At 42.1% G+C, this 277996-nt stretch overlaps 3 protein-coding genes across 5 annotated transcripts; all 3 read right to left on the bottom strand.

Annotated features, from left to right (window-relative positions):
- Positions 1 to 8717: 8717 nt before the first annotated feature.
- Positions 8718 to 28426, bottom strand: ZC2HC1B (zinc finger C2HC-type containing 1B). Its single transcript, XM_074947600.1, has 8 exons — positions 28405 to 28426; positions 21104 to 21168; positions 20647 to 20766; positions 19290 to 19431; positions 15213 to 15343; positions 14087 to 14180; positions 10830 to 10920; positions 8718 to 8742 (listed from the first exon to the last, which is right to left on the bottom strand). Exons 1-8 carry the CDS (start codon positions 28424 to 28426, stop codon positions 8718 to 8720), a joined length of 690 nt encoding a protein of 229 aa, XP_074803701.1.
- LTV1 (LTV1 ribosome biogenesis factor) lies at positions 27013 to 47849 on the bottom strand. The gene is made up of 11 exons (XM_074948545.1): positions 47821 to 47849; positions 45538 to 45669; positions 44517 to 44708; positions 41116 to 41203; positions 39816 to 39960; positions 38874 to 39120; positions 37092 to 37219; positions 33757 to 33893; positions 33399 to 33451; positions 32310 to 32510; positions 27013 to 30688 (listed from the first exon to the last, which is right to left on the bottom strand). Exons 1-11 carry the CDS (start codon positions 47821 to 47823, stop codon positions 30575 to 30577), a joined length of 1440 nt encoding a protein of 479 aa, XP_074804646.1. The 5' UTR covers positions 47824 to 47849; the 3' UTR covers positions 27013 to 30574.
- Positions 47850 to 63897: 16048 nt separating this feature from the next.
- On the bottom strand, positions 63898 to 246212 carry PHACTR2 (phosphatase and actin regulator 2). Of its 3 annotated transcripts, none has more exons than XM_074948543.1 (13): positions 246077 to 246212; positions 136271 to 136438; positions 112891 to 112971; positions 108973 to 109131; positions 100335 to 100568; positions 93331 to 93880; positions 90750 to 90946; positions 89504 to 89660; positions 87420 to 87475; positions 78362 to 78423; positions 75683 to 75820; positions 71107 to 71183; positions 63898 to 64210 (listed from the first exon to the last, which is right to left on the bottom strand). In XM_074948543.1, exons 1-13 carry the CDS (start codon positions 246087 to 246089, stop codon positions 64195 to 64197), a joined length of 1908 nt encoding a protein of 635 aa, XP_074804644.1. In that variant the 5' UTR covers positions 246090 to 246212; the 3' UTR covers positions 63898 to 64194. The 3 variants fall into 3 exon arrangements, with proteins under 3 accessions (XP_074804644.1, XP_074804643.1, XP_074804645.1); XM_074948542.1 differs by lacking the exon at positions 246077 to 246212 and adding an exon at positions 199977 to 200220; XM_074948544.1 differs by lacking the exons at positions 100335 to 100568; positions 246077 to 246212 and adding an exon at positions 199977 to 200220.
- Positions 246213 to 277996: the final 31784 nt, after the last annotated feature.

Here is a 277996-nt window from a genome sequence, read left to right as displayed (position 1 = left end):
CTAAAGAGGTGTGTCATACTTATTCTAAAGTAGGAGTTTGGGGCAGGATCAGGGGGAGATTTTCTTTTCTGTAAATTTAGTGTTCTTAAGAAGGCCTCCACTGAAAGCCCTGGAGACTGACATGTGTTCATCCGTAGGACAAGAACAACTCACACAATAGCTTCCCCCACACTGCCCATTTGCCTCAACAGACCATCTCTTTTATGCAAAGACTTTAGCGACTGAGCTGCTTTAGGATCGAGACATCATGTCAGTGGAAGGAAAACGTTAAGAGATGTAAAGTGACATTATGTTGAGGAGGGTGTTTGGAACGTCTGAGCTTGGGAGACCAGTCTGGGAACCAAGAACTCCCAAATTCTCATCCCAGCTGCATCACTTCACCTGTCTGGCTCCATTTCCCAATCCGTAAAATGAGGATCGTGATACTTACCTACTTCACAGGTTTGTGTGAACATTAATCTCTACATAGCTTTGAATATGTAAAGTACTATATAAGTGTGAAGCAGTATTCTGTACAGTATATAGCCCCATACCCATGTATTTTTTCTGTAAACAGGATTATTCTTTTTCTAGATTATCTGACAACTCCATTGCGAGGGTTTCATTTATGCCTGAATGCAAAACAAAAGTATGGATTAGTCTAGATTATCCAATACCAGCACAGCAAAATTGCTTACCTTAACACAAAGTTGCAGAAGTCATGTATACATTTATGGGTTTGGTTATGCACAGTTGTAAATTTGGGGGCCTATTGTGGGTATTAATACTATTTCACTTCAAGTCAGGGACACTTTGTAAACTCAACAAGATAATCAAGTTCTAATAGCATCCTGGGCAAAATTTTCAAAAGTGCCTAAATGATTGATGAGAAAATCAAGAGAACATGAGCTCCTAAATCACCAATGCACTTTTGAAAAGCTACTCTACCCAAGTTAGCCCCCTAACAAAGGGGTTTGATTTAATCACATTAAGCTACCTCAGCATACAAATCAAGCTACCTCTACAAGAGTTTCCCAACACAATTTTGTCATTTCACTTCACACCACCACTCCTTATATCCTTTATTGTGGGGGAGTCTCATCTCACTAGCCTACTAGCATAACCTGTAATAAAGTCTCAAACAAAATTAGAACAGAAAAGGGAAGTTACACTTATCACTACAGTAATGCATCTCACAGAACTCCTCTGGTTCAATAACTGAGCATGAGTTACACATTGTCACTATTCTGGTTAATACATAGCCAGTGTTAGCATGCCATAAACCGTGCTTCCAATGGCAGGGGTGTGTGGGAAGGAAAGAGAGGGGGACAGATGGGGATGACACACATTAGAACAAGGATGATCTTAAAATCAGAGCTCAGCATCATGTAACTGTTCTTCGCCCCAACTTGAGTAGTGAAGCTGCTGATTTTTCTCGTATCTGCTCTATTTTTGCAGTATTTATGTGTATTGCTTATTGTCAGCTTCCCAACATGGCAGTGCTGCTGCTGTTTATCCTTCGTGTAAACCAAAACCACAAAGGGTACATCAGTACTGCAATCATGGGGTGTGGTTACAGCTCAAATAGACACACCTGAGCTATCTTAACTCTAGTTAGTTTGGGTAACAGAGCAGTGAAGCCGTGGCAGAGTGTGCTTTAGTGTGGGCTGTACGAGCTCGCCCAAAACCCTAATTGCTCATGGAGCTGGCACGCACTGCTGCAGCTTCACTGCTTGTGGACCCAAGCTAGCTAGATTAAAGTTAGCTCAGATATGTCTACTCAAGCTGCAGTCACAGCTCATGTGATTTTTACATATCCTGCACTTTTTTTCAGGAACAGGCAGGATAAGTTACCTAATTAGGCCTGAGAAACAAGGTGGGTGAGGCAATACCTTTCATTGGACCAACTTCTGGTGGTGAATGAGACAAGTTTTTGAGCTACACAGTGCTCAGGTTGAATTAAGCTTGGGCATTTTCTTGCTGGTTTTGGTGATTCCGTCTTGTTTTCTGGAGATAGCCATGATAGAGGTTAATACTTGGGATTGAACTAGTGATCTCAAGTGCTGATTACATTCATCCCTACAACTAGAGTTAAGGCTCTATAGCAAATCCTTGTCCTCTGTGGAATGGGCATTGAGGGAGACACACCACACAGTGATCAGTGGGTTACACCATTATATCACTTTAATATCTAATATGTCCTCTACTGCAAGACTAGTTTTTGTGCACGGAGTAGACAATGATCTAATCACTCTTTTCTATCTCTAATACGAACCTATGTGCCACTTTGAAGCAATACAGTACAACACGGCAAAATACCTCATAACATCTGTCAATTCTCACAATCCCATTTGAGACCTAAAGTCTAAAATATTTTCTGTGTAATATTTACATGTAGTTTATAAACAACTTTTATATTGTAATAAAATAAGCTATGTAGAGTAGAATTATTTTAATGTGTAATGCTTACTATGTTAATCAGGGGATACTAACTGAAAGCCTGTGGTGACAGCATGAGAGAGACCAGGCAAGTGTTAGAACCTCAGATCTTACAGGACGTGATGGCTTTGACTCTTTCTAACAAAGATTTGAGTGCAAATCAGGAATATAGCTATCAGGCATGGAAAGTGGGTCTCTTGGAGCCTGCTCCCTGGAAGTCAGTGAGAGTTTTGCATTTGAAATCAATGTGTTCAAGTCAGACAGGATGAAATACCGTATGTTATCTTATATTTATATTAAATTGGCAAAACACTGTTCACTCATTGAGTGGGGGAACATTTTCAGAGGCAGCGTGGCCCACTGGATAGTGCCTTGGGCTAGACAACAGAAGGACTTGAGTTCTAGGCTCAGCTCTGCCACTGACCTACTCTGTGATCTTGAACAAGTTATTTTACATTTCAGCACTTCACTATCTATAGTACAGGAATGACAATACTTCCCTCCTATGCACAATACAGATAAAACCTGCTATATAACAGCTAATGAATAGAATGACCATCAACAGGCAGAGATTATAAAATATAACAGAAAAAAATGGGTGAATTAATTGCCATATATTAAAGGTGTACTCTTGGAAAGGTATGATGGAAACCATGCAACCCCAGTAAAACACTAAGACGCTCATATTACATCACTCACAGCAAGAGATTTGCTATAGGAAGCAAAGGTTACACCTACATTTAAACATGTAACTAGAATGCACCATCCATCCCATAGATAGAAAGCTAAAATTCAGAAGAACCTTAGCACTCCAAGGGGTTTTTTCTCTATCATTTTGTCTGGTTTCATTTCATGGACTGTTCTTGTTTAGATTCTCTCTCTTCTTAACCAACTTACTGCTGCTAATTTTCGAGAGAGTTTTTTGAAGTCAGTCTGAAATATTTTGACAAGTTTCATATGTTACTGCTTTATTCATTTTTTGTTAACATGGAATTTTGTTTTAAATGTACTGTTTTCTAATGTAACTGAGCTACATTTATCCTAGCTGTTTACCCCTGAAAGTCAATGGAGTTATGCTAGTTTGAATTTGGCCATGTGTGTCTTATTTTAACCTGTCATAACTGCAAACAACTCTGATTAGTTTACTTAAACTGTAAAGAGTAATACAGACTATAATCATTGTTGTATCCTACTAGGCATTATTTGAGAATTATTTCTGGTCTTTCATTTACTGTATAAGCATTTTATATGGAAGCAGCAGCACCTTCAGGATTTTTTTTTTTTTTTTTTTAAATTAAGGACAACTATTGGGAATCACTGTGCTGAAATTAGTGTATTACAAACAGAATGATGGAAGGTACCCTCCTTTTCCTATCAAACAATTTGTAATAATGATTACACTTTTTTTTTTTTTTTTTTTTTTTAAATGAAGGAGTTACGTTTGTGTATCCAGAAAAAGAAATCAACTTGAGAATTAATCAGGGAACATGAAGAGCATTGAAGCTGAGAGACAAGATTGAGTTTACACCTCTCTCTCTTTTTATTGGAAGGAGGATCTGAGACTATTAAGAATATGAATTGGATTCACAGTTCATACCCAAGTCATTAAACAAATGAACCTCTCCTATCTTGTCTAAACAAAATGAACCACTAGTAACTGAACTGGTGGGACACCACCGATGTAAGTTATCAACAGGGTAGTATGCTCACACCGGCCAGGCTGTTTTTTCGGTTTCAGTTTTTGTCCCATGTCTGTGCAGTTGCAGTGTCATTTCCTGGCCCAGCTCCCTAAAACAGTGGATTTTGGGAGATTTCCAAGACCTGGGAAACCACAGAAAGGTTCTGAGAATATAGCAAACTCCCATAATACCCCAGTGAAAATCCCAGAAGTCCTGGTACCACCATTTCCTAGACTTTGAAGGGTGAACATTCAGCTCTCAACCTCAATTCTTGCTCAGTTAAAAAAGGTTTCTGCTGGAGTTTTTAAAACAGTCAAGAAGTGACTACGTATGTCCTAGCTCTACCTTCAGAGAAAACAGGGAGACCAGCAGTACACGGAGTTCACGATGCAATGGCTGTGTGCCCAAGTACATTCTTGGGAATGGTCTTTAGTGGGTTGAATTCTGCTTTTGAATCAAGGCCACAGTTTGGAGGGACTGAACTATTATTACGCACCTGAAATTGCTGAGAGCAGCACATTCAGATACTGTAGTCCAGCCTATGGGCCGATATAATGTAATCTAAATGCTTTGGCCATAATGCCTAATATGTAATTCTCACAGTAAAATTCTATTTTTAGACTTTTACATTGTGGTTTTTGTGTTACTTTTGAAATTTCTCCCCCTGCTTGAGTCCAGCCACATGGCATGGCTCAGCTAGCTGCTGTATCTGCCAAACTGCAACTTTTGCCCTGACCAGGAGCAGGCTCATGGATCCCGAACGGGTGAAAATATACAGAGATCTGGGAGTCAGGCTTAAAAGCTGCCCCTCTTGCTACAGAAGCATGTGGAAAGGGGGAGGCATTGGAAAGCAGGGTATGGCAGAGCAGTGGGACAAATGGACACTTGCACCTACATGAGGCTCTGTCTGCACCTTTGCAGATACTAAAATCAGTACTCTTAAGAACTTGGAAAACTCTTCCTATCGACCCTGCAAAATCAGCTCTCACAAGTACAACTTACAGAGAAAAGCAACATACCTGCAGTAGCGGGCCCCCGGTTCCAGATTCCTCCTCCTCCCAAGCTGGCTCAGGTATCATTCATCTGTGCTTCTGGGTCGGAATCCCAGATCCACTAAATTGATTCTGAGATCCCAGCAATGCATCAGGCATCTCCTGGTCCATGGAACAACTGTTTTTCCTCCTCTGTGTCCCTCACAATTAAGCCTCAAGATGCTTCTGCGCAGTATCTACCAGCAGATTGGTCTCCGTTCTGAGGATTCAGTCCAGCTCATTGTAAAACACAGGCAAGTTTTCTGCTCTGAGCAAAAGCAGTTGGAGTCATCCTGGGCCTTGTGTTTCTGGATCCTTTATCCTCTCATGGCCTGTTTGCCGGTCTCAGTGGTGCCCATGCTGGCCATGCTTGGCTGCCTTGTCACATGCCAGGATGTTACATATGATCAATTTCAGATGGACTTGGTCTCCTTCTCTCCCCAGAGGGATACCAGAGATTGCATATTGCTCTCACATCAGCTGGCAGCAAGTTCACAGGATGGTGTCCCCTGAAAATATGCCAGCAATGGATAAACTGGATTACAGAAGTGGGGACGAAAGGGCGGGAAAAGGGGCAAAGTTAAAGCCCAGTGGCTCTGTAACCTGAGCCCTGATACCCAGGGCTAAAGCCCTCGGCTTCAGCTTCAGGCGGTGGGGCTCAGGTTTTGGCCCTGAGCTCCAGCAAGTCTAAGCCAGCCAATGCAACCTCCTACCATATTATTTCACTGAGGGCATTTCAAGTAGATCCTGGGGACTGACATTCCTTTCAAGAGGAAGGGTTTGCTTAAAGAAGAGGACACTGCAGTGTCTACTTCAGGGACTGAGGACCTTAATTTTACCTTAGCAACTTGGAATTTAAAGCTTAACTGAGTGAGCAGAAAAGGAAGAATGTGTATGAATTCCCTAGGTGTTTTATCAATAAGGGAATTTACTGATCATAGAATATCAGGGTTGGAAGGGACCTCAGGAGGTCATCTAGTCCAACCCCCTGCTCAAAGCAGGGCCAATCCCTAATTTTGGCCCTAGATCCCTAAATGGCCCCCTCAAGGATTGAACTCACAACCCTGGGTTTAGCAGGCCAATGCTCAAATCACTGAGCTATCCCTCCCCAGACTTTTCTCCTTCAATAAAGGGAGAGTTCTGCGAGAAATTGCAGACTGAATTCTAATAATATTCTTTGGTAACATTCGGACATGTAAGCAACTCTTCTAGCAGAACTCATCAGCAGGAACTGGTCTTTCTTGCAGCACTTTTCTTGATCAGAATACCATATCCCTCACAACTACCCGATTGGAAGAGACTATTACTACTGCTTCAGTGGTTGAGAAGAAAGAGGCTCTAAGCCAATATTTACATCTTGATTGTCCACAGTTCTCCACTTTTCTCCAAAGACTGGTCATTATCCCTCTGGTTGAGGAAGTAGGCCTGAACTTAGGTGGCAGAGTAGGGCTAGGCTGCATAAAGAATTCATCTTGTACTCTAACGTCTACAAAAGATTTAACTACCAGGGAAGCTAAGTTAGGCAGGAAAAAATTGAAATCAGCATTAGATGTACCAAAATTAAACAGACTGAGCTGAGTTGCTTATATTTTTGGTGGACTTCAGCATGGCCAAGAAAGGTTCACCATAACTACTGGAAGTTGAGTGTCCTAGAACACACAATTCTGAAACGCTCTCACAGCAGGAGTTTGGAATCCTGATGGCAGTGGAGGTGAACAGGGCCAGCAGACATAGCTCTCAGCCTATCAAACATTTTCTGCCACTTTCTCAGTTTATCTGCCTTTTGACTCACAAGGAGTTCCTCTTCTCCTGCAGTATACCTCTTTCTACGAAGAAGGAGCAGGAACACATTCTTATGTCCCAGGTGAGTCTGCATAGTAGGGTACATAACTATAAGACTTATTAATGTTTTCATGGCATAGCTACACACCTGGCCCAGACTAATCTTTGTAGATCACTCCTAAGCATGCCACTGGGCTTAGTGTAAAGCACATAATGATTACTTCGGGACACTCTACTTTTTTGGAGATTCGTAATTTCCGGTAATATTCCAGGGACACCCCTGTGCTCTAGAGGCATGTGTATAGTAAATATTAGGGAATTTTTGGAGGGGTCAGAAAGAAGGGCCCGTGGCAAGAATTCTTGGTGCCAAAATTTTAATGCAATATGATTGGTGCTCTGGTTATCACCCGATGAGAGCAATTCACCCAAGATTTCCAGATAGGTGTATGGAGTGGCATAAATGTTTTTATGGTATACACAAAGACATGCAAGATGGTATTTGCATCTTGGGCTTATTAACTGTGGTGAAGCTGAGAAACCTCACACCAGTACAAAAAGGGTTAAAGAGAGCCTATGGGCCCTCCCTATTCCTGCAGCCAATGCCAGGCCTGGAGGAAGAAGAAAAGAAGAGAGAGAACCTGGCACAGTTCAGAACTGACTGGTGAAGAGGCAGGAGCCAGCTGCCTCCTTACATGAGGGGAGCATCACTAGGAGCCTGACAGCTAGGAGAGCCTCAAGGGAAGAAACGTGTCCCTGATTGAGGGAGATTGCTGAGGAGACCGAGGAGCTCTCAGCAGTGAATGAGCTATGTGATTGACGTTGTCAGGTTAGACCCCTCCAATCTTACATCCGCCCTGCTCAGAGGAACCTGGGACTGTGGCAGGATGCTACAAAAGGTCCACAAGGGGGTGCTATTTGAGTTGAACCACTACAGACTATAGTGGCCATTCCCCAAACTGAACAGACATAGACAGGAAGTAGCCCGGGGCAGTGGAATTAGGGTATATCTACACTTAAAATACTACAGTGGCACAGCTAAGCCACTGTTGTGCGTCAGTGTAGATACTCCCTATGGTGATGGGAGGGGTTCTCCCTTCAGTGTAGGGAATTCACCGCCCCGAGAAGCGGTAACTAGGCTGGCAGAGGAATTGTTCTGTCAATCTAGCGCTGTCTACACCAGGGGTTAGGTCATCTTAACGACATTGCTCCAGGGTGTGGATTTTTCACACCACTGAGCATCGTAGTTAAGCTGACTAATTTTCTAGGGTAGGACAGATTTTGGACTCTCTGATGGGAGGACCCTGCTGGCATTGCTTCACACAGGGCCCTGGGCTGGAACCTGGTGGAGAGGGAGGGCCCAAGTCCCCTTCTTAATGACTGAGGTACCGCTGCCAGGGAAGCAAGGGGCCAGAAGTCAGGCATGCCAACCACTTGGCTGCCTGGTCCTCCGGGCACCCTACTACATTCACCATGATGTTTAAAAATAATTTTAAATGTCTTGATGGTATCCTCTTATAACAAGTCATAAATGGGGAATAACAATTTACAAAAAAAATTAAAAAAAAAATCAATTATGCTTTAAAAAGGGCACTAGAAAATAATTTGTATCCCACAAAAGAAACTAAGCACGTTTGTAAACTTCTGCTTGCACATTGTATTGTAATCAGTAACACACAGTTGTCTTCCATATAAAACTGTGAGACAAGTTGGAATGCAGATGGTTTTATGGAACTGTTTTCCTAGGACCTTCAGTAGCAATGCCGTACAAGTAAAGGCAGCCATTTCAAGTCATGGGTGATCTGCCACCTTATCTTCCGCTTTGTGCTGGGAGTCTGAAATCAGTGAAGTGACATTTACTTACTATTAGTACTGGGACAAACCCTTCATACCGTGTTACTTATATTTTTTCCCCTCACAAAATAAGGTTAAACCAAAGCAACAGAAACAACAAAATTATCACAGCCAGTTAGATGAATTCAGCCAACCATGGAACAGCAACTATTTAGGCATTCATGAAAGGCTCTATAAATTCATGAGCTGATGCAGAGTAGAAAAAAGGAACAACAAAAGGTGCTTAATCCATAATCAGACACCTTCTTCTGCTTTTAAATTAAAAAAATATTAAACATGCTGCCCGTGAACCTGCCATTCCTTTATATGTAATACAAGAATAAACCGAATGGGCCATGGCCAGGTGGGTGAAAGCTCGGGCACTTCTTATCAGACTGCCCCACCCTTTACTTATGCTGGAGATGACTGGACGCTTTCAAACTTGACAAATTCTTTGCATACATTTTTTGGAAGTTTTCACAGAAACTGCTTGCTCTGTTACCAGTTTATCAAGTGGTTAAAATTTTTCAAAAATTTAAATTTCTGTGAAAAAATTTGATTTTTCAGAATTTTTCTACTTTCTAACTGATTCTGTTGTTGCTTATGGATTATGGAATACTTCTCGGAGTGGTATTTTCCCTGGTATTAAATCCTGTCATGCCTAGGGCCAGTGGAAATTGGCAGCAAATTTTCCCTATTTACTGGAATTTTTGCCCTGGATTTTGCGGATATTTTTGGAAAAATCCACTGGATTTTTAAAAGAAAATTTATACCAAATTATGTTTGTATTGAATAATTTGAAGTAAAACTGTCACTCAGTCTTGTTTTAAATTTCTTGCCCCCCAAGTTCAGAGCTTTCAGTGCCTACTTGAGATTTTCACATGAACCCTGCCCTGCCTTAGAGACCTTCCACTCTCCCATCAGACATTTTCCTGCCCTCGACCCCGCAGGTCCCATGCTAAGGACAAAAATTATGTTTAGACATAATATTCAATTTTTGGTAAAATTTGGTAAAACATAAAACTTGAAATCTTAGCAAGTCTGGGTAGGCTATATGAAAGTACATTCCATACAGATAAGTATTGTAGCTGGATGTTTCTATTAGTATACTTCAGAGTGATTATTCCACTGAGAGCAACAGGGAAGTTCATAGTTCTTAAAGCTAATGTTTCTTGGTGTATGTCTACACAGCAAAGAAAAACCTATGGCTGGCCTGTGCCAGCCAACTTAGGCTCATGGGGCTCGGGCTTCTTTGCAGTGTAGACTTCCAGGCACGAGCTGGAGCCTGGGCTCTGGGACCCAGCAAGGTGGGAGGGTCCTAGAGCCCAGGCTCCAGCTCGTGCCTGAAAGTCTACACAGCAATGAAACAGCGACGCAGCCCAAGTCCACGTCCCGCGGCTGGCCCATGCCAGCCGACTCGATGTCTAGGTGCTGTGTAGACATACCCACTGTGTCTGCAGTCTCAGGCAGAAAGCACTATCAGTTTACATTGAAACTGTTCCCTTACCAGCCAAGAGTTCCACCTAACACTTGAGAAAATTCAAGTTCTGTAGAAAAGAATACCAGAAAAGCCCACAAGGAGACCCTCCCTTCACAGAATGGGTGGAAATTCTGCTACATCAACTTCCAGTGGCACTAGTTGCGACATATTTCCTACATACTGTATATGTTGTTTACATTTAACAAGCCTAGCAAATCTGATCATTTGATTAACCTTACTGTAAAATATACATCAGCTTGGCAAAATGAGTTTTTTAAAAAATAATTTTGATGGATAATATCAACTTTTTTCAATTTTTAATCAATTGAAATTTTCACGATTGTGAGAATCTAGGCTCAGAATTATTTAATGACAATAGATGTTAAGATTAAGAAGTTAAAGCAAATTGTCAACATCACATGTCAAAACATACCAAGTAAATATCCTTGAAGCAAACTCTAATAACTTCAAGCATTGTTTTTGTCTATCTGTAAATTTTGTAATTTGATCATATGTCACTTTGTACGTGTGTACAGTGAAATTGATGTTTAACAACATTTACTCATAAAAATCTAATCCTTATGAGCCTCAATATAAAGTATTTCTTACTGAGAATCTCCTGAAGTATTTTTTCCAGAGGGTACACCGGATGTTTTTTTGGTTCTCTCTGGCATTCCAGCGGAGGACTGCACAGCAGGTCCTTTAAAAGCACAGTACTATATCTGAATAATTTTTTACATTAAATTACTTATTGCAAAATACACATATACATAAAACTGCCTGGGTTATACCTCCAATAATCATTAATGTAACTTTTTTTTTTAAAGGGACTTTTTAAAAACAAGTATTGCTCCAGATAACTGAGCAACTGATTACCCAATGGATGTTGACAGACATGCTAAGCGGAATGGTATTTAAAGAGAATGAACAGCTTTAGGAATGTGGTGTAGGTTGCTAACAGAGTCTGATGGGGGCAGGTGGGGGAAACCCTGAAAGAAACTTACCAAGCCCAACAATGGGATAGATAACAAATAGCACCTGGTTTCTAACTTCCCACCCTGCTCCAAAAAATACTGAATGCCAAATTCAGCATGTTTGGTGTGTTTAAGGGTTTTCTTGTTTTGCATGGGAAGACTGCCATAGCCTCCATGTTATCATTACTAATTTGTTGTCTCATGCACCTATATGCTTTAGGTAAAGGGATGTCAAAAATAAAATAAAAATAAATCAGAGTAAGAGAAGAATGAACAAGTCATAAGGTCTACTGACTGCAGTAAGACTAAAAACTGGGGTGCCCCTTGTGGGTCAAAAGAAACTTTGTCACACAAATTACATGCCAGCTGACAGCAGTGTCATATCAATAATACTTGGCATTCATAGCACCTTTCATTCAAGGATCTCAAAAGGCACAAGGATAATGGGCCCCCCTCTTATAATTTGGGTAAATACTCATCTTTAAACACTCATTATAAAAGATCTCAGACAGAATTACAAGGAAAAGATTCCAGCAATACTTTTCCAATACCGTGCAATCGCAATATATGTAAGAAATGAAAATAAGGACAGCAGATATATTGGAATTATAGTGACACCAAGTGGCAAGGGAAATTAATCTCATTTCTGCCCCATTCCTTCCACAAGGTCCACTATAACGGATAGAAAGATTCAGTTTACTAAGCTGTATTTTTATTTCACATTAATATTAAACCTACATCAAGCTTGATTCAACAGATTTCAAATTGCTGCCATCTACAAAATAACTATTATAGCATACAGAGGAATAATAATGGTGCAATACCCTTCTCATTACTCTTCTCCTTCTATTGCTTCTAGTCACAACCTGGTTCTTTGAGCGCATAAAGAAGATGTTGCAGCATTACTGAATTCTTCATTTAGCAAAATCCTTCACTGCCATTAACCTTACTTCTCAATAGTAGAGCTCAAATGCTAAAAACTAATTCTCTTCCTCAGGGATTACTACTGAAAAACTTTCTCCTCAGTTTCACTTTCTGGTGGTCATGCATTTATTTGTATCATGCTGCAAGTACTGGGGCTTCAAGGCATGCAGGGGAATGTTTACATTTAAAATATGCCTAGCTAACTTTTAATGCATTTCTAGTAATTTTTGAAAACCCAAAGACTTAGAAAAAACCTAAAGTACAAAAGGATACAGACAAGTAATTTTTAAAAACGCCCCAATGCTTCCTACATGGAAGCTTTAAAACCTCTCCCTCCTTCCCCCATTTCTTTTCTAAAAAGTATTCTAGAGAAGTGAGTTGAGAACTAGGGCTGGTTGAAGATTTTCAATGGAAATTTTGCAACTGGAAAATGGGGTTTTGTCAAAATTGAAGATTTTCTTTGGGAAAAGATTTTGTGGGAATTTTCCATTGAAAAAAATGAAATGTTTTTACTTTGGGTTGACATTAATCTCTGCGTCTGCCTTAACTACTGCAGTGGCTTATGAAAGTTGTACTTCTGGGTCCCATAAAGAACCACACTGGTTCAGCCACAGAAGTCCCATGAAGCACTGCAGCATCTCAACCATAAGGAAACACTGTGATACATCAAGGAAGATGTAATCTGCCCAGGATGCAGAGGGAACCCAGAACAACAACTACCATGAGACACTGCAGTGGCTCAGCCAAATGCAGAGATTAATGACAACTCAAAACAAAGCATTTGGACATTTCCAAGTTGAAGTTTTTCATTCTGTGAAATATTTTGACATTTTAACTTTGTCCTGATTTGGGATGAAAATGAATGTAGAAAGACTAGTTTCCAACAGCATGGAAATCCCATTTTGTGATCAGCTCTAGTCAGGACCTTCTGAGTTCTAATTCTGCTTCTGCCACTGATTCAATCACTGGCCTTGGCTCAAGACACTTAACTGCTCTGCCTCTGTTTTCTCACCCTGCGCCTCCCAGGATTATTGTAAGGATTATTGTAAGTTTTTGTGCAGCACTCTGAAGATGTGAAGTGCTAAGTATTATTAGTTCTGTGTGTTTGTCCTTTTCAATGCGGGGGGTGGGGGAGAAGAGGAGGGAAATAGCTTAATTCTGTCATGAGCAGGAGGAGCTAAGATCTAAATTTATTGTTCATTTACCAAGTTCTACACGTATAACACCTCCCCATCCTAGTCGACAAACACAGCCATATTTTCTTCGCCAGTCTGTGACACACTCACGTGATCCAATTACAAACATGGTTACATTCTGTCCACACAGTAGAAGTGTTGCTTTAAAAAAAAAGCCACAAAAACAACAAAACTACATTTGTGCAGCCACCCCGACAGTGCTGCCTAACTGGCTGTTGTGGTGCATTCTAGGAAAAGTCTCAGCAGCTGCTCCATAGTGCCTCAATGATTTCTACACAGAATGGCACCAGACAGCACAGGGGCCAATGCGTTCTGGCATGTGTTTTCATAGAGAGGGTCTGATCCTACAAGTTGCTGAACACCCTCAAGGCCCATTGAATTCAATGAGAGCTGAAAGTGCTTGATGCCCCATGAGCTGCTCAGCACCTTGCAGGATTGGGCCCAGACTGCACAGACAGTGAGTGATGACTGGTTATATAGGAAGACAGCCATCTACTGTAACTAGTCTATGCTGCTGGCAGGAGGTAACACCGTTAGCTGCCCGGGTTACTAAAATAATGTTACCCATGTTGCTGGAGGACACAAACCGCTGTTAGAGCCAACCAGCTCACTAACAGGATACAAAACTGGCTAAAAGTGGTAGTGCGGACAGGGTGATACTACTCCACCACATTTGAGCGGTAGCAGTAACTAGCGCCCAGTTGCAGAGTAGTAATGACCTTGTGCAAGTATTTCTGAATGTTCACTCGCCCAACCGATTGCAACTCCTTACCTGCAATGGCAGCTTCTTGGACTCTGTTCTGAAGCAGTGATTCCACAGCACTTGTTAAGGTTGGTTCTCTCCTTTGAGTCATTTGTTGCTTGCCCTGGTGAGGATAACACAAGCAGTCAGCATAGTTTCATGACAGAACTGACCAGGACTCAACTCCAGCAGAGATTTCATGGAGGTATTGAGAGGAGTCCATTTTCTTAATCCCCTCAGTGACAGCAGCAGCAGGCCAGAGCAGAGGGAAAGGCCACCAGTAGCTTGCTCCTTCCCCAAAGCATTATTCTCCCATCCAGTCTAAAACAGCCAAGACACTCAGAGAAGCAGCCCTTCAGTGACACACGTAGGCCTCTCCCCCTCAACAGCACCATCCCTTTGAGACACCCGGTTCTCCAGGAACTCCCGTTATTAGACACCCACCATCTTAACTATGGAGTTTTTTAAGCCTTTTGGTGGTAGATAAAGAATTTTATCCTTGATTTTTCCCCCTCCATTGTAGGATTTACCTTTCCCTCCATCAGAAAGCTGACCCTCCTCCAAAATTGAAATACTTAAAAGAAAATGAACTGGTGGGCATAACAAGATTTTTACTTTGCTGATTACTAGTTACTAACTCCGTCTGTCACTTATTTATTCCTTTTTTAATTAATGAACAATTTATGTTTTAATAAAATCTTTTAACAAAATCTTTCAGTAGAAGTTGTATAAACATTTAATAAACACAGCAGCACAGCTCAAGACACAGAGGATTAACCCCACTTCAAAGGCTACCAAAGGAATTCGGCCTTTGATATATCCCTTAGCATAGTACAGTAGTACTCTGTATCCAGCATGGAAGCTGTATTCGTTTTCATTACTCTACAGTTGCTTTCCTGGAATCGGATTAGAGAAGAGTCTGAAGAAGCTATTTTCTCCTCAGCGTTTGCTACCATACTTTTCTATAACTTCCTGCAGAGAAAGGAGCTCTGTTTTGAAGCAACTCACATTGCATTTAATTAAAAAACCAAAAATATCATTAGCTTCTCTGTGGTTTAAAGCTACATATGAATGTGGAGCTTCCCTCCCTACATCACAACCCATTCTGTCTGGTGAGCCTGTCTGCAAGAAAACACAAGGCGAGTGTGTTACTTACCAGGGCCTGTTTGCCTGCTTTCTGGCCTGGTGCAAAGACGCGTCGTGTAGCTTGTTCTTTGCAAAAACTGATGTGCCGCTCTGCTGCAGCTTCGTTAAACCTTCTCAAGCAGTAAGGACACTGAATATAGTCTGATTACAACAAAGGAATGGGTATGATTGAATCAACATCTCATAAGATATTGAGAGAGAACTGACTACTCTCTGGGAGACTAGGACTCAGGAGACCTGGGTTCAATTCCCAGCTTTGCCTGTCCTGTTGGGTGACCTTGGTCAAGTCACTTCCCCTCACTGTAACTCAATTTCCCCATCAATGCTAAGAACTGCCCTTGGAAAAATTCCGCACACCGTGGCAACTATGTTCATTTGATCTGTTTGTTGTAGAGATGAAGGCTGGGTGCCATGATCAATTGCAAAGTGTTGAGATTCTTGTTGTTGACATACAGGGCTTGGTCCAAAGCCCACTGAAATCAATGAGAGTTTCTCTCCCCTCTGATGTTGCACTACAAATCTCTATTCTGCATTCACTGAGCACAACTGGAGTTCCACATGTGGAATGAATGCAGAGTGGGCAAGAGAGTGCCACATTGAAGATATGTGGCATGGATCAGAGAGTTGCATTACTTCGTATAAATGTGGAGGACTACATTATGCTTGGCTTTTAAAAAAATAAAATGGAATAAAACTCTAGAAAAAACAAACAGACATGTGATTAACCAAAAGGATTACTGTACTATATACACAATAGTTTCAACCAATTTGCTTGGTACTGAAGTTAGGTTTGCCAGCCTGTAAGTGCCAGGATTGCCTCTGGAGCCTTTTGTAAAAATCAGCATTACATTTGCTATCCTCCAGTCATCTGGTACAGAGGTACATGAGTTAAGTCAGTTTAAACTAAATGGAAGGCTAAACAGAAGTAGGTCTGCAACTAGGGTCATTGATTTCAAAAAGGAAAACTTTACAGAATGAAGGGAATTAGTTAGGGAAGTTGCCTGGACTGAAGAACTCCGGGATCTGAATGTAGACGAGCCTTGGAATCATTTTAAGTCAAAGTTGCAGAAATAATCTGAAGCCTGCATTCCAAGTGGGGGGCGGGGGGGGCGGGGCAAGGGGGAAATCTCATACAGAAAGGTTACAAGACCAAACTGGCTCAACAAGCATCTCAAACTGGCTATTAAAAGAAAGCAGAGAGCCTACAAGGAGTGGAAAAAGGGAGGGAAACAGCAAGGAAAGCTACCTCTTGGAGGTCAGAAAATGTGAGGATAAAGTCAGAAATATGAAAAACCTTACAAAGGAAATTAAAACCAATAGTAAAAGCTTCTTTTTAGTTATATGGCTAAAGAAAACAAGGAAAGAAGAAGTCGGACTGCTAAGCACCGAGGATGGGGTGGAGATTAAAGATAATTCTAGGTAGGGCCCAACACCTAAACAAATACTTTACCTCAGTATTAAACAACAGTAATGAGGAGCTTGGGGACAATGACGAGGTGACTAATGGGAACAAGGATACAGAAGTAGAAATCACATCCAAGGTGAAAGCAAAACTGAAACAGCTTAATGAGACCAAATTGGGGGCCCAGATAATCTCCATACAAGAACATTAAATGAACAGGCACATGAAATTGAAAGCCCAATAGAAAGGATTTTTAATAATCCATAAACTCAGGGGTCATAACCTAAGACTGGAGAACTGCAAATATAGAACATATATTTAAGAAATGGGAAAAAATGATTTGGGAAGTTAAAAGGACTATTAGTTTGATCTCAGTTGTATGCCAGGTCTTAGAACAAATTTTGAAAGACAGCGTAATAAAAGACATAGTTTTACAAGATGTAGACCAACCAGATCTCTTTCTTTGAAAATATCTTCAATTTTCTAGACAAAGGAAATGCAGTAGATCTAATCTATCTGGATTTCAGTAAAGCATTTTATATAGTTCCACATGGGAAATTATTCAGTTGGAGAAGATGGGAACTAACATAAGAATTGAAAGGTGGGTAAGGAACTAGTTAAAGGGGAGACGACAGTAAGTCATACTGAAAGGTGAACTGTCAGGATGGAGGGAAGTTACTAATGGAGTTCCTCAAGGACCAGTCTTTTGACCATTAATGACCTTGATACAAAATGTGGGAACGTGCTAATTAAATTTATGGATGACACATGTTGGGAGATATTGCCAATACAGAGGAGGACTGGAATGTTACAAGAAGATCTGGATGACCTTGAAAACTGGAGTAATAAAAATGGGATGAAATTTAATAGTGCAAAGTGTAAGGTCATGTAGTTAGGAACTAACAACAAGAGTTTTTGCTACAAGCTGGGGATTTACCAGTTGGAAGTGACAGAGGAAGAGAAAGACCTGAGTGTTTGGTCCATCACAGATGACTAAGAGCTGCCAATGTGATGTGGCCATGAAAAAAAACTAATGCAATCCTAGGATGCATTAGGCGAGGTATTTCCGGTAGAGACAGGGAAGTGTTACCATTGTACAAGGCACTGGTAAGACCTCATGTGGAATAGTGTGTGCAATTCTGGTCTCTCATGTTTACAAAAGATGAATTCAAACTGGAACAGGTGTAGAGAAAGGCTATTAGGATGATCAGAGGAAAGGAGAACCTACTTTACAAGAGGAGACTAAAGGAGTTGACTTGTTTAGCTAACAAAATGAAGGTTTAGGGGAAATATAATTGCTCTCTATAAGTACATCAGAGGGGTAAACACCAGGGAGGGAGAGGAGTTATTTAAGTTAAGGCCCAATGTTGGCACAAGAACAAATGGATATAAACTGGCCATCAACAAGTTTAGGCTTTAAATTAGATGAAAGTTTCTAACAATCAGAGGAGTGAAGTTCTGAAACAGCCTTCCAAGGGGAATAGTAGGGGAAAATTACCTAACTTGTTTCATGATTGAGCTGATAAGTTTATGGAGGGGATGGCATGATGAGATTGCCTAAAATGACATATGGCCCATCTGCATCTGGTATTAGCAGATATCTCCAACAACCAGATATAGGACAATAGATGGGGAGGGCTCAAAGCTACTAAAATAATTCTTTTACAGGTCTGGCTGGTGGGTCTCACCCACATGCTCAGGGTCTAACTGATCACCACATTTGGGGTCAGGAAGGAATCCCCCCCACCCCAGGACAGATTGGAAAAGATCATGGTGGGTTTTTGCCTTCCTCTGCAGCATGGGTCATGGATCACTTACTGGTTTGAACTAGAGTAAATGGTAGATTCTCTGTAACTTGAAGTCTTTAATGATTTGAGGACTTCAATGACTCAGCCAGGGGTTATGGGACTGTTGCAGGAGTGGGTGAAGTTCTGTGGCCTGTGATGTGCAGGAGGTCAGACTAGATGATCATGATGGTCCTTTCTGGCCTTAAAGTCTATGAGAATCAAGAGGCTCAACTTTCAAAGGTGCTGAGCACCCACACCTCTCTCACTGACCTCTGAAAATCCAAAAGGTGAAATTCATCCCAATGCAGAGGGCCAGCATGGGGCCTATGCCTGACTTACAGTTTATTCCAAGTAGTAAGCGCTGAAATTCACCCTTTGTTAGTCAATGGCAGAGTCAGGACTAGAAACCAACCATCCCAACTCCCACCCCAGAGCTCTGCTACTAGACTAGGGTGACCAGACAGCAAATGTGAAAAATCGGGATGGGGTGGGGGGGTAATAGGAGCCTATATAAGAAAAAGACCCAAAAATCAGGATTGTCCCTATAAAATTGTGACATCTGGTCACCCTATACTAGACTGATGAGTTGCTACCATTAAGGTTGAAAGGTCCAATTATTTTGCTTCCTCTGCAATTCATCTATGTTGCTCCACTTCTCCCTGATGCTACTAGTCACTGAACGCAGAAACCCTCTTTAGCTGCTCCCAGGGCTGCCCCTAATTCATGCTCTACTCCACCACTACATTTTAAAAACAATCAGGAATGAGGGAGTTAATGTTCACCTTGGATTGCAGAGAATGGAGTAAAGCTGAAGCCCATCTGTGAATAACAGGAACTTATTCTTTTACCAAGGAGAAGCAAGCACAAGAGCAGCAGTAAGTGAAACTAAATCACAAACCTGGATTGATGCTTGGAGGTGGAGGAGGAGGAGGAAGGGGTCGGCCCTCTTTCATGGCTTTCGTGACTTGCTTGGCTGATTGAATAGCATTAATAAAGTCCTCATGCAGCTGTCTCCAGTTAGATTTCTTTTCTGGTTGTTTCTGTAAAGGAAACGTATGGCAACAAACTCTATATATCCATCTGTGAAGCTATATAAAGACTTTGACTGAGGGTTCTTTTCTAAATAGATTTCAAAAGGAAAAAGAAATATTAAAAACAAATCTTAGGTCAAATCCACTTTCCTGAGTCTTACTATTTCCCCACCCAACCCTCACAAATTAACCAGTGCTCCAAGGGACCAATAAAGAATAGCCTCTCATATCAAGACATTTAGGTCACAGAGGACTATAGTTTATACTGGATGAAATATGAAAGTTAGCATGACAATCCCTTCTCTCTCTCCCCCCCACTTTTGATCTCCTCTTATATTTTTTGCCTCTTTCCCCCAATCAAAGTCTGAAACTGATTTCTCCATAGCCTGCTGCTGTTCCTAGATCAGCAGCAGCAAACACACAATACAGCTACCACAGCAATACAGATAATGATCTTCCTTGAATAAAGGAATAAAAATTGCTTACTGTTTGAATTTAATAGCAATGAAACTCTGCAGCTTTGTCCTTGGGACTTTACAGGCCACAGATGGCTCGAGCTGAACCTTGAGCATTTCTGCACCAGATCAGTGTCCTGCCATCACTTCCTCTCGCTGACCTAACTAGAGAGGAAGCTGTAAGGAGCTTGTATGTTATTCATATAAAGAAAAGGAGGACTTGTGGCACCTTAGAGACTAACCAATTTATTTGAGCATAAGCTTTCGTGAGCTACAGCTCACTTCATCGGACGAAGTGAGCTGTAGCTCATGAAAGCTTATGCTCAAATAAATTGGTTAGTCTCTAAGGTGCCACAAGTCCTCCTTTTCTTTTTGCGAATACAGACTAACACGGCTGCTACTCTGAAATATGTTATTCATGTTTCATTTTTAAGGAAAACTCCTATAAGAACTGAGGCCTCCATGTGTTCCTACTGGTTTCACTGTGCACCAGCATGGCTCTTGCACTGAGAAGACGCCTTAAGTTACTGGAGGCAACAAGCCACTTATTAGCACTTGATAAAGCACAAAGGCTAGGGCTGGGGACAGGGAAGGCAAGAACAGAGCCAGACCCACAGTCGAGGAGACATTTCCCAAGAGAGAATGCCACGCACAGCGAAGAACCCTAGGCTCATTCAGGATACCCACTCATCGCTGGAGTGAAAGACAACATTCGTTGACCAACGATATTAGAATGAAGTCAACATGCCTGCTACACTGTAAACAATACCTTTGGTGGTGGCTGTTTCTTCACTGAGGGAATTTCAGTTCCCTGCAGTCTCTGTTTCAAAGAATTGAAAGGCTTCCGCTTTTTGGTGAAGACTTTCTTGCATATTGGCTTGTGCCTTAACTGGGATGCAAAGAAAAAACAAAATCTTATGGCAAAACCCTTGTGTTCTGCTAATGCTGCTTCTTTCTAAGGCATTATAATTATTTCTGCCACACTCTGGAATATTGCTAGATGAGAGAGCACAAATAACCTATTTACACCACAGGACAGGTCAGTACGCTGAACACTGATCAGATCAGTTTGTCTCCTTTTTCACAGAGTGAAAGTTTCTTTCAACATCTGTGTTTAACCTATTGGCATTTACTGCCCCTTCTCCCCCACCCAAACCCTCACAATTCCTCTACTTTCAGTTTTATGCATCTGGGGGTGGGGTGGGGTGGGGGAGCCTTTGTTTTACCAGAACATCTTGTGCAAAATGTCTTCCACAGGTTTCACAAGCTAGCAATTCTTGACTTCCGGCAGCTGTATAAAATTCAACGTATCAAACTATTAGTTACACAGGATTTCTTAAGGTCCCCCCCACCCCCCAAAAACAAAACAAAACAAAAAAACACAAAACAATGGTAAGAGCAGGCCCTATGATTTCTGGAACTGATTGTTTTGTTGTGAGAAAGCACCCTTTATACAGTCACCCATGGGTTTTATTTTTCTTCCCCCTTTGTGATTTCTTCACCTCAGTGGTGGGGTAAATTTCATACTTCACAGGTCTCCCTTGCCTCTGTTTGTCGTACTAACTGGGTGAAGCTGGCTCCTCATTTCCATATGACAGTTACTTTCAGAAACTTTAATATAAGAAATGTTAGGGGTTACCATTCAACTGAAGACTTACCAAGTGGCACATTTAGATCCTAGGATGATAAATGCCTAGATGGATAAAATTGTAACTTTAAGCCAACTGATCTTCTGCTATATACTTGTTCTAACGTCCTACTCTCTGCTATTGAAGACCACTATTTTTGGCAGGTCTGACATCTCACCCTCCGAGCTGTTGACTTCCTTCCCAGTCCTGCTCCTTCCCCACTGCCCAATGGAAGGAGAGTCTCATAAGCCCCCCTCTCTGCTGCCCACTTGTCAGCTCTGTTTTAACTCTCCACTGTTCCCTGCCTGAGAAAGGAGTGATGGACAGGTCATGTTGTGATTCTTGGGAGATGGTGTAGTGTGAGGACAAACACAAGAGCCATGTTTAAGCACCAAGTGGAGAACTCCTCAACCAGAAAATTCCTACCTTTAATAAACTCCCAGCTGCAACATATCCTGGTCCTCTCTGGAGAACCAGGTATGCTATAAACCCTCCACATCTTCCTTTCTTTATAAAGAAAGATTAAGACTAAGAATGTACGTACACACACACACACACACACACACACACACACACACACACACACACACACACACACACACACACACACACACACACACACACACACACACACACACACACCAATTCAAAATGAATTTCTAATGCCTTAAAACTATTTTCACGACTATGACCCTTTATCAATTGCATTTAAATAGTCCTGAGCAGTATTCTAAAGTTCAAGTCTTTGAAGTCTGGATCAGTCTTCCAGGCCACGTTCTCATTTCCATATTGAGTTTGTGCAGGGAGTTCCCTGTGGAGGAGGATCACCTACTGACAAAAGTACTTGCAGGTTCCAGATCCTCTCTGTATTGTCAGGAAACACTGCAGATGTACCTGATCCCTCCAGAGAAGTACTTGCAGAGTTCCCACCGGGAAGAATGGGGGAATTTCTGCCAAATTCCAAATGTCTCAGAGCTTTTAAGCCAAAAACTTTGTTTCCTGGTCTCAGTTCAGGTAGTGCTTTTGTTCTGTGCTGAATATTCAAGTGTTGTTGTTGCCGCCGAATTTTTATTTTGGCATACTGTTTTTTAAATTCCTTCAGGTTGCAGCACTTAGGTTTAAGCTGAATCAGGTAAAGGCATCCTGAATCACCTTCCCATCAGAAGTTCTGCTGGAGATAGTTCAGACACAAACAGTGTTGACCGATATGCCAAGGAATGCTTTTTATGGGTCCAGTGATTTTTGCAGAAGTCTTTTTGGAGTCCACACTATTCTCTGCACTTCCCCATTACTCTGGGGTAATGTGGACTATGAGTACAATCTTCAAAATCAAGGTCTTTTGAAAATGCTAGAAAGGTTTCAGAGGTAAACCAAGGCTCATTATTAGATATGAGGACTTCTGGAGCTCCATATCTTTCAACTACTGACTTTGGTTTCTGGATGACCTGTGCTGATGAAGTCTGCCAATATATCTGGAAAAGTAATCAACTACAATACATGTATGTGTGCCCTTTCCAGAAAAACAAATCTGTGGCTAACCACTGCCAAAGTCTGTCAGGTAGCTCTGCAGAGAGTAATGGTTCTGGTGATTTTTTTTCCTTTTACATATCTTGCAGCGCTCTACTAAAGTCTGAATTGGCCTACTCAGACCAGGCCACCATATGGATTGTTGTGCTTGTGCTCTGTGCTTGTTTATACTTTGGAGTCCTTCATGAATTTTGGCGAGCATCTCTTTCTGAAGTACCACAGGGAAGGACAGTGCATTCTTATCCACTGTGTGAAGGTCATTTTGGTCCTCTCAATATGGGGTCTGCTGAAAGGTGACTCCTTTGACCTCACCTTCTTTGACAGAGTTGAGTCAGTTTCTGGCAAGTCTCATCCTTTAATTGTTCATCTCTAATTTTCTAACGTTAGCTGGCAGATGCTAGAATTGCTGCCAGAACAAGGTCATTAAAGCCTTTGACATGTTTCTCTAAAGCCCTTTCATCTTTTGGTGCCGGCTGCTCAATTTGGGCTCCAGACAGAGTGTTTGTTTCTGGGTGTTTTCCCTGGTATGTGTTCAATGTTGGGGGGAAAAAATTTTCCATCACCCACAGTCAAAATCTCTGAATCATAGGTGGAAGATATGACACCCTGCTCATGTCACCCAGGACTGTGTTACCGCCCTGACTCAGCGAGCCTTGCTGCTGCTAAGCTATGAGTCAGCCCACTGATACACCAGCTTGGCCACCTTGCCAGAAAACTGCTCAGGACTCTGCCAGCCCAAACCTTTCCTTGCAAGTAACACACAGTCAATCCCAATTGCCAAGTTCCCCAGAGTCATCTTTTCACTGGACCCTCACAGAAGTTCACTGCCACACCAGCCTGTTACTTTGGCTAAGGATTTTATTCTTCAGTTTAATATGCAGCACTGAGATGTTTTTGTAACAAAACGAGTATGTTTATTAACAAAGAACAGATATTTACGTGATAAGTAAGAAAGACTAGGAAACAGTTATAGTTGCAAGTAAAAACAAAACAAAAACATGCTTTCTCGTAACCAAACTGTAACTTCAGCAAGTTGTAATCTTGGTCTAAGCAAGGTTTCAAACCCCAGAGATGTCAACCCCCTTGGTTCAAAGATCCAGCTTTCTCAGATTACAAGAGCTCTGGCCCCTTGTATCCACCACAGCAATGGATAACTATATATATATATATATATATATATATATATATATATATATATATATAGCTTCTGCTTGTACCTTCCTAAATATCATTGAACCTGTTTCAAAAGGCAGGAAGGCTTCCTGGGGTGCAGCCTCCATCCACCCCTTGCAATTGTTAAACTGTCAGCTTTCCTTACTTGCTTGCCTGATGGGTTTATTTGACTTACATGTAAATGTCATTTTCATTGTTTTTAGTCTCACCTTGCTTAGTTTATATTGGAGACTCACTCAAGCCAGGAAAACAACATTCCTTTGTCTAGGACAAAGCCTGGGCTTAGGCACTGTTTGCCAAACACATTAAGAACAGAATTATGGCTGTGTGCTAGAAATATTTTTACACTGCACCTATATCACACAATACTATTAATGACCAGCAGGTTACCAGTTTGCATATGACACTTTAAAGATACAGATTATGGCACTGGCAAATTGGGGGACGGAGTGTATCAGGCCTGATGAGAATTATGGTATGGTGTGCCCTCTGCCACTTGGCATTGAGGGGCTCCCTCGCTTACAGGTCATCCATTGGTTTTGAACCCAATAATCCTCTTAGGGCTTGTGATTGGTTTCTGAGTTAAAATTCAAGCCAGATATGCAGGACCAAGGGATTGCCAGAGCTTCCTTTTCCACCTGAATATGCCACTGATCAGTTTCTCTAAAGCTTCTTGATATGAATGCAACAGGTCTCCTGGCTGCTTTTTTGTGAGCACTACCCCAACCCATATGAAGAGGCATCTGCTGCTACTGTTGATGGATAGTTTACTGAATAGTGTGTCAGAACAGGCAGAGATGTCAGTAGTTCTTTTATACAATTAAATGCATTTTGTGGTGCAGTCCACCAGATCACATATTGTGATCATTAAGAAAATTCCTTAAGGATTTTGTTAGAGGAGCTAAAATTGGTAAGAATTTTCCAAAATGATCTGTTGTGACCAGGAATCTTCTTACAGTAGAAACAGCTTTGGGGTCAGGTAAGGTGAGTAATGCCTTTAGTTTGTTGGAATCCAGCTGAATTCCGTTTGCTAAGTATGAGTCCTATAAATTTTATCTTCTTCTTTCCAAATTCACATTTCTCATTCAGAGTGAGCTTGTTGAAAACATCTCAAAACTGCATGTAGTCACTCAAAGTGTTCATTTTTATCTCTACCATATACCAACACATCATCTGCATCGCAAAGGACTCCAGACAAACCTGATGCAATCTGAGACAGTCTTTTTTGGAAATGTTTTGGTGCTGAAGATATGCCAAATGGAAAATGATTCAAACAGTACCTTCTAAAGGGAGCGATGAGAATAGTTAACATATAGATTCTTTAGCAAGGGGGATTTGCTGGAAGGTTGGGATAGCATCTAACTTTTAAGACTTGTGTTTGGTTAAGTGCAGGAAGCACATGTCTTTCTCTACCCATGCTTTTATTAAGATGTCTAAGATCCACACGAATTGAGATTTTGCCAGTGGGCTTTGGTATACAGCCACCCCCACACCAGTCACGGGGGGGGGGGGGGGGGAAATCTTGCCATTCTTCTTTGACTTTCCCTACCACAGCTATAGAAATGCAGCATGGGGCTGTGAAGCAAAGGGAGTCGTTGATGACAGTCAATTTTTTTTTATACTCCCCTGACAGCTTTCCTAGCATAATGCAGACATGTGGATACACCTCCTCTATAGTTTGCTTTGTGCATTAGCACCAAATCTCTGTACAACTTCTCATGAGTTATGTATCTTGATACTTGGATGCTAATATCTAAACTGTATTCTTAAATTTATCCACCTAAATTTGGGTTATTGCTGATTATGTACTCTATGTAGCATGTGACTTTTAAAAACAAACTTTGTATCTGTGGATAATCTAAGCACTGTACCCAGATGTACACTCTTTTCTCAGCCTATGTCTTACATAATTATTTTAACATTAGCTTTAATAAAAATTTTTAAATTTACCCATTGTGAAAGGTAGCTGATTGGCAACCCTAGAGACTGAAATGTAGGGGCAAATACAGCACAAGTACCTTGATGTGGAGTGGCCACCTTGAGGCAGTTAATCTTCCATGGCAATTTGCATCCTTAGTCTCTCTACTGACTTTGCACACAAGCATGCCAATTTCGCTCATGGTGACACAGATAGTTTCCCCTCAAGAACTGACTACAACAGTTTATTTTCCATAGGCCAAAACAGCCATGAGGTAGTAGCACATTTTAGTTATTATTACCCATTAGAACTGGTTAACAAATTTTTGCTGAGCATTTTCCATTGAAAATTAAATTTTTAAGGGGAAAAAGGGCATTGGAATATGCTCTTAGTTTTCAAAACAAATTTCAAGAAGTTTAACATTTCAAGCTTTCTTTTTCAAAACAGCGAGAAAATTCCCACTCACTTCCTTCCCACATCAGAAAGCAGTGACATTTTTTTTTAAATTAAGTGAGAAAGTACCGTTTTACTTCCCTCCCCCTGACTTTTCTAGTGGGTAAATGAGTTCACCGGTGAGAGAAAAAGGGGGAAAATCCTGTAAAACCTAAACTGTTTTCTGAAACAACACATTTTTTTAAGAAAAACTTTTCATTGAGAAATTCCATTTTGAGTTCTCATAAAACAGAAATGTGTAAAAAACAAAAATCAAATGATTGTTTTTAAGTTAACCACCTCCAGTGACCATGAAGGAATCAAGTCTTCTACACAGAGTTGAAAGGCTCTCTAGGCAATTATCTAGTCACCCAGGAACCATCTTTAACAAGTGCTATTGAGGCTTTAGATAAACCTGGAACAAGGAGTGGTGTAACTAACATTTGTGAAGGTGTTAATTTTTGATTTCCCTAGTATTTTAATATCTGGAATGTAGTGTATGAGACTGGAACAGTAAACTTTTACAAACAAAAGCTGAAATTGCCATATACACCATGAAACAAATTTAGGGGTACCTTTGATTCAGACTACAAAGGAAATGAGTACTGCAAAACCACATACCGAGATTAAAGTCGACCTGATCTTCCTCATGCTGCCTGCAGCATGGCAAAGAACTAGGTCATTCTATGACATCATAATGGGAGAGTGTATTGTATCACATCTCCAGACAGTATGTCACTACAGAGATTACAGCTCAACAGAAAAAGGAGAAGCTGGATGCCCACACTGAGGTTTTGCTTTATTCCAATCCTTTTGATTTATAAGCCACAAAAAAAAAATTAGGATCCTTAATGATGCACTGACTGAGTCAACTTGAAAATGATTGCCTGTATTTTTAAAAGCAGGAAGACCCATTTTGTGGTTATTACAAATGTGACACAGCCTTTTTTCTTTAGCAGACAATATTTAACAGATGAATTAAATAATGTTCAAGAAAGATTATATTTTGTAGCAGATAAGTAATGTTCATTTGCAAGTTAATTTTGTATTAAGGGGCTAGCAGAAGTTTAGTATTTGTTCAAATAGCTGGGAGTGATCCAGACTAAGCCAAGTAGTAGGTGCATTAATAAATAAGCATATATGAAAATGCATATCAGCTAACAGCCTGTATCACAACCCCAATAAATTACAAGTTTGCATATATTTAGACACAAGCCACCTCTATTTTAAGGTTATGCTGTACCAAACCCAATATGGAAGATAACTGCAGGCATTTTGGGAAGCCACAAACGTTTGATCAGTTCCATGAATACAAGTATAAACTAAACATAAAACCTCACATGCCATATTCCTAATAGTGTCCTTATGATCTTTCGTGTCATAAGAAGATCTGGAGGTACAAGGAAAGAAGAGAGCAGCGTGTATTAGTACTTACCCCTAATTCCCAGACTGGCTTATAGGGTATTACCAACATTCTCATGGCATAATGCAAGGCATATCATGACACTGACTGTAGCAAATCGAATAGCTAAAGAAATTGTGATTATTCTTTAGGTATGTAGGACAAAATCAATTCAGGTTTTCTTGCTTGATCTGGTTCAGAGTTTTGGCAGCAAAGCCTAGCTACAAGCACATATACCCTTTTTCATTACTTCCCATCTCTGCTTCAGCAACTGAACAGAATATCCAACTGCAGAGGATTATGGCTTGTGTACTTCAGAACTGTACACAACAGCAGACAGATCATAGTTCTCTTTTAAAACATGTGGCAATATTTCTAATAAACTCATGTTCACTAACCCACAAAATTATACTTAACTCAAAATATTAAGCTTTGCACGTTACTCACCTGTTCCATGCATCTGATTCATCTCTATATGCAAATTTCTCAAATTCCCTCTTTAAACACTTTCAGGAAACATGGGTGCTATGTAGTCAACTTTTACTTATGCAGTTCAAGTGCTTGCAATAATCCAAGTTGCCAGTTATTAGCAACCAAATAATTAACAATTATGACACATACATCCCTGCCCTATCCTATGATATACATGAAAACTAGTATAGCTAAAAGTCAAGTGAAAGCATGAACAAAGGCGTTGTTGTCATACAGGACTTCTACAAATTTTTTTCCCCAGATATCATACTTCGGTGGGCTAATTTCTACAGATCTGGTTAATATAGACCGTGGGAAGAGATTTGAGAGAAAAGGAAACTGGTTTTAGGTTTGAATTTCAATAGTTCAATCTCACAAGCACTTCAGATGTTATAACCAAAGCACTTCTAATAGTTTCTATACACAGAGGATTCACACTGCTTTCTGCTCTTTGCTCACCCTCATTTAGTGTTCGTAAGGACAAGGGAAATACATGTACTGCTGTGTCAGTTCATACTAGGGATAGATAGAAATTAAAACAATTGCATCAGACCCATCAAGGAGAGAAAGTTTGTGTTGAAGAACTTAAAGAAACTTCCAAAAGCAATAAAACAACCTGACAAAAAAATTACAAACTATGGGAAAAAACCTTATTTCTTTTCTTTTTTAAGCCTCACAGGCACCAGTCCTAAAGTGCTCAGGATTTAGCAGCTAACTGGGAGGAGATTAAATTAACCGTAATTTAAATTCTCTCCCCTTATATCCTGGGCACCAGTCCAGAACTCTTCCAAAAATAGCACCCGAAATCCTAGCAAAAGGTTATGATTCTACCAGAATCTCCCACCCATAAGCAGCATACACAGAGACTTTTACATTGAGCTTGCCATGGCAAGACGGCATAAACGGATGTTCATGTTGTGGTCCTATGGAACTACAAAGATGAGGTACTTCCCTTTTCTGCTCATAAAGGGGCAACGCTTGTTCACCTTTCTGAGGTGTATAGGTCCATTGCCATCAACAGAATGACGGACATCAAAGCCAATGCAGATTCAATGCTAGAGAGTCAGAACAAAGGTGTTTACGGTGTCTGATTAGGATGAGCCACCGCCCATCTCCAAGAGGTTCCTGCCTAGGACATGGATGATTTAGACCCCATACAGCACCACAGCTTGCATTTGTAGTTTAGCTCCCTCACAGTGCACTTCTAAGGCTTCAGAGTTAAGGTCCCAGAAAGGTCAGGAAATGCAACAAAAATTCTGTTGCATCACATACATGTAGCATACTCTACTCCTTTTTTTCTGGTTGTGTATAGTTTTGACTTATTACTGTTTGAATATTTTATAGCAAACACTGTATGCGAGACTGTTCAATACAGCCAAGTTAATTTCATGAGGAAATTATGTTAATGTTGCTAACTTTGATTTTAAATGCACAACCTAAATCTTCCATTAAATATCTTTAATTATTTCACCCGCCAAATGAAATGGAAAATTTATTTAAATTTAAGGGTTGTCTAAATTCACAACTGTTTTCTAAACATCTCTCTTAAAATACGATTTTCCAATACGCTTCACAGTAGTATTCAAACAGCAACAGAAACTTCAGACAGGGCTTGGGAGAAAATAATGCATATTCTTGACATACAGAACCGTACTAATGCCAAAGCGTGGTTTCCAACCGAGCCTGCATGTAAATACCATTGTAAAGGGAGGGAAAGAATTATTTTATGCACATTCAGATAGGTAAATCTAATTCAGAAACAGCACCGAGATCTCTTGAATCACAGTAGTAAAATTCTCAATATGTACAAAACCGGCTGCATAGAAAATATGTATTTTGCTGTAACTTAAGTACCATAAAACACTCCCAGTGCAACTCTGTTTATAAATAGCTGCCATGTTATGTCCATGACAGAAAAATACAGTAATACTACTGTACATTTTAATTTGTAACCAAAAATTGTTTCAGCTGTTTACATTTAAAAAGAGATGGTAAACTACTTGATCTGGTTATAGAAAAATTCAAATACCATGTTATGAACTTATATCCATGATGGGACAAGGTTAAAAGAGTCAGCATCTTCCCAAGATCATAGCACAAAGAACAACGCAAAGAACTTCCCACAATATGAAAGTCATCAGTTCCACTATGACAGCTTGAGCCCTTGAACATTCTGTCTCAGATTCAGCAGTTCTTTTTCTTGCCGTGTTTTTTCCAACTTGAAGGCTAATTTGTTGGCTTTCTTCTCCATTCTGCGTTCCTGCAAACATGAATGACTTACACATTAAAAACCTATTTTCGAGATTTGCAGAGAAGTATATAATTCACTCCCAACACCTTTACAATCCGAAAGAGATATCTGAATAACTTTCAGAAACATGCTAAATAAGGCCTGCTCTACACACAAAACTTAGGTCAACTTAGCAACATCGCTCACAGGTATGAAAAATTCAATAGTTCAGACAACCTATGCCCCAGTGCAGTCACCACTGTGTTGATGGAAGTAGGGGTCTACACTACAGCAGAATAGTTGCAGTGCTGCAACAGTACTGTTGTAACTCCTGTAGTGTAGGGTGCCACACTTATCTTACTTCTGGTGGCATTCTGCACCAAAAACTTAAAAATTCTCCAAATTTTATTTGTCAAAAGAACACTATATAATCATGCCAGGTTTCAATTATTTTGGTAATTTATTTCAAAATACCTGTCAGCAAGTATGTTTGTAACAATTCAGACACACAAAATTTCCCCCAGGAGTAGAGTTAAAGAAACCCCTATGACAACCCAGTTCCTGTTTCTCTGCCCGCCCTCCTCCCCCCTGCATTCACCCAAGCCCCATCCTCCCAAGTCCAGTTGCAGGGCCCCCCAGCCCAGATACTCGCACCCCGTCCCTGGCCTAGATACCCACACTCCCTTCCCCACTAGAGCCCAGGTGCAGGGCCCCCCCCTTCTCCAGACACCCTTTTCCCACCCTGCAGGGATCCACAGGGAGAAACAGCCTGATGTTTGGTCTCAGGCTTGCAGAGTTTCCTGCGTGCTGCCCTCTCCTTCCCACAGGGCATGCTGGGAACTGTAGCTGCCAGGAACCATTTAGCTCCCTCTCCCTCCCCCCAGCAGTGTCTTCTGTGTGCGAGCTGTGCCCAGCTGTGGGGGCCCCAGTGGCAGCTATCAGCACTGCAGCCCATTTCTGTGGGGAAAAGGAAATTCTGTGTGCACATTAATTTCTGCAAAATTCTGCATCGCGCAGTGATGCAGAATTCCCCCAGGAGTAATATCTAAGTTTTAGAAGACACGCTGCTTCACATCCTCTTTTCCTAGGTTGAAGCAAGTTAGACTTTTATATAACAAAAGACTCCAGTTTCAGATATCTCTTCTGTTTTTCCTTTGCCAGTAGCTGGCATGATCCGACTTTTAAAGGTCAGAATAAATGAAACAGGGGTGGTGGTAGCGGCAGTACCAGAAAAGATTAAAAGTAGGAAGTGAATTTACTTTCTGCAGTAACAGCCCCAAGAGAGGGAGGGGGAAAAAAAAAAAAAAAGGAGACTAAAGACAGAGAGGGAGAAACTAAGAGCAGATAGAAGAGCGAAAACTAAGTAGAGAAAAAAGGATATTGACAGAAATCGAGAATCTTTGCGGAATGATTGACAAGAAAACATTTTCCTACTTTTGGGGGACAAAAAATAATCAAACTTTCCAGTGGATGGTATTTTCCAGAAAGATACAGAAATCAACCCTTGAAGACCAGTGGATTTTTCCCAATAATTCCCAGAAACAAAATAAATTGATTTAAAAGAAAAAATGTTTTTTAAAAAACAGAATAATGAGGAACAGAACACATTTTCCTGAGGGGTTGTCTTAAAATATTCAAGACTAGATTTTACCTTTCGTTCTTCCTTTATAGCTTGTTTTCTAGCTTTTCGATCCTCTCTGCTCTCATTTTTGGAACGTGGTTGTGTGGATACTCTTGGCAGATCACTTTGATCAATCATTTGCATGCGTTCAGTCTGCTTAGCCGTAAGACCTCTCTGAGGCAAGATATCCAGTGGGATTCCACTCTTCTGAGAAATTTTGATTGGTTTGGACTAAAATAGAGACAGACAATGTGCCAATGAATTAGTTGTCTTTAACCCTCCACCTTCCCTCTGCTTTTCTTATAAGGTGTATGGATCACCCTTGCTTATCAGCAACAACATAGAACCACCAATAATGCTGCAAATTTTCCAATAGTGAACACACAAGCCAAATTCTGCCCTCAGACAGATGTACATGATTTCCCATCAAACTCAGCAAGAACTACAAGTACCTATCTGTGGCAGAAGTTGGCCTTAAAGGTAAAAGTTATTTTTAACATTACTTTCCATCCCTTCTTTTATTTAAGTTTTACTTAAAGGTAACTAGAGTAAGGAAAAAATTAGGGTTGTATCCTCTTTGCTTCTTTATGAGGAGGTCTCAAAAAGAACAAGGTTTGCTTTTTTTTTTTTTTTTTAAACTTTAGAAATATCAAGATGTATTTTAAATTTTGCTGGGGAACTCCTTGGAGGACAAAAGAACTGTGGTGGGTGTTCTCAGTCCTCAAAGGGACAGTAGAGATCTACCTCCAAAAGAACTGATGTCTCCCAAGTGTGTGCAGGTCATACTCTTGATATTTGTGATATAATCTTACTAATTCTCCAGGAAAAACAGGTTATTCAAATTCTGAATTTTCAATGTAAAAATTATTCTTCCTCTCTTACCCCCTTCCCCATCTAAAAGAAAAAAAAAAAAAAAGCCACCTGCTAACTGTTTTATAAATCATGAAGCAGCAAAACGGAACACAACATTCCTACCTCCACACCCCATTTGCAGGTCAACTCAAAGACAAATATAGCCAACAGAAAAGTAACCGTCTTTGTCTTGACTCTACAAGCCATGCTGCTGCTTAGACTTCTGTAAGCTTCATATAATATAGAAAATAAACCTAATGATTTTACCTTTGCTGGCTCCTCAATAAGTTTTGGATGATTATACAAGTTTGAGTATGTACCTAAGGCAAGAAAGAAAATGAAGATAAGGGAGGGTTGTACACTGAAAAATACCACCTCCATTTTACATAGCAATTTTTAAAAAAGTTATACATTAAATTTGAAAGACTCATGGCAAGTAGTTATCTTTTAGTGCACTTAATACACACTTGGCCAAATTTCTTTAATGAGAACGTATGCTGTTATGCACTCTCAAAAGCACAGAGAAATGCAGAAGCTATTTAACTAGAAACCTTGCTATAAGTAACAAGACAATATACCATCTGCTTTACTTTTTCCAGGGATGGTAAGAGCCTCACATACTTACTCAAAATGGATTCACAATCCCACTTCTCTTTGGGTTCCTCAATAACTAAAGTTATGATTTCTTCTTCTTCCTCACCCTTCTCATTAAGGGGAGAATCTAAATCCTTTCTTGGTTCAAGAGCATCGGGTTTCACACAGCTTTTAAAGAAGGTAAGAAGAGAGGGTGGGAGTCAGGGAAAAGAAAAATAAGAATTTCACTATAACTTCTTAACACTGAAAAAAAGAATGAAGGGCTAACCCTTTCCCTCCACCCCTTTTATTTAAATCTGTGACTATATTAAAAAAAAACAAAAGACAGGAAAAACATTCCTACATGTGTTAAACAAAACAAACCACTCAGTAATATGACATGGGAATTTCTTTTCCTTTCCCCTATCCCACAAATCTCCAAAATAACCAGACTATTTAAATATTTGCACTGTCAGAGGTAGATTGCTAAGAAAGCTGCCTCTACTGTCAAGAATATTTGGCACACCTTAATGCAGGAAGGAGGAAACATCAGTGAACCAACTGGCTGGCTGACTGTCGTCCCCCCCAAATCTGAATGCAAAGGATTGGGTCATAAGTGTTCAACTAGGTAAGATACACAAATCATTCCACTATGTACCTAACAGGTTCTGCTGTACCATATCAGCAGATGAAGATACTCTGCTGCAGGGTCAATTACAACAGCAACAACAGAAAGACACATGGTAGGGGAAAACCTCAGTCCAAATCAGTAACTTCCTTGCAAATCAGAAGGGCTAAGGCGGCCTCTGAACATTAGCTGTAGTTAAGTGGGATACAATTATGTCCCCTTTTCAACAAGACTTCAAGCACCAAAAAACCCACTCCGCATCACCACGCAATTCAACTGAAATCCACTGCTAAATAAAAATATGAATACTTTACAAACACTAAACTAATTACATTCTACAAACAAAAATATTGTCTCCAAAGTAAATTAAAACTTAGATAGATTTTATCTTAATAAGTGAGATTACATGTAACTGGAAAAGGAGTACTTGTGGCACCTTAGAGACTAACCAATTTATTTGAGCATAAGCTTTCGTGAGCTACAGCTCACTTCATCGGATGCATTCATAATCAAAAAGGCTGATAAAGGAGGTGCTGTCGTCATCATGAATAGGTCGGAATATGAACAAGAGGCTGCTCGGCAGCTCTCCAACACCACTTTCTACAAGCCATTACCCTCTGATCCCACTGAGGGTTACCAAAAGACACTACAGCATTTGCTCAAGAAACTCCCTGAAAAAAGCACAAGAACAAATCTGCACAGACACACCCCTGGAACCCCGACCAGGGGTATTCTATCTGCTAACCAAGATCCATAAACCTGGAAATCCTGGATGCCCCATCATCTCAGGCATTGGCACCCTGAGAACAGGATTGTCTGGCTATGTAGACTCCCTCCTCAGGCCCTATGCTACCAGCACTCCCAGCTGTCTTCGAGACACCACTGACTTCCTGAGGAAACTACAATCCATCGGTGATCTTCCTGAAAACACCATCCTGGCCACTATGGATGTATAAGCTCTCTACACCAACATTCCACACAAAGATGGACTACAAGCCGTCAGGAACAGTATCCCCGATAATGTCACGGCAAACTTGGTGGCTGAATTTAGTTACGGGTGAGTCACAATTGAAAGTCACAATTTCACATTTGGGGACAATATATACCTTCAAATCAGCGGCACTGCTATGGATACCTGCATGGCCCCACAGTAAGCCAACATTTTTATGGCTGACTTAGAACGCTTCCTCAGCTCTCATCCCCTAATGCCCCTACTCTACTTGCGCTACATTGATGACATCTTCATCATCTGGACCCATGGAAAAGAAGCCCTTGAGGAATTCCACCATGATTTCAACAATTTCCATCCTACCATCAACCTCAGCATGGACCAGTCCACACAAGAGATCCACTTCCTGGACACTACAGTGCTAATAAGCGATGGTCACATAACCACCACTCTATACCGGAAACCTACTGACCGCTATTCCTACCTACATGCCTCCAGCTTTCACCCAGATCACACCACACGATCCATTGTCTATAGCCAAGCTCTACGATACAACCGCATTTGCTCCAACCCCTCAGACAAACACCTACAAGATCTCTATCAAGCATTCTTACAACTACAATACCTACCTGCTGAAGTGAAGAAACAGATTGACAGAGCCAGAAGAGTTCCCAGAAGTCACCTACTACAGGACAGGCCCAACAAAGAAAATAACAGAATGCCACTAGCCGTAACCTTCAGCCCCCAACTAAAACCTCTCCAACGCATCATCAAGGATCTACAACGTATCCTGAAGGACGACCCATCACTCTCACAAATCTTGGGAGACAGGCCAGTCCTTGCCTACAGACAGCCCCCCAACCTGAAGCAAATACTCACCAGCAACCACACACACACACACACACACACACACACACACGACCACTAACCCAGGAACCTATCCTTGCAACAAAGCCCGTTGCCAACTGTGTCCACATATCTATTCAGGGGACATCATAGGGCCTAATCACATCAGCCACACTATCAGAGGCTCGTTCACCTGCACATCTACCAATGTGATATATGCCATCATGTGCCAGCAATGCCCCTCTGCCATGTACATTGGTCAAACTGGACAGTCTCTACGTAAAAGAATAAATGGACACAAATCAGATGTCAAGAATTATAACATTCATAAACCAGTCGGAAAACACTTCAATCTCTCTGGTCACTCTATCTCTGACCTAAAAGTCGTAATGTTACAACAAAAAAGACTTCAAAAACAGACTCCAACGAGAGACTGCTGAATTGGAATTAATTTGCAAACTGGATACAATTAACTCAGGCTTGAATAGAGACTGGGAGTGGATGAGTCATTACACAAAGTAAAACTATTTCCCTATGTTTATTTCTCCCCCCCCCCCCCCCCCGGTTCCTCAGACCTTCTTGTTAACTGCTGGAAATGGCCCACCTTGATTATCACTACAAAAGGTTTTCTTCCTCCTCCCCCCCGCTCTCCTGCTGGTAATAGCTCATCTTAAGTGATCACTCTCCTTACAATGTGTATAACACCCATTTTTTCACGTTCTGTGTGTATATAAATCTCCTCACTGTATTTTCCACTGAATGCATCCGATGAAGTGAGCTGTAGCTCACGAAAGCTTATGCTCAAATAAATTGGTCAGTCTCTAAGATGCCACAAGTCCTCCTTTTCTTTTTGCGAATACAGACTAACACGGCTGCTACTCTGAAACATGCAACTAGAGTTAGTAACATGTAATTATAGTTAGTTCTGATTCACATAAGTAGCTCTAAAAGTGATCCTACACACTCCTTAGCTTTCTCTTTGTAGTAGTCATTCAGGACTTCTTGCAACCGAGTGCTGTCGGTGTGAATAAAGCCTTCTAATTCCACATTATCCAATGCTCCGATCTCATCGTCATCAAACTGTTCAAAGAACTAAAAAGGAAAAAACACAAAGCTAAACGAACGATGAATGTGTGTGTCTAGATTGCATTTATCTCACAAATGCAATGTTGTTCAAAAGCTTCTCTTGACGTTAAAAATTCATTTTCACACTATATGCAACAAAAAGTTCTGCAGGGCAGAGACTGTCTGTTCTGTGTTGTCATTGTGCTCGGCACTGTAAGGTCCTGCTCCAGGAATAGGTCTCCTCAGCATTACGATAACAGTAATGGTAATTTCCTTCTCCCCTCATAGAATTCTTTGAAACAAGTCTACAAAACAAATACAGTAATAGTAGTAGTTGCAGCAGCAGCTAAGGGTAGACCTGCAGCAGATTTTCGCCTTTACCTCCGATTGACATGAGACTACCAACAGTAAACGAATCATCTTGTAATGTTATACAGTCAAATTATTCATCATTTCTCTTTTGGGACGTTGTTTGGGATAATTAAGTAAATTAATAGACTGCCACTGCCTAGTAGAAAAGTTAGACTTCATGCATCCACCACACCTTTCATACAATTAGATCCAAGCACTTTAAAAACATATCTTACAAATCCATCTCATAGGACTAAAATACCATCCCCACTTTACAGATGGAAGTATGTGATTTGACAAATGATATACCCTTTACTGCTTGAGATTCCACATCTCCCCATAGCAATAGAAATTATTATAATTGTTGGAGGCAGGAAAAGAGGAAATCCATAGTTAGGATTACATCCCTGCAGCCTTTTAATGTGAATGAGACAATACAACCACGCATTGGATGAGAACCATTTAAAACTCATACTCAAACTCATTTCTTGTAATGCAAAATATCTTCAGAGAAGAACAGACATCTGCCACCACTATGAAATTAAAGGAGCAAGAGGTTGCACAGGCATAATGGTCTATGCACGTGATCAGCTTAGCAGTGGTTTTCAAACTGGGGTATGCGAGAAAAATCCTGTAATGGCAGATAACACATCTAATCAGCGTTTAATCTCCTTTAAATTAAAACCGCAGCTGCATTGGTGTACATGTCCTTTCTATACATGACAGAGAATCAGACATTTTCAAACTGTAGTGGGTGTTCCCTGGAGGGGGCGGGGGGGTGGGGTGGGGGCAGAGGAACGCTGAATTAGGGGGCTGTTTTCAAACTTTTTGTAACCCCTGTCTTGAGTTACAATTTTTGGTTGTAACCGTCAGGCTGGGTGGCCCACTGAGGTGAGTCAGGGAGCAGAGGTGGTGCTCTCTCCCCGAGCCCTGCCATGCAGGCCTGGACCAAGACACATGACGTAGCCACTTGCCGCCCCCGCCCCCCCCGAACATTCCTCCGTGTCTCCCTGGACGTCCCCCATAGTTTGAAAATCTCTAGAAGCTGTTGCTAAGTGGCAAACAGAATTTGGGGGGGGGGGGTGTCCATGTGACCCTGCATGGCTCCCCCCCCCCAAACATCACCTCCGTCTATCTCAGATGGGGATGTACAGTAGACTACCTTATTTAGAAAGGGGTATGCAGCCTAAAAGGTTTGAAAACCACTGGCTTACAGGATTTGGGGTGAGGGAGAGCAGGATGGGGCAAAAAGCACATAGAAATAGCTTTAAAAATGTCATGTCTCTCATGTTTAGGGCTTCTTAGCATTTTTATCAGTAAGTTGCCTTACCTTCTCAAATCTCTCATCTAGCAGGGTCAACTGTTCATTCCGTCTCATTACGGATGAAGTCATGGAGTATTCAGTGAAACGGCTCTTTGTCTCCTCTTGCATGAAAAGAAACTCTTTCATCTCTCCACTAACTCCCTCATCATCTGACAAAGGACCCTCTGAATCATAATCTTCATCACTACCATTGTTGTCCTTTCCATCATCATCCATATCCTCCCACTCATCTTCATCCTCAGTATCAGAGCCCCTGAGTATAATATATATGTAGATCAGCCACTTAAGAAATCAGTATAGCCTCTCAGTCTACCCAGTGTTATTTTATCACTTCATAAACTTATGCCAATTAAGTTAAAAAAAAAATTCTTCTCACGTAGATACAAGAAGTCTAAATGTTTAGTAGTAAAAGTGCTCCCGAAGTTAAAATCTATGTACCAATAAATATTTGATTAGGGTGGACAGAAAAAAATGCTTTCACACTTGGTCGTTCCCTTGGTGTTCCAAATGCAGCATTTCTGGTTAGTTATATATCAGGAAACGGGACCAGAAAAGAGAGAGAAAGCAAAGGAATACTGGAATATGGAATATTAATACAAGTAAAACTATGCATGTCCTTATGAAAGAAGTGGTACCAATAGCTAATACCTCACTTCATATTATTTCTAGCATCATGGGTAGCAAGATGTTTTCCAAGGTCTTATAAACACACTACAACGACCACCTGTAATACTACTGCCTATAATACTGGAAGTGTTTTGAGATTGCGTTAGGTTTGGAAACACAGTTTAGATCTCACAATCCTGTTCACAAATATATGGAATTTACTTAGTAAATTTAGTGCTGTTGTTTCAAACAGATTAAAAAAAACAAAAAAAACCAAACAAACTAGGGACAACGCTGCATTATTTGTTATGACATTAAAGAGTTCTGCAAAGCTCCATATACCGACTATCCTCTCCTTTCCAGTCCTCTTTCCCTGGCTCATTGGCCTTTAGGACAAAGTCATCTTCGAGAAGATTATCTGGATTATTGAAGTCAAAGTCGTCATCAAGAGCTGCGACAATATCAGGGTCAAAATCCAAACGGGGTCCTACAATGGAAAAGAATGCTTTAAAATAGGCATCACATCCACAAGCCACTACCCTGAAACAAGGGTTCCCAACTATAAATGCTAATTTGTACTAAATGGAGCTATTTGCTGAGCTCAGATAATAACCCCTTTTTGGGGAGGAGGGGAAGAATTTTTAAGAATTCATTAGAGGCACAGCACAAAGTTGCTGAGTTGAATCTGACAGCGTACAATGTTTCAATTAAAAACAACTCTGCTCATTAGAAGTCAGACAAATGTGTGGTCCAATAGTCTGAACACATGATAACATGTGACTTTTCTTACCAATTATACATGATTTATTCTGATTTGGATGACTGCTTCTCCTATGTTTGGAGTACATACATCCTCCTTTGCAGACAATATAAAAAAAAACAACAACTAACTTTCTAAATTACACACACACACACACACGACACAAAACTAATCCTCTACTTCAGTTTGTGGCACAGTTGTCATTAAAACTCCCATTCTTAACCGCCAAGCAGAGAACGTGTGATAGATGCTATAGCAGAATGGCACACACAGGTATATTACGCAAGCACAAGCACACTGTGCATCTTTGTAACAATGAAGACTTAAATCATGCTACAGTTTAAACACTGGATGCTGAATGGAATTTACTTTCCTTTAAAGGAAGACAAACTTGGAGAGCGAAGCCCCAGTTCTATATTGGGATGCATGTAGATGAACTTCTGTGGGACTCTACAGGTGCACAAAGATATACTTGCACATATCCCAATAAAGGAATGGGGCATTAAAAAACTGACAAAATCCCTAAAAAAAAAAAAAAAGCCCTCAGAAGGAAGGATTTTCCCTCTCTTCTTCCTTTCCCAACTAGGGTTTCCTGCACAGTATAACAAGGCCAAGGATTAGAACCAGTTATTATATAATGCCAAAGAAAGGCACCAACTCAATTACTGAGGAAAATAAATCTCGATTCACTTTTTAGTTCTCCTCAATTTGGAGACATTCTTCTCTCTGCTATTGAGCAGTACCTGAAGCAAGACAAGAATATCAAATATGCAAGGTTCATATTAATCAACAGATGAACAACCTTAATGTTTAACAAAAATAATTTCGCCAAGAGGACCATTAGCTTCACAAAAGAAGAACAGGTAAAGAGTTGTATGGTACCTGAAACAGGAGCAGCTTTATTTAACAGTCCCACATCCTCTTCAAACTCTGAGGCAAACACTGAGGAAGGCAACTTAATAGCGGGAGCCTTTAAACAAAAAAGGAAACAAAAGAGTTATTTAAAATAGTCTTAAAGATGCAAGAGTGATCATATGTTTTGAGTACTCTGACAAAGAGACAAACCTTTGAAAATTACTGCTTACTTACCTGGAGAAAACAGGATTTTAACTATGTCTGAAGTTTCTTAGTGGACTTGAGAAGAACTCTGTATAGCTCAAAAGCTTGTATTTTTCACCTACAGAAGTTGGTCCTATAAAATATATTACCTCATTCACCTTGTTTCTTTACTGGACTAAGTAATGGAAGTTAGCCAATGAGAATTTTTGCCCTTAGTATGTATATTCCCTGAGTACAAAGATTGTTTGAAAATCTTTCAAGATGTGACTGAGGAAATGGTTGTGCAGGAAATAACCAGAAGCAACTTTCTACTTCCTTAATAGCATGAGCATTACTAAAGACCATTTTTAAGATTTCTCTTCTAAAGCCCTTTCTATGTGGAAGACTTTAAACTGAAAAACAGTGCTTCCAAAGTAATTCATTTTATGGAACTTTTTATAATGTGGTCAAAATATACTTAGTTTTGAAAACTGGCATATATGCCAGTTTTCATCAATACTGAAAAACTCTGTAGAGCCACACTTCCCCAGGCCCTTAAAATAAGCTATTGTTGATTCAGTTTGTACACTGTTCTTGCATACTCCACTATGTGTCAGAGGTTACCTAATAGCTTTCCAAACCAGTAACATACATTGTTCTGGCACACTACTGAATGTCAAGACTTCACTGTACTCAACATTGGAAGTATTCACCTGTATTTTCCCCAGATTCTGTTTCATTACTTTTTTACCAATATTTGACATAGTTTCTAGTTTATTACTACTTATTTAAGATTTCTTCACAATCCATTACTGCAGCATCTGAGTGTTTTATAATAATTGTAAACAAATGCAAAAGTAGCGTGAGCAACTCACACTTTTTTTTCATACAACTATTATGGGATCCCATCCCTTTTGGGTCACACAAGAACCCTCACTGTCATGATGAAAATCATATAAGTATATGGCTGTATTTCAAGGAATCCCTGTTGAGGTTACAGGGACAAACCATCCCGATGTGTCGAAAGAATAGTAAATATGGCAGGCGACCAGCTTGGCTTAAAGGTGAAATCCTAGCGGATCTTAAACATAAAAAAGAAGCTTACAAGAAGTGGAAGGTTGGACATGTGACCAGGGAAGAGTATAAAAATATTGCTCGGGCATGTAGGAATGAAATCAGGAGGGCCAAATCGCACCTGGAGCTGCAGCTAGCAAGAGATGTCAAGAGTAACAAGAAGGGTTTCTTCAGGTATGTTGGCAACAAGAAGAAAGCCAAAGAAAGTGTGGGCCCCTTCCTGAATGAGGGAGGCAACCTAGTGACAGAGGATGTGGAAAAAGCTAATGTACTCAATGCTTTTTTTGCCTCTGTCTTCACTAACAAGGTCAGCTCCCAGACTGCTGCGCTGGGCATCACAGCATGGGGAGTAGATGGCCAGCCCTCTGTGGAGAAAGAGGTGGTTAGGGACTACTTAGAAAAGCTGGACATGCACAAGTCCATGGGGCTGGACGAGTTGCATCCGAGAGTGCTAAAGGAATTGGTGGCTGCGATTGCAGAGCCATTGGCCATTATCTTTGAAAACTCGTGGTGAATGGGGGAAGTCCCGGATGACTGGAAAAAGGCTAATGTAGTGTCAATCTTTAAAAAAGGGAAGGAGGAGGATCCTGGGAACTACAGGCCAGTCAGCCTCACCTCAGTCCCCGGAAAAATCATGGAGCAGGTCCTCAAAGAATCAATCCTGAAGCACTTACATGAGAGGAAAGTGATCAGGAACAGTCAGCATGGATTCACCAAGGGAAGGTCATGCCTGACTAATTTAATCGCCTTCTATGATGAGAAAACTGGTTCTGTGGATGTATTGTTTCTTGACTTTAGCAAAGCTTTTGACACGGTCTCCCACAGTATTCTCGTCAGCAAGTTAAAGAAGTATGGGCTGGATGAATGCACTATAAGATGGGTAGAAAGCTGGCTAGATTGTCGGGCTCAACGGTTAATGATCAATGGCTCCATGTCTAGTTGGCAGCCGGTGTCAAGTGGAGTGCCCCAGGGGTCGGTTTTGTTCAATATCTTCATAAATGATCTGGAGGATGGTGTGGATTGCACTCTCAGCAAATCTGCGGATGATACTAAACTAGAAGGAATGGTAGATACGCTGGAGGGCAGGGATAGGATACAGAGGGACCTAGACAAATTGGAGGATTGGTCCAAAAGAAATCTGATGAGGTTCAATAAGGATATGTGCAGGGTCCTGCACTTAGGACGGAAGAATCCCATGCACCACTACAGACTAGGGACCGAATGGCTAGGCAGCAGTTCTGCGGAAAAGGACCTAGGGGTGACAATGGACGAGAAGCTGGATATGAGTCAGCAATGTGCCCTTGTTGCCAAGAAGGCCAATGGCATTTTGGGATGTATAAGTAGGGGCACAGCGAGCAGATCGAGGGACGTGATCATCCCCCTCTATTCAGCATTCGTGAGGCCTCATCTGGAGTACTGTGTCCAGTTTTGGGCCCCACACTACAAGAAGGATGTGGATAAATTGGAGAGAGTCCAGCGAAGGGCAACAAAAATGATTAGGGGTCTGGAACACATGACTTATGAGAAGAGGCTGAGGGAACTGGGATTGTTTAGTCTGCAGAAGAGAAGAATGAGGGGGGATTTGATAGCTGCTTTCAACTACCTGAGAGGTGGTTCCAGAGAGGATGGTTCTAGACTATTCTCAGTGGTAGAAGAGGACAGGACAAGGAGTAATGGTCTCAAGTTGCAGTGGGGGAGGTTTAGGTTGGATATTAGGAAAAACTTTTTCACTAGGAGGGTGGTGAAACACTGGAATGCGTTACCTAGGGAGGTGGTAGAATCTCCTTCCTTAGAAGTTTTTAAGGTCAGGCTTGACAAAGCCCTGGCTGGGATGATTTAATTGGGGATTGGTCCTGCTTTGAGCAGGGGGTTGGACTAGATGACCTCCTGAGGTCCCTTCCAACCCTGATATTCTATGAAGTGCTTTGCAGCTTCTAAATAACGAATGGATCATTAATTGCCATTATAATACTTTGGCATACCAAACTTCCTATTTGATCATAGGCAAACGTGCCTGGGAAAAACAGAATCCTTCATAAGTAACTTATAACCACATGAACACTTGTTGAACAAGGTTATTAAATTTAAACATGTAGCTGGATTTGCAGGATGTTAAACTCAGCAAGATACAACACAAGAATGGTCAACAGTGCACCAAATATCATACTTACTGGAATTTGTTGATTTTCTTCCTCTCTCTCTCCTTCCCCTCTCACTATAATCGTGTTCTGTTGACCAGACACATCAGACAGGACTAGCTCTGAGGGACCAGAGGCTTCTTTTAGATGCTGCAAGTAGTCATAGTCATCATCAAAAAACACCCCATATTTCCTCTGCTCTTCTCTCTTCTGTTCCTCATCTCCCTTGAGATTGTAAACAAGATTAGGATTAATAAATTAGGTCAGATTCAAATTCATTAGCAATAATATGGATCTCAAATACATAACCTGGGAATCTTCACCTTGAAAAACAAGGATATCTTACAGGAAAAAAAACCACCCAAACAGATAAAAAACAGAAATGAAACAACCTTAGTCTAAAGGGTTGAGGAGGAAACCTTTTTATAAAAACACATAAGAAAAGATCAGTTTTGTAGTACAACTAAACTTTTGTTTTAAAAACAATCCAACACACACTTAACAAGGTGTTCAGCCCATGAGTGCCCATAAGCAAAATATTTACTTACAAAACTTTTACAAATCTCTGTGTGTACAGAAGCTATTCAAACACACATTCAGTGCATAGAGATTTGTTATGACTGTTCGCTACACAGAGGCAGCATGGTTTAATTTTGAGGCTGGGAGCCTCGAGCTCCTAAATTCGAGGATTTATCAATGGTACATTGTCCCTGGACCTCCCTGATGGGTTCTGCACACCCCCCTCTCTTGCGTCCACCATAACTACCTCTGGCTAGGTAAAATTCTCTCACTAGAAGTGTTTAGTAAAATGCTGAGGACTTTCCTGTATAGGAGTGTAAAAAATTATAAAGATTTGAGTGTGTTCTCAACAACACAAACATCCAGCCTCTTAGACTGTGGTAAATTTCAGTCCAATCTTCTAACTAAAACCTATTTCCAAAACATCCCCCTTTTTCTCAAGTTATGACTCTGAATAGTAAAATCTTATAATCATTTTACTCTCCTGCAATATTAATTTCTAATCCAAGCTTCCGTGATAGAAGTGAGCATTTACCTTCTGCGAAGGCAACAGAACTCTCTGAGGTGCAGTATCATCAGCTGCCAAAGGGTCCCTCTGACTTCTGTGTACCAGGTGAAATGTTACAGCTTTCTTTTTCTCTATAAAGGGTTTCTTCCTTCTGTGAGGCTGCAAAATGAAAGTTATGTTCTGGTTATAAAAAAATATATTAAATACTTTTCTAAGGAACCCCCTTCCTCCCCAGAACATACACACATATTCTTTGCTATAAAATTTCAGAAAATGTTACATACTCTTGAACAGCTGGGCTTAAAAAGCAAACCAAAATTAAATGTGTTCTTGCCACATGTACTGCATCATCAAAAAGAAGCACACTTCACAGGTTCTAAGTGTCAACTGCAGATAGGTATTTGTGTACTGTAGAATTATACATTAAACATGAATTACAGACTGATTACAGCATATGATTTTCAGCTGTGCTCTCATAGGTGTTCTTAAGTAACTGCACTCTGAACATCGGGGCATGTCTGACAGAAAGTTCAAGCTGGGAAACAGGGAAATGGGCAGCTGGAAATTCCTCAGGACAGGCAAATGTAGCTTCCCATATATCGTTAGACAACAGTCCATTAAAAAAAAAAAAAATATATATATATAGATATTTATTTCTAGCCCAGTTATTCATAATGAAATTGTCAACTGAATCACTACCACATACAATAAACCATCCCAGCCTCTCAGCATCCTGAATTCCTCAGCAAGCTGAAGCACTATCTTGTTGGAAATATATTCTACAGCTCTCTATACAACTGTGAAAAAAATATATAACATTTTTCCAATCCGCTCTACTATTGAGAACTCAGATGTTAAAAAAAAAAAAAAAGAACATTTTCATTGTGTAAATTATAGTATAAGCTTAACCTTCCCCTCCTTGCTTTTTAATTTTAAAATGTAAATCAAATAATGTAACATGTTATGCAGCATTTGGGATACATTGGTGTAAGAAGGTATCAGCTGCCAGGATATGCTTTTAATATTGTTTGCATTTTGGAATCTTAGGTCTGGAATTATCAGAAAATGAGATGCAAGACTGAGTATGCAGACATATATGTCACTACTGCTAATTGTGACCAGGAGAATAGTGGTACAAATGCAACGTTTAAAATCCAGGTCCCCATTCCTGCAGCCCAGTAGCTTGTGAGTTAAACTATTAAGTGTGCCTCTAAAGCCCATTCTGTGGAAAAGGCAGAATTCCACTTATAATTATGGTCTGTATAGGGCCAGGAAATAGATTCAGACCTATATGTCATCCTTGTATACATTCCTCTAATGTCAGTGGGAGGTTTCCACAGAGATAGAGGGTAGAGTATTGTGTGTATGTAATAAACATACCTTTTAGTTAATATCTATTCAGTATTTTATCACACTGGAAAGTTATGCTTCCTTTTAGGGCTACCACTACTTCTACCCTTGGTTTCTCTTCATTACCAGTCTTTCCTCTTCTTTGGGTCTCTCCACCTTCTCCCTGTGACTTATCACTGTTGCCAACTCTCCTGACTTTAGCACAAGGCTTGAGATACTGGTGTTTTTCTTAAAGACAGGCACTCTCCAGCAGCCAAAGGATTATCTGAGAATCTCAGTGGTCATTAGAAAATCCTCTGAATGTCTAGTTCTCGTGGATGTAGAGAAACAACTGAACTTCTGAAGCAAATATAAGCCAGGTGCTCAGAAACAAGAATGTAATTAAAAGATCCCCAAACGATTTTTTTTTTTTTAAAAAAGTCTGATGATTTTTAGGCCTGCTTGACGATTTTTGAACACTTGGGGATAGCTATACTTGATTGTACATATACCCCTTCCTCCACCTTGTGTCTGTCTTGGCTACTTGGACTGTGAGCACTTAGGGGCAAGGCGTGACTGCTACTCTGTGTTTGTACAGCATCTAGCACAATGCAGGCTCGGTGGTGATGGGTCTTAGGCATGACCTGACAAACAACAACTAATCAAAGACATTGGTCTTCCTCAGCAGTTCCTTCTAATCCCCAGCAGAGGCCAACCCCCACCCCAGCATTAGGCCGTTAAGTGGCCACAGCCACCATTAGGCTCCAGAGTTAACGCCGGCTGACGCCAGGTGCGGGACGCTCCGCCCTCCCTGCGGACTCGGCGGCCATGACGCGTGGTCCCCTGGGGAAGGTTTTTTCCTCACAGCGCCCTGGGCCAAAGTGCGGACGGGGGAGGGGAGCGAGTGATACAGCGCGCGCCCCTTCCCCGCGAGGCAGGTTTCATACTCTTTCCCCTCACCCCTCCGCGGCCGTTACTCACCATGGCTCGGGAGCGGGTGCAACGGCGCGCGCGCTCTGCACAGTGGTGGGGGGGGCCACGCTACAGGAGACCCCGAGTCCCGCTCACTCCCACGTGGGCCGGCCTAGCCCGGAACTGTGCTTTACGGCAGCTCCGGAACCGCCATCTTGGGATAAACCAGCTACTGTCCATTGGCGAGGGATGCGGTGGGGGAAGCGGATAGACAACTCCAAACCGACATAGTGGCAGTAAATGAGCCTTCTGCCGCAGAGTCAAAAACTCTCATGGGCGACGGAAGCCCTCTCGCGGAAGGCAGGGTTATGGAGCCGCAGGCGCGAACACAGCCCCCAACGTTGCATGAATGGTTTTGCCCGCCGGGGTGTCGCAGTGGCGGGCAAAACCATTCACGGCCGCCACTGGAGGTGGAAGGAGTGGAGGAGCCCACAGAGGACAGCGGGCATGCGTACTGAGGGAGGGACACAAGCGGCCAGGGGAAGGGAGGGAGATGTACGTGGGACAGGGGGGCGGGGCACATTCCTCAGGGAGGCGCGATCACCTGCCCCCGCCCCACCCGCCGGTGTTTCTCAGACACATGCAGACGCCGAGGAACGGTTCTTTCCCCCCTGCAGCGCATGTGCAGAGTGGGCGCCCCAGCGGTGCGACGTACCCGCCAGCCCAGCGCGCCGACGGCGGCTCCTCCAACTGCCTCGAACCGGCGGGGCCAGGCCCCGCGCGCAGCGCCGGCCGGGGTGGGCTGAAGCTGCGGTGTTGGGGGTCAGCGTGACGCGTCCCGTTTTCTCACCTCCCCCAGCAACACACGCCGGGGGGGGGGGGGGAGGATCAGCGTGTGTAACCCCGCCCCGCCGACTATGTCACCACACAACACGGGCAGCCCCCTCACGTGCCGATCCTGTTTTCCTCCCGCTCTCAGGACGGTGCCCCGCAGGGGCCGTCCCCGCCCTGACTCCCTAGCTCGTGGGGCGCCTCCAGCCACGACGTGGGCAAGGGGGGGGGGGGAATAGGAGCTGGCCGGAGTTTGGCTCTCGGGATGGGGGGAGCGGGGCCAATACTCACCACCAGCAGCAGCAGGCGGGAGCAGGCTCGGATAGCGCTGACGCAGGCTGCTCCCCAGATTAAACGGGAGCTCCAAAAAAGTCGTGCTTCTGAAGCACAGTCAGTAGGGTGACCATATTTTCGCGAAGGGAAAATGAGATACCCCCAGGCCAGCTCGAGCTGCTTGACATGGGACCGACCCAAGCCCTCCCTGTTTTCTGCCTTTGCAGGGCTAGCCTGGACAATTGAGATACAAGAGGAGCACTTAAAGACGATAGAGTCATCACAGAGAAACTAAATGAATTCTTTGCTTCAGTCTTGACAGCCGAGGATGTTAGGGAGATTCCCGAACTTGATCCATCTTTTGAAGGTGGCAAATCTGAGGAATTGTCACAGATTGAAGTGTCACTCGAGGAGGTTTTTGGAGTTAATTGAGAAATTTAAGAGTAACAAGTGGCCGGGACCAGAAGGCATTCACCCAAGAGTTCTGAAAGAACTCAAATGTGAAATTGTGGAACTATTAACTATGGTTTGTAACCTGTCCTTTAAATCAGCTACTGTACTCAATGACTGGAAGATAGCTAATGTAACATCAATATTTAACATGGGCTTTAGAGGTGATCCTGGCAATTACAGACCGGTAAGTCTAACGTCAGTAGGGGCAAATTAGTTGAAACAATAGTAAAGAATAAAATTGTCAGACACATGGAAGAACAAATTTTTGGACAAAAGTCAACATGGTTTCTGTAAAGGGAGCTCATGTCTTACGGATCCAGTGGACATAGTGTACTTAGATTTCCAAAAAGCCTTTGACAAGGTCCCTCACCAAAGGCTCTTACGTAAGTTAAGTTGTCATGGAATAAGAGGGAAGATCCTTTCAGGGATTGAGAACTGGTTCAAAGGTAGGGAACGAAGGGTAGGAATAGATGGTAAATTTTCAGAATGGAGAGGGGTAACTAGTGGTGTTCCCCAAGGGTCAGTCCTAGGACCAATCCTATTCAACTTATTCATAAATGATCTGGAGAAAGGGGTAAACAGTGAGGTGGCAAAGTTTGCAGACGATACTAAACTGCTCAAGATAGTTAAGACCAAAACAAACTGTGAAGAACTTCAAAAAGATCTCACAAAACTAAGTGATTGGGCAACAAAATGGCAAATGAAATTTAATGGGGATAAATGTAAAGTAACACACATTGGAAAAAATAACCCCAACTGTACATACAATATGATGGGGGCTAATGTAGCTACAACTAATCGGGAGAAAGATCTTGGAGTCATCGTGGATAGTTCTCTGAAGACATCCACGCAGTGTGCAGCGGCAGTAAAAAAAGCAAACAGGATGTTAAGAATCATTAAAAAAGGGATAGAGAATAAGACGGAGAATATCTCATTGCCCTTATATAAATCCATAGTACGCCCACATCTTGAATACTGTGTACACATGTGGTCCTCTCATCTCAAAAAAGATATACTTGCATTAGAAAAGGTTCAGAGAAGGGCAACTAAAATGATTAGGGGTTTGGAACGGGTCCCATATGAGAGAGATTAAAGAGGCTAGAACTTTTCAGCTTGGAAAAGAGGAGACTAAGCGGCGATATGATAGAGGTATATAAAATCATGAGTGGTGTGGAGAAAGTGAATAAGGAAAAGTTATTTACTTGTTCCCATCATATAAGAACTAGGGGCCACCAAATTAAATTAATGGGCAGCAGGTTTAAAACAAATAAAAGGAAGTTCTTCATTCAGCTCACAGTCAACCTGTGGAACTCCTTGCCTGAGGAGGTTGTGAAGGCTAGGACTATAACAGGGTTTAAGAGAGAACTGGATAAATTCATGAAGGTTAAGTCCATTAATGGCTATTAGCAAGGATGGGTAAGGAATGGTGTCCCTAGCCTCTGTTTGTCAGAAGGTGGAGATGGATGGCAGGAGAGAGATCACTTGTTCATGACCGGTTAGGTTCACTCCCTCTGGGGCACCTGGCATTGGCCACTGTCGGTAGACAGGATACTGGGCTGGATGGACCTTTGGTCTGACCCATTATGTTTGTTCTTATGATATCTCCTCCCGCTTGGCCCTGCCCCCTGGTTGCCTGCACACTACCCCCATTGCTACACACCCCTGAGGCCACCCCCCCATTGCTACACCGGTTGCTACACATGGTCCTGAAACAGCCTAAGTAAATGGGGAAGTTAGCAGTCTCCAGCCCCAACCCATTGATAGGGTAGGGATGCAAATAGTTCAGGGGCCAAGGACCTCAGCCAGGGTAGGGCACCCCACAGTCAAAGGCTTTAACCCTTAGGCTGGGTAGCTGCAAGTGGTTCAGGGGGGCCAAGCCCTCAGCCAAGGCAGGGACCCCAGCAAGCAATGTAGGGCGCTGGCAGGGGGTTGAGCACCCATGGAGCGCAGGCCTCCTGACCTAAGGACGGGGACTACTGCCACCCCAGGGGTGGGATGGCAGGGGGAACATGGGCCTGCCCAAGTCTACTGTGTCCTGGCCCAGAGCCCAAACAGCAGCAGAGTGGTCTGCCACTGGGTCAGTGGGGAATCTCTGGCAGCACCACAGCCAGATGGTAGTGTGGTTCCCCTAGGCTGCCTCCTATACTCCCCCTTGGGTATACCTGTGTCCAAGGGTCGTCCTCCAAGTCTCCTGGGTGCACTGCGAGCAGCAGTCCTTGTAACTCCTCAGTGTCAGGTAGTCCTGGGCGGTCTCATCAGGACAGCTGATATCTTCCATGGGTTCCAGCTCCAGCAGCGGCTAGAAGCGTCTGCCTCCCTCGGCAGCTTCTGCTCAACTGAGCTGCAGGCCCTGCCTCTTGTACTTCCCATTCCTGTCCCGCGCTTCCAGCGTGGCGGCCTAGGCCTTCTTGGTTCCGCCCACCAGGGGGCATCTGGCTCTCCCTCACAATCAGTCTCTGAGGGACACCACGCCCCTTTGACATGTCTCCAGGGCTGGTCAGTTTCCCTTCCCCCAGCCGCAACAAGGCATCCGTGTTGGCATGCTTCTTACTGGCTCGACGTTATACAGTAAAGGTGAATGGCTGCAAGGCCAGATACCATCGCTGTAATCGGGCATTGGTGTCCTTCATTTGTTGGAGCCATCTCGGGGCAGGGGGGAGGGCGTGGTCAGTTACCACTACAAAGGGGGTCCCAAGGAGGTAATATCAGAGGGCCCCTGCTCCCCATTTGACAGCTAGGGCCTCTTTTTGATCACCGAATAGTTTCGTTCTCATGGGTATAGCTTCCAGCTAATAAAGAGGACTGAGTGTTCCTCCCCAACTATGTCCTGGGAGAGGATAGCTCCCAGTCCCACTACCGAGGCATCGGTTTGGACAATGAAACTGCATCTAAAGTTTGGGTATATAACATGGTTCTTGGCACAGGTGGTCCTTCAATGCCCGGAATGCTTTCTCACAGTCAGGACCACCTGGATGCGCTGCGGTTGGTCTTTGGCAAGCAGATTAGTTAAGGGGGCAGCAATTGTGGCAAAGTCAGGTACAAAGCGCCAGTAATATCCCACCAACCCCAGGAACTGTTTTTTAGTGGTTGGGGTTAGGTGGTCTTGGAGAGCCTGCACCTTCCCAATTAGGGGGCATAACATACCTTGCCCCAAAGTGCAACCGAGGTAGGTTGTCTCTTTCCACTTGATCCAGCACATCTTGGGGGTTGCGGTGAGACCTGCCCCCTTTAGGGGCCTCAGGATAGCTGCCACCTGGTTCAAGTGGTCCTTCCAGCTGCAGCAGGGGGTTGAACACCCGGCAAATAGTCTAGGGCGCTGGCAGAGGGTTGAGCACCCATGGAGCGCAGGTCTCCTGACCTAAGAAAGTGGAGTACTGCCTCCCCCAGCCAGACGGTAGTCTGGTTCCCCTGGGCTGCTTCCTATACTCCCCCTCGGGTGTACCTGTGCCCAAGGATTGTCCTCCATTTCCCCTGGGTACACTGCAAGTTCCTGGTACCTTGGCAGTCTCTTCAGGACAGCCAAAGTCTTCCATGGGTTCCAGCTCCAGCAGCAAGCTGGAAGTATCTGCCTCCCTCCTCAGCTCCTACTCAAGTGAGCTGCTGGGCCCACCCCTTATACTTCCTGTTCCAGTCCTGCCCTTCTGCTTCTAGCATGGCGGCCTAGGCCTTCCGGGTTCCGCCCATCAGGGAGCATCTGGCTCTCCCTTGCTGTCAGTCTCTGAGGGAGGCCACACCCCTTTGCTGCATTCACCCTAAGCACAGTTCTTTCCCAGCACAGTTACCATACCATCTCATGTTCAGGACTGAATTTAAAGGCTCAATCCAACTCCTAAACTATGTTACCTTTATTACCGGTATTCCTGACCCATTTTGGATGATGAGTTATCTCCTTCTCTACTGATAATAATGTCTCTGTATATGATTTATATGTGTGCACACACAGCATGCCCCTAAGGAAAGTGGAAGAATTTTTTACCTTTCATGTGTCTAGAGAGAATAAAAGAATGTTAGTTGTTGCAAACAAAGAGATGACCATTCTTAATTTTGAATAAATGTTCACATATCTGCTACTTTATATATGCACCTGGGAATTATTAATACCGGTTGAATTATCTTTCGGGTGTATTTCAGTATTTTTCAGTAGGTGTCACCAGAACTTCATAAGCTTACACATATTCTCTCTTTTTACTCTGTTGATACTTTCTGAAGTCTGGAAGCATTACCATGATTTAGTATGCTATGTGCTCTCTTCATTGGGAGATATTCAGCTTTATGGAAATGGATTAACTAATTTGATTTGATACTGTGTTTTGTCTGGTAATGATTTTATAATAGCTCCTGTATTACTGTTATTTATTGGGAGGTGACTATAGTTGATGCTATACAGATCACAGAGGAGCCACAGGACCTGCTCTGAAGGAGCTCACAAACTAGGGACCTGATTTTGCAAGTCCTTGGGCAAGAATTCAATAGGACTACTTGTGTGAATAATGACTATTGCTAAAATAAGGATTTTCAGGCTCACACACAACAGGAGCAAGTGCAACCCACCACACTGTTTCTGCTTCTCAGCCTTATTACTGCAATATGGCCAACCCTAAATGTTCAAAATAATGATTTAACCCCCAAAATCACGGTTTAGGGGGTAGGGTTTTGCCTTGGAAGTTAGGAGAACTGGGTTCTAATCCCTGCTTAGCTTGTAACTTTCAGTCACATTTGCATCTTGGGCACTTCACATCTCTGTGTTGCCTCCATTTCCTCTTCCACGCTTTGTTTGGTCTTATAGTGTAAAATCTTTGGGGCAGGAACTATCTCTTACTATGTGTTTGTGTAGCGCCTAGCACAATGGGAGCCAAATCTTGGATGGAGCCTCTGGGTGAAACTGTAATCCAAATAATAAATTAGGAGATTTGTTTTGAAATAATGAAATAGAAATAATACTTAAATTACACTGGTGTTTGGGCTGCCTTCTAATTGTTAAACTTTAGGGAGAATTCAGCTGCCTCCACCAGTGTGTGGTCATATGAGATTCAAAATTCAATTTTACATGTACACAAAATGCACATACAAAAATGCAGGCCACCCTCCTGCCTGCTGGGCCACGTGCTCTACTTACACTCACTTAATCCCTGGGATGTGGAAGGCATCATTCTTTTCTTCTCCAGTCCCTTCTCCCAGTCCCAGCAGTCACCCTTCCCTCATCTGCTCGCTATATCCACCCCTTTATATTTTCCTTTCCCTTCTTTTCAGTTTCCTAATGCTCACATTCGACATCTCTGCCTCTCCATCCCAAGCCTGCCCATCGGTCACTCTCCCACACCACACATTCCCCTGTCCAATCTGTGACCCAAAGGGCATGCTGGCCTTATTCAGCATGGTGGCCATGGTGAATAAGGGCAAAACTTTGCAAGAGAAGCCTCACAGTTTTTGAAATGGTAAAAGGCTTTAAAAAACCCAAACCCCTCCTCCCTGCCAAAGTCTGTTCAATCACAAGACTCCCAATAATGTTGTCAGAGTTGGCAACTCTGATTTAGGTGCCAACATCTAAAGCAAATTTCCTGGTATAACAAACAGAAAGGAACCTAGAGCTGGAATTGCTGGAATGGAGTGTGCTGTTCACACCTGGGGAGTTTTTTGCAACTTCCATATGAACCTTTCAATTCTCAATGTCCCAAAGAGTTGGGCTTCAGCAAAGCAGCCTGAAATCATGGAGACCTTGTCCTTCCCTAACAGGCTCCTTCTCCTCCTTACCAGTAGTTGTCTTTTGGGGAGGAGGAGGGAAAGGGTGGCTAGTGACGTGCCCTCTCCCTAGCCCCAACATTTTCAGGGAGGAACAGTAGGCCATTCTCCCACAAGGTGTCGCCGGATAGCATATCCTGCATGCTCTGTAGCAGCTGGGCCTCTCCTGTTTCTCTCTTGCAAATTGGGGAGGTTTAGGATACCCCACTGCCACCTTTGTGTGATCCCTGCCCATATTCCACTGTCTCCCTGAGTGTTCCCCATTCCCATTAAATCAACTCTCCCCACATTTACTGTCTTCCCGCTGTGTTTCTTCTACACCCAGATTAACTGTCTTCCCTTAAACCCTACCATTCATAACTGCCCTGCAACTCAATCTCTAGCTAGCCAGTCAGGACCATCCCTCCGAATAGTGTCTTTCTACTGTATGTACAATAACCCTACCCAGTCACAACCTTTTGAAGCTTGAGTATTGATACTTATATTCAAATCACCTTAAGTTTCCCCAGGATTTGCACACAACCCCCTTCATTTCCTTTGCTGCTCCTAGAGCTTTGGCTCTTCAGAATTGTCCCAAGAAAATATTACAAGTGTTAGCATATATGGCCTTGCTGCCTGTATTCTCTCTGCATACCGTAGAAGTGCTACTCCTTTTGAAGCGTGCTACCAGCGTCTTCCCTGACTGCTGGCTCTCTTTGGAGCCTCCCTTCATGATGGGTATTAGGGTGTGTGTGTGGAGGGGTGTTTCACAAAGTAGAAGAGGAAGCAGTGTACTGCAAGTTACTATAGTTGTTACATTTGGCCTCACTGGTGAATATCTAGACTTGCCAGGATCACTGTGCCTCCTGTCCCCCCATCCTTTTTCCTTCACCAGTTGTAGTCTGAATGCAGCACAGAGGTTTCAAGAAAGGAGGAGCATGGCATTACGCTCTTCCTGGCCTTCTTCCAAACACCATTTGTGGGTGCAAGTTCCCTTCTGCTTAACAGTGCAGAAGGTTCAATATTAAAAGCAGTCTAGTTCCGGAGGGTTTCCTGACTGTAGCAGTGGCTTGTAAAATAACGTTTTGGGGTAGTTCATATGCATAATTTTCTATTTTTACTTTAAAAACCTAAACTTCAAATACATACATAATTACTAGGAGGGGGAAGTAGACATTTCCTCCATTGTATGTATTACTCCTTATGGGTAAAAAAAATATGTACTATTAGTATAATAAAAAGACACCTCAAGTATACTGGGCCATTTTCTGATTTCAGTTAAATTCAGAGAAACTCTTAACTTTATTATAGTTTACTTCAGTGCAAAAAAGATGAGAATAAGGTTGCTAAGCATACATTTCTCATATACATCATCAAGAAACAGCCTGTTCTGAGACAAATCCATTTAAGGAAATTGTTTTGCTAACTCTTGCAATAATACTAATGCCATGCTCATAAGCATAGAGTTGTTCTTTCTCTTGCAGTCACCTAATGAATGCTGATGCTTGTGAAATGTCAAAAGAGTGGCAGGCATGCAGTGGTCTTCTGTGAGCTCTTATGCAGTTCAGATAAACATTGCCAAGTTAAATACCTGGGGCTTAATTCTGCTCTGACATTGATGTAAATCAAGAGTTACTTGACTAAAGTCAGTGGAGGGAGTCAAACGGATATAAAACTAGTGAAACTGAGAGTAGAATATTGCCCCTCAATTCAGTTGAATATAATCATACTATCTAAATATTAACTCATCAGAGTGACTGAGCACAGCTTTTAATGGGCAGAACTATCTACAGAAGAGCTGTCAAATCAAAGATGTGTGAGGAGCTTCCAAAAATTAAAATGGAGACCAGAAAGCTAATTTCACTTAGTATGTGTGGGAAAATGAACCCCCTCATCTGCAGTAGAGTCACTTTTAAGACAACCATCAGAGGTAAACTTCCTATAAAGTAAGGCCTATCAGAAACCAGATCCATTACACTTGCATATGTACTTACTACAAATTCAAGAAGAAAATGTTTGTGTTTCCTAACAGTTTTATTGAGGTAATTTTTTCATTTTATATATATTTATATATATAATTAAGAGCTGAACAGTTTTCTAAGGCACTTGAAACTGTGCACAGCAAAGTATCCTACAATATCGTACAACTAGGCAGAACACTGTTAAATAACAGCATAAACACAAAGGAAAGATGGGTACTGTATAAAAAAAGGTAATACATACTCTTTTCTGATGACAGTAGTGGAAAATATATACTGCAGAACAGATCAAGAACCAAGAAGAAACTGTGCTATTAATTAATGTGTAGTTCCAGTTATTTACATTTGCAGATATCAATACACCTGTGTAATATGGAGTATTGGATTAGTCACTGGAAATGATAAAGTCATTCATTTGGTCTGAGATTTTCATCAAAGTTGCCATAGTCAGTCACTAACCAAAGCTGTTATGATACAAAGGGAGGCATACATGTCTTTACTTTACAATCACAATGATATAAAGTACTCTGTATAAGTTTAAGACTTGATTGTTTGATTCTCCATTGCTTTGCACTTTGTATGGTCTCTTATAGCTGTGCAAAATGAGTGTAAAATGCCACAGTTCTGAACTGGTGACATTTTACACCTACTTGGCATAGATACCAATGACTACACAACTCGCAAGGCAGGGGAAAATCAACCCTGGAATGTTGTTTGCTTCTTTCTTTAGAGTTTTAAGTATTGAATTTTGGTGAAATTCAGGCAGGATACTTTGAGCACAACTGAGCATGTTTTGTTTGTGTTTTTAATCCAACTAATAATAATAAAGTGAAGTGTCAGCACTGTCCTAGTGCCTGTTGATATAGATAACAACCTTGATTGCTGCCATATGATGACAACCTAGATTATAGTCTGCAAGTGAAATCTTGATCGCAATGAAATCAATGACAAAACCTTCAGTGGAGCCAAGATTTGACTATGGGCCCTAATCTGTTTCAAGAAGCAGATGGCAAAACTCCCATTGACTTCAATGAAAGCCCGATCAGCCCCTGTAGGAACTCTAGTTGGATGTTGCACATAGTAGGTTTTATTCCTGTCTATTGTTTTAATGCTTGGCTAACCCGGCAAACCCCTTGCAAGGGAGGCATCCCTTTGAAGTGTCCCAGTGGACTTCAATGGAAAGAGTCACATGAGCAAAAATTTGCAGTATCAAGCCCTAACTGTGGTGCACTTCAGTTCTGCATCAGAGAATACTTTTTCTTGAAAGTCCAGTGTACTAGGTCTGCAACACAATGACATATTGATAATAGCCAGAGCAATTGGTCAGTAAAGAAAAAAATTGGCAAGTGGCACAAAACTATTGGTTCTTCAATGTACAGCAATGTCCATGCCTATCCATCAACTTGCCTAGATTTAACATTTTGCTGCAAATAGAATTCTTTTTCTCTTTAAGAAAAATAAAAATTCATAACCTCTATTTTAATGGAGATATTAAATTAGCTTTTGCTATATCAAAAAAACGGGTACACCTAGCTGTCCATCAAAACAATGCATTTAAGTCACAGATGATGTTGTGTGGCTCAAAATCATACCAATTAAAATAACTGTCCAAAACACAATGTTTCTTTAATTCAAAAATTTACACAAATTTACAAATCAAAATACCACTGCACAGAATAGCAAAAGGAAGAGAAGATATGTTCAGCATCATTTTACTCTATTATAACAATACTTAACCATGGTTAAATTTGACATAGTATTGCAAGATGGTGAACCAAGAAATAATGATAGAGTAAAGACAGGCATAGAATATCATTAATCCCTTTGTTCCTACCCAATACAGTATTTAGCTTCTAGATGGAAAAACAAAAAAACAAACACACAAACCTACTGGTATAAAAACAACTTTCTTGCGTTGCTACAAGTAGCTCACATGAGCTATATTTTCGTTAAAGTTCTGGAACAAGATATAGAGATTGACATAATAAAACATGACCTCATTCATTAAAATTAATAAATAGAAACCTGCCATAATGTTATATTGAAGTTTGTTTTTTCCACTGCATCTCTCCCTCTTGATCTATATACTTTCATAAGATTTTTCAGATGCCTATTTCTAAGCAGACAATTTAAGCTATTCAAGGGGATTTATTTTCCTTCCTTTTTATTTTATTCTTCAAAATATTTTCACTAGCAACCTAAAAACATCTTTCAAAACTGGTTTCCTAAATACCATTCTTGTCCTCCAAAAGCTAGTTTTTAAGTCCCAGCAATGAGTATTGCACTGTGCATTGTACAATAAAAATACCAATATCAACAACAGTAGAGCTAAATCTGGTGGCTCCTAAAGGCAGGAGGCAAATTTGTTTTTCACCCTGAGAACATCTTAATTTTGATTTACAGCAGCTGCACAGGTTTAACTCCTTGAGATACAAATAAAAAGGGTGTTAAAGCATTAAATGATGCAGTTGTGTTGCGCCAGGACAATCACTGTGCTGATGGATACAGCATAAACCTTTAACTCATGATACCATCTGATAAAAGTACTAAAGTGGAAATTAAGGACAAAAGGCCAAATTGTGATACAGCAGCATAAAGCTCTATATCTATACTACACAGAGACAATCATGTCAGGGCATCTGATTACAACGCATTTGGTCACCAACGTGATTACAAACATGGGACCGGCTCCAGTGTCTACCAAAGTGAAGGGAATTCTTTCCACTGACTTCAGTGGATGCTGGATTGGTGCTCTGGTTCCCCCATACACTGTAATATAGACTTAGCTGTAAATATGTTTTTATTCATGCTAAATCCTTGATCAGACCAGGTTTGTAATTAGGTTGAGGGACAACTATGTTGTAAGCAGGTTCCTTAACAAGGATGTAGCATAAATGTTGACAAGACTTGTCTATGAAGCAATTCTATTGAAGATGGAATACTGATGAAAGTGAGTTCAGAAAGGGCATCTACCTTAGGATTTTTTTAAGTTTGGGTCACAGCTTTCATTTGATTTTAAAGAAAAAAAACATTCTTTAGAGTTGATCTGAAAAGATTTGTAGCTGCCAATGAGCGAGTTCAGTATTTCTTTTGTAATAATTGACGTAAGCTTCACTAAAGCAGGGCAGGGCATGGACTTAAGTTTTTGCACTGCTTTAGGAGTTCATAGTGTCAACTATAGGAGAGCACACATGGAACTTTGAACTTTGGTGTTTCTAGATAAGTGCCTGATCCTTCAAACACTTACGTCCCCTGTAAACCCACTGTATGTCTTATTACGGCAAGTAAGCTCATTGATTTCATGGCAGTAATCTCTGTCCCTGGTAGTGCTGCAGGATCAGCCCTAACAGACTTAGACCTGCAATCCCTGTCCAAAATGATTTTTAGCTTCTAGGTATCTTGTCTTAAAACAAGTTTAATTTTTAAGTCTACATGTATTTCCTATTAATTATTTAGGATTTTATACAATTTTTATAAGCTTCTCAGTTCACCCATAAGGAGATACAAATGTCATCTAAGAGGCCGGAGTGACTCCTTCAGACATTTCACTCTGCTTTGTACATAAGCGTTTAGGATTTTATTAAGGACCCAATCCTGTGTACCCTCAAGTACAATACAGTGGGATGTCTGGGTGCAAGACATATGCAAGATTGAGACCTGAGTCTATTATATATCCAATAATTTTGAAATGGTTACTCCAGTCTACTGAGTGTGTCTGTATATATATTTATGTCCACTTGGATTGCTGAACACAATACAGGTACCTAAGCCATGGTCAAGTGTCCTAAAATAGAGTTGTATTAATTGTCTATCTGGACAGAAGTTCAAACTAACATTGATCACATTACCCATTTCAGCTAATTGGATTGTGTTTGGCACCGGGGTGGGAACTTTTTCACCTTTTTTCCCTCTCATTTTCTGCTGTAGGGACTGCCATGTTGACCCTCCCCAACCAGTTTCCCCCCCCCCAGGCCTCATGTTACAGTACTTGTGATTATTTCCTGCTGAGTTGCATGCTGCCAGCCCCTCTGGGGCTTAGATATGCACCATATTCCTTTCCATGACAGCGATTTGAAAAAGACTCTGAGGCAACCTGTACAAAGGACCAAGAGACATATCTGAAATCTGAAGCTGTGCAGCTCAGCAAGAAAAAACAAACTTGCCTCATCAAACACTACAATGTATCACAATCTCATTAACTTGTCTATCGCTTGGTCAATACTTTACAGCTTTTGTCCTCCAAACCCGTTGCTATTTACAATATATAAAATATATGTACAGGGTTAAACGTGTATGTATATCATACATAAACATGTTGTAAGTTCTAATTAAGCAAAGCACTTAAGTGTGTACATAAGTCCTACTGAGGTCAACTTCCTTTATCCCATTTTAAGCATGTGGATAAGTACTTTGTTGAATTAGGGCCATAGTTTGTACCTTATTTTAACAGTGAAGGCCACGGTAGCTCCTAGTAGTCAAATATATAAAATGGCATATGTTCTCAATGGCAAAGCCCACCACTGATTTCACTGAGAGTACAAGGGGGCCCTAAATTCCCAGTCCTGCTGGCTTTAACTTAACATGGGTAGTCATTACTCACACAGTGATATCAATGGGACTACTATCCCGCATAGCATTTGCAGGGTCAGGCCACACATTTGTGAAAATTCTTACAGGACATATGTCATAGCCACTTTTCTAAATTTAATCCCTCGGTAATTTTTTTTTAAACTATCAAAGTGATTAGGTCGTATTAAGGACCTGTCAGTTGTCCCATTTAATTTTTTTGAAACAAAACCCTCAAATTATATTGTTCAATGTCAAAATAGTAAACTTCTACGCTATTTTGCACTCCACACTTTCTTCAAAATTTGGCAACAAACAAAAAAAACAGTCTCTGGAGAAGTATTGTTTTGCCAAGCTTTAATCCAGGGTACAGTTTTATGGCTGGGTTTTAAACCCTGAAAATAAGGGATTTTAATAGGAATGCGGTCACAAGTACAACTAATGGCTTGCACATATCTGTATGATTTAGTGTGGTATGCATTTTCATTGCTTCCTTGATGTAAAAATGCTGCTTCCATAGTTACAAAATGATGGCATTGCAGAAGCTGAATTGTTTCCTACTAATTCTATTTTTAATACACCTAATTGATTCCAGTAAGAGGCAGAATGATGCTGATTATTTTTATTTGCTACAAGCTTGTAGTTGGATGTTTTACTAATTATTGATATTTTTGAGTTTCATACCCTGCATTTTGTAGGATTTTTACCAAAATTAAAGTGTTCTTAAAAGGTTCTATCAACCTATTTCCTTAAAATGTTTAAATCAATCTATTTAAAAATAAACAGAAAGCCAGCTCATGGCAAGCACTCTGCTATTACTTGATTGCCCTTTACAAAAATAATACATCCCATTTAGGCAAACCTGTTCTTGTTGTAAATATCAGTAAAGAGTGAGATCTAATTTTAGCCACTAAATTGCATTCCGCCTTTAGGCTGACATCTAAAATGACAATCTTCAATTTTATAAATTAAAAACACTCCTCAAGAACCTATTGCAGAATCTGAGGTGAAAATCACTCTGCTCAGACCTTTTATTGCCTGAAAAAATACTTAGCTTTCATAATTAAAAACTAAACAGGGCACATAATTACAATTTATTTTTGTCTTTTATGTACACATATAAAAAAGGATAAATAGTATATATACTGTAATACTGCATTACATGTATGTTTATGTGTACTCTAGGCCCAGAAAAATCATTGTGTACATAAACCAAAGGATAAATAAGTGCCAATATAAGACAGAGAATTTTTTAGTGTAAACAATGCCAAAGGCTTGTAATAGGCCTTAGGGCTGACATAACAAAAACATATATTGCCTTTCACGCTCCATACCATTTAATTTTAATAGTATTGTATTCACAAATGCAATTTCAGAAGTTATGAGTTAATAAGCATTCTTCACATACAACAAAAACAGGCTGTGGACACTAAGGATTTTCTGTAGCTTTTACAAGGCCCTTGATGAAGATGTATTGATCCACATGTTAATTCTTTCTAGAAGCAATCCAAGGGATCCATCTAATGTTACTCTTAAAGTTAAAGTCACATTGTTAACCACTTTCCAAACCTACTTATATGCAAATTCATGGCCAATTTCAGTTCTAATTTTGGAGTCAAATTAGAATGTCATGATTGTCAATACTGTCTGCCATAGTTCACAGAGATATTGGTGCCACTACTTTGACAACAACGTGAGTGACAGACAAAAGAAGAGTGATTCAAAACATGAATCCTTTCATTGCACTCACAGTTTCTCGTTATTTGTCCTTTGAAACCTACTTGTGTAATTCTGATGAATCATCATGGAGAATCCAAGGTGTAATTGTATTAAAAAATCACCAACCATATTTAGCTGTGCTATATGAATACTCAATGTATTTTCTTTAAGCATGCTTTTCAGAATTTTAAAAAATATATCTGAATTATAACAAGAATAGTTTCTGGCAAGTAGGTTCACTGGTACCACAAAAATTACTGTACTTCACTAAAGTACTGATGAAACGAGGACTTGGTGGCTTACTGTCTTGCTAGGACAGCCTGAGGTCTCTAGAAAACACACACACACAGTTGCTCAAACTCCCAGATTTACAAATTTTTTCCTCCCGCCATCCAAATATATAATTAAACCAGTTTCACAAAGAACTTACTATCAGTTTGTTCTAACTTTTTTCTGTTAACTTACAGGTGAAGTCTCTTTCCCCGCCCGCCTCTCTCTGTGTTCCCACTGTACCCACAATTACACTCAGTCACCAGGATGTGAAGTCTGATGAGTTCCTGGCCACAGGCTGTCAAATGATTGTCTTCAGCTCTTCCTGTCTTCTCAAGCTTTGATGAAAAAATATCAACATCTCTGTGTGAGCTAGCCACAGAACCATAATCTCTCTTACCATCAAGACATTGCTTAGTTAAAATGGAATGCTACTCCCACTTTCCCTAGGTTCTGGTCCCAGTCAAATCTCTTGTTCTCTAATAAAGATGAGGGCCATGTTCGTCATTATCCTCAGAGTAAGCTGCAACACGCACTCACGCTTGTTCAAGTTCCAGTGCAATCTCAGGTCTTCATGATGCAATGATTTTCCCGAAGGAAACTGGGGTGTGAAGTATGGGATACTGTCAAACAATTATGGACGATGAAACCTGAAACATTAAAATCAAATAAAAAATTATAAGTGTTATTGTTTCATCAGATGATGGCATTGAGCCTGGTTCTGATTTCACACCTATTTATTTCCATTGACTTAACAGAGCTGTTCCTGATTTTCACTGATGTAAATGAGATCCAAACCAGATCAATTGTGTCTCATGTTTGAAACAACTGATTGGGAATCAGAAAAGCTTAGCATCTCTGAAAAACAGGTCATTACTTTTAAGTCTGCTTCCTTATCTGTAAAAGGGGGATAACAATACTTAAACATCTTTGCATGTTGCTTTGAGATCTTAGGATGAAAGATACTTTGCACTTGCGCAATATTATCTTCTTATTAGTTCAGTCAGTTATGCCAGATAAAGCATTAGAAGAGCACCAGGACCTGGTAATATAACCTATCATCAAGGATATGAATTTCTGTTTAAATAGTTTCAAAATGTATACAAACACACGGAAAATATAAAAATACTATATTGAGAATAATTCATCCAGTGCAGGCAAGATATTAAATTTTGGGTAGATATGATTATATGTTTTCTTCTGATATAGAGGGATATTTCAAGGCAAGAGAAAACAAGCTACACTCTACTGCAATATAATATAATTCATAGTTATATATAGGGTCACTTTTTAAAGTATGGGCACAATGGGTTTATCTGCAAAACCCAGTATTTGCATGTTAAGCAGGTGGATAACTAGCTGATGTTATACTGATTTGCAAAGGCAAATGTGTGATTTTAGTATTTATATTAATTAGAATGGTGTCTAATGACTGCAGAGGTTGAATGATGAAACTCATGTGAGGGTGAGACTTTTTAAAAATAACACATAGCACTGTATAAATATACACTATGTTGTCTTCCCAAATCTGAATGTTTACAAATTGGTAAATTATTCTGTTAATAAAATACTGTACATTTAGGAATTCACTTTCTTAGGTGTACATCTAAAATGACCTAATTAGTGTAATTGTGTAATTACACAAGGAATCAGGCTACATTATCATGACTAAAAGGAAGGCTTTGGCCATTATACTTTGTAGACAAATAAATGTCAAAGCTTTTCTCTTTATTGTGTATCCAAAGCTCAGTGTTAAATCTGGGTAAGGCAAAAGAACTGTAAAAACAGATTAATAATAACCTATAGGAAGTAGCTCCTTTGTCTTCTCATCCTACCACTGAATTTTATGAGCAAATCTGTTCTGACTAGCTGCAGGCTGCAACTCACTTTTAATTTGTATTTCTTAAATAGCTCTTTTTTCTTTTAAATGAATAATTCATTCTATGCCGCAGAATCACTTGCCCACAATACTATTAGACCTAAGCCTACTTTTGCTTTTTCAGTCCAATGTTATTAGTGAACTACATGAGTTACATTCCTTTTAACAACAGGGCCTTGAGGAGATTGAAGCTCTTTCCTTTCTCCCAGAATTGCAATCCTACAACATCTGTGCTTGATTCTGCTCTTAACAGCAATGGTTTTTCTCTAGTGTTACTCCACTGACTTCAGTGTAATTACTCCTTCCTCTCACAGGCCAATCAGAGAGAACAGAGGGAACTGATTGGCAGGATCCCCTGGGAGGCTAATATGAGGGGTAAGGAGTCTAGGAGAGCTGGCTGTATTTCAAAGAAGCCTTATCGAGGGTGCAGGAACAAACCATCCCGATGTGCAGAAAGAATAGCAAATATGGCAGGTGACCAGCTTGACTTAACGATGAAATCTTCTGTGAGGTTAAACTCAAAAAGGAAGCTTACAAGAAGTGGAAACTTGGACAGATGACTTGGGAGGAGTATAAAAATATTGTTCAAGCATACAGGGATGTAATCAGGAAGGCCAAAGCAAAACTGGAGTTGCAGCTAGCAAGGGATGTGAAGGGTAACAAGAAGGGTTTCTACAGGTACGTTAGCAACAAGAAGGTGGTCAGGGAAAGTGTGGGACCCTTACCGAATGGGGGAGGCAATCTAGTGACAGATGATGAGGAAAAAGCTGAAGTACTCAATGGTTTTTTTGCCTCGTTCTGCACAGACAAGGTCAGCCCCCAAGGTGCTGCACTGGGCAGCACAGTATGGGGAGGAGGTGAGCTGCCCTCAGTGATGAAAGAACAGGTTAAGGACTATTTAGAAAAGCTGGACATGCACAAGTCCATGGGGCCGGATGCGCTGCATCCGAGGGTGCTGAGGGAGTTGGCTGATGTGATTGCAGAGCCATTGGCCATTATCTTTGAAAACTCGTGGAGCTTGGGGGAGGTCCCAGACATTTGAAAAAAAGGCAAATATAGTGCCCATCTTTAAAAAAGGGAAGGAGGAGAATTTAGGGAACTACAGACTCACCTCAGTCCCCAGAAAAATCATGAAGCAGGTCTTCTAGGAATCCATTTTGAAGCACTTGGAGGAGAGGAAGGTGATCAGGAACAATCAGCATGGATTGACCAAGGGTAAGTCATGCCTGACCAACCTGATTGCCTTCTATGATGAGATAACTGGCTCTGTGAATATGGGGAATGCAGTGGACGTGATATACCTTGACTTTAGCAAAGCTTTTGACATGGTCTCCCACAGTATTCTTGCCAGCAAGTTAAAGAGGTATGTGCTGGATGAATGGACGATAAGTTGGATAGAAACTAAATTGGCTAGATTGTCGAGCTAGATTGTCGGGCTCAATGGGTAGTGATCAACGGCTCGATGTCTAGTTGGCAGCCGGTATCAAGCGGAGTGCCCCAGGAATCGGTGCTGGGGCCGATTTTGTTCAACATCTTCATTAATGATCTGGACAATGGGATAGATTGCACCCTCAGCAAGTTCGTGAATGACACTGAGCTGTGGGGAGAGATAGATACGCTGGAGGGTAGGGATAGGGTCCAGAGTGACCTAGATAAATTGGAGGATTGGGCCAAAAGAAATCTGATTAGGTTCAACAAGGACAAGTGCAGAGTCCTGCACTTGGCATGGAAGAATCCCATGCACTGCTACAGGCTGGGAACTGACTGGCTAAGTGGCAGTTCTGCAGAAAAGGACCTGGGGATTACAGGGGACGAGAAGCTGGATATGAGTCAACAGTATGCCCTTGTTGTGAAGAAGGTTAACGGCATACTGGGCTGCATTAGTAGGAGCATTGCCAGCAGATCGAGGGCAGTGATTATTCCTCTCTATTTGGCATTGGTGAGGCCACATCTGGAATATTGCATCCAGTTTTGGCCCCCCCACTAGAGAAAGGATGTGGACAAATTGGAAAGAGTCCAGTGGAGAGCAACGAAAATGATTAGGGGCTGGGGCACATGACTTATGCAGAGAGGCTGAGGGAACTTGGCTTATTTAGTCTGAGAAGAGTGAGTGGGGATTTGATGGCTGCTTTCAACTACCTGACAGGGGGTTCCAAAGAGGATGGAGCTCAGCTGTTCTCAGTGGCGGCAGATGACAGAACAAGGAGCAGTGGTCTTGAGTTGCAGTGGGGGATGTCTAGGTTGGATATTAGGAAACACTTATTTCACTAGGAGGGTGGTGAAGCACTGGAATGGGTTATCTAGGGAGGTGGTGGAATCTCCATCCTTAGAGGTTTTTAAGGCCCGGCTTGACAAAGCCCTGGCTGGGATGATTTAGTTGGGGTTGGTCCTGCTTTGAGCAAGGTGTTGGACTAGATGACCTCCTGAGGTCTCTTCCAACCCTAATATTCTATGATTCTAACGGGGAGGGGACACTTTGGGGCCGAGTCTTCCTCAGGTAGTAGCTCCTTGAGGACCACCTGGACTCACTGGTTACGTGCACGATGGATAGGATTGGCATCCCTGTTTCAAGCCCCTCCCCTAAATACCTTTCTCACTGAGTTGCTGCAGTATTGGATCGCTTCAGACCTCTGGGCCCAGCTTCTGAGAATCCTACTGTAATCTGTGTCCATCAACTGCTGTTTTCAGTGTTGGTGAGAAACGCTTCCAAGTTCCTCTTTGGTGTGTCTTGTACAAATATGTGCTAATTTTGCCATATAATTTGTAATGATGTAATCAAGGAGTTACATTTCAATTGTATCAGTTCATAGCACAGAATAGTCTCTTGCAATTTACTTTATATTGCACTTTTCTAAACCTGTATTTTTACATATCCTAAAGACTAACAAATACAAGGAATACAAGACACAGGGAGCCAAATGGAGATACATGACTTATGCACTTGGCCTAGTGATCTGTATCCATATTCGTTATGGGCATTTTCTAATAGTCTAAGCAAAACACTGGGTTCTAATCCCTAACTGTATGTATGGTTATAATCCTTGGCTCAGTTTTTCCATTTGTAAAAATGACAATGTTTCCTTACCTGCTTTATGAGGTGTTATGAGAATCAATTAGTTCATGTTTATAAACTGCATTGAAGTGCTAGGTGTTATTATAATTGTATTAAAAACCTTATTTTAAAAGATGATTAAAGTTGTAAAGTCAAGCACTCAAAAATTAGGAAATGCCAGAATTAAAGTTGATCATTTAGACCAGTTCAGCCTCACTGTGAGTATGCATTCTGATACAGTCTAGCTCAGGGGTCTCAAACTCGAATCACCAGGAGGGCCACATGAGGACTCGTAATTGGCCCGAGGGCCGCATCACCCCCCCCCCGCCAGCTGCCCCCGCACTCCACCCCCACCCCTTGGGTGCAGCAGGGGGCTCAGAGCAGGGAGTTGGGGTGCAGGAGGGGTGTGGGGTGTGGCAGAGGGCTCAGGGCAGGGAGTTGGGGGGAGGGGTGCAGGAGGGGTTCGGGTTCTCGCCTGGTGCCGCTTACCTTGAGCGGCTTCGGGGTGGCAGGGGCGCCTGCCTGCCTGTCCTGGCCTTGGCCCTGTGCTGCTTTGCGCCGGGAAGCGGTGGGCACCCTGTCCCTGCGGCCCCGGGCGGAGGGGGAGCAGATAACTCCGTGAGTTGTTCTTGTCTGCGGGTACCTCCCCTGAAGCTCCCATTGGCAGCGCTTTCCCGGCCAATGGGAGCTTCAGGGGAGGTAACCACAGGCAAAAACATCTCACGGAGTTCTCCTTTCCCCCTTCCGCCCTGGTCGCAGGGAAGTGGTGTGGGGCCCTCAGCACCACGGGGTTGGCAAATCCACAGGCCGGATCCAAAGCCCAGAGGGGCTGGATCCAGCCCGGGGCCATAGTTTTCCCACCCCTGGCCTGGAGGTAGGCTGGGGACACGGCACGCTGGGGAGGGGCCGCGGGGAGCTTGGCGGGTCTCAGGGAAGAACCCCGTGTGTTTGAGACCCCTGGTCTAGCTACAGGATCACACACAATCACAGAGTGGTGGCAGCAATAGTAGTGGGAGGAAGGGACCCAGTTATGGATCAATTTTTGTGTGTGTTTTATCTGAAGGTTCAGTTTTTATAGAATCATAGGAATGTATGGCTGGAAGGGACCTCGAGAGGTCATCTAGTCTACAACCTCTCTTGATAACCTATTCCAGTACTAAGCTATCCTTCTAGTTAGAACATTTTCCTAATATCTAACCAAAATCTCCCTTGCTGCAGATTAGGGGAGCATGGTGTATGCAATGGTGAATGCAGGGTTTAATTTGTGGTAGGGCTTGCCAGGGCTGAGCCCCAGCACCTCTGGGCCTGGCAGTTCATAGCCCTAGCACCTGTAGGCTCACTGCATCTGTTATGAATGTAAAAAAATTGCTTGAGCCCCTGCATCTTTTTCATTACAAATCAAGCACTGGTTGAATGATTTTAGCAGCAAGCTCTACTGAGCATAATGCAGACTGCTAAATGCAATCTTCAGAAGCTTAGAATTTGGATAAATCAGAACAGATTTTCATGGGGACAGCAAAAAAGCACACACCTGACCTCCGGAATAACCCTCTGTCAAATTTCAAAATTTCCTGCTGCAAATCATAGAGACATTAGAGCTCCTCAAAAAACTGTCAGAAAAAATAATTATAATGGGAATTGTTAGGGGACCTAAATAAAGGATACCACTTTCTCTATAATGATCTATTTGATAATTATATAGTGGTTTTAAAAATATCAGGGCCTTGTTTATTATTAATACAATAACACTATATTGAGTAATCCTTATGGAGTTGTAGTAGCTTGAGTGCAAAATTGGTTTACACTATTAGTATCTTCTGATCCCTAATTTAAAATCCACACTAAAACTCCTATTAGCTTCACATTTGTTTTGTTTGATCTGTAGCCAGCAAACTATTTTTAGACCAAATTTAAGGTTATTTAGACATGCCCGTTTAAAGATATGGGATTTAAGAAAGACAGGTATTGATCATAGTTCGAAAATTCTTTTAGTTTTTTTTTGCCACATCCTAGCTGCAAGATAACGTATCCTGAATACTTCAAACGAGGCTTATTTGAAATATCTTGGTGAGATCTACGGCACAGGTCCAAACAGAGATGCATATTAAAATGTTATTTGTGTCAAATTAGGAATGTTAGAATGGAATGTCTGAATCTGGCAAATTTCCTAAAGATTGCTAGGAGCTCTGGCAATTGTTAGGAAGTTCTCCAGAATGGGAATGGACTTTGTGAAGTTTGCTAGACTGCTAGCTTGGTTCCAGTGTCCCAAAGCACCCACTAACACATACTTCCATATGCAGTGGTTCTATGGAAGCAGGCCTCTCCTCCCACACATGCAGACTGTGAATTTCATCTGGGACATGCTGAATCCAATAAAATGTATGAAAGGATTATTTTTCAGATTTCATAAGCAATCTGTTCCATTTAAAATCTATTCAATTCTGGTTACCCTCATTGCCATATCAATTATGTGGTTTCAGTGATCACATCAGCAACACTGGGAAATCCCACCAGTCAAGGAATTAATTACAGTATAACTCTAGAGGACTTGGGAAAGGCAGAGACTAATACATTCACCTCTCATTGGCTTTACGCCAAAAGGTACTTTTACTCACCTTGTAAACTGTCGACTTTCCTCATGTACTTCCATTTCTGTGCTTTTAAATTCATTCAGTTCTTTCCGTATTGCTGCCTAATTAAAAACATGCACAAACATCAGAAAGGTGAACATCCAGTAAAAATACATTAACAGAACAAATTCCTATGAGGTGCAAAATACCCTCATCTCTATTGTTTTCCATTTACTTTTCACTTAAATCCTTTCATTTAATCCATCACTCTTGCACACTTCTGATCCCAAGAACACAGTGGCTCTTTCAATTATGGTTATTTGAAGCAGTAAAACCATTTTTAGGAAAACCATAAGAAAATATCTGGGGCCAGAAAATCCCTCCCCCAAAATATGGCATTTGCTACAAAAGAAGCAGGGAAAGGGAATTTGTCACCCTCAACAGCCACCTGCTTAGTATGCATCTGCAAAGAGATTATCACAGCATACAGCCCTGGAGGGGAGGATGAGTCATACTTCATGCATAGCAATTGCATAAACTGCAAGATTCCTATAGCTCCCGACTGGAGACAAGATTTTAGGAATGCTAGATGAATGCCACTTTTCAAATGGAAATTAGTCACTCTGTTTGATCAGTTTTATGTAACATTACATGAGGTGTTTGGACATTCCAGGGCCGTGTTTTCAGCTGCTAGATACTAAAGAACAGCAGAAATTCAGCACACTTTAAAATGTCAGTCCTTAATGCCTATGTAAAAAAAATGGTAATCAATTTAATTCACTATGTAATTCATATAATTTCTTAAATGGCCACTCTACACACACAGGTATTGCTATAAATGCTTTTGGTCCAAATCTATAAACATTTTAAAACCACTGCTTTCAGACCCCGCTGTTCAGTGAAAGGTTTGTTCTGTCTTTCTCCTTTCTGTATTTCAAATACAAGTAATACCATTTGAGTAATCCTTTAAAAAAAGCAGCTCATTAAAGAGCAATGTCTTTCAAAGCAGGACAGAATTCCAGTGTGGTAAGTTTACACTGTGTCGTCAGAATGCCATCTCCTAAATGATAAATTTCACGTTTCAGCAGGGGACTGTCCTGCTTAACACCAATGATACACTAGCACACGGCTGCTGAAATAGTAAGGAAAGAGACAGCTCAGATATTGCACCCTTCCTTGTTTTTAAGCATATGCCATACTGATTGACAAGATATCAGAGTCCTGAATCCACAGAACTGGTATAGCGCAGGCTTCATAGAATCATAGAATATTAGGGTTGGAAGAGACCTCAGGAGTTCATCTAGTCCAACCCCCTGCTCAAAGCAGGACCAACACCAACTAAATCATCCCAGCCAAGGCTTTGTCAAGCCGGGCCTTAAAAACCTCTAAGGATGGAGATTCCATCACCTCCCTAATGAAATAGTTCCAGTGCTTCAACACCCTCCTAGTGAAATAGTTTTTCCTAATATCCAACCTAGACCTCCCCCACTGCAACTTGAGACCATTACTCCTCGTTCTGTCATCTGCCACCACTGAGAATAGCTGAGCTTCATCTTCTTTGGAACCCCCCTTCAGGTAGCCGAAGGCTGCTATCAGATCCCCCCTCACTCTTCTCTTCTGCAGACTAAATAACCCAAGTTCCCTCAGCCTCTCATAGATTAGGGCTGGAAGAGACCTCAGGAGACCTCTTTTCCACTGATGTGCTTCAACTGGACCTAGAGGAACTACTTCTACGGAAAAGAGGTAATGGAGTCTTCAGATTCACTAGACCCTTTGCCCCTCTGCTGAGACTGAAAACATGGAGACCAATTTGTGCCAACTGTGCTGTGGAAACCTGTTCATTACCAAATGTATTGAGCCTAAAAATGTACTTCAGGTGGGTAATAATGTATGCAGTGTTGCTGGTTCCAGGGTATCTGAGAGACAAGGCGGGTGAGGTAATCTCTTTTATTGGTCCTTGTCTCTCAGGTGGTGAATAATGACTTTCAGCCACTATTAGCCAGACCTGAGCACGTGACCTACAAGTGAAAAAATTCCACTGCTATCATGAACAATCAAGCCCTTCTTGTATCATTTCTAAATGTGGCACTCTAATCTGCTGTGACTTGAGGCCTCATCTACACTGATTTGACCTATCAGCGCTAGCTACCAGTGTAGTTTGCTTGGTGCAACTCCCAACGCAGATGGATAAAGCTGCTATTTGCACCAGGACTGCTCACCTCAGTTTCCTGCAAGGTGCTGAGTGCTCTAAGCTCCTTAAGACTTCATGGGGAATAGAGAATGTTCAGCACCTGAAGCCCAGGGCCCTGAGCCCCGCCACCCGGGGAAGAAGCTGAAGCCTGAGCAATGCAGCTTGGCATGGGCCCCTGTGGCATGGGGCCCCAGGCAATTGCCCTGCTTGCTACCTACTATCGCAGGTCCTGGCTTTTATATGCAGAAAACCAGTTGTTGTGGCACAGGTGGGCCGTGGAGTTTTTAATTGCACGCTGGGGGGGGGAGGCTCAGAAAGAAAAAGGTTGAGAACCTCTGCCTTACTTGGTATTGCAGCATCTTGAATTTTCTCCACAATTTAGTCCAGAAACGGTGGTTGGTAAACCACCCATTTCTAGTAGAGAAATCCTGCAGGTATCTTTGCAGGGGGAGTGGTGGTCAAAGAGGGGAATGGGACAGCTGACTAGATTTTTCTGAAATGCCCTATTGATTTGTCTTAAAAAAAAGAAAAGTAATTCCTTCCAGAAAGGCAGAGGAACAAGCAGCTTAACAGAATTGCACCCAAACAGTGTGCTGTACTGTGTAAGGTACAAACTTCCTGAAGAAAACAGCGCTCTTCACAGCATGATCAACAGTAACAGGAATGGCCAGCTCTTTCCTCATGGGCTAATGTCATAACTGGATCCTGAACTTTACAGCCATTTCACAACAAAAATCTGAGAATTCAAGCCAGCTTCTCTTGCCTCTCTTCCCACCCCTACATTCACCTCTCTCAACTTGCCCCCTTCTTTTGTACAGGTTAGAGATATCCAATAATGTGAAGCATCCGGGATTCCTTCAGACCTGAGCATGGCATGGAAACACCATGGCTGAGGATCTCCTAAGGAGACTTAAGGCCAAATATCTTTGGTGACTCTACTTGATCTTTCAGAGGCCTTTAAGACAGTTGATTATGAGGGGCTGCTGAAGTAACTGCAGGCTGGAAGAGTAGATGGGATCACGTGATAATTCATCCACTCATTCCTTTCAGAGGAATAGTGACAGGGGATGGTGTTGGGTGACTGGTCCTCTCTTTCAGGGCTTTCAACTGTGAAGTCTTGCAGGGCTCAGTTCTGACAGCCCTACTGTTCAACCATTATAAAACCACGAGGGGAGATCATGAGGAAATACGGGCTACAGTGAATTCAATGTACTGGTGACTTTCTGCTCTAGAGCCCCTTTTCATCAGTCTACATGCTCTCCCAAAATCTGGCATAGATGGGGCCTGAACAAAAGCCAGTTGATCTAAACTCAATTCTGAAAATAGTGATAATGCTGGTTGAAAATATTGTGAGGATCTGGCAAGGTATATGACTGCTTCCTCCTTTGAGAGTGTCCATCGGCCTGTTGTGAAAGCAGAAGGTAATATCAGGATTTAGTTAGTGACACCATTGCACATAGATGCTCAGATGGCACCAATGGGCACAGCCATCTTTTTTTCCCCATTTGGGGCTGGCATGGACAGCCCTTTCCTCTCTGATGCAGACGCTGCTACATCCACTCAGGTCTTTGTTCCCGCCTGGCTAGAACAGTGTAACTCACTGTACTTGGAGCGAACTGCTAAAGTCACTTGGAAGCTAAGACTAGTAGCTGCCACTGCCTTCTGAGTGGGAGCTGGTTCCTTATGCTCTGCCCTCTGAAGTTATCTGCAGCCACAAAGAATGAAAACACGTTCTCAGACTTGAATCCATTTTTTAGCAAAGTAAGCCTGAAATATTTTATGACTTTTCACCAAAAAGCATGACTTTTCTTCTGAATTATTTTACCTAATTTTTAAAACTCTACTTATAAGTAAATAAGAAACCTGGTAGCTTCTCTCACTGTTTAGAGTTCTCTCTACTACCGAGTTAATCTCACCGCTCTGTTAAATTGCAGGGTAAAGACATAGGATTTTGATGCTGAAGGCTGAGTTTATTCCCCAATGGTGCATGAATGCAGTTGGTCACCTGACAAATGTAGTGATGGTGTATTCATGTGGCCAAACATTTTTACAGTAATGGGAGAGCCTGTTATATTTCACTGTAACTGGTTTTAAAAGCAGCACTTAAGGGCCAGCATGTAGGCCTCTAACTGCAGAAACATTGGTTGAATTCCAAGGACTGCAACTAAAAGCTCACAGCAGTGATGTAACTGGCCTAGGAGGGATTTTAAAAATGTGAGAGATTCATCTCTGAACTGCCACAACTGAGCTGGTAAGTACAATTTTAATAGGCATCTGAGTGGGTTCTGCTATGTGTGGGGAATGCATGGTACCATGACAATGTCACTGCCTCAAGAACATGTCATTAATGATACTAGTGTGGAGGGACTGAAAATAAGACCGGAGAAATATTTTGAAAGTTATAGAATTCAGTCTCTATTTGTCTCTTGCCTTGTCTGCAGGCGTTAACCTTGCCCAGGGCTTGTCTGCTCGGCGATCGTAATCTGGGGAATCTGTTACCTCCACATACTCATTGAAACGTAGGATTCTTCTTGCCTGCAGTTCAGCCACTGTAGGTCTCAGACTGAGCTGTGAACAGGAGGTGGAAAAGAGTAAATTGAATAAGCCAAAATAAAACCTAGGGTATGACGTAACCTCAAGAGAACATTAATGGTATTTCTAATCAGGGTCACTTTCAGGTGTCTAAAAAAAGGCACCATCTAGGGAACATCAAACAGGAACTAGAAAGCAGTGCAACCTAGTTTCTTAGAGTATAAAATTAATCTTTGTCAGACAGGCCACAAAGAATCTTGACAGATCATCTCTAGAACATTAATTTTTACTTTGCTACACTGGTGCTATTTACCCTCTTAGACAATGCTAGTATTTACATTAATACCTACAATCATCTGTTTTTCACTACAAAAAGAGAACAGGTTTTTGATGGGTTTCTCTAACTAAAAAGAATTTGTGAATCAGAGAATCTATCTTTATTATGATATTGAACCAAATGATCTGAATCACCCCAATCAAGGTACACATTAACTAATGTGAACTAATGATTGTCACAGTAAACAAAATTCTGCCATTGCACATACATTTTTGAAAGTGTAGGGAAATTGTATGTCATACTATGGGGCTTCCTCATCTCAAAAAGGATAGAGCAGAACTGGAAAGGATACAGAGAAGAACAATGAGAATGATCAAGGGTCTGGAAAAAAATGCTCATATGGAGAGAGACTAAAAAAGCTAGGACTGTTTACCTTAGAAAAGAGACCCATAAGAGGGGACATGATAAAAAATATATAAAATAACAAATAGAATAGAGAAGGTAAATTGGGAATTTCTGTTCTCCCTCTCTTGTAACCCAAGCACACGGGGATATTCCATGAAATTAAAAGGTTAAAATTCAAAACCAATAAAAAGAAATACTTTCACACAGGTTTCAGAGTAACAGCCGTGTTAGTCTGTATTTGCAAAAAGAAAAGGAGTACTTGTGGCACCTTAGAGACTAACCAATTTATTTGAGCATAAGCTTTCGTGAGCTACAGAAGTGAGCTGTAGCTCATGAAAGCTTATGATCAAATAAATTGGTTAGTCTCTAAGGTGCCACAAGTACTCCCTTTCTACTTTCACACAGAATGTTTGATTAAACTGTGGAACTAATTGCCACAGGAAGTCACTGAGGCCAAGAACTAAACAAGATTTGAAAAGGGATTGGATAGTTGTATGGATAGCAAGAATATCCAACATTATTTCAATTAACACAATTTTGGAAGGAATATTAAACCTTCTGCTTCAGGGGGTTTAATCTGTAACTGTTAGGGTCCAGGATGAGCTCAGGGTAGGGGGCAGATAATCTCACATCTGTCTACTATGGGATTCTTACACCTTCCTCTGAAACATCTGGTGCTGGCCACTGTCAGAGACAGGATATGAAACTAAGTGGACCTTGGGTCTGATCTAGTATGACAGTCCTGTATTCCCAAAATCCAGTTGAAATCTCTGGGTTTGCATTGGTTTAATGGAGAGCAGAATATAGCCCTAATCTGCAATAACATGCATGTTTACAAGCAATTTAGACACAATTAGAAAAACATTAATTTTTTATGTGCTTGTTGCTTCAGGATCACATATATATAATTAATAATATATATGTACACACACATCAAATATGTGCATTATATATATATGTAAAATTATTTTTTAAGGTTTTAAACTTCTCATTATTCAGAAAAAAGAGACATCCATGAGATTAACAGGAAGATCACAATCCAAAAAAGTAACACAATTTAACAATTGACTTGGGCACAATGATAAATATTTTGTATACTGTGGTTTTCTCTTGTACTAGACTATGAAAGACAAGCAAAAAGTTATACATTACCTGTTGAGAGAGTCTTGCATTGCAATGTTTTACATGGTACTACCCACTTTGGTCTTGATGATCAATTTTAGTGATTTAGATACACTCGATGGATCAGGACTGTGCCGTTGTCCCACTAAGAGCTCTGAGAGACACTGTGCATCACTGAGGCACTGTGGGTGGGATTTTCAGAAACCTTCAGTGTTGGTTTACGTCTGCTACCACTGAAGTGAGTGGGAGATTTACCATTGACTTCAATGGGAACAGAGTTAGGCCAACCCTGAACAGGAGAATGTAGTATGTGCTCCCATCTGTGATGGGCAAGCTCTACCGGCTTGTGTATGGGATAGTGGTGGAGGGCTCTTCAGGGCCTCAGACCTCTTCCAGCACCCTCCTTTTCCAAAAGAGGCAAGTACCTACACCTGGGGTTGCATGGGTGTGTGTGCGCACACTCGGGAAAGCTCCTGGTACTCACACCCCCTCCTTACACACACATGCAAAGGCTAATCACAATCGGGCCCTACATTTCCTTCAAAGATGGCAGTTCTGCCCTGTAAAAATGCTAGGGAAAATTGGACAGACTGGATTTATACCAAGGATGACTTTGGCCCATTCTGTCTTTTAAACAGGGTTTATCTTTTGGGGAAATGGAGATGGGAAAGGGAATTTTGTCAGTATGCCTGAATATACTTTAGAATAGTATAAAGAAAAATTCTCATCCTTTATTATACATACAAGTATACTACACATAAACATTTTATCACCTTTCTGCTGAGTCTGCGTTTTAATTCCCTCCTGGCTTCCTGTTCTTCTTCTTCATTCTTCTCTGTTTTTGGAAGAGAGAAATAAAGGGGATGACTAAGGGGCTATAACTGTATATGGTATATTTCTCCTGGTAGTAAGTTTCAGGCCTTAGAATATTGGTTCATGCATACTCATATTTCTGAGCTATCCTATTTTTGTGTGTGTGTTCTCATTGCCTTTCTCTGTCCTCTCCAATTCCCAACTCTGTAGCCTTCTGTAGCTATTACCCTGTGCCTGGAATATAGCAGAGAGGCTACCGTCATTTCCACTCTGTGAAATAACAAACAAGGAGTTGCACAGCTGCTTCACCTACCTGCCAAGAGACTAAGATCATCATTGCCTTTATTCCCAAGGTCCCCTTTACCTTAGTCTAGAATCAGAGTTTAATTGTGTTTACTAGGGCAGAGAAAATAATTTGCAGTGAACAACCTACCTGATGAACCTAACCTCTTTTTTTTGCTCCCAGAATATCCATGAGCAGAGAGCAAATTCCTCAAATTTGTTTGTTAGTGGAAATTAGACAGTGAACTGCTTTGTTGTTGTTTTTTATTAGATTCCATGGATTGATCATTAATAGTTCTCAGTGAGTATCTGATTTTCATAATTTGAACTGTCTTGGTTAACTGTGATTAGTCAGACCAATCACAATTTATTATTTTGGCTCCTTGGTCAGATGAGGCAAATAATTGCATACACAACTTTAAAATTTCTGCAGATATTTGTGCATGTAACTGAAATTTGCTTTCCAGAAACTTTTGTGTCAGTGAAAACTGATTGCCTGAATGTCTGTGGAAAGCAAATTAAAAAGGGGTACAAACATGGGTGAAACAAATTATTTTAAACTGATGAATGTTTGCAGAAAATTATTTGTATCATTTGCCCAGCTCTGTTGCTTATGTCTGAGTGTATCTTTACTGTGGATGAAATATTCTAATCAGAGATGTTGGCTGAACTGCAAAGTTCAGATCTGGATCCACATTTCCCCAAGGTCATGAGTTTGGATCGAGGGTTTTGGTTCAGGACCAACTCTAGTTCTAAAGGAGTTTATCTGTCCACTGCGGATGTGACCAAACTGCGTTAGAAGAAGGTGAGAGCACAGTTTTGAACACTTGTTCAGTATGATTTGCCCTCATCCATAATAAATGGCCAAACTGTGTGAACATACAGTGTTTCCAAAACGGAGTTTGAATCTCGCGTAGGCATTAGGCTTACGGTTGTTCAACAGGTACACCTGTTGTACATGTTTTCACAGAGGGTGACCCGGGTATCACTGAAGACAGAACATCATTCAGTACTCGTAAATTTCCTTTGATAAAGCATGAGATGCAGAGAAAGAAACAAACAACAAAAAACAGCATCAGACGAAAATCACAGCACCAGAAAGAAGTCATCAACACAGGCATTGCTCCACAAGAAGATTTTGCCACCAAACTTCAAGCTTCAAGCGAGATAAAATTTTGCAAAGACTGCCAAGGCTAGGTTAACTCTATGATTGAAATTACATGTATTGAGATATGGAAGTGAATATTCTTCATATGACTTCTTTAAGTAGTCTAACTAAAGCTCTCTTTCCTTTACTGTATTTCACAGAGTTTAGCAAGATCACTTACCTTTACTCATTTATTAGCTGTTTTAGTATATTTATGATAACTCACGTGGAAATGACTTACTTTTAAACAAATTTCCCTTTGTAATCAATAACCACAATATCTAAGGTAACTACACAGGATCTATTAAATTAGGGATTAATTCACTTGGTTTTAGCTCATTTAGAGAAGACTGTCCCTACAGGAACTGGATCTCCCGGGTGTAATCTCTGTTGCAAGCTCTTCATGAGGGAAGAGAGAGCCCAGAGGAGATTGTAAGTGAACACACACATTGTACTGTTGCCTGTTTTTGTTATTTTCTTTCTAGAATTAGTTATTATTCATAACTTTGAATTCTCTTGCTTGTCTAAATCACTGTATGTCTTAAAGCATGGTAAGAACCTCCATATGAGAAATACTGGGATTATGTCTCTGAATTTATATCACAAGGAACCATTACTAATCATTTAGTCTACCGGATCTATGTTTCTCTAGACCATAATTCTTTTAAATTTGGGGATACAATTACTTGGCAGTAGGCACAGGATGTGCTGGCCTTTTAAGGGGGTCAGAGCTCAGCTGCCCTCTGTGCCACCAAGGTGAAGGGAATAAATTCTGGGGTCACATGGTTGAAGATTGTAACTCAGAGCTAGGCCTGTTGGGAAGCTTGAGTTCAGGGAGAAGGCTACAGATGAGAAAAGAGCAGAGAGTTTCTCCTTAGCAACCAGGCCTGGGAGTGTGCACCTTGAAGGGAGCAGGCTAGGAAGGCTGGAAGTAGGACTGGCCAAAAAGAATTCCATTTTGTGAATAATTTTGAGATTGGGATATTTGTTTTTGTTTTGCATCTGAGTGAAAATGAGACCTTTTGAATTCTTTTGTGAAAAATTATTAACAAGAGAGACTGCCCCCACTAGTAACAGCCCAGTGGTTAGCGATGTGGGAGACCCAGATTTGAGCCCCTACTCTGCCTGATTTGGAGCAGGGACATGAATGTGGGTCTCCCACATCCCAGAGGAGTGCTGTAACCACTTGGCTATTGGGTATGTGTGTTTGTCTGTTTCTCTCTTTCCTCCTACCCTTGTTCCTTCACCTGAAAGTTCATCCCGGACCGAAGAAATCTTCCCACTGAAATTTTAGTGGAAACTGAGACATTTCCACAAGAACATTTTGGTTTTGATGAATCCAAAGAAATGTTTAGTTGAAAAATTCCTGAACAGCTCTAGCTGGAAGCCACTCTGTTGAAGGAAAGCTCCAGCAGAAGGGAATAGAGAGCCTTCTTTATACCCACACAGAGGGTGTGAGGAACGAGGCCTGCACTGAGTAGATGAGCTCCATCAGGAGACCCTGCAGTCAGGGGAAAGGACATGGCTTATATGTTGAACTTATGTTGAACTGTTTTATTTGGAGAAATAAAACTCAAGCCCTAAAGAAAAAGGACTGAAATCCTGTGGCTACGTAGAGTTCTTTGATACACTGGCTGAGGAGCTGGCTCACTGACTTAAGGCACTCAGCACTGTAACTCACGCATAAAACACCCTTTTCACACTGTAACAGGGTGGATTGCCCCTTCAGGGTTGGAGGGCTATGGCTAGTCAACCCTGATACAGCATGATCCCCATCTTGGAGAGATTAGGGATTCTGGGTGGTTTGCCCTAGAAAGAGCAGCAATGGGCTGCTCTGCAATGAAGGGGAGAAGCTCAGGAAGCTGTGGAGTCTGCAAAAGCTTCTGTGAGGAAGACCCTCAGACTATGGGAGTTGATCATGGTAGGGACCCCTGGGAAAGATCCAGTCCATGCAGGAGAGACAATGCAAAGGCCCCAAGCAGGAAAGGCTGGGAGGTGGAAGAGAAACCTTGTGTTGTGTGGGATTATGAATGGACTTTGTTTGGGATTTTAAATTTTATTTAGAGTTTATTTTATATTAATAAACCCAGACTCCAAGAAGGGATATTTTTGACCAAGAAAATGCCTGGGTGAAATTTTATTTGAACAGTCCAAGAGGGAAAAACTGAGACAGGCTGCCTGTAGCAAGACCCTAGACCACAAGAGGATGCACAGGAGATAGTTGGCCAAGAAGACCAAACATTGTTTTAGTGTAATTCCTACATAAATACTGTCCTTAAAACAGTTCTCAGCAATAGAATAATGTTTTTGTTTTCTGTAATTGGCCATACAGGGTGAGATTTTGAAAGACGCCTAAGTGATTTAGGAGCATGAGTATCACCAAAATTCAGATGTGCTCCTAACTCACTTAGGCACATTAGAAAATCCCTCCTCAGTGCCAAATTCTGGCTGCAGGTATGAAAGTGGCTGACTTGCCCAAACAGGCATACACATTCATGCTGCAAAAGAAGTGTTCATGGGACCAGTTTGGCCGCTCTCCACCCTAGGAGCAGAAATCATCTGTATGGGGCTGAGAGTTAAATGCACACACCATGCTCGCAATCTGCAAGCCCTATCCTGGAATGTCCCTTTGCAGCTCCACCTACGGACGACCTGCAGAGTGATCTCCTCTGGTTTGAAGGGCAGCTGGAATTTGACTGGAAAAACTATTCTATGGTTTCCTTCCTCTCCTGGCTGCTGCTTCTGGAACATACATGAAGGCACTGCCCAAGCCAGAATTTGATCCTAGATGAGAGGAATTTTAAATTGATGTCAATTATGGGATATTTTGGTGTCTCTTTAAATCAGTGACCTTGGAGAAATAAACATCTATGCCACGACTGCGACAGAAAATACTGGCATTTTAGACCCTGGCCTCATTATGGGACTTTTAATTCACCACAGAAAGTCAGGAAGAAAAGAGAGAAATCTTTCCGCATAAGGACTGTTCTGTTTTCAACTATAAAGTAATCCAGGAGCGTAAAACTGAACTTTCCACTGAGTCCCTGTGGGGATTAGCTATGTTTAGATTACTTTGTAGGATTGCTAGGGAAATGAAAAAGACGACAAACAAAGCACTAGGATCCTGGAATGCTGTCAAAAACAAAAAGCAGTTTCTGTTTTCACATTCAAAGATAATCATTAATATTCCCTAACTAGCACCAAAAGCTACATCATGTTTCTAAAAAGCCAGGCTTGGCAAGAGGACAGGCACACGGTCCAAAAAGCCTTGCTATTCTTTACAGCTACAGAAAAACACAATGGCTGTAAACTTGATTCCTTGTGAGAGTTGAAAAAGCTTCCTTGCTATAATGCAACACCATAATTGATTCAAGGATGCACATCTAAAATGTTTCAAAGTCAGCATACAAGAAACCAGCCTGTGTTAGAACTCATTCAAGTTACTACTTAACTTTTCATTTTTAATGTGGAAGGGTACAAAAGTCTGGATGCTTATACACACTTATCCAAGGGTCTATGATCTAGAAATCAGGCTAGAATCTCTGTCACAGGATTTCCAGTACTTCCTGGTTTAGCTGAAACTATAAAAATAAAAAATATCTTTTGACATCATAAATCTTTGCTTTAGCTAGAGGTGCAAAAAACCAAAGTATTAAAAACTTTTCTGATCCTTATGAAAGGTTTGGATTCAACTTAATTTTGGGGCAAATATTTGGATCAATTTGATCTGTGCATCAGCTAATCTATCCCAAACGTATGCTAAAAAATAAATCAAATCACAATTTTTCTCCAGCTGCAGTACTGCTCTGTTTATGGGCAGTTCTAACACTAACACAACCCACCACAGCAGAAAGGAAGCTTTATGAAAGAAATTCTGACTCACTCACAAATCCTGCACACAACAACAATACAGGAATGTAAGGAATGTAAACATTTCAGAACGGTCCATAGGAAGTGGGCACAAGAAACCCATAAACAATACATTTGGTTTAAGAGCTAAGAGAATTTCAGAAAGCCCACACTGGTAATGGGCTAAGGGCACTGTCAAAGTAAGCAACACACCTGTTTGGCATTTAAAAGATCACCATCGACTTGAAATGTGTTAAATTTAAAAAATGAATAAAAAGTAGTTTCAGGTACATGTGCTCTTGAGTGCCCACGCCACCTTTTACAATAAAAATTTCCTAATTTTTGAAATGTTTTTCTTTCTCCTGCTTCTCGGAGCAAGACCCACACAAATACCACAGGAAAATGAGAGAGACCAGGTAGGTGAGGATATGTTTACACTTAAAACATGAAACTAGTAGGAGAGCACTTCAGTCTCCCTGGACACTCAATAACAGACTTAAAAGTGGCCATTCTTCAACAAAAAAAACTTCACAAACAGACTTCAACAAGAAACTGCAGAACTGGAATTAATTTGCAAACTTGACACCATCAAATTAGGCCTGAATAAAGACTGGGAGTGGCTGGGTCACTACAAAAAATAATTTTCCCTTTGTTGATATTCACCCCTTCTTGTTAACTGTTGGGAATGGCCACATCCACCCTAATTGAATTGGCCTCCTTAGCACTGACCCCCCACTTGGTAAGGCAATGGCCCATCTTTTCATGTGATGTGTATTTATACCTGCTACTGTATTTTCCACTCCATGCATCTGATTAAGTGGGTTATAGCCCACGAAAGCTTATGCCCAAATAAATTTGCTAGTCTCTAAGGTGCCACAAGGACTCCTCCTTGTTTTTACAGTGGTGTAGACACTCACTACAGCAATGGGAGGGATTCTCCCATTGTTATAGTTAATCCACCCTCCCTGAGGCCATGTCTACACTTACAGCTGTGCCACTGTAAAAGCGCTCATGTAGCCGCATTATACCAACGAGAGAGAGCTCTCCCATTGACATAATAAACGCAGCTCAACGAGTGGGAGTAGCAATGTTGGTGGGAGAGTGTGCTCCGCCGACATAGCACAGTGCACATGAACGCTTATGTCGGCAAAATTTATGTCGCTTGGGGTGTGTTTTTTTCACACCCCTGAGTGACAAACGTTTTGCCGACATAAGCGCTAGTACAGACCTGATCTGAGATGTGGTTCCTAGGTCGACGGACGAATTCTTCCATCAACCTACCGCTGTGCACATAGCAGGGGGTTAGGTCTGCATAGCTACGTCACCAGGGGTGCGGATTTTTCACACCCCTGGGAGACGAAGTTAGACCTATGTAAGTTTTCATTGTAGACCAGCTCTCTTCAAGTATGGGGAAAGTAACCTGAGTGTTCAAGCTAAATTCAAGGTGTTAAAGATTGTTAAACATAACAATTCTACATACACACACTGTAGGAGACCACTTAAAACAAAGTGGGCAATTAACACCTCTGCAGTTGTAGAACAATGGAGGGTTAGCAGGCAGTAGGGTGTATTACAAACTGTAATGAGCCACAAAACCAGTGTCTCTGTTAAAACCATGGTTTTTAGTGTCCAGCAGAGTTATAAATTTTGACGGAAAATGACTGTTTATTCTATGAAAACAGTGAAAGTTACTATACACAAAGTGCTGTCAAACCCACAAGATAAACAAGCTGAAATGACAGAGAAAATATTTATCTTCTGTTAATCTCTATCATCTATATTCGTGTTATGTGTAACAGTAGTAGGTCAAAAAATTAGTTCTAGGTGTAATTTTTAGTTTGATTGTGTCCTTTGACATGTTGATAGATCACGTTTAGTAGACCTGGACAGGGAAAGTGTAACTCGTGTCCTCAAAGTCAGCAGAAGTAGCTTGTGATATACTGGTATGAGTTTTTGGAATTATCTTTCTCGTGTAGTCAGGGCTTAAATTCAGCTGGAGTTGTCCAGAGCGGAGCTTCGGTAAATTTTTTCAAAGGCTTTAGGCGGAAGCCCCGAACCCCGGTGCGCCCCGTGGGGCAGGAGCCCCGAGCCCTAGTGTCCCCTGTGGGGCAGAAACCATCAGCCCCGGCACCTCCTGTGGGGCAGAAACCCCCAGCCCTGGGGCTCCAGGAAATACTATATGAGATTTTAAACCCTGCATGTGGTCCAGTGTTTGCTGACTGGTTATCAGATTAATATGGTTATACTTCACAGTTTATCTTTATTACATTTGATAGTGTAATGCAGAGATTCAAAATTTTCCTCATTACAAAATATATTGCAGATCACCTCTTGGCTAGGAGTTTGTTGAACCCTCTTTTATGTACCACAGTGCATAGCAGATAACCAGAAGCTACAATTTTAGTAATTATCCTAAAGGCTGGATGACATCACTGGTATTTTATCAGCTTTATGGTTTCTCTGAAAGCTGATAACCTTTTTTTTTGATTTGTTGGCCTGATCAAGTGATGTTGCCAAAGTCACTTGGATTTCACAAGGCATGCCATCCATGCCTTCTTCTCTTCCTCTCTTCCACTCACACATTGTGTGTAGGTATTTTGAGATGGATTCCAGGCATGCAATGGTTGACTATGTGCTTGAAAAATGTAGCATTACACACATTGTATCATTTATGTCATGGTTAGAAAATTTCTACACATCTAGTCTACATGGTGGGTTTTTTTGGTTGTAAACGGACTAGTTTTCCTATTATTATTGCTGTCGTTTATTACTCATATGCGGGTAGAACCCATAATATGGTAGGTATTGGGCACTCACAAAGGAAGACACAAGTCTCTACCCCAAAGAGCTTAGCCGTTTGAGTAGGCAAGCAACATAAATAAGGGTGAAGATGGGCAAACAATCAAAGTATGTACAATATACTTCATACCCATTGCTTTTTTCAACAATTAAACAACACATCAGCTATACTCAACCTATTCAGGATAACGGGCCAATTGCTTGTAGATGTCAGGGAAGGTCTGAGTCCTGAGAGGTGAGTGGCAGCCTTACGGATCAGTTGAGCGAGGGTGTTCCATGCATGGGGGCAATATGGAAAAATGCATAACTATAGTTATGGGAGAAGCAGATCTGAGGGTGGGCAGGGCTGACATCAGTGGCGGCATGCTGCCTCTCCTCCTCCCTCCCCATTACAAAGGATCCCAGCAATACTAATACAGCTTTAGGGAGGCATGGTTTCTTTTACATCTTCAAGGAACTGGAATGTATTGTCTCCTCTCCTCCAGGACCCTTCACCTCTCTTTCGCTCTTTGTACTTTACTCACTCATGTTTACCTCTGTTTGGGGGGCACAGAATATTTCCCTTCCTCCTTATAAAAGTTAGTGGGGAGTGATGAAAAGAATTAAAAATACCTTTAAGAAGTACCTGTCTGACTGATTTTTATAACAGTAGGAGCAGATTCTGCGCTCAGACACACTCATGCAGCTCTACTGAAGGCAAGGGAAAGAGTATGGGTGTGACCAATGACTCAGTTTGTCTCCCTGACTACAGCCTGTATTTAGTGCTGCCATTACAGATTTATGGTGGGTCTAATGTCAAGATGCTACTTCACCAAGCACCAATCTCTCTCCAGGCATGAATCTAGCATTTTATACTAGCAGTCGAGGTTCCTAATGAATCCCACAGTTGTTGTGCTTTTTTGCTGAATAAATAATTACACTAATCTGCACAGAATACTTACGCTTCAGGATGTTTCTCTGCTCTAGCTCTTCAGTTGTGGGCCTCTGACTAAGTCTCCTGTGAGTACAAATTAAATGACCATTTATAAACCAAGATTTCTCAATCAAAGGTTAACAATAAAAACAGCAGGTTGCTTTGTTAACGTCTGCAATGCAACTCCTTTAATCAGTCTTTTAATGCTCTTCATTTTCCACTGAGGGGTAGGTGTGCAACTGCACGGTTAATCTGAATGCAGTTTCTACAACTGAGCACATACACTGGGTACTGAGCAGGCATATGTCTAGTATGAGGCATGGTTGGCCACTTAGATATGCCAGTGACCAATGTGAGGATGCAATCATGGTAACTGTGTGCGCAAACCTTTAAAAAAAGGCTCTAAAATACTCCACTTTGGGATCTAGTTTGATGAAATAATCTGTACAAAAAACCCCCTGTACTGTATTGTAATATACTGTGCAACTGTTGGAATATTTTCATGCATTTATAAATTCTTTCAATTTCATTTGTTTTAAACACAGCAAAATGCACACTACTGACTGAGTACTACATATATGCAAACTCTGGAGATTTAAATCAAAACTATTTTAGTTACCTACATGCCAAAAAGTATCTGAACATTTTAAAAATGTCTGAAAACCACTTATTTTCAGGCTTGTATCCTATAAAACATGGTTAATATTGCCATAAATTTACTAAAGAAATTCACTTCTGGGCTGCAAAGAAGCAGGAGAAGTTTCAACAGGAAAGTTAACGTTGGGTATCTGTGCAAGTTAGGAGACCCAGAGGCAGCTTCTCTGTCTAGTAAACTCCTGTGATTCACCAAGGAGCATCACTGGCATAATTAATCTAATCACGTCCACCAGACTGCACTAGAAAACCTTAGCTGGTCTGTGGGAAAATGGAAGGAAGGGGCAAAGACAGGGGTGGGTGAGCGCATGAAACTTCAGCAGGGGCTGGAGCCACAGAGGTAGACTGGAAAGTGGGATTGAGCGGCTGAGCTCTGCAGGATGGACTTTCTGGTAAGAGAAGCAGGTGAGATGTAGCTACAGGGGACTGGCACTGAATAACGGAAGTTCCCCACAAATACATAGTATTCCATTGATTTGCATTGTAGAGAAGAAACCTGTTAAGGCAATCGGCTGCAGTAACTGTGTATATATATTAAAGTAGCCCATGTCAATGGAGGACTGAGTTATGTACAAATTTTCAAGTGTGCACATGACTATCTCCAGCTTACAGAGTTTGAACAAAGTCAGACAGGGTTAAAAATGAGTGATTTTAATCTGTTTAGCAGTCACTCATTGTGAAAAGTACATAGAAAATTTGGACCTGATCCAAAGCCCATTGAATAACAACAATATTAATAATATAAAATAATATAGTACCTAGCGCTTATATAGTGCTTTTCATCAGTAGTTCTCAAGACTTTCATTGACTTCAGTGGGTTTTGAATCAGACCCTTAAAGTGCCAGGTGCTGACTGAAATGTTAAAAAGTTTGATAAGAGTGTTAAACTTCATAGTGCTTACACAGGTTTACACTCCCCTTTAAGTGTAAAGCTCTACATGAACATAACCATGTAGCCACTAGGGTGGCGTAATAATCTATTATCCATGGCCAAAATTCAGCCACCTCTGGATTGGAGCATGTCAGTACCACCACTACTATGCAAGGCAGCTTAAGACAAGAAGTTAAGTACAGTGTATTCATTTTAACCTATGGAGGAAATGTAGGTAAGCACAATATGATTACTGGAGTTGGAATTTGGCCAGGACACTAGTGATAAGAACCACATACCTATATTAATTATTATTATTATTATTACTATTATTAAAGGGAAAATGCCCCATGAATTCCACACATATGATGCATCACACCCACCGTTAAGGAATAAAATATGTTTTTTAATCTGGCTCTTAAGTACACAAAATAATTTAGTTCATGCCATAAGAATGTATCAGATGCTCACAGACCTGGCAACCCAGAATATCCTGCACCAAATACCGTGGCTGCATTTAAGATGTGATGCCAGTGTTCTTGTTTTTTTCCCTACCTCCCAAACCCACCCTCAGATTGCAATGGATACCTCACTAGCTTCGTTCCAATCTGATGTCTGATTTCCTGCCTCTCCTCCTCGGAGGTACGCTGCAAGATATTTTTGTCTTCCAATTCTTTTTTAGATGGTCTGTTGCCAAGTTTGATAGCAAGAGTATCCCTACGACGGATTTTATTTGCCAAAGAGCCTGAGGAAAAAAGGAGGGGGACAGTCGGTTCATTCACACTCAGGTTACAGATGCAAACTATCAGCAAGAACTTTTAATACATCCCCACAGCAGCCGCTTTTTCCACATGCAAGAGAGGAATTTTAATTAACATCAGAAGAAAAAGAGTTCCAACTTGGTTCATGACAATAAAAGGCTGAACTCAGGACTCAGAAAAGAACAAGCTGACCGCCAAGATGTTCAAAGGTAGTGAGTGAATTTCCAAGCTTCACCCACCGTCTGTGAAGTGATATGATAAAAATGAGAAATCTGGGCTTGAATCTACCTGAAATCTGATACATTACAGGTTACTTTATTTTCTTTTTAAAAACAGCATGTTTAGCAAACTGCTTCTCTTTTCTTAAGCCTTACACTGTTCAGTCTAATTCTCCTCTTCTCCCTCACTCCCCCTCCTCATTTTTTAATGCTACTTAGCACTTTTATAGTGCTTTTCCTCTTCAAAGCACGCTGCAGACATGACCTAATCTGTGAAATTATCACACAACAGCAAATCCATTTTTTAAAAGTGCATTTAGTGCATGTAAAGTATTTAGATGGAAAGCTGTGGGGGCTGTAGTCATCTATTCATTAAAAACCTGATACAGCATGGACAATGACAATGCAAGCCTCCCAACACTGTCCCACCAATATACTTAAACTAAGGGTGGGACCCAATCTCAAAAGAAATCAACTGAGCTACCCTGTACCCCTATGAATAACATTTTTCATACTGCTTGCCTTGTATTGGACCAATGGCCAAATGAATGAAATACTCAAGCAATCGCATAACCGAGACTGCCATTCCCCTGCATCCCAACTCAGCACAGTGACAAACATCTTCCTCCTGATCATTCCAAGATAGGTCACTCCGATGAAATTTCAAAACGTTCACACACACAGTGTATCATCTGTGCTAAGAGAGTCAAGTGCCTGAAAAATCCATAACCAAAGATGAAGGAGGCTCTTTCAGAAAATAGCTGAGTTAAACTACCTGCTCACTGATGGGTTACTTTTGCCATTCATATAAAGTGACCATCTCTCCCCCACACATCCCTCTTTAAATTGTCTTACTTTCTGCACTTGTGTTATCGTCATCATCATCGTCATCATCAGTGTAGAGTATTGGCCCATCTGAATCGGAGTCACTGGTGTGGCTCTCTTTGCTGCTCTCACTTTCCAGACTGGCCATAGGCTCAGGAGGTTCTTCTGTTGGTTGAGGACTTGCTAGGTTAGGAGTCTCCTCTTCCTGGTCTTCTTTGGTAACTGAACTGTTGATACATAATCCCCTTCCTTAGAGGTTTTTAAGGTCAGGCTTGACAAAGCCCTGGCTGGGATGATTTAACTGGGAATTGGTCCTGCTTCGAGCAGGGGGTTGGACTAGATGACCTTCTGGGGTCCCTTCCAACCCTGATATTCTATGATTCTATGATTCTAATAAAGATGCTGTAACATTAAGGTAAGCAAGACAGAACACCAAAAGGAGACCGCCTGGATAAGCAAGCATGAAAATACAAGCTGTTTTATTCAGACTGACTTAATCTTATATATAAAGAGATGCAAATGGTCTTAATGATGAGCTGCATCAGTAATACATAAAATGCATTAAACAGCCAACAATCAGAGGTGTATACAGTGCAGGAGATTCTCTCCTGAGCCAGAAGTCTGCTTGTGGTAGGGGGATGGGATGGTACAAAAGGGCCAGTTCCAGCTTCCTGATCTGAAGGCCAGCCTGGCTCCATCACTGACTGCTGCTACCAGGTAGTTCTAAGTTACACCACTCGTGTATGCCTCTCCTTAGTGGAGCCTATATCAGTGGAGGACTGGGGCAACTGAGTACAGCTGCACCATGCCCACTGCCCTTCCACCCTCTGTGTGGGATGAGAGGGAAGGACAGAGGCACGGGGGCTTGATCGTGGCAGAGATGTGCTAGCCGGGAGTTCCTCTATGCCAGGGGAATTCTTTGCTGGTGATTAGCATCTGGATTACAGCCCCTTTATGCCATCTAAGTGCAGAAACTAGAACTGCTTAGTGTGGTTGTGAATGATGTTGATTTCTCTTGTGAGGAAAACAGAGCACGGTTGTGATAATGGGGCTGACAAGTTTACCCTAATTGTGAGCTCAGTCAGTAAGACGTTACAATAACCTAAAATAACAAATGTTGATGAAAAGTTGGTCAAGTTGATTTCAGTAATTAATGTTATAAACAGGTGCAAGAGAACCAGACATAGACACTAAATTAGTCCAAACAAAAAAAAAAAAAGACCACATTGATATGATTCAAGAACTATGTTGAAATCATGCTTGGTAAAAATAGAAGCTGCACAACCAGAAATTAATGAGCCAAAATTGGTGGGTCGGATACTAGGCCTAATTAGTGGACAAAATAATGAAGGGATGGGCTATTCCACCATCATTCCCTTTTTTGGGTCCTTAAAAGAAAGAGACTGGGGTGGGGGTGTCAATGGAAGAACAGATGGAGACTACTGGACTGAGCTTTACCCTCATCGCTGCCAACTCCACCATACGCTGGGACCCCCCCAGATCTTCTTCGTCCTAATCCCGAGGGATATTCTGACCAGACTGGGCCAGAGAGAGGGACCCAGTTACATCACCACTCCAGATGAATCCCAAACACTGCTTTAGATGAAATGGGATCAGACTTTAACAACAGACACAACAACAGCAGCTCCAGCACATCTCAGCTAACTTCTCTTCTCCCCAAATGGACAATTATTGCCATCTTTGATACCATCTAATAGACTGTCAAGCAAAGGGGGGGTGGAGGTTTCCTTCTAAATTTTCTCCAGCTAAAGGGAAAGGGAGAAGGGATGTTGTTAAAATGAAAGCCTTTCTTAATACTTTACATTTCCAGTGCTTTAACTGTTCTTCCTTCTTCTCTGTATCTTTGATAAAAGGTTGAATGATTTTTAACCGTGCTTGCCATGGTACTAAGAAGGCTACGGTCTCTGGATACCAAACCCCACACCTTGTTTAACACTGTTTAATGCTGACCGTGACTGGGTTCAGGGGCACCAGAGCAGGGGGGCCAGGGGGCTATGGCCCCATCACTTTTAAAAGTCAGGGAGCTATGCCTTAAGGGTGAGCGATGGGGGGGAGGGGGGCAGACAGGAGCGAGTGCGAGGTGGGGCCTTGGTGGAAGAGGTGGTGCAAGGGCAGGGCCTCAAGGGAAGGTTATTTAGGGTTTGGTATTGATGCCCATCACTGCAATATTTGGGCCCCTTCCTGTTACGCAGAATGGCAATAGTGAAGTCCCTTCTGGACTTTACAGAGTCTCTGATTCTTCTTCCTTTCTGGTTGATAAAAAAAAATACCCCAAGCAGATATTTCTATTATTATTCTTATAAAAGGGTGGCAGAGGGGAGCAGTTGCCATTGCAAACGTCATTCTGGTTATGTTGGGAAAGCATTTTCGAGTTTTGTTCATGTATTTTGCCACTTCTACTTTTGACTGGGACATGGAAGCGTAAAGGCAAGTGAAAATGAATAATAATGAAAAACAAGTTAACTAAAGTTTTGGATCTGATAGGCAAAGGTGCAAGACTGCAAGCATTTCTTACTTTATCTGAATTGTTTCGCCACCCCTAGCAATGAGCTGAGCACCTTATTGCTTATCAACGACAGTAGAGTCTTACCATGTTGTGTTTTCTTCACTCCTATCCAGGCTACTGTCTAGGGCTGCCCTGCTAAGGTTTTCATTGTCTGTTTCATGTTCAGTCTGGAGAAGAGGATTAGAATCTGATCCTGGGACAGACAGGCCTGCTTCGGTGCTAATGGGTACATTTGGTGTTTCTGGAGAGTCAGTGGACTGACTGGCTGAAGGAGGAGAGGAAGGCGGCGGCGGAGGAGGAGGAGCAGTGGGAGGAGGCGGGACAATCAGTTTGCTCTGCTGGTCTGTATCTTCAGCTTCAGAAATTATGAAGGGAGGTTGCTCTGGATGAGAGTTTTCCACCTTTGTTTCTAAACTGTCTGCTGCTGCATTGGAGGTGGAAGAAATGTCCCCACCTGCATGGGTTCGTGGGGTTGACTGCTTCCCGGGTTTTCTCTTGCCCCTGGAAGTTCCTGATGTGCCCGTTTTACTAGGTGCTGTCTCCTTAGAGGCTTTCGGATGAGATGATGTGGATGAAGGAGATTGTGAAGAAGATGACTTGGAGACAGATGATTTTTTTACGTGAGAGGAACTAGCTAAAATGAAAAAGGACAAACATTTTACAACCTCAGAAATGCAGTTTTTCTTTAAACCATTTGAACTGTATCGTGACTTGATATTTTAATAATAAAGCAACTATACTTAGTACTTCTATAACTCTAAGCATTTGACAAACATCAGCTAAGTACTTGATCCTCACAAGTCCCCTGTGAGGTAGGTAAGTCTTATTAGTTCCAGTTTTAGAGGTGGGTAGAGGCAGAAGGTGTAAGTAGTTGCCCAAGGTCATTAGAGCTGAGGCTAGAGATCCTGATTGTCATCACTGTGTGGTGACCACTAGGCCAATGCCGAGTAATAATCTTAAAAATCCAGTTGTTTAAAATAATAACACAGTTGTCCTGACTGAATAGCTAGCTACACATCAGGAAAAATTTTCAGAAGTGCTTGGGTGACAGAAGCCTGTCTCATTTTCAAAAGTGACTCAGAGACTTTTATGAGCTACTGACTTTCAGTGGGACTTAAGCAATCAGTGCTAAATTACTCTTGAAAATGAAACTTAGTTTCCTAAATCATATCGGGGCTTTTGAAAATGTTACTATGTCTGTGTATAAGTCTTGATTCACAGTCATTAAAGCATGATTGTACTGTACATCCTCCTGTAGATTTACATGAATGTAGAGCATTTGTGAGAATTAGTTGCATGCATTCTGTGGAGAACTAGCTCCAGTGAAAACTTCCCTAGTCCCTCTTTTCTAAACAATGCTGGCCCCAAAAAGATACAAATAATCCCAGTTAGTCTGCAGCTAAAGTTAATAATCTTCAACACTAACCTTTCCTATTACGTTTTTTTGTCAGAGTATTATAGACTGTCATCATTATTGCCATTCCATAGCACCTTTCATATGAAAATCTAAATGCACTTTATATCATCCAATTATGTCTTGCAATGTTCTTGTAAGGCTTTTCTCCCCATTTTACAGATGAGGAAACTGAGGCACAGCTAGCTGTTTTGCCCAAGGTCACACAATGAGTCAGTGGCTAAACTGGGAGAGAATACAAGAATTCTGACTCTCATTTAAACACAAAACAAAACATACAATTAAATCCTTTTAATCAAAACACTGGTGAAGTCAAACACTTTTTTTGGTAAGGGGAAATGCACTAAAATTAAGACAATGGGAGCATTTAAAAAAGAATCACGTAACAGATCAATGGATTAACATTCTGAGTATGGAATGGGATCAACAGGCCCCACTCTGAACCAGGGTGGGGAACAGAGGAATACTGCGCTCGGAGGCCCTGGTCCTCAACAGATGCAAAGCATGTTCCCAGTGGAGGAACATTTTAGGGGCACTGGCAGCCCAGAAGGAAGGGGGTGGGGGAATGAACTGTTCTGCACTGCACTACATGTGGCACCAGGAAACAAGGCTGATGCTGAGAACTGTGCAGGGAGTGGCAACAGCTTTGTGAAGGGGGATTTGGGATCCCTCGCTCTTTGAGAGTTGAAAGCCCTGAGACAGATTGACTAACTGAACTGGACACTGATGACATGTCTACATTGCTGTTAGACACCCAGGGCAGTCCCATGCCAGCTGACTTGGTTTCCTGGGACTCAGGCTGAGGGGCTGTTTAATTGCAGAGATCGGGTTAGCTCTGGGACCCTCTCACCTCACAGGGTCCTAGAGCCCGGGCTCCAGCCAAGGCATGAACATCTATACTACAATTACACAGCCGCTTAGCCAGAGTCAGCGGGCACAGGCCAGCTGCAGGCTTTTAATTGCAGTGTAGACATACCCTAAGAGACTGAGGAGCATCTGCTTAGCCCGCAACCTTGCCCCAAACTGAAGAGCATCAGACTGATAGGAAATGACCAGGGGGATACATAATTTGGGGTAACTCAGTAACTGGGCTGGCCACGTTGAGAGACTCCTGGGGGCTCTGCGCTGGTATCTGTTGGAGTGTGGGTTCCCCCCCATGTTGCCTCCCCCCCAGCTCCTTTGTAGTGATGAGCTCTGGAACATGATGGGGTGAATGAGGCTGCAGCTGGGGCTCCCTCTGGGATGACTTGACTGGCAGAACTTGTAAAGTCATGAGCTGACCACTAGGCCAGATGGTCACCAGACCTTCCTGCTACAGAGTAGAACAGAAGACTAACAATGTGTAACAGAAATTCACTTAACTGTATCTTTAAAACAGTAGATTATGATGGGAACCAAAATAAAGCTATTTGCCAAACTTATTTCAGTGAAATAAGCTCATGATACAAAAACAGCTTCCACTGCATGAAGTCTGAAACAGGAAAGTAACAGAGAAAGCCTATTATGCCATTTTCTCCTCTAACACAATTTTATGAGGTACAGACATTTAGAAGGTTCTCTGGTATAGGGTGTGACCTTAGGCAAATCACTTGCTGCTCTCTTTATGTCACAAACTAGCTGTAAAATGCACAAAAGCAGGACCTCACTGTAAAGCAGGTATTGCATATGAGCAGAGCTTTAGGGATAACTAATTTATAAATCAATCAATCAAAAAGAAAAGAAATGTAAAGGCAGAAGTGAGAACTTGCAATGGAAACAAATAGTATCTTATTCCTCCTCAATGTTTAGTAGAAACCTTTCTGTGAAGGTGAAGGGTGCTTACAAAGGGCTTAATCCTGCAAGATGCTGAGATCCAGCATATGGCTTGATCCAGTAAAGCATTAAGCACAGGGTTGAAATCAGCGAGGTTAGACACATGCTTGAAGTTAAAAACCTCAACAGAATCTACAATCAATCTATAATGGTCACTGGTTAAACTTCAAAAGGTGAGGGTATTGAAAAATCTTGTCTCTTTCTTAGAACCTCTCTGGACTTGAAATCAGGCTGGAAAACTGCAAGAATGTTTCCCTGTGACATCGCCTGCCTAATTTCAGCTGGGTCAGAAGTATTATCATTCTTGTCATTGTTGGGGCTGGCTGAAATTTTTCCATCAGAACTGGTCTTTTGATGGAAAATTGGGTTTTCAACTAAGTAAATTTTTTTTGTGTGAAAAATGTTTGCTTTCCATGGAAAATTTCAATTTTTCATCTAAATAAATAAATAAAAATAGTTCAGCTAAAACCAGATTTTTTTTCCAATTTGGAAATACTGCCATGGTGCCTCATGAGAACAGAAGCTCAGCTGACTCATGTCCCCATTCTCCTCCATGGGCTGGGCTCACTGGCTGGCCTATATATTCTAAGACGTATCGTGGCTGGGGATTCCCACGATGCATTGCCTCTCCTCTCCAGGAGGCAAGACCATGGTTCCTCATTGGAGAAGTAGTCCACCCAGAGAACCCTACAACTCCCATGAGGCACCACAGCAGCATTGCAATTTTGGGGCAAGATATTTCAGTTTTCAATAAATTGACATTTTCCATGGAAAATTTAAAAGAAAATTATTTTTTTTCTATTTTCATCATAATTTGTGATGGAAAACTCGCTATTTTCAACCAGCTCTATTTATATGTATTGCCATAAGTGTACTTGGGGCCTTACAATAGGTATAGTGTGCTAAATATTTTGAAAGCCACCAGTGTAAAACAGATAATTTTTTTTCCCATCTTTTAAAGGAACATGATATACCTAATGTTGAAATAAATTATTAGCACAGTCTGTATTACTTTAATAGCCAACAGATCAAATGCAGGTTTCAGTTATACTCATGCAATCTAAATAATTTTATGGAGTTACTCCTGACAGAATTCTGCGCCCATGAGGGGGTGCACAATTCATTTGGCCTGCATATTTCTGTGGCCGCCGTGCAGAAAAATGCAAAAGAAATCTGTGGGGGTTTCCCCGGCAACCCAGGCAGTGCGTCTGTTCCAGTGTGCCTGGAGCAGCTTCAGAGACGCAAATCACTGCAGGGGGAGGGGGACTGGGCATGCATGCCTGCGGGGCAGATGTTGATCACTGTCAGGGGGCGGGCTGGCCAACAAGCGAGAGAGACTCTGTCCTTCTCTCTCAATACTGTGGCTCGAGAGGTGTGGAGGAGGGTAGGTCTTTTTTGTCATGCAGGAGGAAGGCTCTGTCCCAAAGGCAGAAGTGTAGCAGCCTGCATGCCCAGTAAAATATAACTTCTTGAGAACTGAAAAAACAATTAAATATTAGTATCATGTTACTGAAAATTGTTTGTTTTTAAATTAAAGAAAACAGCTTTTGTAAAAATAACCACATTTTGTTAATGTTTCTGTTGATGGTTAATTGATCTCATTCTCTGAGGCAAAAATCTAGCAACCTGCCTGCATAGTAACATTGTTAATTATTCTATTATTAGTTAACTGTTCTCAGTCTCAGTCAATTCCCCCATGAGCATAAAAACCTGTAAAAGTTTTAAGGCCCCTACATTGCCAGAGTGATGTAAGCCTTATAAATGACAGTAAGGGAATCAGCTAGGAAGATCTATGTGCTTTCTCACTTTTTTCCTGTGCCAAAGTGGCATAATGGGATTATATTTTTAGTTACCCATTTAAAAAAAATAAAAATAAAAGGACTTCTGAGGGCAAATAAAACATTTACCAAGCAGTCAATAAAATGTCAGGAAAATCAGAACCAAGCATTTTCCAAAGTACCCAGCTAGGTCCAGGACAATGATTAGCAAAACTGTATGACTTTCATGTGTGAAAAGTCTGAGCAATTTAGGGCTTGTCTACACTGGATATTTACAGTGCTGTAACTTTCTCACTCAGGGGTGTGAAAAAACACTCCCCTGAGTGCAGCAACTTTCAGCGCTGTAAAGCGCCAGTGTAGACAGTGCACCAGCACTGGTAGCTGCGCCCCTCGTGGAGGTGTTTTTTTAGAGCCCTGGAAGAGCTCTCTCCCAGCGCTCTGCCGCGACTACACAAGCCACGTTAAAGCCCTGCCATGGCAACGCTGCCGCTGCAGCACTTTAGCGTTGCCAGTGAAGCCTAGCCCTTAAAATGACATTCTACTTTTATTTTTCCGTTTGGTGTTCTGTAATGTAATTTAAATGAAAATCCAGGATTATAATTGGAATGCAGCGTATTAGTTACCAAGTATTTGTCATTTAACTTTCATGTATTTAGGAAATGCTGAATAGTTATTGTGACTTTTTTCCTGTTTAAATAACTTACCAAAACAATTGAAACTAGTGTGATTATATTGCATTATTTTGATAAATACAATCTGCAGAATTTTGCAGTATTTTTTGGCGCAGTATTTTAAATTTTTTAGCGCATAATTTTTAATTTTCTGGCACAGAATTCTCCCAGGAGTGTGAGTTGTACAAAATCACTGAGGACAGAATCAGGCCCCAGGATAGCACCTATTTTAAGCAAACAAGTAAGATAATTATTTACCTAAATTCAAAATATGGATCTAATCACCTTCTTCACCTAAATCCATTGCTTTATTTCTATAAAAAAATCTATTAGCTTTACCTTGTCAGAAAGTTTCCCAACCCTGTAAGAACTTAGTTTTCCACCTGAATGTGGAATACAAGCAATGCATTCTGGGTTAAAAGTGAACATTTGGGTAACTGGTGTAGTTAATGTCAAGTTCATGAATGAGACTTTTTCTGGTAACGTGACTATCAAAACTTTAGCAGCTTTGTAGTGTCTTCAATAGGATTCTTCTTTCATGCTTCAAACGCAAAACCTGCCAACATCTGCAATCTATCAATGGTGATATATTTGGAGAGAAAAATGCAGGCACTGAATCAGCTTTCCAGTTGGCCTAGTGCATAAACAAAGTGCACTGATTATAAAATCACTAGTGTTTTAATTGCCTTCTGGTGGTTTTACTTTTTTTTTTGGGTCACCCTATAATTTATAACCACTCTCAGTCAAAGGATATTAGTGTTGTAGGCTTGACTGCTTACAATATCATTGCTAACTGATAGCTAAACAGTATCCCAATGGGTAGGTATATCTGCGATTTATCTGGCAGCATATTTTGTCATGATAAGGGTATTCTGTATCTTTGAAAAGTATCCATCAACTGAGGGAATAGTTGGACTTTTTCAATGAGCTGTAATCATTCTAGCAGCTAGAGGCAAATATATTTGAGTCTCTAGGGCTAAGTTAGTGGTTTTAGATTCTGCCCTCTTAAGAGAACTTGTAGTCTTATAAAATTTACTGAAATGTTAGTTATTTCCAGAAGAAATATGTAGTGATACATTTCCCAGAGCTTTGGGGGAGTAACGAAGATAAATTTTGTCTTGGAACTCACCCTTTCCTCTGCAGCTTCTCCCAACACCTCTACCCTCAGTTTTTGCAGTTAACTGGATATTCTACTTCACCTCTGTATAGTACTTAATCTCACATATCCAGACATTAGACAGCAAAGTGATTTCTCCATTTTCAGAGGAGCTTTTATACAGCAAAGTATGAGCCCAATGGAGAGCTAGTAAGGTGCAGATTCATTAGTAATTACAATTTACACAGAGAATAATTAGCACAAGCAACCCCATGCACATGCACCCACCATTCTGGCACTGCCTATCCAGTACTCACCAGCTTCTCGATTTGCATTGTGACCTGTTGGCTTGGGAGGTGGGACAGGGGGCTGCTTAGCAGGAGCCTTGACTTTTTTTTTAACATGAGGTGCTTCATTACTCTTATGGCTGGTGGCAGTGGCAGCAGGAGGAGCATTTTTTGGAGGTATTGATGCTTTTTTAGGCTTAGGCTTAGACTTAGGAGGCAGTGGAGCATGAGATGCCGGTTTTTCAGGACAGTTAACAGTGCTCTCTACAAAGAAGAAAGTGAACAGAAGCCGACTGACACAGACATACACAATGTAAATGCAATGACAAGCTAGATGCTGCTGCTTAACCTCTTGGGAATCGGAAGAGAGTTCCTCTTCTCTTATTTAATAACAATGCATCACCCCAATGAAATGTTACACTAGGTCTCAACTGAAAACCTTTTTATGGAGGATGGAGCACGTACCCTGTTTCTTTCAATTTTTATCTATCCCATAGGTTTCTGAGTTCCACCCTTGACTTGCAGTAGCACTGATTGGTCTGCTAACTACAGTATGAGTCAGCGTTAGAATCCAGGAGCTCCATTCTCCCCTCAAACAAATTCCCTGAGGTTCTTTTTCCTTCCCTTGAGAGCAGCAAAATGTATAGCGTTGTATTAAATTTGTGACCGTTCAATAAACGGGGGCATCTCCACAGTCACAGGTTCAATGGTTACCAAACCTGGCAGTGGCTGGAAATTTCAGCTGCAGCAGCTAATTCTCCTGTACCACAGCATGTTTGCTAAAAACGGTAACTTTATTCAGGCATCTTCCTCACGGTACCTCTATTCTTCAGGCAGAACTGAAGCCAAATTAAATGGAATGTTATCTGGCATGGGAATACTCACCCGCTCTTGCACGGACTCTGATTGTGACTGCCAGCACTGACAGTGTTGTCAAGAATCAATAATTCCTAAATCAAAGTAGATTTTGTAGTCTCCATAAAATTCTGCATCGTGTGGTTGTGTCTAGGTGCTTGCCAGATGGAAATTCTATTCTACTCCATCATTCTAGCCCAGCACTTGTTCGGTCTCAAGGTAACCTTCCTGACCTTTTTGAAAAACACTTTATATAACAGTAAGCGTGTGTCGAAAATCACAAATGTATTACTTGCCCGTTAGTGACAAGCACAATGTTTGGGAAAATAGAGGAGAAAAGTGCATAGTTAAAGTATTTCTAAAAATAGCTACCTCTGATATTGGAGGTAGCTATTTTTGGCAATCAGTGGCAATCTGTGTACCAGCTCTTACAATTAAGATCATATTAGAACCAGACTCTGCATGTCAAGTGGCCATTTCTGGATCTCTTTGTCCTGCCTTCCACCCTCTACGTTACTACGTCTCTAATCCATTCCCAAAAAATAAGCAGCATTTCTTCACTGTAAAGATTAGTAGATGAAAGACAAATAACGTGTTAGACAACAATTACACTGCTGTATCGCAGGATCAGGGATAAAAGATTAGGACCAATGCTGTGGTCTAGCAATGGTGAACTTGAGCCAGTGTGTCATTGGTCATAATTACACGCAGCATGCACACTTATCGATTTTCACATGTTGTGGGAATGAAGACAAACAGTTCATTCCTTTTCACTTAGTACAATCAGTTTACACTAACTGTTGATTTTGTCATTCTTTATTTCCAGCCTAAGCTTACAACATTATGGACTTGGCTGTTCTTGCTAATACTTTTGATACATTATGACAACCTTTTACAACTATTAAACTGAGGGCTACTTTTGCTCACTGACCCCTTGAACTATCTCTTAGCTCTCTTGCTTTTTGTTCCTGGATCAGACACACTCAGGGAGAAGGAGGAGATATATTTATTAAACATTCCTTTCCTCTTTTATAGTACATTTTCTGTGCATATCTACCTAGTCATTACAGCACCTATGCATCTGCCTCAAAATTCTCCCCAGCTTCCCTTTTTGATGATGACTTCTACTTTGATGCAGTGGAAGAAAGTATCAAGACAGCAGTAGAAGATATATGAAGGAAGCCCACCTATTTTTAAAAGGCAAGATTATGACAGAAGCTGCCAGTGGGAGAGAAAAATCAGACGAGAGATTTCAGTCTTATGGCTGGTTCAGTGAAATTCCCAACTGGACCCTTTCTGATGTCAGCCATTTAAAAAAAATCATGAATTTCAATTCCCCCAGCTCTGGACTAAGAGTGCAGAACTTAAATCAATTAATAAAATATCTTCCATTAGCTCCACACTGTCTTCAGGAAGCAGACAAACAGATTGGTCTTTAATACCACAGTCCCATCCATCCACACAACTAGAAATCTTATTGTCTCACATCTCAATTCCTGCAGCATCATTTTCTCTGGTCTTGATGAGTGCAATCTTGCCCCAGTCATATCTATTCAGAATGCTGCTGTAAGGATCATTTCTCTAGTCCATCACTTTGACCATGTCACATCTCTTTTTGCATACAGCAGAACCTCAGTTACAAACTGACCGGTCACCCACACACCTCGTTTAGAATTGGAAGTACACAATCAGGCAGCAGCAGAGCCCAAAAAAAGGCAAATACAGTACACTACTGCGTTATAACGTAAACTACTAAAAAAAAAGGGGGGGGAAAAGCTTAAAAAAAGACATTTTACAAGGTAAGGAAACTGTTTCTGAGCTTGTTTCATGATGGGCAGGGATGGTGTGCCTTGCCTCTGTTTGCCAGAAGCTGGGAATGGGCGAGAGGAGATGGATCACTTGATGATTACCTGTTCTGTTCACTCCCTGTGGGGCACCTGGCATTAGCCGCTCTTGGAAAACAGGATACTGGTCTAGACGGACCTTTGGTCTGACCCAGCATGGCCATTCTTATGTTCTTAACTGAGTCCCCCAGTGTGATTCTGCTTGTACATGACTTAATCTTAATGACTATTCATTCTTTGACACCTCAGCTGAGACTGACAACAGCAATAGCCATCAGAGCCAACTCTATCTGTCCGTTTCTCCATACCCATCTCCATGGTATGCCAGCACCAGCTATGAGGTGCTATTTTCTGATTTGGACATCCGTCCACTTGGAACTGGACCACGATGACCAACTCATTTTATAAAATGACCTGAAACAGCCATCAGATGGGAGTAACTTTTAGTCACTATCACCTTGTACCAGATTTGGACGGCGAGCAATCACTTGGACCAAGACAATCCACCCATCAATTACCCTTTTAGAAACAAACAAAAACAAAGCAAATGTTAATGCCTCATTCAGAGCTTCAATCAATATTGCATTTATATTTAGAATATATTTCCCTAAGGGCCAGATGTTCTGATGCTGAGCTCCCACAACTAGAGCCAGAGAAAGCTCTGCGGTGTAGACACCTAAATGATGTCCAGGTTTACAAAATGTTCACCATCCAGCAGCTTTCCCTGTGACACTGTGGCCTGATTTTCAAAAGGACGTGATACCCAAATATGCTGAGTTCTTTTGAAAATTTGACTATTTATTTTATAAGTGACAACTGAAGTCTTTTTAAACCAGGGTCCCAATGGTGGCTGTCAAACCCTTCTGAAAATTCTGGCCGTAATGTTTAGAAACAACACCCCGCATATTCATAAATTTACTGTTAACTTGTTGTTAATTGCTGGGGATCTTTAATAATGAAAGACCAATGTTCTTCTCAATCTGTCACAGCATTATCTCATACTATTCTAGTAGTATTATTTCTAATGCTAGAGGAGCACCACAAGGAAACAGCAACACAGCAGACTCAGGAAGAGAGAACAGCTAGAGTTGCAACTCAGGCATCTAATTCACATCAACAGCAAAGTCACCCCCTCCAGGAAGAGAAGTGTAACTCAGCGGGTGAGGCTATGGAAAAGGAGTGTTGCAAACAGCATATGGTTATCACAGCTTACTGCAAAAATGAAACTGCTGTGAGAAGAAGAGGGATTTTTCCCTATGGCTGCTTGTGTACAGAGCATTGACATGGTTAATTAAGAACATGGAGGTAGCCACTTGTGGACTTCTAACTCTATGTCACCACTTGTATCAGCAGCACAGTGCGCAAGAGGCCTTGTACAAGGGAATCTGCAGGAGTCTTTGGGTCAGGGGAGAGAGGCTAGTTTACATATGCCTCTCAGTGGAATGGTTTGCAGAGTGTAATTCTGCAGGGAGCAACTTATGAACGAGAAGGAAACAGAGACGCTTGCCTTGACTCAGGCTCCACAGGTCTGGAATCCTTTAAGGGGTAGATAGGCCCCTGCAGAAGTCACTGGGTGAGGAGAAAAGGATGTGGTTGATATGCTGAACTTGTGTTAAATAGTTTTACTTTGAAGAAACCAAAGCCCTGAAGAAAACAAAACTGAAAATCTGTGGCTGGAAAGTGTTTTTTCATGCATGGGCCAGAGAGTTAGCCCACTGGCTTACATGCTCAAATAAAAAACTACATTAAAGGGAGATAAGGGATCGGTGGACAAACAGAAGGGGTAAGAAGCTACATCACAATGAGTTAAAACGCAGAGCTTTTGTTGAAGCTTGGAATAGAACTCTCCGTTGGAAAAAGACTCACAGATGTTGCGAAATCCAGCCGGAAATCAACATGCAAATTTCCTGCAGTGGGGGACATGCAGAAATCCACCAGAACACACAGCATTATTCAGCTGATCTACTGTAAATGCTTAGGAACATTTCAGAACCTTGTGCTCAGTCTCACAGCATCCAGACACCAGCCCTGGCTTCCAACATTACTATAGTTTTTTACAGCACTAATAATCATGGCTGGCTACCAGGCTGCAAAATTAAACTTCTCCGTCCCCGTTCCCATCACTATCTTGCTCCTGGGTATTCAGCCAAATATTTCCTCAAGCCCAAGAAAACCATGAAGCGTGAAATTAACTAGCGGGGATAAAAACAGATTGAATCAGTTTTGTAAACTAAACTGAACTGAATGCTTAAGGTTCTAAACTAAGCCAGTGAGCCAGAGACGGAGAAGGAAGAGCAATCCTGCCAGGGGCACTGGAGGTATTATGCTGTGTAGTGAGGAGTAAGCACACTGCCTCAGGAGTGCTTGGGGAAGGGATGGGAGGATCGTCCTTAGCAGTTACAATTCTGACACTTTTTCTACAACAAGTGTAACCTGTGCTCTCCCTAGTGCTGCTTCCTGTCCGTGGGTGGGACAGTGCACATGAGGGGGAGGGGAAAGCACAAGTCCATGGCTATACCCCTCCTCCACACTTTTGCCCAATCTGGAGCCAGACTGGCAATCTCTCTGCCTAGCACTTCCATACCTCCAGCAACCCAATTACATCTGCCTTCTGTGTGGGTGAACTGGAGTGGGGAGATACTTAGAAGCTCCCTATTCCCTCTTCTCCACTCCCGTGTACCTACACAGGACAGCCATAATTAAGCTCTTCATTTTCCTTGAAAGGTGCTGGGTCATTTTCCTTTTAAAAAAACACTGGAGTTCACAGAGGAAATAAATGATCTATAACAATATCCAGGTTTCGCATCTGCAAAGGCTCAATAATCAATTACCCGTTGCATGTAAAAACTGTCAGCAGCTCCTCATTATCCTTATGCCAGGGAGGAATTTCCTTTTAAACATGCCACTTGGATGACTGACACCCTATCATTATTTCAAATAGCAACAGTTACATTATTAAGCTGCCAAAGGGAATTTTTTCACAAAATGTTAGAAGCATCTGTAAACTGACAAGCAGCAGATGGGTTTATAGTTTATAGAATTGTTTGGCAGCACACAGGACAACTTGGAAGGTTTTTTTTTTTTGTTTCATACACTTTTGCTTAATTCATTTTACATTGTATGTTTCAGTCTATTCTTTGCCCCTGTTTCTCTAACTCTACAGATCACCATGGGATGGTTCTTCCTTTAACTCCTAACATATTCCATTTTCCACAGTGTTGCCAACTCTTGCAATTTTACTGAGAGTCTTGTGATATTTGTTGTTTTTCTTAAAAGCCCCAGATCCTGGAGTCTTGTGAGAATCTCACTTTTTTTTTTTTTTTTTTTTAAAGTTCCTAGCCCTCCTGGTTGTAGGAAAAACTTGAAAACATGAACTCTACAGTCTTAAAATCCAGAAGACAGGTAGAAAGACCCCTCCACATTTTTTTAAATCTCATGATTTTTTAAAAACACTTTGGTCTGTCAACATTGATTACTGCAGCATGCCCTGATACTAAATGAAAGGAATTAATCCTGCCTCCAGTCCTCATATGCATGTCAAGTAGGCAAAAACTCTCCTTTAAGATTTATGCACAAGTACAGTACCTCTAAAATGGTTAAGAGTATCTGCCATGGGATTGTACTTCCTGAATATGCTACCCTGAATTTTCGAGCTAACTTTGAAGCTCTCATATTTTGATTCTTATGACGGAGTGAGAGTTGTCATCAGAGAGAGCAGCATGTTCCATGACCTGGGCACAGGACAGTGAGTCAGGAACTCCTGCATTGCAATTCCAGTTCTGACACAGACTCTTTCTGAGGCCATGAGCACATCATTTCCCTTAAACTCCTACTGAAGTCAATAGGCCCAACTGTCCTTTTACTTAATGTGGTGTAAGTCAAGAGTAACTCCAGTGAAGTGCAATGGGCTTATGCTGCTTTTGCTCAGCAAGTGGGAGGAGTGCATTTACCACTTCTTGCAGCATTGGCCCTCTAATATTTCCATTGTCCTATTCAAATTCAAAGCACTTTATATCCCCTATGTAATACTACTAAAACTTTACTGAAACTAGAAGATCAAAATCCCACTTTTCTTATTTTTATTACATTGCTTCCCCAAAGCATTTCAATTCTTCAGAGGAATTGGAGAGAAGAGGTATCATAGTTACGTATTCCTCGATTCTCAGATAGCTTTTATGGCAAGGGTTTGGAATGGCTCTCTACAAAGCAGTCACAGTAGGTATAGAAGGTAGCAAACATATGTAGACTTTGAACCTTCTATTTTAACTAGAACTCTAAATTCTGCAGGATCAGCCATGTAGGATCAAATCACAATTAAAATAAAATGTTATTTTGCTCTTAAATGTTTCAAGGAAAACCCTGGAGTAGGAAAGGATAAAATAATAATTGACATAATCTTTAGCCCCAAAATCAATGTGAACTCTTTTTTGGTGAGTTTTCCCTTCCCATTATTTTCCATTCTACTGAATCTATGCATTCCTAGTTCTGGCTGGGACCAGAAGCAGGATGTGCCAAAATACCATGAGAAGGGCTGGTCTTGTTTTTCTGGCTCAACTGAGGGCAGCAAGTACTGGAAATCTCACAAGAAAGCCAGTTCTCAGATTTCCAGCCACATTTTGCAGCTCCAAAAGGTTTGCACAGTTTGGAGAAGGATCCAAACTTTTTGTGTGATTAGCTGAATTGACACACTCAACCTTCTGAGGAGCACTTCTCACTAGACAAGCCTACCAGAATATTTTGGAAAGGCTGTTAAACATCCAGAAATAAAGAGATCCTGACCCTTTGCATTCCTGATACTTTTCAGGAAAGTCTAACAAACAGGCTGTAATTCAAGAGTAATTTTCACTGACAATGAAATAGCAGTGTGCATTACCAGATATGTTGGAAAAGAAACAACAATTACGGGACAAATCCTGTGATCTTCACTCCGTGTTTACTCTTCCTTATTCCATCAAACTTCTAATGAAGTCAATAGAAGTTTGAGTGAAGACAGTATAAGCTAAACTGACTTCATGATTTGGCCAAATAATAATATTTAGCATGTATATGTTGCCTTCTACAAAGCACCTTACAGACATGGGATCAAATTTTCAAAAGCACGTTAAGTGACTTATGAGCCGAAGTTCAATTTTCAAAAGTGACTTAGACACTTAGGTGGCTGAGACTCACTGAAAGTCAATGGGATTTAGCTTCCCAAGTTACTTTTGACACCGAGACATAAGCTCATAAATCACTCTGGGCACTTTTGAAAATTGTACACATGAACTAATTTCTTCAACAATCCTGAAAGGCTAATGAGTATGTATAAAGGGGCTTAACCACCATCCGCTCAAGGCAAGGGGAAGAACCCCAATTAGTCATGCTCTACAGCTGGGGGAGTGATTAACTAATTACCTCTTGCCTAGAGAAGGCAAAATTAGGCCTTATAAGTAGCCTGAGGGAGCTCAGTTATGAGAGAGAGGTCTCTCTAGTGGGGGGAGAAGCTCTGGGCTAAGGCTTAACAGACAGGATATAACAGGGGAACTAGTGAGAGGGGTGGAAGGGCCATTAGTTTGAAGACTTGTTTGAACCTCCATTTGGACTAACTCATGCTTCCTTAGAAAGGCTTTAGACTTTCATGTGACTTGACCAGAAGGAGAAGCCAAGTATGCCCGGAGCAGGATTTAGACAGTTGCAGGTTTGAGGAAAAGCCTTATAGAGAGTGCCGGAGACAAGAGCTCTGTGCAATGCTGTGACCAGCAATCAGGGGGTACCCATGAAGTAAGGATGCACTCTTACACTATGTATTATTATCCCCATTTTACAGAAGGAGAATCTGAAATAGAAACTTGCCTGAAGCCAGAAATGGACTCAGCACTGGAGTCAGGGATTAGAAATCAGACCTTCCTGACTCCCACTTCTGTGCTCAGACCACTTTCCCCTTTATGACCCATAAAGGTTTGTGAGAATATGAAGATTTGTTTGTTTACCTTTTTTATCTTCTTTTTTTCCTTCCACAGCAGACGCGTTGGCTGATAAGGAGCCATTGTCTTCTGTGGTCTTTATTACATTTTCTTCCTGGATGGTTTCTTCACTGATTGTTATGGTGTGCCCATTTGAGGTTTCAAAATTTACTGTTACATCACCAGCTAAAATGAAGATTAAAAAGCCATTATCCAATTTTACAGCCTGCTCAAGAGCTAGTTCTCCATTTGTTGTCAACTCAGTGATTTTTCAGGTTTTAAGTTTCCATGAAAGAAAAGCACAATTTCACATTAATTTATTTTATGTATAAAACATTTTGATAAAGTTCTAACCAACTCTGTAATAGTATGTTATAAGGCTCTCCGTTCACTGAGTTTGTGACTTCCAGATCACATGTGCCCAGTTAACAAGTAACATAGATTATTATCATCCAACTTCCCGCCCTTCAAACTGAACCTTGAGACACAAGATGAATTCTAAGTCATGCATCAGACAAGTAATAAAGATTATGCAGACCAAATTTTGCCCTACCTCTTACAACAGATTATCTTTACTTACTAATATTTAACTATGGTTTCCTCAATCTTTTTAAGAACCTGTCCTTAACACACACACCCTCCCTTCAGTGCATCTTGCTCCTCACTCTTTGCCTCCAAGCATCTGGAGGACATTATCTACTTATGCTGTCCTTGACTAACTACAATCTGATTTCCACTCCTCCACTTCGCTGTCCTTATTAAGATAATCAACTATGTTCTTTCTGGTCATTTCTAAGACATTCTCTTTTACCTTTCTTCTCAAGTGCCTCCTGCCTTTCCCCTCCTGAATTCTCTCCCTACTAAAATTTATTACTTTTTCTATCTCAATTCTCGTCTTCTGTCTCCAACTGCTGCTTTGTTGACTTTTTCAATAGCTCCTTTTCCTCCTCCTGCTCTGCTGGAGTCTTGTGGCATTCAGTTCTTGGCCTACCCTGCCTTCCCTTTATTTTCATCCTCTTACATAGTTTTTCTTACCATCTTTATGAATCTCAAATCTTGGTCTTTATCCTTGATCTCCCCCATTGTTCAGTCTTATGACTCTGATTCTATCATTCTGGCTATCGAGACACCTGCTCCCACTCAACGTGGTAAAAACAGAACTCCACTTTCTTAAATTCCTCTCCCTTCCTTGTTCATTACTGCTGATAATTCCACGATCTTCTTTTTCACTGTGCTGTAAGAGTTGACTCCTCTGTCTCTCCTTCAGTCCTTCGTATACTGAGACTGTCATAAACCCATACTTTCCTCTCCACCTCCAAAGTTAAATACCTTCCCCCACAGGCTGTTCACCTGCTGCCTTCACTGCTATAAACTTGTCCTCACTAGCCTCACCACTTCCCCCCATCCACTCTTTAAGCTACACAAAATGCTGTCACCAAAATTATCTCCCTCACTGATTGGCCTTATCATGCCACTCCCCTGACCACCTTCCACATCTGGTTCAGACTTCTCATTCTCACCTTCAAGGCAATTCCTTTACCTGTCTACATCTCTGTGCTCATCCCTTCCTCCTCTCCATCCTGCTTAACCATTCCCTTCCTTCCAACTTTTACTCTCCTATCTTTGTGTGCCTTCCTTCTCAGAGCACCAAGCGTCTACTCTGTCTTCTTTTAGATTGCTCTTTAAAACATACATGTTTATCACAGGTAAAGCAAGAAGCATTCTAGGAAGCATAGAAATTAACAGATGCCCCTTCTTAAACAGGGGAGAAATATTTCACCTTCCTATCCTTTTCTCTCTTTGTACTGACCCAATCTGAATGAGAATATAATGTGTATTACAACAGAATACCGAGTACTCTGGGTAGGGTGACCAGATGTCCCAATTTTATAGGGACAGTCCGATTTTTGGGTCTTTTTCTTATATAGGCTCCTATGATCCCTCCACCCCCTTTCCTGATTTTTCACATTTGCTGACTGGTCACCCTAACTCTAGGGTAGGGGGAAGGAAGGCAGGCTAAAGAAATAACTGCCTTTGTATGTCCATTTTTAGCTCATTTATTTTAAATCTTGTTCTAATCAAAGTTAGAGATTAAAAAACATTGCACTTATTGCCCTTTCCCACCAAAATGCAATTTACAAACATCAATCAACTAAGCCTCACAGCACCACAAAAGAAAAGTATTTTTAAAAATTTGGTTTTACAGATGAGTAAACTGATACACAGAGCAATTAAGTTCCTTGTTCTAAGCCACAGAACAAGACAGTAGCAAAGACAAGCTTAAAACCCAGATGTGCTGAGTGTCATGCTCTGATACACACCCTGCAACGGTGTCTAGAGACACGCCCCAGCACTAGCAGATATACAAATAACCCCCCGTTTCTAAATATTAATGTATATGAAGCTGCAGGGAATATAAATATTAAGCTATCCCTGACTTCACACCTAACATTCATTACACTGATTCCTCGGGTCAGTCAGAGTAAAACTTTTTTTTTTAGTGGAAATCTATTTTTAGAAATATCAGAACCTGTCCTCTAAGACTTTTATAGTCCACTAGACTCTTAGTCAGTTCCTTTTACTGTTGTCTTTTTAGTCTTCATGACAAATGGATTAATTTTAGGAGATGGAAAAGCATTGCAGTTACTAAAATTATATTAGACAAAGATTATATTAGATCTAGATTTTTTTTTATTAAATCAAGAATAGTACAAACACTACCACTATGAACAGCAGAAACAAACAACATTTTAAAGAGAGATGTGCATACTGCTTAAAACCTTCAGGTATAATCGGAGTTAGGTAACAATGCTTTACACAAGCTTTACATAATACATCTTGCTATATTTACCATTTACTAAACCTGGCTGTGTTTTTAAACAAAGGGAGTTTTCCTCAAAGCTCCTTATGCCTCTGCTATTTGAATGTAGCATGTGTGATGGTGGTGGTGTGTGTGAGATACTGCACCTGCTACCTCTCAATATTGGAAACACCAGCTGTTGAGTTGCTTGCTTTTGTTTACACTTGTGACACATAGGGTGTTTCTACTCTGCAATCAGACACCCGTGTCTGCCCCGTGTCAGCTGATTTGGGCTCACAGGGCTCAGGCTAAGAGGCTGTTTAATTGCCATGTAGACATTTGGGCTTAGGCTGCACTCTGAGCCGTGGGACTCCCCCCAAAACCTTGCAGGGTCCTAGAGCCTGGGCTCCAGCTTGAGCTCTAATGTCTACATCACAATTAAACAGCCCCTTAGTCTCAGTCAGCTGGCATGGGCCAGCCATGGGTTTTTAACTGCAGTGTACACATACCCCAAATGCAAAAAGAAAAGGAGTACTTGTGGCACCTTAGAGACTAACCAATTTATTTGAGCACAAGCTTTCGTGAGCTACAGCTCACTTCATCCGATGAACTGGTTAGTCTCTAAGGTGCCACAAGTACTCCTTTTCTTTTTGCGAATACAGACTAACACGGCTGTTACTCTGATACCCCAAATGGTAAGTGGCAGGGCCCCAAAGTTTTTAGTTTTCTCATCCATAATCGCCATATCATCCTCCAGCTGTTTTGGAAAGAACTGCTCAACTCAAAATATCCTCTGAATCACTGATTCCAAAAAGTAACATTAATTACTTAGCACTTTTCATCTACAGAACTCAATTTGCTTTACAAAAGTGCTAAGTATTACAGAGAACACAGAAAGGTTAAGTAACTTGTCCAAGAACACACAGCAAGTCAACAGCAGAACCAGGAACAAACTCCAGGTCTCCACACTCCAAGTTTGGTGCCCTATCCACTTGGTCAAACTGCCTCTCCCACTTGCTGCCAGTGTTTCGCCAAATCTGCCTTTTTATAGCTCGATAGCTGATATTCATTATAAAATGGAACAACATGATAATAATGTCCATGCTTAGAGTTTAAGATCTAAATTTTAGGTTATTTGTCATCACCTTGCTCAGGTATTTCCTTCAGAACTCCCTTTCTTATCAGCTCCTCTCTGCTTTGTCTTGTCGAAATCTTCCTTTCCAACACTTAGAAAAAGAGAAAGCACAGTTAAGAATACATCCATTCTGGTACCGAATGTAAAATTAAAAAAACAAAACAAAACAAAACACTCTGCACACTCTTTGATTTTGCTAGAAAAAAGGGTTATTTTTTCAGATCTCACAAACTGGAAATATTCTTTATTTTATTAGTCAGACAGTAACCAATATCCTCAGCAATAATATTGCTTAGCATAACCTGTGCAGTGCCCTAACTGTATGGGAAAAACAGCTTTAAAAGAAGTTAATATGGCCTGTTATAAACAGGAACAAAATCATCATTTCGGCTGATTGTCACAGCAAAAAATGCAAAGTCGTGTTTTTAGGTTGGGGAAAAAATCATGGCACACATTTTAATTAAGTTTATTTTTCATTAAGAATAAATAGCTTTGTAGTCATTTGTAGTATTTAAAAACATATAAAGATAGCAACATACCCACACAAACAAAACACACACCAAAATAGAGCGCAGGGTAAAAATTGATGGAGACATCTTGTTAACAGCAGACAGTGCGGGATGAAAGAGACCATGAGTGAAATTTTCAGAAGCACCTAACTGACTCAATTTCATTTTTAAAAGTGCCAGGCACTTACAGTCTGATTTTCAAAGGTATTTAAGCACCTAAAGAAGCAGATAGCATCTATTGGGATTTTCAAAAGCACCTGGGCACCTACTGCAATTAAAATCAAATTAGTTAGGTGCCTAGGCACTTTTGAAAATCCCACTAGACACCTACCTGCATCTTCAGATGCCTAAATACCTTTGAAAATCTGGTCCTCCGAAATCCTAGGTCTCACTGAAAGTCAATGGAACTTAGGCACATAGGAGTCTAAGGCCTGGTCTACACTACGAGTTTATGTCGGATTTAGCAGCGTTAAATCGAATTAACCTTGCACCCATCCACAAAACGAAGCCATTTTTTTCGACATAAAGGGCTCTTAAAACCCATTTCTGTACTCCTCCCCAACAAAGGGATTAGCGCTGAAATCGACATCGCCATTTCAAATTAGGGTTAGTGTGGATGCAAATCAAAGGTATTGGCCTCTGGGAGCTAATTCCACAGTGCACCATTGTGACTGCTCTGAACTCCGATGCACTGGCCAGGTGTACAGGAAAAGCCCCGGGGAACTTTTGAATCTCATTTCCTGTTTGGCCAGGCGAACTCATCAGCACAGGTGACCATGCAATCCCAGAATCGAAAAAGAGCTCCCGCATGGACCGAACGGGAGGTACTGGATCTGATCGCTGTATGGGGAGAGGAATCCGTGCTATCAGAACTCTGTTCCAAAAGACGAAATGACAAAACATTCAAAAAATCTCCAAGGAGCTCAGACAAGCGTACTAGAAAACCAAAGAATGAAACTGACGCTCTGGGACAGAGCCCCAGACATGTCGTTTCTATGCTGAGCTGCATGCAATTCTAGGGGGGGGCCGCCACCACTACCCCACCCCGTCCATGGACTCCAATGATGGGAGGATTTTGCGGACGGGGAAGATGAGGAGGAGGAGGAGAAGCTTGAGGAGAGCACACAGCACACCGTTCTCCCCGACAGCCAGGATCTTTTTATCACCCTGACTGAAATACCCTCCCAACCCAACCAAACCGGAGAAGGGACCTCTGGTGAGTGTACCTTTTAAAATATAGTACATGTTATAAAAGCAAGCGTTTTTTAATGATTAAATAGCCCTGAGGACTTGGGATGCATTCGTGGCCAGTACAGCTACTGGAAAAGTCTGATAACGTGTCTGGGGATGGAGTGGAAATCCTCCAGGGACATCTCCATGAAGCTCTCCTGGAGGTACTCTAAAAGTCTTTGCAGAAGGTTTCTGGGGAGAGCAGCCTTATTCCGTCCTCCATGGTAGGACACTTTACTATGCCATGCTAGTAGCAAGTAATCTGGTATCATTGCATGAGAAAGCCTGGCAGTGTATGGTCCCGGTGTTTGCTGGCATTCAAGCAACATCCATTCTTTATCTCTCTGTGTTATCCTCAGGAGAGTGATATCGTTCATGGTAACCTGGTTGAAATAGGGGAATTTAATTAAGGGGACACTCAGAGGTGGCTGTTCCTAATGGGCTGTTTGCCTGTGGCTGAAAAGAAATCCTCCCCGCAGTTAGCCACGTGGTGGGAGGGGGGGATTGGCACTGAGCTGTTCACATTTGGCTAGCAGGGATCTTCCCTGATACCAGCCATGCGGTGGGGTGAGGGGTAAAGCAATCATCACAGAGAATTGGATGGCGGGGGGTTAGTTTGGTTTCTGCTGCTGCACATTAACAGGAAAACTGCAGCACTGCACTAAATGGCCAACTCAACGTGCTTTGCTTGGTATGGGAGAGAAGGGCGCTGCTGTTATGAAGGTTGCAGAAGCCGAAAGACTATGGCTTACCATGGCTGCCTGCAAGCCAAATTCTGTTGCCTGGCACTGCGTGTGTGATCTCTAACACCAAAGCCGCAGGCACTCAATATAAGATGCAAAATGCAACTTTGTACCAAAATCACATGTGCTATGTAATGTGAATAGTGTTGTTCACCGTGAAAGAGTATAGCCATTGTTCTGTAAAATGTACCTTTTAAATACTTCACTCCCTTTTTAACTCCAGCAGCTAAAAATGTTTCAAGCCTCCCTCCTCCATCCCAAAGGCTATCTCAAATAAGGCAGCGAAAAAAAACGCACGCGCGATGAAATGTTCTCTGAGCTCATGCAGTCGTCCGGCGCTGACAGAGCTCAGCAGAATGTGTGGAGGGACACAATAGCAGAGTACAGGAAAGTGGCCAATGAATGAGAGGAGAGGTGGTGGCAGGAAGATCAGAGGAGGCATGATGCAACGCTGGGGCTACTGCAGGATCAAACAGACATGCTCCGGCGTCTGGTGGAGGTTCATGAACAGCAGCAGGATCACAGACTGCTGCTGCAGCCGCTGTTTAACTGCCCTCCCTCCTCCCCAAGTTCCATGGCCTCCTCACCCAGATGCGCAAGAACGCAGGGTGAGAGGCTCTGGGCACCCAACCACTCCACCCCAGTGGACAGCCCAAGCAACAGAAGGCTGTCATTCAATAAGTTTTGAAGTGACCTTTTCCTTCCCTCCTACCACACCCCACCCGGGCTACCTTGTGAGTTATCTCCCTATTTTTATAATCAATTAATAAAGAATACATGTTTTTAAAATAATAGTGACTTTATTTCCTTTGCAACCAAGCTGTGATCGAAGGGGGGAGGGTGGGTGGCTTACAGGGAATTTAGAGGCAACCAAGGGCGGGGGTTTTCATCAAGGAGAAACAAACAGAAGTGTCACACAGTATCCTGGCCAGTCATGAAACTGGTTTTCAAAGCTTCTCTATTGCGCAGCGCTTCCTGCTGTGCTCTTCTAATCACCTTGGTGTCTGGCTGCGCGTATTCAGCGGCCAGGCGATTTGCCTCAACTTCCCACCCCGCCATAAACGTCTCCCCCTTACTCTCACAGAGATCGTGGAGCACACAGCAAGCAGCAATAACAATGGGAATACTGGTTTTGCTGAGGTCTGAGTGAGTCAGTAAACTGCGCCAGCGACCCTTTAAACGTCCAAATGCACACTCTACCACCATTCTGCACTTGCTTAGCCTATAGTTGAACAGCTCCTTACTACTGTCCAGGGTACCTGGGTACGGCTTCATGAGCCATGGCATTAAGGGGTAGGCTGGGTCCCCAAGGATAACCATAGGCATTTCAATATCCCCAACAGTTATTTTCTGGTCTGGGAAGTAAATCCCTTCCTGCAGCCATTTAAACAGACCAGAGTTCCTGAAGACGCGAGTGTCATGAACCTTTCCCGGCCATCCTACATTGATGTTGGTGAAACGTCCCTTGTGATCCACCAGTGCTTGCAGAACCATTGAAAAGTACCCCTTGCGGTTTATGTACTGGCTGCCCTGGTGGCCCAGTCCCAAGATAGGGATATGCGTTCCGTCTATAGCCCCACCACAGTTAGGGAATCCCATTGCAGCAAAGCCATCTAGTATGACCTGCACATTTCCCAGAGTCACTACCTTTGATAGCAGCAGCTCAATGACTGCGTTGGCTACTTGCATCACAGCGACCCCCACAGTAGATTTGCCCACTCCAAATTGATTACTGACTGACCAGTAGCTGTCTGGTATTGCAAGTTTCCACAGGGCTATTGCCACTTGCTTGTGAACTGTGAGGGCTGCTTTCATCTTGGTATTCTTGTGCTTTAGGGCAGGGGAAAGCAAGTCACAAAGTTCCATGAAAGTGCCCTTATGCATGTGAAAGTTTTGGAGCCACTGGGAATCATCCCAAACCTGCAACACTATGCGGTCCCACCACTCTGTGCTTGTTTCCCAGGCCCAGAATTGGCGTTCCACAGCATGAGCCTGCCCCAGTAACACCATGATCTCCAAATTGCTGGGGACCGCGATTTTAGAGAAATCTGTGTTCATGTCCTCATCACCGCGCTGCCATCGCCTCCTCACCTGGTTTTTCAGGTGCTGGTTCTGCATAAACTGCACGATAATGTGCAAGGTGTTTACAATGGTCATAACTGCTGCGGTGAGCTGAACGGGCTCCATGCTTGCCGTTCTATGGCGTCTGCTAGGGCAATCCAGGGAAAAGGGCGCGAAATGATTTTCTGCTGTTGCTTTCATGGAGGGAGGGAGGGTTGACTGACGACATTTACCCATAACCACCCGTGACAAATTTTTGGCCCCATCAGGCATTGGGTGCTCAGTCCAGAATTCCAATGGGCAGCGGGGACTGCGGGATAGCTACCCACAGTGCACAGCTCGGAATGTCGACGCTTGCCACAGTACTGTGGATGCACACTGCCAAATTAATGTGCTCAGTGTGGACACGTGCACTCGACTTTATACTATTTGTTCCCAAAAATCGACTTCTGTAAAATCGGAGTACTTTCGTAGTGTAGACATGGCCTAAGTCACTTTTGAAAATAGAACTTAGGTTCTTTTGAAAGTCACAAAAATCATGGCCATGACAAGCATACAGATTAATGCCCAGTTCTTGCAAAGAGATGTGTGTTGGTGGACACTTATGCCCCCTGGAGAGTACCATTAAAGTCAATGGGACATGACAAAGAAATAAAGGCCCACCTGTGCACATACTGTTGAAGGACTGGGGTCTTAACCATCATAGTAAGCAGGTTTATTTATGATGATAGTACTGCACTGAATGCATCATTCTATCACATAGGTTCCAAGAACAATAAAGGAGGCATGTAAAAAATTGCTTACCTGTTTTTCTAATAACAATTTAGATTAAAAATCTTGCAGTTTTCAGAACCTAATTCACTTAATTCTTGCCATTTATGCTTACTGCTTCCTTTTTGCATCTCACTTGCCCTGGACAGTGAAACTAGACTGATCAGTATCATTTTCTGCTTATAGGGCCTGATCCAATCTCCACTGAAATCAATAGCATTCTTTACACTGACTTCAATAGGCAGTGGATTGGACCCATAATCTGGTTTTACTCTTCATTTCTCATGATGATGTTTTTCCAATGCTACTGGGTAACACCTGAATTTAAAGTTGTTTTAAAAGAAAAATAAAAAGAACCATGAAACACTTCCTTTCATATTAGGATGAAACTCTTTACACTTTCAAAGCACTGTACTACCATTACTACACATATTACCTAGAAGATAATACGGTGATAAGTAACAGTCAGCATGGATTTGTCAAGAACAAATCATGTCAAACCAACCTGATAGCTTTCCTTGACAGTGTAAGAAGCCTTGTAGATAGGAGGGAAGTGGTAGATGTGGTATATCTTGACTTTAGTAAGGCTTTTGATACTGTCTCACATGACCTTCTCATAAACAAACTTGGGAAATACAACTTAGATGGAGCTACTATAAGATGGGTGCATAACTGGTTGGAAAATCATTCCCAGAGAGTAGTTATTAGTGGTTCACAGTCATGCTGGAAGGGCATAACAAGTGGGGTCCCGCAGGGATCGGTTCTGGGTCTGGTTCTGTTCAATATCTTCATCAATGATTTAGATAATGGCATAGAGAGTACACTCATAACGTTTGTGGATGATACCAAGGTAGGAGGGTTTGCAAGTGCTTTGGAGGATAGGATTAAAATTCAAAATGATTTGGACAAACTGGAGAAATGGTCTTAAATAAATAGGATGAAATTCAATAAGGACAAATGCAAAGTACTCCACTTAGGAAGGAACAATCAGTTGCACACATCCAAAATGGGAAATGACTGCCTAGGTAGGAGTACTGGGGAAAGGGATCCGGGGGTCATAGTAAGAAGAAAAGGAGGACTTGTGGCACCTTAGAGACTAATAAATTTATTTGCGCATAAGCTTTCGTGAGCTACAGCTCACTTCATCGGATGCATTCAGTGGAAAAATGGGGGTCATAGTGGATCACAAGCTAAATATGAGTCAACAGTGTAACGCTGTTGCAAAAAAAAGCAAACAGCATTCTGGGATGTATTAGCAGGAGTATTATAAGCAAGACACGAGAAGTAATTCTTCCGCTCTACTCCGCGCTGATTAGGCCTCAACTGGAGTATTGTATCCATTTCTGGGCGCCACATTTCAGGAAAGATGTGGACAAATTGGAGAAAGTCCAGAGAAGAACAACAGAAATGATTAAAGGTCTAGAAAACATGACCTATGAGGGAAGATTGAAAAAATTGGGTTTGTTTAGTCTGGAAAAGAGAAGACTGAGGGGGCCATGATAACAGTTTTCAAGTACATAAAAGCTTGTTACAAGGAGGAGGGAGAAAAATTGTTCTTCTTAACCTCTAAGGATAGGACAAGAAGCAATGGGCTTAAATTGCCGCAAGGGAGGTTTATGTTGGACATTAGGAAAAACTTCCTAACTGTCAGGGTGGTTAAGCACTGGAATAAATTGCCTAGGGAGGCTGTGGAATCTCCATCATTGGGGATTTTTAAGAGCAGGGTGGACAAACACCTGTAAGGGATGGTCTAGATAATACTTAGTCCTGCCTTGAGTGCAGGGGACTGGACTAGATGACCTCTCGACGTCCCTTCCTGTTCTATGATTATGTAAGCTTCACAGCACCCCTTAAATATATTTATCCCCATTTTAAAGACTGGGAAATTCATGCAGAAGGAGGCTATGGTCTTGATCCTTCATCATTCCTAGTATTAACTGACCGTGTTTTATAAATTACTTTAAATAACTTACGTTCTGTTAGCCCAGCATGATAATATAATGTTCTCAATTTATTTGATTATTGGAAAGAACATTAGAAATTACGTTAATATTTGCTATGAATTAGTTCCTATGAACAAAAAAGGTTGCATAACAAATACATCTGACCAAGATTCTGCACTCTTGTATAAGAAGTGTATCATGTCTACTTATGTTACCTTAATATGAAGAGACGCCAGCATCTAATAAGGCTGAATCTTAATAATAATTTATGGCATATCACAGATATTAGATTATACATTACACTGCATTTCACAATCCAATATTTTCAAAAAGTAAATGCACTTATGCTGGGATTCATTCACTTAAGACAATAATTAAATCCAAAAAAACTATTTTAGAAGACTTAAGAATGTACAAGTCAAGCACTCAAAAGTCAGGAAATGCCAGAACTAAGATTGCCTGTGCCTTAATTCAGCCCCCTTGTGCCTAGGCATTATGACAAAACTTTTCATTACATGATCACATGCTATTTTTTCCATAGGATCTCTGCCTCATTCAGTGCCTCGGATGAATGGTGCTCACTGAACAAGTTGCTGTTCTTTCTTTTTCTTTTAATCCTTACTATTCAATGTGTGGCCCTAGGTCTTGTTTACTGCACACCATTCAAACACTGCTCTGAAAATTATTAATTTCCTCATGGGCATTTCTATGGTGATCTCACCACAGAATCTGAGTGCTTCACAAATATTAATGAAGTTACCTTCACAACACCCCTGTAAGGTCAGATGGTATTATTGTCCTCATCTGTAAAATGGGGAAGAGAGAACAAGGCCAGAACTGTCAAAAGAATCCACCCATTCTGAGAGATATTTCTGAATGTAATTTCCTAAGTTTAAATATGCAAACTGAAAAAAACCAGAAATTCTGTGGAACCATATTGACACCCACGTGGTTCATCAGCTGGCTCGGGACCTTGCATTGCATAGACCTCCGCCATTAGAGCTAAGGGAGTTACTGATAGAGGTATCAGGCTGTTGTCTATGTGGCCCAGCCACTAGAGGCGGCGGGATGAAATGCTGTTTCCTAGTGGGTTTTGCTATTTGCTGGTAGCAGAGAAATATCAAGACAAAAATCTCCTCGGTTCAAGTCCAGATTGTGGAAGGCGGGCATGATCTAATGGTTATAAACCATTTTGCCCCCTCTCTAGCTCCTGTCCCTGGGCCCTCCCATCCTACCCTAGTTCTTACCCCTGTATCCTCTCCCTGGGGTTGATTCAGCTGGCTCCTACTCCCCTCGTTTTCCCTCTTCCCTTTATTCCCATCCCCCTTCCATCCATCCTCCTGCATGTGTCTTTCCACTCCTAATCCCTGCCCCTGTACACACTGCTCCTATCTTCCCCTATGCTATTTCCCTCCCTCCTGCTCCTGCTCCCTACTTCTCAGCTCTTGCTCCTGCCTGCCCCCCACTTCTCTCACCCCCTGCATGCTAGTCAGGTTTCTTCCTCCTTCTCTTCCATGCTGCCTGGCCGCTAGCGTAGCTCAGTTGCTCTGTGGGGATGGCACAAATCCAGTTCAACTGACACACAGGCATTTAATAGACAGCAGGTTTAAAACAAACAAAAGGAAGTATTTCTTCACACAACGCACAGTCAACCTGTGGAACTCCTTGCCAGAGTATGTTGTGAAGGCCAAGATTATAACAGGGTTCAAAAAAGAACTAGATAAGTTCATGGAGGAGGGGGTCCATCAATGGCTATTAGCCAGGATGGACAGGGATGGTGTCCCTAGCCCCTGTTTGCCAGAAGCTGGGAATTGGCCACAGGGGATGGATCACTTGATGCTTACCTGTTCTGTTCATTCCCTCTGGGGCACCTGGCATTGGCTACTGTTGGAAGACAGGATACTGGGCTAGATGGACCTTTGACCTGACCCAGTATGGCCATTCTTATGTTCTTATTGCGAGAGGATGGAGCATGCTCAGTGCAGACAGACTCTATGGAGAATGTAGCCTCCAAATTTCAAGAAGTCTCCATTGAGCATATGCGAACTTCAATTTTCAGGGATTTATAATTTGGCCAAATTTGGCTGGTTTTTCATGGGATGATAAACATTCCTGAAACCAGCGTGATCGCTCTCCCCCCAACACACCAAATTTCAAGCTCATACTCCAAATCACAAAGCTGTTAGAACTTCTCAATGGATAGTTGTAAGATTTTTTTTTTTTAACATGGGCAAAACAATATATATTTTCCCTATTCTCATTCTCGGAAATGGCTGAATTATTTTTGGATGAAATTTAAAACAAAAACAAAAAGCCCCCACACAAACTCAGACCAAGTCAGATACCCAGCATGGAAAATTTGAGCCCAAAACAGCTTAAGTTTGGCAAAGTTATAAATAACCAAAAGTAGTGGTCTTGTAATGGAATGTGTTAGGCAGGCTAAACTATAGGCTATGCGATGGACACCACTTACAATACACCAAGGGAATCTGGACACAACTAGAAGTCTCATCCATGCCTGATCATTTCCTGTCTTGATTACAACAAGGCTTCCCTGATACCCAGTCCATTAAAAATACAGTGGCTAAAATTACAGAACCATAGATTTGTAGGGCTGGCAGGGACCTCAAGAGGTCATCAAGCCCAGCACCCTGCACTGAGACAGGACCAAGTAAACCTAGTCTATACTTGACAGGTGTTTGTTCAACTTATTCTTAAAAACCTCCAGTGAGGGGGATTCCACAACCTCCCTTAGAAGCCTATTCCAGCGCTAACTACCCTTATAGTTAGAAAGTTTTTCCTAATATTGGTCCTGAATCTTTCTTGTTGTAGATTAAGCCCATTACCTTTTGTCCTACCTTCAGCCGACATGGAGAACAATTGATCACTGTTCTCCTTATAACAGCCCTTAACATATTTAAAGACTGAGGGGAAATCTGATAAAATTAAGTCGTCTTCTTAAGATTAAACATGCCCATTTTTTTTAACCTTTCCTCATAGGTCAGGCTTTCTTAACCTTTTATCATTTTTGTTGCTCTCCTCTGGACTCTCTCCAATTTGTTCGCATCTTTCCTAAAGTGTGATACCTAGAACTGGACACAGTACTCCAGCTGAGGCTTCACTAGTGCCGAGCAGAGTAGGACAATTACCTCCAGTATCTAAATGCAGTCCTCCAGAATATTAGCCTTTTTCACAACATCATCACATTGTTGACTCTCATTCAGTTTGTGATACACTATTACCTTTATTCCTTGCCTGTTGATTTAACCATGTTGTCCCCACCCACACCTTTCAATACTTCTGCTGGCTCTCTCTCCTTCACTAAATGGGCCGCATCTACCATGATTGAATTAGCTTCGTTAGCACTACAAAAAGTAATTTTCCCTCTGTTGATTTTTACCCCTTCTTGTCAACTGTTGGAAATAGGCCACATTCACCCTAATTGAATTGGCCTCGTTAGCACTGACCCCCCCCCCCACTCGGTAAGGCAACTCCCACCTTTTCATGTGCTGTGTATTTATACCTGCCTACTGTATTTTTCACTCCATGCATCTGATGAAGTGGGTTTAGCCCACGAAAGCTTATGCCCAAATAAATTTGTTAGTCTCCAAGGTGCCACAAGGACTCCCCTTTTTCTTATTCAGACTAACACCGCTACCCCTCTGAAACCTGTCATACATTCAGCTTAAATTTCTTAAATTTGCCTTGTAGACCCAACATAACTCTATCCCCTCCAACTCCACTAACACCACCAGCCTCAGTGCACTATTCAGCTGATCCTCCCACAAGTATTTCTGTATCTTTATTCATGCTGTCTCCCATGTTTGAAATGTCTCCTTTTTCTGATTTTCCAAGCTATCACCTTCTCCTTATTCAGAGTGGTCACAATATGAAATTCTATCCTTGCAAATGCTTTTAAACTTAACCACCAGGATGTACACATGACTAGCTAAGTGACCACTGGATCTTATTGCTGTTACCTTTGTTCTCCCTTAGATCCCTTCTTTACTGTTTTTTATCCCCACTCCAAGCACCATGCCGGATACTAAAGCCCCAGTCTTGCAAAGGGATCTGCCCTTGTAGACCTTTACACTTACTTGGAGTCCTGTTGAAGTCTCAAGGACTCCATGAGGGCACAGGGGTCCACATCAATAAATCTCTTTCCAGGTTCAGGGCCTTAAATTATACAGTTTTTTGGGACAAGACACCAGGGCTTTCTACCTGTACTGTAATCCACTTAGCACATTTCTGGAAGCTGTTAACGCAAACCACAATAATTCTTCTATATTAAATTCCATCATCAAATATGGTGATTTTAAAACAATATTAATGTGAAACAGATATGGCAATATACAGTATTTTAACATAGCATGTTTTATATACTCGTGCAGTATAACTAATTCAGTGTTGTTTGCTAGTCTAACTGACCTTGTCGACACTATTCATGTAAGTCTAATAAGAACTGGCCTTAGAGGTGAGATCTTTATAGCATAGTTGCCTTTTACTTGATGATATGATCCTTGCGGTTTTATAGAAATGCAAACTCAGTTTGGAGCTCTAGTAAACTAAATAGCATTGTGCTCCATACTCATATTATGAAATGCAACCAATTCCATAAGCACAATGTGCTTGCCTGAAGAAATGCTAATGTGATACAAACTCAGTTCCCAGAGGCCCTTCTCCAGCAAGCTCAAAAATCTTAGGGTGAAGTCCTGGCCACACTGAATTCAATGGCAAAACTTCCACTGATTTCAGTGAGTCCAAGTCTTCATCCTTAGATGGGAAGGGTTGGGTTTTGTGAGACAATGCGTGAATATAGCATATTTTGTGTAAACCTAATCCTGCAACCCTCATTCACCCCAGTAAACCCTACTCGTGCAAGGGATTCCACTGACTACTACATTTTTTGCAGTAGCCCAATTCAACATAGGACTTACTTTTCATGGAAAGGTGAAGAATCAACTTTATTTATTTATTGCAAAAAGAATGCTTCGTGCCATTCAGTAACCATAAGCCTCAAGCGGTCTTAAAACCCCATTCTTCCATTTAAAAAGTAATCTGAGAGCCTAGATACCTGCCAATTTTTTTGTTTTGGTCTTTCCAAGATGAGCCCCAGCTGATTCTGATTTAGTTTTGAGTTTTTCCTCTGGGCTTAATCCTGATCTAATCAGGCTAAAAATGGTTTCTGGCCCCAATTCCATATACTCTTACCATGGGGCTTTGAAGTGGCAGCTGCTTCATGCCAAGATATAAACTGCTGCCTTCTTTTGCTCTCCAGCAAATAGACACTGAGAGGAAAAATCTTGAGTTGATGCCATTCACTGTTTGTTTTTACATTATTTTAAAAGCCCTTTATACAGAAAGTGCACAACTGGGTTCACAGTGAATGGATTTTATGAGATACAGCATGGAAAATATGTTGCTAAAGGGAAAAATTCCAACCATCATTCCCACATCAGTACAAATATTTCCATATCTGGTTCTCCATCTTTTGAAATATTTGCACCATATGTTATATAGATTTTTCAGCTCTTAGCACAATACAATTACGTGAAGATTTTGTAAAAAAACTGCATGATACAGCCTGGTCAAGCCTATACCAAGGCCCTATTTCAAAGGACTGATCCAAAGCCCAGTGAAGTCACTTGAAAGACTCTCTGACATTCTATTTTCTGACTGACAAGAAAAGTCTTCTCCCTATACACATATTTACCAGGGTAGGATATTTGTTAGGCCTTTAAGAGAACAAGCTAAAAACAGGACAATAATTCTGCTAATAATCTTAGGCCAAGTGCTACCTTCATAGTTGTAATACACACACACACACACACACACACACACCTCTGTCCAAAACACAGGTAAATCTCCCCTCCCAGCTGTTTGGGGAAGAGGCCCTTCTGCCCTGCACCTGTGACCTCCCTGCTCCTTTTCCATCATAGATCAGCAGGTAATATCTTTCCTGCTGCGTTAATTGGTGGGGCAACAAGAGCCACCTGCTAAGCAAATGCAACATTTTAACTTCTGCTTTTCCTAGGAATCTCTCTTCAGTAGGTATAAGGATGAACTTTTTATCTCCAGGAAGCAGCTTGTGATAGGATGCATTCAGCCCAAATGAGGTTTCACTTCAAACCCCACCTTTAAGGAAAAGTACTATAGAATTTAATATGAGTCTATAAAAGTTATTCTATCTATTTAGAGAATTTAAGAGCAGATCAAGTCATTCCTATAGGTCTTTTGTGTGCGTACGTCTTGACAACAGGCTCCACAGAAGATAAGAATATTTCTTCACTGCAGAGTTAACTTGGGTGATTTTGGCACCTGGGCCTGAGCACTCAGGTTGGCCTAGGCTGGGTGGGAGCAGCCACATTGCAAACCCCTAGCCGAGTTACTAGGTCCTCATTGGTGCTGTGCTCATCTACGTGTGTTGCTAAGACTTTTGGAGACATGGCCCATAGTTCTTTGTGCTGCAGTAAGCTGAGCCGCTCTGTGGTTCTTTCTCAGTGAATTGTGGGAGAACTTGTCCGTCCTTCTGGGCACACAGGGGGAAATGTGGGAAGGCACTGGAGGATTATTAGCACTGGAGCGAGTTAGCTTGTGTCCTTACTTCAGATTGGGTGGGTTACCAGCCCAAGTGATAGCAACACCTGAGTGCTGGCCGGCCGCTCTCAGACGGGCCAGCTAGCCCAGGTTGAAAGCACCACCACACTCAGCTGAAGAGGTTTTGTATGTAGACAGGAGGGAAGTTTGAGACAACTGTTGAGTAAGAGCCTGAGGTAACTGTACAGTGAAGAGAGACCCTCAGTCTTCAGTGTAAGGAGATGTGGCTGCACTTGGGAACAAAGTAATTAATATTAAACAGTTCAATAATACTTTACACTTTCAAAGTGCAGTACAAATACACCTCTACCCCGATATAATGCGACCCAATATAACACGGTAAAGCAGTGCTCGGGGGGGGGGGGGGGGGCTGCTCACTCTGGCAGATCAGCGTGTCTGGCTCCGACATGCTGCTCTGAGCGGCGTGTTAAGGGTGCTGGGCTGGGGCCGAGGGGTTGGATAAGGGGCAGAAGGTCTCGGGGGGCGGTCAGGGGACAGGGAGCAGGGGGGGTTGGATGGTTCGGAGGTTCTGGGGGCGGGGCGGTCAGGGAATGGGGGCATTGGAGTCCTGGGGGGCCTGTCAGGGGACAGGGAGCGGGGGGAGGAGGGTTGGGGGTTCTGAGGGGTCAGTCAAGGGGTAGGAAGTGACTATGAATAACGGAAATGCTCGAGGCCAAAGAAAGTTCGATATAATGCCGTTTCACCTATAACGCGGTAAGATTTTTTGGCTTCCGAGGACCGCGTTATATCGGGGTAGAGGTGTAACAACATGGGTTTAAAATGGTATAGGTTTAGACATGCTAGCTTTGCCTCTAACTCCTTTCTTTTGAGCATTTTTGTTTGACCGTTACTGCTATCTGAGCGGTGGGAGGAGGAGAGGTTTGCAATCCTATTTTCCCAACTGACATTTCTTTAAACAACAACAGTGTGCATGAGCCACAATGTTCAGCTCTAAATCTGGTTCTGAATTTTCCCATATTCCATTCCAGAGGTTTATTTGGGCTCATCTCTATTAAAAATCTTAAAGAAAAGGGAAAAAATAAGAATATCTTGTCAATGGATCAACTTATGTGAATCAGAGTGAAGTGTTTTCTTGACAGGGCTCTGATGGAGGCAGTAGAGCACACTGGCACCTCTCTTAACGTACTGTCTTGTTGTCCAGAATCTCAGCTTTCTTTCTTTTTTTTTTTTTTAAACAAAGGAAGTCTCTCTCACTGTTATGGTTGTGAAGAAAACCTCAAAAATGTAATTGATGCAGAAATGTCTTCCTGAGCCTGGAACAATAGCTCTAAGATGTGAAAGGGCCCAGTCATCATAGGGAAGTGTTAATTCAGATGCCTAGTGATCATTTAAATGTCCTGATAGTTAACTAGCTCATTCCTCATGTAAAAAACCCAAAAATATCACAAATCTGTGCAATTTACTATGAGTGAATATTCATTTTGGTATCATGTGTGGAATGCATTTGACACTATCACCCCTCATTCCCTGCCCCAAATCAAGAAACCAAGTCTAAGGAACGTAGCAGATCCAAGGGGCATAATCAAGCCATTCCAAGGGGAATCAAGCTGAAAGAGCCCAGAGATCATGCATGGTCACATTTTGACATTTCCACAATGTACTGTGAGCAGCATCTCATTTTGGTGACTTGCAAGGGTGGATCTTATTTTGTATGCAGAGGCTGGAAGCGTACCAGCACCATTTTCTCCTCAGTTCAACCCCGCTTCTTGATATGTTTTGTGCTGTGAAAATATATTTGCAGACAGTAACAAACCTAGAAGACTGTGTAGTGTATATTTAAAGATGTGCACTATTTGATTATTTAGTGCTGCTTTCTACAGCTCTTAATCAGGCAAACTCCAACAGAACCCAATGAGAGTTTTGCTTGAGTAAGAACAATAAGATAAGGTAGCAAATATAGATCACCTAATGGCCCTATGATTATAGATTTATTAAATTCTATGCATATTATAAACTATTTTATTCATGTAGAATGAGGTAGTGTATTTCCTTTACACTTTCTTTCTTAAAGTTAAATACTTCAGGCCAGATTTTCCAAAGTTCACACACCATTTTTTGTGAATTTTGTGTATCTTAACAACACACAAGCTACAGTAGTGTACATGTGCAGTATTGCAAAACCCAGGCATTCAAAATCATGAGTCAGACTGCCAAAAATCATGGAGTGTATTAAATACAACTTTTTTTAAAAATTGGGGTTCTTTTTACTTTTTTGAGCCTTTCAGGTTCACATTTTCAAGCTTTTCTCTGCAACCAAGAGGGCTAGTAATCTAAATTTTCTTTAAAGTGAAAGCTGAGAGTCTCAGGTAATAACATGACTCCAGGAGTTTGGGCTTTAAAAAAACCCAGTAAATGTTGAAAACATTGGCAACAATGCATTTTTGTGCATATGTTCACTACAAATAAATAAAATACTCATTTATGTATAAATAAATACAAAAAAATACATTTAAAAATCTGGGACTTGATCCTCCATTCTATCCTGATGGGGTAATTGCATAGAAGTAAATGGAATTTCACAGTCATATCATCAGTGAAATAGAGTGGAGAATCAGGCCCTTAGTCTTTAATTAAAATAGAATATATGTACTCATTAGGAAAAATAAAAAAATTAACCAGTCTACTAAATATTAAAGCAAATACCACAAGTTCCTGGGTCTGCTGTTTACAACGTTAACTTCATTCTCTAGAATATGCAGAGAATTTTCTCTGTTGGCACTTTGTGAATAAGAAAGGCAAGGAAATATTATAAATTCTAAAGTGTTGGGTTATACAAAAACTTTTGCTTTTAGCATTATTTTTTGTAAACATTCAGTAAAAAAAAAAAGAGGGGGGGCAGAATGCTGTATACTGGCTTGAATTGCATATTGTAAGGGCTTGTAGTAGGAAGACTTAGCCAAATGCCAAGTCAAGATGATGAAATAAAAGTTAAAGGACAACTCGACCCATTTCTGAAAAATTCTATGCACCTGAAAGTCCTTTTGGGAGTGGAGGAAACTTAGTTCAGGAGGTGCTTTACAGTCAGGTCCACTATTTGGTTGTGGCTAATAAAGCCAAGTTAATAGAGAAGTTCAGCTGCCAACCTTGTCACTGAGGGAAAGGGATTAATATCCATGCAGGTGACAGATCCTAAACTCCTTTCTATTTCTGTCATTCCCTGCTAGAGGGATCTTTACATTAGCATTACCTTTTTCGCGTCATTAATTTCCACAGCTCATTAGAAGACTTAAAAAGTCTTATAAAATGGGTTTGATGAAAACAATGATCCAGTTGACAGAGCTCTCCAACAACAGCTTTCAGATCCATGTAATTATCTACTAACACATACCCATGGTCTATACTCCTTCACTACCAAGCACATTGTGTGTCCGCCACTTTTTCAATGTAAAATCTCTTAACCTGTATGTGAGTTCTACCTGCAGAATAGAGCTCTATACTGTAATCTGAAGATGAAAAAGTTAAAAAATTGAAATCGTGAAGAGGCAAAAAATTAAACCTAATCTATAATACTGTTTTGGTCTCTCAGACCTGAAGGACTGTGTTGTGAAATCGCTGCTGAAATGAAGAAAACAGTTTGCATGATTTAAAAGTGTTCCAGGAAAGTGATTCTGCTTTTCCTCTCTGCTGTACTCTGCTATATCAAACAAAGCCACGCTGCCAAAATAGAAGTCCAAGAGGTGGTCTTTGTAAAAAGAAGTTAGCTTACATATTTCAAACCGTCTCCTCTCTGTCCTTAAAAAAAAGTCTGATAGATTACTTTTATTTGTCCTAATGTTTTCCTTCTGCAGCCAGTGTGAGCAGAGTATTCAAAATCACAAGTAATGTGTAGAACATGCAAAAGTGTTATAGAATTTAACAGAAATTGATTCACTTTCCATGTGTTTTTTGCACCATGATATACAATACGATAGAGAATTATAGTCCTTCTATAGAATTCTAAGAATGATTAAAAAACTACTTAAAAGAGATTACCCTGTACAGCGCCTAACACAACGAGCTTCTTTTCCATAACTAGGGATCCTAGCTGCTATGGGAACACAAATCATAAATGATACATAATAATAACGACCCTATTAATTTTTATAGTACTCCATACATTTAATTCCTGGGCCATTCCATAGAATTTTTCCATATGGGGCAAGACAGGCCTTTCGGTCTCACAATGGCCCCAGCCACAATATTCCCCATTTTTGAGACCTTTTAAATGTTAATCACAGTTTCCATTTTAAGACAAGATAACTTCCAAATATAAAGCATCTGCCTTACTAGGCTCATCCTTACAAGACAGCCTTTACGTCTTGGTCTTTACAGCCTTTGGTAATAGTTTACTGTCGCTGCCCTCCTGGTCTGGAGTCAAACCACTGTCATAGAAATTAAAGGTTCCATATCCAATTACCCAACATTTGCGCATCTAGATCCCTGTGCATTGTGTTTACTGAATGTGATGTATGGTTGTGTGGGGTTTTGTTTGCTGGCCTATCAATGATATGGGTTTAACATTTTAAGGGATCAGGCAACATTAGAAATAATCTTTGGATTTCTTATTTCCAGCTTGCTAAAGAAAAATGATACATACACGTAAATACCCAATTTCAACATCAGCCATCTTACAAATAGTTCTTATATAGCAGATCAAATATGAATCAAGATCTGACTCAGCAGCCTCTGCTTTCTCTCTCAAGTTGGGTCAGAGCCTGGTGTTATGGTGTTCGACCCATTTTAAAGTTTAACTCTAATCATGGGGTAAACAGCTGCTTTGTATTATTTGTTTGATTAAATCTAGACAAGGAAGGCTTTTAAAACCAGAAGTGCCACAGTTCAGGAATTGGAACTTAAAAGTTGGGCCAAGTGAAAATTGATGCCATTATCCTTTACATGAACACATCAGAATTAGTTATTCAGTATTTAAAATGGTCACATTAATACTAATAAATATAGTTGTTAATCAGGCAGTAATTATTGACATATACATGGGAACAGAACCTGAATCTGAAATGTTACCTGTAGTGTAACTTTAAAACACAATTTTAACCTAAAATTATATTGGCATGATAACTAAGTTACCCCATATCCTAGTTATACCTTTACCATAGTACAATTTATTTGAAATAACTGAGTTATTTGAAAGCTGTTTTAAATAACTTACAGGAAAACAGCCCATTACATACTAACAGTCAAAGCAATTTAGAAATAAAGGGAAGATTTGCCCTAGTTAGAGGAAAGTTGCAGAGGATGATAGGTCTCTGAAATGTCTATGATTCAAGAAATAAGGAAGGTGCTTAGAAAAAATATGACACCTAGGAGTAAAGTGCATTTCAGAATTTTGGGGCGCTTCAAGGGAATGAACTAGTAACTGTAAGAAAAAATAAATTGCGAGCAAAGGTCCATGCAATCTTAAAAACAAACACACTAACGTCAGTACCAGGCAAATTAGTTGAAACAATAGTAAAGAATAAAATTGTCAGACACATAGAAGAACATAAATTGTTGGGCAAAAGTCAACATGGTTTCTGTAAAGGGAGATCATGTCTTACTAATCTATTAGTGTTCTTTGAAGGGGTCAACAAACATGTGGACAAGGGGGATCCAGTGGACACAGTGTACTTAGATTTCCAGAAGGCCTTTGACAAGGTCCCTCACCAAAGGCTCTTATGTAAATTAAGTTGTCATGGGATAAGAAGTAAGATCCTTTCATGGCCTGAGAACTGGTTAAAAGACCGGGAACAAAGGACAGGAATAAATGGTAAATTTTCAGAATGGAGAGGGGTAACTAGTGGTGTTCCCCAAGGGTCAGTCCTAGGACCAATCCTATTCAATTTATTCATAAATGATCTGGAGAAAGGGGTAGACAGTGAGGTGGCAAAGTTTGCAGATGATACTAAACTGCCCAAGATAGTTAAGACCAAAGCAGACTGTGAAGAACTTCAAAAAGATCTCACAAAACTAAGTGATTGGGCAACAAAACGGCAAATGAAATTTAATGGGGATAAATGTAAAGTAATGCACACTGGAAAAAATAACCCCAACTATACATACAATATCATGGGGGCTAATTTAGCTACAACTAATCAGGAAAGAGATCTTGGAGTCATTGTGGATAGTTCTCTGAAGACGTCCATGCAGTGTGCAGCGGCAGTCAAAAAAGCAAACAGGATGTTAGGAATCATTAAAAAAGGGATAGAGAATAAGACGGAGAATATTTTATTGCCCTTATATAAATCCATAGTACGCCCACATCTTGAATACTGTGTACAGATGTGGTCCTCTCATCTCAAAAAAGATATACTTGCATTAGAAAAGGTTCAGAGAAGGGCAACTAAAATGATTAGGGGTTTGGAACAGGTCCCATATGAGGAGAGATTAAAGAGGCTAGAACTTTTCAGCTTGAAAAAGAGGAGACTAAGGGGGGATATGATAGAGGTATATAAAATCATGAGTGGTGTGGAGAAAGTGAATAAGGAAAAATTATTTACTTGTTCCCATCATATAAGAACTAGGGGCCACCAAATGAAATTAATGGGTAGCAGGTTTAAAACAAATAAAAGGAAGTTCTTCTTCACTCAGCGCACAGTCAACCTGTGGAACTCCTTGCCTGAGGAGATTGTGAAGGCTAGGACTATAACAGGGTTTAAAAGAGAACTGGATAAATTCATGGAGGTTAAGTCCATAAATGGCTATTAGCCAGGATGGGTAAGGAGTGGTGTCCCTAGCCTTTGTTTGTCAGAGGGTAGAGATGGATGGCAGGAGAGAGATCACTTGATCATGACCTGTTAGGTTCACTCCCGCTGGGGCACCTGGCATTGGTCACTGTCGGTAGACAGGATACTGGGCTGGATGGACCTTTGGTCTGACCCAGTATGGCCATTCTTATGTTCTAAAAAGTTCCCATTTCACTCCTTTTATAGCTGTGCAGAGCAGAACCTGCAATGTTTTGTTGGTGTGAACTCTGGCCTTGGTCCTGAAAACACCCCCAAGAGTAACTATATGCATATATTTGCTCAGTTAGGGACAGAGTTCATGCCATCAAAATATGGCAGACTTCATTCTACATGGCTATAAATGGAGTGAAATAGGAACTTATTTCTTTTATGATATATGTCTGCCAAGCATCTCATCTCATCACCTTGCAGGATCAAGCTTTTGAGGCAAATTCTCTGCCCAGCAACTGGCCAGGCAAGAAACAGCTCTGATTTGCACTCAATATTCGGTATTTCCTGTACGTAAACTGGTACATGTGAGATTATGAACATGCTTTTGAAAAATATGTGCATAGGCCAACATTTTCAAATATCCACTAATTTTGGGTAATTGAGTTAACAGACATCCCTCTTGAGATAGGCTGGGCCTGAGCCAAAGTTAATGGGAATCACAGGTCTTAAACACCTTTGAAAAACTGGGCCCCAAGTATCTCAAGTTAGGCCCTCAAAAACTAAGGAAGCTGACTAAGTAGACACTATTGAAAATGTTAGTCTTAACTTCTGTGCCTCATTTTCCCCATCTGTAAAATGTGAAGAATAATAATACTTATCTATCTTGCATGGGTGTTGTGAGAACTGATGTTCCATTCTCATAGAAATGCTTTGAAGGAAGGAAGTTGATATAGAATACAAAATGTTATTTAATTACGGATGTATTAATAGTATGATTTTGTGAAAAATATCTGCTGAGGTACATACAATTTATTATTTAAGGGAGGGAATAAAGCCTGTAACGGTCGATGTGTTAATAAACTGTGACAGTTTGAGGAATTTATCTGTGTACAACTTATGAATTCTGACTGATTTTATGAACTATATGTATAGCTCAAACCCACAGTGTGTATTAAATCAGCTGTTTGCTGATGAGGACTTGTGGTCACTGTGACGTTGCACCCAATAATGCTTTATAGAAATATGCTTTTGAGTGTAAATATGATATAACTGGAATATGTTTTATGCTAGATATGCCAAGTAACATATCTTTGCAAAGGTTATGTTCTGCTGAATGTATTCATCCTATTCGCATGCATGTATCATTTTAATATCTGAAGTTATGAGTGTTGGCTCTCTGCTTGTATTTAAAGCGTTTGCTGTAGGAAGCACATATATCAGATTTGGTCAACATAGTGTGAAGGGGTTATTCAAGTAATTGGGAGTATTTAGCTAACAATGGACCTTGAGAGACACCAATCCACATCTGAGCTTTCCTGGGAATGTCAAACTAACATGTAAACAATGGCGGCCTGTAAAGAACTGAGTCATGCATGGGCATGTGACTTGCCCAGGTGACTGCAAAACTCCATCTTGTTGAGGGGATTTTACACAGGAAAAGAGAGGGGTTTCTACCCACAAGAGAAAGACTATATAAGCCCCTGGAAACCCCGCCATTTTGTCTTCAGCTGGCTCAAGAGATAGCCTCTCCACCCCTAAGGGATGCTTGAAAGAAACTGGAACAAAGGACAGTAACTACATGGGTGTGAGTGATTGCTGGACCCAGTCTAGGAAGGAGTCTAGTCTGTCAAAGAAGCTAATTGGAACATCTTTGAGGGTGAGATTTACCTGCATTTAGTTTCCTACTGTATTAGGCTTAGACTTGCGTGTTTTTGTTTTATTTTGCTTGGCAATTTACTTTGTTCTGTCTGTTATTACTTGGAACCACTTAAATCCTACTTTTTATATTTAATAAAATCACTTTTTACTTATTTTAATGAACCTAGAGCAAGTAATTAATTCCTGGGGGACCAAACAGCTGTGCATATCTCTCTATCAGTGTTATAGAGGGCGAACAATTTATGAGTTTACCCTGTATAAGCTTTATACAGAGTAAAAAGGGTTTATTTGGGGTTTGGATGCCATTGGGAACTGGGTATCTGGGTGTTGGAGACAGGAGCACTTCTTAAGCTGTTTTCAGTTAAGCCTGCAGCTTCTGGGGGACGTGGTTCAGACCTGGGTCTGCGTTTGTATCAGGCTAATGTGTCTGACTCAAACCAGGCAAGGTACTGAAGTCCCAAGATGCCAGGGAAAATGGGCTTAGAGGTAGTCTCAGCACATCAGGTGGCAGTCCCAAGGGGGTTTCTGTGACCCAACCTGTCACAGTCACATATTACACATTCTGTCTGGAAGCAGCTACAGAACAAATCCTAGAGTACAGAGTCACTGACTGGTGGGGGAATATTTTACCTGTCCATCCCAAATTTCTCTGGGGGAAGGTAGCATATGGCCCTGTGTTCATGAATAAACATATATTTTCTACGTTAAAAGAATATGAAATGCGGAGGTAAAAAAAATTGCTGTTTATTTAGCAAAGTTCTTAGTGACAGAACTGATGACAGAATTTGAACTAGGTTATTCCTCATCGGGTAAGAATCAGTTAAGGTATGTCAAATATTGGGCCTAAAACTCTTTACAATGTCTCTTTAGCATCTAACAAACTTCAGTACCTTTTGAAGCATTACCATCTAATGGTCACTACTGGCCTTAAAAATTGAGCAATCTATGAAAACAATTTTTACAGTTAACAAATGACCATACACATACCTGCTGATGTTTCTTTAAATTTGTCACTGGTCTTCTTCTTCCTCCATTTCCAAGGTTTAAAGATTTTGCCAATGGTAGAGAGTTTTCCTTTTCTCTTGAAAGGAGGGGTTTGGGATCCTGGGGTTGGCCCATCAGAATTTGCAATTGAAGCCTTGTCTAATCCATCAACTACATAAAGAAGAAAAGTAAAATGTTACTGAAACAAGCAGGACAGGGAAGTCATTCTAAATCTAAACCTGAATGTTATTAGATTGCAGAGTGCAGTGTGGGTGGACTCTCTTCTGAGTCCAGATTGAGATTGTTTCAGTGGACTCAAAACAATCATCATTTCGGGCCCCTTCACTCCAAAACTATTCAATAGCCTAGTTAGAACTGGTTAGAAATTTGTTATAAAATATTTCTGATAAAAGCATCAACATTTTTTCAACAAAAATGTGTGATTTTTTTCCCCCCCGGAGGTTGAGAGCCTGGTCAGAACATTTTATTGGGGGAAAAAAAATTTTCCCCTGCAAACTGGAACAATTCCCATAGTTAAAATTTTAGCAAAAAAAATAAATCAGTTTTTCACCCAGCTCTAATATTAACAATTTTAGCAATGGAATGGGACACTCAGAAATAGGTCAGTTTGATATCCTTCATAGTCAGTAATTCACAGTGGAGTCTGTCATGATTAAGGCTCCTTATTAACAAACAGAATTTAACACTAAGCTTTTGGGGCTGAATCCAAAATACTGTAGGCAAATATGCAAATAAGAATTACTGGGTTTGGTCAGCAAAGATTTATTGACAATATCAATGTCAGAGCCAATATTTACCACAAGTAACCTTAATGCTGGGGTTTGTGGACCCAGTTAAGAATAACCATTCAGCAGAGGGGGGGGTGGTGTAGAGTTAAATGTATAGTGGCATGAACTTCCCTATGATATCACTTTGACGTCTATTATTATTTTTTCTTATTACAGTAGAGGCTTCTTTAAGAATCAGAAGACAACAGGTAGAACATTCTAGCCTGATCCTGCAAACATTTAAATATGTGCTTAATTATGCTATGTGAGTAGTTTCATTGAAATCAGTTGAAATTGTTTATGCATATAGAGTTAAGCACATGCATGTTTATGGGAGAATGGCTTCTGTTAGTACTTTGGTTTATTTACATATTTCAATTATAACTGGATCAACATTTGATGCCACCACTGACAATAATAAATAATAATAATAATAATCAGTCTGTACATCTCAAGGTTCTCTACAAAGGGGAGGGGGAGTAGTGCTATCCCCATTTTATTGAGAGAGAAACTGAGGCACAGTACAATTAAGTGCTTAGTTCTAAGGTTGAAAGTGAGCCAGTGGCAGATCCTGGAAAAGAACCCAGATTTCCTGAAAGCTGATCTTGTGCCCTGTCTACTGCCCCATGCAGCTTCTGGCCCATAACACCAGTATGGACTCTTGACATCATAGTTCCCAGGCAATCAGTGTTTGTTTGATAAGATCTGTACTTGCCCTAGACTTCAGTATTGACCTTGGATGTTTAAAAAATTCCTTGCTGTGGGAGAATTTTGAAACACTGATGTCAGCCAATCCGAAGGCAAGAAATATTATTCCCAATATTCTGTAAAAGACACTTGGCCAAAATGATATCTCGTCCAACTATATTGAAATCTATGGAGTTAAAAGCAGGGATGAATTTGGCCCAATATGTAGCATTTAATCAATAAACCTGAACAAATTAGGCCATAAAATGTAATAAATCCTGCAGGGGCAGGAAGATGGAGCAAATAACATAAAAGGGCTTTTCCAACTTAATTACTGTTATTTAAATGCTTCAGAATGGTAATTCTATACTCAGTTTTTATTTAAGTGTTATCCTTGCACAACCTGAATATTTGTAAAATAGAAAGGCCACTACAGTTGGCTTTAAAGAAGCTTGCCAGCCTTAGAGCCAGACTGTGACTGGCCCTTGCATAGGGCCACAGGATGGGATGACACAAGTGGTCTCCCCACTTGGCTATCCTGGGCAGGCAGTCACAGTTACAGTTTTTCACAGGTGGAATGGCCTTTAAGAAGAGTTGGGCCCAACCCGGTCAGTGACTCATCAGCTGCCTCCCAGCTGAGGCTGCAAGGCTAGGAACTGCTGGAAGATCAGATGGTCCTCACAGAAAGCAGTTCAGAATGAGAGCTGCAGGGCGTCATTAGGCTCCTACAGGAGTTTCAAGGGCAGAGCAAAGAGCCTAGTTTATGACTTTCAGGTGAATGTAACCCTGCAGGAGAACCTGGGTCAGGGAGGAAAGGGCATAGCGATACGTTAAATAGTTGGAAGAAACAGAACTGAAGTCCTGAAGAAAAGGGACTGGAATCCTGAGACTAGAGAGTGGTCTTTGGGGCATGGGTCAGTGAATAGCTCCTTGGTTTATACAGAGTTAATTGACTGCAGGGACAGCATCCTTCATACACCCAAAGTCAGCAGGGAGGAGGTATGACCATGGCCCTGCTCTTTTCTTCACTGGCCTGAAGAACAGACTGGTGCTCATTCCAGTGAGTAGGCTGCATCATCCTAAAGGACGGTGCAGCCTCCGTAGACTCTCTATGCACTGGAGAGCTCATGGAGATACTGGGGCTCCTAGAGCGCCCTGTAGAGCAACATAGTTCTGCACTGGCCCCTACATAGGGCTGTGCCTAGAGGGCAACATTTAGCTCTGTAACACAGCTTTACCATCAGCTTTAACTGGACAAATACCTCTCCTTCAAATGAGCAAACATTTTTCATACACAAATAAGAATATCAATTTAGCTACAAATACTATATAGGAAAAACCACAAATTTTGAAAACAGGATTCAAAACTAAAATATTTTTGAAGATACATGGAGAAGACTTTCATTTAATGAACAATTGCCCCTGTGTTCATTCCTTCATTTTGAAGGCAACCCAGCAAAGAACTGGCTGCAACAAACAAGGATGGCCAGACCTTGCAGGCTGTTTCTAGAATTACCCCATGATGAGGTATTTGGTAAAATTTCTGAGCTAAAGAAAATATCAGCATTCCAATTAAAAAGCAATAATAAATTAACACATTTGATTTCAAACTAACACACCACCAGGAAGAAAGCTATTTCAGAATGAAATTCCAGAGCATTTATGGAGAATTTTTTTCCCATAAACTATTTCTCTTCAACTTTGTAACGCTTTGCAGGAAATTGGTTTTTAAGATTTACACTGTATGCTTTACTTGTCATACATCAAAGGGTATATTTTTACCTCAAAGTGCCCATGGACCTTCTATAAATGTATAAATGAATAAATGCTTACAGTGATTAATGAGTAGGTGCTTAACTCTCCGTGACTGGATGTTGTTTGGTTACTTATGTTGCTCTCTCACTTTTACTCTGGAACCTTACGGGGGGACTTGATACCAGTCAGCTCAGTGTTTTGGGGGAACCACGGCGTAGTATCTAGCCTGTCTAACTCATGAAAGACATCCCCCCACCACCAGTCTCTGCTTGAACCAAAACCGATCAGAGAAAAGGCTTGCAGAGAGCAGTGAAGGGCGTTGGGAGACACACCTAGACCCCTCCTGACAAGGGTGACAAGATTAAGACATCTCCAACAGCATACAGAATGAAGAATAGTCACAACTCCCCTAGCCTCATCTGCATGAAAGATGAGACAGGGATTAGCATAAAGAATGAAGAACAGAGAACTGCACTGAACCCTGGGACCAGAAAAGCAGGGAAGCATGGCATCATGGGAATCTCTGCTCCAGATGTTAATGAACCTATGCCTGCATACACCCATCTCAGCAATTATCAGACCAATTCTAGTAATAAATCCTTGACTGATATCCAAAATACTGAAGCAGCCTAGTTGCATTGTGAGCTCCCTGGAAGAAAACACCACCCATAGCCAAGAGTGATCAGCTCCTATTGTCTAGACTAAAGAAAACCCTTAAATCATCAGTTTACCTATAAACAAATCTAGTGTTCTCTCTTGAACCATTATATTTTCTCTACAAAAATCTCTACTCACCCTCCAGTCAGTGTTCTGATGCATGGATCCAAACTCTGCATCAGTTTCACTGGGACTCCATCTCCTGACTGATCATGCTGGGGGCTCTGCCTGTCTCCAGCAATCAGGACCCTGAGCTACCACCATCACCTGGGAATCCCGACCAGTTCAAGCCTCATGGAGTGGGTGAGATCCAGTGATGAGCTGCCAAAAGCTGAAGAACTGGTTCCTTCAGTCGCTCTGGGTCTTCGGCGGCACTGAAGGACCAGCTGCCGAAGTGCCGTCGAAGACCCAGAGCGAGTAAGGGACCCACCGCCGAAGTGCCGCCGAAGACCCGGAGTGCCGCCGGGTGAGTAAAAATTAAAAAGGGATTCTCAGGAGAGCCTCCCCAGCCGAGAGCTCAGGCGGGCTGGACGGGACGGTCCTGCAGGCCGGATGTGGCCCACGGCCTGGAGTTTGCCCAACCCTTTAACAACCAGTTCTAAACTGGCTTCAAAATTTAACAACCGGTTCGCACAAACCGGTGCAAACCAGCTCCAACTCACCACTGATGAGATCCCTCTCTCTCTCTCTCCCTCTCTCGGTTTTCTTTTCTACCTCAGGTGTTAACCCTTAATAATGTAACTGTTATGTTGGTTTAGGCTCTGCTTGTGTAGTTATCACTATTATTCAATAAATAATCTTTTTTGGTTAAGCTGGTTGCTTCTCTGAACTTTACTCTTTTCTGTTTTTAGCTTTCCCCATTTACTCTGCAGCAACGCTTCTTTTACCTAAGCTAAAGATCCCTGTAGCGCCCAAAAATACTGTGGGGTTTGCTCATCAAGTGAGTTACTACCAGTACAATTGTGACATGAAAGTGGGATAGGGATGTGCTAAACCTGTGGCATATAAGGGGGGGCAGCTGAAAGTGCTGCTCAGCCCAGCCTATTGAGACCAGGGGCACATAAGGGTGACAGCCTGGAAGTGCTGCTTGACGCAGCCCATTGAGTACAGGGGCATATAAGGGGATCAGCTTGAGAGTGCTGATTGACCTGGCCTGCTCAGACTTGCTCTGCTAGTGTGCATCTGCGTGTTCATCTGGTTCTAGGGCTGGAGGAACCCAGTCCTGGGGAACCTAGGTCCTGCAGGATAGCTCCATTGGGAGGGGACTTGCAGAAGGAAGAAGTAGAGCTCCATATGAACACACAAGTGACATAAGCAGTACATTAATAGAATTACAGAACCCCCTTTGTCCCCCCTGAAGAGTAACCCTAATAAATGAGCATACCCAAAGTAACGGGCACATCTGGTAACACCTTTGCCTTCTCCCCCATCGTCAAAAAGCCAGTGAGCCACTCACTTGCCCTCAATAACGGTCATCTATTAAGTCTGACATTAGGATTTTTGACAATACAATATGCATGGATTTAGTTTACATCATTTCAATTGTTTACCCCATCTACAGATTTTTCATCTGAAGGCTTAGGTGGCAAATTCCACTGAATGCAGGAGAAAATGATAGGCAATTCATTTTAAATTAAGGAGCTGACAAAATAGTTTTACTATTGGAGAACTAGATGCACTTAAACATTTTTATGCTATTTCACTGAAATTAATTTCTGGAAAACAGTAATGCAAAGAAATTCCCTCTGTCTGGCTCTAGTGCAGGAAAACACCTAACAATATGCTTAAATCTATTCAGGAAAGCCCTTAAGCATATGCTTAAGTGCTTTCCTGAATAGAACTTCTACTGGGAAATTCTAGAACATATTCGTTATTAAAGAGCACTTGACAAACATTATGGACACAAAGTGGTTGCCATTAAAAGTCAACCGTTAACCAATGTTACCACACAGCAGTATTTTAGGCCCCGAACCTGCAATGAGCTCCACAAGGGTAGATCTCTGAGCACTCATGGAGCTCCACCAAATTCAGCGGGGTGCTGCATGGGCCCATGGGTTGCCTGTGCAGAGCCACTTGCAAGGTTGGGGTATCCGTTACCGTGGGCAAATATTGACTTTTAATGGTGCACACAGTGTGACAGCCATCTGTATTTGTGCATTTCTCTCAGTGATAAGAAATACGTCATTTAAGCCGACATTATCAGGGACCTGTCAACTCAGTGAAGCAAAAGATGTAGGACTATTTACAAGGGAAATCAACGTTATAAATAATATTAATCTCTAAACATATTGGCTATTTCAAAGTGTGCCAAGCTGAAGTTTGCCATCCTAAGCATTTTCTATTTGGTTAAGATTTGTAGAAGATCAAATTGTTAAAGATCAACTAAAAGCCTGATTCACCCCCGCACTGGTGATGAGCTAACCGTAGGAACCAAGAAGGGAAGCAACGCACCTCCCTGAGCCTGGTGCTGCCAGCGCACATTAGAGCAGCCTCAGGGCTGCCCAAACTTGTACCTCAGGTCTAATGGCCCCTATAGACCGCTCCAGCAGCCAGGGAGAGCCAAGGTGTAGGAATGCTCTGGCCAGGGCCGGTGTAACCACTAGGTGAACTAGGTGACCGCCTAGGGCGCCAAGATTTGGGGGTGCCAAAAAGCGGTGCCCCCCAAATTTTTTCCCCCACTATTGCTGGAAAATGAATGAATAAAGAAAAGAGAAACGTCATTGAACTTGTATTTTAACTTGTCGTTCTCTGGTATTTTACAGCTATAGCCTACGCCAGCTCTGCGTTGCGGGCACAAGTGTACTGCTTCGCTACAGTACAAAGTGGCAAATGATGTCATTTTTCTCATCGCACGCAGCCGGTACCCGTTCTGACAGGCTGTTTATCATGCTACGTTTACTAGTTTTCGGAGGTTATCGACTGAGGCTATTTTTGTTGAGTTGTTTCAGATCTAACACTCTGGCAATTGCTGCTGCATCATTTCGCTAATACTTTGTGTCCATTGTGCATGTTCAGTATTTGAGTGTATATGTTTATCAGGTGCAAATATCCGTGTGTAGGTTGTTGAAATTTGTCATCTTGATATTGTCAGTTGTTGTATGACGGAGTATCCGCCATTCTCATTTTATAAATTTTATTAACAACAATAACTGGATATTCTAAAGGTAGAATAAAATGTAGTAGATTTTGATATGAAAAAAATGAAGGAAGGAAGTATACATGACTAAAAAGGATGTATTTCCGATTACTATCAACATTGTTTAATTTTAAGGAAAAGTCATCTTGATCTCTTAATCAATGCTTACATCAAACAGATGATGAAATTCAAATAGTGACTCATAGTTAGTAAGTGACACGTATTCTCTATCCTTTACTTTTAATAGTGAACAAGAAAAAGAACTGATAGGAAAAAAAATTCATTTTTTTCGTTTTCAGTTGATGCAGCCTCATGGCAGATAGAAAAAAATAGTTGATAAAAACATACATGCGAACATCAATGTTGCAACAAAGACTTGTTGGGCTATCTACCTTGTCAACAGGACATAACATTGCTCGCAACATGGACTTGGAGGAACTTGTTTCTAAATTTGCTAAACTGAAAGCGCGGAAAAATAAATTCTAAATTATAACGTGTTACTCTGTGACAGTGTATTGTGTATAATATATGTGATTTATTTTTAAGATCCATGCTATGGTGTGCAAAGTGAAAACAACAACAATGTTAACACTTTCAGGTTATTCATTTATTTTCATTAAACATGTAGACTAAATAATGAAATTAATAAATTTTCAAACCAAACATGTATTAATTCTAATGAACAATGCCACATTATGCAGTATTCATTTTTGAAAGTTTATAATAAGCGATGCTCCAAGGGGAGGGAGGGTGCAAGGTGGAAGTTTCGCTTAGGGCACAAAATATCCTTGCACCGGCCCTGGCTCTGGCCACGCTCCATCCTAAGCACACCCCCTATGCCGGGTAACAGAGAGCCAGCTATGCTGTTTGTGCAACTCATCATTAATATCTGCTGCCGGGATGAGTTTGTTTTGTTTTTTTCCCCGAACTGCTAACACTACAAAACCAAAATATCTTTTTACTTGTAAATTGAACTAATTTTATTTGGAATAATTTAGGGAAATATGGGACAACCCCATGCCATATTTACAACCACTGTTTAGAATAAAGCCACCTTTTAGTAGTTAACTGAAAATTCCTTGGTTATAGTCTGCTTTTAGTAACTTGAGTTATTTCTCACTAAAAAGGAATATAAAAGAAGAGCAATGAAGTAGCTAACAACAATAAACAGTGTACTCAAAGAATTTTTTCTACAAAAAAAGGCGGCTATTGAACTTGCATAGTCATTGCTTTTAATAATCCTTTTCTTCTCCACCTAAAATAGCAATTCCACATTAATACGAACGGAACTTTGAGTTACATGGCTAACATCAGTGCATGTTTGGATGTCATTTTAATTAAATCCTACAGAGACACTGCATTACCAAGATAATATTAAGCAAAACTTATAGTACGCAAATATATAGAGATTTCATTATGTAGGTATATGTTGAGCTTTAGGAGCAAAACGTATCTACAAAGGCTGTATTATTACATCAAATTACAATTACATCAGTAATAGTCTAATAGAGCATAAGATTGGGAATTAGACCTTCTGAATTTTGTTTCTGGTTATGTCACTGACTCTAAGTAACCATGGACAAGACAGTTAAGCCATTTCTGCCACAGTCCGTCCATCTGCAAAATGGGGATAAGATTTACATAGATCACAAAATCATTGTGAGCCTTATTTAATTACTGATTGTGAAGAAGAATTTTGAGATTCTGAAGCGAAGGCACTTAATGCTAATAATACTTAGCATTTATATGGTGCTTTACAAAGCATTTACTAAACTAATGAATCTGTGTGGTAGGGAAGTATTAATTATTATTAATTATTATTCTTATTAATAGCAATACAAACACTAATGCTAAGACTTCAGCCCACAAAAAACAAAGTAATTCTGACTAAAGGCTGCTACAGCACCTTGAAGTTTGCCCCGTTTGTTTAAGCATTATTGCAGAAACACAGCTTGCTGGAACACCTCATAAATGGATTGGATTCATGTGGTCTTTCCTGGTCTCACCTCTATTAGACTCATACGGCTCTGTTAGGTCAACCGCTGTCAAATAATTCATTTAAAAAATATGGGTTAAGAATGGAAATGCACATAAATAGTTGTTGCATTCCCCCTGGACACCACATATGAAAAATCACCCATGCACGGTGCGATGGGGTGTGCACACCATACTGCCCTTGCAAGAGCTGAATTAAGCCAGGTGGGCCCAATCAGCTAATTAGGTTGCAAATGGGAACTTTAGGCTGGAAGCAGCTAATTAGAGAGAGGCTCACCTATAAAGCCAGGTAGTGGGCTACAGACAGGACTGCTAGGAAAGGCTGCAGGAAGGCAGGCTGCAGGAAGCTACTCCCTGGGAAGAGGGTTCTTAGAGCTGGTGCACCCAGAGAGAAGGGGAACCAGAGTTATAGGAAGCAGTCCAGGGAAGGAGCAGTGAAGGCTGAGAGAGAAAAGCCAAGAACTGCTGAGCTGAGGGTCCCTGAGAGAACGGGTGGGCCCAGGTTCCCCTACCAGCCACTGAGGGTGTGGCATGGAGCTGAGGCAGTGAATGGGAAGACTGCCTTTGACTGCTGATAGATTGTATCCCAGAAGTGGGAACACTGAGTGACCTAGTACCTAGCTGAATGACTTATCAACTCAGTGTGGTGAACTTTTTTTTAAACCAATCATCGTAGGAACTACTATGTCTAACCATAAAAGAGTTGATTTCAGGCTGGGAGGATGTGCAGGTCTGAAATCAGACTTACTTTATTTTTGTGGATTTATGTCTTAGTATTTTGTATATTTATTGGTTTCAGAGTAGCAGCCGTGTTAATCTGTATTCGCAAAAAGAAAAGGAGGACTTGTGGCACCTTAGAGACTAACACATTTATTTGAGCATAAGCTTTCGTGAGCTACAGCTCACTTCATCGGATGCATCACGAAAGCTTATGCTCAAATAAATGTGTTAGTCTCTAAGGTGCCACAAGTACTCCTTTTCTTTTTTTGTATATTTATTATTTATCAACCAGTCTGCTAGAGATCCAGTTTTGAATGTAGTTCTCTCTCGCTCTGGCTTCCTCTGATCTCACCCTCTCTCCCCAAAAGGATATGCTACAAAAGACATACTGGTATATTGAGACCTCAAATCCTCTTTTGAAGATGTTGTGACTTCACATACAGCCTTGCTAGAGGGTGCCAGAGTTTGACGTCATGGTCTCTAATCCAGCAGAATCAACATGTTTATGCAGCTGCATGTTATCACAGTTCATCGACAAGAATAATAACTCCTGGACTTGATACAAAGTAAATGAAGCTGCTTGTTTCTAGAGCTGATTGGAAAATTCTTTTGAATGGTAAAATGTTTGAGCCTCTGGTTTAAAAAGTCACTTTTGAGATTATCAACGTGATTTTAAATTAAACTCTCAAATTCTATAACATATCAATTCTTCCTGAAGCAAAAACAGGATTCTTTTTTCCTTGTTGTTTTCTTACTGGAGAAGAAAAAGAATGCAACTAATCCCCAATAGATAAACTGACAAATGGGGGAGCTGTAATGGACCTCTGAGCAACCCAATCAATTGACATTGTATGCATTTGCCTAGCCATACATCTGGTGTTTTAACTTCGGGAAACTATCATGATGTAATTGATTTGAGTGTATTTTAATTAAATAGAAGGGAACTACTAAAGTTTTTACGTGGGTGCCTGAATGGTAGTTTCCATATGGGGCTGCCAGTACTGCAAAATGTTAATTAGATCTCCTGCTAGCAATGTGCTCAGAGTGGATAGTGGCACCTCAGATGAATTCTGATTGCTGTCTTAAAATAACAGAAGTGGGTAGTGGATATATTCCCTTGGGATAGCCAAAGCTGGAGCTGAGCACAGCCCACCTGAAAGTCACCATCTTGCCATACGGACAAAACTGCACACTGGTCAGGCTGTCAGTGAGATGGTCCTGCAACACACAAGTTCAGAAAGGGTTTCACATGGCTGATTCATGCCTCTCCACCTCATGAGAAGCAAAGTGAAATCTTGCTGCAGTAAGTCCAATCCATAACAGAAGAGGCAAATCTGTCTACATTTTTTAAACCGTCAAACAAAAGGCCAAATTCTGCTCCTTGATGAGCAACTGCATAGGGCTGCAAACTACCCTTAGTAATGCACATGTGCTTCACAAGCACTTAGCAAGGATCTATTGGAATTCTGTGCTTCCTTGACAGTGCTACTACAAATACATATAGTCTCTATGCTGTTATCCAGATATCTCAGAAAAAGTCATAGTATCCAAAGAGGTGGGCAGGGTATATTACAGACATGATTTATACTAGCCTCATATCCCCTTGGTCTCAGGAGTACATTACACAAACACACTTCCTGGCTCTTTTGACAACAAAATGTTATGTACGGCCACAACAGATGCCTTTCACAGCTGTACATGGCATGAGCATCTGCAGAGCCACATGACTTAGGCATGAATATAACCTGAACAATGGTTCCATCTTCCACATGCACTTGCTACTATTTTTTTTCTCTCTCTCTCTTACTCTCTCCCACCCCTAAAACATAATTTTTCTCACTATCCTCAAGCATGTATTTAGAGGTTTCAAAGTAGCAGCCGTGTTAGTCTGTATCTGCAAAAAGAACAGGAGTACTTGTGGCACCTTAGAGGCAGTATTAAAAAAACCAGGTACCCTTCTGTGACATGGTAGGGAGGCCTCTTCCTGGCTCCCAGGAAGCAAGGAGTTAACTTCAGCTCAGTATCCCACTACTCTGCACATGTGCCTAGGGGAAGATAGAATGATGGATGTTCCAGTGGTTTGGGTGCCAGCCTGGGACACGGGACCCCCAGTTCCAATTCCCTGCTCTGCCAGAATTCCTCTGCAACCTGCAGGAAGTCACTGAGGGTTTGTCTTCACTGACAAGTTAACTTAGTTTTGTCCCTAACTCTAGTCCTACCCCCACACAAACTCTTAACTCACATGTGGTGATGATGCTTTTAACTTGAGCTGACTGGCCCATTAGGGGTGTAGGCTACAGCTAGAGTTAGCACTACCTGTCAGCTGCTAATATGATGTAATGTCACTAAAAGAATCACTCTGTTCAGCTCATCCGTAACTTCACAATGTAGTTGGACTCATGTGAGCTCAGCTCATTTGAGTGTAGATAATTCAAATTACCTTTGAAGAACTACGCTGAGTCTCTCTGTGCCTCTGTTTCTCATCTGTAAGATGGGGATAACAGCACTTCCCTACCTCACAGGTGTTGTGAGGATGGATATATTAAAGATTATGAGGCACTCTGATACAATAGTAATGGGGTCTATATAAGTACCATAGATAATGAAGCTAGCTAGGCTGGAGAATGCAGGGCAATCAAACAACAGAGGACACTGAATAAGAGCTACTGCATTGGCTTGGAATTCAAGCAAGCAAGGAGGGCTGTGTGGTGAGCTAGGCTGGGATTTTTCCTATTATGTTTCCAGGCAATATAAGACCAGTTTGTCTTGTCCTTTCGTAAATACTTCATCCTGAAACCCTCAGGAAGGAAAAAACCATAAGGAAGGATGCAGGAGGCCAGAAACACTGTTTTGTTTCATCTGTCCCCACAGCTGATTTCCACATTCAGTGCACCGTGCAGTATGTTGCTGGTGGTGCTCACAAGGACATCCTGACTGATGACATTGTTTAAACTGAAAAATAATGAGCATACAAAGAAACAGCTGTGATGAGGAAAACCCTTAGCACCTTATTCAGATTTGTACTTAGTTCTTGAATAGGCAAACCCCATACTGAGATCAGTAGGAGTTTGCCTAGGACTGAATACACTGCACCTCTGGATTTGGCTTCATAGTTGTAATACTCACAAATACCAACCTATCACAGACTAGTTATTGCATTCCGGCACCATACTGTCTTCATTAGAGCCTAAGATTGTCCTACATACTCATCACTTACTCCCTCTTCAACCAACTGTTCAACTTCTGTCCTTTTTGGCTTCTTTCATAAGGAAAGATTAAGAGCTTATTGTTCCCAGAATACAGATATTAGAACCCAATTTGGATGAAAATTAATAATTCCCACCTGTTACTTGCTCTCTGATTGGAACCCAGTTGGCTCAGATCGGAAAAGAGCAAAGTTAGGCTTACAGTAAACTGTATACTGTCCTTTCCTCCCTCCAATGATTTGTTTTAAAAAAGCAGATGGAAAGCTTCCAGACAGTAAAGTTTTCCAGATGTAATAAACGTCAAGATAGATCCTAAATTTGACCTAAAAAACTACACAGTAAAAAACCAAGCAAGCAACCAACCAAACCAGCCGTTGTAAGGAGAAAGGGGGGGTGCAAAGAAAAGAAAAAAAAATTGCTACACAAATGAAATCACAACCAAACCGCTTTGTTTAATTGAGGGCTGAAAGTTGTTGTACATCATGTCAGTGTATCAGGAAATAAATCTCCTCACTCTGATGCAGAGCGATAACATTTTCTAAGAGAAAAATCTTAGAGAATTTTGTTTTTCAGCCTAAAAATAAATTTAATTTTACTTATCTTGTTGAATTTTACTGCGATATATTTCAATGCCACATCTGAGAACAAATACTGCAAAACCAGAAATGTTTCCTTAAATTGATATTTCTTGCTTTATTTCAAGATTAGGGAAAAATCAGTGATGATTAGTTTATGGAAAATATATTTAACAACTGGCAAGTGACAGAAATTCTTAGCAGAGACTGAACAGGAGTGTGAAAATAATTTGAAGTAAGTATGTGGCCACCCTAATTTTCTGCTAAAATAAACAGGAACTAAAAACAAACAGTTCTGGAGTAAATGAAACATGTTTTACAGATGATAAAATGAGACCAAGTCAAGTGTATCACATGGAAGTCTCTGGACCCATTCCCATTTCTCAAGCTAGTTCCAAAATTACCTTCCAGCTGCACAAAATACAGTGGAAACTCTTCCATGGCCTGTCAAAACATCTAGCACTAAAGCAAGGAAAGATAGGAGAGAGCTGAGACCCTCAAACTGGTTTGGTCTTCCAAGAGAAAACACATAAGAGATACACTGTAATTTGCCTAAATTAGGACTTCCTATCCCCTGTAGTTCACAGAAACCTGAAAAGACAACATGAGAAACAAAATATGCAGGAATTAGTTTAAAAATATTGAAATGAGTAAGTCAAGTGAGCACCTCCTACCAACACAACACAGGTGCTGCTCACAGTCATTCCAAAATGCCAGGGTCCTTCCTGACTGCCAGGGTCCTAAACCTCCAAATACAAGATTTACAAAAGAGCTCAGAGCCAGATTATCCAATGCTCAACACCTACATTTAGGTCCAGTTTCCAAGAGAGCTAAACTCCCTTTTAGGCACCTAAATAATGATGATGTAGTTTCACCATATGGCAATAACTCTTTCTATTCCACTAGTATCTCTAGAGGATGTTAAACTACAGCTACTAAAGTCAGCCATTTTTAAATCAGCAGGTACAGGTAACTTGCATCCAAGGGTTTTAAAAGAACTGGCTGAGGAGCTCATTGGACCATTAATATTGATTGTCAATAAGCCTTAGAATACTGGGGAAAGTCCAGAAACTGAAAGAAAGTGATTATAATACTGATTTTTAAAAAAGGTAAACGAGATGACTGGATAGCAATAGGCCTGTCAGCCTGACACCAATCCTAAACAAGATAATGGAGCAGCTGATACTGGACTCAATTAGTAAAGAATTAAAGGAGGGTAAAGTAATTAATGTGAATCAAGATGCGTTGATGAAAAATAGATCTTGTCATACTAACTTGATATCTTATTTTGATGAGATTATAATTTCGGTTGATAAAGGTAATAGTGTTGACATAATCTACTTAGACTTCTCTACAGCATTAGACTTGGTACCATAAAACATTTTGATTACAAAGTATTGAACAATATAAAATTAATGTAGCATATATGAAATGGATGAAAAAATGACTAACTATAGGTCTCAGAATGTAATAGTAAAGGGGACCCTAGCACCTCCAGTCAGGGGTGCCCTGGGGGCACATATATGAGCTCGTCAAAGTACGTTATCCCATCCTGCATGGACAGTGTCCCTTGGGCAAGTGGGTCTTTTTTTTGAAGCAGATCAGATGAAGGAGAGCAGGTCTCACTGAACTGTGGCACTGGCAAAGTTACCAGTCTCAAGGCGATAGGGGGTCTTGGAAGTCGATTCTTAGCTTGCCCAGTAGTATTCCCCCTTCCACAACAGAGCACCAGCTCTTCCATTTCGGTTTCCCAGGTAGTCGGTAATTGTGAAATTGAACCAAGAAAAGAACAGGGCCCACCTTAGCTGCCTCTGGTTCAATGCTCAGGTCTTGCTAAGATACTTAAGGTATTCTTCAAATGCCGTTTTTATAGCAAGCAGCTCCTTGTCCAGTATTTCACAGTTCATCTCTGCAGGGGTAAGTTTTTGAGAACAGAATGTGCAAGGGTGCAGAACTGACTGGGGTCTGAGTCACTGTGAGAGTACAGTCCCTATGGCCACATTGGATGCATCTGCTGCCACTATGAAGGGATGAGTCAGGTCAAGGTGTTCCAGGATTGGGGATGTGGTGGAGACAGCCCTTAGTTGGTCAAAAGCAAGCTGGGCTTCAGACAACCAAGTGGATCACATGGCTTTGAGGAGGAGGGAAGTCAGGTGGGTTATGAGTTGTGAGTTTGCTGATGAATCTCCTATAAAAATCTGTAAAGCCCAGGAAGTGCTGAAGTTCTCACAGCACCACTGGGGTGCTGTCCAGTTGCAGATGGCTTCCACCTTCTGTGGATCCATCTGGATTTCCTCCAGGGAGATGGTGTACCCCAAAAATTCAGTGGTGGTCTGGTCAAGTCTGGCGTACAAACCATGCTTCCCTAACCTCTCCAAGACAGACCGAACATGTTTGTAGTGCTGCTCCAAGTTTTTGGAAAATACCAGTCTATCCATTGAGGTAGATGATCACATACTGGTCCAGGATATCCCTGAACACATCATTTATGAAATGCTGAAATGTTGCAGGGACATTGGTTAAGCTAAAGGGCATTAGCAAGTATTTGAAGTTTCTATATCATGTATGAAAAGTGGTCTTCCATTCATCCCCAGACCTTATGTCCCCCAAATATCTAGTTTCATAAATATCCTGGCAGTCCTCAGGCAGTCCAGCAATTCCAGAATGAGGGGCAAAGGGTATTCGTTATGAATAGTCACTTGGTTCAATGAGTGATAGTCTACACAGAGACACAGTGAGCCATCCTCCTCCTTCACAAAGAGGATTGGTGCCTCTGCTGAAGAAGTGAATTGCCAAAGAAGCCGTAGACTATGTTTTCCTGTAAATACCTACATAGTGCCTCCAGCTCTGGCTAGGACATGGAGTGTATCTGTCCGTAAGGCACCTTTGACCCAGGCTGGAGATCTATTGGGCAGTTGTAGTTTCTGTGCAGGGGTAGTGAGTCTGCATTTTTCTTTTTGAAAACATCCAGGGAGTTGTGGTGTTGTCTGATTTTTAGGGGATTAATATTATTTATATAAAATGGGTTATAGGCTCGACAATCTGATTAGAAGAAAATAAGATTCTTGTCCCAGAAGCAAGTTACACAGAGTTTTGCAAGGACTGTCGGGATGTATGACAAGGACACTTACACTGAGAACAAAATACAGCCTCAAAAACACTTATTGAGATAAATAGAAAGTAATCAAATGGAAAATTAACCAATCAGAATTAAAAAGGAAATAATATTGTTCTAGAGGTACATATGGTATTATTTACTATAAAACCTCCTAGATTAACATACTCATACCCTGCCTTGACAACCTGGTGGTGAGAGCCAAAGGACCAGCCTTACCTTCGCATGCCAAAAGAGTCTGACGGTCCAGTTTCCTCAGTTCTCAAGTGGGACGTGAAGAATTTAGGAGAACCTAGAGAGCTAAAAAGCTATAGAAAGACTATAGAAGGTAACTTAAAACCTGACTAAAACTAACTAAAAACTAACTAAACATGGTGGGTTGCCCCTCTTATAGAGCCTGAGCACTATGTGCCCACCTTCCATGTCCAAACTTTATTTCCTCATCCACAAAATATCAGGGTACACTTACTTTATAGACTGGCATGTTCATACGTATTAATGACCATTAGCTCATTCTCACATCTGTTATTTCTGGCCTAACCGGTTATTTCCATGTTCTTTGTGGTGTACCTGATATGTTTGTAGGGGGCATGAACTTAAATAGTCATCTATCTATGCCAAAAGTCTTACTTCATTGAAGTCATCCTCACTTACCTATGCTAAAGATCACAAACATATATATGCTAACTTTATGCTCTAACTCAACATACAGGAAGTGGCCTTTAGCTTCAATGCATTATGGCCAAAAATACTCTACTATGAATCTATAAATCTATTATAATAAAACAATCAAACCCATAAGAAAGGATATATGAGCAAGCAAGCAAGAGAGCAAGCAGGCTAACCTTATGGGTTACAGCTGTACTTGTCAGGGAGGCTGAGATTCTGGCCTGGAGCCGCTCCTGACTGGCTAGCCACTGCTGTCTGGGGTTCCACTTCCAGGAGTCTCCTTCCATCACGTGGCCCTGGATCCAGGTCAATTGAGGATTGGTTGCTTTGTTGTAGGCATGCCTTTTGACAGTATTTGGAGGGGAAGCTAATGCTTCTCCACCACCAGGAGATACATGGGTCATCCTGCTCCAACCAAGGAATGTCATGAATTATCAGGAAGAATGGAGAGCGCATCACATCAAAGCATAGTATTTCTCAGTGCTCTCCCACTATGGCCTCTAAGGGGACAGTCTCCTGAGTCACCAGTCCTGACAATAGGGGTGACCCATCAATCAACTCCCCAGTTATGGTGTGGGTTTTGGCTGAAGGGGGATCTGGAAGATTTTGGCTGCCTCAACGTCTATAAAGTTGGCCACAGCCCCAGAGTCTATCATTGCTAGTTGTGAGGAGATCTAATGGACTTACCCAAAGACCTGCAACCACAGTAGCAACTGGAAACGAAGGAAGACACCATGGTTCCCAGGTTGGGTGCTACTTGAGGTTGGGGGAGGAGTGGGTTCAGAGCATGGGGTTCTGATGGTGCACAGGCTGTACTGCATATTAGGCCTGGGCTGGTCCATTTCCTGAGTTCTTCTGAGCTGGGCAGGAGGCAAGGGCGTGTCCTGGTCCCCCTCAGTCAAAAACAGAGGTTCAGTGGTCATTGACACTCTTTCTCCTCCAGAGTCAGATGTCAGCGACCCAGGCTGGCCTGCATGGATTCAGGACTTGATTCTACAGGCCTTGGTGTGGAGGGCAGGTGTAGTGTTGTCGGGCCACCTCCTCTTTCCTCCTTCCGCTCACACAGCAGAGAGTCGATGCACAGGGTGAGGTCAATAACAGTGCCTAGACAGGTGGAGTTTTCAACGTGGGCTAGCTCATCTTTCACCTCATCACTGAGCCTCCACTAGAACTGGTGAAATTGGCCTGCCTTATTCCATTCAATGTCAGCCCTGAGCTGTTAGAAATGGGCAGTGTAGGAGGTGGCCGGTCCTTACCCCTGGCAAAGCCTTCCAAAGAGCAGCCTCTGCAGAGCAGATACAATACGGGTCATCAAAGATGGCTGGGAAGGCTTCCCAGTCAGAGAGTTCCGGGCTGTTCTGCTCCAATAGAGGGAGGCCCAAACAAGCTCTTCGCCAGGGAGCAGGCTGACAACAAGCCCCACCTGAGTCTGGCCTGAGGGATACAGTAGAGGGCAGAGCATGAAGAGCAGCCCCGGACTTTCCAATGATCCCCACTGAACTGTTTGGGCCGTGGCACAGTGAGGGGTGGTTCTCCCTGTAAGCGTACAATCTGCTTGTGTAGAGTCTATGCTTTAGCAGTGATCTGCACCACTTGAGCCTGCAATGGGACTAGTTGCTAGTGCAGGGTCCGTGCTTTGAGTGCAGACTGCATACCATGATCTGTAGTGCGAGGTTCTCTGCCTGCAGATGAGTGACTTGGTCCTGTGGGTCCCGGACGGTTGGGGAGCCGCTGGTTGGAGAGCAGCCAGCCCTTTCCATTGTCTGTGGAAGGGTTTGATGGATCGGGGCGGGCACCCAGAGGTGGTCTGAGAAAACTTTCATGACTGTAACAAAGGCGGTCAGACATAGTGGTCAGAGAAGGAGTCAGGCTGAGTCAAGTACCAGTAGGTCAAAGTCCAAGATGGGTCAGAGGACAAACCAAATGTCAGGTGTGAGGAGGCAGGCAGGGTCAGGCACCAGCTGTGGACAGCAATCAAAGAGCAAAGCCAAGGATAAACCAGGATCAGGAGCCAGAGTCTAGGGTCTATCATGAGCAGAGACAGGCAGGCAGTCTGTGTCGTTGCTCAGACAGCTTCCCATCATGACTTCCTGGTTTAAGTACTGGTACCAGCCAGTCAGTGGGCTGTGAGGGGCTGTCACTCAGGTCCTGCTGGGTAGTACTTCCTGCCAGGCCTAGCTTCACATGGTCATACTGTGGGAACCCAGACTAAGCCTCCTGTAGCAACACAGAACTCCCACGTTCCAGTCCTGCAGGTTTTTAAACTTATAGTGATAGGCTTAAAGAGTTAAATCTATTTCGAGAAGGTTACGAGATAACTTAATTAAAGTTATAAGTATCTACATGGGGAACAAATATTTAATAATGGGTTCTGCAGTCCAGCAGAGAAAGGCATAGCACAATCCTATGGCTGAAAGTTGACAATTTCAGACGTACATTTTTAACAGAGAGGGTATTCAACCATAGGAACAACTTGCCAAGGTTGTGATGAATTCTCCATCACTGATCATTTTTAAATCAAGATTGGATGTCTTTCTAAACGATCTGCTCTAGGAATTATTCTGGGGAAATGCTAAGGCCTATGTTATACAGGAAGTCTGACCAGATTATCACAATGGTCCCTTGTGGCCTTGGAATCTATAAATCTATAAGATCCAAGACTGTCCATAGTGTGCAGCTTCCGGCAGCTCCTGCTGCGATGCTTTGGGCCATTCTTTCAAAAGAGTTCGGTACCAATGTGCTGAGCTCTTTGAAAAATCTGGCCCCAAATGTTTTGTCTCCTGCCTGTTTCTTAATGCTATAAGAACAAGATACTTCATCCAAATAGAAAAAAAAAAAGGGGGGGGGGGAGGAAATGCATGGAAAGAATGGGCACAAACCCCCCCCCTTCTTCTAGAAGGAATAAGAGACAGTAAAAGCTCATACATAGTCATCCTTCCCATGAAAGAAGGGAATATAAAATGACTTGGTTATGAAAGCAGGACTGGAAGAGGGAAGAGGAGAGACACCTCCAGCAGCTCAACACGTGATGTTTGCTGCCTCTTCCTCAGAAGACTAATGCACATGTGACAAGTCTTGGGTTGAACCGGTACAGGGTAGCACAGCATGCTGGCCTGTCTCTGAAGCTGCTACCTTGTTCCTTGCAATCTCATCTTTCATATAAAAACAAAAGTGTAAGTTTCTAGCTGCTATAGTTGCAAAGAAAGCCTCTGTGACTTTCCCCTGGTGTTATCTGGACAGGTGATCTGCTAGGTCACTCCAATCCTTGACTCTGGGAGCCAGCCTTACCCTGCTCCGCCGTGAGAACCCCATTCCTGGGCTGTTCCCACACAGCCTCTAGCGTTTAAGCTGCTCCCAGCTATATGAGTGAGCACTTTTGGCCAGCCACTGCTTGGATTGTGCAGCTGAATGACACTAGCCAATATCTCCGGTCCCGGACACAACCCTAGGAACCTCCATCTTGCAGTGTCCAGTTATGCCCACTGCTTATATGAATTCATCAATTTAACAAAGAAATTGATATGTACCAGGCTTGTTATCCCAGGGGGAGTCTCTGACATGCTTCAAACCAAACGCACTGCTTCTGGTAGAACAAACAAACAGATTTATTAACTAAAAAGATAGATTAACTACAAAGATAGAGCAGCGAACAGCGGAGAGGCTAACAGAGGGAGTTTGCCTGGGATCTGTCCAAGAGGAGGTACACGAAGGGCTGCATTAGTGGGGCTGTGTTGGTGAGTATCTGAGTGTCTGTTGCAGGGACAGTCTGACTGTGTGCTTGATTGTTTGAAAAGTGTGAATTGGGAGTGCTTTGTTCCAGGTGAGCCTTGAGTGGGCCTGACTGTTATAAAAAGCCAGTCAGCTGCAAACCAGCTGAGTGGCGAACAGTGGAGCAGCTAACAGAGGGAGTTTGCCTGGTAGTTCGCCTGGGGAGAGCCCACTGCGGCTTTCATTGTGCAGGTGTCTCTGAGTAGTTACTACAACACCTGAGGAAGCTCTTAGAAGGAAGGTAATATGGATGGTGAGTGTTCAGCTGTTGTTACCTACATAGGATGTGCCATGTTTGTCTTTCTTCCACAGGACAGAAGCGACTTTGTCTGTACAAAGTGCAAGCTGGTCTCCATATTGGAAGAGACGGTTCAAAGTCTAGAGAAACAAGTATCGACCCTGCGTTGCATAAGAGAAACTGAAGATTTCCTGGACAGACGTCAGGATATACTTCTACGGACACAACATTATGAAGATTCAGAGCAGGCTGCGCAGCGGGGACAGAAGGACGGTGAAGAAATCTAGCAGCATGTGACCTCCAGAAGAAGAAAGGGGAGTGTCCATGTACCAGCAATGCAGATACAGGTAAGCAACCATTTTCATGTTCTCTCCATGGGTTCTAATGCGGAGAGTGGACTAGAGACAATATATCTGAGGGAAGGGAACAGAAGAAGACTCCACCGATTGGAAGGCATGAGATGCACTGTCCTAGGGATGGGGGTGCCATGACCACCACTCCCAAGAGAAGGAGGTGGGTGGTGGTGGTTGGGGACTCCCTCCTCAGGGGGACTGAGTCACCTATCTGCCACCCCAACTGGGAAAACCAAGAAGACTGCTGCTTGCCAGGAGCTAGGATTCACGATGTGACAGAGAGACTGCCGTCACTCATCAAGCCCTCGGATCACTACCCCTTCCTGCTTCTCCACATGGGCACCAATGATACTGCCAAGAATGACCTTGAGCAGATCACTGCAGACTTCGTGACTCTGGGAAGAAGGATAAAGAAGTCTGAGGTGCAAGTGGTGTTCTTGTCCATCCTCCCTGTGGAAAGAAAAGGCCCGGGTAGAGACCGTTGAATCGTGGAGTCAACGAATGACTACACAGGTGGTGTCGGAGAGAAGGCTTTGGATTCTTTGACCATGGGAGGGTGTTCCAAGAAGGAGGAGTGCTAGGCAGAGACGGGCTCCACCTAACGAAGAGAGGGAAGAGCATCTTCGGAAGCAGGCTGGCTAACCTAGTGAGGAGGGCTTTAAACTAGGTTCACCGGGGAAGGAGACCAAAGCCCTGAGGTAAGTGGGGACGTGGGATACCAGGAGGAAGCATGAGCAGGAGCACGCAAGAGAGGAGGGCTCCTGCCTCATAATGAGAAAGTGGGATGATCAGCAAGTTATCTTAAGCACCTATACACAAATGCAAGTAGTCTGGGAAACAAGCAGGGAAAACTGGAAGGAATTATGATGTGACTGGAATAACAGAGACTTGGTGGGATAACTCACATGACTGGAGTACTGTCATGGATGGATATAAACTGTTCAGGAAGGACAGGCAGGGCAGAAAATGTGTGGGAGTTGCATTGTATTGTAAGGGAGCAGTATGACTGCTCAGAGCTCCGGTATGAAACTGCAGAAAAACCTGAGAGTCTCTGGATTAAGTTTAGAAGTGTAAGCAACAAGGGTGATGTCGTGGTGGGAGTCTGCTATAGACCACCAGACCAGAGGGATGAAGTGGATGAGGCTTTCTTCCAGCAACTAACGGAAGTTACTAGACTGCAGACCCTGGTTCTCATGGGAGACTTCAATCACCCTGATATCTGATGGGAGAGCAATACAGTGGTGCACAGACAATCCAGGAAGTTTTTGGAAAGTGCAGGGGACAATTTCCTGGTGCAAGTGCTGGAGGAACCAACTAGGGGCAGAGCTCTTCTTGACCTGCTGCTCACAAGCCGGGAAGAATTAGTAGGGGAAGCAAAAGTGGATGGGAACCTGGGAGGCAGTGACCATGAGATGGTCGAGTTCAGGATCCTGACACAAGGAAGAAAGGAGAGCAGCAGAATACGGACCCTGGACTTCAGAAAAGCAGACTTTGACAACCTCAGGGAACTGATGGGCAGGATCCCCTGGGAGAATAACAACATGAGGGGGAAAGGAGTCCAGGAGAGCTGGCTGTATCTTAAGGAATCCTTATTGAGGTTACAGGGACAAACCATCCCGACGTGTAGAAAGAATAGTAAATATGGCAGGCGACCAGCTTGGCTTAACAGTGAAATCCTTGCTGATCTTGAACACAAAAAAGAAGCTTACTAGAAGTGGAAGACTGGACAAATGACCAGGGAGGAGTATAAAAATATTGCTCAGGCATTCAGGAGTGAAATCAGGAAGGCTAAATCACACTTGGAGTTGCAGCTACCAAGAGATGTTAAGAGCAACAAGAAGGGTTTCTTCAGGTTAGTTAGCAACAAGAAGAAAGTGAAGGAAAGTGTGGGCCCCTTACTGAATGAGGGAGGCAACCTAGTGACAGAGGATGTGGAAAAAGCGAATGTATTCAATGCTTTTTTTGTCTCCGTCTTCACAAACAAGGTCAGCTCCCAGACTGCTGCACTGGGCAGCACAGCATGGGGAGGAGATGACCAGCCCTCTGTGGAGAAAGAAGTGGTTCGAGACTATTTAGAAAAGCTGGACAAGCACAAGTCCCTGGGGCCAGATGCTCTGCATCCGAGAGTGCTAACGGAGTTGGCGGATGTGATTGCACAGCCATTGGCCATTATCTTTGAAAACTCATGGCGATCGGGGGAGGTCCCGGACAACTGGAAAAAGGCTAATGTAGTGCCCATCTTTAAAAAAGGGAAAGAGGAGGATCAGGGGAACTACAGGCCAGTCAGCCTCACCTCAGTTCCTGGAAAAATCATGAAGCAGGTCCTGTAGGAATCAATTCTGAAGCACTTAGAGGAGAGGAAAGTGATCAGGAACAGTCAGCATGGATTCACCAAGGGCAAGTTATGCCTATCTAATCTAATTGCCTTCTGTGACGAGATAACTGGCTCTGTGGATGAGGGGAAAGCAGTGGACGTGTTATTCCTTGACTTTAGCAGAGCTTTTGATACAGTCTCCCACAGTATTCTTGCCAGCAAGTTAAAGAAGTATGGGCTGGATGAATGGACTATAAGGTAGATAGAAAGCTGGCTAGATCATCAGGCTCAATGGGTAGTGATCAATGGCTCCATGTCTAGTTGGCAGCTGGTATCAAGCAGAATGCCCCAAGGGTAGGTCCTGGACTTAGGACAGAAGAATCCCATGCACTGATACAGACTAGGGACCAAATGGCTTGGCAGTACTTCTGCAGAAAAGGACCTAGGGGTTACAGTGGATGAGAAGCTGGATATGAGTCAACAGTGTGCCCTTGTTGCCAAGAAGGCCAATGGCATTTTGGGATGTATAAGTAGGGGCATAGCGAGCAGATCGAGGGACGTGATCGTTCCCCTCTATTCAACATTGGTGAGGCCTCATCTGGAGTACTGTGTCCAGTTTTGGGCCCCACACTACAAGAAGGATGTGGAAAAATTGGAAAGCATCCAGCGGAGGGCAACAAAAATGATTAGGGGACTGGAACACATGACTTATGAGAAGAGGCTGAGGGAACTGGGATTGTTTAGTCTGCAGAAGAGAAGAATGAGGGGAGATTTGATAGCTGCTTTCAACTACCTGAAAGGGGGTTCCAAAGAGGATGGATCTAAACTGTTCTCAGTGGTAGCAGATGACAGAACAAGGAGTAATGGTCTCAAGCTGCAGCGGGGGAGGTTTAGGTTGGATATTAGGAAAAACTTTTTCACTAGGAGGGTGGTGAAGCACTGGAATGAGTTACCTAGAGAGGTAGTGGAATCTCCTTCCTTCGAGGTTTTTAAGGTCAGGCTTGACAAAGCCCTGGCTGGGATGATTTATTTGGGGATTGGTCCTGCTTTGAGCAGTGGGTTGGACTAGATGACCTCCTGAGGCCTCTTCCAACCCTGATACTCTATGATTCTAAGTGATTATAAGTCAGAGCACAAGTAGTCAAATTTGGTCAAATGAAATAAAAGCAAAACACATTCTAAGCTGATCTTAACACTTTCAGTGCCCTTACAAACTTAGATGCTTTTCACCACAGGCTGGCTGGTTGCCCTTCAGCCAGGCTCTCCCCTTTGATCAGCGCTTCAGTCGCTTGGTGGTGGTGTCTGTAGATGGAGGTGGTAGAGAGTCAAAGAACACCATGGGTAATGAACAAACCAACCTCAAACCAGACTGTCTGAACTGAGGATGTGGTATCATAAAGATACTTGTAAATACCCATCTTATATGCTAGAGGCTGTGTGGGAACAACCCAGCAGTGGGGGTTCTCACAGCAGAGCAGGGTAAAGCTGGCTCCCAGAGTCGAGGACTGGAGTGACCTAGCAGATCACTGGTCCAGATAACCCCAGGGGAACATCACAGCCTCAAAATGTGAACGGATTGTAACTGATGAAGAGATGTCTGGGTATGTATTCACTGCAGCATTAACCTGGGCTAGTACTCAGGCATTGTCCCTAACCCACTCTTGTCTGCACACAAAACCCTCTTGCCGAGTGTGATGGTGCTTTCAACCAAGGCTAGGTGTCCTATCCCAGGGCTGTAGGCTAGAACCTAGGTGATGCTTTCTCTCAGGTGGTTACCCACTCAATTTGCAGTGAAGACATAGGCTAAATCACTCGAGTGCTGACAGTCCTCCAGTGTCTTCCCAGAATTCTCTCCCATTCGTCCAGAAGGACAGACAAGTAGAACCCTGCAAATCCACGGGTATCCAGTTTAAATCTGCAGAAAGCTGCATCCGCAGATGCAGTTGTATTGTTTACCATTTTTGTGGATCGGATGCGGATCCTAATTTTTGTATCTGCACAGGGCCCTAACAGTGAGATAGAACGCTGGTGTGGGTGCAAATGTGGATACATATAAAAGGTGGCATGCGGATTGCAGGTCGGATACAAATTAATTATTGTGGACGTGGATCGGATGCAGATCCAAATTATTATATCTGCGCTGGGCTCTACAGACACATTCTTCCACAATTCACTGGGAAAGAATCATACTGCAGCACTAAGAACCACAGGATGTGCCCCCATAAGTCCTGGTGATACAACTGGTTGAGTGAAGCACGAGTGAGGACACACTAACTCGAGCGTGGCTTTGCTGTATGAACACTCATACCCACGCAAGGCTAACCCAGATACTGATCATTTGAATTGACTCTACAGTGAAGACATACCCTCTGTGTGAATGTGTGGAGATCCTCAAACAATAGCTCTGATGGGGTGAGCTGCCCCAGACATCTCAGGTCGATGTTAAATCAGATGCCCAGTGATGATCATTTAAAACGTTAACATTGTTAATTATTTTATTTTTCATGTAAGAATGAAGCTCCCCCGCTTCCCAAATTTAACCCCTGGTCACCAAAATCCCATGGTAAAATTATGCATGGGGGGGGGGGGAGGATATTATTGCATTATTATAATACCTTACAGTACCTAACTGAGTCCCTTCGAAAATTGCATATTGGTGACTCACAAAGGTGGAGTTATTTTCTGGGTCGAGCCTGGGAGACATTTTTCCAGTATGACCCCTCTGCATGCTGTGATTAGAGGTCTAAATCCACAGATGCAAACAACAGAATATTTACATACAAAAACCTAAGATCAACTTGATATCAGTTGCGTTGTTAAAATCCCTATTATAGAACTGTCTGGAGATTCCAGTGCTGCATTTTTAAAAGTGATATTTCTTATATTCCCACAGTTTTGTCATCTATGTTCAAAACCACATAGTATAGGAAGTTGCATTTTGCTGCAGTTATTCAAATGTGCATAAGTCAAACCTGATGCAAAAGGTTTCATGTTGTGCCCCAGCTGGCCACAAAAACCTAATGAAGAGGCCAAGGGGAGGTTTAAATCTCACTGGTAAATTTCTGAGCTTTCTTATTGCAAATGGTTATGGAGCCTATTAGCTCTGCACCCATAAAAAGGACTATGTTTAATTTAGTTTAGTTCTTAACTCCCTTGAAAATGTCTGTCTTCATTGCTAGATCCTACCTTGGGTAAACAGTAAAGTTTGAACACGATCACAAGAAATGTATCAGTTATTAATCACAATTGTTCTTGGTCTAAATCCCAATTTGTCAATACCAAGCACATGTTCTAAAGTGATACAGTTTAAGATCATGTTTTTCTCCACAGTAATATCAGGATCCTGGGTAAAACCAAAGCACTTATTTGCTGTGAGGAAATCCAAGCCAACAAGTTGCAGATGGCTTTTATTCAGCATCATGTTTCATTGCTCTCATCATCCCTAGCTGCATGGCAAACAGCTGTTGTATTTACTGTATCTAGCTCTTCATTAAGGAAAGAGGGAGAAATTGCATACAGGATGAAACATTCTTCAACCCAGCTGCTTCTCCTAGTCTAAGCACACATAAAAATGCAGCTTGTGAAGGGATTCAGTTCTATTTTAAAGGATTATAATAAAAAGTTTAATGTGCTTTCATTTATACATAATAAAGCAATAATAATTCCATCAAGGGATTCTGGTGACATCATGAACCATGAGCGCAAAGCTCCAGGTGGAATTATAGCTCTGCTTTATGCTGATTTGAGGAGTGCATTAGGTTTTTAATTTTGCTATGGAGCTGGGGGTTATGAAAGTGGGGGGCTAACAACTAACACCACCAACACTGGCTAGAATAGACTGCATAGCAGCAACTGCGCAAGCTTCCTCTACACAGCTGTCAGTGCATCTCAAACCTGTCCTCCAGCACCTTCTGTTCTTCCATTTCAGGTTGTCCATCAGCATGGTGGTTTTATTATGTGGAGCACAAATGACAAGGCATTTGGAGATCTTATCCACTTTCTCGTTTGGAAAATACATTTGAGTATAGATCCCCGAAGATAAAAGGCTAGAGGACTAACCACCTTGTCACCTTCTATCCCTATAATACAGCCCGGAAAATTCAATTTTACTGTACTGTAAAATTCAATTTTACTCCTGGGGCAAGCACTATTTTGACATGCGAGTAAAATGCCATTAGTTTTTCTACTATCATCAAGTTAAGGGTAGGCAGATAGGTTGGGTGCATGGGATGATACATTTCCATTACAATTTTGCAAGTGTCTTATAAAACATGGTAAATACACAATATTTTCCTTATCTATGTCTCTTAATCTCTCCACAGCCTTCAGCCAGTCTGTAATTCAGATTCCACCTTCTCCTCCGCTCCCTACTTTTCTGGTTCTTCTCTACCTACCTGTTTAACAGTTTGATTTTTAAGACTATTTACATTCCTACAAGCTCATGTGATTTTCTTTACTGTGTGCACTTTTCTGGAACTCTCTTTCATTCTGATATTCACACTGAGTAATAATAAGAATGCACTCCTTTTTATTTAACATATCTATGTGGGCTTTAGGCTAAAATAAAATCGAATCATGTACTTTTCTTTAACATTTTAAAGTTAAATTTAGTGCTTCTGTTAGCCTGGTGCTGGATTGGCAACCCTGGCAATTGAAGACAGCTACCCACTGAAGCAACACAATATAAACGGCTTATATTTCTCCAGTAATGTAGCCCTAATGTGCTTCACTCCTATGCTGGGAGCCCACCTCTTGCAGAAAGTCACCATGTTTATTCAGTCAGAGACCACTCCCTCCCTCCAATATAGACCACTGAACTGCCATCAGATGGCAACCTTTGGTCATTACCAACCTGGGCCAGATTCAAACCTGGCAGTCTGTATCCCATTGGCAATCTCTTGGAAACCATTTCAGTCCTCCACCAAGTCTATTCAAATAAGTTCTAAATGATAATAAGTTTTACTTGTTTACACAAAAAATAAGGATCTTCTGAACAGACTTCAATAATCATTTAAAACCTACTTTGGCCAAACTATTGTTGCCAATCTCATGATTTTATTGAACGTGTCAAGATATTTGATGTTTTCCTTAAAGTTCTAAACCCTGGAGTCATGCGAATACATTAAAATCCCAGCTTAATTTAAAAAATGAAAAGCAAGTTTCTAGCCCTCCTGGTTGTTAGATAATCCTGAAAAAACGGAAACCCTAAAAGTTCAAAAGCCATTAGGCAAATCAAAAGAACTCCAAATGTATTATTTAAAAATCTCAGGAGTTTTAAGCAAATCATCATTTTTAGGGCCTGACTCATGACTTCGGAATGCTTGAATTCTGCAGACTTGGATGTAATAGGCTGCAGATTTTGTGGCAGCTTCAATCAAGATAAAAATGGAAGGTTTAGTTGAATTAAATATGCAAATGAATAATACAATCACAACGATCTTCACTGTTATTTTATAGTACAATTACTATAAAATCTTGCATTGAAAATGGATAGCTTCATTACAGAAGTTGCTAGGGGAAGCTGGAGGTTCTGGCAGCTGGATTAGGGTTCTGGGCACGCCATTCAAATAAACTGGGACATCTCACACTGCTCAGAGCAATTATTTCAGGCTCTCTGAGGAATCAGGAGAACAAGACTAGGAGTTAACACTCTATTAATATTTGCAAGGTGTCATGATTCAGGCCTACCAGCAAAGGCACCCACTCTGGGCTCCCATCCTCTCAGCTATCACCTCTCTTGGGCGGAGACCCTCATCTCTCTCTCTCCTGACTGGGGTTTTTCAGGCTGCACGGTTCCTTGCCTATGCTGCGAGTTCCCCAGCAAGGCAAACTGCCTTAACAAGCCTACTTTGCTTTCTCCTTGGAGGCTATACACAGTGCAATTGCCAGCAGCCCTTTCTACAGCACAGCACATTTTTAAAGGTGAAAGCATTACAGATAAAAACACATTAAAAACAATAGAAGAATCTATCTACATGCTGATAAGTTTACCAGAGATTGCCTCAACTCCAACAAGGGCTCTGGCAGGTAACCCATCTTTCAAACCCCCAAGGGTTCATAACAGCTGTTAGCTCAGAACAAGCACCCCCATGAATCTGTGATTCCCTCCTTTATGCCTTTGGGCCTTTGATCTTGGGACTCTGGAAACAGGTGATCAGTAGACAATCTCCCTCTCTTAGGGCGTAGCTGGGTTCTTGCATAACCAGAGAGAACACATTTGCCTCTGGCTAGAGATTACTTGGGAACCCCCTTTTAACTTTGTTTGTGCCAAAAGTTCATTCTTGCTGGCATATTTAAATTAGTCCTTTAAAGCTCATAACACTTCCTAGGCTTTACATTTAGTTGGTGTTGGTCCTGCTTTAAGCAGGGGGTTGGACTAGATGACCTCCTGAGGTCTCTTCCGACCATGATCTTCTATGATTCTTTGTCTGCCCCCTAAGGAAGTTACATTCAATCTGACAATAATACATAAAACTTTGAATTTACAATACAATCGACTCCAATGCTATTTAAACTTAATTCATTAAGATCTCCCAAAGATATTGCAGGAAATTGCTGTTTCTGTCAAACAAGATTTACTTCATCACCAAAATGGTTAGAAATTTATTTAAGTGAAATTTACATTCTGGAGTACCATTCTGTGCCAAAGGGTTGATTCTGCAACAAAATCTACAGCAGCAGAATTGGAGCATTTAGATTTTTTTTTTCCTTCTTTGCCTTAGCTTACAGTCTAGTTAGTAATAGGGTTATAGAACATGATTGAGGGCAAAGAAAAGGAGTGAGAACAATATTACGTAGCTAATTCTTAGCTGAATATTTAGTTGTGTGTTTAAAAATACCTACTAAAGCTGTGATAATAAAAAGGTAGACACAAAAAGGCAGCATATTGCTGAAAGGCAATGGATTTTTTAGCCACTTGCTGCTGTTGTAGAAGTTAAGAATAAGCTCCTCATCCATAAAATTCAGGCCTAACAAATTCAACTTTGGCTTTATTTAAGTTTTGTGAAGTTTTCTTTTTTAAACTGCTACCAAATGGTTTCCAAAAGAGGGAACATTATGTGACAGAGCAAGCCTCGGTTTCCAATGTCCCTGGGAAAGTGAGCCACGGCTCAGAGAAGCCCATAGGAATACTTCAAAAATTCCGGTTTGCTAGTGTTTTGCTTGTCCCAATCTTTTTAGCCTCCTCCTGGTCTTTTATGTAAATGGTCTAGCAGCCCATTAACAGTACAAAAGAGGAAAAGATTTAGAAAAAAAAAAAAACAATAAAATGGGCTGAGAGCCACATTATGCCCTGCATAGGATAGTCCCACCAAAAAACACTAGCAAACCCCGAATTTCCACGGTATCTTTCTATCAGCAATTTGCCCACACTCCCACACGCGGAAGAGAGGGGGTAGCCAACACCTAGAATCAAGAGATCTGGGGGGCTCCTGTGCCTCTTCACATCAACCTTGTCAGGCCTTCCCTCTAGCTGGCAGCATGGCTCCTCTAGGAGTCCTGTTGCCGTTCATCGACTCCTTAAATCCTGATCAGATTTCTGCCTTGGAAGTGTGCAGGCTCATCAGGGAAGCAGACTGTGGACATCAGCTACTCTCTGACTGCACTCCATCCCACCCCTTTCCCTCAAAAACACTGTAGCTGAAACCCTGCAGGGGAGTCTTTTTGTAGGAAGACAAAAAACCATGGAGACTGTGCCTAATGGATGATCTTGACCCTCTGCTCATAGAAGCAGAAAGAAAACTATAGCTCCATGTTAACAACAAGTGGAATTTTGCGCTGTATTACTTTTGCAACACATGGCTTCTTTTCTGGCTGTTTCTAAGTGCTACCCTTATTATGTTACATTTGAAGCCCATCCAATACCACATTTCATACAGCACTGACTGACCAGAAACCTTCAAGCAATCAACTACAATTTAATTCCCCCGAACACGTACCGGGAAAATATCTTTTCCAAAATTACCTTCAGGTAACTAATGATAAATGCACTCCATACATGAAACTACATGGGCTGAATACAGCTGACGAGTAATTAGACCCTGATATAAAACATACATTGTATAAAAGCATGTTTTGACATAAAAAAGGTAACAATTATTTTTGAAAAGAACATTTACAAAACAGCTTACAAATGACTGCTTCTTTCCAGTGCTTTTAGGAGGGGTTGGTGACACTTTTAAAATGCAAGGACTGAGGAAGGCTAAGTCACTGCTTTTGTAGCTTGGAAAATGTTTCTAATTTCTCAAACTTCCCTCCCATTCTTGCACACATTGCTCAACACATTTTAAAACACTGCGCTCAGTCTTCATTTCATTCCATCCCTAATGAGTGACAAACACAAGGAAATTATGGCAATTTGCACCACATGAGCTGCTCCCAAAGACTGCAGTGTGCCATTCTATACCACCCCTTCACCACGCACAAAATCCTGCCTTACCCACACAGAACCCTGCAAACAACACCACGGGGAACAAACAGTTTCTAACCTGATGGCAACGTAACGCAACAATCCATTTTGTTACTGTAGAAAGGACAAAAGGGTAGCATTGTTTAATTATATTTGATTCTTTCCAGAGCAATGCTTTCTTGAATTAAGATATTTCAGTGTAAAAAGGTTAGTGACCTGGACAGTCAGAAGCCACAGTACAGTAAGACAGAAGGTTTTTGGTTTTTTTTCTTTTAAACTAAAGGTTATGTCTTATACTGGAGGCAGAAGGTGTAATATCTAACTTGGGTAGACATGGTGGTGCTAGATAGAGTGCTAAACATAGCAGTGTGGCCTAGCAGCAAGGGTGGTGGGACAGGCCAGTTGCCTGAGTACAATCCAGGGGTGAAAGTAACTTACCAATACACAGGGCGCCCGGGGTACTGGGGGGGCAGGGGAGCGACTCTGGCCCCCCAAAGGGGTGGGGCCTCAGGCAGAAGGGGTGGAGCCTCAGACAGAAGGGGCGAGGCCCATGGGGTGGCCGGGAGCCCCGGGCCCTTTAAATCGCTGCCAGAGCCCTGGGGCAGCTGCCCCTTTAGCTCCCCCCGCCTCATCAGTGGCCCAGCTGATACGGTTGGCACTTTCTTACCGGTACGCCGTATCGTACTAGCTTACTTTCACCATCTGACAGTAGGTCTACACTACAAACTTTTGCCAATGCAAATTACGATGGCATAAAGCTGCCACAGTTAATATGCCGTTTGTGCGCACGCGTACTTGGCTCCTTGTGTTGGCGTTGCGTGTACTAGGCAGGAGTGCTTGTGTTGATGCACAGTGCAGTGCATCATGGGGAGGTACCCCACTGTGCAACTCACACCATCCAGTGCACTGTCTTTTGGGAAGTTTTGGCAATTCATGGTGTGGCAGAAACAAGTAGTGCGGGGTGAGTGTGCGGTGAAGTTTCATGTCCATGTTTCTACGATTGGTCTGTAGCTGTGCTTGCACAGCCTCTTCTCTCCACAGGCCAGGAGTTGCAGTATCTCCCATCTATTTCAAGCCGGAGCACATCTGGAGCGTGTAGCCGGCATGGTCAGCTGCCCACACCAATGGAGAGCTGCTAGATGTGCTCGCCAAGATGGACAATCAGGAAAAGGCATTTCAAAAATTCACCGGGAAGGGGGGACTTCTGGTCTTCATGATCTCTGGGTATTAGAGTTCACAATAATGACCAGAGTGGTCAGTGTTGAGCATTGTGGGACAGCTGTTGGAGGACTGTTAGGGTTGACATAGGTAACACAGTGTCTACATTCGCTCTGCACTGACCGCCACACATCAACTTTGGCTCAGTGCCTCTCAGGGAGGTGAGGTTACTATGTTAACATAATGGAGAGCTTACATCGGTGAGAGACAAATTTCAGGTGAAGACATATGCACTAGGTCGACGATGCAAGGTGGCTTACGTTGACCTAATTTTGTAGCGTAGACCAAGCCCAAGACAGGGACTCAGGCAGCTAGTGTGAGCAGCTGCCTCCATTGCCATGGTTACACTGCTATTTTTTGTGCACGAGCTTGATCAAAGCTAGCACTTGTACATCTACCCAGGTTGGAAATTACACCTCTAGCTGCACTGTAGATGTACCCTCTGTGTAGCTGCACAAATGCAAACCTCTGCTGTAGACAAACTGCAGCAGTGCTACTTACTCCAGGTAAAAAGAGCATCAGAGTATTGCAGACATGCAGTAACAATTCCATGGCCAAATAAGACTTCACAGTTATTAGATGAGTCATCACAATGTGGGCACGAAGATATTGCAGTTGTCAGCAAGATTAGAACTGAAGATCTTCTGGCTCCGCATGTTCCTTGGGCTAAGGAGAATCTCCATAAGCTGCACTACTATTAAAACATGTATTGTAGATCAAGAGAAAGCAAAGAGAAAAGAGAGCAAGGACCCAAACATTTGAGTTGGTCCACAATCTTCTACAGTATAACCTATAAGCGTTAGTCCACCTCTTACAGAAGTGCTTATTTTATTAATGCATTTCTGCTTCATTATATGGTAGTTCCACCTCCTAATCACACAGTTATTTGTATCTGAACTGGTTGTTATTTTCACGGCACACGTACAGGGAAATGGAATAAAGCATAAGTACACTTTCTGGGAGGCTGCAATGCAACACTGCTTTATTTCTCAGAACCCAGAACTCTAAGGGTATGTCTACACTACAGCTGCTACAGCGACTGCACTGCAGATGTGCTGCATTATAGATGCTTCCATATCAACGGAAGGGATTTTTCTGTCAATGTAGTTAATCCACCTCTCCGAGAGGTGGTAACTAGCTTGATGGAAGTATTCTTCGTCAAACTAGCCATGTCTACACTGGGCTTAGATCAATCTAACTACACTGCACATGCTGCAGAATTTTTCACAGTCCTGAGTGATGTAGCTAAATTAAGTGTAGAGCAGGCCGCCCACCCACACCAGGCTGTTTACTTAAGGCAGAGATGCCCACCACAACCCACCTTGCCCCAGGCTGGCTCTTTTCAGTCACCCAAGACGACTCAGGTCACATGGCTTCTCTCAGAGCCCCCTTGCCCTGGAAGCAGGACTAGGAAACCCTTTATAATTTAAGTGATTTCTTGTCATTTTAATTCAGTTTCAATACATCACATTGCTGTTGGTAGGTTCTTAATTACAAACTCTTTTGAGCAGTGACTATTTTTCCCTTGTAAGTTCTGTTCAGCATGGAATAGTGTCCTCTGACATCAATCAATAGTCATCAGCTAATACTTGGGTAGGACAGTACAGTGGTACACATGTACAATCCACTCAATTACAATTAATGCCAGACACTTGGAGCCATGGTCTGCTTTCAGTTACTCCTGTATTCAGCCGGTCAAAATTCAAAATATAAAAGGGAAAATTTTCAATTAAATTTTGGGAATTTTTGTTCTGGTTTTTGACCGACACCACGTCTAGTTCAAAAGTGAAATTCTGAAAATAAACACAAATGCATTTTTAAAAATGAAAGATTTCACTCCCTTTCTCCCCATAAATAAATCTAATCTTCTGGAACTTTACAGAAATCAATAGCCAGAATTTGTCCCGTACTCTTTGTATTCAGTATAGTTGAGGGGGAAGAAAACCCCCAACACACAGGTGCTGAAGTTCACAATCCAAACTTTTTACTGCCTGATCAGCTCCATCACTACTATTAGCATCCCTCGCTAACCTACCTTCAGGCTGAGACAAACAGACCAATATTCAACTTTCTTTTCTCCTTTACAAAACCAAAAAAACTGCATGAAATTTTAATTTTGTTTTATTTGTAATAGTAACTTTTAAGGCATCATTGTACTAAAAGGGAGGTTTATAAAACAGGGGAAAATTAAAAAGAAAAATTCATGTTTTCTTATATCAGTTTTAAAAAACACGTTAAAAGTTTCTTTAGTATTTACAGGAAGAGAACGGGTAGTAGGGTTTTATTTACTAAACCCGTAAGTTTCATGATCAATATTCGAATACTGTCAAAAATAGATAAATACTGTATCTGGAAAGAGAGAAACCAATACAAATGATACAAGTCAATAGCTATGACTCCCTCAATGAAGGCTCTTAAACAAATCTAAATCTCCTCTTCAGTGGTTACAGCAACAACGGTGCAATTTCCTTTTCCCATCTGTGACAGACGCATTAGCAGAATGCTGGCTTCCTGGGGAAGCAGTAGGACACAGAAAAACATAAATTTAACATAAGGACTGTTTAGATGAGAACTTCTAGTTACACACTAGTTGCTGCGAACTCCGTATCCTACAAACTGGCTTTACAGAAGGGCCTTACCCTCCAAGAAATACTTTTACAAGCATATATAGTTTATGAATAAGACCAGGCACATACTATATATAAGTTTCAGAGTAGCAGCCGTGTTAGTCTGTATTTGCAAAAAGAAAAGGAGTACTTGTGGCACACTAGAGACTAACAAATTTGTTAGTCTCTAAGGTGCCACAAGTATACGATATATAAAGATCCAAATATGGATTTACATTTGAAAGAGTTCAGATTTCAGAATATAAACATCTGTTTGCATCCTGTACACAGTCCAAATGATTGTAATATAATCTGATTTAAGATAATACATTGAAAAATTGTTTGTTGTTTTGACAAGCATAACGTTACATTCTAACTATAGTGAAAACTATCTCAGAATGGTATCAAAAGAAAGCTAAGTCACTTCCTGTGACCAGATACAATGTCTGACTCCTCCTCATTTTCTGACCCTTATCTCTGAAGTTCTTAGTTTTCTTTCAAGTCCACAACATGTATATTACTTCCATAACAAGGTGCAGTTTGAATAGTCCAACTATAGCACAGGAGACCTGTGTTCTAGTCCTCATTTTGCCCTTGGCTCACTGTGTGATCTTGGGCAAGTCCCTTTAAGTATTGCCATCGATCAGTTTCTTTACCTGTAAAACAGAAGACAACACTGACCACTTTGTGAAGGGTTTCCAGATCTTCATATGTGTGCACAGTATTATTGCTACACTGGGCTACCTTGAAGAAGCAAGAGCTTTTAACCAACTGGAGAAAGTACATAATTTCAGAATACAGACTTACTGAGCAATTGGACTCACTCCTATGGGTCTGAGAGTCCAGACCAGAGTGTGAAATAAAATCCAGCTATTTTATATCCCAGTCCCTTTCATGGAGCTTAATTTTGGCAGACACAGATGACTAGTGACTGTACATATTAAGGTTCTGTCCAGTTGGAAGCAGAACTTTTCACTCTACAACGACGTTTAAACACAGTTGTTGCTGGCAGAATTCTACCTTTTTAAAAAACAAATATTAGTAAGGGAATACTTTGAGAAATAGAGTATAGTTTTTAGGAGACCCGTACTTCAGTAGATTCTAAAGTATACCATGACTTCATAAAAAGGATCTAACTTGGGCACTGATCCCGCAAACTCTTATGTACATTACATCTGAGTACTCCTACTGAATTGTTTGCAGAATCAGGGCCATATCCTCAGGTGAAAAAACTGTCTCTACTGGTCAGAGAAACCATACCAAAACCTTGCTGGCAAGAACTGTTTTGAGCTAGAGCTGTTCCACGTCTTCACTTAATTTCGTACCATGCTATCAGCTTGAAGGGGCTTAGTGGAAGTCTTCATCAGGGAGTTTTACAAGGGCTCTGCTGCTACTTGGCTAATTTGCTGCAGCGTAAAAGACAAGTCTCTCCCCCCAAACAACCTCTTCCCCCTCTTTTCTTGCTAAACAGTGAAGTTGTTTTGTTGTATTAAGGTATACTGAACTTTTAATGCCCTTCACATCACTTAAAAAAAGTGTGGGAGCATAGATTTAAATAAAAAGAAATAAACAGAGTAAAACAAAATAAATCTATCTAGATTTGCAGGTTCTCCCCTCGCTGACATCTGTGCTTACAAGTAACTGCCTAAGCCAATAAAAATGTTCTACACATGCTGGTATTTTGGGGCAATACTGAACTAAGTTTGTCTGGGGGGTTTGTTTGAGAAGTCACTAACTTAATTTCCTCTCTTTCTTTCTGTTCCTCCAAGCGTGGGGCTTACAATATAAAAAGGAGAGGGGAAAATGCAATTGGGAGGGCTGTGATGAGAATTCTATGCCCAGAGGTATCAATCCTCACAGGAGATGGACAAGGCTAAACTAACCTACCCTGTGCTGTCAGATACCTCTATAGTCCTTGTCCTGGTCTACACTAGGACTTTAGGTCGAATTTAGCAGCATTAAATCGATGTAAACCTGCACCCGTCCACATGATGAAGCCCTTTATTTCAACTTAAAGGGCTCTTAAAATCGATTTCCATACTCCACCCCTGACAAGTGGATTAGCGCTTAAATCGGCCTTGCCAGGTCGAATTTGGGGTACTGTGGACACAATTCGACGGTACTGGCCTCCGGGAGCTATCCCAGAGTGCTCCATTGTGACCGCTCTGGACAGCGCTTTCAACTCAGATGCACTGGCCAGGTAGACAGGAAAAGAACCGCGAACTTTTGAATCTCATTTCCTGTTTGGCCAGCGTGGCAAGCTGCAGGTGACCATGCAGAGCTCATCAGCAGAGGTAACCATGATGGAGTCCCAGAATTGCAAAAGAGCTCCAGCATGGACCGAACGGGAGGTACGGGATCTGATCGCTGTATGGGGAGAGGAATCCGTGCTATCAGAACTCCGTTCCAGTTTTCGAAATGCCAAAACCTTTGTCAAAATCTCCCAGGGCATGAAGGACAGAGGCCATAACAGGGACCCAAAGCAGTGCTGCGTGAAACTGAAGGAGCTGAGGCAAGCCTACCAGAAAACCAGAGAGGCGAACGGCCGCTCCGGGTCAGAGCCCCAAACATGCCGCTTCTATGATGAGCTGCATGCCACTTTAGGGGGTTCAGCCACCACTACCCCAGCCGTGTTGTTTGACTCCTTCAATGGAGATGGAGGCAACACGGAAGCAGGTTTTGGGGACAAAGAAGATGATGATGATGACGAGGTTGTAGATAGCTCACAGCAAGCAAGCGGAGAAACCGGTTTTCCCGACAGCCAGGAACTGTTTCTCACCCTGGACCTGGAGCCAGTACCCCCCGAACCCACCCAAGGCTGCTTCCTGGACCCGGCAGGCGGAGAAGGGACCTCCGGTGAGCGTACCTTTTAAAATACTATACATGGTTTAAAAGCAAGCATGTGAAAGGAGTAATTTGCCCTGGCATTCGCGGCTCTCCTGGATGGACTCCCAAAGCCTTTGCAAAAGGTTTCTGGGGAGGGCAGCCTTATTGCGTCCTCCACGGTAGCACACTTTACCACTCCAGGCCAGTAACACGTACTCGGGAATCATTGTACAACAAAGCATTGCAGTGTATGTTCAAACAACATCCGTTCTTTATCTCTCTGTGTTATCCTCAGGAGAGTGAGATATCATTCATGGTCACCTGGTTGAAATAGGGTGCTTTTCTTCAGGGGACACTCAGAGGAGCCCGTTCCTGCTGGGCTGTTTGCCTGTGGCTGAACAGAAACGTTCCCCGCTGTTAGCCACGGGGAGGGGGGAGGGTTGAGGGGGTAGCCACGCGGTGGGGGGAGACAAAATGCGACCTTGTAATGAAAGCACATGTGCTATGTATGTAATGTTAACAGCAAGGTTTACCCTGAAAGAGTGTAGCCACTGTTTTTTAAAATGTGTCTTTTTAAACACCGCTGTCCCTTTTTTTTTCCTTCCACCAGCTGCATGTGTTTCAATGATCACAGGATCTTCTCCTTCCCAGAGGCTAGTCAAGATTAGAAAGAAAAAAAAACGCACTCGAGATGAAATGTTCTCTGAGCTCATGCTGTCCTCCCACACTGACAGAGCACAGACGAATGCGTGGAGGCAAATAATGTCAGACTGCAGGAAAGCACAAAATGACCAGGAGGAGAGGTGGCGGGCTGAAGACAGGGCTGAAGCTCAAATGTGGCAGCAGCGTGATGAGAGGAGGCAGGATTCAATGCTGAGGCTGCTGGAGGACCAAACCAGTATGCTCCAGTGTATGGCTGAGCTGCAGCAAAGGCAGCTGGAGCACAGACTGCCACTACAGCCCCTGTGTAACCAACTGCCCTCCTCCCCAAGTTCCATAGCCTCCACACCCAGATGCCCAAGAACGCAGTGGGGGGGCCACCGGCCAACCAGCCACTCCGCCACAGAGGATTGCCCAAAAAAAAAAAAGAAGGCTGGCATTCAATAAATTTTAAAGTTGTAAACTTTTAAAGTGCTGTGTGGCATTTTCCTTCCCTCCTCCACCACCCCTCCTGGGCTACCTTGGTAGTCGTCCCCCTATTTGTGTGATGAATGAATAAAGAATGCATGAATGTGAAGCAACAATGACTTTATTGCCTCTGCAAGCAATGATTAAAGGGAGGAGGAGAGGGTGGTTAGCTTGCAGGGAAGTAGAGTGAACCAAGGAGCGGGGGGGTTTCATCAAGGAGAAAAACAGAACTTTCACACCGTAGCCTGGCCAGTCATGAAACTGGTTTTCGAAGCTTCTCTGATGCGTACCGCGCCCTCCTGTGCTCTTCTAACCGCCCTGGTGTATGGCTGCGTGTAACCAGCAGCCAGGCGATTTGCCTCAACCTCCCACCCCGCCATAAACGTCTCCCCCTTACTCTCACAGATATTGTGGAGCACACAGCAAGCAGTAATAACAGTGGGAATATTGGTTTCGCTGAGGTCTAAGCGAGTCAGTAAACTGCGCCAGCGCGCCTTTAAACGTCCAAATGCACATTCTACCACCATTCTGCACTTGCTCAGCCTGTAGTTCAACAGCTCCTGACTACTGTCCAGGCTGCCTGTGTACGGCTTCATGAGCCATGGCATTAAGGGGTAGGCTGGGTCCCCAAGGATACATATAGGCATTTCAACGTCCCCAACAGTTATTTTCTGGTCTGGGAATAAAGTCCCTTCCTGCAGCTTTTGAAACAGACCAGAGTTACTGAAGATGCGAGCGTCATGTACCTTTCCCGGCCATCCCACGTTGATGTTGGTGAAACGTCCCTTGTGATCCAACAGAGCTTGCAGCACTATTGAAAAGTACCCCTTGAGGTTTATGTACTCGCCGGCTTGGTGCGCCGGTGCCAAGATAGGGATATGGGTTCCGTCTATGGCCCCACCACAGTTAGGGAATCCCATTGCAGCAAAGCCATCCACTATGACCTGCACATTTCCCAGGGTCACTACCCTTGATATCAGCAGATCTTTGATTGCGTTGGCTACTTGCATCACAGCAGCCCCAACAGTAGATTTGCCCACTCCAAATTGATTCCCAACTGACCGGTAGCTGTCTGGCGTTGCAAGCTTCCACAGGGCTATCGCCACTCGCTTCTCAACTGTGAGGGCTGCTCTCATCTTGGTATTCATGCGCTTCAGGGCAGGGGAAAGCAAGTCACAAAGTTCCATGAAAGTGCCCTTACGCATGCGAAAGTTTCGAATTGTCCCAGACCTGCAACACTATGCGGTCCCACCAGTCTGTGCTTGTTTCCCCGAGCCCAGAATCGGCGTTCCACAGCATGACCCTGACCCATTAGCACCATGATGCATGCATTGGCAGGGCCCATGCTTTCAGAGAAATCTGTGTCCATGTCCTGATCACTCATGTGACTGCGCTGACGTCGCCTCCTCGCCCGGTATCGCTCTGCCAGGTTCCGGTGCTGCATATACTGCTGGATAATGCGTGTGGTGTTTAATGTGCTCCTAATTGCCAAAGTGAGCTGAGCGGCCTCCATGCTTGCCTTGGTATGGCATCCGCACAGAAAAAAGGCGCGGAACGATTGTCTGCCGTTGCTCTGACGGAGGGAGGGGCGACTGACGACACGGCTTACAGGGTTGGCTTTAGGGAGCTAAAATCAACAAAGGGGGTGGCTTTACATCAAGGAGTATTTCAGACAGGACTTCACGGAGGGTTCCAATAAGAAATGGTGCACCTAAGTTATTGTTCTTATTGGAACAAGGAGGTTAGTCTGGCCTCTGATTGATACATGGCTAGATTTACCTCGCTGCACCTTCTCTGTGAGTGACTGCAGTGTGACCTGGAGGAATGAGTCCCCTAGACGGGGGGTAGGGGGGGAGGAAATGAGTACAAAACAAATCTGGTCTATTTCTTGTTTTGATCCACTCCATCTATCTTTTACATCTTTGGCTGGCAGCAGACGGTGCAGAAGGACTGCAAGCCATCCTCATCTCATGGTTGCTCAGCAGAAGACGGTACAGTACGATTGCTAGCAATCCGTATCACCTGCCTGCTCACCATAAGACGGTTCAATAGGACTGACTGCAGGACTAAAGAGAATGACCTGGTCAAGTCACTCCAAATTTAGTCGCTGTGCCCATGTCTGCCCAGGCGCTCCTGGCCGACGTGGCCAGGAGCACCTCGGACATGACGATGACGGCTACCAGTCGTATTGCACCATCTGCTGCCAGAAGGCAAGGGGTTGCTGCTGCTGTGTAGCAATGCAGTACCGGGTCTGCCAGCACCCAGGAGACATACGGTGACGGTTACCTGAGCGGGCTCCATGCTTCCCGTGGTATGGCGTCTGCACAGGTAACTCAGGAAAAAAGACATGAAACGATTGTCTGCCCTTGGTTTCACAGAGGGAGGGAGGGAACGGGGGCCTGACGATATGTACCCAGAACCACCCGCGACAATGTTTTAGCCCCATCAGGCATTGGGATCTCAACCCAGAATTCCAATGGGCAGCGGAGACTGCGGGAACTGTTGGATAGCTACCCACAGTGCAACACTCCGGAAGTCGACGCTTGTCTCGGTACTGTGGAAGCACTCTGCCGAGTTAATGCACTTAATGCACTTAGAGCATTTTCTGTGGGGACACACACACACTCGAATATATAAAACCGATTTCTAAAAAAACGACTTCTATAAATTCGACCTAATTCCGTAGTGTAGACATACCCCTTGTCTGCAGAGAGGAATAGTCCCCTAAGGCTTGGAACATTCCCTGTTGCTGGTTTTATATCCCCTGAAACACCCCTTTAGGGAGGAGAAATAGGTTACCAATTATGTTAAAGAGTAGCAGCTCTCCCTTCCGGGGATGGCTGCTGCCTAATTAAGTTATCAGCTGGATTGTAGGCAGGGGTACTGGAACAATTGGTATAGTGGGGGTGCTAAGAGCCTATTCAACCAAACTGTAAACCTTGTATATGATGGTAACCATTTCAAGCCAGGGGTACGGCAGCACCCGCAGCATTCCTAGTTCCAGCACCTCTGACTGTAGACAGTAAGAGTCTTCGGTAGCTTTCCGATCTGAAAATTAACACAGTTCCTGTTCAGAATAAGAGTTTAATTTATGGGCTATCCCAGGCCTCATTCATCCACCATGATGAATTCATCTCATAGGAGACCTCCTCTATTTGTTCTCATTTGCAGTTTTCTGAGGCTGGTTTTTACAATGTTTTTCCTGTATGGCTGTGCATGCTTTGAATGCTCTATGGGGGTGGAGAGGCCGGAAGAGAGAGATGTGTAATATACAAAATAGGGCTGTCAAGCGATTAAAAAAATTAATCGCACGTTATTTTTATTACAAATATTTGCACTGTAGAAAAACAAAATAGTATTTTTCAATTCATCTAATACAAGTACTGTAGTGCAATCTCTTTATCATGAAAGTTGAACTTAACTATGTAGAATTATGTACAAAAAATAACTGCATTCAAAAATAAAACAATGTAAAATTTTTCAGTACTGAAGTACAATCTCTTTAATTGTGAAAGTGAAACTTACGAATGTAGGGTTTTTTTGTTACATAACTGCACTCAAAAATAAAACAATGTAAAAACTTTAGAGCCCACAAGTCCACTCAGTCCTATTTCTTGTTCAGCCAATCGCTCCAACAAACAAGTTTGTTTACATTTGCAGGAGATAATGCTGCCCGCTACTTGTTCACAATGTCACCTGAAAGTGAGAACAGGTGTTCCCCAGCACGGTTGTAGCCAGCGTCATAAGATATTTACATGCCAGATGCACTAAAGATTCATATGTCCCTTCATGCTTCAATCATCATTCCAGAGGACATGCGTCCATGACAGGTTCTGCTCGATAACAATCCAAAGCAGTGCAGACCAACGCATGTTCTTTTTCATCATCTGAGTCAGATGCCACCACCAGAAGGTTGATCTTTTTTGGTTATTCGGGTTCTGTAGTTTCCGCATCAGAGCGTTGCTCTTTTAAGACTTTTGAAAGCATGCTACACACCTCGTCCCTCTCAGATTTTGGAAGGCACTTCAGACTCTTAAACCTTGAATTGAGTGCTATAGCTATCTTTAGGAATCTCACATTGGTACCTTCTTTGCATTTTGTCAAATCTGCAGTGAAAGTGTTCTTAAAATGAACAACGTGCTGGAAAAACAACGAGGAGTCCTTGTTGCACCTTAGAGACTAACAAATTTATTTGAGCATATCATCATCAGAGACTGCTATAACATGAAATATATGGCAGAATGCAGGTAAAACAGAGCAGGAGGCATACAATTCTCCCCCAAGGAGTACAGTACTTGTATGAGGTGAACTGAAAAATACTATTTCCCTTATCATTTTTACAGTGCAAATATTTGTAATAAAAAATAATAATATAGAGTGAGCAGTGTACACTTTGTATTCTGTGTTGTAATTGAAATCAATATATTTGAAAATGTAGAAAACATCCAAAAATATTTATTAAATTTCAATTGGTATTCTATTGTTTAACAGTGTGATTAAAACAGCAATTAATTGTGATTAATTTTTTTTTTACTTAATCGCATGAGTGAACTGTGATTAATCGACAGCCGTAATACAAAATTATTAGCCCTGGTGGACAGAATGGGGGAGGGTAGCTGAGAGGAAGAGGGACACAAATTCCTGAGTTTAATTCATTTATTTCTGCTTAGTGCAGGGGTGGGCAAACTTTTTGGCCTGAGGGCCACATCAGGGAATAGAAATTATATGGCAGGCCATGAATGCTCACAAAATTGGGGTTGGAGTGCGGGGAAAGGGGAGTGCGGGCTCTGGGGCGGGGCTGGAGGATGAGGGGCTTGGGGAGCAGGAGGGGGATCAGGGCTGGGGTAGGGGTTTGGGGCATGGGGAGAGGCTCAGGGGTGCAGACTACAAGCAGCACTTACCTCAGACAGTTCCCGGAAGCAGTGGCATGTCCCGTCTCTGGCTCCTACATGGAGGCGCGGCCAGGCGACTCTGCACGCTGCCCCATCTGCAGGCACCGCCCCTGCAGCTCCCATTGGAGCTCCGGAGTGGACCATTGGAGCCCTTAGGAGCCGGAGCAGGGCCATGCCACAGCTTCCAGGAGCCACGTGGTGCAGCCCCTGACCCTGTGCCCCAGTCAGAGCACTAGAGCGGGGCCAAGCCACGTGGTGCGGCCCACTACCCAGTGCCTCGGCTGGAGCAGGGCCGAGCCACATGGTGTGGCCCCTGACCCAGCACCCCAGCCGGAGTGCTGAAGCAGGCCTGAGCCGTGTGGTGCAGCTCGCAGGCCGGCTTAAAATGGCTCTGGCCCACGGGCCGTAGTTTGCCCACCCCGGGCTTAGTGGCTTTGGGTAAGTCATGCACCTACCCAGGTCTCACTTTCCACATCTGTACTAGAAAGTTAGCAGTAACACTTGAGTGAGCAGAAATGGAAAAGTTAACAAGGGGTTAACTTAAGAGGTTGAAACAGCAGCCACTGGGATTAGAGGCTGGTAGCTGTTGCCACTTGACAGGGGTACAAATGTTAAACTAACTCATGTCATGAGACCAGGACCAGGCATACAGAGCAGTCTCTTATCAGCACTTCTGTGCATCACACTTTTGTGTCAACCTGAGCACACAAGAATCATGAGTCAGGCCCCAAAATCATGAAATTGGCTTAAAATCATGATTTATCTTAAAAAAAAAAAATCACTATGCGGGGGTAGCCTTCACGTTTCTGAACCTTTATGGCACCACTTGCTTCACATTTTCAAGCTCTTCTCTGCAATCATGCGGGCTAGAGAAGTACATTTAAAAAAAAAAAAAATGAAAGCTGAGAGAGACTTGTGATTCCAGAGGTTGGATCTTTAAGAAAAACACTAAATATTGTAAAAAGAAAAGGAGTACTTGTGGCACCTTAGAGACTAACCAATTTATTTGAGCATGAGCTTTCGTGAGCTACAGCTCACTTCATCGGATGCATCCGATGAAGTGAGTTGTAGCTCACGAAAGCTCATGCTCAAATAAATTGGTTAGTCTCTAAGGTGCCACAAGTACTCCTTTTCTTTTTGCGAATACAGACTAACACGGCTGTTACTCTGAAACTAAATATTGTAAAATTTCAAGAGTTGGTGATATTGTTTATTGCAGTGGTGCAAAATATGAATGGACTGAATCCACCTCAAATATGAATGGTAACGGATCTTTTTCTTTTCATATGAGATTTCGCAGTTCCTTGTTTCAACCCAGGCTTCTCCATGGATAATGTTAGTAGATAAACTTGAAGTATTGCCGTAGCACAACATTTATATGGACTTGACAGATCTGTTATTTGGACTGGAGGGTATAACCCTGTTCCACTGAGCTGAGGACCCACTGGTCCGAGGTTATAGCTGTCCAGGCAGGGAGGAAGAGGGAGAGGCGGTTGGAGAACACAGGGAAGGATGGATCCGGGGAATAGTCTGGTAGGTCGCCCTCGGGCACACCCTCGAAAATGACCATTTGTCCATTACGGGTCGAGCCCGGCTGGGCAGAGCGGGGAGGTGGGTGGCTCGGGCAGTGCTTATAACCCTTGGCTCGTTTATGGGGCTGGTCCTGCCGAGGCTGACTCCCCTGGCCCTGTGGTTGCTGCAGTTTGAACTGCTTACGCGCTGGGGCTGGGACATAGAGACCCAGGGTTTTCAGAGTGCTGTGGGAGTCCTTGAGGCCATGCAATTTGCTGTCTGTTTGCTCTGCAAATAGGACCCGGCCATCGAAGGGCAGGTCCTGCATTGGCTGCTGAGCCTCAGTGGACAACCCAAACAGGAGCAGCCAAGAGGCTCGCCGCATGGAGGTAGCGGAAGCCATGGGAAGGGCAGCAGCGTCTGCAGCATCTGATGCTGCCTGGAGGGCTGCAGTCGTGCCCTCATCGAGGATTGCTTGGAACTCCTTCTTGGAAGCCTCGGGGAGCCACCCTTCGAACTTGGCCACGGCTTGCCACATATTGAAGTCATATCGGCCCAGGAGGGCTTGGTGGATGGCCACTCTCAGCTGAAGGCTGGAAGACTAATAAACCTTAGAAAGTCCCTTCATGAAGGGGTAGAGCCCCCCTGGCAGGGGCTGAGGAGCAGATGATGTCGAACAGAGAGTCCAAGGGCTCTTCCAATTCCTCTGCCCGAAGCCCGAGATTAGAAGCGACCTTCTTCAAAAGTTCCTGGTGTACCTTAGTGTCATCCTGAGGAACTGGGTGAGGGGGCCCCATGATAGCCTCATCCGGCGACGAGGATGATGCCGGTGCAGTGGGAACCTCCACATCCACTGGTGGTCCAGCAGCTTGCTCCCCTGGGTCCTTCTGGACCTGCAGGGGTCTTAACCCCCCAAGCCTCAAGCAATGGAGGATGACAGGATGGAGGGGGACAGGACCAAGGCCGCTGGCCTCTCCAAGGCTCCTGACACCGATCGGGCAGGCCACGCACTTGGGGCCAGGGGATAGGTTTCAGTGCTGATAACGTAGTCAGCACCGTTGGTACCAGGGCTTGTCCCGCAGTCAGGGAACCTCGCTCCGAGCCAGAGCTATCAGCAGAGCAGTCAGTGCTGGGCGACCAGGATCGGGCTGAGTGGGGGCTCTTGTCCGACCGGTGCCAGCTGCTGCCTCCCGAAGCCGATCTGCTTGAGCGAGATGGTCTTGGTTGGGCTCTCAGGGACCAACAGTATTCGGCGGATCTCTGTTAGATACCCAGCGATCCATGCCTCATCTACTCGACAAGTACCAAGATGTTGAGCGAGACCAGAAGCTATTACAAGCCGGTTGCCAGGAGCATCGTCCCGAGTAGGGCAACCTTCCTTTTGGAGACAGGCGATGATGGCCCAATGATTGGCCGTCTCTGGTGCCCGATCGGTCCTGGGATCAGTACCAGGCCCTTGAAGATTGTCGGGGCCGGTCCCCAAGTTCTTGCTGGGTGGCATGTGCCTCAGAGGGTCTGAGCCAATCTACCAGCGAGGTACAGGGTACCGCTCTCGAGTCCCTTGATCGGTGCCCCAGTGTGAGGACCGAAGAGGGCTCCGCTGAGTCTGCCTCTCCCATCCTGAGGCATGACGACTGCGGGTGGGCTAACGCTGGTGGGACGCCCCTCTTGATGGGAAACGGTACACCTCTGACGTGGGGACACATGCATAGGTCCCAACGCGGGTTTTCTCCAAGACCGGGGTACTGCAGGAGCCAGTGAAGATGGCACCAGGAGCGTCAGGATCTCCTCAGCTGCTTGAAGGGCTTCGGGCGTCGATGGCACCTGAAGCTGGCCGGGGCCTGAACCACTATCCAGAGTCGCAGGCAAGGCATGGGATGGGCTGCACCGCTCGACTTGAGCTGGGGCCCAACTTCCAAAGGGGAATGTTGAGTTGCTGTACTCGGGTCTTGGCTCTTCTCCTGCCCTCTCCTTTCCCTATGGGAGGTAGGAGATTTTCCCCGCACAGTCTTTTTCGGCTTCCATGGAGGGAGACCAGTGCCAGCTCGTGGATGGCTCCGGGGGAGCCCTGCACATGGAGGCCACGGTACTGAGTCGGACTGCTGCTCCAGTGCCGGAGTGAGTGCTGGATATCACGCTCCTTCTTCATCCTAGGTTTGAAGGACTTGCAGATACAGCACTTGTCACTTATGTGCCCTTTGGCTAAGCACCTTAGGCAGCTGGTAGGTGGACTGCTGATGGGCATAGGCCGTTTGCAGCAATCACAGGGCTTAAAGCCTGGGGACTGGGGCATGCTCTGACCCCCAGCTAGGTCCCGTTTGGGACGAATGGAGAGTTTGAGAACTACTACTAAGGGTAACTAAGAAAACTACTATGTATAGCTATTTTACAGGATTTCAAAGTTCGCAAGAACAGAGAAGGAATCAACGCTAGCTGAAACAGCAGACATTCCAGCACCGTTACTGGCGGCAAGAAGGAACTGAGGGTGGCGGGGAGCTGGTGGCGCCCCTTATTCCGCACCATGTGGGTGCCACTCCAGAGGGCTTCAGAGCCGGTCCCCTACAGATATTGCTGAGTGAAAAAATTCCAGCACCAGTGCATGTGGCAAGCACACACATCTAAATATGGAATGGACATGAGCAAACACTCGAAGAAGAACCAACTTTCCTCCACTCAAATGTGTAATAAATTAATAAAATGTCAAGAAATCACCCAGTAATCTTCAGACATATTGAATACATTTACAGGAACAGAAATACATGACCAATTTGGAACTATTAGCAATGAAATAAATTTTAACACATATATAAATTCTTGGCAATGAAAGGTATTGGGTTATTTTTTCCCAGTAAAGACAGCTAGAATCCAGAAATCACTTCCTACCAGATTAGAACAACTTTCAGTGGTTACATGAGCTAAATTACTTTACTGTGTCTCACTGAATAGATGTGTTTAATAAACATGTGCTGAAAAGTGTCATTGTGTTCATTCCTTCACCTAACGAAACCAAAACACATAAAAGATTAGGTTTCATACTGGGCTAGTTGCTTGTTATGACTTTAATGCTTTGCATATATTATACAGCAGGAAGGGCTGCTATTCAGGTCAGAAATAACAAAAATGATGCAGTCACTACTGTCCCCAGCCAAAAGACAGGAAATATATTTTAACATAGTACATGAGCTGTCCATGTACCACAGAACAATGAATGAGTAGAGTACTTACTGAAGTGGCAGTGCGCTGGCCTCTGAATTTCCATTATGAGGTTAGCTACAACTTACAAACCTGTAAGGATTCATTAGATGATAGAGCTAAGGAGATCAAAAGTCACATAAGAACATGTATGGGAAATACAGGGATGCTTAATTGGTGGCTCATGGGAGAACTTAGGTTTTGGGAAGAGCATCCAATGTGTCTCCTAGTCTCTTACTCCCTATTGTACCTGCAAAGTTTGATTTGGGAACACAGATGCATGTATGTAGGACCCCAGCATGGTGTCTCCCCACTGGACTGTTGTGCCTTTTGGCATGCCTGAAACACCATGATTCAGTGCACCCCTGATTCCAACAGGCAGAAGATTGCGCAACAAGTCACTGGGGATGATCAGATTGCCTTGCCACAGAGTTGGGATACATAAATTTATAATTTAAACAAATGGCGGGTCAGTTTAAAAGAATGAAGTGGGCTGCACTGAATTTAGATGGAGCTGTGAAGGAGGAGACTCCAATCCAGCTGTTAAAAAAAAAAAAATTAACACACACTCATGACAAGTGGCTCCACTGTGAAACCTCCTGCACACCCAACCCAACTTCCCTCATGACAAGTGCCCTCTTACTTTGGTAAGAATGTTGAGGGCCATGACCAAACAACAATTTGGCTCTATATTGTTCAGCATTGGCCATCCTTGGTCTAGAGATATATGGGCAGAGGAGAAAGGGGAGATGCCTTATTTCTTCATCAGCAGAGATGCAAATGGTTGAACTGTAACATTTACAATATATCAGATGGCAGCAACAAAGTTCTGGGTAACAAACCCCAGACATATCAGCCCATGGAGGTTGATCCCCAGTCAAGAGTCGTTGAAAAAATAAGTAGATTGGGTTCAGTTCTCAGCCAAAGCTGCAGCCATTTAATAAGAAGCCTGAGGACTTCAGAAGCATCCCTGTCTGCCTCTAGCTATCACCCCAGGCAAATCATGGCTTGAGCTGAAAATGTTGGTCATGGTGAAAATGTCAAATTTCATTGTCTGTCACAGAACAATCATTCGAGCTGTGGAAATTATTTATTTATCCGAAACGAATATTTAGCAGAGCCTGTTCATATTTTGTGAAGAATGAGGTTCATTGTAATTTGCTTTTATTTACAAACTGTGTGATGTTAATTCTTTGTACAAGTGCTGCTAAAACCCCAAATCTTCTACCAATATCAAGCACACCTGCAATGCTCTTGGATCTCTATTAGGCATGACCCTGGAACTAAAACACCAGCTCATTCAGACACAGAAAATACAAAAATGATTTAATAATATACAAATAGGGAGACTTCCTCTACACGATTAGTTTTGTTGCTGATGTTTGGCCAGTTGGCCACAGTGAACATCTCTCAGCATCAGTACAATTGATGTTCTTTGTGGGGGATGAAAGTTGATCTTACTGTGTACAGTTTGCCTTCTCAGCACAGTTTCAAGTGTTAGGACAGCTGCACCATACCCCCGATTCCACTCACTAACACTGCTCAGATTCATAAACAAGTGAAGTGGCAATCGGGGGAAAGAAAACAACGTTCACGGTCTACATTAGCCCTGAGCAGGACTATTTTTTAAATCTCACTCCTGTCCCACCCGGCAATCCCTATGCCCACTCCCGCAGTGTTTCTTGCATTTTTATCCTGCTCCCACCTGCAAAAACTTTAATTCTGCAAATCCCACCAGAGAGACTGATTCAGACAATTTTTATCACTAAAAGAATAAAACAAATCTTGCTTAAACCATATAAAAACACAACAGGAATTAAAGTAACAGACATCAAATCTTTTTCTATCCCTCGCATAAATTTAAGTATGAAAGCCTTTATTAAAAAAAGATTTAGTGTTTTCCCGCAAATTATCGCAGTCTGGGTTTTTTACCCACCCAATCCCGTCTGCAATAAAGTACGTTACCCACTCTTGCTGTTATGGCAGCAAGTCCTGAGGGATCCCAGTCCCACCGCAGGGCTCTAGTCTACATCTTTTGATGTAACAATGCATAGTATCATAAGGATGTCACTCACAAACAGCTTTACCTTACCTTACAGAGCTGCTCGACTTGTCAGATAATAGAAAATATTATTAGCCAGTATACAATTAACCAATCCCTTGCCAATACAACATACACAGATCTTCACCATTTTTTGCACATTTTCCTCTCATTTTATTCCTTATGCAGTCTGACACTCTGCCCTGCCACACTATGACTGGGATGTCTGGGGGCCTGCTTCTTTCAAATCCTCCAACACTAACAATTGTCCATCATAGCTGTTCTAAGCAGAGAAAAAACATTAGAGTCATAGAATATCAGGGTTGGAAGGGTCCTCAGGAGGTCATCTAGTCCAATTCCCTGCTCAAAGCAGGACCAATCCCCAATTTTTGCCCCAGATCCCAATCCTCAAGGATTGAACTCACAACCCTGGGTTTAGCAGACCAATGCTCAAATCACTGAGCTATGCCCCCCTCCCATCTGTTGGTCCTCATCTCTTCCCTTCTAACTTTTTAGAATAACCATTATCAGTCATAACCCCATCTATAAAACGGAGATAATGATACTTCCTGTGTAAAATGCTTTGAGATCTACTGATGAAAAGTGCTATATAAGAGTCAGGTATTATTACTTGGTCTCTATTAATGTTTATTCAGCAATACGAACCTTACAGAACTGTGTCTGGAAAGGAAGGAGAATGGTGACTGGAGAGGTCTGTCATCTTTGACTTTCTTGTTCCCAAGTGGCCTATGGATTGAAAGCTATGTTCATTGGGTGAAATTCATTCCTACACAGAGAGCTTCCATAAGGCCTGTAAGCCATTCAAGTCTCAGGTAACTATTCAAAATACCGTAAGTGTCCTGGCAAACAGTCTCCATGTGACAGTGCAACCCCCTATTGCCAGTATGGACTGGGACTACTAAAAGTTGTATGGTTTGATTGTGAATGGGGAAGGTTGAATTGTTTCAGATAACAAAAAGAACCATTGCTGCAACCTGTGTGATTCTGGTCAGAGGTTGGGGCAGAGGAGGTGAGGAAACACTTGCAGGCCATTTTCATGCCCTGCAATCAACCTGATGTTTACAGTTACACCCCTGCACGTCTAGTCCCTATTAACAGTCCTGCTGCAGCATTGGTATATCCTTCCCATGTTACTTATCACCTTCCAGAGCCTGAGCATAATTCTAGACTTAGGATAGTGGTATGGAAAGAGCATGTACTGTTTGGACTCAGCTGTCTTACCCTGCAGTAGATGTGACAACAAACACTTGACTGGAGGATTGTGGGACTCACTTGAGGGGAGGGCTATGAAAAACCTGTGATTGGGTTTTTGGTTTTTTTCCAGGAAAAAACAAACCCAGTGTGTTTGGTTTGGGGAGAAGGTTTGTTTTTAATTTGAACAGGTTTTCCTCACCCTCCTACTCCAGGTTCTCTGATTTTTTAAAAATTTATCTCTCTCTATATGGCCTGACAGGACTTAAATGAAAATCCCCTTCTCTCCCCATGCCATATTGCCACAGTTGCAGTCAGCAAATGCACATGATCTGGAGCCCCATTTGTACAAGAGAATGCAGGCAGCTAGCAGGTTACTCTCTTTGAGGGCCCCTCAGCTTTTGGAACTCAGTCCCCAGCCTGGTCCCAAATAATCCTATTTTATTAGCTCTCAGGGGAGATCCTAAAGATCAGAGATATGTTTTTAGATGCTGGATTATGACTGATAATGGTTATTCTAAAAAGTTAGAAGGGAAGAGATGAGGGCCAATAGAGACAGTGTGGCCTACTGAATATAGGAGCAGGACTCAGGTGACCTGAGTTCTATTCCTGGCTTTGCCACTCACCTGCTGGGTGATCTTGGGCAACTCACTTTGCCACTCTGTGACTCAGTTTCCCCATTTATAAAACGGAGATAATGATACTTCCTGTGTAAAATGCTTTGAGATCTACTGATGAAAAATGCCATATAAGAGTCAGGTATTATTACTTGGTCTCTATTAACGTTTATTCAGCAGTACGAAAGTTACAGAACTGTTGTCTGGAAAGGAAGGAGAATGGTGACTGGAGAGAGAAGCGGGCTATGGAGTAGAATCTTCTATCATTAGATACTGAAAAGAGGGGTATGTGCGCGGAGTTGAGAACTCCTAGGGGTTTGGGTTTGATAGAAACGTCTGGAAGGCCATTTGATAATGTAGTTCTATAGAAAACTGGACAGCTGGGCTCCAGTCAGCAGCCACCACTCTCCAGCTGCCAACCTCTGAAGGCAGCGCCGCCGCCAGCAGCAGCACAGAAGTAAGGGTAGCAGTACCACAACCCCCCCTACAATAATGTTGTGACCCTCCACAACTTCATGGGTCAGGACCCCTACAATTACAACACTGTGAAATTTCACGTTTAAATAGCTGAAATCATGAAATTTACGATTTTTAAAATCCTATGACCATGAAATGGACCAAAATGGTCCTGAATTTGATAGGGCCCTATCCATAATTACACAAGGGTACAGTGCAAGAGACAAAAAAGGACAGAGTTCCAATTCTCAGGCTTGGTCTACAGTTAAAATTTATCCTAGCATAGATGTGTCTGTTTGGGGTGTGAAGAAAACACACTCCTGACTGACATAGCTATGTAAAAAAAAATTCCAGTGTAGACACAGCTATGCTCACAGAGGGTTGTTTCAGTCCGTATAGTTCATGTCCTTTGGGGAGGTGGTTTCTCTCTACTGGCAGAAAAACTCCTTCCGTCAATGTGCACTTAGGCTACGCTAAGGGGCTCTGCCAACATAGCTATGCCAACACAGGTACAGACCATCGTGTACCCATAGCCTCAGTATTATGTGGGCACAATCCTAAATTTCCCATTGTTTGTTCCTGTGGGAAAAAAATAAAGATAAAATCCTACCAATCCTATGTTGTTTAAAACTTGGTTCAAGTCAGCATAGAGGTGGCTATTGCTCATATTCACAACAAAACTATTAGCCTTCCTAGTTGTACTCTTATGCTGCACCTTTTTTGTGACTCCAGACGTAAGAATGAAAAAAATGGAAAAGTTATTTACTGTACGTGAAGTCCAATCAGGTTTATTTATGGCTGAAAAGAAAGAATTGAATGAAAAGAATGTTTCAGAAGTGCAGTTTTTCTTAAACAGAAAGGCAGATAGCATCTTTCTTTCAGGTTTAGACGTGTGTGCCAAGGTTCAAAACTCAAGGGAAGCAGTGACTTTCACTTCTGAAGACTTGGGTTGAAATCTCAACTTAGTTGGCAAAGGAAAATGAATTTTGTGGTCACATTCTAGTTCCCATTTGTCCATACCCCAATATTACCACAAAATCCATCACAGTTAGCAGGCTGTGTGTGCAAGAGCTACAGAGTGGAATTGCAAGCTTGTTGAGGCTTGGGGCTCGGATACATTGGGAGAGTTAATGGGAGAAACTTTGTGATGTGCGTGTTTGCAATCCCTCTGGCTCAAAATCAGCACTGAGTCCTTTACTTTCATGAGCATTAAATGTCCTCACAAATTCTAAAGTCAAAACAAAAGACAAATCCAAACATACACGCACACTTCTCCAAAGAAGAATCAAACATTCTGAACAAAATATGCACTGGACATTTCCTGAATGTATGTCTGTACTCAATGGACTGCCGTACCAGAACACTGCAACATAATGGGAAAAATTTTCAAACACACCTAACAGACTTAGATTCCTAAGTCTCATTTTCAAAAATGACATAGGTCATTGTCACATGTAGGGGTAACTGGGTGTTATTTAGAAGGCCAGGTTATGATTTAATACAGTGGTTCTCAAAGCCGTTCCGCCACTTGTTCAGGGAAAGCCCCTGGCGGGCCAGACCAGTTTGTTTACCTGCCGCGTTCGCAGGTTCGGCCGATCGCAGCTCCCACTGGCCACGGTTCGCTGATCCAGGCCAATGGGGGCTGCGGAAAGCGGCACGGGCCAAGGGACGTGCTCGCCACCCTTCCCGCAGCTCACATCGGCTGAACCTGCGGACGCAGCAGGTAAACAAACCGGTCCGGCCCGCCAGGAGCTTTCCCTGAACAAGCGGCGGACCGGCTTTGAGAACCACTGATCTAACAGATCCTTCTGGCCTTAAAAAGTATGAAAAGCTAATATACATTTTCGAGATACTAAAAAAAATAAGATGTAGGGTAAAATTTCAAAAGCATCCAAGTGACTTAGGAGCCTAATTCTTATTTTCAATAGTGATTTAGACTCAAAATGCCTTACTGAAAGTCCATGGAATGTAGGCTCCCAAGGTATTTAGACACTTCTGAAAATTTTACCCAAAAGATACATGATAAAAATAGGACAGGGCCTGGTAGTACTTTTCATCAGTAGTTCTCTAAGCACTTTGCAAAGATTGGCACGCATGACTCTCTCTCTCAGATGGGTGAAAATGAAGTAGAGAAAGGTTCCTGGACTTGCCCAAAGTGACACAGGTGAGCGAGTGGCACAGAATAGCACTTACATCTTCTGACTCTCAATCCTACCCCCACTGAACAACACAGGCTAATAAAAAGAAAAGGAGTACTTGTGGCACCTTAGAGACTAACCAATTTATTTGAGCATAAGCTTTCTTGAGCTACAGCTCACTATGCATCCGATGAAGTGAGCTGTAGCTCACGAAAGCTCATGCTCAAATAAATTGGTTAGTCTCTAAGGTGCCACACGTCCTCCTTTTCTTTTTGTGAATACAGACTAACACGGCTGCTACTCTGAAAACTGGCTAATAAACGTATTGCCTGCCCAATCACTGACCTGCTTGGGAACTATACTTTCATGCCAGGATAAATTTGACTGTCAGAATCACAGCTCACACCTAGTATATTGCATATGTAGTTTAGACCATACCTCATTATTTCTCATAACTCAGACAATGTCCAATAGTTTGTCAGAGTTTGAATAGTACTGACACCCCCTTCATGGCCCCTTTACCTGCCAAAGCAGTGTAAAGGAGCCTGCATATAAATGAGAAGAAGCTTCCAATGTATTTATCAAGTTAGAAAAACTGTTCTCAATCTCTTTGTCAAGACTTTTCAACACAACTATTGACACTCACCCTTCCCACCTTAAAATCCACATGACTGTGTTGTGTTTATGATAAAAAACGTAAATTAAAAAAAAAAAAATCAGAGTACAGAACAAATCTCTGAACTTATCAGAAAGCCCTTATTGCCTGAGTCTGTGCAATCACTCAGAACTGAAATCCCTTGTGTAGTTTATCAGGGTCTCAGTGCAAACTCCAAACAAATGGATATTTAGTATACAGTGTCCAACAGCCGCTTGCAAAGGGTTTTTCCCTAGCAAAAAAGCACACTGCATTACACCAATACTCTCTGATCTACATGAGCATCCAGTTTGTTTCTGGGTTTGTCAAGGTTCCTCCCCCACTCTGAACTCTAGGGTACAGATGTGGGGACCTGCATGAAAAACCTCCTAAGCTTATCTTTACCAGCTTAGGTCAAAACTTCCCCAAGGTACAAAATATTCCACACTTTTGTCCTTGGATTGGCCGCTACCACCACCAAACAAATACTGGTTACTGGGGAAGAGCTGTTTGGACACGTCTTTCCCCCCAAAATACTTCCCAAAACCTTGCACCGCACTTCCTGGACAAGGTTTGGTAAAAAGCCTCACCAATTTGCCTAGGTGACTACAGACCCAGACCCTTGGATCTTAAGAACAATGAACAATCCTCCCAACACTTGCACCCCCCCTTTCCAGGGAAATGTTGGATAAAAAGCCTCACCAATTTGCATAGGTGACCACAGACCCAAACCCTTGGATCTGAGAACAATGAAAAAGCATTCAGTTTTCTTACAAAAAGACTTTTAATAGAAATAGAAGTAAATAGAAATAAAAAAAAATCCCCCCTGTAAAGTCAGGATGGTAGATACCTTACAGGGTAATTAGATTCAAAACATAGAGAACCCCTCTAGGCAAAAACCTTAAGTTACAAAAAAGATACACAGACAGAAATAGTTATTCTATTCAGCACAATTCTTTTCTCAGCCATTTAAAGAAATCATAATCTAACACGTACCTAGCTAGATTACTTACTAAAAGTTCTAAGGCTTCATTCCTGGTCTATCCCCGGCAAAGACAAAATATAGACAGACACACATACCCTTTGTTTCTCTCCCTCTCCCAGCTTTTGAAAGTATCTTGTCTCCTCATTGGTCATTTTGGTCAGGTGCCAGCGAGGTTACCTTTAGCTTCTTAACCCTTTACAGGTGAGAGGAGATTTCCTCTGGCCAGGAGGGATTTTAAAGGGGTTTACCCTTCCCTTTATATTTATGACAGGGTTAAATTAAAGGGGCTGGTTTTAACCTATAAAGCCTTAAATGGACTGTGTCTTAGTTGTCTCGGAGACCAATTCTTAATCCATATAAACAAAAGAGTAGCAGTTGAGATCAGATGAGGTGCTTGACTAACGGTCCCAAAGTTCTCTGTGAGGAGGTTTGCAGGCAGAGCATTTTCAGTGAGAGCTCCCTGGCTATAAAATTCACTCCCCCAGTTGGGGAAAAGCCTGAATTAGTTGACTTTCTGTTCATACTGCAAGGGTTGTCTGTTTTGTCAGGCTCCCTCTGTCTCTGTTTTTTAGAAAGAGGGAGCAGAGGAGGATGAGTGGGGGCAACGGAAGCACCTCAGTTTGATGGAGTAATTTGGGTGCATCTGATTTTTGGACATTAGCTCCTAGTTGTTTGTGGCAAGGCACCAACCCTGGAGCATGCCCTCTCATGGCACTGCAGGCATACCACCTGTAGTTCCCTCTTGCATATCTACAATAACTTGTTTCCAGACCAAATTATTTAACATAATATTCCCCCTTCCTGGGGTCCAATTTCTTAAGTATTTATAAAAAAATACAGTTTTCCTTGGCTCTTCAGGACCAAATCCTTACCCTAGCTAAAGGGAGTCCACAGCCCTCCTCCTGGAGCTGTGTACTGCTTTTTCCTGGTGAAACAACTCCATATCCCTGCCTTCTGGGGCTATCACATGGTTAAAGCCAGCTTTTCTGGCACACCAGGTATCAGCCCTGCTTCATAGGCTTTGTCTACACTACACAGCTTTTAGAAAGACTCAATTGGGTTGCTTATTGATACCTAGCTTTGTTCTTTCAGAGAAACAAAGATCACCTTTTCCATTGCATTCTGAAAAAAAATTGCTGGTGATGTGCCTGGCTGGTCAAAACAAGCTGCAAGTCCTCTGGCCAGCCATAGGAAAAGATGTAATTGCTGTGTCAACTAACAGGAAGCCCCTAGCCCCAAGAGAGAAAAATAAGCATTCTGAGAAACAAGTTAACTTTTGACCCCTGATAATGCCTGCACAGAATGCCAAGCTCAACAAATAGCAGGATCCAATGGACTTTAGTTTTTCAGCTCCAGGGATAAGGGCTTTTGAGTGCTACATTCCCAGTGTGGCTCCCACTCTTCCATATGAGAAGTCTCCACCCTCACGGTACTAAGTGGCTGGCACCAAGCAATACAAGAACTACTTATAAAAGCTGCTTCCCATCAGTGGTCAGCAGCTCTTCTCTCTTCTTGAAAGCCACTGATCTGCTGGACAGAAAGCAGAAGCGACAGTTGCACTGATCAGCTCTTGAGTGCAAAGCTAAGTCCCTGAACATCTCTCAGTGAATGGGAACGGAGTGCTGGTTTGGCAAGTCCTGTCAGGCCTGGGAAAGATCAGAGAGGAGGAAGGAAGAGGAACTAAGGCAGGATGTTCTCAAACTTTGTGTTTTTAAAAAAAAAAAAAAAAAAAAAAAAAAAAGTGGGCCACGTTTCAACACAGAGGTTGTCTACTGGACCCACCGTCCCCCTCATCTTTTACAATTGCACTGCCCACTTTCCCTACCAGTCACATTTACAGAGCATCTTCGATGCAGCTAGAGCAAGGGCATGCACAGAAAAAGAACTCTAGAAAAACCTTTTAAATGTGTTTGAGCAGCTGGAGCGAAGGCGGAGAAGCCAGCTCCATGTGACCAGCCAGCTCTCTAAAGACAGCCAGCAACTGCTCTGCCAGTGGTCTGCAGACCGCAGTTTGACTGCCTCTGGGTTAGGGGAAAGAACAGATTTCAGATCTGATCCTCCTTTCTTTTACACCAGTGTAAACCTGAACACACACCAGTGAAGGCAATGTGTGTAAACAGAATCAATGAGAGCAGAAATAGGTCCTTAATGAAAAGAAAGAGTAAAAGAAATAAGCTAACCAGAGGGGAAAGAGACACTAAAATTACAGGAGGGAAGATATATTTATGCAAAGGAAAAATAGTGAGTGGTTTAAGAAAATAAACAAATAAAAGGGTGTGTCACCTTAACCATGTGCATAAGTTCCCTTAAAGTCACTGTTAAGTGCTTTGCTGAGTCAGGGGCACAGCAAGTGATTTTACTTTTGTAGCAAGTTTGATGTCCAAAATAGTTTTCTCTCTCTCCGGCAACGTCTGGATACTGTAAGGTGCTAGGGAGCATTGCTGTGTAGGATGAAGGAGGTTTGGGAGATATGGTCGCAGATGGGAGACGGACATGGAAATGCAAACTTCGTACACAGACAGGAAAGGGCAACCTGTTGCAGAACTGATGCTAGCTCTGGTTTTAGGTTTAGGCCGTGATCTTGCAAGACACCCATGGGAAACACTCAAAATGTATTTGGGGCCCTCCTTTCTTGGGTCTACGCATTTTAAACACACATTTCCAGATAAATACCAAACAAACTTACTTTTCAGGGTCCTCTCCCTGCCCCCTTAAAAAAAAAATCTTTTGATTTAAAATAAATAATCAAAAATGTAGGCCATTACAACCGATACTTCCCATTTTCTAGGCAAGAACCCCCTGGAATCTTCATTTTAATTTTTTTCTAAACTGAACAAATTTCTGCTTCTTGAGCAAATCTAAGGCCCCAATTCTGAAATGTGATCCTGTAGTTCAAACCTCTGGTGCCCAGATGCTGGACCCTTAACATCACACAGGCACAACAGTCCACACTAGAAAATCATACTGCACAATCAGAGCTTAAATGTTAGCTTGGATGAGAAAGAGGCTGGAGCTAGGGTTGCCAATTTTGGTTGGACGTAGTCCTGAAGGTTTCATCACATGACAATCTTTAATTAAAGATTAATCTTTAAATTCCTGGAGACTCCAGGACAATCCTGGAGGGTTGGCAACACTAGTTGCAGCCCCAGGCCAGGGTATGCCCTTTCACAGGTGCTTTTGCTTGGGTGGCTAAGGGTTTGAATGCCCTATTGATTCCTTAGTACTAAAACAGATTTGCAGCCCCTGAGTATAAATGGTAAAGCTCTCCTTTAACTCTCTAATCTCTAGCAACTGTCAATGGTTTATACATCTTGTAGTTGGCTGGTATGTCAAACTGAATGAAGATTTTTGGCCCATCTATTCATGAGGGGGCAACCCAGCTCCACTGGAGTCAAGAAGAAAAGGAGTACTTTTGGCACCTTAGAGACTAACCAATTTATTTGAGCATAAGTAGTTCACGAAAGCTTATGCTCAAATAAATTGGTTAGTCTCTAAGGTGCCACAAGTACTCCTTTTCTTTCTGCGAATACAGACTAACACAGCTGCTACTCTGAAAACCAGAGGAGTCAAGAGGAAGTCATTTCATTGAATTCAGTGGAACAGGAATTGGCCCCAAAAGCTTATGACTTTTTAAGCATCCAAACCAGACCTGTAAAATAGACTAGATAGAAAAACAGATTCCATAGGACCTATCCACCCACGTATTTGTCTCAAGGGTTTCTTGCTGAGAATATACTTCCCAGACATTTTCAGAAGCTTACTGCAGTTTTGTGAAACTCTCTGAAAGCTGCATCAATGTCATATTACAAGGGTATTCAGACAAGGCTACCTCTAACTCAAGAATCATAAGGATAGTATGCTTGTCAGTTAAAATTTTTACAATTTGTATAACTCATCTGCAGCTCCACAAAGTACCATCAAAATGTACATTTTCCAGCTGGTTTTCTTCTGTTGCTCTGAAGTGAAAATGCTGCTTTCAATTAAAAGAGGATTCTGAGATTTTTTAAGTTAGTTATAAAACCAGTACAATTATTCTTCATCAGTGTGCACCTTGTGTCTATATTCTCCAAGTAACATGTTTCAAGATATACAAACCCCATCCCCTAACCACACCCAAAACACATTTACACACAACATTTTGAACACATTTTTGTAAAGGAAGTTTAACAAAAACTTTATCTAAGGCTTCCGTTTCCTTAAATTTGTTTCCTAACAACAGCTACCTTGATGAAATTCTAATGTGCTTGCTGTTGGGTGAGACCTTTAAAAATATGGCCAAATTTCTCTAACGTATATTCATAGAAGATGAAGTGAGTCAAGAGAAGGAGTAATCGAAGTTTTCTTACACAGATAATTTTACTAGGCTCATGCATGGTGGGAACTGAAAATTATACCATCTGCAACATGATATATTTTTCCAGAAAACCTCCATGTTTTCATAAAACCGTTCTCTAATACCCCACAGCACCATGAATAAACAGTAAAGAAGGGAAAAGAGCGTTTGATATATAGTGTCTTGATTTGCAAAAGGTTCCCATTGTCTGTGTCACTGAACACACTTGGAAACAAATGCAAAGCATACAGAGTGGTCAGCCTCAAAGGGTTGGTTTGTTTGCTTATTTTAAAGGATGGCAAGAGGAAGAGGTGTTAAAGAAAAAACTCTGAGTACATTGAAATTTCCAGTAAAAATTTCAAACCTTGCTGGTATTAATTTAGATTCTACATTCCCTTCTCTTTTATTGTTGTTGGGGTTAGCTGATCTTTTGTTCAGTAAAGAAAACACACTAGGTTCTATCAACATGCTTCTGCCCCAAAATATCAAATATATAATATTAATCTTCAAAAAGTCAATTTGGAAAGAACCAAAATTTTTAAAAAATTCCACTAATGTTATTTCTTTTAACAGTCAGCTTACACATAAAATGTAAGAGAGCCAAGAGCAAACAGATGGGTGGGTTCTAGCCGTACTGCTGGGATAAGTGCCAGAGGTCCCCTTCCTTCCTTTCTTTCTTTTTTTAATTAAAAAATATTGCAGGGGCGGAGAAGGGGAGAGGAAAGAAACAGTGCATTGCAGCTCAGAGAGAGCCTGTTAATGTTTTCAGAGAAACACTCTTTGGTTACATGTCAGTTATGCCTGGATGGCTTTTTTAAAAATTCAAATGAATGATGAGTAAAGAGAATATATATATTAGTGCAGAATTAAAAACTTTTGATATGGCTAGACAGTGTTTGTATTCTGTGGAAGCAGAGCGGGGGGCGGGGGAGGATGGAAAACAGAGAAGGAAATATATGCATCAAACCAAAGCTAAAACATTTAGAATAGGCGTTAAGAAGTGCTTTAGACAGCAGAACTCCATTGCATACTCTTCTTTTCCATATGTTTCAAAGCAGAACAACAAAAGCACTCTTTTCTTGCATCTTAGACAAACAGTTTCTGATTTAAAAAAAAAAAAAAAAAAGACAGTAAGGAATGTGTGATTCCCTGACCTATAGATCTATATTATGATCAAGTTAACTTTTTATTTTCAAAAAGGGTAGTTCCAGATCTAACCAAGGTTAAAGCAATAAAGGGGTATTAAATTAATGCCAAACGAAGGCATCCTTTTAGGAAAAGAGCGCCCGGTGCCTTTAAGACAAACTCTGCTGCATGCAACCCCAAAGGCATTCTACTTTTTCTTTGACAAAGAATTTGGTGCAGCGCTGCTGTTCCGTCCATCTATGGGGACTGGACACGCTGCAGCTTGTTTAACTCACTGCAGTTTGACTTTTCTTCAACTGAGAAAACAACAGTTACAGAGCGCACCAAACACCCCCCGGGGGGAGTCCGGCGCAAAGGCTTGCTCGCTTGCTGCTTTCCCGTGCTACTCACCGCTGGCTGGCTCAGGCAGAGAGGAGACTGAGGTCTGGCCCATTTCTTAACCTTTAAGAGGGCCGGTGTCCAACAATCATGCAGCTCTCTTGGTCCGCTGGTCATGTAGTCTCTGCCACAGACATTTCCAAGGGTTCATTTCACCTTTTCCCTGGGCTTGCTGTTTTACTACCAGACTGGAACTCCTGCCTCTGCTCGCAGGCTGGTTTGTAAGTCCACCTCCTCCGGCTGCAGCCCAGCTCACGACTGTTCCTGCTCAGCTGAATGCCTGTCATTCCTCTATGCAGATTATGGGGAGGGTCAAAGGTCACGGGGAGGGCGTCCCTTGCTGGTACAGCCACATGGAGACCATCACAGGAACAGTTTGTAGTTTTAAGCTACTTTGTGTTAGAGGAGAGTAGCTTAAAACTACAAACTGTTCCTGTGATGGTCTCCATGTGGCTGTACCAGCAAGGAGAACTAATAAAGTACTTAGACATGGTACTTAAATTTAACACGGTCTGCTTGTCTTTAGTGCTCTTATCCCTCTTTATCTCCCCCACCTCAAAGGACTAATAAATTGGTTAGTCTCTAAGGTGCCACAAATCCTCCTTTTCTTTTTGCGACTACAGACTAACACGGCTGCTGCTCTGAAACCTGAGTTCTCTGTGTTCTGGTGGTGCTAGTTATAGGATGGAATAGCAACCACAGCACATGTACACACGTACACACGCACAGAGGCATTATAGTTCTCCTCACAGCTCCCTGCACTTTATACGGTCTTGCAAGGATTTTTTATTATTACTTTTTTAAAAAACCTTTAATTAAAGATACATTCAGAAAAATAAAGTTTAATCAGTAGAACCTCCTGATGCCACTAGAAGCCCAAATCCGTTACCAACCATTTCCCCACAGCCCAAAACATACTAGGGTAACCAGATGTCCCAATTTTTATAATGACAGTCCCGATATTTGGGGCTTTTTCTTATATAGGCTCCTATTAGCCCCCATCCCCGTCCGGATTTTTCACACTTGCTATCTCGTCAGCCTAAAACATACCCATATTTCAGTTGTAAAAGGCATCAAAGTTAAATACTGGGATGTCCTGATCTTACCTGGTATGTTAAAAAAATGTAGACTAAAATAACTGACCCTGACCCCACAAATTGCTCCATATAAGAGGACTCCTGGGCCCATGCAGAACCCCACTGATTTCCACAGTACTTCTATGCTCTTGTGCTACAGCTTGTAGGATCAGGATTATTGAGAGCCACTAATTTCACCAAAGCTGGATGTTTTTGATAGGTTTTCCATTATTTCCCACCCACATACGCTATATTCCTAAAAAAAGTCTCAATGCACTTCAGATTCTGGATTTGTGGTGTGGCTATGGGGGAGTGTTTGTGCAATACCTGAAGTGATTAAGACAAAGCTGTATCCATGAATTAAGATGAATAAAGATGAACTAATTACTGGATTGGAAGTTGGTGATTGACTGGGACTAGTGATCATGTCCTGATTACTTTCAATGTGGGCAAACAGAGGAGAGTCCCAAACGGCAATATATATATATTAGGGCTGTCGATTAATCGTAGTTAAGTCACGCAATTAACTACAAAAATTAATCGCGATTAAAAACTTAATCATAGTTTTAATCACACTGTTAAACAATAGAATCCCAAATGAAATTTATTAAATATTTTTGGAATTTTTTTCTACATTTTCAAATATATTGACTTCAATTACAACACAGAATACAAAGTGCACAGTGCTCACTTTATATTATTATTTTTTATTACAAATATTTGCACTTTAAAAATGATAAACAAAAGAAATAGTATTTTTCAGTTCACCTCATACAAGTACTGAAATGCAATCTCTTTAATCATGAAAGTGAAACTCACAAATGTAGGGTTTTTTTGTTACATAACTGCACTCAAAAATAAAACAATGTAAAACTTTAGAGCCTACAAGTCGACTCAGTCCTACTTCTCATTCAGCTAACCGCTAAGACAAACAAGTTTACATTTACAGGAAATAACGCTGCCCGCTTCTTATTTACAGTGTCACCTGAAAATGAGAATAGGTGTTCGCATTGCACTTTTGTAGCCGGCACTGCAAGGTGCCAGATATGCTAAACATTCGGATGCCCCTTAATGCTTCAACCACCATTCCAGAGAACATGATTCCATGCTGATGACGCTCATTAAAGAAATAATGCATTATTAAATTTGTGACTGACCTCCTTGGGGGAGAATTGTATGCTCTGTTTTACTTGCATTCTGCCATATATTTCATGTTATAGCAGCCTCTGATGATGATATGCCCAAATAAATTTGTTAGTCTCTGTCAAGGTTCCTTCCCCACTCTGAACTCTAGGGTACAGATGTGGGGACCTGCATGAAAACCTCCTAAGCTTACTTTTACCAGCTTAGGTTAAAACTTCCCCAAGGTACAAATTAATTTTACCCTTTGCCCTTGGATTTCCACTGCCACCACCAAACTTTATCTGGGTTTACTGGGAAACGTAGTTTGGACACGTCTTTCCCCCCAAAATCCTCCCAACCCTTGCACCCCACTTCCTGGGGAAGGTTTGGTAAAAATCCTCACCAATTTGCATAGGTGACCACAGACCCAAACCCTTGGATATTAGAACAATGAAAAAGCATTCAGTTCTCTTACAAGAAGACTTTTAATAGAAGTAAATAAATCCCCTCTGTAAAATCAGGATGGTAGATACCTTACAGGGTAATTAGATTCAAAACATAGAGAATCCCTCTAGGCAAAACCTTAAGTTACAAAAAAGACACACAGACAGGAACAGTCATTCTATTCAGCACAGCTCTTTTCTCAGTCATTTAAAGAAATCATAATCTAACACATACCTAGCTAGATTACTTACTAAAAGTTCTAAGACTCCATTCCTGTTCTGTCCCCGGCAAAAGCAGCATACAGACAGACACAGACCCTTTGTTTTTCTCCCTCCCCCCAGCTTTTGAAAGTATCTTGTCTCCTCATTGGTCATTTTGGTCAGGTGCCAGCGAGGTTACCTTTAGCTTCTTAATCCTTTACAGGTGAAAGGTTTTTCCTCTGGCCAGGAGGGATTTTAAAGGGGTTTACCCTTCCCTTTATATTTATGACTGTCTCTAAGGTGCAACAAAGACTCCTCGCTGATTTTCCAGCACGTTGTTTATTTTAAGAACACTTTCACTGCAGATTTGACAAAATGCAAGGAAGGTACCAATGTGAGATTTCTAAAGATAGATACAGCACTTGACCCAAGGTTTAAGAGTCTGAAGTGCCTTCCAAAATCTGAGAGGGATGAGGTATGGAGCATGCTTTCAGAAGTCTTAAAAGAACAGCACTCCAGTGCAGAAACTACAGAACCTGAACCACCAAAAAAGAAAATCAACCTTCTGGTGGTGGAATCTGACCCAGATGATGAAAATTAACATGCATTGGTCTACACTGTTTTGGATTGTTATCGAGCAGAACCCATCATCAGCGTGGACACATCCTCTAGAATGGTGGTTGAAGCATGACCTATGAATCTTTAGCACATCTGGCACGTAAATATCTTGCAACGCCAGCTACGACAGTGCCATGCGAACACCCTGTTCTCGTTTTCAGGTGACATTGTAAACAAGAAGCAGGCAGCATTATCTCCTGCAAATGTAAACAAACTTGTTTGTCTGGGCGATTGGCTGAACTAGAAGTAGGACTGAGTGGACTTGTAGGCGCTAAAGTTTTACATTGTTTTATTTTTGAATGTGGTTTTTTTGGTACATAATTCTACATTTGTAAGTTCAACTTTCATGATAAAGAGATTGCACTACAGTACTCGTAATGGGGGAACTGAAAAATATTATTTCTTTTTTTTTTACAATGCATATATTTGTAATAAAAAATAAATATAAAGTGAGCACTGTACACTGTGTATTCTGTGTTGTAATTTAAATCAATATATTTGAATATGTAGAAAACATCCAAAAATATTTAAATAAATGGTATTCTATTATTAACAGCAGGATTAATCGCACAATTAATCACGCGATTAATTTTTTTTCATTGCTTGACAGCCCTAATATATATATTATATATGACACTTCAGAGGGTTAATTTCTGAAAGCTGAGGAAAATCATGAACAAAATTGATTGGGAGGAAAAATTTTAACAGAAAAATGTCAATGAAAATTGGGAGTTCTTTAAGAAAAGTTTTTTAAATGGCCAAAAAAAAGACGACAACTTTGGCTAAAAGCAACATCTATCAAATGGGGAAATAGATAGCAATCCATATAAATTAGAAGTTATGGTGTGCAGAAAATTGATAAGGGAAGCTAAAGATGTCAGGGAATTATCCACAGTTGTCAGGGCTAAGGACAATAAGGAGCTTAAGTATACAAAGAACAAAACAAATCCTAGCAATGTTCTAAACCCATTACTAGATGGTGATAGTAAAATTCTTAATAATGATGCAGAAAAGGCAGAAGTATTCAATAAATATTTTTATTTTGTATTTAGAAAGAAGCAGGATGATATACTCATATCACATGTAAATGATGAAGTACTTTCCAGTCCTTTAGTAAATAAGGAGGATTTTAAGAAACATCTATTAGGAATAAACATTTTTAAATGAGGAGGCTTGGATAATTGGCACCCAAAAGAAGAGTTGGCTGATGAGATCTCTGGCTTGCCGATTTTAATTTTTAATAAATCTTCGAATACCTGGGTAATTCCAGAAGTCTGGAAGAGTCCTTTTGCTGTAACCAAAAATTGTAAATGGGATACCTCAGATAGCTATAGGCCAGTTAGCCTAACGTCACCCCCCAGACAAAATAATGGAAAAGCCGATATGACATTCAGTTAATAGAAAATTAAAGGATATTAATATAATTAATACCAGTCAACATAGTTTTATGGAAAACAGGTCTCGTCAAAGAAATCTGATTTTATTCTTTGATGAGATTACAAGTTTGGTTGATAAAAGTAACTGTGTAGATGCAATACAAGTATTTAGACTTTTGTAAGGCATTTGACTTAATACCACATGACATTCTGATTAAAAAGTTATCACTGTATTATATAAATATAGCACGTGTTTATGGATGAAGAACTGGTTAACTGACAGATTTCAAGAAGTAGTTGTCAACAAGGAATCATCATAGAATGGGAGGGAGATTTTGCACGATGGGTAAGCCTCCAAAGCAGGTCTACTAGCTGGTTATAACAGGGTGGCAGTTTTTTCCTTTTAGAGATTAAAAAAGGTCGCTGCCATCAAATAACCCTTATTTTTCTTGTTTCCAATCCTGAATAAGGAACTCTATTCGAATAGATAAAACAAATATTATCCCTAGAACTACTCCGTCTCTTTCTGTTTCACTGCAGAATCTTCTCCATTCTCTTTTCTGCCTAGCTTCTAGCTACAGATTTAAAGAAACAGTACATATATCTTCATGACTCCAGTAGCTTCACAGTCTTTGACTCCTGTCACTAAGAACTGTCTTTCATCCTGCCCTCCATCCAGCCGTCAACCCATTAATCCTATGGAAAGGCCTCCCATGATGATTTATTATTGGGGGATTGAAACTTGAAACTTTCAACACTAAAAGCCTGGGTCTTTACCACCTGAGCTAAAGGAGTAACTACTTCAGCTAGAAGCAATAGCATGTTCTTATTCTCTTCCATGGGCCAACATTTGCAAACTAACTGCACACAGAGGTAATACCAACCTCACACTGACTTTCCTGGTTGAGTAGCTACACAAAATAAATGCACTCCATGTTTGCATTGTTTGGTGTTTAACTCTGCATTTACATCATTTCAAGTGTTTCTGATTTAGGCATAAAATTTCCTGACTATTTTGGCATTTACTTTTTGTCACACTGCAATATTCTGAGGCTTGTAAAATTTCTTAAATGATACAGTTTACAATTTTCGTTCCATTATAGCAAAGGTTTTAAGCTGCAGTTATACATGCAAAAGAATAACGTATTGGTTCACATGACTGCAGATAAGATATTTATTTGGAATTTAGCTAGCTGTTTTAAAAGGTGTTTTGGGGCCATTTCTTTCCCTTTATCTTTAAACACTGATTAGTCTTTGGAAGAGATGTAAAATGGAGGTCCTGACAATCTGTTGTCATTAAAGGTCTTCCAACATTCAACACACAGAACTACATGCAAGTCAGTGGGAGCTGGGGAGAGAATCAGCACCTCTGATAATCAGGCACTAAGAATTCCTTGACAATTTTAGCAAAAGTAGGGTTATTAAATCTGATGTTCTGGCCAGATCTGAATGTAGGTAATAATATTGTTTACTCAACTGCCTCATACTCTCTCCATTGGATATGATGTTCTTCATTTTCTTTCCTAAACTGTTGTGTCTGGTACTGCAGTGAACACTGTTAACAGCTGATATGTTCCATTCCAGAAGCCTAATTCTACCACGGAAGGATAAAAGTCTCTCCCATTGACTTTAATGGGAGTATTATTCATAATGATGGGTAAGATTCACCCTGGTGCAGATGGCCAGTACAAGTCCTACTCACCACTGAATTCCAATTTAAGACCTCAAAGTTAGTCTTAAGTGAGGTTTAAGCAGTGCATAGGTCTTAAATTGGCCCATGTATAAAGGTAAATGTAATCTGTTCTTCCACTGGGGAAATAGGGCTTTGCAGATGGCTGTGTTTCAAGAGTGGATGAAGTGATCACAAGCCAAATCCTGCTCTTCACACTCGTCTGAATAGTTCCAATGAATGAATACCGGAAGCAGGATTTTGGCCCACTGTATAACTTATCTTTTGAGATGAAAGACACTACAGAAGTGTAAAAGAATTATTCCTCCTTTTAGGCATTTAGATTCAGTTATGATCCTAAATATTATAGTCACAAGTTATAAAGAAAGGCTATGATATTTAATATTGGGACTCATACAAAGTGTGTGCAACTTTATAATAGGAAAAGCTTTATCATAGCCGGGTACCTATCAAGATATACCACCGGAAGGACAAAAACTGTTCCTCAAATGCAGATTTAATAGTGAACTCCCCACCGCATTTAGAACTTAGGTAATTTTCTAGAGTTATTAGTAGATAAATAAATGTTATGTTGCACAAATATTAAATATTCTTTAAATATGGTCAAAATAAACAAGAAAGGTGTGGAAACTTCTGAGTTACGGTAAACTGTAAGGATTGTAAAAAAAACTTTTTTGAATATACTTTTAAAAGGACACCGTCAACATAAAAATCATGGACCATATTAATTTATAACAATGGAGTTACAACAGGGATGAATTTGATCTACTGTCTTTTAATATATATTTATCTGCTTTAATAGCACTTTAGATTATTTTAAAAATTCTTTCATTTGGAAATAATTAACTTTTCATAATTTTTGCTGTTTGTCTCCTTTTATCTTTTGGATTTTCATTAGCTTGGAAACTTGACTGGTCAGATTTCACTTTCAGCCTGGTCAGAATCAGTCCCTAGTTCTCCCGCACGAGCACAATACAAGAACATACACCTCTACCCCGATATAACACGGTCCTCGGGAGACAAAAAAATCTCACCGCATTATAGGTGTGACCACGTTATATTGAACTTGCTTTGGCCCTCCCCCCCGTTCCTTGTTCCATGACCGCCCCCTCCAGAGACCCCCCCATCCCCCTGGACCCCACCCAACCCCCCTGCTCCCTGTCCCCTGACTGCTCTGACCCCTATCCACACCCCCTGGCCCCTGACTGGCACTCACCAGCAGCTGCTGGAAGCGGAGCAACGCGGCCCCAGCCCGCTCCACTCCGCCAGCTCCCAGCCATGGCGCTCCGCTTCCCACCACCGGTGAGTGCGGGGAGGTTGGGGAAAGGACATCCTCCGCACTCACCAGCAGCGGGAAGCGGAGCGATGCGGCCCTAGCCTGCTCTGCTTTCCTCGCCCTGGCCCCAGCCACATCACTGGGGAGCTGGGGGGTTGGGGAAAGGTCCTGCACTCACGGGCAGCGGGAAGCGGAGCGCCACGGCTGGGAGCTGGTGGAGTGGAGCGGGCTGGGGCTGGGGCTGGGCTGCTCTGCTTCCGCTGCTGCCGGTGAGTGCGGGGGGGATCCCTTTCCCCAAGCCCCCTCCCCCAAGCGACATGGCTGGGTCCAGGGCGAGGGAAACGGAGCGGGCTGCTCCCAGCCCCCCACTAATCCCCCGGGCCACTCTGAGACTGCGGGGCCGCCAAAAGTGCCCCCCCACAGCTCCTGCCTCCCAGACCCGGGGTGGAGGGAGAGCGCTTGACCGCCCTCGAGCCCCTCTGCCCCTTAGAATCATAGAATATCAGGGTTGGGAGGGACCTCAGGAGGTCATCTAGTCCAACCCCCTGCTCAAAGGAAGACCAATCCCCAACTAAATCATCCCAGCCAGGGCTTTGTCAAGCCTGACCGTAAAATCTTCTAAGGAAGGAGATTCCACCACCTCCCTAGGTAACCCATTCCAGTGCTTTACCACCCTCCTAGTGAAAAAGTTTTTCCTAATATCCAACCTAACCTCCCCCACTGCAACTTGAGACCATTACTCCTCGTTCTGTCAACTGCTACCACTGAGAACAGTCTAGATCCATCCTCTTTGGAACCCCCTTGCAGGTAGTTGAAAGCAGCTATCAAATCCCCCCTCATTCTTCTCTTCTGCAGACTAAACAATCCCAGTTCCCTCAGCCTCTCCTCATAAGTCCTGTGTACCAGTTCCCTAATCATTTTTGTTGCTCTCCGCTGGACTCTTTCCAATTTTTCCACATCCTTCTTGTAGTGTGGGGCCCAAAACTGGACACGGTACTCCAGATGAGGCCTCACCAATGTTGAATAGAAGGGAATGATCACGTCCCTCGATCTGCTGGCTATACCCTTACTTATACCTCCCAAAATGCCATTGGCCTTCTTGGTAACAACGGTACACTGTTGACTCATATCCAGCTTCTCGTCCACTGTAACCCCTAGGTCCTTTTCTGCAGAACTGCTGCCTAGCCATTCGGTCCCTAGTCTGTAGCGGTGCATGGGATTCTTCCATCCTAAGTGCAGGACTCTGCACTTGTCCTTGTTGAACCTCATCAGATTTCTTTTGGCCCAATCCTCTAATTTGTCTAGGGCCCTCTGTATCCTATCCCTACCCTCCAGCGTATCTATCTCTCCTCCCAGTTTAGTGTCATCTGCAAACTTGCTGAGGGTGCAATCCACACCATTCTCCAGATCATTAATGAAGATATTGAACATAACCCTTATCCAACCCCTCGGCCCCGGCTCGGCCTGGCACCCTTAACACGCTGCAGCAGCGTGTTGGAGCTTTACCGCGTTGTATGCAAACCCGCGTTATATCGGGGTAGAGGTGTATTTAAATCCCTACTGTAAAAAAAGTTTCAGTCTTTGAGAGAGGTCACCACAAACCTGTTAAGTCAAATTTTATAGACAGCAGAATTAAGACATTTATACAAAATAGTTAAGAGAGGCCTATAGAAGAACATTGGGAGCCCCAGCTGGGAAAAAGTTTATGGCATATGTATACAGGGGGTCAGACTAGATGATCATAGTAGTTCCATTGGAAATATTAATCTTTTAAAATTCAGATATGAGGCAGACAGGAATTTGAACTCAGGTTAAAACTTTCAGCCAGGGCAAGTAATATGCAAAAGGAGGATAATTAGGCCAGAACAAAAAGCAGACATACCTTGGAGGAGAGCTGCTTATTTAGAAGTAAAATGTATTTGTGCTGGGAGCCAAGTAGTCCTTGTCTACACTAGGCTCTCCCCTATGAAATCTCCCCCGGTAGGTTGGAAAGTTAGGAGGTGCAAGGGGGAGGAGGGATGTCTAGAGTGGACACAATGCATATACACATCATCAAAAGAGCTGTTTAAATTGAGTAGGAAAAACAACACCCAAAACTAATTGCTCAAAGCAACAAAGAATCCTGACTGGATTGAGGGGACGGACATACAATGGATATTTCAGGTGAGTGTGTGCTAACCTAAGTGGCCATCTAAGTAAAAACCTTTGTGGAAAATGCGGATATAATAATGAACAGAATAACACCTTTCATATCAAAAGCATCAGAGTCTATACTTTGGATGATTTGATAAATGTACTGGAAGAAGACACCTACCCAAAGAAACAGAGACCTTGGGCTCAATACTGGGATGCAATATTGGTCACATTTCACCAAAGCTTACCAGTGAGCTTTCCAAGGATCGGCTAGCATGCACCAGATGTACTTCTTGACTTCAGGGCAGAAGGTAGAACAGGACAAGCTGGGGGGACAAAACCCATATTTTGGACCTGAACTACTCTGACATTTTTCATTTAATCACCAAGTAGAAATATGACTTTAGTGCAGCTTTAGCAGTACTTGGCTGAAAAATCCAAATCTACTCAGAACAAACTGTTTCAGTTGCAGAAAGAACAGTTTGAGTAATACCAATAATACCAATAATACAAATTAATACCAATAATACCAATTAATACCAATAATACTTAGGACTTTCAGAGTGCTGAAAGGGAAACGCTCCCCTTCACCCAACTTGAAATCTAGTCAGTTTCAAACAATGAGTAATTTCAGGTATTATGCCTTAGTCCCCCCGCCAGTTTTTGTGGTTTTACAATAATATTTTCCTATTTTATTCCCCCCCGTGGCTGCAAGACCCACACAAAGGAAAAGGAACACTGATTAACTGAATGACTACACAGTCAGGGAACAGTGAAACTGACCATACACAAAGTGCTGTCAAAAGCACAAAGTAGCCAAACTGAAAAAACAAAGAAAAGGATTTTGCCCCTCTCAAATCTGTTTCACTTGTAGTAATCTTACTTGTGATACTGGTAGAGGAGAACATTTCAGGCAGAAGTGTGGTTTTTAATTTGATGGAACAATTTCAAATCATTGTACAAACATTAACTAGTCAATCCCCACAACATTCCTGAACAATTGATATTCTCCAGACTCTCTAGTTGTGGATCACTTTAAATATCTGCCATTGTACTAGCCTTGCTGCACTATCCCTTGTGGATACATTACTGGGTGTGTTCTTCATGGCAAATACTCTCCTTGCTGGCTGTAACTTTATCTCCATGGCCTAAAACTTGTCAATGACTCATTGACTTTTGTCAAAAGAGCCAAAATAAACTCAATTTTGGATGCTTTTTGCCAAACGTACACACTTACGGCAACCTAGGAATAATAATAAAAGGCAAAAAAAAGTGTTAATGGAACATTATGACTATGTAGTGAAAATCACTAAAAGTCAGAAAATACAAATTATACAGTCCCAATAGTAACTTCTCAGCCAGGGAGTACATCTTGTATAGTTTAAGTATACATATAATGAAATATTTTCAGCTACAGATTTATCAGGCAAAACTAATAGTTAGTACTAGTGTGCAATGAGGCTAAATGAACATGGCTGTTAGAAGCTTAAATATTGCTTTTCCTTTTGGTTATTTTAACTGTGCAATCTTAATGCATTTACATTTCCTAACCTTTTTAAAGAAAACATTCAATTTGCAGCACTGTTTAGCTGGCAGAGCTTGTAAGTCGCTTGAATGTAAGTACCTAAGATAGCTAGGAGGTGAGTACTGCGCCCAGGACAGGGTTTCCATACCACATCAGAAGTGTGTGGGGGTGGGAGGAATCAGGTGGCACGATAGCCACCACCCTCTGCTGTGAAGGAGCAGCTTTAAACTCCAGCGGGGGTTCCCTAGGAGCACCCTTGGCAGAGGCTGCCCAGGTGATGTGCTGAACAAACGTCTTCTGAAGTTCCTATCCCTATCCTATCCCTTGCTGTTCCCATCCTCTTTGTGGCTGTGGGTGGCTGGCTGGCTCCAGTCTTGGTTGTTCAGGAATTGTAGGCATCTTGTGCAACTGCACACTTTCAAGGTGGACTTTCTGCTTATGGGGACCTACAGCGTTGTTTCTGTCTACTTGAACAAGCAGAACCACAGATGCTAATCTGGGCCCATGGGTTTTTCCTCATAACTGTCCTGGGAGGTGATGTTTTCTGGGCATCCTGATTCTCTCTTGCCAATTAAGACTTTATACTAACCTTCACTGATCAATTGGAATGACCTATCATAAGTTAACATGCTAGTTAAGACAACAGCAGTGAAAACAGTCTTCAGTCCACTTTTTGATGGTACAAAGCTTCCACCCTATTAAGTTCCAAAGTCTATGTGGCCCCATCTGCTCACTCTGAGGCTAGCACACTGCATACCATGAGAGACACCTGGGATTCATCAGATAATGACGGGCTTGTACATGTGCGTCCTACCAGACGGAATATCATACACTCCCCCACGTTTGTTAGCATCCTCTACTGGCTGAGCTAGCATAGCTTCTTATTTACCTTAGAGAGGGCAGTGGTGTCTTTATGTGGTCACAGATCCAGTCTCTCTCTCCTTGGACTGACAAGAGCCAAGACTGCTGGAGAGGCAGCATGCTCAGACAACAGTCAGAAATAGAGAGCTCCTTGCATTACTCAGAAGACACTGCTCTAAGCACAGGCCTGACAAAGTAGTTTTATTCAAAGCATGGTAACTACAGTGCAAGATAATCAGGGAAAGGGGAGCTAGGAAGGAAAGGGGAAACAGGAGAGTTTCTTTTCACTGGATTCTTTGTCTCTTTACAACTAATGCAATTTGCACATTGAATTCAAAATCCCACTCCTAGTTCTGAGAAAATTGTATAAGAGCTGTATTCACGCACACTCTACCAGGACATGTTTTCAGAACCCCCAGCAGATCCAATGGCAGCCAAATGTCAGTGTGGCATTGCATCAGCCATACTGTATATATTGGGAGCACTTGACTGAGATGCACTTATTTACATAACATGGATCAAATGGTCAAAAACTGACTCTGTACTCTGCAAGCCTAAAAAGCGGGAGAGACTGTGACTAGGCAAGCAGGCTATTTAGCCAAGAAAACACAATAAACCAAGTGATTTTATGAAACATCTTCCACAAATGAATGTGGATTTTGTTCTTATACCACAGAGTATATGGATATCTTTTTTTAGATTTTCATTGAAAAGGTGCAACTAGATCAGGTTTCTTGTTAATATACCTAACCGTACAACCATGTTCCCATTCAGAAAAGGGACTGGTTGTCTTTGTTTGTCTGTTTGGATCACTTGGACTTATAGCTACTGGGTTTGATACATTTGTTTTAAGCCCCAAACTGTCTTTTCATTTTTTAATAGTAATGTTGCCCCTAATTGGAGGGAATTTCCTCATTACTAGTTTCTTTGTAGTGCCTTTTCTAAAACCATTCTCCATCTTGAGAAAATATTCATACCAACTTAACTTTTAAGATACACAGTGGCTGGGTCAGGATGCAGATCTACTTTCAGGTTTTGCATAATAAAAACATGTAATAATGTGCCAGTTCGTCCTTGAGTAGCAGACACTTCCTCCATACTTCATATATATACACCAGATATGGAAACTGGTCTATAAACATCAGTAGGATTTAATTTAGCACAGGTCAGTGAGTTCAGTTGCATCACACAGAGGGAGAGTTCTCTAGGTTTTTGTTCTGAGTCTGCCCAGCAAATTCACCAAATGAACAAACTTGGGGCAATACAAGGGACTGGGTGGAAACCAAGTGCAATTAGTGATTTTGCTTTAAGTACACTAGTTCATTCAATCATGAAATCCCAAAGAAAATTCAAGGGTGTTGAACCCTACAAAAGAACATCTAAAGAGTTCATGTGAATTAAAGCATTAATTTTGTACAGCTCTGGTTGTGAAAATCACCTTCACCAAGATAAGTGTCAATGCTGCACCTTTTCTACCATCACTTTTTAAAAGAAGCAGCTCACACCAAACTCAGATACTGAAACATACAAATTTTTGCTAAAATTTAAAATTAAAATGAGAATAACTGAAAATGATATGGGTGCCATAGGAAATACTACCAGTTAAAATTGCAGATTTTCAGAGCTACTGTATATTTAATTTTGTAACTAAACCACAATTCAATTAAGTAACATTGAGGGAAATGCTTACAAAGGTTGAAAGAAAAATAACTTACAGGTGAGAAACATTTTATTAAAGAAAAAAATAGCAGATCAGGTACTTGCATTGTGCTGTGGCTGCATTCTGCTACGTCACTGGTGCAAAGCAGCCCTACAGTCAACATAGAGGGATCTTCTTATTTCCTTTACCAGGCACATTACTTATTTTAAAAAGGGCTTCACTGTTCAGTATTTACTGTGAATGTTTCGGTGTGAAAAATTCACTCAATGTGGTCTCTTTGCCAACGAGGAAATTCTCACAAGAATGGCCCAGCCTGAGTAACCACGTTGCGTGCTCTGGTATGTGTGGAATCCTCAGCCCCATCCTGCAATTTCTAATGCATATCTGCTGCACAGGTGCTATTGCAGGGTATTGGTGTGAATAGCAGCCATGGGCCACTGCTCCCTCATGTGTATGGTTTGGGGTAGATTATCCATGTAGCTCACTGACTCATTGGCCACAACCCCAGCCTATGCCCCTCCCGCTGTAAAGTGGGCTGCTGCAGAACTCATTTCTACAATCTCCCTGCATGATCATTCCTGCATTTTCTTTATCTAAAGGTAATGATAGTGCACCTATAAGCACAATACAGTATTTAAGTGCTAGTCCTGCTGCGTTATATGACCCTTCCAAGGTCCCTATCTGGCCCCAAAGAAAAAAAAAATCACCCATAATTTATTTTACTTTTAAAATTGTGATTGTTTTCAGAGAAGTAGAGCAGGTTAATTCCATTTGATAATTACAGGAATGCAGTAAATAATGTTTGGTACTGTAATAGTAAATACAAGTCTATAGAAAGATCAGCCACTAATCATGTAATGAACCACAACGGGCATTCCTCCATGATTCTCAAACAGAGATCCTCACTTGCCTACACTATTTTCAAACATAGCACAAAGCATGAGAGTTTTCATTTTCTCACACACTGCACTATAACTACAAACTGCATTTTGATTCAGACACAGTAATAAAACCTGGTGCCTGTAAATTTATTAATTTGACCCATACTCATTAAAGTACATTATGTTGTGGTCAGGCTGATGCCTGTTTCTTTCCTTAATCTTTTTCTTATTTAATGATCTATTGTTGGAAGCATGCCAGAAAATTTCAGGAATGTTTTATGACTTATTTGACTGAGAAATGTGTACCGTATTTACCATCCAGCCTATCCTGACTTGTCTACACATAAAGGCTGCAACAGTTTAACTAAAATTGTTTTTTACATTATTTATTTACTTAAACCTGTGCAAACTCCTGAATGGATACACTTAAAATCAGTTTATACCTGGCTTATAATCAATTTAGCTGAAATCAATACAGGCCAGTTGTAAAATGATTTAAATTAAAGCAGTGCAACTTTTGCATTTCAATCAGCCCTGGCAGGAAATTTCCACATTCATATTCTATCCCGGTAGCTCATACTGTCAGCCCCGTTGGATTCCTGAACATCTAAACTTCATCCCAGGACCATAATGCTATCCACCCAGCTCAACGGATAGGATACCTGATTGGGTGCAACAAGGGCAGGGAGGCAGGAGTCCCAGGTCCTGTCCCCCCCCCGCCCTTCACCATAGACTACAACTACAAATTCACATGAGTGTCCTTGCTGAGCCACCGTCTTTCCTTCTGGAACAGGCTCAGAAGCGGAAAAGGTAGAGGAGACAGGATGAGGAAATGGCAGCCTGCAGTTCTGGGAGGTGGAGAGCTGGGGTCACTGGATCCTGGGGCTGCAAATCCACTGCCCATGCCCTGACTGGTCGCGGATAGCTTCAGTTACCAGTTCTTCCTCACCTCCAAGTACCACCCCGGGAGAGAGCCCTGGACCCAGATCCCCACTTCCCAGAACCAGGGGTTGCCATCTCCACACTGTGCTTCCTCCTGTTCTTCCACTTCCAGGCCCACTCCAGAATGAGAGATGGTGGCTTGGCAAGGACGTACATGTGCCAGGCAGCAGTGCAAAGGGAGGGAACCCCATGGACATATGTGTGCCTCTCAGAACATGACCTCTACTGCAGGGCCCCTTCCTAAGGAAAATTCTGGTTGTGCCCCTGTACCTGACAGGACCTACAGGGAAGCGGACAGCCTTGGAGCAAAATGGTGAGAAAACATATGCTGGAGGAACACAGGGTTGCCCTTCCTCCTCTTTGTTGGGCTCTCTGCCTCCCATTGGCTAGCCAGATAGAGATGGGAGATGATGGACTCCCTGTTTCCCTCCATTAATTTAAATCCTTGCCTAGGGCTTTTGGAGCCTCTTGTTTAGGTCAGATTTAGTCTCTTGTTTCTGGCCTCAGATTCTAGCCTGTAGCATATACTATCAGCCTTGTTGGATTCCTGACAGTTTAAGCTTCGGACTAGGACCAGAATGTGGATGCATGTCAATCTAAATCCATGCAGGAAATGGGCAGAAAGGGAGAAACATACCTAGAAAGAAATCTCTTTACCTGTCCAACAAAAAGACAACCCAGATTCGGACATTTATTGAAGTTATTCATTTGAAAGAGGCAGTTTACATTTATTTGGTATTTTCCCATCAGTTGAAATAATGTGCCTTACAAAAGATTAGAAGCAGTTCAAAAACATTTTCTCCATCAACTCTGCTGAGTACAAATGAGGGACTCTTTGTTTGTATGGGTTTTCATATTTATACTTGAAAAAAATCCCCCATGTGAGTTTAGTAACTAACTAATAAGCTTTGAACATAACACCTTAAGATGAATGAGAGAAATGCACACTCCACTGGGTTTAGTTTAGCCTTGTCTGTCTATAAACTTAAGACAGCTGCACATAGGATTTTGTAGTGAAGTTTGTTTTTCTGACCGCAAGCGCAAAATACTTCATTTTTAACCCCTCAGATGCTACATGGTCATGTATATCCAAGTTAACGCTTTCTAAAAGGTGTGCCAGTCCAACATGGTGGAGGAACATCCACAGCATATGTGTACTACATGTAGCTTTTTATTTAGACTCAGCAGGTAAAGTGTATGTGGTATGTCAGTACTAACAGATAGTCATGAAACTGCATAAAGGAAGGCTGATATTTGGGGTGCAGCTGGTGGACAGACATAATCCATGCGATTTCCTAGTTCCTACCTCTATTTGTCTCTCATGTTGGGTGGCCATTAAAGATAAAGCTCAAGTTTAACCAAATTCATCACTGGTGCAACTTCATCTGAGTCACAGAAATGAGGTCAAAAGATATGTTGGAGATGCCTACATTATGTATAAATTTTGATGCAGAAAGTAGCTCTAATTCCTTTGGAGGTATATCCAACCCAGATTAGACCCCATGAATCTGATTCTCTGCTCTGAGCTGTGTCTGGCCAACTCACATCTGGTTGGATACCTGGTCAGAGTACTGACCTACTTTCTCTCTAATGTTCACATACCTTCCAGAAAAAGCCAACTGGATTCCACTCTACAGTAGTTTCCTAGGTGGCCCAACTAGGCATAGAAACATACGGCCAACCTCCTCCCCCAAAAAGACAAAACCAAAAATCCTGCAGCATTTGCGTATTCTGTAGACCTTTGAATAGTTTAAAATAATATTAAGATATTGTGTTCCTAAACAATACTGCTTAAGAAAAAAACTCTGTGGGGATGGAGCCCTCGAGACAGGAATGCCCAAAACTTTCCCTTTGGAGAGTTACGGCCTTTTCTCAAAACTGGTTTATAATTCTGAGTAAAGTGCTTCTACCATGCATGAGGAATATTCTCCTTTAACTCATGGAGTAGAGGCACATGTTTTTGAAACACTAAATCTTAATTTCATTTTCTTCCAGAAAGTATGCAAGCTCTCAGGGCTACACCACACCTAATATGCCCTGCATCTTATCTGATTTGTCTTTTTTTAAATTTTTGATTGCCTCAGGTTATATCCCCTCCACCCACGCACTCTCCCCTTCATACATACCAATGACAGTGTGTATATAAACAGCTGGGAATTGTTATAATGAATCATATTTTATATTATACACAAAAAGCTACATTAAAAGAATGTTAAGGTTGCAAAGCCAAGCGTTCAAATGTTAGGAAATGGTAGAATTAAGGTTGCCAGTGCAACCTTAATATGCATTATGAGACAGTCATTAATTACATGATCCCATAGTATTTTCTCCACAGGAAGTTCTTTTAATGTAGTTTTTTGTAAAAAGAAAAGGAGTACTTGTGGCACCTTAGAGACTAACCAATTTATTTGAGCATCAAATGCTCAAATAAATTGGTTAGTCTCTAAGGTGCCACAAGTACTCCTTTTCTTTTTGCGAATACAGACTAACACGGCTGTTACTCTGAAACCTGTAGTTTTTTGTGCAATACATAATACACTGTCACCTGACACAGACTTGTAAACTGTAGACTTTTATGGGCCTGTATCTTACAGTGTGCTGCTTCATGGTATGTAATATATCGTTAGAGGTCATGGTGACATAGTTGGAGTAACAGAGTCTGATCCTCAGAGGTCTTAAGCACCAACAACTCCAAATGAAGTCTAACAGAGTTGTGAGCATTCAGCCTCTCTGATAGTCCCACAATGTTTACAAAGGAATTCTAGCTATACTCCAGCAGTGTCCTCAGAAAGAACCATCCCACCATCAACCTCAGCCTGGACCAGTCCACACAAGAGATCCACTTCCTGGACACTACAGTGCTAATAAGCGATGGTCACATAAACACCACCCGATACCAGATACCTACTGACCGCTATTCCTACCTACATGCCTCCAGCTTTCACCCAGATCACACCACACGATCCGTTGTCTACAGCCAAGCTCTATGACACAAACGCATTTACTCCAACCCCTCAGACAGAGACAAACACCTACAAGATCTCTATCAAGCATTCTTACAACTACAATACCCACCTGGTGAAGTGAAGAAACAGATTGACAGAGCCAGAAGAGTACCCAGAAGTCACCTACTACAGGACAGGCCCAACAAAGAAAATAACAGAACGCCACTAGCCATCATCTTTAGCCCCCAACTAAACCTCTCCAACGCATCATCAAGGATCTACAACCTATCCTGAAGGATGACCCATCACTCTCACAGATCTTGGGAGACAGGCCAGTCCTTGCTTACAGACAGCTCCCCAACCTGAAGCAAATACTCACCAGCAACCACACAAAAGAACCACTAACCCAGAAACCTATCCTTGCAACAAAGCCCGTTGCCAACTGTGTCCACATATCTATTCAGGGGACACCATCATAGGGCCTAATCACATCAGCCACACTATCAGAGGCTCATTCACCTGCACATCTACCAATGTGATATCTGCCACCATGTGCCAGCAATGCCCCTCTGCCATGTACATTGGCCAAACTGGACAGTCTCTACGCAAAAGAATAAATGGACACAAATCAGACGTCAAGAATTAGAACATTCAAAAACCAGTCGGAGAACACTTCAATCTCTCTGGTCACTTGATTAGAGACCTAAAAGTGACGATTCTTCAACAAAAAAACTTCAAAAACAGACTCCAATGAGAGACTGCTGGATTGGAATTAATTTGCAAACTGGATACAATTAACTTAGGCTTGAATAGAGACTGGGAGTGGATGGGTCGTTACACGAAGTAAAACTATTTCCCCATGTTTATTTCCCCTCCCCCCACCCCCCACTGTTCCTCAGAAGTTCTTGTCAACTCCTGGAAATGGCCCACCTTGATTATCACTACAACAGGTTTTCTTCCCCGCCCCCCCCCCCCCACTCTCCTGCTGGTACTAGCTCATCTTAAGTGATCACTCTCTTTACAGTGTGTATGGTAACAGCCATTGTTTCATGTTCTCTGTGTATATAAATCTCCCCACTGTATTTTCCACTGAATGCATCCGATGCAGTGAGCTGTAGTTCACGAAAGCTTATGCTCAAATAAATTTGTTTGTCTCTAAGGTGCCACAAGTACTCCTTTTCTTGATTTTTCTGTTCTTCCTGACGACTAGAGAAAAAAATATGTAAGAGAACAAATAAATGAAAACATACATAGTAAAAAAATGTTAAATTGTTTTATTTGCCTTGTGTATTACTTATAATAAACTACATACAACTGCTGTATTTTAAATTCTTGCACTTAACTTTTGAGTGCTTAACTTTGCAACTGTAATGACATCCTTTTAACATAGCTTTTTGTGTGTAATTTACTAGTTTTTTAAAAAGGTAAACTGAAAAAACATTCATCATATGACATTATATGGACACCCACGTGGCTCAAAAGTGTGAGAACTTTTAGATCCACTGTACAGTCCTCTGCCACTTGCACTAGAGGAGTCACTGACAGTAGTAGTGGATTGTCATCATCTATGTGGACCAGCACTAGTAGGGAATGAGACACACAGTTTGCCAGTGGTTTCACAGATATTTCCTGATTGCAGGGAACTGTGAGACTCAAGAATCTGAGTTCCATTCCAGGCTCTGGAGGGGAGTGTTCTCTAGTGCAGTGATCTCCAAACTTTTTTGATCGCGCACCCCCAGTATATGTATATTTATTAATGTATAAATTATATATGTGTACTACTGTACTAATATATTGTGTAAATTATAAAACATACACAAAAATAGAAATTAAAAAACGATAAGATGAAAAACAATATTTTTTTAAAAAAATTTATTTTATTTATTAACGGTACAAAAAACTTTTGTTCTCACTAAAAAAAATTATTAATAATATTTTTAGTGAGAGCAATGTGATTGAGTATGCTTTATTATTTTTGAAAATCTTGGTTTAACACTTTGTGATACAGTGGACACTCAGGGTGGGCTGCGGGGTCTGGGAGGGAGTTAGGGTGTGGGAGGAGGCTCAGGGCTGGGGCAGGCGGGAGGTGCAGAGCACTTACCTGAGGCAGCTCCTGTTTGGTGCGGGGGGGGGTGTGCAGGTGGCTCTGCGCAGCGCAGCACCACCCCCATGGCCGCGATTCTGGGAGCCGCGATTCTGGGAGCTGCCCCCCTCCCCCGCCCCGGCAGCCAGGGCCACCCGGAACACAGGGGCTTTAGGGGCTTTGAAGGGGAAAGTGCCGTTCTTTCCGGGGGCTGGCTGCACAGCTGCCCCTACTCCTCCATGGGCCGGAGGACTCGGGGCCGCCCCCCCACTCACTTCCCCCCCCCCCCGGTGCTCCTCCTGCTGCGCCGCCCTTTTGCTCTGGTGGCACCCCCCAATCGATCGTCTTGCGCACCCCACTTTGGAGACCACTGCTCTAGTGCACAAAGACATTTCTGCCCATTCCCCACAAGATACCTGTTTCCTCCCCATCCCCTGGAACCTGTCTCTGTTCCATTTCCATCTCTTCCCCACCCCTGACTCCTTGTCCCAGTCTCCTTACTGACCCAGTCCCAGCTGCCACTCCTCAGGCTTCTCGTTTCAATCCCAGTCTCCTTGCCCAGCCAGTCCTAGTGTCCCCATCATGGCTCCTTGGATGATCTGTCTCTCCCTTCCTCCCTACAATGGCTCCCAGTCCTAATCTCCCTCCCCAGGCTTTTCACTCATTCTCAGTCTCCCCCAACCTGTTCCTCCACCCCATTCTTTGCCCCAGTCTCTTTCCACAGCCACTCCTAGCTCTCCCCCAGTTCCTCCTCAGATCTGTCTACCTCCCTCTCCCACTCCCTACTCTGATTCCTAGTCCCAGTCTCTTTGTCCAACCAGTCCCAGTCTCCTCCTGCCACTCCCTCCTCCTCTGATCTCAATGTCCTTCCCCAACCAACTGGCTTTAGTTCCCCCCCGAATTCCCTCATAAGCTCCTTGTCCAACCTTCCTCCTCACCCATGGCTTCCAGTCTCAGCCTCTCCTCCACCTTTGGATTCCCACTCTCCTTGCCCAGATAGTCCTAGTTGCAGTTTCTCTCCCACACCCTCTCCAGTCCCAGCCTCACCAGACTCCTTGTCCCAATACACCCCTTCACCTCTCCCTGATCCAGCTTTTGCCCCCTCTGCATTCAAATCATATGGGTCCCTCCTCCATATTGCCTGGCTGCCAGCTGCAAAGGGAGAGATAGGTTCCCTGCTCTCACGTTCAGTACCCAGACCACACTGCCTGTAGCAGCAGGAGAGTCGGGCTTTGCCCCTGTAGCCCTGGGCTGGAGCATGCTCAGTTGCTCTGAGGGCCTGGCTCATGAATAGTCTGGACAGCACAAGGAACTATGAGAAGCTCAAGCATCCTGAGTGAGGATGGAATCTTCAGAGATTTTTGCCGCTAAAATCAAATTAGTCTCTACTGAGCATGTGAAAATTGCAATTTTTCAAAGGCTGGTAACTTTGGGCATATTTTCACAGGGATGGGAAAAGACATCCCTGACACAAAGGCCACCAGCTGCTAAATTTCAAGTCCTTGCTCCAAAGCATGGGGGTGCTAAAGCTGTTCAAAGAAAAGGTCACCAAAATTTTGTAACATGGGCAAAACATTTTTCCTTTGCCTCATTCCCAGAAATGGCTGAACCATTTTGGTTAAAATTTCCCAAAGAATTTCAGCCTGATAAAGATACCTGGTATGCAAAATTTCAGCCCAAATGGTTGAAGGTTGGCAAAGTTATAAGCATCTAAAAACAGGATCTTATAATGGGAAGTGTCAGGAAATCTTAACAACCGGCTGGGCGACCAGCCTCGCCTATAATTAATCTGGCTCACAGACTGAAACCAAAGAAAAGAATGACAGCTGTGTCTCACCTTTTCTACTATTAGAAATAGATCCCTTTTGAACATACAAATGGGAAAAATGAATATAGATTCATCCTTTTAAAACACAAGTTTTTAAAAAATTACTATATTAGAATATACTTTTAAAAAACTAAACATATTGTTATGCTTAACCATTCTCAGATTATGTGTACATGCCTACTAAAGACTATAATTGTAGGGAGTTATTTTTGAATGAAAGTGAAAAGGTAGTGGAGACTGTTGCTTGTTCTTTGATCTGCGCTCTTGTCTCCAATCTTCTCTGATATGGAGCAATTACACGTATTATGTAGCCTACTGTCAGATTATTTTCATTGTGCTCAGAGTCTTTCATGTGGTTTTGTCACAGGATAAAACAAGATATAGGATATTATTTATTTCTGATACATCATTTCTATGCAAGATTGTCACAAAGTGTACCACAAGAGTTGAACATTTATCTATCTATGGTATTTATATGGGAATTATCATTATCCCCATTTTACAGATAGTTAAGCACCGAGTTGAACATTTATCTATCTATGGTATTTATATGGGAATTATCATTATCCCCATTTTACAGATAGTTAAGCACAGTTAGGCACCGAGAGACTAAGTGACTTGCCTATGGTCAACCAGGAAGTCTGTACCAGACGAAGGAATTGAGCCTGGTTTCTTGAGTCCAAGACCAGTGCTCTTAAACCATCCATCTGATATACAGCTTTGTACACTAGAACCAAAATTCACATCTGGTTTTTGAACCTAGTTCAGAGGCCCTCACATCTGTGGTGGAGGGGGGGTTCATTTTAGTATGACCTGGTGTTGGTCAAGGTTAGGCTGCAATAAAAGCAAAATTCAAATCCACATCTGGGATTAGATTCCAAATCCTCCAAAATGCCAGGGTGCTCAGGTCCAATGTTCTGTTCATAGCTATCTGTTCAATACCATCACATGTTTCTAGCCAAACCTTTCTCTAGCACAGTGGTTCCCAAATTGTTTAGTAAGGCAAGCCATCAGCTGCATAATGTCTTTTTTTGCGACCCACCCAGAGTCCAAATTTTGGGGGGGACCCCAAAATCATAGGACTCCGCTCTTCTCCTCTGCCCACCTCCTCCTCACCTCGCTGATGGGACACTGACCACCCACAGCAGCACCGTCCATCCTGGCACCACAATCATAATCTCGGCTCAATACAGAGCAGAGGCCGTGGGGTGGGGGGTGGGTGGGTTGGAGAGCAAGCCTGCCCCACACTAACCCGAAAGCAGCATCTCCTGACCTATGGAGCTGAGCCTGGCTCTCAACTCTGGGCATTGCCATCTGATGCATTTAGAATCCAGCACCACTTGGGTTTGGCCCAGCCACCCTTCTGTCATAAAAGAGGAGTGGCAGGGCCGAATATGTGAGAGTGGTATGGTGATTCCTTGTGCCAGGTCACAACTCCACTCATTCAAATTTGGCCTGGCAACCCCACAGTCATGACAGAGGGGCAGATGGGCCAAACCTGAGTAATGCTGTGACCTTGTTCACCAAGTCAAAACTCCCAGTGCAGGGAGACAGGCCCAGCTTCGCAGGACAGGAACCACCACTGTGGAGGTGAGTGCGGAGTCACTCTCCAACCTCCTCACTCCTCTCAGGGCGTTGCCTCCACACTGGGCCTGTGACCTCCCTAGAAATGTCACGCAATCCACCATTTGGGTGGAAACACTGCCCTAGCACCTTAGGGGTGTTTGGGGCCAAGGTTTGATTTGAATACATTTCAAAATTAAAATTTTAATTAAAAAAAAATCCTAAATTGCATTGGTCTTTCTTCTCTTATGCACTCCAGAGTGTTATGGTGTGGTATTGCTGTAATTGGGAAAAGAAATCATACAGTAGACAAAATTATTAGTTGTACACAGCGTAGGGGTTTTGGTTTGAAAGGAAGCCTTCAAACCTTTATATAGTTTTGTTAGGCTTGTATTCTCACTCATTGAGCCTTACTTTATATGTACGGTTTCAATTAACCTAAAAATAAAAACTAAGCTCATTGTAAACTGTCAGATTTTGCCTGGTTTGAAGTGAAAACTACGTATAACCACAGTGCATAGATGCAAATAGTCACATCTATATGAAACAACTGAGGTATCATTTGCACCTGTATGTAGAGAGCACCAGGCACCAGAGCAGCATCAATAATTGGCATATTTAACAGCCAGATTTTCAGTGAATAAGCAGTGCTCAGTAGGCAAGTCACTGAAGAGATTTACAGCCCACCGGTTAGATTGCAGCCCTGTGTAACTTCCAGCTACAATGTCAAGCTGACATCTAAAATGAAAATGTGGATGTTTGACTTCAGCAACTCTGGAATAATGCCAAGACTTCTCCCCTCCTTTGGCATAAATGGAGACAAATCTTTTAACTGGCTCTGGATTACCCATCACCAGACCCACTTGTTATTACTTATCTCATAAAAGGAACATGAGTTGCTCTATCATACATGAACCACAGTTAGCACTGAGTCCATATTGATCGAACAGAACTGAGCATTTCTCTTTTAACTACACACACAAACACTCTAAAATGCAGTATTTTAACAAGCCTCTCTCATCCTGAGGAGGTAACCAAGATTTACATGTACTGGTATGACCACATTGTAGTGTCCAAAAGGCAGCAATTCGGGCAGATTGAGTTAGCTACACTATCAGAAAGAATTTTGAACTCTGGATGTTGAGATACCTGACTCCCATCTCTGAGCAGTCTGTCTGGTTTAACTTGTATGGCAGTATTTGTCCCTGATAGTACCCAATAGTCATCTGGAATTTTCCAAACGCAAATATATTCCTAACCATCCCTTTCCAAGAGCATATTTGCATGTTTGTGCAATTGTTCCCAACAACACCCATCTACTGAGGAGATCACTACACTATCTAGTCCTAAAACTAGAGAGAAATAGTCCAAATGAACTCTTTCTAGTAAACAAAATACTTGTCAATCTTCTCCCTAACAGGATTATTGTAGTGAGAGAAGCAAGGTTCAAAATTCCAAGGTCATCTAGTCTGACCTCCTGCATAACACAGGCACATAGGACTTCCCTGAATTAATTCCTGCTTGAAATCTAATAGCTGTGGTTGAACTAGACCACCGCTTTTAGAAAAATATCCAATCTTGATTAAAAAATTTCCAATGAGTAAGAATACACCCCCCTTTGGTAAATTGTTCCAATGGCTAATTATCCTCACATAAAAAAATGCATCTTATTTCTAGTCTATATTTGTCCAGCTTCAACTTTCAGCCACTAGACAGTTGTTATACATTTGCCTGCTAATTTGGAGAGCCCTTTATCATCAAATTTCTATTTTGCATGTAGGTACCTAGAGACTGTGATCAAGTCATCCTTTAGCCATCTCTTTGATAAGCTAAATAAGCACTGTAAGGCATGTTTCCCAATCCTTTTATTATTCTTGTGGCCATGAGCTAGCCCACCGGCTCCACCCCTTTCTCCTGAGGCCTCGCCCCGCCGAGTCCCCCTCTCCTGACAGCCAGAGCCACAAGTCCCCTGCGGCCTGAGCTGTGCCAGCTGGTCAGCCCCAGCTGTGCCGACCCACCCTGGGCCAGCCCCAGCCACCCCAGTTGTGCCAGCCCAAGCTGCCTCAGCTGGCCCGACCCTGGCTGGCCGGCTCGACCTCCAAGCTGAGCCACGTCGGCTGGCCCAACCTCCATTGGCTAGCCCAAGTTGCCCCGGGCCGCTGGCCTGACCCCCAGCCCAAGCTGCCCCTGTCCACACCAGCCCCTGGCTGCTGGCTGAGCTCCAGGTTGCAGCTGGAGCTGAGCCCCCAGCCCACCAGCTTCAGGGCTCGGGGGCGGGCAGCATGGGTGGGGCCACAGCCATGGTCAGGGAAAGTTTAGCCTTCCCTGGCCTGATACCTTCAGCCCCTGCTTGTGGCTCTTCTCTGAACCCTCTCCAGTTTTTCCAACATCCTTCTTGAAGTGTGTCCTCCAGAACTAGACATAATTTTCCAGTAGTGGTCATACCAGTGCCAAATATAGAGGTAACAACCTCCCTACTCCTATTTGAGATTCCCCTGTTTATACATCTGTGATGCTTCCCAGGGGTACCCAGGGGCTGCAAGGCACCTTGCTACCACCTGCCCTGAGTGTGAGGAAGCCTTGTCTGTGCCTCGCGTGGATCAGATCCCCAACTCCACCAGCCACGGGCAACACAAGCACTGCCCTCTAGGCCTTGCAGTCCCTGCGGTTACTCTACACGTTAGCAATTGACATATTCCAACCTTTGAGCTCTCCGAGCAGCTCCCTGCACTTTCCAGCCCCTGGTCCACTGGACCCTTGCAATATTCACAGATCTGCAGCTTCCAAAGAAACATTACAACTCAGCTTACCAGTTCCACCTTCAATCAGTGCTCCACTTAACACACAGCACTTAGCACAGAGTTTCAAGTAGTAGCAAGTAGAAGTATTGGAAACAAAAGATTACATAAAAATAAAATCATAACACACATTCTAGACCCTTGATTTAATTAACAAGATATTCTCATGTGGTACAGAATATTGCTCACCCAAAATCCTTGCTGCTCCATCCAGCCGGGCTAGCTGTGACCCTCTTTACATGAAGCAAGCATGCAGTCAGTTTGCGTCCTAGGTGAAGGACCCAGTGTGTCTCTTTGCCCCAGGCTTAGTTTGCAAAAAAGCAGACATTGTGAGGCATACAATACAAACTACACAAATGGCCAAATAGGGAAATAGGTGTCAGTTACCCCTTGGTTACCTGCCTTAACTCCAAGACCTTAAGAACATAATTTTCAAGATAGATACTCTCTCCTTATGCCCTACGCTACCAGCACTCCCAGCTATCTTCGAGACACCACTGACTTCCTGAGGAAACTACAATCCTTTGGTGATCTTCCAGAAAACACCGTCCTAGCCACTATGGTTGTAGAAGCTCTCTACACAAACATTCCACACAACGATGGAATACAAGCCATCAGGAATAGCACCCCCGATACCATCACGGCAAACCTGGGGCTGAACTTTGACTTTGTCCTCACCCAAAACTATTTCAGATTTGGAGTCAATTTATACCTTCAAGTCACCAGGACTGCTATGGGTACCCGCATGGCCCCACAATATACCAACATTTTTATGGCTGACTTAGAACAATGCTTCCTCAGCTCTCGTCCCCTTACGCCCCAACTCTACTTGTGCTACATTGATGACATCATCATCTGGACTCATGGGAAGGAGGCCCTTGAGGAATTCCACCAAGATTTCAACAATTTCCACCCCACCATCAACCTCAGTCTGGACCAGTCCACACAAGAGGTCCACTTCCTAGACACTACAGTGCTAATAAGCGATGGTCACATAACCACCACCCGATACCAGAAACCTACTGACCGCTATTCCTACCTGCATGCCTCCAGCTTTGATCCAGACCACCCCACATGATCCATTGTCTACAGCCAAGCTCTACGATACAACCGCATTTGCTCCAACCCCTCAGACAGAGGCAAACACCTACAGGATCTCTATCAAGCATTCTTACAACTACAATACCCACCTGGTGAAGTGAAGAAACAGATTCACAGAGCCAGAAGAGTACCCAGAAGTCACCTACTACAAGACAGGCCCAACAAAGAAAGTAACAGAACTCCACTAGCCGTCACCTACAGCCCCCAACTAAAACTTCTCCAGCGCATCATCAAGGATCTACAACCTATCCTGAAGGATGATCTCTCACTCTCACAGACCTTGGGGGACAGGACAGTCCTTGCTTACAGACAGCCCCCAACCTGAAGCAAATACTCATCAGCAACTACACACCACACAACAAAAACACTAATCCAGGAACCAAACCCTGCAACAAACCCCGGTGCCAACTCTGTCCACATATCTATTCAAGGGACAGCATTATAGGACCTAACCACATCAGCCTAGCACCATCAGGGACTCGTTCACCTGCACATTGAACAATGTGATATGTGCCAGCAATGCCCCTCTGCCATGTACATTGGCCAAACCGGACAGTCTCTATGCAAAAGAATAAATGGACACAAATCTGACATCAGGAATCATAACATTCAAAAACCAGTAGGAAAACACTGCAATCTCCTTGGTCATTCAATAACAGACCTAAAACTGGCAATCCTTCAACAAAAAAACTTCAAAAACAGACTCCAACGTGAAACTGCAGAACTGGAATTAATTTGCAAACTGGGCACCATCAGATTAGGCCTGAATAAAGTCTGGGAGTGGTTGGGTCATTATAAAACCTAAACCTAATTTCCCCAATACTAATTTCTCCCTACTGTTACTCACATCTTCTTGTCAACTGTCTGAAATGGGCCACTCTCATTACCACTTCAAAAGTTATTTTTCCTCCCTTGGTATCCTGCTGTCAATTGAATTGTCTCGTTAGACTAACCTCACACTTGGTAAGGCAATTCACATCTTTTCATGTATTTATACCTGCTCCTGTATTTTCCACTCCATGCATCTGATGAAGTGGGTTCTAGCCCACGAAAGCTTATGCCCAAATACATTTGTTAGTCTCTAAGGTGCCACAAGGCCTCCTTGTTGTTTTTGCTGATACAGACTAACATGGCTACCACTCTGAAACGCCTTAATTATTATCCATACATACAGTTTGCAATGATTTTGATAACCAGCAGGCAATTGGCTCTTGGTAGGACTTCAAATGTTACCTTCTGGTGAACTATTATGTAGATATCTGATCCAGGATATCCCCGTACAACTCTATGCACTCCCTGTACTAATTACCGACTGTGACTACTAAGTCTACTCTAGAGTCACTGCTTCCCAGCATAGAGTCCCCCATCCTATAAAGATGGCCTACCTTCTTTGTTCCTAGATGTATAGCTATATATTTGGCTGTATTAAATGCATATTGTTTGTTTGTGCCCAACTTACTAGGCAGTCCAGATCATGCTGTATGAGTCACCTGTCCTCTTCGTTATTTACTACTCCTTTAATCTTTGTGCCATCTGCAAACTTCATCAGTGATAATTTTATGTTTTCTTCCAGCTCACTGATAAAAAGTACTAAATAGTGTAGGGCCAAGAACCAATCCCTACAAGACCCCACTAGAAACTACACACACTCAATGATGATTCCCCAATTACCTTTTGAACCTATGAGTTAGCCTGTTTATAATCTGTTAAATGAGTATCACATTGATTTTGAAGCTTTCTAATTTCTTAATCAAAATGTCATGCAGTACCAAGTCAAACTCCTTACAGAAGTCTAAGTGTATTACATCAAACACTATTACCTTTATCAACCAAACTTGTAATCTCATGAAAATTATATCGAGTTTGATCTATTTTCCATAAACCCAGGCTGATAGGTATCAACTGTATTACTCTTCTTGAATTCCTGTATCAGCTATTCTGTTATTTTGCCTAGAATCAGTGTCAGGCTGAGAGACCTGTAATTACCCAGCTCATTCTGTTTACCTGTAAGGTCTCAGACCCAGGCCTGGGAGTCCCCGGAAAACTGCCACATGTTGGCTTCCACCCACTGGCTACTGAAATTAGGTGGGCCGAGAAGCTACTAGGGTTATAACCTCAGCCAAGGCACTACCCACAAGAGCTCCGACAGGAGGATTCCCTGGTTCCACCAACTGGTCCAACTGTGCTATTTAAGCCAGGAGGAGGAACCGGAAGTTTGTCTGGGCAACAAAGTAGTTTCCTGTTGTAGCTTTATTAGACCTTGCTTCTGCCTGCTCCCTTTACTCAACCCTGTTCCTGCTCTGCTCCTGGCTCTTGCCTTATCCCTGTCTTTGCTCCTGCTCTGTGCTTGATCCTTGCCTCTCCTCCTGTCCTGATGCCTGGCCACCAGTCCTGGCACCAACTCTGGCCTCCAGCTTCTGACCCTTACTCTGGCATTTGGTATCTGAGCTTGGCTATGACCCTGAGCTTCGATTCCTGCTTCTGACTCTGGCTTGACCCCTGGCTCTGGTAACTGGCAGTTGACTCTTGCGGTGACCCTGGGTTCGTTCCCCAACCTAGATGCCTGCTCTGCCCACTAGACCTGACTGCCTACATCCTAGTCTATAACATTACCCTTTTAAAATATTGGAACAAGGTAGATCAGTGCCTATCCTCTGGCAAGAGCAGGAAATTGTTCACTGGGCATGCAGTTCTCTCACAAACAGGAAAAAACTGTCACATCACATTCTCTGTACAGTTAGCTTCATGAAGGGAATTATTCTGAGGATAGAGAAGCTAATTTCACTCTCCTCAACCCATGGGCAGAGCGCAGGAGAGCTTTGCTACCCTTCTGCAGCTGCTACCTCAGTCTCTGGGTTAGACTAGGGTTAGTGGCTCTACATGGGGTTTGTGGCCATTGGAACTGCATAATCATGGACCTAGTGGCCAACCGTCCACAGCTCCCTTAGAGAGCATTCACCCTGCCCCCACCTCTCTGTACCTTAGCATGAAGCCTAGCATGCAAAGGATGTAAAGTACCTCTGTGCACTGACTCCAGGGCCGGCTCTAGATTTTTTGCCGAAACGCCACCCCTGGAACTGTGCCGCCCCAAGCACGTGCTTGCTTTGCTGGTGGCTGGAGCCGCTCCTGACCGACTCCACAGCTGCCCAGCCCTCCATGCAGCAGCAACACCACAGCCCCTGCCTTCCGGGGCCCCTATGCCCTGGGCGAATGTCACTCAGAGAGAAGAATCTGTCCTATTCTGAAAAGTGCTATGAAATAGTTCAGGAAATGCTGTTCGTACATATTCACAGTACTCCTGAACTCTAAGAAGAATGCTAAACTATGTGTAAGCAGTGTCAGGATGAGCTCCACCCTGACATCTGGTGGTGAGGTGTGGCAAGTTGTGGAAAAAAACACTTCAGGGGCCGATCCCATTTGCATAGGCACACCCACGCCGCCTAGACTGAGGCCATAGCTGCCCAAATGGTCACTTTGGCTGCTGTGGGATCCCCAGTGTCTCTGTTATTGGGGCAGGAAGAATAAATTGCTATTACCCTGATTATGGGAACTGTGCTTGGAACTGTACTTGGCCTTTTGTTATGATGGAGGGACTCACCATCAACTAAGTAGCACTCGCTAGGCAAGGGTCATGGGTTCCAAAACTGTGTGAATTGAGAGAGGCTGGGGACAAGTATTAATACTTGGTGGCATGGGCCCCTTGGTGAGGGCCTTACATGCTAATTGCACTTCCTCCTCTCTCCACTGTGGAATATCAGAGCTAATTTTGATTTCATTAGGAGTCTAGTTACAGGCTGCTGAGCTCACTTTGGGCTAATAGCGCACCAGCACTGAGGCTCCCCTACTACAAGCTGAATTCACCAAAGAGCTGAACTGACTAAGAGCTGAAATCACTGAGCATTGTGTTAAGTAGTGGGGGAGTCTGAAGATATATCATGGAGCAGTTTGCAGGACGGCTGGAGTGCCTTGTGGACAGGCTGGCGGAGCAGTTTGTAGGACGGCGGGAGCTGTTGGTGGGCCGCGGAGCAGAGCTGAGCGAAGGAGTTCATGGGGAGGCTGGCGGAGCGAAGGCCTATGGAGCTGTGGGGCGGTCAGCTTCAGATCATGTAAGGTGCCTCTTACCCCTATCCCATCTCCACCCAGGGTGGGAGGTAAAGCTCCACAGATAAACTTTCAAACTCTGGGGCTGCCCTGACCAGGGACAGAGACTTTTGGGTCATGAGACTTTTGGGACTTTGGGTGATTTGGGGTTGCTGGACTCAAGAACCAAAGGGAAAGGGGCATGCCCCAATTTGCTTGGGGTGGGTTTTTTTTTTTTAACATATGTATGACCGATCTCCACGTATCCGCATGTGAATAATATCAAGAGAAGTGGTTGGCTTTGTAGGGGAACTCATACGTATAGTTGTAATTTAATGTCCACTAGAATGGGAAGACAAACGCTTGGGGGGAGGGAAGATCAGAAAGGTGTGTGTTTTTAAGGTAGGCAAAATCCAGGGCTTGTCAAGTGTCGCCCTGCCTCACTCAATTCTCTGAAATGATCAGAGAGCCCTTGTCTGAGTTATGCTTAGGCATTTTTACATCACTGTGGCAGGTGCTTTAAATTTACACCCATTTTAAGGCACTTTTACTCTGCTTGAGCAGGGCCTGATATGTTACCTAATTTTAGTTTTCCCTTTATAGTAAACACAGTATACCTAAATTGTGCAGTAAATCAGGATTGCTATGATTTTGGACAATGTTTTCTCTGGGGCAAATTCTGAACCCATACCTGGATCCAAATAACGGGATGGGTGTAGGCCAAATTGTGGAAACAGATGAGTAGCAGCAATCCTCTTCCCAGGCTGTGGTATCTCTCCACCGAGGCTATTTCAGCTCAGTGGCTGAAGTAGTCACCATGGCACTTACCTAGCCCTTCCTGGGGTGAGGATACACATAAGAGCATGTCTTCCAGCTCCACCATTACTCCAGCAATCCACTGTGCATTGCTAATGTGCACCCCACACCATGGGTGTCATGCCGGGGGGGGGGGGGGGAGAAGGGGCCCCTGGAAGGCACTTCCCTCCCCAAACTGCAAGCCTCAGGCAGGCGTGGAATTCCCCTCCCCGGCTCATGCCGAGCCTGATTAACCTGACTGGAGCTCCCCCTGCAAATATAAAAAGTCAATACTACACCTATGCCCCACATCTAGGTCCAGCTACCCCCTTACCCGGTAGCACTGCGTCACTTCCACCCCCAACGGGAGAGCCTGTGTTGTATTTGGAAAACTCCCAATAACCCCAATGGATAATTAATATTTTAATTCCTTTTCAGCAGTCAGTTAGAGGGGATTTTTTTTTTGTATCCATACCACTTTGGATGCTTTTAATTAGGTTGTACAATTTCACAAGCTATTTTTTGTTAAGTGTAATAATAGCACAGATAACACTTCAGATTTAATGTGAACATTAGGTCTTCTACTATTAATTCCTAATTTATTATCTGAACCCTCCTTTTCATTGGATGGCAAACGATGCTATGTTTGCTTCTATCCCCTATGTTATTTTCCTGTTGAGCTTCTCCCACCCCTCTCTTTTGGAAGCCCCTTTAAAAAAAACCAACATTTTCCTGGGCATATTATCAGAAAACTCTTTTCTGTACTCTTCAGAAACTGCAGTGTGCAATCAGTTTAAGATGATGCAATTTCATGCTGATCTGTTTTCCCTTCCTGTGTGCATTAAAAAAAAATAAAGCAATATTTATTGGTGGGCACTTCCTAAAATTATTAGGAGACAGTTATATAGCATCTTTCATGCCAATGCACCTTACAAGTTAATTATATGTTGTATTATATATGTCCAGAGTTATTTATTGCTTGTGTGCGTTTTTAAAATGCATCAGCAAAAACTGATCCATACACATCTGCATAATTTAAAACTTACATATATAGGTTTTATAGCTGGTCAAAAGCTGCTCAAAAACAGAGACATGAAGGGCCTAATCCTGTATGGTACCAAAGTACCAAGTGTCGCTTTGAGATGCTGAGTGCCTTCAGCTCCCACTCACTTCAGGGACAAAACCAGGGAATTTGAAGGTTACTTACCATCCTTACTGTATGATACTGCTCTAGTTATTTCACAATGTCTCAATTTAAGGACAGCACACTGGCCCTAATTTTAAATTGCTTGGTTTTTGACAGTTTGCGTCAGAGCATTAATGTTAAACAGTTTTTTTTTTAAACTTCCTTCATGAAAGCTTGCTGATCATGTAATGCTTGACAAAGCAGAATAGCTCCATTAGAATTATGATTTATTGTAAATATGGAAGTATTAAGCATGACTATTATGGATCTTAAAATTGCATGGAAAAATCCATTGAACAACAAATTATGTGAGCTGTCATATTTATTAAAGCTCAATAACTATCATATGCATTTCTTTTTAAAATGCCAAAAGCAATTAAACCACACCACATCTGCTTGCCAAATTTCACTTGAAATTAGACAGGCCAGTGCAGTATGTCACTTATTTTAATCTTAAAAAATAGAAACAAAGAAAAGAGGCAGGAGAAAAAGGAAGAGTATACAACAAAGCCAACTACATACAAAGTAGCCAAGACAGACAAAAGCAAATAAATATTACACATGGAATTATTAGGTCTCCAACAAAGTTCACACTGCATACTAAATAGCATTCACACAGGCTTCATGCATTAGCAAACATTTTTCATTTGAAGTTAAGGCGCTGATTCAGCAAGGCACCTAAGCACATGACTAACCTTAAGCATGCGATTAAGTGTTTTACTGAATTGGGCTCTAAATGAGTAAAGGCCAACGCTGGAGCAACATCACCATTCCTCAGATTTGATATAATCAAATATTTTAATTTCTTCAAATCTCAAAGCTGGTTTCCACACAAGAATTTATATCCAAACACCAGAATCAAGCTCCAGAGAGGAAGTTACACGGTGCCTGTGAGTAAGTGGTAGATTTGAGATGGAACAAATCCAGATTGTGACTTTAACTGTGGAAGTACTAGCTGCTGCCATGTTTGTGTCCGAGTTGCACTGTGCAAGGGTTCTCAAACTTTCTGGACCATTTCACAAACTGTATCCACCTCCCTTTTATGATGGTAGAATATGCCCTGTGGATATTGCTACACAAAGACATGAATTTAAAAAAGATTTACTACATAGCAAATCAGGAAATAAGTGGAGAAGTTACAGGTGTGTTGGTATTAGGCAAAAAAATATACAGCCCAGTTCAACTCAGACTCTTATTGACAAGTAGAAAAAAGCATTCATGTTGGCCTTTACCTTTTGTTAATCAGATTCCATCAGGTCCAACACAAACTTATCTTGCTTGGACCAAACATTCCTTGGCAGCCCAGACTTACCATTGGAGGGGCTGCTACGCTTAAAATAATTCATTCTGGCTTTCAAATTTTTGCAGTCTTCCTGTGAGAAGATCCTCCTCTGCTAGTGCCACTGTTATGTTGGATCATATTAAAGAAGTTCTGTATTAAAATCACAAATGAGTTTGATTCCCTATAGTTTAAATTCCAGGGTATTACTAATTAAGAGGTCTCTTGGTTTTTGGTACTGTTTCTCTCCCTCTCTGTGTGAAACTTGCAAGCTGCTGATTGTGTTAGTACATCCTAAGACAGAGTCTGTTCTCAAAGCAATACTTTGTAACAACTACTCACACAGAGAGAGACTCAAAGCGATGCTTTGTAACAACAGAAACATCACCCAGAGACTCCCTGCCCTTTTGTTGTATTCATCTCGCTTTGTTAACAATTGTGATTAAAATGGAGATAGAGGATGTATGTGGATGGATGCTTGGTGTGGATAATAAATGAATGATCAGGGAGGTGCCAGCCTAAGAATCTAGTGCCCATCGGCTGAAGAAGGCGTCCAGTGGAAACAACCAGAGGACGCCCGGAGGGCAGACTGGAATCCACCAACAGCCTCAAGGATGGGAGAACCGAAGAACAAGATAACATCTGGCAGCACGGAGCTGTCAGGAATGTGCCATCTGCTGATTGATTCAGCAACAGCATGATGAAGCAATTCCCATAGAATCATAGAATATCAGGGTTGGAAGGGACCCCAGAAGGTCATCTAGTCCAACCCCCTGCTCGAAGCAGGACCAATCCCCAACTAAATCATCCCAGCCAGGGCTTTGTCAAGCCTGACCTTAAAAACCTCTAAGGAAGGAGATTCTACCACCTCCCTAGGTAACGCATTCCAGTGTTTCACCACCCTCTTAGTGAAAAAGTTTTTCCTAATATCCAATCTAAACCTCCCCCATTGCAACTTGAGACCATTACTCCTCGTTCTGTCATCTGCTACCATTGAGAACAGTCTAGAGCCATCCTCTTTGGAACCCCCTTTCAGGTAGTTGAAAGCAGCTATCAAATCCCCCCTCATTCTTCTCTTCTGCAGACTAAACAATCCCAGCTCCCTCAGCCTCTCTTCATAAGTCATGTGCTATAGACCCCTAATCATTTTTGTTGCCCTTCGCTGGACTCTCTCCAATTTATCCACATCCTTCTTGTAGTGTGGGGCCCAAAACTGGACACAGTACTCCAGATGAGGCCTCACCAGTGTCGAATAGAGGGGAATGATCACATCCCTCGATCTGCTCGCTATGCCCCTACTTATACATCCCAAAATGCCATTGGCCTTCTTGGCAACAAGGGCACACTGTTGACTCATATCCAGCTTCTCGTCCACTGTCACCCCTAGGTCCTTTTCCGCAGAACTGCTGCCTAGCCATTCGGTCCCTAGTCTGTAGCGGTGCATTGGATTCTTCCATCCTAAGTGCAGGACCCTGCACTTATCCTTATTGAACCTCATCAGATTTCTTTTGGCCCAATCCTCCAATTTGTCTAGGTCCTTCTGTATCCTATCCCTCCCCTCCAGCGTATCTACCACTCCTCCCAGTTTAGTATCATCTGCAAATTTGCTGAGAGTGCAATCCACACCATCCTCCAGATCATTTATGAAGATATTGAACAAAACCGGCCCCTGGGGCACTCCACTTGACACCGGCATAGACTGGCACAGGAATAAATTCCTATAAAAATGGACTCTAGAAAGTGAGAACTTTGGGGTCTGATTCTGCAAACCAACTTCCAGGAGTGTCAGATGTGCATCTGACAAGGCTCTGCTCCCTCCTCGTGTCCAGGCCACCTGGCCAGTGGCTTGGCACGAGCAACTCTAAGGCTGGTAACTATGATGATAACCTTGCAGAACCTGTGTGTGTGTGTGTGTGTGTGTGTGTGTGTGTGTGTGTGTGTGTGTGTGTGTGTGTGTGTGTGTGTGTGTGTGTGTGTGTGTGTGTGTGAATAAATATGAAATTGAATGGAATGTTATAGCTATAACTAATTGCTTACTATGATTCTTTCTGTATTCACAATAAATGTGGCATTTTGCCTTTTCCCCTTTAATAAGATCCTGCTGGTTTTTATTTTATTGGTATATCACCACCCTCACAAGGTTCTTGGAGAGGGCAGCTTTGTGCCGGTTTCTACCAATGGTAGTTTCCATCCACCAGCATCTGTAGAAGACATCTGGCATCTTATGGTGGTGGTACTGTAGAACCTGCCAGTTTTAACTAGAGATGGTTATCCATTATCTAGCCCTTGTGCTTCCTGTGACCCTATGGCATTCTCATACTACCCAAAATATTGTCTATATACTCCATGTAACGTCAAACTTACCACCTTCCTTGGGTTTGGCTTTACTGGGCACTCAGATAATTAAAAAGATTATTAACCTCAGCCTAAGCATTCTCTCCAAGCCTGGCAGTTTAAGTTTTTCTGCAGAACCTCCCTTTTTTTGTCCCTAGTTCCTTCTCATGCTCATTTCTTACATCCTGGTAAGTTACCAAGCCACACCTGCCTCAAAGTCAGTAGAAGTGACTCCGCAGTTTTATGCAAGGTTCTAGGATTGTGGGTCAAGAGAATATTCCTGCATCCCTATACTATTTTATATTCAACTCCAATTACTCTTTAAGAAAAAGTCTCATAAAAAGTTATATATGCAAGTATAGTTAAAAAGAACAAACCCATTAACAAACTGAGAAATTCTTGTGTAAAATTCCAGGTGATCCACTTTTACACCCCACAGCATGCCCAGGCAAGTAACACCACGATCATCAGACTTTCCTAAAAGATTCACAGCTATACAATGAACAATGACAAAAACAACTATATGTTGGAGTCCCACTATCAGCTACCTTCTCTTTGGTCACATGATTTTGTTTCTTCCCCTACGGCTAACTTCCTGCCTCCACAATTTCCTGCCTTGAAAAGCCCCAGAGTGTGATCCAGTTTTCTTGAAGGAAGATTTTGGGCTGATGCTACTTTTAGTATATTCTCTTTTGTCCTGTACCTAAAGTGCTGTGCTCCAACTTCAGTGGTTCTGTGGTTGCTAGAAATTTAAAGGGAAGAATAAATGTAGAGGGTTTACTTTTTTTGCTATTCCCATACATAAAACCAAACACAACACAAAAGGGAAGTTGTGATCATTATACAGAAAACAGAACAACCAGGCAGTTGCAGTCACCTGCCATCTTGGGACACTGCATATTTCCATCTGGTTTTTAAAGCATGGCTTCAGCCCCCTTGTGGCTATCATCTTCCATCTTAGCATGTTTGTGAGTTTCTTGTCAGAAAATGAAATGAGAGCACTTCTCAGGTCACCATTTACAACATGCCACCTCTTTGTACTAGTCGGAGCTGATGGTTCCTGTAGCTCTCGATACTGTGCTGCAGGTACTAGGGCAGTAGCTTGAAATACAATACTGTGGGCTTGTACCAACACAATGCTGCAGCCCCCCAGCCATGCGCAAATAGCTCTTTCATAGAATGCATGCGTGTGAAGTGGAACGAGTTCTTCCTGATGCATTTTCTCACAGTCCATTAAAAGCAATCAAGGGAAGGAGCAGGTTTAAGGGAATTAAGGGAAAGACCTCAGCATGACCACTGACAACTGAGTCTCGACCTTAGGTAGGGGCACACTTCCCAAAGACAACTGAGCTGGTTGATGGGATAGGAATCAAGTTCTCCTGGCCTGGTGTCTGGAGACACTGTTGTAATTGCTTCAGGAAGGTTTAGTAAACGGGCAGAATGGTCAGGCCACTGGACTGAGTCCCAGGAGAGATCAGGTCTGCCCCTGACCTGCTGGGTGACTTCAGGCAAGTTACATCACCTGTTTCCCCTCCCAGCTTTTGGATGAAATCTTAGCCCCAGTGAAATCAATGTCAAAACATCCAATGACTTCAGTGAAACCAGAGCTCCACCTTTTATCAGTCTTGTCCTAGACCTAGACTGTCTCTTACTATGCATTTGTACAGTGCCTAGCATAATGGGGCCCTTATTTCTGTTGGGGCCTCTAGGTGGTTCAGGAATACAAACAGTAAAAACACAAACACCAAAAATTTTGCCTGGTGGGTGAGTTCAGCAGTTTAAGAATTGGGGCTGCAAAAACAATTTTTCCTCGCATTTAAAACATATACGCTATTTAAATACATTGTCTTCCTTTACCCTCATTCTTGTGACACTAGGCAGAAGGTGATTAGCAAGGTAACTGGAAAGAAGGGATAAATGTATTTAAAACATGATTGCACAGTGATAATTCAAGGTGAACATCAACCAAAGAACTATGAAGAGAGTACAGCAAAGAAGCAAATGGTAATCGGTTAAAACAGTATTTCCCCCCATATCAATTCAGTGCACAGAATTACTTTACATACAAGCAGACTGAGCAACTGTCCTCTCTTAACATGTTCTACTCTTTGATTAAAGATACAAGCAAGGAAAAAAGGATGTAACAGTCAAAACAATGGCTGGACAGTAGTGAGAAATTGCATAACGTCATCTTCATGGATGAAGAAAAGTGGAAGTGGATTACCATGGTAATATGTGTTTCTGGAACACCTGTATTTAGCACCTGAAGCCACAAAGTTACCTGTCTGGGAGCCATTTCAACAATGGAGAATGGCCCCATGCTTATTTTGGAAGATGCAGCACGGCTTTATATACTGCCCATTAAGTCTTATAGTACTTGTTTTGCATCTGTGCAACTACTGTACTGTCATTTCAGGTGACATGGACCAAAAATCCCTTTTGTTTTAAAGGAGAGTGCTGGAAGAAGAGGTACCATTCCTGAAGAAGTTTACTCCTCCCAGATGTTTTTCCAGTGTGATGGTTTCCTGTACATTCTGTTCCAGTTTCTTTGTAAAGGGCTATATAAACAAGTATTATTCTAATCAAAATACAATAAATGAGAGATTTAATTTTCTTGCAGTGACCCAACTATGGGAACTGCTTTCACCGAGAACCATGAGCGCAAATAGCTCCTACTGATGTATTTTGGTACAAATTAAAATACACAGAATATAAGAAGGTTGATCATTGCTTTGCAATTTGCTGTCTACTTACAATCTCTTTTTTGATCTACAGGTCACCGGATATGAACCCAATAGAGCTAGTGTGGCATCATCATAGCCCCATTATATACAGGAAGAGGCTAAAGTCAGCAAAAAAGGGTGAACTGAAGGTCATTCAGAGAACATCTCCACACTGTTGAAAAATGTAAGAGACACAGAAGTCATCTGGCCATATCAGAGAGAAAAGGAGTTGCCAGCAGAATTTCAATTGAGACAATGTATTTTGTTATAACATGAAAGCTAGTCATCCCACTCCATACCCATGCATTCTATGCAAATCTCAACTTTCGTAAGGCATTTTCGTAAGGCATTGTCTCACATGACCTTCTCAAACAAAACTAGAGAAATACAACTGGTTGGAAAACTGTACTCAAAGAGTAGTTTATCAATGGTTCAGTCAAGCTGGAAGGCCATATCATGGGGGGTCCCAAAGAGATCTGTCTTGGGTCCAGTTCTATTCAATATTTTCATAAATTATCTGGATAATGGCATAGAGAGTACACGTATAAAGTCTGCGGCCGATACCAAACTGGGAGGAATTGCAGCACTTTGGAGGACAGGATTAGAAATCAAAATGATCTTGACAAACTGGAGAAATAGTCTGAAATAAATAGGATGAAAATCAATTAGGATAAATGCGAAATTCTATACTTAGGACAGAATAAATCAATTGCACAAATACAAAATGGGAAATGACCGACTAGGAAGGAGTACTGCAAAAAGGGATCTGCAGGTTGTAGTGGATTAGAAACTAAATATGAGTCAACAATATAATATTGTTGTAAAAAAAAGAAAACATCACTTTGGGATGTATTAGCAGAAGTGTTGTAAGCAAGACACAAGAAGTAATTTTTCTGCACTACTCAGCACTGATAAGGCCTCAGCTGGAGTACTGTGTCTAGTTCTGGGCATCACACTTCAGGAAAGAGGTGGACAAACTGGAGAAAGTCCAGAAGAGAGCAACAGAATGATTAAAGGTCTAGAAAACGTGACCTATGAGGAAAGGTTGAAAAATGGGGTTTGTTCAGCCTGGAGAAGAGTGAGGGGGTACAGGAAAACTATCTTCAAGTATGTAAAAGGTTATTATAAAGAGGAGGGCGATAAACTGTTCTCCTTAACCACTGAGGACAGGATAAGAAGTAACAGGCTTAAATAGTAACAGGGGAGATTTAGGCTAAACATTAGGAAAAACTTCCTAACCATAAGGGTAGTTAAGGAACAAATACCAAGGGAGGTTGCAGAATCTCCATCATTGGAGGTTTAGAAGAGCAGGTTGGACAAACACCTGTCGGGTGTTGGTCTAGAATCTAGATAACATTTAGTCCTGCCTCAGTGCTGGGGACTGGATTAGATGACCTATCAAGGTCCCTTCCAGTTCTACATTTCTATGATTCTGTGGTTCCAAATTGAAGCACTGACAGGATATTAGAATAAAGCCTTGGATATCCAAGAATCTCAAAACCTATATGACAGGCAAGTATTATTCTAATCTTACAAATTGGTAAACTGAGCCATAGAAAGACTGAAAAGAGGCGCTTGCACCCAGGGTCAAACAGGGAGCTGATGGCAAATTCAGGAATGGAATCCGAGTTCCATTGCTTTAACCACCTAAATGCACATCTTCCTTAAATCTTAAATAAAATGTATACTTTTATGTTAACATATAACATCCTATATTGCTCGAGTTTGAGGCATTCAGTTACATGTGAAAGATTTATACGATCTGAAGAGAAACCAGAGCTTAATAATGATAAAGTATCAGTTTAGGGGCCAGGTCCTGACCAGGTCAGGATTTGGCCCCAGTTGTATACTTCATATTGACTTTGTTAATTTATTTTCCACAAACGCATCAAAAGCAAAATGAATTATGTTTGGCAAATTTCTACTCTACTCTCAGCCTTCCTCTTTACAGTAGGGGGTATATTGGAAAAATAGATTAAAATTAATGCTTTAAACCAAGTCAGCAACACTATTTCAGGATTTCCATAAATAGTCATTAAAGATCACTTTTCTACAAGAACTTTAAAACGTTTACCACTGGTGAAATATTGAATCTCATGTTCAGTTAGACAGTCCTCAAAAATGATATGGCATTCAGTGTACATGTCTTGTATTTCCTTTAAAAGAAACAATTTAATGCAAGGCAGGGCCCCTCTGTTGGAGCTACCCACACAGTGGCACTATGTATTCACTCATCCCAATATAAATACCTCAAGAACTTTCAACATTTCTGGCTAAAGTGGCAGCCAACGGTCTAATGCAAGTGAGAATATTGCTTTGGTGCTACTTGTCTGCTTCGCTGTAGGGTTCCTATCCAGGAATAATATAACCGATTTAACACCTGCAGGGGAAGAGATAAGGCTGGTCTTACATATTTTTAAAGAAAGTCCAAGAATTACTGTGCTTCCTCAGCCTCTCTCCTCCTGCTATCACATTACTCCTGCTGTTTTTATAACCTCCCCATTAGTCTACTGTCAGTTTTTTCTCTGTAAGTTGTCCATCTTTTTATTTCTTTAAAATGTGCTTTATTGCCACCATTCCTGACCCCAGCCACCAAGTAAGCAACACAGGCGCCATGATGACTACAGTTTACATGCCCTAGGATTGGCTGCGGGAAGGGAGAAGAGAGATAGCTATTATATCGCCTTTTCAAACATATACATGGGTAGCTGTAATTCAAAAGAAAACACCACTGAATGCCTCCAGCTATAACTACAGAAACAACTATTATTACCAAAACAGGTGCCAAACATTGCTGGAACTACCCTGACACTCCATACACTATTTAATGAATATTTTATTGTTATTCCAGGAAAGGCTTTTAAAAGAATACAGAGGACAACAATTATGCAGAGCTGTCTCACTAACTGAGAGCAAGAATGTAAGCTCTAACATGAAACTGAAAGATGGACACTTTTCACAAGAGCATTGTTTCTTAAATCTACAACATAGGATGGACTGAAACAGCAAAAAGTGCATACAGCTGACCCAAAGACAACAGTGGCCATCTTCAAAACCAGATTTACCTAGCACATTATTCTGGTGTTAGCACACTGTTTGACTGATAAATTACAGAGCTATATGTCTGTTATGCAGAGCAGTAGTTGGAACAATTATCCATAGTCTGACTCTGAAAGACTATTTGGCAGAAGGATGAATTTGATAACAAAAGGCCTGATTCACTGACATTGATAACCAAATTGGTATTTCCAGCACTCAATGGTTAAAACCAGCAGCTGTGCATAAGACTCTATAATTCTATAATGCCAGAAATAGCATCGACTCAGGAAATATTCAGGCAGGTACCCAATGTGTCTCTATCATTATCTTGTTTATATATAAAATGAAAAACTACCAAAGTACAAGTTAATTAGGCATTTTAGTTTACAGATATTTTAGACCTTACAGTTGTATCAGCAATTATACTCAGAAGTTAAATATCTGAGATATAGGCTGAAGGGGGTTTTCAAAAGGATGCCCAAATCTTGTTGACAATAAGCATTGGGTGCACAGCTCTTTTGGCGCCTTTGAAAGCTATTATACATTTACATGTTCAAGCAGACACATATTCCTGGAAAAGGTCCCTAGTTCACAAGTGTAACTGAAGCTCATTTAAGGCTCAGTTCTACACAACTGAAGTCAATGAGAGTTTTGCTATTGACTGCAATGGAAGCAGAATTAAGGCCTTACCCATTACAGTGAGGCTCTTCACAATATTTTGTTTGATGTTTTTATCTAATTCTTAATTCACCATTCAAAGGTACAAACATACAGTTTATTTGTCTACATTTCTGAAAGAGAGAGATTACCAGTCATGTTTTTGGGGATTGTTGATGATATCAGCAATATGGAACATATGGACACTGGCTGGTTAAAGTTATGCAGAGAGCAATATCCTATTTATTTTTAATTCCAAAATGCTGCTGGTTGCAAAGCAATGAGGAATCAGAATCTGAAACCTTCCTAAAGCAAAAAGGAAACAATACAGGAAAAACTGTTTTGATGGTTTTCAGATATTAGCCTTTCTCCTCTGCCCCATACTTAAAATAAGTATGAATCATTCTAGAAAAGGCTCTTACAGATGGATTAAAGTGATAGCTCTGTCAGGATTTCAATAATAATGATTGTTGATAGTGGAGAGTTTAAGAGCAGGAGGAATTAGCAGTTTGTGGTATTTCTCACTTACAGGCATTTTATACTGTAATAAGGGAATCCTCTCACCTGACTGGAAAACTCTGCCTAGTCATGGAATATCAAGCATGTGTCATTGTCTTTTATTCCAGATCTATTGAGTATATTTAAAAAGACAGCCAACATGGGGAGTGCAAAGAGTGCCCCCAAATCTCTCATCTCATTTCATAAAAGCTAATGTTAAACTTGCACCACATCAGTTTAGGAATTCACTGGTACTATAACTGACCATACATTGTCAGTAGTACTAACACCTTAATCTCTGGTAGTATTTTTTGTTTATCTTAAGAACAGGATTTCACAAAAATCAAAGCAAGATTTTCTAACCTGCTTATCCACAAAATCAATCAAGGTACGTGAGAGATGGATTTGGCCATTACAGCTTAAAGGCACAAACAAAAGTACACTCTTATTATAAAAATAAAATATAGGAGTATCATCTTGTAGTATCTTCTTTCAATTGTACTATATAAAAGGGTGTATATTCATAGTATATAGCGAGTCATCTTTTTAAGTACTGAGCAAACCAAATGATTTAAACCAGGTGCAATGGCAATGAATCCACAGATAATTCTGTACCTTATTTTATTTTTTGCTGGTACAATAAAACAATGAGCAACAGACATGTGCAAGTTGCATTGCAGTTAAAGCAATATGTGAAATGTTCATCACAAAGAGTTGTCTTTTTGCACTGATCTATATAACCATCAAAAAGTGAAATGCAAATACTGTATTTGTAAGAATAAGTAAAACTATTATTATGTTTACCTCCTTAGAAACCCTGAGATGCATTATTTGGCATTAAAATGCATGCTCTAAAGATGAAACATCAAAGGAAATAGAAAAAAAGTGCAAATATATTCAATGTTTTATCTTCTAATTGGTTAGAGAGCACAGTGTTTTTACATAAAAGAAAAAACATCTTAAAATAAATACATGTGATGAGTATGAATGTTAATGCTCTTTCAGTTTGCTCTGTTAATTACTTATACAGACCTTTTGCCATCTGTCAGATATTTTTCTAGTTAACTGTATGCATTTTTCCCTCCTCTACTGTGGTATAAAGAGATCAAAGTCCACACTTCCTGCAGACAGATTCTGAAATAATACTGAAGTCCTTAAAAGATAAATTTTCAATTACAGTTTATATTCACATTTCCAAAACCCCCAAACTTCAGCAGACTATTAAAGGGTTAAATGAGTATATCACATTTTACACAATAGAAATTCAGTTTAATAAACATATCATTTTTAATAGCAGAACTGCAAATAGCAGAATAGCAAACATCCTACAGCAAATGAGACAGGATACAAATGAAGCCTTAGATCAGCTAAGAATTAAGATCTGTTTTCTTTCACTTACCAGCGTTATCCATTTTTTCTGCGCCCACCTGCTTCAAGAAGCAGAGTTCTATAGAAAAGCAGCCAGTGCTGCTCTTTTTCTCTCTAATGAAGCTCACTGCCCTTCTCCTGATTATTAGACCTTGCTGGCAGTCAGAGCATACTTCATGCACTGACTGCAGTAGACACCACCAGGAAATTTATATCTCCAAGGATGACAAACAGCCATTAGCTCCATTATAGGCTGATTAAGACTGTGTGAGCCTATCAAGTGGATACTTGAATCCCCCCAGGATTTTCACCTCTCCTGGGGAGAAAACAAAAAAACCCCTCCAACTATGGAATACTGAATACACATTTTTGCAAAGTAGAAGAAATGTTGTTTTAATGAGGAAGTGTTAAAAGGTGAGGAGGCAAAACTCTAAAGAAAAAGATGTAGATAACAGAGTGCAATGAGCCTACATTATAAATGGCAAAAGTTTTGATTCTGGGAGGGGGGAGGATGGGGAAAGGCAGCCTTTTTCCTCAGGTGTTTTAGCTTTGAGAAAAATGTATCACTAAAAGATGTTACATATGCTGCAGTCATTAACTCTGGCTATGCATTAAATCCTACAACTTCTATGTCTGATGTTCCATATTGTTTACCAGAAATGCATTTATAGCTGTATCAATAGGCATACGCAGACAAGCAATTCATCCATTTGAGACATTAATTATTATACTACCGTTTGCAGACTAAAAGTAAGTAAAGGGTCAGATCCTATTAGTCAAGGGCATAACTGTCATTAGATGTCAGCAGAATCAGGCCAACAAAAACTGATTGTCATAGGTAGAAATGAAAAGCCAACTACAGACATTTCTGCTAGACTTTCCATACCATCTGAGATTCTGATGCCCAAGATTTTTCCATGATCATGTAAAATAATTTTAGTGGAATTGGATTTTAAACATTTCCCTTTTCTATATTATCAGTTCTCTTACAAATAATACATATTTTTATGTTCACACAAAGATATTTCTCCTGCCAGCTAAGGTTGAATTGATTCAATATGGGGATAGGCCTCAGGGGACTGGGTTCTATTCCCAACTCTTCCACAGACCTGCCATCTGACTGGAGGGAAGCAACAACCTTTACCTCAGTTTCCTCATTTGTATGAGGGAGATAATCCTACTTATTCGCTTTTGTGAAGTTCATTAGAGTCCTATATGAAAAGATATTGCTATCTAGTCATGAAACTACATAAATGCCACACACTATTATTTTTTCTCCTAGTTTCTCTTTCATTTAAATAATTCTGTGTGCTACCAGAATCCTCAGCAGTATTGTAAAGAAAACGGAATGTTTTTATATTTTTTACTGATATAAGAGTCCGCTCACCACCAATGAGTGTATTATAGGAGCAGTAATATACATCTCTGTAATTATTCCCCCCCCGGCCTCCTGTCTTTTTAAATACAAAAATGCTTAGAGCCCTGATCTATTTGAACTGATTGGGGGTGGGGAGAGAGAATCAACTACTGAGAGTGAATGTCATCAGCAAAAATGGAGAGTATCTAGGGCACGCTGGTTACATCCTGTATTGTAGAAAGGAAAAGCTTGGAGGGCTAAGGAGAGGCAAAAGATTAGAAATATGTCACACTTTATACTGAAGTTCTATTTATAAATTGTTTATAAAGAGCCTATCAATGACAGATGTCATAAGCATGTTGCAGTAGTATGTGTGACAGAAGGTGAAAAACACATCAGTACAAGGTGTTATATATCATTATAAGCCATGGTAGTAAGCAACCTATTCACCTGTTGGACTCTATAATAATCACTAACAAATGATTAACCAAGTAATAACTTATCGAGTATTTATAAATGAATCCTTAACATAAAGTGTGAATCTCCTCTTCTAGGCCAAAGTAGAAAAGAACTTCTAGAGAAGAAAAAATAAAAGTTACAGAACCAGAGACGGTACATATGTTGATTAGCATATGCTGCTACGTGTTACTTCTTAATGAAAACCCATGAGCAGATGCAACTATTACATTACAGCATCAGAGCGACATCTCACTTATGGTTTGGCTGCCAAAACTACTAAGCTTTAACTATCAATTTTAACTTTAATTTTCTACTGACATCTCTATTGTTGGTTGAAAAGTGTAAAAAGTGGTATTTTTTTCAAAATTTTCCCAAATTTTGAAACCTCAGAATTATGAAATTTGAAAAACTTTCAGCCAGCTCTACTGAATTTCATTCCTTTTTCTGCTTTACTTTAAAATAAATAATAATTAATAATAATAATTTGAAATTAGGGATAGAATAAATCCACTTTTTTTTCATTCAAGCAAATAACAAACAGTACTACAGTGGTATGACAAACACTGAATCCAAACCCTTGCTGTCCGTGAGGCCACACTACAGTGTTAAGATTTGGTCAGTAAATAGGGCTGCTTAATCCAGTGGTGATCTGTACACACGCCTTTAGTATGAGAGGAAGACACAAAATGACTAAAGGGGATGCTGCGATTCTTTTCAGAATTTTCTCAGCTACTTCACTTACTTTGATTTAACTTATTTTGCTCTTCTTCATCATAGCTGATGAAAAGCACTATATAAGTGCCAGATATAATTATTTAGTATGGGTCTGACACTGTACCCATTGAAATCGATAGCAAAGCACTCATTGATTTCAACAAGGGCAGGATCAGTCCCTAAACTTAATGCTGTGAATTGTACCATTGTAGTCACTGAGCGGCAAGGTGGTCCAGTGGAGTCCTGGGCTCACATCCCTGTTCCACCACAGATTCCCTGTGTGATCTCAGGCAAATCCCTCAGCCTCTCTGTGCCTTAGTTCCCCATCCGTGAAATGGGGATCATAAGCACTTCCCTATGTTGCAGGGGTCCTGTGAGGATAAATACATTAAAAACTGTGCACAGGAACTACGGTGATGAGGGCCATAATATAGACAGATAGTCAAAGCTATGATTTATGATCATAAACATGACACCCAGAGGTAAGTATTTTGCAGAATAGGACCCTAAATCTCAAACCTGCAATGTATAATGTGTAGGTGGGCTGCTGCGCCTATGTGGAGCCCCAGTAAAGTCAAGTGGGCCCAGTTCACCCAAGTATTGCACATTGTGGGCTTGGGAACTAAGTGAGTAAACAGAGAGAAAAGGGTAAATAAACCACTCCCACTAAAAGTTAAGACTGAATAATTGAACCCAAATAATCAATTACAGCTTCAGCAAGTATAACCAATAATGAAAAATAAGCCTAAACACACATGTAGAAAATGTAAACAATGACTCAGTGTAAATATATCATTATAAAGGATTTGATATTTTAAAAACAATTTCTGGTAAAGTACAGCACTTCATTTCACTGTTTCTGTTTCTTCCCAAGCAGAAGCTTTAATGTAAATGTCTCTGGGAGAAGCTGTATTTGGTTTTAGATGCTGTGGGGTTTTTAGCTAACCTCAAAGTTCTAAATATACAATTTCAAGTAATTCTGTAAAGCATCTTTCAATTCCCAGGATAGTTTTTGTGATCGCATGGGAATTGTGGTGTTCCATAAAACATTCATTCTAAGGAATTTTCCTTCCCTTCCCTGCCAGAGATGGCATGATTCCACGGATAAAAGGATGCTCTGAAAACACAGGAATCGGAACAGTTTTCCTGTGTCATCACCTTTGGGTAAATCATTTAACCTTCTGTGCCTCACTTTCTCTGCCTGTAAAATGGGGATAGCCACTTACCTCACAATGGTATTTTGAGTCTTAATTAATGTTTATAAATCACATTGACATCCTTGAATGGTAATATCTATATAAATGCAAGGTTGTTATTAATAATTTCCCCTATCTTCTTCTGTATTCACGAGGCCTTACGTGTATGAAAGCCATTCCTTCTGGGCTCATTCTTGCAAGAGGCTGGTCACTCTGGCCCGATCCAGTGAAGTACTTAAGCAAGTGTTTAACTGGAAGTGCACGAGTAGTCCCAGTGGGTAAAGCTAAACACATACTTAAGTGCTTCACTGGATCAGGCTTGAGAGCTCAGCATTTTTTCCCTTAAACCTCTGCAACAGCTACCCATGTCACAGCACAACACAAGGGAAGCAGGGCTGCTACTCTCCACCTTATACTGGTGGCTGGCTAAGGGGCAGCACAACAATGTGCTGATCTTTGCTTGGGGCTAAGCCACGAATCAGCCTGAAATGATTATTTATATAATGCTGTAAGCACACAGGATGCTTTGCAGTACATAATGTGCTAAACAGAGAACAGAGTCCTTGCAAGAAAGTGTTTAATCTAAAAGCATAAACAAGTACACAGGGCCTGATTCTGCTCTCTCATTGGAGGACCAGGAGTAACACCACTGAAGTCATCAGATTTAGAAAGATGTAAAAATGACATGAAAGGAAAACTGAACCCATTTAGCAATGTGTGGTGTTTGTAGGTTGGGAGCTTCACAGAACAGAAGGATTTTCAGAGGAACAGGAAAGGGCTTGGCATATGTTAAAACCGGGGGACTGTCAAAATGGAGAAGGTGACAAGAAAGATGGCATGAAGACAGTGGGGGTGGAAAACAGAGACATAAGGAGAGGTCAAGAAAAAGCTTGAGTGTAGCATGGGGAAAGACGCAGCAAGAGATAAGCAAAGATGTAGGCAAGAATAACCTTTTTAAATGCAGTGTTATTTAAGGAAACTCTAAATTAATTCTGAATTATGACTTTTAATAAACTCAGATCTAGAAAGGAATATGAGAGGTGCTCAGTTTTCATCTCAGACATACATTGTGGTATATAGGCAAGCTAACTGCCACAGGAGCAAACCCCACAATTACACCAGGAAGAATTGTGAAACTTCGGTGCATGCAGAAAAGGGCTCTTGAACGCAACTCTTCTCTTCTTCTCTTTTTAGAAAATAATGTTCTGTTACTATGTCCGGTAGCTTTGTATGTGCACATTTGCATACTTAGTGCTGTAAAACTTTAGTGCACACACTGAGGAGGATTACATACAAATACTTTGGTCACCATCTAAACTGGGGAATTTTAGCAAAAACTGTCCACTCATACTACCACCAAGTGTGATGCACTGGTGAGAGCCAGAGAACTGAAAGGGTATGTCTACACAGCAATTAAAAACCCATGACAGGCCCATGCCAGTGGACTTGGGCTCATGGAGTTTGGGCTAAGGGCTGTTTAATTGTGGTGTAGACAAGGGCTCAGGCTGCAGCCCAAACTCTGGGACCCTCCCACCTTGCAAGGTCCTAGAGCCTGGGCTCCAGCATGAGCCTGAACATCTACACTACAGTTAAACGGTTCCTTAGCCCAAGCCCTGTGAGCCCGTGGCATGTGCCTGCTGCAAGTCTTTAATTTGAGTGTAGACATGGTGGCTTCTGACGTTTCTACTACTGTGTCATTTAAACCTCCTCAGAGCATTTGGGGGTTACTAGCAAGCTGGCAGCCTCCAGAGCACATTTCAGCCAACTCAGAGCAAGGTTTAATTGACACAGTGGTCAAAAATGCCAGAAGTCTAATCTACACTAAGGTGCATCTTTTTAAATAACCAGCCATTCCTGTCAACTGAACATACCATGCAGAGCAATGGATAGAGAATGCCCACAATGCTGTCATGTTCACACAAGGCTGTCTGACACTAAAGGTCTAGCTCTGAAAGTCCTTTATTTATGTAACTCCCACAGACTCCAGCGGGAGCTCTGCACATGGAGGGCTTGCGTGACTGATCCCTTAAGTAGCAACTATCACAGGTTTCCCTCACAAATTTGACATAAACTTTAAAGTATTTTTCTTGAAGAAACAAAATTCTTCTTCCTTTCAGATTCTTATAGGCATCTGGAGTCACTCTTGTAAAATCATTATGTAAAGAAAGGAGACAAACATCTTGGAAAAGCAAACGGCCATTGAGAAAATAGGGCTGGGTCTTGGCCAAACAAACAAAACAATTAATTAATATGGTACAGCTTCTCTTCTTAACACAAAAAGGGTACATGGTCAATAAGAAAGACTACAAGATCCTGGGTAGCGCTAACGTATGTCTGGCTGTTCAGTTCCTCATTGTACAAACACAATATATCATTTACATGTCTAGCACATCAAAATAGGTAACATACTCAAAAATAAGATGCTTTCTCCTGCCTTGTACTAAAGATAGATTAAACATTACAAACAAGTGCATTAAAACACGATTTTCCCAAGGAAAACAGAGATGAGCCTGAAACAAAACCCTGCAATCTTTGTTTCACCAGATGCATCTGGCCACATACAATTATATAAAACAGGCAAAACCAAAACCCTGGATCCAAACAAATCCAAACTTTATGAAAATTTTGGATCTGGATTTGTATCAGAAATGTCTGGCTCTGTTGAGCTGTGACTGGCATACTGGCACCTCTTCACCAGTGTTTGATGAGCAGTCTGACAGATGAGGATAGCTAGTACAAAAAAAGTTTCAGCTTATAGAAAAGCGTTTTAAATATATAAAGTGATCATATATTTAAAGTTATAAGGAGAAAATGCCAGGTAGTAAAGGGAACTTAAATCTTGTAGAGAAAATTGTAACAAGAACAAATAGCTGGAAGCTGAAGCCAGACAAATTCAAACTAGAAATGAGACACACATTTTTAACAATGAGGTAATTAACCACAGGAACAAACTACCAAGCCATGTGATAGATTCTCCATGCTTTGATGTATTCAAATCAAGATATGCTGTAGCCAAACACAAAGTTATTCTTTATGCAATTACAAGTTACTGGGGTCCGTTCAGGGGTGACTGGGTGAAATGTAATGGTTGTGCTATATAGGAGGTCAGACGATCTAATGGTCCTTTCCAGCTTCAAACTCCATGAATCTATGAAAATGGCCTGACTCCATAGTCCCTACAGCCCCTTCCATCCTTAACGGACTGAAATACTGGACTGTTTTGTCAGGCTTTTACCACTGAATTACAGGAATGTATTTCATATATTTACATAAAAATACATTTTACCCTATCCACAATATTGGGACTATAGTCTTGCCTTTTTGCCCTCCACTTTCCCCTCTGTTTGGTCTGCAGGTTCATCTCCCATGTTTTATGACCTCACTTTTGGTAAAAGAAGGAAATGTACATTAATGTTAGGCATAAAACAAAGCAGACAGTAGCAGGAAAAATACATGGCACTAACAGTGGAATTACCTATCAGGAGAGAAAAACAAAGGGAAGACAACATAATCTTGTCCCGAGGACTCAGGGTACAATCCTAGTCCCATTGACTTTAGTGAGGCCAGGCTTCCATCCTTGGCTTTAAAATATAGAGAAGAGTGTGTGTGAGGGATGGGAAATGTACAAGGGGCATGAACTTTTATTTGTGTTAAATGGGAGGGTGAGAAGGAAGACCTGACACAGAAAAGAGGGAGGTATTTGTAGTGTTTGTTAGCATTCATCTTTCTCAATCCTTCCCTGTTGTAATGAGAATATTGAAAGAAGAGGGATCCTGATAATTACTGTGTGTAAGTCTATCTCCATCCCAAGGAAAATAGAGGAACAATTGTTAACAGTTCTGGAGGGTAATGTAACGATGAGCAATATGAGGTTAGTTATAAAATAACATTCTAGGATTGTCACTCTGTGTGTTACTTTGAAGCTTAGAATGTCTGTTGGGTCAGTGTGAAGTGACAGAAACAATTACAAGCATGGTTGAAAGCACTTTTCGTTCAGAATATCACCAGGTTCAATCATCACTGGGATTCACAGTCTGTTATGATCCAATTTTGACAGATGAATTACAGCTGTGCAACAGCACAGGCTTTCAGCTACAGTGAGGCATGCTAGACCATTGTGATATCAGGGATAAATCAACCAGTCACTGCCCTTACCCTACAGCTAATTTGCATGCAACAGTTTCATTGGTTGTATGAGGGATACCACACAGATAGTGGATTACTTGACACAACTGCCACACATGAACAGCAAGGCCTCTCATCCACTACTGAAGTATAAATTTTGCTAGACAAACTTTATTACTTTAAAAGAAAAAAGCATTTACTGACTTAATTCATAAGATGGGAAAATGAAAAATAGTATATTAAAGACATTTTACAGGCAATACTAAACTGGGAGAACTAAAGATGCAAATCCCCCCAAAGCCTGTTGCTCATTTGTCTCTCTCCTTGCATCCCAACATTTGTACTCTTTGCTGAATGGTGCTGGCTTTTGTGTTCTCCATTGCAGATTAAAAAGTGAAATGGATCATTACAAAAAACTGGATAACCATTATGTGCTGTTCTATGTCCAGTGATATCTGGGCATAGCAAAGTGGATGAACCAAACCACAGCTTAAAAAAGGACACTGTCCAATGCTATAATTCCCAATAATTTTAAAGAACTTTTATTTGTGGTGCTTCAACCCAATTACTGTTACTGAGCAGACATATAGATATCCCAATTAGAGATGGGAGAGATACACTTAATCACTTCAGGTGCAGGGTTACTACTGTGTCAGCCCATGGGCTTCTATAAAACTGCACTCATTGCTCCTTCAAACCATTTGGGCTGAGGGTCAGGTCACTGGACTGATATAGTTGTGATCAAGCCCTCACCCTCAGGCATGTTAGCCTAGGTAGCATCAACAGGAAGACCCTTTTAGAAAACACAGGGGATGTGAGGCCAACATCCTGTCTGCAGCAGTAGCACCAGGTTGCTTAGGAATGTAGGAACTACCATACTAGTTCAGCATAATGTCTCCAGCAATGGCCAGTACCAGTCGCCTCAGAGGAAAGTAGGCAATTATGGAATAACCCACCCACAAGGAATGTTTCCTCCTAACCCCCAGTAGTCAGAGGTTGGCTTAACCATTAAAACATGAGGAGTTTATATATCTTCCCAAACACTTGTTCATGGGAGGGGAGTACTGTTGTAACTCTGGGTATTCTTCTTAGTCATCTAAGAGTTTAATGCCTTTTTTGAATCCTGCTAAGTTCTTGGCCCGAGGAATAGAGATTCTTGTACACCTGGATGAAAATCACTGTGAGTTTAAATATTTCTAAAGCAATCAGAAAAAACTAGGGCTGTCAATTAATCACAGTTAACTCACGCGATTAACTCAAAAAAATTAATAACGATTAAAAAAATTAATTGCCGTTTTAATCGTACTGTTAAACAATAGAATACCAGTTGAAATTTATTAAATATTTTGGGTGTTTTTCTACATTTTGACATATATTGCATTCTGTGTTGTAATTGGAATCAAATTGTATATTATTTTTATTACAAATATTTGCACTGTAAAAATGATAAACAAAAAAATAGTATTTTTCAGTTCACCTCATACAATTAACCTCATACCATTTTTTGTTGTGAAAGCGCAACTTACAAATGTAGATCTCTTTGTTACATAACTACACTCAAAAACAAAACAATGTAAAAGTTTAGAGCCTACAAGTCCACTCAGTCCTACTTCTTGTTCAGCCAATCGCTGAGACAAACAAGTTTGTTTACATTTACAGGAGATCATGCTGCCCTCTTCTTATTTATAATGTCACCAGAAAGTGAGAACAGACATTTACATGGGACTTTTGTAGCCAGCATTGCAAGGTATTTACATGCCAGATATGCTAAAGATTCATATGCCCCTTCATGCTTCAGCCACCATTCCAGAGGACATGCTTCCGTGCTGATGATGCTTGTTAAAAAAATTTGGTAATTAAATTTGTGACTGAACTCCTGGGGGGAGAACTGTATGTCCCCTGCTCTGTTTTACCTATATTCTGCCATATATTTCACGTTATAGCAGTCTCGGATGATGACCCAGCACATGTTGTTCATTTTAAGGACACTTTCACTGCAGATTTCACAAAATGCAAAGACGGTACCAAAGTGAGATTTCTAAAGATAGCTACAGCACTCGACCCAAGGTTTAAGAATCAGAAGTGCCTTCCAAAATCTGAGGGATGAGGTGTGGAGCATGCTTTCAGAACTCTAAAGAGCAACACTCCAATGCGGAAACTACAGAACCTGAACCACCAAAAAAAAAAAAAATCAACCTTCTGCTGGTGGCATCTCACTCAGATAATGAAAATGAGCATGCATTGGTTGGCACTGCTTTGGATAGCTGTTGAACAGAACCTGTCGTCAGCATGGGCACACGTCCACTGGAATAGTGGTGGAAGCATGAAGGGACATATGAATCTTTAGCCCATCTGGCATGTAAATATCTTGCGACACGGGCTACAACAGTGCCATCAGAACACCTGTTCTCACTTTCAGGTAACAATGTAAACGAGAGGCGGGCAGCATTATCTCCTGCAAATGTAAACAAAGTTGTTTGTCTGAGTGATTGGCTGAACAAAAAGTAGGACTGAATGGACTTGCAGGCTCTAAAATTTTACATTGTTTTATTTTTGGATTCAAGTTTTTTTGTAGATAATTCCACATTTGTAAGTTCAACTTTCATGATAAAGAGATTGTACTTCAGTATTTGTATTAAGTGAATTGAAAAATACTATTTCTTTTGTTTTTTTAGAGAGCAAATATTTGTAATAAAAAATAAATATAAAGTACACCTTGTATTCTGCGTTGTAATTTAAATCAATATATTTGAAAATGTAGAAAACATCAAAAATATTTAGATAAATGGTATTCTATTATTAACAGTGTGATTAATCGTGATTAATTTTTTTAATCGCTTGACAGCCGTAGAAAAAACAGACACTCAAATGCCTCTAAAGATAATTAAACTAAGCAAGGGTATTTTTTAACTTCTACAATGATATATACTTGCAGTTAAAGGGGAACAGTCTGCAGCATCTAGTTATTTTTTGTCATAGTTCTGCAGTTGAGAGCTTCGCCATGATTTCCTCCAAAATGTATTATGACAAGCTTATAGCCAAACAGATATGAACAAAGTACATTAAACAAATTGGCATGTTGGTGAGGTGCCATAAACGGGTGTGAGAATAACACGCATCAGAAGAAACCTGCCTGTCTCTGTAGAGCTAGCTGGGGAGGCAAAAGGTTTATAGCTCAGTCTGTAGTCATATCACCATGGGCTGTGATATTATTGGATTCTACAAGCTAAGCAGGGTCAGGTCTGGTCAGTATATTGAAAGAGAGACCAAAGAAATCCCAGTTGCTGCAGGAAGTGATGATTCAGTAGCTGGCACTTGTCATACTGAGTCAATGCTGAACCATTACTCCAGCATAGCTTTAGGAGGTACTGCAGTGTTAGAGATGCCACATAACAGCTTTTCCTGCAAGTATATAAAATCATGATCAGCAACAAGCTGGAGGTTGAGTACTATATTATTTTAAGTCCTTGGTACTGGTGTAACTGCATGATCAAATATATATATATTATAAAAGAGCTGGTGGCACTTCTTTTCCTCCCTAGGTATTACAAAATACCTTATTTATTGCAAGATTTCTTTCACCTAGGCATCCATTCACAGCACATCATGTAAAGCCATCTATTCCTTTTGTGGAAAACAAGTCATCGCTGTACTCCTGGGGTGATAATCAGACATAAAAAGATACTGACGTGACATTTGTACAGCATTGTTCTCTTTCTTTCCCCTTCACAATAGCACCCGCTTGCAGTTGCACACCAAAGAGGCACTGCAATCTAGGATGCTGTAATTTTCTTACAAACACAGGTTTTTGTATTAAGGCACCAACAAAAGTGGGGGACGGGAAATGATACACCCCTCATCATTTATTTCTAAGAATAACCTTCAGCAGGAGCAAACTGCGCAACATGTGCTCTAAGAGCATATTTAGGACCCAGGGAGGGGTGGCCTCTTGAGCACAATATCAAAAGGCTCATTAAAACAGTTATGAGAAGCTGTTAGGCATTTTTATAACTCTGTTGACCTTTTCTTTACATCATATGGCAGGGAGAAACTTAATCTGCTCGGCTTCAATGACGGTGCGAATGACATTAGAGGGACCCTGTCAAAATAAGTATTACAATGTTCTTTCCCTGCATTACTAATAATGCTTGAATTATGAAAACATAATGTATTTGAAATAGCTAATTCACTTTTTCACCACTTAAACCTTTCTTTTGGCATATCACTCAGCATAAAGAGTAAAACTAGTCTGGGGAGTTTTCACCTTCTTTTTATGTTCAGATTCACTTTCTGGTGTTTATGCACTAGCACCATGGCTCTTAAATTTTCCCATACTAGGGCTCCCTCTCCTCTTGAGCAATATGGAAAGGGAAACGTGATTACAATCCCCTGAAGCCTCCATCACCCACCCACCCCCACCAGTGGGTCATGACCCACAAGCTGAGAACCCATGTATTAGCACATTGTTGTTGTGACGCTCTGTAACTCAGGGGAACACCCGGCACACCCATGTTCATCCTTATAATACGATTGTGTGGCATCCAAAGCAAAGTTTTTCATGTTGGGTGTCTTCGGAAGGCTCATGATGCACTGAGCATTGAGGTTATAGTAATGTTATAGGTTGTAATTTCATGTATATAGTTATGAGGCTGAAAATGTGTCCTCATGGCTTAAAACAAGCCCAGGCAAAAACTCTCCCGGAGCAGAAGCCCAGGCAAAACTCTCCAAGAGCAGAGGGGCAGTTCACACCTCATCAGGGCATGTATGGGACAAATCCAACCCAGCCTCACAGGAACAAAGGACACTGGCCTAGGCAGCAACAAAGGATCTGCTGGACTCTCAAATGACTCACCCCCCTTCCCTTGGTCAGTTTGGGACTACGATGAGGTAATGCTCACCTGACTCTGAAGTGAGGGGGGCAAAGCCAAGAGGGAAGAAAGAACATGATAAAAGGGAGAGACATTTGCCATGCCTTCTCTCTCTTCCACCTGCATCTACAGACACCACCACCAAGCGACTGAAGCGCTGCTCAAAGGGGAGAGCCTGGCTGAAGGGCAACCAGCCAGCCTATGGTGAGATGCATCTAAGTTTTTAAGGGCACTGAAAGTGTTAACATCAGCTTGGAATGCTGTCAAGGTTCCTTCCCCACTCTGAACTCTAGGGTACAGATGTGGGGACCTGCATGAAAGACCCCCTAAGCTTATTCTTATCAGCTTAGGTTAAAAACTTCCCCAAGGTACAAACTTTTACCTTTTGTCCTTGCGCCTTATGCTGCCACCACCAAAGTGTCTAACAAAAACAACAGGGGAAGTGCCCACTTGGAAACGTCTCCCTCCTACCAAAATATCCCCCCAAGCACTACACCCCCCTTCCTGGGGAAGGCTTGATAAAAATCCTCACCAATTTGCATAGGTGAACACAGACCCAAACCCTTGGATCTTAAGAACAATGAAAAAGCAATCAGGTTCTTAGAAGAAGAATTTTAATTAAAGAAAAAGTAAAAGAATCACCTCTGTAAAATCAGGATGGTAAATACCTTACAGGGTAATCAGATTCAAAACATAGAGAATCCCTCTAGGCAAAACCTTAAGTTACAAAAAGACACAAAAACAGGAATATACATTCCATTCAGCACAACTTTTTATCAGCCATGTAAACAAAACAGAATCTAACGCATATCTAACTAGATTGCTTACTAACTCTTTACAGGAGTTCTGACCTGCATTCCTGCTCTGGTCCCAGCAAAAGCATCACACAGACAGAGAGAACCCTTTGTTTCCCCCCACTCCAGCTTTGAAAGTATCTTGTCTCCTCATTGGTCATTTTGGTCAGGTGCCAGCAAGGTTATCTTAGCTTCTTAACCCTTTACAGGTGGAAAGGTTTTTCCTCTGGCCAGGAGGGATTTAAAGGTGTTTACCCTTCCCTTTATATTTATGACAAATGCGTTTTGCTTTTATTTCATTTAACCAACTCTGACTTGTTGTGCTTTGATTTATAATCGCTTAAAGCAGGGGTGGGCAAACATTTTGGCCTGAGGGCCACATCAGGGTTCCAAAACTGTATGGAGGGCCAGGTAGGGAAGGCTGTGCCTCCCCAAACAGCCTGACCCCCGTCCCCTATCTGCCCCCCCCCACTTCCCACCCCTCTCAGAACCCCCGACCCATCCAACCCTCCCCCCCCACTCCTTGTCCCGTGACCGCCCCCTCCCAGTACCTCCTGCCCCTAACCACTCCCCCAGAACCCCACCCCCATCCAACGCCCCCGCTCCCTATCCCCTGACTGTCCTGCCCCCTATCCACACCCCCGCCCCCTGACAGGTCCCCTGGGACTCCCATGCCTATCCAACCCCCCCCGTTCCCCATCCCCTGACCACCGACCCCAGAACCTCTGCCCCATCCAACTTCCCCCTGTTCCCTGTCTGCTCCTGGTACTCCCTGCCCCTTATCCAACCCCCCCGCTCCCCGCCCCCTTACCATGCCACTCAGAGCAGCAGGATTGGCAGCTACACGGCCCAGCCAGTGCCAGCCACACCACCGCACTGCCCGGCAGGAGCTCGCAGCCCTGCTGCCCAGAGCGCTGGCTGCAAAGCGAAATGAGGCTGCGGGGAAGGGGGGATAGCAGGGGAGGGGCCGGGGGCTAGCCTCCCTGGCCGGGAGCTCAAGGGCTGGGCAGGACAGTCCTGCGGGCTGGATGTGGCCCGCAGGCTGTAGTTTGCCCACCTCTGACTTAAAGTCTATCTTTCGTAGTTAATACATTTGTTTGTTTACTCTATTTGAAGCAGTGCGTTTGGTCTGAAGCATGTCAGAGACTGCCCTCGGGATAACAAGCCTGGTACATATCAATTTATTTGTTAAATTGACAAACTCATATAAGCTTGCAGCATCCAGTGGGCATAACTGGACACGCAAGATGGAGGTTCCTATGGTTGTGTCTGGGACTGGAGATATTGGCTAATGTCATTCAGCTGCACAGTCCAAGCAGCAGCTGGCCAAAAGTGCTCACTCACATAGCTGTAGCTGCTTACATGCTAGAGGCTGTGTGTGAACAGCCCAGGAGTGGGGATTCTCACAGAAGAGAAGGGTAAGGCTGGCTCCCAGAGTCATAGAATCATAGACTTTAAGGTCAGAAGGGACCATTATGATCATTTAGTCTGACCTCCTGCACAACCCAGGCCACGGAATCTCACCCACCAACTCCTGTAACAAACCCCTAACTTATGTCTGAGCTACTGAAGTCCTCAAATAGTGGTTTAAAGACTTCAAGGTGCAGAGGATCCTCCAGCAAGTTACCTGTGCCCAACGCTGCAGAGGAAGGCGAAAAACCCCTAGGGCCTCTGCCAATCTGCCCTGGGGGAAAATTCCTTCCCGACCCCAAATATGGCGATCAGCTAAACCATTGAGCATGTGGGCAAGACTCACCAGCCAGACACCCAGGAAAGAATTCTCTGTAGTAATTCAGATCCTATCCCATCACAGGCTATTGGGCATATCTACCACTAGTAGTCAAAGATCAATTAATTGCCAAAATTAGGCTATCCCATCATATCATCTCCTCTATAAACTTATCAAGCTTTGTCTTGAAGCCAGATATGTCATTTGCCCCCAATGCTTCCCTTGGAAGGCTGTTCCAGAACTTCACTCCTCTGATGGTTAGAAACCATCGTCTAATTTCAAGTCTAAACTTCCTGATGGCCAGTTTATATCCATTTGTTCTTGTGTCCATATTGGTACTGGAGGGAGAAGAATTATTTAAGCTCATGGTATTTATCCCTCCGATATATTTATAGAGAGCAATCATATCTCCTCTCAGCCTTCTTTTGGTTAGGCTAAACCAGCCAAGCTCATTGAGTCTCCTTTCATAAGACAGGTTTTCCATTCCTCGGATCATCCTCGTAGCCCTTCTCTGTACCTGTTCCAGTTTGAATTCATCCTTCTTAAACATGGGAGACCCGAACTGCACACAATATTCCAGATGAGGTCTCACCAGTGCCTTGTATAACGGTACTGAGTCAAGGACTGGAGTGACCTAGCAGATCACTGGTCCTGATAACACCAGGGGAATGTCACAGTTGTGTTTGAGTTTCTTACACTACAAAACTTTTAATTAAAATTCAAAATGTTTTACGTTTCTATACATACTTCCAGAGATTTTTTTGGGCACCCATTGCACAATTTTTATTTAAAAATAAACTAAAACCTAAATGGTGGGCTTCAACAAATTTCACCTGGAGCTCTATAATGGATCCTATGTAGGTTCCTGTTATGAACAAACCAGTCAAGCACACATGAGAGTATCAGTGAATATGAAACTAATCTGAATATTTCAACAGATCAGAATTTTTGTTCCTAACTCTACACTTCTCCATCTAAAGACAAGTGTGCAAACAGTTACTCTCACAATCATCTCTCACCATCAAAAAGTCTACAGGATGTAGCACTGGAGAAGGAAATCTCCACTAGGAACCTAGTGTTGATATTCTTTGCAGTGTTCTGTCAGGAAATCAGGATGTGCAAAACAGACTACAGACAACCTCCCTTCCCAAAATAGGCGTATCCTCCAGGGTCAATGAGAGGCCAGGATCATATGTACAGAGGTTCTGCCCCCCACCCTCCCTGGCAGTGTACTCCATTGGAGCTGACCTACCAGCCACCTTCCCCCCAGTCACTGCTTGCCTCCAGGGCCGCTGAGGTGATGGTGCTCTATGGAGAAGACAATAAAAGCACAAGTCATTGCCTTTTCTGCTTAATTTTCCCAGGGTTGGGGGGATGGGGGGGGGCAGAAGATTTACATCCCCTTCCACCCAGTACTTAGCCTCTTGATCCACCCAGTCTCCAGCCTCTCCAGATGATCCCAGAGATGCAGCAATCCCTCTGTGGTGTCCGGATGAAGGACGGGAGTTATGGAGACAATGACCTCCCCATTTTCCATATGGTAAGAGGGCTATCAATGTGCAGAGAGTCCCCTTCATGTGCAGATCTGGGGGGTGGGTGGAGATGATCCAGCCAATGTTCTTCTGATTAAGGGTTGCAGGATTGGATCCTACAAAAACTACACATTTATTCACTGTTCCAAGAGTTGAAGAAAACACTTAATTTTACCGACTGAATTTTTAGGATTTCTTTATGATACTACATTTTAAAGCAGGAGAGGATTACTTTTTGCCTGCTTCTAAAAATATAACTTTAAGCTAAAATGACTGACATTTTAAAATTATCTGGAAACAGGAAGCAATGTAGGAGACCTGCTTATGCTAGTATCTTCAACTGTCTAGTAGGAGGAATGAATTCATAGCTTAATTATAAATCCTTTCATGGCCAATTAATTTACATTTCAGTTAGTTCAATATAACTGCTGTCTTGATACAGAGCTATAAAGGCATAACACACACAGCCCTGGAACAGGATTTGTTCTTAGATTAGCCAAGTTTGTCCTAAACTCATCTAAGTGGAAGTCTTCTCTTCCAAACTGCCCTCCTCTTTCTAGTCAGAGTTACTGGCAAATTTATTATTTTGACTACAGTAGTGCCTAGGGGGTCCAGTCATAGATCAGGACTCGGTTGTGCTGGGTGCTGTGCACACACATAACTGAGACAAACCCTGCCCCGAAGATCTTGCAATCTAACCATAAGTCAAGAGACAACAGGTGGATACACAGTCAGATGGGGGAGAACAAGGTAACAGCAAGGTAATTATGATCAGCAAGGATATAAACAGCACTCATTGCACACCAGCTGCCTAGCCATTGTCTAGCACTTTGTAGGTATCCTGGAAGAAGTAAATTTTAAGGAGGACAATATGGTAGCTTTGCAGATTTTTACGGGGAATTCCTTAAATAAAGGACTGATCCTGAAAATGCTTAACCCCAGGAGTAACCTGACTCAGGCAAGCAGTCTAACTGACCTCAAAGGTCCCATTCATATAAGTGATTACAGGACTGGCCCCTAAGAGAAGAAATATGCAGAGGTGTTCATGCTCCTGCTCAGCAAACACTAAAATGCTACAATTAAAGAAAGACCAAATGTAATAGGCAAGCCTTGAATCTGCAAGGACCTACTAGGCAGGCTATGCCTTCCTGCCACTCACCAGAACTCTTACATGCTTCTACTTCCAAATCAGACAGAAAAGCAGTTTGGAAGATGCTCTCAAGAATTAACCTAAAATTAGACATTCGAATTATCTAGTTCTTTAAAGCAACATTGGGTCAATGCTGTGTCTGAATCTAACAGGGGCTGGAAAATGTTATGGCCATTAGAAACAGTGATATTATCCATGCTAACAGATGGAAAATTTCAGCCATAAATTTGCAGGGGAGGAAGGAATTTTACCAGTCCTTCTTCCCCACCTCCAACACACAGAACAAACTGAGAAGCTAGATCCTCTTGTGCATTAAGGCAACTTTCCACAAAACTGCCCTAAAATGTTCTCTGTGTCGTATTCTTAAGTGGCATAGATGCACTGTAGTTATTCCTATGCTGCTACCACATACTTCTGCGGCTGGTATAAGGGAGGCGAAGTTGGGGCTTCCCCAGCTGCTGAAATGCCTCTTTAGAGCTGTTGGCAACTGGTATGATAGCACACTGACTTTGGTGTTACTATATTTTTTCCTCCGTCAAAACCTAGCTAGCTATAGCTATTATGACTAATTTTTCTTTTATGTTTATCCCATTAGCTAAGCATGTCTATTTAGGAGGTAGGTATATCAATGGCAGCTTACTGAATAAGGTCAATGATATCATTTATTTGTTCTCTGTTTTTCCTTATAATTGATGCATTCCACAATCTGGCTAATTACTTCTCCAGTAACTGGATTACTGTGACAACATCTCTAGGCTCTCTCCATTTATTTGCTGTGAGAAGTTTAGGTAATGATAATGAATAAATAATTGAGCAATGTTTTAGTAATAGTGATTTTAATGCTTCATTTTTGGAAAACACCAAAATTCAGTATGATGTTATTCTATAACAATATAGCTCCCCCTTTTCTTTTTCATTACACTCGACATAGGTTTACATTTGAATTTCGCTGTGCAACAAAATCTCCTCTGCCTTACTCACCAACCCCCACACATGCATTCACTATTTATGTCTTCGTTTGAATTTGATCGTCATGTGACCCATTTAATCACTTACTGTTGTAATTCTTTTTTTTTTTTTTTTTTTTTTTTTAAAACAATGTCTGATTTTTGTCATCATTTCTGACGAGGCCCTCATGCTTAGGAATGGATGGATCAGATCTGTGATGTTTATACGGCCCTACATATCACTCCACACATCCCCCACCCACTGAAATTCATTCTCATTCATCAGTCCCTCATGGCCAAATGCATCAGATTGTATGCTCTGGGGCAGAGACTGTATTTTGTTCTGTGTGTGTACAGTGCCTAGCACAATGGGGTCCATGACTGGGGTTTCCACACAATACTACAATTCATATAATAAATAATAATTACAATAAATCATGAAAGAAAGCTTTTTGTTTTTTACTCTACTCATAAGATGCTACGGTACAGTACAGGTAAAGGAATGCACTCCACTTTCTTCTCTCATAAGAATGGTCATACAGGGTCAGACCAAAGCTCCATCTAGCCCAGTATCCTGTCTTCTCACAGTGGCCAATGCCAGAAGGAATTAACAGAACAGGTAATCATCAAGTGATCCATGGTCACTGATTTACATTTGACGTGATTGATACTGATCAAAAGTCATCACCAGACAGCAGGAGCTCTGTAGCCTATGTGTATTTAGTTATGGGCCCCAGTCCAATTCCCAAAGTGGACAGGTATCTGCATCACAGAACCACTATTCTGCGCTCATAAACCTGCTGCTTTAGCTCAGAAACAAAGCACTTGGTGTATATGCTAGAAATCCTGGTTCTAGTAACAGCAGACTTCTCCCCCCATCCTGAACTGAAGTCGATTAATACCATAGATGTGCAACAACCTCAGGCTGGAAAATACAAGCCTCTAATGATTCCAGCCTAGTACAACACAAATAGGCGTAGCAGAACTGACTTCTCACCTGCTCCTCACTCAGTTTCTTTGAAGATCAATATGAAAAGCCCAAACCTTGGCCAAGCACAGCAGAATCAAATACTACAAAGAGCTCATATTTCACTAGCACAACCAATAATGTAAGGCTCATTACATTACATCACATTACATTGGCTGAGAACAGTAGCACTGACTGATAAATTACTTTTTTAAATTGCTTAAACAACCTTTGTAGATTGGAACACAAATTGCCTTTAGGAATTTTTAAAACAATGCTGTCCCCGTTAGTTAGCTTTTTATTCTCAAAGAAACCAAACCTAATAATGACTCTACTGTGACTTCAAATCATTCAGATATGAATGAAACCTAAATGTTAAAAATAATTGGAGTAATTAATTAATTCTGCTACACAAGGACTCATGTACTTTATATAACTTCATAAAAGAAAGAAAATATTTTTGTGTCCTCATGCCAGCAATTTGACATCAGCATAACAACCACCCCATCTAGTGTGTCAACTTCACACAGCAGCAATTTCATTTGCCATCTCACATTTTTCCTTGTATTAATCCCTTAACAGTCTTGCAATTAGAAAGGATATATTAAAATCCTAATCAGAAAAATATTTAAGAATATAAACAATACGGTGTATATCTAAACTAATAGCCTGGACAGCAGGTGAATCATACAGAGTACTGCTGGACAAAATAGGAGCGCTTGATATAAGATGAGCTGCCTAGTCAGCAGATAGCTGTGTTAGCTGGGGTAACAGCAGCTGAAAGGCCAGACTCTTCAAAGGGTCACTCATGTGGACAACCTGAGGAATAACAAGAGGAATCCTTTTTTTCTTTTTTGTAAAGTCCTGCTCTTCCTCCTTTTTGCTCAGTGCAATAAAAATAATTGGACTTCAGGCTGAAACATGCTACTTCATTCAATTGCATCATAACAATCTGAGTGTGGAAGTAACTTCCACTGGCAAGCTGAAGGTAGGGAGCGGTAGAGCATGGCTCCAGCTCCTCATACTCTAGGTCAGTGGTTCTCAAACTGTGGGTCAGGACCCCAAAGTGGGTCGGGACTCCTTTTTAATGGGATTGCCAAAGCTGGTGTTATACTTCCTGGGGCTGAAGCTGAAGCCTGAACCCCACTTCCCAGGGCTGAAGCCAAAGTTTGAGGGCTTCAGCCCTGGGTGGTGGGGCTCGGGTTACAGGCCTCCCATCTGGGGCTGAAGCCCTTGCGCTTTCACTTTGGGCTCCCCTCCCCACTGTGCGGGGCAGTTGGTCTCAGGCTTTGGCTTTGGGCCCTCCTGTCTTGACTGGCAGGACTTGGGCTTTGCCGCGACCCACCCAGGGCAGTAGGACTTGGGCAGGCTCAGGCTTCGGTCCCACCTCCTGGGGTCATGTAGTAATTTGTTGTTAGAAGGGGGTCATGGTGCAATGATGTTTGAGAACCCCTGCTCTAGGTAATCCAATCATGACCACTTTCCTACACCACTGAAGTCAGCTTGTGTGAGTAACAATTGTCAAAATCCAACATTAAAGGAGATTTAATCCTAGTCCAGGGTTGCGCAAAATTTCCCCTTTCAATATTGCCAGATTATTTTCACAATGACAAAGTTGCTTACAAAAGCCTTAGCTCTAGGGCATTTTGCCATTCCTTCCCACCCAACAGAAAAAACGCACGAGGCCTGGGCCTTGTAAAACTAGAAAGAAAGCAAAAGAAAGAAAGAAAAAAATGGTCATGAAAGAAGCAAAGAGCTCCTGCAGTCCTCATTCAGTCAAAACTACTTTTAGGAATAAATATTATTCACGTGAGTGAGACTCCTCTCAGGTAACTTTAATGGTTCCAAAACATTACAACATAGATAAGTGAACTAGAACCACAGGTCTGCCCATTCCATGGGTTTTTCCCTGCAGGCTATGGGTTTTCAGACCCTTCTGTGGGTCTGCAGGTAAAACTTCTAGCCTATGGGGAATTCCCCTTCTGATTGCCTGGCAAATGGTAGCTAGTCAGAGTGGCTGACATCTTGGTCTCTTGGAAAATATGGCCACCAGTCCTGCCCTACAAACACAGGGCCAGAACATTACCTGGGTCAGCTATGCCATGTCTCCTGGACACTCCCCATCCAGGCTGGGGACCCTGCCAAGTCTGAGGAGTTGAGGAATGAAGGTCCTACACTGTGGATGTCTCCCACAGATAAGCTGGATCCACTGCTCTTTTCATGGGAGGGAAGTCAGAGCAAGCAGCAGGGCTCAGAGCACAAGAGAACATCAGAATAGAAAAAAGGTAGAGGCAGGCCGGTGGGGGGGCTCCAGGGGGCAGAAACAATTGGGTGAGTCTGTGTGGAGGGAGCAGTATCAAGTGTGAGGGCTTGTGGGGAGTAGAACCAACTTGTTTTTCAGGGTAGAGTTAATTTGTTGGCATTTTGTGCTGTGTGTGTGTGTACAGGGAGAAGGAGTGAAGCGTAGAATCTGGAGACGTAGTAGGGGAAGGAGTGGAAAATTTGAAATGGAGAGGAAATCTTAAAATCTATTCCATTTCGCCACAAATCCACTCTCACTCTGCTATTTAGACTTAACCTTTCTTTCTCCCCAGGACATTTCCTTCCTTTTCCTTTTCCATTTAATAGGATTAAGGAGGGCAAGCTTGAAAGAGGGCAAAGGGGATGTAGGCACAGAGCACCCTTCACCAGAGGAGAAAGTAGCCAGGAAGTCAAGCAGCACGCACCATCACAGAGAAGAACCACCACTGACACCTATCACACCCAGTTCCTGCCCTTAACTCAGTGGGAAGGGAGCTGTTACATATGAATCACAGAGATGTGGGCAACATTTTTTTTCAGTGAGTAGCTTTCAGAAAAAAGTCAAAATATTTCAGAAATATCTAAATTAAACATTTTTTGTTTCATGCTGATGAAGTTTCTCTTTTCTATTTGGGGTATTTTGACAAAAGCAAAGGACTGGAGTCACAAAATGGCAGGCAGGGGGAAGTGGTCTCCCTTACAACCTTTAGCCCAGTGGTTAGAGAACTCACCCAGTCTGTTGGAGACCCTGCTTCAGTTCCCCCTCTGCTGCATGAGAAGAAAAGATTGGAACTAGGCTCTCCCACACTTCTTAGGTGAGTATCATTGCTATCTTAACTAGCAATGTTTCTTTTTTTGAAAATGAAAGCTGATATTCTCAAATAATCTGAAACCTGTCAAATAATCATGTGACTCCAAGAGCTGGAACTTTAAAACAAAACCCCACCAAATATCACAGGAGTCACAATGAAATCATAAGAGTTGGGAACTCTGAAATAGGCCTTAAGGGCAGGTATGATGTTTAAAAGGAAGGGGATGCATGGTAGTTAAATATATGTGTGTGGACGGATCATCATAACTGCGTGATAACAGAACTAAATCATTCTTGCAGAGTTATCCTCTGAACTGTATACATGTTAAACAACTCTTTTCTATGCTAAGAGTTCCTGGTTATAATTATCTCTTTTCTTAAAACATACACTTTTGCTCAACAATCAACTGTCTCTTTGTCAAGGATATTATTATAACTTTACACTAAAATTGTAATATTAAACACTCTAAAGTTAGAGTAAAAGTATCAAAGGCTTGTACCTGGAAGTATCTCTAGTGGGAGGAAATCACATAGCTATTCCTGCCCCTCATTCTTGTTCTCCCCCAGTGTCCAACAGCCTCTGGCCATTTCTTTGTACGCCCCAGGGGCTGCTCCCACTGGGGTCTCTAGGAAGAAATGACCCACACAGCCAGTTTCCAGTCCCCTCACCCACAGCATCTGAGAGCTTCCAGCTGGTTCTCTCCCTATATCCCACAGTGATCCAGCATAGTGCAGCAATGTGTAGGTGGAATGTGTAATTTCAGTCTGACAGACAGTGTTTCAGAAAAATGGCATTTTAAGTAGAGTATTGCGTGGATACAACATTTGTATCCGCATCCGATCTGCGATCTGCAAACGTGGTCAATAGAGATAAAGTGGATATCCACAGTTTTGCAGGGCCCTAATTGAAGATGGATATTTGTAGAACATTATAAACACACACAAATTATACCAGCCAATCAAAAGGTATCTATGGACCAGGGCATACACAGTATATAATTATTCTTAACGTTGCAAAATTTTCTATATTGCATATTGTGAATCTTCACTACAAAGCCACGTACAAGAATTTTACATTTGCTTTACCTCTGCTGTAGTGTGGCTTCCAGTCCTATATCAAATTCGTACAACGCTTTCCACCTGTACAGTATCACACAAGCAATACTATTATACAAATTCCTGGCCTCAGAGAAAACCCTAATGGAGACTGTGCACTGTAGAGTGGTACCAAAGAAAGATATCCCATTAAAGCATCAACAGTCCAAAAACAATGGACTTGAGTAGCTGTAATCAGTTCCACAATGAATATTGTAAACATTTGGCATCCACCAATAGCTACTGTAATTGGTTTCTGATTTTTCCTTATTAAACTCATTACACTAGCTTTGCCTCTAAATATGAAAAGCCATTCTTGCAAATGTTTGAAAAGGACTAAACACCTATTGATGTTAGAGATTAGGCTCATTACAATGCATGCACGTGCCTGTTGCCTTTACTATGCTTTTTAAATGTAAAGTAGCATTACAAGTTGTTGTTCGCATTGTTCTGTGTACTTTTTTCCCCGAACTGCAGTGTTTTCTTTCCAGTGTTCATAAACCCAAGCATCTAATCCTTGGTAAGAGAGAGTGATACTTACTTGTCATTTATACAGTGGGTTCTAAAATTGTTTGGATTTTTTTTTTTTTTTTTTTTTTTTAAGAACTCTGGCCCCACAAGGCCAGGTTCTACTCTCGATTACACTATAGTTCATCTAGATTAATTCCAGTAAAGCCAGAAGTAGTGTTTTAATGGAGATCAGAATTTGTCTTAGTTATTTCTGCTTGCATTGAGATCTCTTGACATTTTTTCTATCCTTCACATTAAACATAGAAAAAAGAGCATAGAAAATAGCTAAAGCCATTTGGTTCAGCAGAATTGCCATTACCAAGACCCTTCCCAACTTTGTAAGCTTCTTAGGATGGTCCCAATTTCAGACATAAGCAGTTGCCTCTGGACTTGTTCGGTGGTTCATCTAAATATAGTTAGCCTAATCCCAGGGTTAAGGTAAAGTGGAATGCAACTCTCACTCTGTATTTAGGAGAAGTGCTCTCCCTCCTCCTGGGTTTATTTTCAGTTCAGTTTAATGAGATTTTATTACATGACAAGCTATACAAGTGTTGCCAAAGTGTAAGAAAGATCGACTCCTCAGGTGTCTACTAGAGAGGATTTGCACACAGCATTTTGAGTTTGATCCTATGTCCAATTGTCATTATTCCACCTGATCTAGTGGCAGGTTGCTTCATTGCATAATGCTACCTCTGCCATCACTTCCTTTCTCTCATGGCACACCCCTGCCCCTGCTTCTTCACTGGCTGCCTCATCAGGCAGGAGCTTCTAAGTGGGAGCAGCAGGAGGAACTCGTGCCTGGCTGAGAGTTTATACGTCTCCAAGCCTCCCATCAGCAACAGCAGCCTCTAATGGGGGAAGACTTCCAAATTGTACCAGTCCCCTATCTGCTTCATTTTTTCCTCAGGAAGATTCCTGTCCCGTCCCCCCGCCACCAGTGGATCCCTCCAGAGGGGTAGAGAGGGAAAGAGGGAGAGTCTGCCTGCCTTCAGCTCTCTCCCCCTCCAGTGGAAAACTGCCACCAGTTCTGAATTGTAGCAGAAACCCAGAATCAGGGGACTTTCAGCCACAAAAGACCTGTTAGGTCATCTGGGTCATCTCTGCTGATGCAGGATTGTTCCTTTTTATATATTTTTCTAGTGCTTTACCCAGTCTGATTTTAAATGTTGCAAGCAGTGCACAATTTCTCTTGGGAGACTATTCCACAGTCTCATGGATCTCAACACTCAGAAGCTTTTTCCTAATAACGTTTGATCTTTTCCCCCCTAAATTTCATCCCAATACTCTTACATATGACCCCTTGCATGTTGTACCAGATACCCTTTGTTTGGACTCATGTAAGTGAATCAAATATCATTCCCTCTCCACCCCCACCCAAAATTCACAAAATATTACGATTGCAAATGATTGCCAATATAGCGGATGTGAAGCTGCTTTTCTAAGCTATATTCTTTACTACATGACTGGGGTTCTTTTTACTTCTGACTAACTTCTGTGATATAAGCTTGTGTGTGTTAGTACATTTCTTGCAATATACGCTTTGCAGCAACTTTAAGAAATGCAATAAAAGAAGACAAAATTAGAAAAGGAAAATAATTGTGATTACCCTGTTATTATAACAGTTACCTCATTTAAAAGAGCTGATTTAGCAACTACTAAAAGAAAGTGCAACATGTGGAGAAAATAACATGAACACAGAAAATGACAGGTAAAATGTCTTTTTTTTTGTACCCAGGGTTTCTTTATGTTCTCTGCTTATTGCGTCAGAAGTTCAGGGGATAAAACACAGTTTCGGTGAACAACTACAAGCACTGCAGGTGTCCAAGGTTTTAAGGAGTCATTAAACAGGGTTTTGAGAAAAGTCACTGGAAATGTATATTTCGTAGAAAGTAATTAACTCTGCTGTTTCGCTCAAGGTCAGTCAGATCCTCTGCTACAAGGATCAACTGGTACCACTGATAGGCTGCCAGCTGAATGAGAGGGATGTAATACAGTGAGTTCTTTCTGAGTACAAATTATGATTGTCAGATATGGAGCATTGGCAGGGAACCTTCTTCAGCATAACTATTTCATTCTCTTGAGAGCCACATTAGAAGCCTTTTGAATTGCTTTCAGGACTGTTTCTGTTCTGACTGCTATGCAGACTGTGCAGTGACTTGAGACAGAAGGCATTGGTCCTTGTGTAAATAAATGACAGGCATGTCTGTTATGATATTTGAGATTGTATTAGTGATTACGTACACTTATGTCCTAGAGAGAAACTGCATCCACTATACAATGAAAAATATCCACACTACACAATGAAATATATGTTGTAGTATTGTACGCTAAAATGCACAGCACCTTGCTCCACAACACACACACAATCCTATATATTTAAAACTGATCACCATGTGAAGATTCTGTTGGACAACTGTCTTATTGATTCTCTAAACAAGACAGGAGCTACAAAAATAAATCCATTTAAACTTTTTCTCTCTAAAACCAAACGTGTTTTTGCAGATCAAAAATCACCGTTATTTCAACTTCCAAGAAATCTAACAAAAATTTCATAGCAGAACCAGCTTTTTTTCCTGAGCTTCGCCATCACTCTTCTTATGGTTCTGAAAGATCTCCCCTCTATTCCCACTATTCAGTCTTCTCTTTTCAGGACTCCGAACAGGCCTTTTATTCCTTCCCCATGATCTCTGAAAGATCTAATGGACCTCTCCTTTTCTTGTGCAACTTCCAATTACCCCTGTTTATCCACAGCCTTAGCCAAAGGCTGTCTTTAGCTTTAAGGGAGCTTTTGTGGAATCTAATAAATCTAGCTCATGTTTTCTGGGTCCCAGCTCCATTCAAATCTCATTCACTGGAGCTTCCTAGTCAAAGGGTCTCTAGAACATTAGTAGTATAAGAGGCCTACCATCAATCAAATGTGGGCCCCACCCCCTGAACCTGGCCACCTGGTACCCTAAGACCCACCCCCTGGGGTATTACTTCTGGAGTCAAGACAGACACATGACCGGAAGCAAAGGGTGTCATGTGACCCCTCTACGAACTCCTCCCACCACCCTCTACCAATCAGAATGGGTCTTAGCCACAGAGGACCTCTCCAAGGGCAGATTTGACCAATTGCGGGGAGTTCTGGGGCAGGGTGACCCACCCAGAAGAGGGTTGTGTGACCACTCTACTAATCAGAGCACAGCACCAGCCCCAAAAGTTCCAGAGCCATGCAGAAGAGGCCATTTTGTTCCAATAACATGTGTTTTAGAAATTGTGGAAACGCTGAGAGGAAACATGGACTCCTTCCCCACCCTGGTGAGAACTCCAGACTTTGTTTTAGCTCTGAGGGCCTTTGACGACCTGCGGAGGAAGCCCTACATCAGTGACAGTTCTGAGGAGGAGGAGGAGGGAGTGGCTGAGGGGAGCCCTTTGGCCCAGCCGATGATGGATACACCAGAGCCCAACCCCAAAACCCAACTGCTCATGAGGAAGACCGATGAGTATGACGGCCTCTCGTTGTCCACCCCTATGGAAGAAGGCGACCACGGTTCATGGGAGTCACCCGTGGACGAGGTGAACAGAAAATATGTCACTCAGGTAAATAAACAATTAAGAAGTGATGGTTGAGGATGGGGTGTAATGGGGTTCGGAATGAACCTGGGGTTGCATAAACCTAAAAACAAGCAGTGGGGGCTTACAGTTGTTTTTTTCTGAAAATCTCTCGACAGCTCAATGATGCCTTTCTAGAGGACCCAGAGGCCCTGGACAGCATTGCATCAGACAACAAAGATGAACTGGGCCCATCCTGTTTTTGCTCAACGCTGGTACAAATTGTTGACAACGATGCCAAGGATGACGGCTATATGGATTTAAGAGGAGGCTTGGCATGGAACTTACTGAGCCAGTGCCACGTCGTTAGCATAAAAAAAGTCATGCATTCTATTGGATGTGTTGCTTTTTATGCTGTCCTTAATCACTGCCTTAGGGAAAAGCTTTTTGAAGATTGTGAAAGCTATGTCATAGACGCACCAGCCCAATAGCACCATGACTATGTGAGTTGGACTTTGGAGGATATAAAACTGCAAGCTCCGGGACCTATGCACTGACTTGTGTTTGGAAAGTTTATTAAACACTGTTATTGCCATAGGTTATGCTTTGCAATGTCTGTGCCTAACTCAAGAAAATTTAGCACAAGGGGTGACCTTGGTAAATGCTGTGCAATTCAGTTGAGACCCTGGCAGTGTTTTAAAGAAAATAACCAAACTGGAAGATGCCTGCTTACAGCGTTATATTGACTGTCTGCTCCATACAAAAAGTTACAGAACCCTGCTTAAGAAAGAGACTATTGGTAAGAAATCTAAAAGAATTAAGTTAGAGAATGGTGAGGGGACAAACGTGATATAGAACTTGGTAGCTGTAAATAAAAATATCTATTGAAAAGGGCTTTGTGACTATCTGTGTTTCTGTTAGAAGGTCTGTGTGGCCATTAAGCAAGATAAAAGTTTTGATGGAGCATCTTGGTTTGTTTTCAAGGGCCTGTATGTCTTTTAAATAAAAAAAATAGTTTGTGAGAAACTAGCTCTTGTGTCTTTGTGTAAAAGACACCCATTTATAGCAAAAACCTGAAATGTATGTAGTAGAATCTTGTGTGGGTGAGAATGATGGTAAAGTTAAGTTTTGTAAAATGTTTATTTGATGATGAATTGGAACATCTCTGTTTTCCTTAATCAGGCATGGGCAGCTCTCCTGACAGTGCTGTAGTCAGAGCTACAGGAACACCTCTACCAGAACTGCCAAAGAACCAGAAATCTGCTCTGAGACCTTTAACAACAACAGCACCAACGCAAAACAGCACAAGAGCGCAGACTGAGTCTCGGGACAGTTCAAAGCTCATATACATCAAACCCAAGGACAAAGCAAAAGACTCTGGTAAAAAGCAACCACGCAAACACAACTCCAGTTCCTCAGCGGTCAGCACCACACCAAGCCCTGAGAAAACACACACACATTCACAAACCTGGAGCACGCGCTTTAGAGGTTGTGAATAAAAAACCAAGGACTGAAAGCTCCTGTGATGCTGGGGTATTTCTTTATGAAGTATCTGAAAATTATTGCGAACCATTCAGCCAACACAATAAGCTCGGCACAGCTCTCTGGTATTCTAAAAAGATTTGGGGAAAATATGATGCTTCATTCAGAAAGCTGATGGGTGCTGTATCCTCAGGGGTTCTAAAGAAAGGAGGACTGGAAACTACATCCAAAATTCAAAAGCTCTTGCAGGTGACTTTTTGAAAAATACTTTAATTTTTCCAGAGGGTGGCTCTGAGCAAGTGTGACTAGTCGTGGAAAGGGGCCTGGATAAAAGGGGCATCCTCAAAGGTACACATCAGCTAAGGCATATGTCAAGGTTCCTTCCCCACTCTGAACTCTAGGGTATAGATGTGGGGACCTGCATGAAAACCTCCTAAGCTTATTTTTACCGGCTTAGGTTAAAACTTTCCCAAGATACAAACTATTTTCGTTTTTCCCTTGGACTTTATTGCTGCCACCACCAAGCGTCTAACAGATATATAACCAGGAAAGAGCCCGCTTGGAAACGTCTTTCCCCCCCCAAACTCTACACCCCCTTTCCTGGGGAAGGCTTGATAAAAATCCTCACCAATTTACATAGGTGAACACAGACCCAAACCCTTGTATCTTAAGAACAAAGAAAAGCAATCAGGTTCTTAAAAGGAGAATTTTAATAGAAGAAAAAGTAAAAGAATCACCTCTGTAAAATCAGGATGGTAAATACCTTACAGGGTAATTAGATTCAAAACATAGAGAATCCCTCTAGGCAAAACCTTAAGTTTCAAAAAGACACAAAAACAGGAATATACATTCCATTCAGCACAGCTTATTTTCTCAGCCATTTAAACAAACAGAATCTAACGCATATCTAGTTAGATTACTTACTAAGTTCTAAGACTCCATTTCTTTCTGTTCCCGGCAAAAGCATCACACAGACAGAGAGAGACTTTGTTTCTCCCTCCCTCCAGCTTTTGAAAGTATCTTGTCTCCTCACTGGTCATTTTGGTCAGGTGCCAGCGAGGTTATCCTAGCTTCTTAACCCTTTACAGGTGAAAGGGTTTTTCCTCTGGCCAGGAGGGATTTTAAAGGTGTTTACCCTTCCCTTTATATTTATGACAGTATAAACAAAAAGGGGGGACAGCATTTGGGGGATAAACTGAAGGCTGCCCAAAAGTTACAGACCAGGATCACTGTAAAAATTTTGAAAAAGGCTAAAGAGGTGATAAGGAGAAAAAAAACAAAGAGATGCCCCCTATTGGAGGCTCTCAAACTGGTGTGTCCGAGAATGGGGAGGCGGAATCTGACCTGCGGGGTGGTGGTGACTCTCACACAGAGTCTGATTTAGAAAATTCCCCAGAAGGCTCTCCAGATGGGTCCCTGTCTACTCCTGATGATCGTTGCGGTGGCCCCTCGGAGTCTGACTCTCAAATAGCGTCTGACGTAGAAGACGCAGCTGATGGTCCCACAGAGGAACCCCCAAGTAACCCTGAAAATGCAGAGGCAGACCCCGAAACAGACGTGTATATGGCGCGAGTGAGAAGTTGGCAATGGGAATTACCTAAATTTGGAGGTTTGGTGTATTGTCAGGAATTTCATTTTGTCAATCTTGAGTGAATGAATTCAGCTCAGCAGGTTGTTGAAGCCATACACAGGGGGATACAGTTAGTTCTCGATGACGTTAACAGTAGGGTAGCCTGTGATGATTACGTTCAGTTACGCTTAGAGAGTTGTAATTTAACCAATATAGTTCAGAACATATTTTGTCAGGGAAAAAAGACTCTCAGATTAACTTAAACACAAAGTTCATGGTTCTGTTCAAAAACCCCAGGGATAAATTACAAATTGCTATGCTTGCTCAGCAAATGTATACCCTGGCAAAGCACAGTTCTTTCTAGAAGCTTTTGAGGATGCTACCAAAAGACCTTATGGCTACCTGATGGTGGATTTAGATGCTTCCACACCAGAAGCTTATAGACTAAGAACTGGTCTTTTCCCTCCAGACTGGCCGGCGGTTTATACTTTGAAAAGAACAGCAGCTGGGTATAAAAAGAGATGAATTATCGGCAGACCCTTTTTAACAGCCAGGGTTACTGACCAAAAACATGTCTGGCGGCATGAAGAGAAGCCTGGTCCTTTTAAAATTACTCAGCAAATCGTCCCTGCAGCAAAGGAAGGCTATACTGTGTCCTCTGACAATTTAGTAGTGGCCATCTCAGAAATAGCACTCAGTACCTTAAAAGGAAACGTTACAGAATCAAGTACATGTGCTGAAAGAGAGACGCACACTTATAAAAACTTTGTGTAATAAAAGGGTTTCATTTAAAAGAAAGAAGCATCTGGT

Source organism: Natator depressus, chromosome 3 (assembly GCF_965152275.1).
Source record: "Natator depressus isolate rNatDep1 chromosome 3, rNatDep2.hap1, whole genome shotgun sequence".
Taxonomy (NCBI): domain Eukaryota; kingdom Metazoa; phylum Chordata; order Testudines; family Cheloniidae; genus Natator; species Natator depressus.
This window is presented reverse-complemented; position numbering and strand designations above follow the sequence as displayed.

What these genes read in the sequence shown, in the direction of transcription:
- ZC2HC1B (XM_074947600.1), bottom strand. Translation starts at nt 28,426, where the DNA reads ATGAATCAGATGCATGGAACAG. An exon ending in ATTTTGCACAAGATGTTCTG is followed by an intron (nt 20,767 to 21,103) that starts GTAAAACAAAGG and finishes TTTGCATCCCAG; the next exon opens with TTAAGGCACAAGCCAATATG. An exon ending in AATACTTCAGGAGATTCTCA is followed by an intron (nt 8,743 to 10,829) that starts GTAAGAAATACT and finishes CACTGATTTCAG; the next exon opens with ACTCCCAGCACAAAGCGGAA.
- LTV1 (XM_074948545.1), bottom strand. An exon ending in TTCTGTTGCCTTCGCAGAAG is followed by an intron (nt 44,709 to 45,537) that starts GTAAATGCTCAC and finishes TACAATCTCAAG; the next exon opens with GGAGATGAGGAACAGAAGAG. An exon ending in TAAAGCTGCTCCTGTTTCAG is followed by an intron (nt 39,961 to 41,115) that starts GTACCATACAAC and finishes TTTCCATTGTAG; the next exon opens with GACCCCGTTTGGATTTTGAC.
- PHACTR2 (XM_074948542.1), bottom strand. Translation starts at nt 200,019, where the DNA reads ATGGGCCAGACCTCAGTCTCCTCTCTGCCTGAGCCAGCCAGCG. An exon ending in GCAGAGAAACATCCTGAAGC is followed by an intron (nt 78,424 to 87,419) that starts GTAAGTATTCTG and finishes TTCCAAAAACAG; the next exon opens with AGAAGAATGAAGAAGAAGAA. An exon ending in GGTTAACGCCTGCAGACAAG is followed by an intron (nt 71,184 to 75,682) that starts GCAAGAGACAAA and finishes GTTTTTAATTAG; the next exon opens with GCAGCAATACGGAAAGAACT.